The following is a 237,353-nucleotide window of genomic DNA, read 5'->3' on the forward strand; positions in this document are numbered from 1 at the left end:
CCATCTATCTATCTATGAGGAATGTGAATGATAAAGCACAAGGTAGTCTTCAATCACGTCCACTTACATCGCTTAGTTCCCTTTTCTGCCTTTCACTCCACTTCCTCTCTCCTTGCTTGCACCTTGCTCCCTTCAGCTTGCCTCTTTTTTTTCTGTCGCCCCCCTCTCCCTCTATGCTCCACCCTGTAATCACGTTGGTTCATGGCTCTCATTTTGAGTGGTATATATAGCAGTAATTGTCGGGGTTCAGAACTAAAACTGGGCAGAGCTTGTCCCTCTTTCACAGCACTGTTTTGCAGTAAATGTTACAAGGGAGCGGATGGCAAACACATGCACACTGCCACACACAATTCACATGTAGATTATACAGTACAGCAAATCTATCTTAATTTGTATTCTTAATGGTCCTGATATGGGAATTCAAATTGTCTCATAATGTGTTTTTCCTCACCACAATAGTGCAATTCTGCAAATTAAGTAATTATTCAGCAAACATTAACACTACGAGGTGATTAGTTAGGGCCACTTATTCATATGTCAAGTGGTGTGCCGAATAACCTCAAATACATACATACTGTATACATGCCCAAACATAGACACAATATGAAAACAGGTCAATCACTAATGGCCCAAAGCGAACTCTAATGAGCTCTTTGCCTGCGCCTGAGACTGTGCAACATACTAATGCATACATGATGAGCAGAGCGCTAACCTATTTGGGTGTAGTCGCTATTGAGGGTTTGAGTGAACATATTCCTGCTAAATAATCCGATTAAACTTGGTCATAATCAAGTTTCATTTAAACCTGATCATAATCAAAAAGAGATGACTCCAAACTGTGTGTGTCTATGTGTGTGAGTTCGGGGGTGGGAAGGTGGGTTCTCATAGCTTGTATAGACAGGTCTGTCATTCACAGAGCACACACAGTCTCCATTGTGGCCTCTTCTGTGGTGCTCATTGGGCAGGGTGGGGCAGCATGGGACCTCCTGAATAAAAACACATGCTGCAAACAGGAAGTGGGTTTATAAGGTTAAAATGAGAACAGTGGCTACGTGTTTATGAAGGCATTTTGCTTAATTCACCTTTTCTGAAATTGCTTTTTCTCTCCTGAGCCCTGATTAGATCTTACACTTTGTTTGGGCAATATTTTTTCTGTAGATCCTTTCACATTTACAGAGCAAAATCCCAAAGATTTCACAAATTACTGAGTCACAATGTCGTACTTGCTAAAAAATGAATTTTGTGATAAGCAGGAACTGAATAAGTGATTGTGATGTGATTTTAAATTTAAATGAAATAAATACAATTGAAACAATTGATGTAATATTGGACCATGAATGCAGACTGTGTGTACTTGTTGTACACGTACACTTGCTGCACTCATATAAATACACAAGTACAGAATGCTCAAATGGCTTGAGACGCTGGATGTGTGTGAGTACACTCCATGAACCCAGGTGTTCGCCCTTTCATGTACGCCTTTCCTGTTTGCTCAGCAGCTGTTTCATTTCAGTATTGACTTGTGTTTCCATCTGAGTAACCACCTCACAGATCCACTGTTTTCTTTTTGGGTGGAGATGTCAGCTGTGATCAAATCAAACTTACGTCAGGAGATTTCCTCTCCAGGCAGTGCTTATTACTACACCCACTTTGACAAGATTTGATATGCTTGAACTTTGTAGTAAAATTCGGGAATATTTGTGTTGTTGTTATGTTACTGAGATAGGAAATTTGTTTCCATGAGTCAGCATTAGTAAATCATTAGGTCACAGAAAATCTTACTGGCAAGGGCACAATGGTAGATAAATTGAACAAGGCGCCAGTAATCCAACCACGACATGACTAAATGCCTTGGGTGAAGAGTCCCTGGTTGAATTGTTGAAGTTGATATGATCTTAAAAATGTAATGGAGCAGGTGAAAGGAAAAGGCCTTTTCCCACTGCCTCAGTATACGTACATGTGTCTTTTGATGCAGAAATCATACACTCCAGATTTATTTGATCAAAACATTTTCTGCAGTGTCATCAAGAATAAAGAAGGAGGAAAACAGGAAGCAGGCCAGATTTACGAGGTGATCTTTTATTGATTCACAGTACTGATGAATGATGGATTCTGATGTACCCTCAATATCTTCAAGGCAACAAAGATGTTGACGTTCATAACTTAAGTGTTTACCAACAAGAGCACATGGATACATCTTATTTCTGTATTTCTGTCTTAATCTGTCATTGTGTACACATCACAGCTGAACACAACCACTATCACATCACATGAAAATGTCTTTTTAGTCTTTAGAGGAGATGAATGTTCCGAGAGCTCAGCTCAGCTCTTAAATTAATATGATTGTAAATAAAGCACCATGTAGCTCTCTCTCAGCTTAAGAACTGGTCATGTTAAAAAAAAAAAACTACAGTATTCTTCTCTATAACGTGGGTAAAGAGTAATATGAGGTGTAAGTGGTAACTATGAACCAATATATATTAAGATATGGAATGGCATACACATTTAAATAACCATAAATAGACCAGAACGCTAATATTTCAATTGTAACTGTACAAAAGCACAAAACAATAGAAAGCATTTTGTCAAATACTCTACTGTTTGGAGAGTATAACTGTATAGAATAGTATGGTACAGTGTAGTATATCTTTTATTTATTTCCCAAATAAATTCCAAAACTTTCCCGCAACGTTTCTTTTGTGTAATAAATAAAACCATTTTTACAACTACTACAGTGTTTCCTCTATATATTGTTGACATATTTTTAATTTTTGATTTGGGGTTTAGAGGTGAAATTAGAGGTTAGATTAGATCAGGATGTAGGCAGTCAAGTAGGCAGTCAGAAAGCAGTCAAGATTTATTGTGCCCCATGATGATCCGAGTGCTGCTGGAATGTTCAGTATCTATGCCAAATTGATCAACATACTGTACATTTTTGCCATCATTCAGCAAAAGGCTACAAAATGAGTAGCAAAACCAACAAGAAAAATTATTTCAACTGCTCCAACTGCATTTACACAGCATGCAGCCTTCTGGGCGGTGCTCCCTGTTGGCCGAGCGGCCACTGATGGTATTGCATGAAAGGGGAAACACTGTGCCACTGTAAACTAGTTTTAGTATATAGTGTGTATTTAAAGTGTCACACAAACCTGTAAGATCAACATACACTCAGCATGCTCTGGGTCTTTAAATTAATTTCAACCTCATATTTTCCAACAGATAACCAAGAGTTATTGAAACAACACACATTTCTTCCCTTTTCTGGCATTGTCACAATGACTTGAACTCACGCTAATCTAGAAATCAGGTGATGAATGGACATGTAAACACATAAATTGTTACATTACTCACGGTCCGAATTTCTGCATTATTTATTATATATAAGATATATCTTCTGATTCCACAAATTTGGTGATGATTTCAAAACATCAATCTTTGCCTTTTTTTTTATCATATGTAATGTTACTTACTAAGGGAGCTTAGTTTTTAAAGCAACCATTTTTTTGTTCATCAAGTTCACCTTTCTCAAAAATGTATTATTATATGACATATATAACATCTTGGTTTGGTCGAGTGTCTTAAAACGCACCACAGAGCACAGCAGGGCTGTTTAAGGTGACAGTGTAGCTAGTATGAATCTAACAGGTCAGGGTTTTACAAGAAAGCCTGCTGTGGAAGCCTGTATTCAGCAGTTTATTTTTCCTCTCAGACAAACATGTTGGAGCTAAAAATGCCGGCCTGTGGTCTCAGTGGTGGTCAGATCGTAAAAACAATGTAAATCTGCATTAGGTTTTCCTCATTTTCCATCCTCTCTTCTCCTGTCCTTCCCCCTTTCTCTTTTGTCTCTCTTTTTACAGCAATTTCCCTCGGGATAAATAATCTTAATTAATAATAATATTCTTTTATCTTATCTTTACATTGCCCTCGATGTCTCTGTATTTTTGTATACAAGCTATCTCAAAAACTCTAAGGTCATTGCTTGTTCCCTTCCATATGTAATAGCTCCACAGTGTTTCTTTATAAAGGACATGCTATAGCTCTGACCTTGAGCGTAACCTTAACTCTAACCCAAACAGACCTAATTAAAAGTATTTTTATATGCTCTAATCAAAGGCTATTACCACAATACTATGGTGTCGTCATGTCAGTTCTCATGTTCATCAGAAATACTGGAGGGCAGAAACTGAACAGACCAAATCCAAATCAAACCAAATAAATTATTATTCAACTGCATTTTGGGGATGTTTTACAGTTGCTCATAGTTTCATCCTGTAATCCTTGGTTAAATAACTTTAGGAAAAGTACTGTATACAATATGGCAAAACATATTTAGACCCTTGACAGTATTTCTATGGCAGACGAGCTCTCAACCTAGTCCTATGAAGACCCGTATCCAGCAGGTTTTCTATCCTGTCATTAAATGAATTGCTTGCACCTGGCATCCCAACTACCTGGGAGCACACCTGAGATCTGCAAGGAGCCTTAGTAGGACTGGGTTGGAGAGTCCTGGTAGTCTATAGTTGCTATGTCATTCTTTTCTTATTGTACTTGTTGCAACTCTGGATCTGTAGTGGTAAATTATCTGTGTACAGTCATGCCGACTACTTGTGTGGTTGTGGAACTACTCTAAAAGAAAGGAGGCTGCAGGTTGTATTTTTTTCATATGTTGTGCTTTCACAGTGAATGAGTATGAGTCCAATCCCACATTAACTTCACTTTGTCATACTGAGAAGCCCTACTAATCCAATTGTTGAAAGTCACAATATTCAAATACTCCTTCTTCCTTCGACATTTTGGAGACTTCAACTAGCATAATACAAGGCAAGTTAAGCTGGTGCTTGCCTACCAGTGACCGGAGTAAGTGATTACTGTAACTGTGGTGTCACAGGGAAAAGTTCTGTACTTAATTTTAGCTAAAATTTCTTTACTAAGCATGCTGTGAATATGTGTGAATCCAAAGAATAAATACAGCTACAGTATAATAAATATAATACATTGCATATTAAAACTAAACACAAACATTGAATTTCACTTTGTCAAAGTGACTTTTGGGATAACATATAACATGTTTGAGAATCAATTTAGTGGGGCAATTTAGAATACTGATGTTTGAAAGATAAAGTGCTTTGTTCCATGAAACCGTAAGGGACTATGTCTTGCTAACTACTCTAGATGAGATGCATTGTGTAGCCCAAGAACATCATTGTAAAAAAGGCAATAATAAGAGTAGTATGTTTAAATGCATCCCATTTGCGCATAAGGCAAAAATGTGTGCTAGTCAAATACATGGAAAGAATTTAAAGGATTCTGTTTTCTCTGTGCAGAGGTGGCATAGTCTGATCATAATTCATCTATTTTCAATGCTAGGAGTAAGTTTACATTTATTTATGTTAACTTGATGTAATTATCGTGTTGACAGGATCAAAGAGGATGTAAACATATCCACTGTAATACCTATTAATTGTAAAAACTATAAATATAATTGCAAATATATATGCACAAAATTGTTCACATGACATGTAGTGAGGTTAATATATCAAAATACAGTATTCTGAAGGAGCACCAATATAGAAATAATGTAACAGTCAACAGAGCTATTGAGTAACAAATCTGCATTGACAAATTCCAACATAAGCATGTGTATACATTTTGAGTAGCTAACTTAAGTTACTAGTAGTCCATATTCACACAAATCAGGTTGAACTAATATCCAATATCTTTTTACTGATATGGTACCTGCCCCACTCTTGTTGTTTGTGGCGTTGCTGTTCAGGATGATAATAGAGTACCTGCACTGGTTTCTTCTGTGTTGTGATGCATTGACGATGAAGTTGTTATCCGCATCTGCCGAAGGTAGTGCCGTTTTGCATGTTCTCTGGTATTGTCTTATGGTCCAAAGGGCCTCAGTCCACCCTGTGTTGTCTCTGGGTCCAACTGCAGGGCCTTCATACTCAACAAGGATAGGCTAAACAAAGTTGTTGGTGATTTGCCTCTGGTGTTCAAACAGATCTTCAGTCTCTGCACTGTATGCATCTCCTTTAAGGAACAAAAAAGACAAAAGTGAGAGACTCGAGGGGAGAGGTGAAGGGGACAACATTTTACTTGCTTACTTATAGCAAGGTAATGTAATATGCTTTTACAGGTTTATGACAGCTTATTTTGCCTTGGTTAATGTCAATGTGCCATGACAGACATAACTGGATCAGAGAGACATTATTAACTAAATGACTTTCTGGGTTATCATAAAGATTCATAAAATCTTATTCATGTTAATGCCAATTTCAAGGACACGGTAATATACAAGCCCTATGCGCATGGCTTTTGTTTATTCCTTACCTGCATGGCATCCATACATGTAAGCTCTATGGCCATCATATTTGCACCGACATCTCATGACATTGTTCATAAAGTCAGACTCAGCCATGTCCATTGAGGGGTTGACCTCCACCTGCAAAGTGGCACAGATTAGGGGTGGGACTCGGTTGCAGATACAGTACTTAAATGCTCAAATAATGGTCTGGTTATGTCTTTACCGCACAATTCAGTTCGGTCTAAAATGCACAAGCAGATGTGTCATGGTGCGTTAAGTTGGGCTTATACACCTATATAAATATACACTGTTGCCCATAAGGTTGTAATAGTTTTTTATTCCAAGATTTCAGTAAACTCAGGGGTAGTGTCACATTTTGGTTCCTGTCTTTAAGAGAAAACTCCACTCTAACCCACCTGCCAAGTTCCATCCAAATCCGATTAAAATGGTTTGAGATATTGCTGCGACAGGCAAACAAATGGCATGGAATACAATACATCCACCTGCTACAACGCGTTATTTGTGTAAATGGACGACACTAGTTTTTACTCTGGCATTAACTTTGGCATTGAGTGTAATATGCCTTGTTCAGGACTCAAAACCCATAGTTTTTCACTTGTGACTTGACCTCATTTATTTGGGACTTGACTTGGGACTTAAATGCTAATTGAAACTTGTGACTTGTTAAACTTGTTAGACTTGGTACCAGGTCTGGTATGTAAGGATTAAATTATCTGAATTAGATGTCTGCTGCATAAGCATGATTACCTGTCTGGGGTCATTCCTATTCAGAGTGCAGCCATACATATACTAATAGTCTGTTATTTGCAGAGCAGCTCCATAACTGCCTATACTACAATTCTCTTAATCTGCTGTGGTGATAATACTGAGAGGTCATTAACTCTAATAGCTGCTCTGTAAACTGCTACACCCACTTAAAGTACAGGTTACAAACCCTTACAAGGGGGGAAAAAGGAACACTTTACTTAAAAAGGAGAAAACAAAAACTTTGAATGCACAAAATCTGTCTCTTAATTTTGCATGAGTGCACTGAGCCTTTTTCAGAGGGCTGGTGCAGAGGCAGAATGTGCTGCTCAGTGGGAAAGTGACTATAAAAATAAAAACGAGGCAGGAGGGATTCCTTGGTTGCAAATTAGCTGTTCATAATAGGAGGGGGGCTAGGTGGTGTTTGACTAGAGGTAATTGTTGTGTCTCATTAGCTCTGGGTGGTTCAAGGGTAGGCTGATTGGGTATTTGTTTGAAGCCCAGGATCAGAAAAGTAGGGCATCACTCATCACTTTACTAGATAAATGAAACAACATAGCAAAGAGAAAGAAAGAGATTTAAAAGCTTTTAGTGTTTTTCAATTATTTAGCCTTGGCAAATACTTGACAAGGTTTGTAGGAGCAGGGACAGATGGGAAATAAACAATGCAGTAGTAATAAAGGATCAGGATTAAGAACCATTATTCTGTGACAGCCTCCACAAATTACAGTTATTTATTTAGGGTGTCCTGGTGGCCTAGTTGACACCAGTTTGGTTCTATCCATTCTCTGACCTGTGCTACATGTCAGTTTCTACTATTCTATTTAATAATGTGAAAATATCCTTAATGTAATGTCCTACTTTGTGATGTTAAGTGCTAAAATCTATTTTAAAAAACATGACAACTTAAAGTCTTCTGGGGTTGTAATTACTGTACCGTTAAAGAAAGCAGCCTCTTAATACAGACATTTTGTATAATTGCATTAAACAAAAAACCTGAAATCTGAAGTCTCTCTCTACTGGCCTCTCTAATGTCCCCATCATTCTTTCCTTCTCTTCGTCTAAACGTATAACTTATGCAAAGTGCCGCTTTATAATTATTCTCTTTTCAACCTGCTTTAAAATACATCCAGTCTGAATATGGGTTTATATGTGTGTAAATGGTCTTGCTGTGCCTTATACAGCTAACTTTAATATACTACCTCAAAATAATAAAAAAGTATAATTACCAAGAAAGAGTTGGCGTGCAACGAATAGGGTAACAGCAATAATTATCAGTTACACTGTGACCTGTCTCCCACAGCTGAGAGTTAATTGGCAGCATGCTGTGATCTGAGAGCTGCTGTGTACTACAGTAGGATTAGTAGTCTGAAGTGGAGCTAGAGGATAATGGGAGAGGGAACCCTTGATGTTTTCACTGTGCCCACAATGACTTGACTGAATGACTTGGGTTGAAATAATTGCAGACAGTGCAGGGTGAGGTGGGAAATGAGGGAGGTCAAGATGTGACTGAAAGAAGAAGGCTTGAACTCATTACACCCCTTCAGCTTTTCACAATTTTTTCATAGGGAGTGTGAGAAAAAGAACCACTTCTGACCTGGAAGATGTAGTCTCCTGGCTGTACATCTGTCACGTCAACCCACTGGCAGTCGATATCGTGGCGGTAGGTATCCCAGCATCCCACAGAGATACCCTGGTCACCCATGTTATAGCAAGAGAACCGCTTCTGGAGGCCTAGAAGCACGCGCACACAGGCATGCACACACGCAGACACACACACACACACACAAATTATTCACCTTGTTACAGCTTACTTTGTCACATTTGAAAGCCTTAAATTGCACTACACTGCATTCAACTTTCATAACAGTTCGTTCATCCATGATATTGAAGGTAAATGGAGAGTAAACAAACAGCAACTGCAGCAATTTTATATGTTACCCGACACAGTGAAAGCATGGGAAGCATTTTCAGATGCTTATGGATGGTTATTAACTTTACCCTCAGGGCAATATGTGTCCTCCAAACAGAAACTGGCCTTGTGTCCCTCTGCCACCCTTGTGCCATTCAGAGTCAGCAGGTCATAATGTGTAAACACCTCAATGCTGTGGTAGTGCCTAAGAGAATAGAAGGAAAGTCCAAGGTTAGTGTGTTCTCTCCAAGTGTCGGTGTGTGTCATTTATACTTATTGAACACTGGCTTTCCTATGGCTTGTAACCTGATGACCTAACTTTTAGAGCAGGAGCATGGGTGTTACTGGAACACCTCTCACAGAGGCTTGTTTTAGTGCAGGTTGGTGGAGCTGTTTACCAGTTCAGAGTGAATGGAGGACTTTGACACACACACACACACACACACACATACACACACACACACACGTTACACCCAGTCTGTAGTCACTGCATAGATTCAGCTGTCATTTTCATGCCGCTACATGTGGTGTGGGGCTGCAAATTAATCTGAGTGTTGACAACTTTTCAGGCCACCTGTAACTAAACTCAAGCAACTCAGACAGTCTCAAAGAACTCTCATCATCATGCATGACAGTAGCATGTCTGAGAAGAGCTGAGGGATATGTATTAACTATTTGATAGCATTGACTAGCTGTTTGATTGCTTTGGTCCAAATCAGGGACTCAGTTGTTCCAATGTTAGTCATTTGTCAGAAATGTCTGGGGTAAGAGTGACAAAAAAAATCTGAAAAAAACTTAACTATGTAACAGAAATGTCACAATCTTAATTAAGTCTATATTTCACACTATTAGCTAAGTAAGGTACGTTTTTACAGCTTCTAATTTGTCTTTTTAACTACAAACAACCCCCTCTGTTTGTAGATCAGTCAACAGATTGATAGATCCCTCTGTAGTAGAACCAGACCAAGAGCACCCTGTTAAACCCTTTCTCAGTGTGGTTGTTTTGGTGCTGTGTTCAAGTAGCGTCTCAAACAGCGAAAATTAAGCATAGTCTAGACATTTAGGAGTGAAAACATGGCAAGGCTCCCATGCTCCTGAGGCTCCCTGACAGACAAAGGTCCTGTTCACTGGTGGCGAGAACACATTTTAATATTTTTTCTTAACTGGTACTAACTGTAAGTCAATTAAATTGATATCAATAATAAATAACTTGAATTACTCAAGACTGAAGTAAGTGTGTCATAAATTATTTCTCATCAGCGGCCTAACCTGTGACACTGATGCCATGTCCAGCTCTCCCTTGTGGCCTTGGGTCTGAAATCAGACCTGCCCAGGTTCATGATGCGGGAAGAGAAGCGCAGCAGGCGGCGGTGGCCATAAGGCCAGTTCATTCTGGCAGCAGAAGAGGACAAGCAGTTCTCTTCATTAGCACAGGTGAGGAGGTGGAGGGGTCGGTCCTCCAGATAAGCTGTCTCCTGAACCAACTGGGCATCCAGAACAAGGTCAGGCGCCGCTGAAGCAGATCAGACATGAGAGGATATGTTAAGATTCAAGCATAAACACAGGAGCAGGAAGAGAGTGAAAGTGATACTACACACATTCGGATTATGGTTTTGAGTTTCATGTCACTATTGATTTCAATGATGTATAATGTTTTCCTGGTACAGCAATAGTACTGAAACTAATCAATATTTAACAATATTAGGAATATTTTCCACCATGAAAATGTCACATGTTGATTGAGAAAAGGCCACCATTCAAGATGTGGAGGATCAGTTTAAGATGGGCTTACTGTCTGAACAGCTGACCCCAGCAGCCTTTGTTCCACCTCCTCTAGGACAATTTATGTGGTTGTTACGTTGACACTGTTGAATTGAAAGCTCTGTGCCAACGCAGTGAGTTCCACTGAGAATCACATCAGCTGAATTTGGGTCACCAGGCCAGTACCAGGTCTCCTGTCAAAGGGTAAATGGACAGTTAATTTTTAATCGGTAGGTAGAGTCATAATGAAGCATCTCACCATTCGTGTTCTGCTTGTTTACGAAATAATATTTATTGGATAAATGGTAATGCTGGAATTTAGGTTAGAATGGCATGCTAACCCAAATTAGCATCCCCTATGGTGTTGGCCATGTGGATTATTACCTGATGGGCACTAGCAGCGAAGCCCAGACCCAGCTGTCTGCATACTACCATGGCCTCATTGATACCCCAGTTCTGACTGCAGACAGAACCCCAGCGTTTACGGCCCGCAACTTCCATCAAGACCTCCACACGACCCTCTCCTGGGACTCTGCCACCAGCTAACCGCACCTGCAAATCCATGTGATTAAATCAATTAAATGCTGATGAATGAAACAGGGACAGTATGTCTCTCGTTGTGTTTACATACCATGTTCTCTGTGCCAGTCTTTGGGACATTGCAGCGTACTGAGGCATCTTGGTTGTGTTTAAACGTCCATGGTGGGACCTCTTGGAAATAGCAGCCCAGGACTGAGCGCTCTGTCCCCATACATTGGACATTATTCATATGGATAGGTCCTGTACCTGGAGAGGGAGATATAGCGGGTTTAACAGATAAAATGACTTAATTTGGATTTGAGTATTTTGATGTGGAAAGACCTGATACTTTCCCCAAATAACTTGAAACTACAATTAAAGAGTGCAGTACAGTGAGTCAGCTTTTTTTGAGTATCTGAGTTTCACATTCCCTCAATTACATTTAATCAAGTGGAAACACCGGTTGATGCGAGAAAATTATTATTATTAGCGCATTATTGGGGAGATTATTTTAGATCAAATTATGACCTGTTTAGGACTCCAGGTTCAGAACTTGTGACTTGCCTGTCTTGACTTGGGGCTTGATCAGAGCGTTAAATGCCATGACTTGGTCTCATCTCTGTCATCAACAGTATTTCATGTGTTCTACAAGTGATCTTCTCAGATGAGGATCTTGTGTTTTAAAAGCATGAGGTAAGTTCCTTATCTGTCAGGTCAAGAGACTCCCACCAGTCCACCAGCCTGGCAGCACTGCTGCAATTACTATACTTTAGAGACCTGTCACACCTCATGACCACCTTTCTTTTGCTCTCAGCAAAACAAGAACATTGTGGGTAGTCTATCAGCGTGGGCAAGCAAAATGGAACAGTTATTTATTCTCAGTAGAAAACAAGGCCAAATCTATGTCCACAAAATAAAAACACAAACATGAGTTCTTTACTTGACATTTGACAAGGTAAACGTGGGAGGCAGTGGCTCAGTGGGTAGAGCTTCCGCTTGGGAACCGGAGGGTTGCCGGTTCGAGCCCCTTTTCGAGCCCCTGCCGAGGCGCCCCTGGGCAAGGCACCGAATTGCTCCCCCCTCTGCGTAATGTAATGTAAGTCGCTTTGGATAAAAGCGTCTGCCAAATGTTCGTAATGTAAAAACGCTAAACAACATAGTAGCTGGTAGAAAAAAGCAGATGTTGCTGTAATGATTATAATACATGAAAACAGAGGGCAAAATATGGCTCCAATGTTTTCTCAACACAACAGTCACAAATTGTAAACATGAAAATTAGATGCCATTGAAATAAACTGTCATAAAAGCCAACCCACAAAAACCGAGGGGAAGAGGGAGAAATCCAGAAGAAGAAAGGTAATATGGTTGAAATGGTAGGGAGTGGATTGCAGACTAACTCTGACTGTTTCTGTGTTGGTTTTTTCGTAGATTGTAGGCCTTGTCTGGTCACGGTGCGTGGGCTCATTCTCACCCATACAAAAAAAGGCCCAACAAAACCACTTCAGTCTCTATCTATACGGTAAAGGCCACAAGCTAGATCTTAACTCCCAATGTTTAAGTTATCAGGACAAACATGGGGACCACAGCAGGGATCCACAAAATAAACACTGACATTCTCTATTTAAAGCTTTAGTTTTGGGAAATCCAAGGCGGTCCTAGAGTATTTTCCAAGAAACCGGCTCCAAGAAAAGCTTTGTATAACATCTTTATATGTGTACAGAATATGGACCTCATGGGTTGAAGCAGAAAGCCACACTGTAGAATTATAGCAGTGTAGGTCATGAAATGTAACAGAAACATTGGCCTAGTAATTTACCTGTGAATGGAAATGGAATGGAATTTGGAATATTTGAAGTAGCTTTCACTTTTCTCTGCACTTCTTCATATACAGCATCTCATGTGCACATTTTTTATTATTATTATTTATTAGTTTTTGTTGGCATTGTTATTTATTTGTATTGCTTCCTATGTTTGTGTGATTGTTTTAAAGATTTCATTGTATTAGATGTAGCACCTTTATGTTCATTGTTCTGCTTGTGCAATGACAATAAAGTGACGTAAAGTAAGTAATTCTATTTGTATTCCATTATGTACCTCAGTGATGCTCATGGTAACTGAAATGATGACAGGAGGTGCCAGATTAGGTGAGTCTGGACAGAGCTCAGACTATGTTAAGAGTATAGCTTTCAACATACAATGTCAAAGGCTGACAAATATAGCCTGTAAATGTGCTATCTTAAATGTAGTATTTACAAGAAACTGTGTGGGGTTGATTACCTTATAATTAGAATAAGTAGATGGCATGCCACAGATCATTTGGACAGATTGGAAAATTGACCTTTGGGGATGGAAACAGGGCAATGCTGGTCACATACTCGTTGAGAATATCAAAAAATAGTTGGTTAGTGGTCACAAGGGAAACCCAGTTCATTTCCTCTCTAGAATTATCCTCTGTTTCAGGCATTAATGTTGTGTTTATGGGGTTTTTCTTTCCATGTAGGACTCTATAATCTGATCTGTGAGCGACATTTGTCTTCTAATCTATTTGTTAGCCAGCCCTATGTGCTAAAATCAAAAATGTTTGAAATTTTATTTCCCATCTGGTAACATTTAATTATACAAGAGCATTGGTTCTCAAATAAAAGCCTTAGGGTATTTAAAGACCTGCAGTTCATCTGTGGGACTAAACTGTTACAATGCTGCATTTATGGCTTGGTTCGGTTTGGTTTCATGCAGGGGAAAAAAATCCATGTGAACCAAATAATACTAATTAAGGTCATGTAAGAACACTGGGGGCAGGAGCAAGAAAATAAAAGTGCTGCTGGAAAACAACAGAATTCTCATTTGTTCCATGTCATCGTCATAATTTCACCCAACACATGAAACTACACTTTGTATGCAAAAGCTGCATTTCTTGGAAATTAAATGAAATGTGTGGAAAAAAAATGTTGTGTCATGAATGAGAAAAGCTTAAATTGAGCACATACAGCCCCACCTTAACATTCAACATGTTCATCTGAAAACATTAAAAAATAAAATTGATATGTTACTACCCTTTCATTGCATCCAGCTGATTTCCTCTGGATTTTCAAAGGTGGAATTTACTTCATGTTAACCACACACAACTCTCTCCTCTGAATCATCATCAGATCGCCCTGACTGAGACCAAATCCTCAAAGTCGACTCAGGTTTGCCCTTTTCAGACCTGTAATTAGGAACCATACCATCGTGGGAAAACAGACCTTAGTCGGTTTAAAATTGAAACATACCACACTGGTGTCAAAATGACCTTAGATGTTCGTGGACTAAATTTCTATTGTGTAAGCGCCAAAAATCTTGTACACACCAAGCACTTCTATATTTATAGAGGGGACTTCACAGTTACAGTATTATAGCGGTAGCTTGCAATGTCGGATTCAGAGGGTAAAGTTGGGTTGTTCTGTGCTCCATAGATTTAAAAAAAAAAAAGAAAAGGAGCGGCTGTGGTGTTTTTACCCTTTTGGTGAGGACTTAATCAAAGATAAAGCACATTAAAATAATACTAGACAAGTTAGTGTGCATTCACATTCTTGCCATTATCTTTCATGTCAAAATCCAATTTGCACTACAGCATTATGCTTCTTTTTAAAGAATGGTATGGAGTATGGAGAGGATAGTGATGAGTCGTGTGCAAGTGGTTTGTACTTTTGTTCCAAGACCCAATACATTGGTATGGACGTTGTAAGTGTTGTTTCCTGGTCAGGATTCAATTGAAAATTAGGTCCAGATGCAGACCGGTTTTTTTCTTCTCTAGTATAGTAGTTGTATTAGGTGATTTACGTTTGTGCTGACATGTACTTCACATATGTAGGTAAGTACGTACATCTGTAAAAGACAAAATAATCAGCCCAGGAGAATGGAGAGAGAGAAAATACAGCAAGCCTGCATTTCCAGGGCGAGACAGCAGTAATGTGAGGTACAAGTGGAGGGTAACCTGCCACTTGTCCAAACTACTACACACACACACTCACACACACACACACACACACACACACATTTAAAGTTGTTGACTGAAAGTAGACGACAAAGACTAAAGTAGGGTGGAAGTTATAGTGTCCTAATGTCTGCTTATAGTAGACCAGATTTTAGTTCTGCTAGACACATGAAAAACAGAATGACATCATCTGCACAAAACTCAATTTCAAAGGTTAAAAGTTATAGAGACTAATCCAAGACAAATAAAAATAACCTCTGTGAATGGTTAGAACAGCAAACTGTCATCCTGTATATTTTCTTGATCAGTATGATTAGAGACTTCACCCTGAGGGGTGGGGAAGCTATTCTCACAGCTCCGAAGGGTGGGGACACCACTGCTGCAGCTGGAGGCTGACTGAGTCTATGAGCTGCCATAGGTGAAAATATATAAACCGAGAAAAAAAAAACGCTTAGGGGCTGAATGAAAGGCTGAGTTAAAATTTTGCAGATCTTGTCACTGATTTGAATTACCCAATGCCAAAGTAAACCACAGCAAGTTGTATTACTGTGTGTTTGTGTGTGCATGGTATTTGAGCAGCTGGTGGACTTAGAAAACGACTTCAGCTGGAGACTACTAAGGCTTGTTATTAGGGCAAAGTTAAGGCTACCGTAGAGTACAGTTTGTTTCCGCTTTAAACATTGCAACACAGGTGAAAATACTCTTTTACAACAAGAGCCAAAGTCTTACATCTCTGAAATCTTATCCGAAATCTCACCTTGTCCCATAAAGGCACCATTCAGGGCATCCTTGGCACTACCAAAACCCAGCTCCCTACAAACAACGCTGGCTGCAGTCCTGTCCCACAGGTGGTCCACAATGGTCCCCCATTTCCCATCTCGAAGCACTTCCACTCGGCCTTCCCCCAGTCTGGGTCCCGCCTTCAGACGCACAGGCTGGCAGCAAATTGAAACATAGCTTTGGTATATGAACATACTGTCCATAGATGTGCTAATGTGGGCGTATTTGTGTTACTCTTACCACAACTGGATAGGGTGCCTGAGGTCTTCCTGAAGAGATGCGAGCAAATTGGGGTCCAGGGACACACTTAACCACTGCATGTCTTCCATTCTTACAGGGTGAAGGGCTACGGGGGATTGAGAGCTGAGCATGGCAGTCTGATAGGCTGTCCTCAGTACCAAGGCACCGCACTTTTTCAACCCAGAAACCTTTTTTCTTTGCCATAATGCTCAGTCTGTAAAGAAAGAGGAGATAGCATGATAACGTATTCTTTGACATTCGGTTCATTAAGGACCTGACATTATTATACCTGCATTAAAACAGGCATGATTAGGGAATAGTCTCTTTATTACCTTGTTGATGGGTCTGCAACTTTGGTGTCCCATATCTTTCTGTATAAAAGGAAGGACAGGACCAACAGGGACAGAACAGAAATTCTGCATGTAAGTTTTGTCAGATCTGTATATTTGTTATTACATTTACTACAAATCACCCTGAAAGCTGAAGTGTGTAACCACATGGAAGAGGTGAGACCAAGTCATAGTCATGGCGCTCCAGTTATGTAGTAATACATTTATCGGTGTTGTCTTTTTTTGATCGAGTCTCAAGTCGCCAAATTTGTGACACAGGTAAGACCAATTGTCTAGAAATTAAACTCAAAGTTGAAGAGTTCTTGACTCAATCTTATCAGTATTGATGTGACTTGATTTGGTCTTACCTGTTTTGGCTTTTGACTTGACTTGTGATTAGTTTATGTACAGACTAAGAGGTTAGTGTACCAGTACTATACGCACACAAGACAGCAATATTTAATGTCACCCACATAAGCTCAAGTAGAACACTGATATCTGGACAATTTTCTTGAAATTATAGCCCTTTTCATTTGCTAACTAAAGTTAGCTGGCCTTTTAAATTCACAAAGAGCCTTTGAATATAGTGCATTTATAACTAAAAATGTTTGAACCTGTCATTAACTCCCAAGGCCACTCCAAAGGCAGTCTAAAACATCTTGACGTTCAACATCAGCAGAGCATGTACATTTTTAGGAAAACAGGGTTTGACCAAACAAAAATGCCAAAACCAACTACAGATTTGTACACAGTTGGCTGTAAAGTATTAAGCGCAACACAGAGAAAATCCTTTCGTTGTTTTGGCAAATGAGTCACAATGTTCTAAGACCATCATAAAGTGCGCACTAACATCAATTCATTAGTTGGACCAAGTCATTATTTTCCACATTCAATGTCATCGCATGCAAATCCCGACCCACCTCATAGACTTTCAAGTCACGGGTTCTATATGAAATTTAATGTGAGGGTAATACTATGTGTGGCTGAGTTACAAAAATGCATTGTTTGGGTTTCTAACATCACAGAACGTATTTCCTTTAAAAAAGTGTGCAGGCTAGGACAGTCAAAAATATGAAAATGGGTTTCAGAGAATAATAGAATATCCCAAATAAGAATATGAAAGAAATTTTAAATGAGCATGAGCAGAGTTAATACATTTTACTATCATTACTTCAACCAACAACAAAGTACCAAACCAACAAACCAAGTGCAGTGACAATTCATGTCATGTCTGAGCAGCATGCACAATTAACAATGGCAACTACATTGCACTACACTAACAACTACATTGTTTATCTCTTGTCTCTCCAGTTTGTATTTTCTGCTTCTGTTAACTTTGTGATTTATTTAAATACTTAAATTTATGTCTTCTTTGTCTAATGTATTTTGAATGTTTTTCTTCTAGTTTGGACTTCAACGTGGACTTGGGCTATACAAATACAATTGACTTGACTTGAATCACACAAACACACACAAGCAACAACCCAGACAGACACCTTCACAATGTGTAATGTAACCTGAAGCACATTTCAGTTAAAATATAATTAAACATAAAAACCTTGTTAAGTCCTCAAATTACTTTGGTGACAAAAGGAGGACAACAATCTGCTGACACAGTGACCTGCAGCTGTAATTGGACATATTTCACATGGGCAAAAATCAGGCTAATCTGAGTGCTTTTCTTAGTGTCTCTTGCTCACACACACACACACACACACAGACAGACAGACACACACACACACACACACACACACACAGAGCTATAATTGGGATTGGCATTTTTTTCACTCTCAGCAGAAACCCCTGGGAGCCTCAGTCCTGCCCGACCTATAATTACAGCATCTTCAGAGTCTCATGCATAGACACTGGCAGCCAGGAGACATAGCAGAGTCCGGGTTTTCTAAGAATGGACTGGAGACACTTGGAGTAAGGTGGAGAAACAGAGGGGCGTGTCACTGGTTAAATTTGGCCCAGGCCATAGAGTAAAACCCTAGGATTTTCTGGCACACATTATAGGTGGGGATGTTACGTGAAAATTGAACATTTGTGGTTTCTCAAAACCAAAGGGAGGACCTTTTTTTCGCAAATATAATTGCAGCAGTAGTTACTGTCAAATCAGAGAGCACTCCTCTTATAATTATCCATAAATCTAGACTGAAAAATTATGAAGTAGATTCTCTCATTCTCTCACTTTCATAATCTTTGCTTTAGTATAAGATGTATATAAACATCCCTTTGACAGATACAGCATATTTATCCTGACTTTGTAAAACAGGAGTATAATACTTGACTTAATCATTGAAGACTGCAGTCATTTTGAAACTGATTTGTGAATTCAAAGATAATACAATACGTAATTGTGTTGTCATTTCTTCATTTCTGATCATAGCAAACCTATTAAAGTCAACATCCCTCCCCATGCTCCAAACAGTATGTTGAGTCCATCTTTACGATAACGCATATTGAGCAGAAATGTATGGAATATGAAAATACCCTCAGAAAATGACAGAACTCCAATATAGACAGTAAAAAACGCCTGTAAAATAAATCAGTTACACACACACACACACACACACACACACACACACACACACACACACACACACACACACACACACACACACAAACACACACACACACACACCAGCAGAAAGGTGGTGTGAAAGGAGGTCTGCACAAGTCAAGTCAAATAAAATAAATAAATTGATGAATGTAGAGGTTGTGCAAGTTTGACAGGGTTCGTTTCAGCTTGGACACAAGGGTTTGGGTGCATTAAGACCACTACTAGAAATATGATTGTGGACTGGAATGTGAAAATGAGCAGATGCATAGCTGACTTGAGTCTGCAGAAGCCCTGCCAACAAGATGAGCCGCATCACAAAGATCCAAATTGCACTTTACAATAGCTGTGTCTGTCTCAAAGAACTAAATTGATAGGACTGTAAAATAACAATCAGCAGTGACATTCCACATCTTCAAAGGAATCTATGGTGGGGTGTTTATTAGACAGCTCAGGATTGAAGATAGCATCAAGAGAGCGAGAGAAAGAAGCAATGAGATGATCACAGGTAACTCGCCCAAACGGACTAATGGATAGGACAATGGAGGAAGATGTAGAGATTGTTGTGTGGCAGGGTTGAGGTGTGGAAGTTGCTGAGAGAATAAGATAAGGCTGACAAAAGGCTTTTACTAAAAGTTGAACAAAATGGGAAAAAGAAGATAAACAACATAACTGTCAGGCACTTTGCAATATAACAACTTGTGTTCAGATAGAATGTTTTCAGTTAGACAAGTAGGAAAGGCTCTTACTTACTTATATGCTTTGACATTGTACTGTGTAGCCTCAGGAAAACCAAGCATTCCGCATACAACTCTACTGCTGTTAACACTCCAGCCCAAGTCGCACACCTGCCGCCATCTTCCAGCGTGCTTTACTTCCACCACACCCTCTGTGATCAGGTCCTTCCTCTTGGTAGCTGTTAGGAAAGGCCGAAGACGTACCTCCTCGATTCGCACCTTGCTGTGACCCTTAAAGGAAATTTACATCTTTACTGTACATGCAACCTTTATTTGATTTGATTTCATGAAAATACATATATGTATTGACTATAAAACCTTTTGTTTTTATAGTTGTTCAATTTCATGTATCAATGCTGCAAATGGCCCTTTCAGAGAGATAAACTGTTTTGTTTAAATGTTTTTAAAATCATTTGTGACCCTTGCATTTCTGTCTTCTTCTGTCTTTTCCAAGAAAAATCACTAATATGAGAGATGAGTCTCGACATTTTTTTTTAAATTAGAGTAGCAGAAATAGTTATCATGTTAAACATTGTATGACCGCTCATATCTATTTTATAAACTAAAATAGATATTTAACTCCTTCGCAGGATCTAACTCCTTCACGAAGAACCACTGGCTTAAACTATTATGATACATCAAGTTAAGTGCATTTCAGAAAGATACTTAAGAAAGCACAGCATAGAGTTGTACCGGGAAGTAGTAGGGTCTCTGTAAGTGAGGGATCTCGTGTGGATGTCCGTTTCCGTAGTAGCTCTGGGCTGGATGCCTGCGGATGCTCTGCCACTGGGATGCAGGGCTGACATTGGGCCTGATGGCAGTGGATGGGTCCCTCCTGGCTATCTGATCCAACCTGCGCTCTGGGGTGCACACCACCCCTAAATCTTCTGAGTGTTTACAATCATTTACCCCCCAGCCATTGTGCTTGCAGTCTTTCACAGACTTTTCCAAGCCATCACAGCGTACATTGTCCATCCAAATTGGGCCTGGGAAATGGGAAGAACATGTTTTATTTTAGGGAAGGGAGAAAAAATCAAATCTCTAAAGACCACCTATTCTCAAACTTTTATACAAATGAAAAATCTATTAATTATGTAAAAAAAAAGTTATTGCACATTTTGCAAGTTAAAGCTGAGCAGTCATGTAAAATAAAATTTCATTGTATGTTACATTTTATTTTACATCACAGGCGAGTTTGGGTTGTGTGACTGCGGGGTTGAGTTGGGTTTCGGGGTGGGATGTCCTCTCCATGTTTTTTTTTGTTTCTCTCATCTCTCCTTCTCTTTTCCACAGCCTATAATGCGATTTGTACTAGCCTACATTGCTGTTTGACATCATCCTGTAAAAACTGTATTTACCCTATGAGATCATTGCAACTTCAATCTACTTGTATTCTACCTCAGTGTCTAGGTATAAAGTTTAACAACAACAATAGTAATAATAATACAACCTTCCATCTTTCTCTCTATCCCTCCCTCTCCTCTTCCCCCTCTTTCTGTATAAAAACCCTCCGAACCCTCAATTGCTCCCCCCTCTGCGAAGGGTGGTAATGTAATGTAAGTCGCTTTGGATAAAAGCGTCTGCCAAATGATCGTAATGTAATGTAATGCAAGGCATCTACAGTACCTGAACACCTAACATTTACTTTTACTTGCAGGCTGATTAGGAGTTACACTTCAACAGTGTCTTTAAAAACAGATATGTAGCATTTTAAGAGGAGAGCAGGATGCAGTAGATCTGGCTCCTGCAATCCACTTAACTTTCTCTTTAATTTGGATTTAAAAGCAACAATAAAGCATGTCCATAAACCACAGCAAGTGTTGCACCGCTCTGGCAAGCGAATGCTGTCATTATTCTAAAACAAATGCCCCTTTCAGCCCATACATTTGCTCTGTCAGCCTGCCAGGCGACCTTAATGAGATGTCGACTCCAATCCCATAACTAGTTATCTTTGTCACTTCATGATGTTTTGTTATTTTGGATGACTTAATAGGTGGCCTTTTGTGAAGCCATGGTCTTCACAAAGTAGTGTTTAGACCAAATATGGCCATCCCAATGGGTCCAAGACTGGAGATGACCCTTAACTCATCACTTATTCACATCCAAGGAGTTTGGCTTTGGCAAAGCATTAAATGGTCTCATCAAACTCTCCTAACTTGTAACTGACTATATTTAGCTGCATTTAGTACAGTGACGTGTACTCACCCTCTCCTTCTCCATACTTTGCACTGTGTGCCCACGTAATGCCACCCTGGAATCCCAGCTCCCGGCACACCACGTTGGCGAGTTTGATGTCCACTTCATCATCACACACAGTCCCCCAGGTGTTGTTGTGCAGCACCTCTACACGACCTTCGTTAGGCTCTCGTGCAAAGACTCCCGCCAGACGCACCTTTGCGGCTGGGGCACGCGGTGTTCTGCGCTGAGCAGTTGCTTGCCGCCTTGGCTCAGCGAGGCTGGTACAGGAGAGGGAGAGCAGAAGGAGGAGGCAGCTCAGGCAGAGGGAGCCGGTCATGGTGGCTGAGGTGTGTCTGAGGATAAAGGTAGCAACACAACTCTGACTGCAATGATTGAATATATCATACTACTGCTGTAAAACACTGTATTTATTACGTACTGCTAATCACCATGAGCTAAAAAAAAAGAGAGAACTCATAGCTCTTCACCATTGGGGGTCTGACAAAACATGTATGTGACAAGAAGTGAAGGAGTGACCTGATTTCCAATACAAAATACTACTAACACTCCACCATTGGGGAGCCTGACCAGATGTGGGGGAACGCTACCTGGTGCCGGATGGTCTGTGGCTTCTTTCTTAGATCACTGCTTACCACATAGGTGCTACTTGTATGCTATTGTTGTTGTGTAACATGTATGCCATCAGGACACCAGGTGAAACATCTCAGATATACTCAGGAGAGGAAGGAGTCAGGTCACATCCAGCAGGAGACCAGGGCCAGGGCAAGATGGACAATAACTTCACAACACGGATAGTATTTTTATGACATCATGCCCACCTTCTATTTAAGTTAAACCAACAAACAATTCTTGGCGTTACTCCATTAAAGGATCTCCCCCGTACATGGTGTGCTTTGTACGCAGTTACGTGTTAAACTCTATGGAGAATCCGTTAAAGGAGGTCCCACGTCGCAGTAGTCCCACGTAGTTTCTAGAGGACTAACATGAATTAATGCGAACCTAATCATTGCCATAGTCAGACTGAGCAGGACTAACATGGGGGAAAGAATTAGAATGAATAGAATATTTGTGGGTCTAGCTTATTAAACACATTTTTTCAGAATCAACCGATGAGAGACCAAATTATCACTAGCAATAAATACTTATATTTTATTGAGTCAGATAAACGAGAACATTAAATACACATAATAATAATTTCACAGTGCAGATTGGAGATTTAACCACGCCTTCCACGCTCCATTTAGTCACCGTCGATTTGGGCTAAGGGCGGGACCTTCGGGTTTTACACAACCAAATGTTAACCATTAGTCAACCAAAAACATGGATGGAAGAATGGAAGATGAAAGAGGACATGTACGATCATTGTTTTTTCATTTCTTATAACAGAGTACTTTTCTTGAGATCGCTCTAGAAAATGATGTTGCTATGGAAAACAATTTCCAAAAAGTATTGCATTTGCATGTTCTCTCTGGCTCCTGTGATTGAGAATGAAAAACATTTTCAACATGTTTAACTTGATATTCAATTTGTGTGCTTCTGATTTACAGACCTGAGCCCAACTGCTAATAAGTGGGATTTTAATGAAAAAAACAAAACAGATGTTCCGATTGAAGCAATTCATTGATTTTTCAGGTGTCATGTAAACACCATAAAACAAAGCCTGTTCATGTATACTGCTAAATTACATTTTGCCTTAACTACAGTGAAGGTAAAAATTGGAGTTTGATGTGCGTGCGTTAATGTATTGAATGAAGAAAATGTCAGAAACAGAGAGAAAATAATGGAGGAAAAAGGGAAAAGGTTGACGTGACAGTGGAAGTCCTAGTTTCCAAATCTATATAGGGCCTCCATAGTGCAAGGGCAGGAACAACAACAAATATCAGGGAGCCAGCGTTGGCAGCTTAGTGGGTAAATGCAATGTAATTTGTGCTCATGTCAAACATAGACTTGTGATAGAGAAGAGCATATACAGTACGCATAAGCTGAACACATGAATGCAAATTTACATCCCCTTAGGGTTTTTTAGGTATTTCATCTCCAGACAGAAAGAACACGTTCAAACTGATGCTTAAGACAGAGCAACACACCAGACATTAAATACTAAAAGGACAGATAAACACTAAAAAACTGGAGGTCAGGATGTCTCTGTGTCAGCAACGTATAGCCCAACAAAAGTAGGTGAGCTCCTGTGTAATGCAGGGTTGTATGGAGTCTATACATTTCCCCTAAATATTTGAAGTTTGCTATAACTGCAAACGACTATTCAAGTTAAACAACCTGTGCTTCATCTTTTTTTACTGCTTACTTACTACTATTTGTTTATCTGTTACACTCTGAATGAGTATTAGTACTAGAAAAAACAATTCTATAGTTAAGTATTAAAGTTGGAGAAATGAAATAAATGTCAAAGCAGATGCTGAAAGTTCACTCACCTGGCTGGAAGGCAGCTGTCGAGCAGTGAAGAGAGTGACTGAGTGAAGGAGTGCGCCTGCTAAATGTTTTCCTCAGCCAACTCTCCCTTCCTTCCTCCCTCCCTCCCTCCTTCTCACTGCTGTCCCTGTTCCTTTAGGTCTGTTTCTTCACATGGTGGCACTGAATTCATTCAAATGCAAAACGTACAGCTGACTTTAGACAATTAGATTGTGTTGTATTGGTCAGAAAACTTTCAGTACTTTTCTAATAAAAGCTTAGGCATTTAACTTTTTCCTTCTTCTGTAACATTTGTTTAATTATAATTAAAATTATATTACAACTCAATCCTGAAAAGTCAAGTCACAACTTCTAAATCACCATGCAATATGCCAGATTTAGTGCCACAGTAAAGGTTTGTGCAGTTGATTTGTACAAATTGTTTGTACAAATTGTCTTTTTATGTATTGTATATATAACTCTCCATTTAAACTAAGACATACAACAGTAAAATGTGATGGGTGTGTAATTGTATAATTGTATAATGTGTAATCTTCGGTTTGGGAAAGGTATGAAATCTTTCAATGTCAAAAGAGTTTTTTTACTGTTGCCAATGTTAAATTGGAATTTATGAAAAATCAAGATTGGAATGGAGATCGTACATTATACGTCACATGAGTAAATCCAATGTTTGATCCTCTTACATATCCTTTCTGATAGGCTACTCATGCTTTACATAACCTTACATATCAACAAATCCTCACACAACAGTATGTAAAATCTAACCAAAAGGAAGTATTTGTTTCCAGAATAGTTTCAACTGGTCAAATACCAAGTGTCCAAATGAAGCTCTGAAAACCACAGGGTAGAAATTTACTTGTTGAGATGGCCACAAACCACCACTCTAAAATAGGGCTGGCATACCACCCTTGCTGAGGCATAGGTCACAGTACTACAAACTAAAGTTGTGTGATGTAAAGGCACCACTGTAGATGGCGTTTAAATTGAAGATTTGAAGTTTTGTTTAAAGGTCAATTCTGTGCTCTGCTATGCAGATTTTCTTCGGATTATATTAATGTTTGTTTATTTTGGAGTAATCCTGGGTAGATTTAGGACAGAATTAGCCATATGGAAATGTTTGGCCTCTGGGTGTTTTGTTGATAAACTGTATTTTAAGTAGAGGTTTTCCTTTTTTTAAACCTCAGCATGCACCATTTTTAGGCAGCAAGGTTTATTCATAGACATGAAAAATTACAATCAGGAAAATTACATTACCGTCATTTAGCAGAGGCTTTTATCCAAAGCGACTTACAATAAGTGCTTTCAACAAAGGTAGTTCTATCATATCTTGCAGTGTTGTGTATTAAAAGTACTGAACTTGATTAGGCAGGTGTTGCAGCATATGTGCCAAGACATAAGTACTCAGTGGCTGTGTGTGCTAGTGAGAGGGTGTTATGGGGCCCTTTGAGGGCTCACAGGCTGAATCTCTGAACGAAGCAGTTCTCTGCGGCAGAGGGCTCACTCTCTCCACCTCCTCTTTAATTACACCAACTGAGCCGGCTCTGCCCATACCCACAATCTGTGGAGGCATGGAATAAATACATGCTCTCCAACAATAAACAAATGCCTTTTCAAATGACAGCACCTCCTCCGCCTTCTCACTGAGCTTTCATAAAGCTTTGGTGCAGTTCTTACTTTCATGCTAGCGATCAGGGGTGTGGATATGTAAAATATAGTATATACTGAATAAAGATGCCACATATGACACGTCCACAAACAGCCAATTCAGTGCAAATGAGACTGAAGACACCTTGTGACAAAATTCGGATAATCTAACACAGATGGCACATGCCTGCCTGCCTGCTTGTCTTTCTGCTACAATTCACTGGGCATTCGGTGCACAATCTGACATGCATCTAATTCTCAGACTAGGACTGAGCACAGTGTGACATGCAGCGAACATACAGAAAAAGATCACTTATATTACAGTTTGCAGGCGACATTAGCCATGTTAATGATTAATTGATTTGCGATGCGATGCAGTCAAGAATTGAACTAATTTAAGAAAATATAATTCCAAGAATGTAGGTTGTGTATTATTTTGTCCTAAATTTAAAATGTGGATGGCCAAAATTGTGCACATTAGACTGTGTGTCCATCAGTTGTGTGTGTGTGATGTTGCATTGTGTGATAAGAGTGGCTTTTCTAGTTATTCCATAAGATAGACCAGGTTTGTCATACGCTTTTGTCAGCTGTTTAATGTCTGATATTACTGGCTTTTTTTCTCATATGACATTCAGAAAAACTGCATTCTGAATCCTTTGCAGAGGTTAGAATGAACATGCCATTAGAATCGCCAATAAGGCAAGTTGTGAGATGGAGAAAACCTGTGCCAGGAGCTGTGCTGCATACACAGATACGGTAGGTAGGGTCTGATCTTCCTGATGTTGTACTAGGCAAATCCATATCACTAATTGGCTGAAGCAATGTGCTCTTTGAAGGTTAGTTGGTTATCTATCGACACGCAAGTTCTGGGCAGTCTTTGTGGGAGGACTTGTTGTTGTGGAGTTGGAGTACTTTGCTTTACTTACTGCCATGGCCTGTTTACATTACCTTATTGTTTCATCCTGTGAGATTTTCCTCACCTGTTGTAATCAACCCTGTGTGTAGTCCCTGCTTTCCCTCCCTAGAAGTTTTTAAATCTTCTCTCCCCATCCTTCCTTAATCTGCTAATCTTACATCCCATGACTGTACTGATAACCTCTCTGGCCCATGGGACCCACACCCTTGAGTGGACCCCTCCCTTCCACCTCCTTCCCAACATTCTTCTCATCCCCAACTAACCTCCAACCATCTGCTTTGCCAAGCTGCCCCCTCTGCAAAATTATCAGCTTACCTGCATACCTGGACCGCTACCCCAACTATCTGCATGAACTGCTGCCCCAGGAGAGAGACACTCAATAATAGGACTGCACTGTATTGTGCTTTTATCATTCTCTTTATCTCTTTCTGTCTCTCGCCCTCGTCTTTGTCTTGCATGTTATTTCCTAATGCATGACTGTTTGTGTGTACTGCCTTGCATGCCTTTTTTCTCCCACTGGAAGTTCCTATTGCACACCCAGCCATTCGTGGAGAAGGAATCTCTCTTGGAATTGCCTCTCCTGAGGTTTCTTCCTTTTTTCCCCCTTATTCATTAAGGTTTTCTCGAGAGATTTTCCTCATCTTGCTTTGGGCGGGGTTGGAAATTTTCCGGATGTTGTGGGTCTGTAAAGCCCTATGATATTGGGCTATACAATAAAATTTACTTGACTTTGCCTCTCCAGGTTCACAAAGCGAACATGGAGTTCCCCGTTACCACAGGGATCAGCAGGTATGATGTCATCAAACTGATGAAAGGCATCTGCAGACAATTGAAATCCACATTCTTGTCCATCAAACCTACGGCAGTAAGAATTAAAAAATGTTTTACTCCAGGCTTAGGTTGCCTGAGCTAACCTCCCCATGTCACATCTCTGGGGAACTGCTGACATCCAAACTTCTCTGCAGTTGCCGATTCTTCCTGTAATCCTGATAATCTGCTCTCACAGTTGTTTGCAGTTGTTCCTCATCGTGGTAATGCCTCCCACAAGTGCAGATTGTATACCAAAAATACAATAAATGTCATGCATGATGTTTAACCCCCAAACTTTGACATGCAGATCACATAGGCAATCAACAAATGGGCAGGCAGCAGAATCTCACAAACATACCTAAACGGAAGACTATCCACAAAAGCAATTGTTTATGCCCAAAGGGGGCTAATGTCTCTTCAGCCATCTGTGCTAGAACAGGAATGGACCAAAATCCCCAAGGAGCTGAAGAGGAGATCAGGAGGTGTTGTGTTTCACAGAGACAAGGCTTCCCGATGTCATTCCGGACTCCATCCTTACTGGTTTCCAGACTGTCCGGATTCACCGAGAGTGACAAGAGAAAATGTTGGGGACTTGCTATTCTTATTAACAACAAATTGTGTATTCCTGGACATGTCACCATGAAGGAAGGTATGTGTAGCCTGGACATTGAACTGCTTGCCGTGAGTCTACGGCCGGATTATCTGCCGCGAGAGTTCTCCCATGCGATACTACAGAGACTGTACCCTGCTTTCCCAACAATAAACCATGGGTGATCAGAGACATCAAGGTCCTCTTCAATGAGGGGAAGAGGGACTGGGAGGAAATGAAGCGCATCTAGAGGGTGCTGAAAGAGAAGATCCAGCAGGGCAAAGACAGCTAAAGGAGGAGGCTGGAGCAAAAACTCCAGCAGAACAACCTGAGGGTGGTGTGGTTTGGCACGAGGAGCATCACTCGCGTCAAGCAAACCGGTAGCCAGACAATGGGAGGGGACCTGGACCTGGCCATCAAGTTGAACCTGTTCTTTAAAAGATTTGACGAAAGGTCTCCTGTCCACACCTCCCCCAGGTCTTCAACCATTGCCCCCCCTCAACCCTCCAGCCCTGCTGACTCCCCTCTCCCATCATTCCTCACCCCCACGTCAGCGCTCTACAACAACTCTGCCCCCACCACACACTGCACACTGACCTTCACAGCAGAGCAGGTGAAGAAAGAGCTGTGCAGACTCCGTCCAGGCAAGACTGCAGGTCCACTTGGGCCTCAGCGTGGAGAAGGACCTTGTGCTGTGAAAGACATCCTGCCTGGTTCCGGTCCCGGAGAAGGCACGCCCCAGCACTCCCAATGACTACAGGCCAGTGGCACTGACGTCCCACCTGAAGAGAGGCTGGTACTGTCACTCCTTCGGCTCCTAGTCAAATCTTCATTGGAGCCTCTTCAGTTTGCCTAACAGCCGAAACTGGGAGTAGAGGAGGCCATCATCTTCCTGCTTCATCATGCCTATGCCTGAAGTGGACTAACTTCCCCGATCGGCCAGTTTGTCAGACTGCAGGGCAGTCACAGGACACAGTGGTGAGCAACACAGGGTACGTCCTATGGCCATTCCTGTTCACCCTGTACACCTCAGACTTCCAGACAGTCCTGCCACCTGCAGAAATTGTCAGATGACAGACAGATGACAATTGTATGCTGTATCAGCAAGGGGAAGGACGAGGGGGCCCAATGGGCCTCAAGGGTAATTTGCACTATTTGTACTAGAGTACAGTGGTCTCCAACAGGAGCTACCAGTAGCTCGCCACCCGTTTCTGAGTAGCTTGTGAGAGGTTCAAAGAACACTTACATTTGACAACATGTCACTTGGTTAAGCTGTTTAAATTTCTATCCAATCAAATTCAGATATCTTGCCCCCTTTTGTCACAAAACGATCATAAGCCTATCAGTCAGTCCAACAAAAAGCAACAAATATACTATTTTCATGAGGAATTTAAAAAATGTACGACTGTGAATGACAAGTGTGCGCGTGTCTCATTTACAGCGCGAATCAGTCTGTGGAGCGCCACTTCACTCAAGTCCATAGCAACTTTCCACGGGACTTTCCGGCTGCTAGCCGTGCGTGATCACAATCAAAGAGCCGGCCCTTTTAGGTGAACGATTGAAGCCGGCAGGGTCCACAAAAAACCTTCGCAGACATGAGAACTGTGCATCCAACAGTTCATTTGGAAGAAAAAAGAAGCTCCACCCAGGCTCTCAATCCAGTGTCCAGGAAAACACTGAAAAAAATTCCAAAACTGTACGACAGAGAACGTGCTTCACTGCGAGAACATCCCAAAACTATTTTAATTCCTCATGAAAATAGTACCACACTATCTGTCATCTCACTAACATCAGAACAGACTGAATGCATGTGAAGTACAGATGAAATGGGAAAAACAGGGAATGTGAAGGGAAATTGTGACAGTGATTATGTGGACAGAAAAATGTGAAATGTGATAGGTAGTGCAGAGTGACTGCTGACTTCAAAAACATCACATATTGTCCTTGCAAGGAAAATATACTTTGGAAACTGGAGATTTAAGTATCATTCGAACATATGCACAAAAAGTGTGTAAGATAGAGCAGTATATTAAACACACCACTCTAGCACATCTCTGCCAGTGTTAATGGACATTAATTGCTCTCCAAAATATTTGTCACCATTGCCGCTCTTCCCATCAATTCTATGTTGTTCCACATCTCCCTCTCACACTGGTTTGGTTCTGGTGGTTACAGATGCCCTACTGCTTCCTTCATGCTGTTCAGACAACTGACTCCTATAGTAATACCATATGTACCACAGCCATGCCTGTTTTGAAGTCCTTTCTCGTTTTTTCAGAGGCTTCACAGTGATCAGGAAAAATTTAAACCAAGACCCTCAAGTCTTTTCCTGGACATCAGAAGATGAATGTGTATGAATTGAGACATTTTGGAATGCTTGATCTTGTCTGTACAACACTGCCACCCTGTGGGAGGCAGGAGAACCATACACCATGGGTATGGACATTGCATATGAATGAAGTAATGAGGTGAGTAATTCAAATAAATTTATTAAATACAAAAGACTATGACAATGCCATAACAATAATACAAAATATTTGGAAGATTAAGAAAAATATTGCAGTGCTCACAAGTGATGAATACAACAAAGGAAAGAACACTCTTGAACTGCTAAAAGGGAAAATAAAAACGAATATGAATGCCAAGATACCTTTAAACTAAATTAAATCTTTTGTGAAATCTTGAAACCAGGTAAAAATTACAAGATGGAATGGTACATCACACTATATTAGCAAGTCTTGAGAGAAAAACCAAATGCACTATGCAACCCCAATTAACAGCACCAAACACTGTAAGAATGAACAAGTTTGTGGAATCATATGTACAATCCCTTTTACAGGTTTTGGCCACAAGACCGAAAACAATACAACTGAAGAGGAAGTGCGTCAGTCTTTTCACTAAATACTTACAACAGCAAATAGTTCTTAAACTGCTTGAGTAAGCATCTAAGGCCAGATATAATCAGGGGAGGAGCTTTTAGACCAGTGTATTTCAACACCCCCCCCCAACACAAGTTTTGGTGGTGTGACAAAATGGTGTGAAAAATGTGCCTTGGCTCAAAAAAGGTTGAAAAACACAAAACACTGTTGTAGATGATAAACTTTCTTAACTGACCATAAAGCTTTTACTTTCTGGCCTTTTAGAAAGTGGATGAGATTCTGAGGTACATTGTCAAAAAAACTAAATCAGCTATAAATAGGAAAATAAATACTCTTGCTATGCATAGTACAATTGACTGTAGTGTGGACATTAACCTGGTGTCTAAGCCTTTATTCTTGTTTAGTGAGAGACATTCTATGTGATATTAGGCTTTACAAATACAAATGACTTGACTTGACTCAGTAAAATCTTAGCGGTCTTTCACCTCCTTGCCTGCTTAATAATGTGTCTGTGATTTCAATGCCGACCACTGCTCCTCAGTTTGGTATCGCATGTAATCTGTTGAGACTGGTATCGCATGTAGGCCACATTGACCACAAGATCAATGTGAACAGCCTAACAAAAATCATGATATAAGCAATAAAACATATTGAAGCACCAAGGCTTGCCCTCTGAACATAAGCCTTTGACTCTGAGTGAGTGAAAAATAATTCAACATTATCATCATCCACGAGTCAAAGAGGCATGATTTAACACCGTAATGGGCCGCAAACTGAGATCCAAACACAATACAGACAGCATCCAGATAACAACAAAGCATATTGAAGCAAGGCCAGACATCAGATGTCATTATCCAGATTATCCAGATAAAGGATAATGAGATTGTAATTTAATAAAGAAAAAGGGGCCACGGACATTGGAGTTTAATGCACTGTGATCAAAATTATGGGATTAAGGAATGCTGATGAAAAATCATTAGATGAAGCTTCTTTGGTTCACTGGAATACTGAAATGGAGGCCATAGGGTCAACACTGGTTTAAAACATTTTTGATTTGTGCAACACACATAACCAGAAGTATTTGAGCAAGACTGAGCATATGGGCAAGACTGAGCACAAATTTTAAGAGGTCGAAAGTATTGACAGTATAGTGTATCAGTGACAGACTCGAGTCTACTTGCAGTCATGTCGGTCAGCTCACAGGGCATAGATGACAGGGACAGCAGAATAACAAGAGAGCATCTCACACAGGTGAAAGGGGTGAGTTTGTATAAAATAACACACTTATTTTAAAAACTGCTGCTCACGTTCCAATAAAAACCAAAGCGCACTGAAGCTACAATAACTTATAAGTGATTATTCTTTCAACACGCTGCACAAATTTGCTTACACTTTCCTTACGAACATGAGACAGGAAATTGAGCGCTACAAACCACAGAAAAATGTTTCACCTTGCTGAGTGGGGAATATGATTCCATCATCTCTAATTTTGTTCCAACTCTGCATTTATGGTTACAAGAGACAGTTTTCCAACTCAACCTGTTTTTTTTACAATCAAAAGCATCAAATAAGCACTGTAATCATTGCCACAGCACATCAGGTACAGACTGCAACAGGCAGTTTTAGCTTTCATTTTAGCTTCAATTCAACGGTAGCCACTCCGTAAACAAAGTGAAATATAAACAAGAGCAAGGGTCCAAACAAAATGCATAGTGTGCAGCCTACTCAACAATGTATGATGATTTTACTGTAAACCGGTACGTAAAGGGGGGAGGTGAGGTGTCTAAAACATATGACATGCTGGCACGGCTTTGGTCTGGGGACAATCTGAAGCAAGACTGGAGAAACACACACCCAGTCTAAAGCTACGTTCACATTCCAAGATGAAGTGTCCCGAATATGTTGTGTTTCTGAGCCATGTGGACAAATGAACGTTTTTTACAGATCTGATTCATATCTGGTATGTGGCCACCAGACGGTGAAATCAGAATCAGAATTTTTTTAAACATCTTTTTTCTCTTTGCAGATACTTCATCCATTCTCATCATCCAATCATACATCATCTCAAGTGTCAGCATTGGGACAGCTATAACAGTGACAGGGTTTGAGAGACCGAGAGATTGTATATCTATTTGATGTAAAAATAAAATTGACAAGCCTCCGTTCACACAAAGTTGGGAAAATATTGCATAGTACCAATTTTCAATAAATTGCGTGAGAAATGTCTGCGCAGGGTTCCATTTTCCTTATTTGACCATTGCCCAAATTTAATCTGTAGATTACAAGGTAATCTACATGAATTCATGAACAAATTACATAGTTTGCAATGCAAGAGCATGTAGATTATGTTTTTTTTTAGTAAGTGCATATGCTTGACCCCTGTAGACCTGTGTTCACAACGATGTCAGATATAGGTAATAAATACGTGAATGTGAACTGTCAAGACAAAAAGATTGTATCAGAAAAATGGAAGATCAAGGCATGGAATGTAAGGTTATCTTAAGTGACCTGTATTTGGCACCCATGTGAACACAGTTTTGCCCTATTTAGATGGGAAATTTGCAATCTCCTCATCTCTGTGACACCCCTCACTGTTGTCGCTGTCCAACATGCAAGCTTTTAGGATACTGAACGATGAAGACAGTGATATTTGCCTGATCAGGGAAGTAAGATAGAAAAATCAAAACAGGCTATGACAAACTATGTAGAATGAATTAAATTTGATATTGATAAAAACACAACTGTGAAGGAATTCATAGGCACATGAGCCAGAAAAACACCTGTTTCAAATGCAAAAACAGGAGGGATAGGTTACAGTGTGCCGTGATGAGCAGAGGATTAAAGTTCTGATTCCAACCAAAAGACTTCACCTAGTTATTTAACAGTTGAGTAGTCATATCAAAGGCAAATCAGACCCGTACTCCTATACTATACAAACCATATTACTGCTTTAAGGGAAATAAAAAACAAGCAAATTACATCATTTGTCCTGATTGAAATATATGTCGTGTACAGGTTTCACAGACACCTGCTCTGACCAGATGGCCAATCAATTTTATCAATTTTCAGAGCAGACAGATGGTGTTCACCAAAAAAGGGTACCTGTTGAAGATTTCGAAAACTTTAATTTAACTATAAAATGAGGATATAATAGAGCAAATTGCCAAAAGGGGAAGTGTTGGTGACAAAAACAGCACATGAAATAGTTTAAAAATACAATACATATCACAAAAATGAGTCAAACGTTGCATCTTTTCAATATTCTACAACATTAAAGTTGTGCTCGTGCTCAATATCATGTGGTATTGTTTTTTGGTTGTAAGGAAAGTTTTCATACTCCCAGTTAATAATAGCAAGTTTGTATAAACCTGCGTCAGAGCCTCTGTGCTGGCTCTGGTCCTAAGTGTCCCTTGTCCATTTTGCCAGAAGAAGTATCTTTAGCTCAGAGAACCTGGTGCCAGTAGTCCCGGTTCTCCGAATTCCTGTGCGGTGCTAAGACAGAGCCTAAACCCAGATCAAGGCTGCCAGGGCTTCCTGTCTTTGCATTTCTGATCAGGAATGTGTTTGTAGCGACACTTGTCCCCAAAATGGCAGCCAGTGGTTCTCCAGAAATAACATTCGTCGCCATTCACTGGGCCACGTCGTCTAGGTCTACAGAAAGGGACATAAAAAACATGGTAACACAGTAAAACACCCCATTGTCTGAGGTGTTCCAAAAATGTTCCTATTGTGAGATTTCTGTGCTTCTTACCCAGCAGCTGCTCCTGCCTGCTGCATGACAGGGACACAGATTTTAAGTGGAATGGGAAGAACTCTCTGAGTGCGCCGGTCAGGGTAACGTACCACTAAACGTGTGTTCTCAATACAATAACCCTGTGAAGAGACGTAAACATGAAACTGCTCCTCTATAAAGCATGGGAGAGAGTTTGAACAGAAAGTACTTACATTTAGTTTCTCCATTGCACGAGCAGCCATGTTTGCATCCTTGAAGTTGACAAAGGCACAAAATCTCTCATGCAGCACACGGATACTCTCTATCTCACCACACCTACAACTCAAAGGCAACACCATTTAAATGATGTCTGTGGCTAACATAGTTTAATTGAGATGTGTACTCAAATGTTAAAAGGTCTATATTGTGCAGATTGTATGAATGTGGTGTTTAATGTCACTCATCTGTGGTCATACATTTTAAAAAGGTCCCATAGGTGCTTCTCTGTCAGTTCAGTTGTCACATTTCCAACCCACAGAGATGGGCATGGGCTTCTAAAAAAGAGAGTATGAGTTTAGATAAGAGTATGATGTATTTAGATGGAGTGTCATTAATTTAGATAGTGATAGTGATTTATTTGATACACTGTGATTGAAGGTTAGAAAGAAAGCTAGAGATAAAGCTAGATTGAAAGTGATCTTGATAGAGTGACCTAGATAGATAGATACAGTTATACAGACATAGAAATAATACAGAAAGATTGTATAAACCAGTGCTCCCAAAGAGGGGGGCACACCCCCTAGGGGCGCAGGGCTATTTCAGGGAGGGTGAAGGCAAATAAATGAGGGGATACTTATTCGAATCGCAGCAGCAGAATGAGCGTACGAAAATATTCTTATCTACAAAAGGGGGGCCCTGCAGAAAAAGTTTGGAAACCACTGAAACAAAGTTACCTACCCTGGTTGCACACCTGGTGGATCTTGGCTTGCAGCTGCAGACAGAAAAACATGTCAATTTGGCCTCTTTTACACAGCTGATGATGGGACTTGCATGTACATGCCACACCAACAGGTCCTCATTTACAGCAAGTCAGCAATTCCCATTTAAACAACTTCATGAATGACAGTGGATGGAAGAGGCGGGGTGACGTTTACAACTTGTGGTCGGGTTTGTGCCATGAATTTGTTCAAATACTACTTGGTAAGGACCGATAATCCAGAATTTAAAATTCACTTTACAATGTACATATGACCACTGGCAAGAAAATAATTAATGCTGAAAGTATAGATCAACCCACTCAGTTACTGGCATTTGTTTAGAGAAGAAGGATACAATGAATCTTAAATCTTACTCATAAGTAACATTTATGTGCTGTTCTGAACTATGAGGATTTATAGGCCAATTTCAGCATTTGTAGTAGTAATTGTGTCATGCTTGTTCACTTTCTGTTCTTACCCTTGGAAAAATCAGAACAAGATGCCAGAGCGGCCTGTACAGTTGAGAACCTGTCCAGCAGTAGGACACTTTGTAATTCTTCAAAACCAAGCTCCTGAGGAAAGGCGGAGACACAAAAAACAAACAAGGCATGGAAATTAATCAAAGGCCACTGATCTATCAAGATAATTAATGAATTTTAATTGATCAACTTTATTGTTTTTTGTAAATATTTGATGTTAATGTAATGTCTGGCACACATTATTTAAAATAAAAGTTTGTATATATGAAAGCTTTGGAAATAGAGGAATGTTCAAAAAACATTCCACAGGTAATTATGGAAAAAATGTGAAGCTGAGTCCCTTTTTGTTTATTACTTTAAAAGTGTATTTACCATTAACTGCAGGACTTTGCAGTTTAAGAGATCGTTGACAGCCTCCTCACAGTCTTTATCCAGTTTCAACACCTGCTCCATGGCCTTCTCAGCCTCACTGTACCGCTGCACACAGTGAGATGTTTGTTTTCGGGGGGTTTTTCAAATAAAATGTTTAATGAAAAAATTGACCTTTCCATACCTTCATCCCCATGAGAGCACTGCCTTTACGAAAGTGTCCTTTGGGCCAATCAGGGGCCAGTTGGATGGAACGCTCAGCATCTACCAGGGCCTGAGGGTACTGCTCCAAGCAACTGTAGCAGTAAGATCGATTCCCAAAGAACCTACACCAGTTCACCGAGGAATGCATTGACACACTTACACACTCTGCATACACGTCCTGTGTAATACACACATCATGACCACATCTGATGTACCTGTAATCCTTTGGATCATATTTGATGGCTTCTGTAAACATGCTGACTGCTTGGGCGTATTGGCCCTCTTGCACCAGCTTTATCCCTCTTTCTGGAAGACAAACACTGCTGGTAAATACATATATATATATACACACGTATATACACGTGTATTCACTGCAAGAACATTCCAACACTTTTTTAATTCCTCGTGAAAACAGTACCACGCTCTCTGTCATCTCACTAATATCAGAACAGACTGGATGCATGTGAAGCACAGATGAGATGGGAACTACAGGGAACTCCCTGAATTACAGGGAATGTGAAGATATATTGTGACAGTGATATGTGGAAAGACAGAAAATTAGAAATATGAAAGGTTAAGTATTAGTTAAATAGTAAAATAAGTAATAACATCTTTTTGTTTTTTATGAGATTAATATGATGTGAATTTATTGGTGTGAGCTTGACACTGAAAATGTATACTGAAAAAAACAAGCTCATGTTGCTGAATTGAAGTGCATTTTGATACAAAATGTGAGTGTTGAGTGTTGGATATCAACAGTTTGTAAACGTTAACACAAAAGACGCTTATTCAGCTGGTTTGGGTGGAGATCAGCCATGTGGATATATGTTACGAATAATATAAAACATGAATAGCTCTTGGACACTTTTATTTTGTCAAAGTAGCTCTCCGAGGCAAAAAGGTTAGAGACCCCTGGTTTAGAGTGTGTATTGAATGCCAAATTAGTAAACAATTAATCCTGGGTTCCCGTACGAGAACAAAGAATAGAAAATTAAAAATCTTATCATAAACATAGAATTGACGCTTTATCTGAATCAGGATTAACCAATTGGAATCTAAATAAGAAAATAACGTTTAAAAAAAACATAAAGTAGTTAATTATGTGCTCTTTCACACATCTGTGTGTATATCTTACCTGTCAGTGAAGCACTTTTCTTTGTCACAGTGTCAGATCCATTTGTCTGTAAGAAAATAGTTTTTATCAGCTCATATTCATAGCAAGTGAAACTTGATCAACCAGCTTGATTAACCAGCAGTTTTTCCTCCCTCCTACATGTTCCTGCATTTCAGTTCACAATCTCTCTTCCTACCACCACAAAAAGCTAATTTTGCTGATTATGATGCACCACATGATCATGAGGGAATCTTCTCTGATCCACTCAGGTATAAAATACTGTATATTGGCACACAGACCTGAGAAGATTTCATAGGACCTGATAAGACCTCACAAAGGGTGAAGGAAGAAGGTTTTTTTGATGTGCACATACATATGTACATCGTTCTTATTCATTGTATTGTCTATTTTTACAGGGACGGCAGGTAATTCTAAGTTATTGGACCAGGGATGGCTTATAGACAAAAGAAAACCACAAAATTAATAAAATACTCCATAAAAACAGTATTATCAATAAAGCCCAGTGTAAAATAATTAGCAAGACTGAAAAATTAACACAAAGCAATCATTGACGGCCACACATTGAGTGAGTTGAGTAAAGGTCCTCCTAGGGACATACATTAGAAATTAGCACAAGCTATAAATGCTATGATGCATTGCATCAGATAGTTGTTGTGCAATTCTCTTTATTTAACACATCTGTCCAAATCAGTGATATAAATTGAAATTAATCATCGTCAGACAGAAATTGTTCTGACAAATTTCCACAATTATTATTATAAATATAATAATATATTATTATTATTATTATTATTATTATTATTACAAATTATTCCACAATCCTATTAAAAATGCAATTAAGCAATACTAACTCTTCTGCACCTGTTACACAGGCCTAATGGTCTGAAGTACAGCATTCCACTTATCAGACTTTGAACCTGACACAGCAAGGTGCACTTCTCCCACAACAGTCTACAGTGAGCTCCTGCTCTACCTACTAATCTCATAACATCCATCAGTATCCATTCACCTCTCTTCTGGCCTCATTCTCCTTGTTTTCTTTGGACTTGTGGCTCAATCCTTTGGGTTTAATATGACTAGCAGCATTGGCAAAGAAGGCACTGCTTACGTCCCACTCTGGCTCCTCCTGGGGGATACAGAAACAGATGTTGGTGGCTTTCACCGATATGCCTTCAGGTTTGCAGACTGTGATTTCAAAGGAATGCTTTACCAGATCATTCAGATTCACCTCAAAGCTTCTAGGGAATTCTTCTGTGAAATTCTTTGCTTAACTATTATGCCCCCTACAGTGACAAATACGATGGTGTGAGTTTATTTCATGTCAGACAATGCTGGATGGGTATCATTTTTCTTCCATCATCTGCCAGACTATACAATACCAAGTTTAAGTTTAGACTTAAACTTTAAGGTTTTGATTCTTAATTTAGTTATGTTCAAATCCCAGGACTTAAAGGTGGGATACTATCTTTCAGTCTGGATGATTAATCATCAATTATTTTGGTAATTTTTAACGTTCTGTTCATTTCAACCAAAAACATATTTGTTTGGAGCCTCAGATCTGTGATTTCAGTTAGCCTGACTAATTTATGTAGCTGTAAAAGTTTTGTAACTGTCTCATTCATGAAAAAATATCTCAAAGCCTATTGACATCCAGTACTCATGGTTAGTTTTCCAACTCCAACCCACAAATAGACAGTATACATGCTCTATTTCCAATCCTATAATTCAAGCAATTAAAATGCTAATTCGAAAGGTGCTGCTGAAATGTCTTCCTTTGACATTTGTAGAAAATGTTTACCACTGAACTCTACTTTTGATTGACAATATTTTGACATTTAACACCATATGTTTAAAAAATGCACCACATTAGCCCTACTTAGATGGACAAACTTGAAAACGCATCTATTTTAAAATTCATTGAGGTCTTCCACCCACAGTAAATCTTAAAGTACTAATCTTTCAACATTAGTTGAACTAACTGAAATTTAAAAAATACAGAGCAGATAAATCTCACGACATGGGCTTAAATATGAATACACTGAGGTCACACAGCCCGGTGATTCATACTTTGATGGTCAGACTCCATCTAAACTCAAAGAGCTCATAGTACCATATTACCCCCCTAGAACACTGCACACCCAAATGCAGGCTTACTTGTGGTTCCTACTATCTCCAAAAGTAGAACGGGAGGAAGAGCCTTCAGTTATCAGGCTTCCCTCTTGTGGAACCACCTCCCAGATTCGGTCTGGGCGCCAACACCCTCTCTACGTTTAAGAATAGACTTAAAACTTTCCTTTTTGATAAAGCTTACAGTTGGGGCCAGCCAGGCTTGCCTTGGACCAGCCCCTAGTAATGCTGCTTTAGGCCTAGACTGCTGGGGGACTTCCCATGATGCACTGAGCTCCTCCTCCCCTCTGTCTCTCTGTCTGTCTGCTGACACTCTCTCGCTGCAAGAAGGCAGGCTTACTTGTGGTTCCTAGTATCTCCAAACGTAGAACGGGAGGCAGAGTCTCTCTCTCTTTCTCTCAATGGTGATGGCGGATGAGTGTGTTGGGCTAAGGTGCTCTTTACCCTCTATTTTATTTAATCACTTGTTGGTGATTCAAAATTGTGTTGGTATTGCAACAAGCGCAATGGTTTTACCAGCCACACAAAGAGCATAATTTTTGACCAGGAGTGGATATACCATTGTCTGTCTGTACCTATCATGTCAGCTTTCAAACTGTGAAAACGCTAATGTGGACAAAGACGTTTTCTCAGTACTCAGTCAGTACATAAGTAACTCAGTGCCACCTGCCTCCAACCCCTCCACCCCCACAGGCAGACTGCAAGGCCAGGAGAAACATTCTATGGGTAACACAGCACACAATCTAGGTCCAGTTCTGGACTGACAACCAAAGATTTCATCATGATTCTCTCACTTCTATATGTAACAGCCTAAGTTGAAACAGTCCTCCATACTTTTCAAGTATAAACAGATCATTCAACTACCTCCTCAGTGGATCTGGTGTGGTTCCTCTCATGTGAGTGGATTCCTGAAGGAGCCACGACTGCAGTGGAGGTGCATTTGAGTGGTGCAATTGATTTTGCTTCCTTTATCTCCTCTTTTTTCTCATCTTCACCGACTTCTGCTTCTGACTCGCTCTCATCCAATTCAGATTCTCCACCACCATCCTCATCTTCATCACCCTGTAAAAAGCCATATACCGTACCATACAGTGAAAGATGAAGATGCGGTTACTATTACAGTATGCTCCCAAAAAGCAATATATCCTTTACCTGTTCAGCACTTTCACCCCGCTGAACTTGCTCCTGCTTCTTACGTGTCCTACGACGCTGCAACGTAATTCATAAAATAAAACAAAAGACTTAACCTTGAGGTAAATGCCGATGTTGCCTGATTAACTGTGCAGTTTGTCAAAGTGATGTCAGTGATGTCCAACACATCTGTACACAAACATGATAGTATTTGAATGAGTTTGCAGCTTCATGCATTTTTAGTAAGACATTTTTCCTCAATTCAATTGCACAAGATGAATCTTTATGAATCACTGTCCTTATTAGTCCTAATTTCTACTGCTCATCCTACGAATTTCAGCCAATTTTCAATAAATGTGGTTGTCATGTGTTGGCATATTGGACTTATTATGTACAATGTACATTTTGAGACGAACTCAGGATTGGTTCTTGTATATTGGCCCAACAATCATGGCATCAAGAACAACACTACCAGACCTCAGGTGTCGGCCAAATGTACATCAGACTAAAAAGCAGGTAGCATTTTGTTGTATTGTTTTTATTTTTAATTTAGGTAATTGAGTTTCAGTGGTGATATGGTTTATATGGATATAGTAAATTATGCACTGGACATGGCCAACTCTACCTGAGGAACTTTCATTTGACAACCCTGTCCAAGGCTGTCAAGATGCCTTTTGTGTTTGGCATTTGAGGTTTGAAAGTGTTTTTCCTGATGCATTTTGGGCTGAAAAATAATAGATTTTTGTCTGATGTCTCACAAGGTAGGATGTCCTAAAATGTACACGCTCCAGTGTAAATTAGCCACCTTCCTCACTCACCTTCCTCTTGGCCTTGCGTCGCTCTGCCCTCCGCCTGACCCTCTCCTCCCCACTCAGATCATCCTCTCCATTTAATGCACCCTAAACAAATACAAAACACACACAACACACACAACACACACAACACACACACACACACACACACACACACACACACACACACACACACACACACACACACACACACACACACACACACACAAGCTGTACGTTGTACATGACACTCTTACAGAATGGACTATGCCCAGTCAGTCTGACATTTATTTACCTGTGACAGAGTGGCTTCATCACTTAGGTCAGGGGGTACAGCTGCACAGTCCGTCTGTTCTTCCTGCTGCTGAATGGCAGGGGCTGTTGGGGAAATACACAAAACATATTAGCCCTCTAGGATCTGATGATTATCTTCAACTGTCCATGAGAAGTTTTTTGGTCCACCCGAAAGAAGTTCATACTGCCTTGTGTGCCCCTGTCAGACATACAATTCATCTGAATAAAGACTTTAAAGAATGCATAAAACATGCCAGGTCCATTGGAAAGCCACATTCTGGTTTGGAACAAACTATTGGTTTTAACTGTGTTTGATGTATAGAATTTTAAATTTACAATTGTGGTTAAGGCATCTCCACAACCTTAACCATGTATACTGAAAAGACCATGGGTTTTTACAATGGTTCGGTCAAAACTGATACCCAGACCAATCGAAGGACGTACACTATTGATTCTGCAAAACATATAGTAGTCTAGCAGCCTGATGACGTACTGGTATAGAACATTGTTGCAGTTACAAAGTTACATTGAAATCAGTGATGATCTGTGATGCAGTATTACCAGCAAGAAAAAATACATATACATACATATATCCATAAGAAAAATCCATCGAAGTTCAAATATTTGCACCATGATCAGTTGTTTGCAATGTTAAAAAAGGGACAATAACATTGCACAGCAATACAGCTGAGGAAACATTAGGGGAATGAGATGCTTGTCGCCTCAACCAATCAGACAAATGCCCACATGAAACCAGCAAGTTTGGGGCGCTTCATTTATTTTAGTTTTATGTAATCCTTTTCAAAAAGGCTGAAGCACCACTGCTGGAAAGCATTTCCCTTTCACACTTTAAGTGTTGCTGATGCATGACAAATTATACCTGGTGCAATATTCACTCAGTAGTTATAGGCTTTTCTCTCCACAATGCGAGCTGTGAGCTGCAGCACCCAGCACTGAGGAGCCTGTGTGTAATCCTGTTGCTTATCAGGTAGCTTGGATTTTTACTTATTGCACACAGCAGATGTACAGATATTACCTAGCTGTAGTGTGATTGCTGTGACCTCTTAACATAACAACATTTCCCTGTAACAAGAGGTTAGTGACAATAAAATTTGAAATATTAAAAATGTGCATATCATATTAAAACATATCTGGACATTGATTGTGGAATTTGTAAGAGGGTGAAGCTGACAATCAAAGGAAGTATTGATTGTATCAATAAGTCACACTTCTACATTTACAAATTAAATTCAAATCAGTGACCTTTGATAACACATAAACCAAATCTTAAGACAATGGGCCATATTCATTAAATTCGACAGTAAATGTGTTGCACCACACTAAATATCTGCTGCATTTATATCTGCTCACTGCCCACAAGTCACAGTCGTTCTGATTAGCTCACCAGAATCCCATTACTGTTATTCTATCTGTGGCCACTAGTTGTGTTATTGGTTACTTGTTATTAAGAGTTTACTCAGCTAAGAAAACAATCTTGTTTTTACAGTGGCAGTATGCTTTTAATGAATCACTCAAGGGTCATGCAAGTGAGTGAAATGACACATGGTTGCAATCACAACATCAGAAGGCCAGGTGATCCACATACAGTGTTGACTGACTCAAGAGTTGAGAGATACTGATGATGATGAAGGTGCAATACTCTGCATGTATTGTGAAGTTTACACTTTTTTTTACACACACAATCATTTATAAATACCATTGTCTTGTGAACACATAACTATATACTGCTTTTGGTACTCACAGTAATAAAAAGATTGAAATTAGACAATATACTCAAGCATTCAATAAAACAAATGGTAAGGTTCAAGACACCCTGCCAGATGCAGGAAAGCAATCCCATAACACAACTGAGCCTCCATCTTTCACTGTAGAGATGGAGTTATTTTCATTTGAAGTTTAATTTTTTTCTCCTGTGAACATGGAGCTGATGTGACAATAAGCTCTCATGATGTTTCAAAATAAGTCCGATTGACATTCACCCTGCAGCACTGTGGTTTTCAACATGCATTTTAGCAAACTCCAGTTGGACTTTTTTATGTTTCTCTTTCAAAGTGGAGTTATCTTTGGATCTTCTCCCACCATTCCAATCTGGGGTCAACTTTCCTCTTACGACCATGTCCGGGTAGCTTACTAAGGTCCTGTTAACCTTAAATGTCCCAATAATATTAACCATGGTCACAGAATCATCAAGCTGGAGGTGGTCTTTGCCTTGACTGTCCCTGGCAATTATTTTCTTCCCTATCTTCTCTGACAACTTTTTATTATTATAGTATTTTCTTTATCTAGTCCATGTTCATTGTGATGCACACAATGATACCAAACAGCACAGGGAGTCTGCTTGAAATATCACTACAATCTAATATTCATTATTTCTTCTAAGGGGTATCAATAATTTTGTCCATTTTCATTTGTTTTATTATTTAACAAAATGTTACTTAGTCATAGTTAGTTCAATTTAAATATGGAATAACAAATGCTGGAGTCTGATAAGCCTAGTTTACGTTCTATTTAAAGAAGTTTTTGTTTTTGTAATTGAAATGGAACCAAACCTTTTTGACACATCTTTAGGTGCCAGAAATGTAATTGATGTGTACACTCATGCACTGGTAACTGTATGAGACTGTGTTCAACGGTTGGAGATTCAGAACTTCTTTTCAGATTTTTAGTACATTTAAGATGCGTAACCAATATGTCAATTAGTGTGTGGAATAGAGTTGACTAGAATGAGGAACTCTAATAGCTGCTTGCACTGTCTTTGTCCTGTTGGAAAAGTCAATGCAACTTTATGTATATAGCGCCAGATTTCAACAGAGGTTATCGCAATGCACTTTAAACATTGGGCTTGAAAATAAATAGGAAGGAGAGGCAATCAAATCAGCAGTTTTTTGTCACATGCTCAAATTTACTTTTCAAGATTCCATCCATATAAATATAGTGCATAAAAACTCTCTTTTGTCTTTTCCATTTCTTAGATTTGCCCATGGCTGTAATGCTTCCAAATATCATATGACTGATTGCATTGTAAGTGGTCAGAGTTCAACCATGTGGTATTTGGGCCAATTATTAAGAGCAAGAAAAAACAAGGTAAGTATTCTATATGCATTGTCACCAAGAATAACTTTTGTCTTTTCTTGAAATGTTTTTGGCCATTGCTTCAAATATGACTACGTTTTCATTAACAGATGAAGGGCAAGTAGGTAGAGCTTGAATTTTGGAGAGGATAGGGGTAAATGATCCTGATCTCTGAAAAAAGCCACATGGAAAAATAATCATTGTTTCTGAAAGTTCTAAAAGCCAACAAAAGTGTGCAGGTAGAATATGTCAAGATGGCTCTGGTAAGTGGCGGCTCATGACCATTCTGTCCCCCTTACTGGCATGGAGTCACATTATGATGTAATAATGTTCTCCGGTTCTTCTGGAGTATTATTGCACAGGGGATGCGATGAAGTGCAGCATTGCAGAGAATCTCACTTTTTGGACTGGCACCCATGTTGACAGGTTTTAGCATTCATACATATACATACATCCTGTTTATACTGCATGCTGGAGCGACAACGCAGAAATATTATTGATCAGAGTACTCCGTTAAAACATTCTTGATGTGGCCTACATAGACATTTTGAAGGACATATACTATCTGTGTAGCTGCTGTATGCTACAAAACACAGTCCAAGCAACTTGACAAGCAACACGATGCACAAGAGTACACACAGGCTTCTCGTGCTCAGTGATTGAATTCACAACTCGCACTATGGTAAGTAACGCCAACAGCCACTGGGTAAACAATATTGCATGATAATTAAAACAGTATGTGCAGTATGTCCACGCCTAAAGCAGAAGTCTTGTTTACCGTTTGTCCCCACCCACCAAGCATTATAGATTAGGACGCGGGACGTGTTTCTGTGGTAGACAATCGAAAATAGATTTTGTAACTGTCCATGTTTAAGGAATTTCTGATATGCTGCCAAATTAACGTTACACCATACGTTGTTATTCGGCCGTTTTATATTTTCTGTTGACTTTAACAGTCACATATAAGTGAGCTAAATGCCGAACTGTGTTCCTACTCAGGACACACAGAGACCCAGGGCCTAAGAGAGACGAGAGAAAGGAAGAGGGCGAGAGATTGTTTTGTGTACATTCGACTCAAATGTGAATACACAACTGCTCTTACAGTTTTATCCCAATTAGTCAAATCTGGCTCCTTGTTAAATCGTTATTATAATGGAATGCTCTCCTAACAAATGAATAAATAAATAATTAAAACTACATGATCCAGGATCTATAAAATATAATATATATATAAATATTTATATATATATTTATATATATAATATATAAAGTCAACAAAAGACTCTCTGTTGGTCTGTGTCAGAGTTTGGAGGAGATAACCTAAAGTAGTGAAGAGCTGAAAGTGAGCTCTTTTCACAAATACAAGTGTATCACCATGGACTGAAACTTAAACCAAAAACACAGCAAAGCATCTCTCCTCAAATGAACTATCTGTACTATATCTATTGTTAAATATAGGAAAGGACATACAATACCATAACGTTGGTGCCTGTTGTACAAAACTGAGCCACAATACTACAAAACAATGGCAATTGTAAAATGTTGATAGGATGTCGCTGAAAATGTTTTGTATTCGCCACTATATGTAGTAACAATAATTAGCTGTGATCCAAAATGCATTACAATCTTTGCAATGTAAGCATTTTTTGACATTTGACGTTTTATTGTGCTCTGTCATAAGTGTATGTTTCAGTCACAATCAGTTTCAATTCAAGAATTGTTTTTCTCAAGAATCGAGATTTGTAACTTCACAGATTTCTTTACAATGTTTTCCCATACACAAGTTCATACTGCTCAAACATGATAACACTAAATAGTTACGCCTTGTCACTTTATGTTCAAGGGGTGATTATAATTTCCGAAAACATCACTTTCTCTGCTAAATGCTAACTAAAAAGTCTGGTGTTTTGATTATCTGTAGAACTATTTAGTCATCAAGCATGGGCTCTCCAAGGAGCACCTTTTAAGAAGCAGTTATCTAAATTAATCATTGGTCTTAACTTGTGTGTTGTCCTTTCTATCATATGACAACATGTTAAACTGAACTTAACTTCCCGAATTATTCTCCTTCGATCTTGGACAAAAGACATCTACAAAATCAAGTTGTTTTTTAATGCTCGAATCATGAATTGTTACATCGAGCAGCATTTGTGATGGTCTCGTAAACATTCTTTGGGACTGTGGGTACAGTGTGTTGGTGGTGCAAAGCAGGGTGTAACTCCCAAGGAGGAACTTTCATTGTTTGACCTAAAATACTATTTGAATTTTACCACTGACACAAACGCGAAACACCGTCGTAAACAATGTATTATTCTCCGGGTGTTCATGCTTAAACACAACCTGAATGTAACATAGCTTTCATTATCACTTGCGGAATCGATGGAAGTTTGAGTTTGTAAAGTTTAGTAAAGGGGTCGTTTCTCACCGCTGCCGAGTCCCAGCAGCCAGCATATGTCTCTGGTGAATTTCATGAGCGCAACCATCCAGCATTGTCGTCTAAACTTCACGGAATCTTTAAAAAAGTGTTTGGACTGAACACGTTTATAACATCGGGCCGATCAATATCGAATCTGCGGGAATCTTTGGTGGTAAGTTCACTTCCTGAGCGTCAAACGGCCGACGCTGGTTCCACCCTGATCTCCGTCTTAAAGGCACAGAACATTCACTTCTCCTAATCATCATGGCCACGGTCCTGCAAGTTCTGCCAGACTAAAGGCTGGTTTAATAAATGCTAATTGTTTTGGTTTTGTTACGGGTACTCTTCGTTTTTTACCGTCTCTGTTTGTCTCCCTTCAGTTTTCCTACATGTGTATTATCTGAGCATTACCTAATACTTATTAATGATTATCAGTACCTACTATACTAATTGCTATCATTATTTTCCTGTTTTTGACTGTACTGAAGGTGTGAAATTGCTTATTTTTATTGAATGTGCTGTTCCTCCAAAATCACAATGATAGTACTATTTGTTATGTATACTTCTTTACAGATTGATTAATCGCTGAATTCCTACTGCGTTAAAGCCGCATCAGTTGCATCAGTGTTTCTTTGTCTGGCTTGTGAAATGGGAAGTGAAAACATAAAGCTACATTGAGGAATCTAGATATTGTAATTAATCCTCAGCAGTAACTTGTTGATTTTCCCTATCTCTAATGTAAACCCATCAGTGTGTTTAATAGCTGTGTGATTGCATCATATTTATGCAATAGTCTGTGTGTTGAGAACATGAAGTTCTAAAGATTTATCTTCTAAATAATCCATATGAAATTATATTTAAAGGCCTGTTCAAACTGCACAACAGTTAGAAAAATATAAAATAAAACAATCAAATTACAGCAGTACTGTTCACACCAAGGCCATAGAGTACACACTGCTCTGAATTGAACAACGCACAGCCACTATGACAGTGCTCACACTCAGAACTCCTTGGTATCCAAATGCACATGCATTTTCCATTTTACACATACGTAAACCTTACATGTATGCAAGCTTGCCAATGACATTACACACTTTAACAGATGTTCTTGATTAATAAATTCTTCATGTGTGAGACCATGTCTACTAAATAAGTCATTTATAAAAAATGTATATAGACTATATACAGTATATATCAATTATGTCACATTGAAGATGCAACACATTTATTTTTTTCATACACTATTACCATATACAATGGAAAGATGGAAAATAAATCATTTTTTAGATGGCCATTGAAAGATTTTTTACAGAGTTTGAAAGAGTTAGTAGAGTATTCCACAATATCAGTGCAGATAGAAATAACTGCTTCCCCAATTGTTTTATGAGGCACGACAAGACTAGGTAACGATGTGCCACTACATTTAGTTAAAAAAGTAGTTTTAGTCGGGTGATTCCCAAGAATTAGTCTGTACCTTCTAATGTGCAGTCAAAATGTTTGTTGCAATGTGTCTTTTAACAAAAATATTGCAATAAATGATAAGGTGGCACTCACAAAGTGACATCATCCAAGAAAGCTACGATAGTGATGTCATCCAAACTCGCCAGCAATGATGTCACCTAACAAAACTAGTAATGATTCCATCTGACAACAATTATGTCATCTAAAAAAAAAACCAGTAATGATATACTCTAACAACAATGTGCAAATTGCTTTTACAATTACGAACAACTGAACAATGTTTCTGGCACGTTTGGAGGCAATTAAGAGTAGTGTATTGTATTGACGTATGTACACTCACACGCTCTTAGGGTGCCTTTCATTTCATTTCCATTTTCATTTTATTTGTTATTAGCATTACCAAATTCTAGTAGTGAACTGTACTTATTTTGCGCTTTTATCCAAAACGCTATAAAACAATCTTGCATTCATCACATCCCTTCAGACATTGATGGCGAGGGCATACCATTCAACAAGCCAACCTGCACATCAGGAGCAGTTAGGGTTCATTGTCTTGCTCACCAACAGGGATGAGCCCAGAATCGAACCAGGAACCTTGCAACACTCTCAACGACCCTTCTTACTATCCTGTAGCCATGCCGTGCCAATAGGGGTAGAATGGAACATTCGAGCGCTCACATTTGTTAATGACATCATGAGTTGTTAATGACATCATGAATGGAACTATGAATGAGATCGCCATTTGGCAATTGGCTTCAAACTTGCTAGCAACATTGTTGAGAGTTCCAGAATTGAACATGAGCCACAATGCTAACAAATCTCCAAAACTCCCCCTAATTTGGAAGCTACTTCATGTATAACATAAGGTTAGGGATCATATCCAGTAAAGGGCAGGGGTGAACTATCAGCGGGAAGATGTTATGGGAAGGTCTGCAAGAAAAATTGCATAACTTTAATATTGTTACGATATTTCAATATGAATATTTACTGTATTGAAGCAACTTATAATGAGTTTATATTTTTTTAGCTTATTTCATAGAAAGATTGTGTTGAAAATGTGTGAATCAAAATTAATACTGCAGGTTTAGCGTCAAGTGTACAGTAAAACAAAATGACACATTGTACTACTTTAGCCTTGTGTTATCACTTTGTCCTTACCACATTATCATGCTTGTGTGTAGTATTCTGTATATATCAAGTTTCAAGTTTCAAGTTTATTGTCATTTGCACAGAAAAACACAGGGTAATATTGTACATTGAAATGACAATATATTGTCTCATATCAAGGTTATCTAACAAAAATCCAACATCGTTGGACTCATATTCGTGGTTAATATGAAAATTAAAGTCTCAAATTAAAGTCATTTAAAATAATTCTATAATAACTCATGATAATGGATGAGGCTACTGAGAGTTCTGCCAGAAATGATGATAATTCCCCAGGTAGCTGTATTTAGTTAAAAATCAGTATTTGGCCTTACCCATTTTTAAATCAGGATGCAACATATCTGCATCTGTGTCAATTAATTTGTATTTATTAATAGAATCTGTAAAAAGGTTCAGTACATTATGAATCCAACATGAATCATGTGGCAGGAGTGTTTCAAGAGACACAGTATTCTCAAAACATTATTGATTCAATTGATACTGATTGATATTTATAAATATCATATATATAGGTAAAAACAAGTATATAGTGCTTATGTCCAAAGCACTCTACAATGACACATTCTTACACTGATGGCAGAGGCATACCATGAAAGGAGCCAGCCTGCACATCAGGAGCACTTAAGGGTTCAGTGTCTTGCTCACTTCGACAGGCTCTGTAGGAGGAGCCCAGAATCGAACTGGGAACCTTCCTACACATCCTACACGGCCACTCTACCATCCTGAGCCAATATATCGGGATTGCGACAGCAATACACTAATAGCAGGTATTTTTTTTCAATTAACGAAGTAAAAATGACTATTTGAGAAGGTTCAAGACTATTTTCATCCCATGCCATGTGCATAATTCAGGGCTTTCTACATGTACTTGCCAATTAAATCCGAAAACCTTTCCATAACCTTTCCAAACCATTCAATGATGGTGTTTAATGTCTCACTGATGTTTCAGATCGTCAATAACAGTGAGGGAAGCATTCCAGCCTGCTGACCCCATCACGCCACCACCTAAGAAATCACACAAAAATACACAAATAAATAGCCTAGAGTCAGTCTGTGTATAGAATACAGGAAAACAGCGCTAGCTTTTCTTCTATGTAGTAGTCAAAATAACGGGTCATCTAATTGTAGATAAGATTGATAATGGTTTTCTCCTTACACGACACATCATAATACATATGAATACACTCACAATTCAATACTTATCAGAGGCTATTTTAAAATCATTAAAACAAACCTGGATGGCAGCCACTGCCACATAGATATAGCCCTTTAATTGGTGAGCGATAGTCTGAGAGTGAGGACAAAGGTCGTGCAAGGTAGAGCTGGTCCAGTGACATTGATCCATGAAAGATATTCTGTTAAGAGAGAGGAACTTGTGTAATGTCCAAAAATCATGGTCCAGTCCCTTTACACACCTGATTAATGTAGATTCTAACTCACAGATTGACTTGGAACTGTAGTTTATAAAATCTCTGAGTCAACTCCTTATGGCACAGGTTATTTTCTTAGGCTGAAAGCAGTGGAATATACAGAATAAAAGGAAATCAGTGATGCTTCCTAATCAACGTACCCCTCCGGTGAGCCCAAAGATCCTCTCCAGGTCAGGCGGAGTCAGAATGTCCCTGCCTAATACAGACTGTTTGAACCCAGGGGCGTATTTCTCCACCCAGTCAAACACTGAGAAAAACGAACACACTGTTTATCACTCTGACAGCTTAATCAATACAATGAACAACATCCACAATTGCATTATTGGAAGAGTATTAGGCAAATTTTAAGTCCAGCTTGCTCCACTTTGTGTGCTAATCAATAAATGAAACAGTAACGCACACAGTATTCCACATTGTGGGCTATGTGCAGGCCTGCATCACTTCTGTATCAGATATTTTCCACATAATAGAAATCACATGTTAATGCCAGCTATAAATGCTTTTAGAATGCAGTTATCCAATGTGGGACATTTACACATTGGCAGATTGGATCCATCAAAACTGTGAAGATCTACAGAACCGTAGGGGACTTTGAAGTACGTTTTTTTTTTTTTTATGAGTTTAAAATATGAATTATCCCTTAAACACGACAAATGCAAACTAGTTGGTTAACGGGACATCCATATACACATACATATACTGTGTCAGTGGGATTTGCCCAGTGACACAGTGCCAAGGGATAGGATAGATAGAGGCCAATTAGGGTCCTTAACCCTGAGAGGAAGTCACTCCCTGCTGGAGGTTTGAGGCCTTTAGAAAAGTAGCAAATGACCCGTACCCGCAAATCGCATTTTAAAGCCCCCATGATCAGGGTGGGAGACCAGTAAACAGAGCTTGATGTGGGCTCTACTCTGGAAGACGCTGCTAAATACAACTATACATACAGCAAAAAATATTGACACGAAAAGCCCAACAACTAACGCTAACTTTGTTGTGACAGATCTGAGGCGCCTTTATCGATTGCAAAGCTGTGGTACAAATTTAACAGTGACAGCCCATGCAAAAAAGATATTAGCTAATGGATGAAGACTCTCAAGGGGCATGGACTAAGGATGGGTTTTAATCAGATAATGGCCTGCTTACTGGGATCTGATCACAATGCAAGGTTTAGATAAAACTCCTGTAATCTGATGTCATTATCCAGACAACATATCAAGATACTACAAATGCATTTTAAAGCGAAATGTAAAAGGGGCCTTTGTGTCGTGTTTCTAACCTGTGTCAGCAAAGGCCTCACGGTCCTGCTCTGTCCACTCCCTGTCTCCTATATGGTATGGGGTGAATTGAGTGAAAAGTAACACCACATGGCAGCCAGGGGGGGCCAGCGTAGGATCCAACACAGAGGGGATTGTCATCTCCAGCATGGGTCTTCAGGAAAGAGGAGCATTATGTGAGGATTGTAAATGAGAAATTGAATGTAGTTTTATCTGTATTCAACTGAAGGAAACTCACTGAGAACTATGTCAAACAGCCTATAGCCTGATCAATCTTTTCATGTATTTTAATGCATCTGTACATACAGAACACATATGTGATGTTTTCTACAATGCAGAAAGGGAGTTTAAGGTTTAGCTTTAGCTGTAGTCGCATAAACATTTTGGGGGCTACACCAAACCAACCAGATCCAAACAATTTGGAGGTAAGGAGATTTTCAAATAGTCTCACAGTTTCTGATTACCTTGAGCAGAACTATCTTTGGCTACATTTAAACCTAGACATGAGTATGTGAGTACAAAGATTAAAATACTGTAATCTCATTTATTCTGTGACATTACTGGCTGATTTCATAACCTTTGTCTCCAGAAATCATCCAACAAGTGACGTTACAATTCTGCTGAAATCTTTCTTGGGGTTACATTTGAGAACTTAACTGTTTATTCATACCTAATGAAAGATGCCATGATATTACGTACCACTTAAAGTGGTATAAGGAAGATTGAAAAACCATTACAGGAATGTTTACAGACATTCCTGTTGTTTTTTCCTCTTTTGGTTACAACTGAGTATTACTCGTTTACTCAGAATCATCCTAGTGGATTTGAGCTACATATCATGTAGATCAAGATATTTACTTGGAAATATACCATGTTTTAATATTACATATTAATTGTTGTCCCTTAACTTTCTCTCTCTCACACACACACACAATCCTTTGCTGTCTTTGCAAAATGGTCAGAAATTTAGATCAGCTGGACATTTATCTACCAACAAAACTTTTCATACTTGGCAGAAAAAAATGCTTCCCTGCTTATATTATTATATCATTACAGTGATTGTACACATTGTAGTGTATACATCCAGTTTGTACCTTGTCGAGGGACATCCATTCATGGCCTCTTTGTAAGCAGTCTCCAGTACGTCAACACTCTCACAGTTGAGGTGAATTGAGCACTGGTGGTGGGGTCCAGGTTTCCCGTCTGGAGTGGGAGCTGCTAGGAAGTTTGGTAGCTTATCCACTGCCACTGTCGAAAACAAAATTACTACAGTTAACCTAATATAGACTGTATTTTTTGTAATTTGTATATTTACCTTGTTCAGTTACTCTACAGCAAATTTTGCAAAGTATATCATGCCAAACAAGTAAACAAAGAGCATTATTGCTCAAACTTTTCTGTAATTGGCCAGTGGGCAGCTATACGATATGAAGGCACACGGGGATGTTAATGTAACTTCTCAGCAAAGTGGGCTTTCCAACAGCCAAAACCCTGAAATTTGTGTTTTCTGAGTATGCAATAACTGTCAATATGGATGTAGGCCAAAAAGCTTGATACACTACATATTGTATATTCTGATCTTCTACTTTCAAAGTGTGTTATTACTGGTTTGTTTTTGTCCTTCAACTGGTAAAGCCCAAATGTGATGAATTTTTTGCTAAGATAGGACACAGATCTTTGGGAGCAGTGCGAACCAACCAGGTCAGTTTATTTTTCAGCTTAATGATTTTTAATAGTCAGAATGAAACTACCACCTAATGCAAATTATGCCTGAAATTAGTAAAACAGAATACAAGAACTTTTTTTTTACCATTGATTTTGGTGACAGGTGAGGTGTAATCTATTTGATCTATGGCTTTCCTGAACGCTGGAGATAGTGCACCCTACAAGGGAAAACAAGATATTAGACATTCTGGTGCTGTGTTGTGGTTTTATTATACATTTTATTTATTTTGTTGTATTACCTTTGGAGTGAGGTTCTTGAAGGTAACATAAGGGGTTGCATTTGATAGAACAACTTTACTGTGGATCTCTGCGCCATTCTTTAGTACAACTCCTTTGGCAGCACCGTCTGAGCCGACCAGGATTTGTGCTACTTCCTAGGAAGAACCCAGACGATACAGTGAATGCAGAACAGATACAGAAGAAAATGTTACAGGTATCCATTAAAATTGCATATAACCAAAAGGGCTGAATTTTCAATTTGAGGAGGCTTAACAAATGCCATGGCAACATCCAGATCCAACTTTACCCAAACTAATAATTAGGTATGTTATTAATCCCCCTCTCTTTAAAGAACTTGTCATTGTCTCACAAAACACTTCTTTCTGTTTTTTGTCCCAGCCAGTTTGGAATCTAGGTTTATATACTGTATAATAATGCTATAAATTCAGTAGAGTAATATAAACCTTAAACACATGACTACACAATGAATAATTCACACAAATCTTCCAATCAGTATCGTAAATCATTAAACATGTAATATGTAATGTACAAAAGAACTGACATTATCTATAATGGCATATATGTAATTCAACACAACCATATTACCTTTTCAGTGAAAATGTCTACACCGTAGGAACGTGCAGCACTAGCAATAGCCTGAGACACACCTCCCATGCCTCCCTCCACGTAACCCCATGCTCCCTTCTCCTTCTCCAACTCTCCCATCACATGATGCAAAAGAACATACCTATCAGGCAAAACCAAATCATGCAGATTATTTATCAGTTTGATAGTTCATCTTGTTTATAGTTTTTCAATTTATCGGTCTTGCTTTTCTTTTTATTGGTCTTTTATTCTGTAGGCCTTGCTGAATTATCAATAATATGGCAAATTGCTGTTTTTGCTGGTTTAGTGCTACATTTATTCTTTGCCTCTCTGGTGACCATGTTGCTGTAACATGACAATTTCCCACACGGCATCAAGTAAGTCTGTCCTTCCTATCCCTATATATACCTGTGCCTATTGTAGAGGTTATAGGTTGATTGTATGCAATCACATCTGTGCGAGTCACTGAAGTCTTTCTCACCCACTACCAGGATTATTGGGACTGGTCATGGCACCAATCACAGCATCAGTTGCCAGTGTTGCTCTCAGTGGCTCTGACTCAAACCACTGATTGAGGATCTACAGACAAACAAATCAGTCATGATGCAGGTAATGGATGATGGCAAAGAATGTATTAGCTACAACAAACCTTCATTACTGGCGCAGTTATGATCTCATAAAAGTCTGGAAGGTTTCTACCCAGTTTGAGACCTTTCAACACACATATCATCACCATGACTCAAGTACTGCAGGACTCTCAATTATGCACAAATAATTAGTTCTTCAATATCCAAAATATAAAAAATTCATTTCAAAAGTATTTCACCACTAACGTACCACATTTGACGATTGGCATCAGTGTTTTGGCTGCATTTAGTCTTTTCCTCAGTGATCCAGAAGTGATACCTGGGATATCTACAGGAGGGGCATCCAGTAGAGGGTGGATAGCCTCTGCTAGCTTATCCAGATGTGTAACAAAGTCTGGAAAAGCCTGGGTTCATAGTGAAGAATGACTGAAAGTGAGGATGAGGTTAGCACTGGGGGAGTATATGATAAATGGCTCCAAGTAACTTTACACTATTGGAAAAATTTGATCTCATAACTTGAACCATAGTGCTCAAAGTACCTTGGCATCCTTCTGTGAAAACTTGCCAATCTCCTTCTGGTTCATAGCCATATCTGAGCCCAGGATGAGAGACCTTGGTGGGAAACCGCTCACTCCCTCCTCCAATATGGGGGTGAAGGCATGAGGGTCTCTCATATACACCTTCAGCCCATGTTTCTGAAGACACATAGAAGATAAATGAAGACCTAACCAAAATTCACAGATCAAAAGATTAGACCAGGAGTCTCCAACATGACGCTCGCAAGCTACCAGTAGCTCGCCACCCGTTTCTGAGTGGCTCGCTAAAGGTTCAAAGAATACATAAATGTGACATCACAGCGTCACTTGGTGAACCTGTTTAAATTTCCATCCAATTAAATTCACAAACCTGCGCCCTTCAGTCACAAAATGATTATATGCCAAACAGACGTCAGTCCAACAAATGACACTGCTATTTAGTATGTTTACGTCGGTGACACTGTAACATGAGGCGATGTTAGCAGGCTAGCAAGTGCGCGCCAGAAAGGAATATCGGTATCACATTTTTGGGAGTTTCTGTCTTGTGGTGAAAACTTGTCATCAGAAGGCCTTTGCTAATATAGTGAATGTGGCGATCCACTAGTGACTAGTGGCCCTGATTGGAGAGGATTTGTCACGTTGGCTAATGCTCTGCCAAGGCCGTTAATATTTCAGTTTTAATTTTATTATTATTATAACTAAGCCTAGATCGGTTTTTGCAGATATATTTGGTATTGTTATCAGCATATAGTTATCACAGACTATAGGTTACTGAAAATGAAGAAGCACTTGGTGAATTAAAGCTATTACTTCATGAAATTTGATTAATTCATCTGTATTCTTAGAACTTTGCTGTGTTTTTTCTTACCTTGAGCTCCAGGTCTTTGTATATGTGTGGTCTCAATAAACTCAACAAATAGGAACACCTGGAGAAATGGAAACCTGCATAGGACAATGTTATTCATTCTTATGGGGATAAAAAGTAATGTTTCTTTTTTTATGTATGAAAGAATGTAATCAAAAATGACTATGTAAGGAAACCCTGCAAGAGAGCACCCTACCAGGGAAGATCTCCTCTGAAACCGCTGCTCCTCCCAGCACATGCCTGCGCTCTAGCACTGCCGTCTTCACTCCTCCCTTCTGAAGATAGGCAGCCTATACACAAATGTGTGTGTGCGCCCAGACAAACACACACATTAACAAAAGAATTAACCGAAAATATTAATACCACAATGTAAGAAGCCAATGATATTGTTAACAATAAAACCACCAAACGTGAAAAGTATTATTGATGAAAAACCTGACCTCATGCATTGAACTTTTGATCAAATCCATCTAAAATTTGACTTTGCAACTCGACTACTGGCTACAACCATTAATGTGGATCTGAAATCATCTCAGGTATACAAGGAGCTAAGAGACTGTGGGCTTTCAATCCCGTACACCAGCTGAATAAGCTCCTGTTCCCTGATTGAGGACCCATTTAAAATGTGATCTCTGTATCAGGTATGTTATTTGGACAACTGATGTCAGGACTTGTATTTTTATCTTCCATTCCAAAATATCGGGATTCTGCCGACATTGTGATGCGACCTGTCCTCCTTCTTGCCAGTTTTATGTCACCTTGAAGTGTTTTTCTTTTTCGTTGGCACTGGAACACTCCCCTGTGACGCAATCTGTTTGGTAACACCATCATAAACTGAACTATTTTTTAACCTTTTCTTATCTTGTTGGTGCTGTCGAGTATATTAAAATTTAAACCCAGCAGTCATCCTTGCTCCGATAACTATCATATTTAAAATGAGTTGCATCTTTCTTTCATGGGCAGTGACTCAGTACTTTTCCATGCACTTGAGGCAGTAATAAATTGATATTTCAAACATTATTGATACTGTGCGATATTACAATTTAAATGAGTATTTAGCGATTTTGCGTTTGCAACAGAGTGGGAAAAAAAATGTCATGGCATTAAAACGTCTTGCTTGCTGTATGCCTGGCATCCTTCTATCTTACCCTATTCATTTCTGCCATGTACACATCATTTTCTTGCCTTGCTGGCAATACGTACAAATAATCACATGTGACTATTGGTCACATGTAAAACAATAGTGACTGTCCCCATTCCTCGACATTATTTTACTTTATCAACGGAGTCAAGGTGGGGTGACCTTTTCAACTTGTGGCTGGATTTTACTTCACAAATGTGTCCCAGCTATATCCCTTAATTTTGCTCCTGGACAGTTATGACACGTGATCTGATCACAATGCAAGTCAGACCACATCCATGTGTGATCAAGCAGTTTGGATTGTATTTAGATTCCCATGTGCTCTGCTACCATTTACACCTTGTATGACACAGACAACTTGCTGACTTGTTGACCGTCTTTTCTGGCTTGAGAACAGTTTGAGAACCATGTATTGAAATGTAGTTCCATAGTTTACCAATTTTCCAGAATGGAAAACTGAAGTATTAGTAAATAAATAAACTTCACACACACACACACACACACACACACACACACACACACACACACACACACACACTAAACTCACCGCCACAAGTCCATTGTGTCCTGCAATGAAATATAAAGTATATATGAGTTGGTCATGAAGATCTCAGTAATTACTGTAAATGGTAGAGATGATTTAGAAGGAACATTTTACATCTTGCTATTCAGGATTCACTAGTTTTATGAAAACACACTTATTGAGCTAGTAAATAAAACATCACCACTGCTTTCCAGGGATCTAGATAGACCACTGTCTCATTCAAATCTGCTTACAAGCCTCTTGGTGTGTCAGAACCATGCAATGAGAAAACATTTCAGACTATCAGTCATCCACAGGTCATACGGGACACATATCTTGCACGCAGTAGCGTTGTGCAAGCAGTTCTGACTTATCTTTATGAGTAGTTTGAATGAGTGCAAAGTTAAGCATTACTGTGCAGTTACGCCACACAAATACTTTCGTAGTCATTTAAATAATATTTTAAATAAATCCCACAGGTCCTTGTAAGGACGCACTTCCACGTCTTAACCGGGACGGAAAAGTGCGTCGTTACTGCTAAAATGTACTTTTTCAAACAACGTATGCTGCAAAGAAGCATTGCCGATTAATTCAATTTAACTAAATGCATATAGCGCCAAATCACAGCAGAGTTTATCTCAAAGCGCAAGATACAGAGTATCTAAGAGACCCAATATTCTCCCATGAGCAGCACTTGGGAGTGCAGCAACGAAAACCTCAAGCAGAACCGAGCTGGTGGTGGGCGGCCTTCACCGTTTGGATTCCTTGGCACAAATTACATTTCTGCGATCTTGTATTTGCTGCAGTTTTCCACAACTGGCCTCGTCCCCTCACCTCCTCCGATGACCAATGCGTCGTACCGGGATTTCAGACCAGAGTGACTAGATCTGGTCACCTTGCCCACAGCCGCCACAGCTTTGAATCCTCTGTTGTTCCAAACCGCAGCCATTGCATTAGAATCAGTGAGGAGTTCTCGATCGGCCCCGCCCCCTCTCCCATTCCAAAGTTTTAAAAAGAGTTGAAACATTTCCCCTTTGTTTGTACTTGAACATTGCATGTGTCTCTATTAACAAAGTAATAACTCACTGCAGTACCTAAGTACATTTTAGTATTTACAGTTATTGTTCTTTTACTTCATAATATTTTCAAAATAACAAAATAACTTACTTTTCTACTAGTAAGAACTATGATGGAGTTAAATAATAATTTTAACAACTTAATTATATTTAACAAGAGACAAATCACATCACAACTGCTTTATTTTCAAAATTGCATTGTGAAGCATTTACAAAATGTCATTTCTGAATGGTTGAAAGTGTGCAAAAGTAATTCTTCCTCGTTTCAGGAAGAAAATCTAAAAGACCAATCAACTTAAGAAATGAAGACCAAAAGCAACAGTTAGAACTGTGAAGGATGTTTCTTATAATTACAGACAATATGAAACTCTGTCAGTATGTAATGATGCTCAGTGCGCCTCATTCAATTAAATAATTCCCCACGGTTGAACAAGGTTATGACATCACCTGTTGACAAATTACTAGATTCTACAATGATCAAATTCCATATTAGACACAATATTAAGAACATTATACTGTATTTAAACCATACAGAAAATTTGCTTGTATAAGGTCTTACGAAGACAATATGCCGGTGATTCCACTGATTAGTTAACATAGAACTAAAGTGTAGAAACCCTTTAGAACCCTTTAACCAATGTTCACTCATCCATAAACACAGTCAAACCGCCCAGGGAGTCTTCATAGAGGAGCTTGGGGACTACTTACAGTTGGTGGAACACATTTGCCCAAAGCAACAGAGCGAAACAGTCAAAGTTCACAGCTTCAGAGCGTCGGGCACAGACCGTGGAGACCCGTGAAATGAGCACATGCAGATTTGCAAATCACAGGTCCATCTTTTCTGGGATGTTAAGCGTTGTGCTGGAGGAAGTGTTGGAGTTGGGCGTCTCCAGAATAAAGGACGCCGGTGTCTCTCTGTACACGGACTCTAGCAGCTCCTCCGCCGGAACGGAGGCTGGACCGCGGCCCGGGATTGAGCCTTGGGACGGATTTGGCTGCTGTTCTGCGGCCAAGACGGTTTGGGAGGCATGTGGATTCCCTTGCTGGACCTGGACCGGGATCTCCTGTTCCGCATGCTTGCGGCCTCTCCTCTTGCCTAGGACCTTGACATAGTTGGCTGGAACGAGGCCTGTGGTCTGGCCGTCCACGCTGGCCAGCAGCCAACCACGCACCCTGGGCTGTTGCTCTGGAGACGAGGAAGAGGGAAAAGACGCAATCTTAGCCGACGGAAATCTAAGAACTTTGAGGCAAGTCAAGGCACTAAAAGATTAACACTGCTTCTTTTTGTAAGAAAACCACTAAATTAAAAACTTCTAACGCCTTCTTTTTGGCTTGTATCTTTGTTTTTGGTTCTGTCACCTTTGACGGCGAGGTTCAGCATGTCTCCTGCACGCAGAGAAATCTCCTCCTCAGATGCAGCTGTGAAGTCGTACTCGGCTCTGGCCACTACATGGTCATCCTCCCCGCTGGCCCAGTTAGTGGCTACACAAAGGACATATAAACTTGTTAAAGCAGATTGTGACAGATGAATAAAGGATACACAACAGAGACGCACCGTTGCCAGTCAAAGATTGCGGTTCTACAGGCACAGAGTCTCAAGTGTAAAGTCTCACCCTGTTCTTCAGAATCAGGACCGGAGCTCAGCAGTTTCCAGATGAGGTAGGGTCCCCCCAAGACAACGGCGAAGAAGAGGATGATTGGCCAGGATTTAACAGTGTGATCCTCCATCCCTGCCGCATTCCCTCCGGGCGCACGACTAACCAGGGCATCACTGGTGCTGTCTGCCCACAAGTCCTCAACTTCAGCATCTGACCTACGCCCAAGAAGCCTCTGCAACCGCCGGTAGAGGTATCGCAAAGTGCGGACGAGCGCAAAAGCCGACAAAACCCGCGTGAGATGCGCCCGCAGCCGCGTCAGGTGGTTGGCCACGTCCAGCACCGCGCGGAAACTGTTGTACACGGCCGAGAAGGTGGCTTCCATCATGGTGCTGACCGAGGCAAAGGCGTGGACGATGCTTTCAATGGACTGGAAGGCGCCGCGGCTGCTCTCCTCTGCCTGCTGCACGAACCGGCTGGGGGTGACGTCGTCCGTGTTGGAGAATCGACTGTACCCTCCCAGGCCTCCGTGGCTCCCGTAGCCCCCGTAGCTGTACGGACTGTACCCGCCACTGTACCCGCCATAAACACTGCTCCCATAGGGGCTGTAGGAGGGGGTGAAGCTGCTGTACGGTGGACGGAAGGACTGCTGGACGGCGCGGGGGGGCAGTGGGGGCACCATCCTTGTGAGGACCGGAGGGCCTGCAGAGGTGGAGGGGCCTGCAGGTGGTGCAAAGTCTGTAGATCTGGTGAGGTCAAGATGAAGGACACAAGTCATCAGTCAAACGTGTTCTCAAAGGCTTACACATCTGTCTACTCATAACAAACACTCTTACTGACATTTCTTGATGATAGATCGACAAAATGCATATCTAATTACATATTTATAGGGACTGACTGAGGTTACTTCGGTCAATGTTCTATGTTGTATTTTTGTCAACAACCAAGCGACAAAACTGTAAACTTCCCATCTGAGTCACCAGAGGAGGGCGCATGACAGGCCCCCGTGTGTGTGTATGTGTGTTTGGCTGTTTATACAAACGTTAGATAAGTAAATCGTCTTTAAACCATCGTTAAAAAAACAAACCGACAACGCAACAGATGCCAAACAGGCGACAAGTTTTGCTGTCTCGTCCGTCTTGTGCGTTAAACCCTCAGTATTCGACGTTAGCATCGCCGAGCTAGCAGCGCGAGCAAACTAGCTTTCAGACAGTAAATACAAAACAAGTCATACTGCTGCAGTTTTACCAGCTCCGTTAAAAGCTCTCTTACCTGTAGTTTACAGGCGCACTCATGGCACCTGGGATTCGTCTTTCCCACGGCTTAGGTGGAGGCTGTGAAGCCATAGTGGGGAACTTATTCCACCTTTGCGGCTGCGGAACCCGAACCCTGTTGTCACCACTGCTAGCCCTCCTGATGCCTTCAGGGACGTACTGGTTACAATCCGGTTAATAGCCATATAGCAAAAATCACCAAATACGGCAAATAGCAATTTACCTGAGTTGAAAGCACAAGTAGATTCATGTAATTTTATTGGAAATTTGAGTATAATAAACAAAATAGACATCCAGTGTTCTGTGCGTTTCCTGTGCCGTCATTTAACATGTAATAGGAAGAATTCCCACAGTTCCTGAAGGTAGCAACACTGTTCGCCCCTGCGGCCAAGTTAGCCGTCATCTTAAACTCCGCGGTCAAATTAGCCTAAAAGCACCAAAGTTAAAGTCTAACTTTAACACACAATACAATACAATATTTCCCAATATTTACTGACAATGACTGGTATGTTTGTGTAGGACAACTCTGACTAACATTAAATCACACACTTTTGTAGTACAAGTTTTATAGAAAGTCTCATCGTTGGACCTTGAAATGGCCTAAAGGAAATCAAGCCATTTCTTGGTTTGAAAATAAAATGAAATAATAAAAAAATAACAAAATGTGTTACCAGCTTTGTGGAGAAACGGACATAGTCATTTTTGTATCCTCACACTAACTTTGACGTTTATTTTGAAAAACGGATCCTTACGCTAACTTTGCATAATTCCGTTTCAATCCATTTACCATAAAGGCTAAAGTACGCGTGCACTGTAAATGTAAGCGCGGCTGATTTTACCACGGAGTTTCAAATGACGGCTAGCTTGACCGCAGTCGTTCGACGTACAATCGGACAAAAGTAAACTCTACAAGAACACGGGCTGATATTAATCGGTGCTGCCAGCCTTTGGCGGACATTAATGTTCTCTATTAAATCACTATATGGTCAAAGAGACATTTCCACGGCTCAGGTGACGTCATTAAACTTGTATTGTACAATAAAGTGTATTGTACTTGTATATCTATTCGATTAGTGAGGCCTGAAGTCAGTTTAGTGTGTGTCCAGCAGAGGGCGCAATAACCCAGAAAAGAAGGCCGATTTGATTGAACACAACTGATAATAGGGATTTGATTATACAATGCAACTTTGGTTCTAATTACCAATCTAGTTGTTTAGTTTAGCTTAACTAAACTCCTTTCAATGTTAATTCCACCGTGATTTGTTCAAAGAAACACAGACACTACACAAATTTTGGATGTGACTGAACATACTAACTGCAGGGGAAAACATACGGAAAATATATATTATATTTGATCATTCCTCCCTCTCACATTCTATAATCTATCTTAAACAATTCAGCCATTTTAGATAACCACACTGTTCTTCAAGCAGCATGAATAACAATGCGGATGAGTTTGCTACAGTGTAATCAAGGAATCTAATCTAATCTACACTTTGCTCAGTTAAGCGTAGATTGTCAGTGGGCGGCTTCTGACGCTGGTTGAGCTTGATGTCAGCTCCACCTAACAAGGGCACAGAGTGTAAAAGGGGGATGCTGTGGTTTAGGAGGGAGTCCTGTGATGTCAAGTGTCGATGTGTGTGGGGGGAACATGCTCAGCGCTGTCGTATGTAGGTAATGTCTATGTGATGTCACAGTGTAGGTGTGCGAGGGAGAGTTTGCATTTGTGACACGATGGTCTGAGCATCCCAAGCAAAATGTGGGAATCAAACATGTCAGTGTGTGTGTGTGTGTGTTTGTGTGTGTGTGGGGGGGGGGTGGGTGGGTGAGAAGACATCTGAGCTAATCAGCGTTGTGGTATTTGAGGTCTAAGCTGAGCACCTGTGACCTTTTTGTGCTGTGATGTCAATGAGAGGGGAGAGATATTAAAAGTGCTAATCTACAAAATTGAGTTTTAAACCATACAATTGTATTCTTGTCCAAGATTCAGGCACAGCACAAATGCATTTTGTTGTATTCTCATGTACAATGACAATAAAAGCTATTCTATTCTATTCTAATAAGTGCAGACTTGCTGTCTAAGATATCAAAATGTGGAGCAAAACAAAACACGTGAATCCACCGTACCTGTAGTCCAACCTCACCATGTGTAAGTCAAAGGGTATCAAACATGTTAGGGGTTTCCTATTAGAGTCAACACACAGTCATCACACAGAGACTCAAACAGCATTGTAGGGGCAGCCACAAACTAACCCTGTGTATTCCTGTCTTAAAACAGCTGCAACTACTAATGACAACAGAAGACAGTTAGTTATAGTTCTCTCTCTATGTCATTGAATTCCCCTTTACACTTCACACTTGTGCTGAATCTGCCAAATCTGTTTCTGTCTGTGAGAACAAATCCAACCTGCTGGCCCAACCAGACCTCAGACAACATTCCTTCACTCACGAAATGAAATTCCAGTGTTCCTAACTGGTGCTACGGCGGATTTTTGCTGGGCAGCACGTTGGATTGGCCTTAAAGTGATGTGGTACTTTCTCTAAACGTCAGTTCCTCTTGTTCTGTTGTGTGTGTGTGTGTGTGTGTGTGTGTGTGTGTGTGTGTGTGTGTGTGTGTGTGTGTGTGTGTGTGTGTGTGTGTGTGTGTGTGTGTGTGTGTGTGTTATGTATGTCAATATGCATGAAGAAGGGGAACGTAAAGGCCACATTTATCTGTGAGAAAATATAGGAGGAACACACTGAATCAATGTGTGTGTGTGCATGTGTACAACGTCTATAACGGCATGTTGCATGTCACGGTGTGTTGCTATGGTTCTGCGTAGCTGCTCACCAAAAGGGGAACTAGGGTGAACAGATTTCATCATAGTAGGAACAAAATAGACAGCACTTTTCTTTTGCCAACAACTAATGGAGTCAAAATGCAATATTATAAAGTTCTATTATAAGATTCAGTGATAAACGCTGTTGGGTTACATGATTCAATCACCTATAGAATTGTATAACAACAATACTGAGGTCAAATGAAGTGGGGTACCTGAAAGCACCATACACAGTATATACATGCTGTTCTGGTCAAACCTTGGAGCTTGACGGGAGTTTCCCTACGCTGCAGCATGAGTTGGGTCTTGCATGTGGAACCTTTCTAACTACACACAAGTTGACAATACCTATAATTAAAATGTGCTGCAGGAAGTTTGCAAATTGTAGGATCAAGGAAATTGCACTCGGAGAGAAAGGTGAGTAATAACTGTTCTCTTGATGCACACTTATGTTATATCTCTGTGGAAAAGACACACACACTCGACCTAAACCACATCTGGTCATTATTCCACTCTTTGTGATTCACAAGTAAACAGATTTTTAAGTGTGTTGTTGGTGGAGTAATGTGAGTTATTTACTTCTATTTCTTTGTGTTTGTTCGGCTCAGAGTCTGCAGCGATGTAAAGCAAAGCGCTCAGTCTATGTTCCATCTCTCACCTATATGGTTGTGAACTTTGGGAAGTAACTGAAACCATGTGATCATGGATACAAGAAAGGGGGTTTTGCTGCAGAGGACATCAGGATATCAGGCATCAAGAGGGAGTTTGGAGTAGAAGTGTTGCATTAAAAGGAGTCAGCATCTCATCAGGATGCCTCTTGGAATCCTCACTCAGGAGGTGTTCCAGGCTCGTCCTCGGGATTCCCTCAGGAGGAGCTAGAGAACGTGGCCATGGAGAGGAACATCTGGGCTGCTTTGGTTAGGCTCCATCGCCTGCACAGGGATAAGCGGTGGAGAATGGATGGATAGATGGACAGAAGGATGCACTTCATCTTCAAAATCTCCAGAAGTCAGAGGTGTATAGATGAGAAATCACCTAAACCACCTTCATGTTCTTGTTTATTGTCATAAGCTGCAAGATCAAATCCCAGATATCCTAATTTGTCTTTAATTCGTTTGAATTTCAACTGACTATACACGTCTTATCTGATCAAATACATTATCGGCAGCATCAGGAACACAACAAAAAGGTGTTCTATGAATACACACTGGAACGTTTTTCGTTAGTATTTCATGTTGCTGTTGGGCGTTCCTGCGTGTTGTGCTGTCATAGCTACAGCCGTATCAGAATCAGAATCAGAATCAGAATCAGAATCACTTTATTTGCCAATTAAGTTTGCACTTAAGAGGAATTTGCTGTGCATGTAACATATAGAAAAAGACAACAGAAGACAACATATAAAACAACATAAAACAACATGTACAAACAGCAGCTTGGTGAATACTTAAAAACACACTAAATTAAATTACACAAGTTCACTAAATGAGTGCTGATGAATAAGGTGCAGGGGATTATTGAAATAAATTAACTTAAGACTACTGTTAAATAAAGTGAAAGTGCAGGGGTTTATTGTGGAGTCAGTGGAAGACCCGGGCTTTGTTGATAAGGCCCACTGCCGAGGGGAATATATGGAGATCACGTTCATTCAGGTGGATGTGCAGCCGCGGTGTCAGCAGTGTTTGCAGCACGGCTGCAAGGTTCAAAGGGAGGGGAGGGAGCGAAAGAGGGAGGGGGGGGAGGAGAGGAACCGAGGGAAGGGGAGGAGACAGAGCAGCAGAGGAGGAGGAGCGTTACTGGAAATAGGTGGTTAAACAGGTCTGTCTTGCCTTTTCCAGGACATGGTTAGGAAATACTGAGAGACGCGTCGCTGCATCTAGGACACAGAAGAACCAACATGGCCAGTATGAAACACGCTTCACAAGAGGTGTGTGCGCCTCGACAAAACACTCTCTCTCTGTCAACGTGAGGAAATGAGGCCTTCACAAGAACTGAAACATCTGATGTAATCTTCTCTCTCTTTCTCACAGGACTCATGTTATGTGACTCACTACTATTATCTTATTAGTAGTAGTAGTATTGTTCATCTTTTGTTGTAGGCATGTGTTTTTTGCTGTATTATTTGTATTGTACTTCACACCTGCAGTTCTTATTGCACAGCAGGCTGTTTGCAGAGAGGGAATCTCTCTTTGAATCTTCCCTCCCATGGTTTCCCCCTTATGCATTAATGTTTCTTGAAGTACTTCCTAGATCGTCTGCTGTGGTTGACCTGTAATTGCAATTGATTTTGATGCGTAAGGGCCACACACAGAGTCCAGGGCCACATCAACTACTCACATTTAGAATGATGGATGCTGGGTCCAATGATACGCACACAATCCATCCAGTGAGCACGAAGCAAGCTGAAGGTGTTCTAACTCTAAGATCAATCAACTCACATGCAGAAATTGGAAACACCAAACGGTCTCTTTTTCCAAATTCATCTACTGTCTTCACAAACCCCCTTGGACTGATCTGCAGCCTGAGTTTCCTTTTAATCTCCTGTCCCAATAACAGGAAATGGACTCATTCAAAGAGATTGATTTAAACGTCAAGACAAATTGACTCAGATGAAAACACTTTCGTCAAAAGTCGGTCTGCATATGAGTCGGGGCCTAATGAACCAAAACCAAAAGCACCCAGCAGGTTGTTGTTGGTATCCTGTACAATGCCTGAGGTTACATCAGGGGTGCCTGTGGTTCCTTACTAGACAGGAAGGAAGCGGCACACAGCATCAACTCAGTCTCCCAAATACAAGAGAAAGCAAACATGTATTGCGTCCGAGTTCCTAGGTAGTGACGCGACGGGACAGACACGTAAAAGTACCTCAGAGATGTCAATAAGCGTTTATCAAGAAATAAGATTCTAATCAAATGCGTTGATGAAGTTGTGCAGTAGCATCAGAGAGCGTGAGTCTGTTTCATCGTCATCATCGTCATTACATCATCATACATTACAGTATGTTCACAATCAGAATTTTTGCAACCCTTCGCTTTGCTGAAGTGCCATTGAGCAAGGCAGCGGATACATTCCAGCTCCAGGCGTGTTGCCGGGTAGCTGACCCCTGAAGAGTTCAAGTGGTTATTTCATAATTTATTGCCAAAGGGTGAAACCTCGAGTGTCCCAACAGGAGGGGGAATTGCAAAGCATGCTGGGTAATAAGGTATGTGCCAAACATCGACAGTAATTCATTTCAATTGAGAAATGAGGCCAACAAGACAACTATTCACTGAAATCATGCTTGAAGTGAAAGGGGTAAAAAACACAACAGCGTGCTTTCATACTAAATAAATAGAATAACTAAAGTCAAGAACCCTTCAGTGTTATGTTTTGCACATACGTACATTTGAATTCTTGTGGTTGAAAGTAAAAGTTGAAGCTCGTCCGCCATTTTAGGAGATTTTTAAAGTATCTGATCCAAACACGTCCAGTTACTCAACTGATATTGCGCAAGAGGTGACAGTAATAATGGTCATCACTTCTCCTTTATTGAGCAATTGCAACTTTTAGATTCGTCCATTTTGTGCTTACAAACATGCTAAGCCGAAACCAGGACTAAAAATACTTTCCGCCTGTTATGCGTGTGTGTGTGTGTGTGTGTGTGTGTGTGTGTGTGTGTGTGTGTGTGTGTGTGTGTCTGACCTGTACTTTTGCTACCTAGTCACTGCAGCAAATACTGTAAACAAAGAAATAAACAGGAAAGAAAAGGAAATCAGCTAAATCATTCAGTTGTGATGTTCTAAACAGGTAAATGTATGATAATCTTAAATTAAAATTAACCCCGTAAACCTGCAATATCTTTGTAAATAAGCTAACAGGCGGCCCCAGTGTTATTCCACTATTTCCAAATGTTTATGTTTGAGTCACCCAAGAGTGAAATGGTGGCCAATGTTTCATTTTTACGTGAGAAAGGTAAGAAGTCATGAAAGGACAGACATGACTGCTGCAGCTCAAACTGAAAGTGCAAAGTCATGGGACCGCATCCCTTCATCAGGTTGAGTGTAGTGAAGAGACATGTTTGACTCAGGAAGAGATGCTTCGGTGTCAGCAGATCACACACTTAATTATCTCCAGCAGACAGACTATTTCATACCTTACAACCACAAAACATCCCCCCGATCTCTTCATACACTGTTTACAATCTGAAAATCAAACTTTATCTGCATCTGTCCGTCTCAAACATGCTCTGGTTTGAATCATCGGACTCCAGAGCATCAAACTGGATCCATTAAGCTGCTAATAACTCATTGAAACATAGCAAATTCAGCTTTCTAATTAAGTAGAGATTTAGATTACATTTGGGGCAGTTTAAACAGTTTATAGTTGCTGTTCTATGTCATTACTTCTACAAACAAACGTGACCATGAGCACAAATTCAACTGCAACAAAGGAATAAAGAAAGACTAATTTTTTTATTAAGAAGTGATTCTGTACAAAAAAAACACTGTACAAAATATTTTCAAAAAGTACTCATCAAAACAATTACTTTCATTTTGGCTATGAGTGGCCTTTGAACCCTCTGCAAGAGCCGGCGTTTGTCCATCACCGACTATGAGTCAAAAGTCCTTGAGCAAGGCGTCCGCTGAACAGTACATTTGCACATGTACTGTAGTGTCAACTTGCATCAATAAAAAAAGGAGAAAGTCTATCAAAAGAAGAGCTATGTGATATAAACAGTCTGAGAACGCTGGATAATACATGTGATCACTGCTATGACATAGTCATTACAAAGGAAATACACCACTGAATGTGCTTCCTCACACTCCCTCAATGGAATTTTCAGTACCTTGCCATTCCAAGTGTTCCGGCATCTTACCGCTCTCACCCTTGACGATGGCAGACATGTATGTACAGAGTGCACTTAACAGCAAATGCTTTGATACAAAATCCATAAAAAACAAGAGACGCACCTAAGCGTCAACCTTTTTTACAAAGAAATAAAAAGCAAACCCGCAACAATAAGTACTGCTTTGTCCTGATGACTGTGAAGGCACCGGGGGACTCACAATTTCCAAACCACCAAACCCTGTTTAGCTCCTTGCTTACCAACGTCAACAACACCCCCCCAAAAAGCATGGATTATTATTTTATAAAGACAGTGAATCCAACTTCACCTGAGAAAAACAATTAATAAAGAAAACATTACATTCATTTCTTTGCAGATATATCTTTGGTTCAGAGGCCAACGTGTTCAGTGCACACACACACACACACACATAATCGCATCCTGGGCCAAACCAATCACTTCAATATGGGGAACGTTTAAGATGATTATGGGAGCAACCAAGTCCCCCGATTCATGATGGCTGAACCTTTAATACAACGTTGTAGATATGAAATCAGTTGTGGTTCTACAACTATGGCTTACCTCATGTTTTGATTGATAATTTAAAAGGAAATTATCAAAAGCTGCCAATTTGCTAACTGGATGCAAAGACAGCGGAAAGGAAACCTGTCAATCATCTTTGATATGGCCGAATGGGAACGACAGCGTGGAGATCAGGTTGTAAAGATGTTGTCCACATAACCGCTGATCTGCCATCTGACCCAAGCAGTGCCTCACGTTTGAACAAGAGCCCGCTCTGTCTCTGCAGTTCCATCTCTAATACTGAAAGAAATTGACCTCCTCACTCCTTGAAGTCAGCGTGTCGACCTGACTTGAGCCAGTCGGCCAATGTGGCATAGTGGTCCTGTTGATTGTTACTGTTAGATAAGTGATTCTGCAGATCTGAGAGTAGCTGCGTGTCTCGAGCTTCTTGCCTCATTGGATTCATATGTATGCCGTTGCTCATGCTGCGAGGGACCAGGTTGGTATACGTGTTCCCTTGACTCTCCGTCGCCGATTGCATGAGGGCATCGTGGCTCTCGTGCACCGCCGTGATCTGGGGCTCCTGCCTCCGCTGGAAACCTGAAGTCTGAGCCCCTCCGACCATGATGCGCTCAATCCCATCGAGGAGAGAGAAAGAGTTCTGTCCCAGCGTTCCTCCTCCTCCTCCGTCCCCTGTTGCAGCGTCGTTAAAGCAGCCCTGCTGGCCTACGTTGTGTTGTGAACTGAATCCGCGCCATACCCCGTGAGTCTGGGCGTGCAAATTGGGGACTGGTTGCTCTCTTTGGTGTTGCAGATGGAAGAGCGCCTGGGAGTCCGGCTGCATGTGGCTCTGGTTCATTATGGAACCCTGGACGGCTGTATCCAAACACTGCAAGTCCCCTATGGAGAGCTGAGGGAGGCTGCTGCCCTCGCAACCGCTCTGCTCCACTCCGTAAACAGATCCAGGGTTCTGCTGCTGTTGCCTGTTGTTGTTGGAACGTGAGAGCATGGCACCAGAGGGGTTTATGGTGAGCGCGTCCATGGAGGGCGATGGGTTGGGGTTTATCCAAGAACGCTCGGCTGACACATTTGAAGCTTGTGAGATCATCATTAAGGGCGGAGGGCTGGGTTGGTAAGGTTGGTTGTATGCGACGGATTGTTGCTGCTGCGCCGGAGCCGCAGCCTGCGGCCTCAAGAAAATGCTGGGATCTGGACAAACAGAGATTTAGAGTTAGATAGGTTGAGGGTTCTGACACATTCTTAACTGATCAATAAACTTTATTGACATTACAAACTGACTTTATAAAGCAGTTACCTTTTCTCACGAGTTGGGCCATCGTGGGACTGTGTGACGTGTGCGCGTTTTGCCGGATCATTGTCAGCCCAGGAAACGGAACAGCTAAAGACGGACAAAGGTCAAAATTGTTACAATACATAGTCAGACACACACGCACCCTCACACACACACACAATTGTATGGAATGAATTGCATAGAATGAGTACCTGATAATCCTGACATCTTTATTATATTCTCCCTTTTGCGCTTCTTCTCATTGCAGCCGTAGGGATCTACAGGAAACACAAACAAATGCTCATGTAAGTCTGACAAAGCAGCCGCCGTTCCCACTTTCACGATGTGCAGCTGAAACACCGCACGCCCGTTTTCTCACTGGCTGCTCACCTTTGTCGTAAGGCAGGTATCGGAAATCCATGGCTTCGCTGACTTCCTGGTCGGACGGTCGGCGCAGCTGCATGTGCACGATGACGGATTCGGCGACGGAGGTGTTGTAGTAGGGCGGAGTTCTGAAAACGATGGCCACTTGGCGATGAACGTCGGCCTGGGAGAAGGAGCCCTTGGCCTCCCAGCCGTCGGTGGAGAAGAACCGCACTTCTATGTCATCTGAAGGACGGAGGGAATGGATGAATGAAGGATGGAGTCAATGATAGTTGAAGGGAGAGAAATTGCAAAAGGCACACACACACACACACACACATACGCACACACACGCACACACACATCTCTGTACCTTTCTGTACTTTGTCACACAGCAGAAAGACCTCTTCCCCTCCCTTAACGCTGCCATTATTCCTGTTGACCCGACAGATCCTCAGCTCAGCCGTGTTGGGGGCTCCTGATGGCGCGTAAACACACGTTATGAACACGCAGACACATCACACAGTACACACACAAAGCTAAGACTTCACACAGCCATTGTCTTAATTTAGATCAATTCCGTAAATTGCAATTTCAGCAGTGTAACCGGATAAACAGAACAGCAGCCTGAGTTCAAAGAAGAACACATTTGGTGTACAGGTTGAGTCACATGTCACATGCTTGCTTTGAGAAGAGGAAGTGCTCCAGGGTAACAGTGTTGTTTGAGGGTTGGTGTGTATTAAGAGCTTCCTCTTTCTCAGTGTGCATGAGGAACATTGAAGTAGTTCACAAAGCATGACGGCTCAATCAGTGTTGAGATAAGACTGGCTGGGCAGAAACACAAACACACACTGACACACACACACACACACACACACACACACACACACACACACACACACAAACACACTACACAAGTGTTACAACACACACTCCAGCTGCTGTTACAGGTGCATTACTATCAGTTTTAGTAGTAACTGTGACAGTAAAGCTGTTATAAGGCTGTGACTGGGCACTTTTATGATTGTTTAATAATAGAGAAAATGCCGCTCATGCCCTACGATTAGACCTGAACTTAGAGAGCAATCTGAGTTCTTATCTGTTACTTCTAACGGCCCAACGTGACCCAGCGGTGTGAACTCACGGTTGTCATAAATGGGGTTGGTGACGATGGGTTCCAGCGGCAGGTTGTACTGTCCGTCCTCGTCCTGCAGGAAGACCTGGATGCACAGACGGACCACGTTGAGGTCGTACTCCTCCGTCTGCAGCAGCTGCTCCTTCGGCACTGAGGGCACAAACACAAGCATGGACGCGTCAACACACACAGGTGCACAGGTGTGAGGACCACAGCTGGATGACACAAACCCACACACAACTGTGAGAAAAGAGAGTGTAAACAAAAAACACAGCTGAGCCCCTGACCTGCATTTACTGATGGTAATGCGGGCTAGCAGGCAGGCAGGCAGGCAGGCAGGCAGACAGACAGACAGACAGACAGACAGACAGACAGACAGACAGACAGACAGACAGACAGACAGACAGACGGACAGATGGACAGATGGACAGATGGACAGACAGACAGATTCAGCATGTATACGGCATAGATGTTCTTCAAACCTATATTTTCATCTTGTCACACACGTGCACACACACACAAACACGTCACAAATACCACCTACAGAGGAGACGCACACACACACACAACCCGCACCGAGACCGTTTACTGAGACGCCCACGCCTGCACACACACACATACACGCGCACAAACCAGGCTTTCACATCTGCCTACTTTCTCTTCTTCCACCTCTCAATTTTTATCACTCACACTCAGGTCGAGGCCATCCCTCCTACAGATGTAGCTGGGTCACCACGGTGACGCTCAGTGATGTCACGACGAAGTGGAAAAGAAGAGTGTGTGTATGTTTGAACAACGCTCTGAAGGAGAACTGAGACTCCGTGTATGAGCATGCATGCTGACGTATGAAGTGTGTGTGTGTGTGAGAGGTGTGTGTGTGTGAGAGGTGAGGTGGGAGCGACCCCCCGCAGAGCCTCAGCAGCTTCACTTAGGCATTTATATTTACAGCTGAGACGACCAAATATGGTTAAAGTCAAATAGCTTATTGTGTAAAAATAAAACAGAAATACAATGTGATTATAAATTAGAAGCAACATCAGTCTTACTCTCATGATCCCTATGGGACTTTACAATGAAGGCACTGTGGAGGAAAACCTTAAGAAACAAGCAACTAATTGAGTAAAAGTTGATTAAAATTAATGCGATAACGTAACGACTACAAACTGCTTTAAAGATTTTATGTGATTTAAAAGATGAATCCAAGAAGAATAGCATCGTCGGAGTGAGCAGTATGGAAGGAAATCTATCATTCATCATAACGATCTTATGAAACAACAAACTGTGTGTTTTTGTGTCACCCAGCACTTTCATGAATTCAATTTTGTTGAAAATGTAGTTTAGTCAAAGTTGAACTTGTTATTTGTTTCTTCAGGCTTGAATCTATTTTTTTCATGGAAAGTATGAAGTACTGGAGCACCGATGTGACGATGTGAGAGTTGAACCTGTGAACGGCTGAGGGTCGAGTGAAGACGCAACATTAATGAGAGTGTGTGTTCAATTGTGGTGTATGCATGTGCAAGAGACAGATGCTGGACAAGTGTAAGAAAGTAGGTAGTGGTTTGAGTGTGAGTGTGAGTGTGTGTGTGTGTGTGTGTGTGTGTGTGTGTGTGTGTGTGTGTGAGAGGGAGTGAGAGAGAGAGAGAGAGAGAGAGAGAGGAGAGATGGAAACCCATTCAGCTCAGAGCTAGTTGCATGTTGCAGTTGGAGGATTTGGTCATTGGCTGTGGTGTTGATGGGGGTGATGTGAGTGCGTGTATGTGTGTGTGTGTGGGAGTGAGTTGGGGGCATGGTGTGAGAGTGAGAAACTGGGGGCCGCAGGTGCCAAGCCTAACCACGAACAGAGTCTCCACTGAGTGACTCACAATGTCAACCATAGGCTTGTATAGACTGAGGTTGAGGGTACGAGTCCAGAGGAGGACACAGAAGGCCGGATGTGACATACTGTATATGAAACACGCAAATGATTATAAATCCACAATTAGTGTGAAAGGAAAAATGAAAACTCAGCAAGTGTGTGTGTGTGTGATGGAATCTGTTCAACACACTCAGAAGGTAACCATAGTCTGAACTCAGTGTTATTGCAATCCAAATACTAATCAAAACAAACAACAACAAATTCAACTTCAGCTGCTAAAAACTAAATTTGTTCCTTTGTTACTCATCTAATCCTTTACAATAGAAGAACAACAGAGGAAATCAAAAAGGCATCTGCTTATGATCGGCTCCTGATGATGAAACTGTCACTGAGAGACTTCAGACCTCTGTGATTCTGTGCGTTGCGTCACACACTTACATGCACTTTCAGGGCATATGCGTGTTTTCGATTTCTATAAAAGTGTACGCCGACGGAAGAGGGGCTAATCTACAATCTGACTCACCGAGCTGACATGCAAATTGTGCTTCTATGTCTGTGCACCCGTGCGAGACACAACACGCATGTTGGTTTGTAGCAAGAAAGGCCTCAGTACGTCTTTACACTGTTTATATTTCATACTCGTACACACTCACTGCACCAACAAACCGCAAACAGTCAGTCAAACGTCTTGAATTAAGCGACAGGGACAGTGGGGGTGTGTGTGTGTGTGTGTGTGTGTGTGTGTGTGTGTGTGTGTGTTTAGAGCTGGGTGGGGGTGGGAGTTATCTGTACTGATACAGGAAATAGCAGAGTTTCACAGCAGAAGTGAGCTACACACAGGGGAAGGTTTGAGCCAGACAAGTCCACCTGCCAATCACATCTACACCTGAGGCGGCACTGCATACAGCAACACACACACACACACACAGACAGAGGCTTTGGCGCTTCACCTAATATTTAATTTCCATGGAAGGAGACTTTTCCTCTTTATCTCCATCACATCATTTAGTGTTTTGATGTTGTGTGTCTGCAGCTACTCATTACTTTCTTAATGACCTCCTTTCCCTCCTTTTCATTGTTTCCTTCCTTTGCGTCTTAGACTGATCTGAAAAGCGACATGAAGGCCGACACGAGTTCTCTACAAATCTGTCTACTCCCAGTACTTTCACTTTGAATTCTGAAGTGTACATTGTTGCTTATACTAGTAAATGTTTTTGAAGTACACATCTACACTCAGCTGTGTTAGATCCATTGTCAGACTGTTGACATTCTGATTCTGAATTAGTCACTTGTGATATTGATCAACTAGGAATGATGTAATGCTGTGGCTTCACTGTGTAAGTACTCTTTGGTCCAATCTGAACTGCCCATGCTGTCACTGAAGTTGTAAGTTATGTGGAAGATCATAGGACAGTGCTTGAATGTTCACGTTGGAAGCTTGTGTTATAGTAAAGTAATCTAAGCTTAAGTAAACTAAAAATTACTCATCAAACCATAAGAGAAAATTACAAATACATGAAGTAGTAGTAGATTTTACTTGGTACAACTCGTTCCAGCTATTTGGTTGTTTTTTCACACACACACACACACACACACACACACACACACACACACACAAACACACACACACCCCCCCCCCCCCCCCCCGCTGTTTGTTCAAACTGGACATGTGTCGTCACAGAGCTCAGCACCAAATGAAAGAGATTTGTATAACAAACATCACACACACTGCATATCTCTGCTTGTCTCGTAAAAATTCTACACCGTCCAGCTTTCTCTGCGTGATTCTACGAAGCCGTCAAGCGCCGCACTGTACTTTTATCATCATCTCTGAGAGCTGGGGGAACCCCCTTGGCCCACCCTCCCCCTTTTAATGAATCCTGCATTCCCAGCTCTCACGTGGCATCCTGCACTGTGCTGAATTGAGCAACTGTGACAAAGAATGGGGAAGTAGCTCAACGCCTGTTTGTACACGAGAACCGCTGTCTGTGTACAGTCTGCACTGAAGGACCACAGAATGGAAGCTGGCTGAGGAAATGGCTTCACTGCAGGCGGCACGTTGGCATGGTGGCACATTTCTGCCTGTATGTTATGAAAATCTTGCTGTAAGAAGCATTGTTTTTAAACTTTTAGGTTCATAATTTCACCCCCTGCTTGATTCAGAACACCAAAAGTTAGGACTGCTGCTATCATTTTTCAACCACACAAAATGTGATCTGTGTAAATGCGGTGATACAAACACACAGACAGTACGGGAACTTAGACCAGCAGGACTCACCTCTGAAAGGGTTAAAACCTCTGGTCATAATCTGGACGATGGCATCTTTCACTTCCTTCCTCCTCACACACTGGATTCCCAAATTCTGGAAACTGTAAGATTAAAACAACAGGGTCATGAGAAGCTGCTGGAATGGTTTTAAAGTAAACTGAGTTTGCTGAGAAAGATACAGACATGACGCAACAATTGCTATAGGATCACTTCATCATTGAACTGACAATGTTTGTTTCAGATCATAAGAGGAATTCCGGGTCTTTTCTCAATTAGAGCTGTCATTTGTAAATATGGATTGTAGCTCATGAGGTATTTGCAAATTATACACATAAAAAGATACTGACTCATTCATACATATGCTTGATTACACACAAGCAGACATACACAACATTTTTTTCTCTCTCTCTCTCTCTCTCTGTGTAACACACGGCAAATATGAGTGATGTCATTTGGGGAATTCCCAAATGGCCCTCCTCATCGCAGAGATGGTTTGAGAAACATGCCTTGTGTGTATGTGATCTGCTGTATGAGTCGTGTATGTGTGTGTGTGTGTGTGTGTGTACACGCACGTCTGTGTACAATCTGAGAAATCACCTATTCAGATTTGATCCTTTTCGAAACGACAAACACAAAATACTATTCACAGACGGCTTATTTTCAAATTGCGGCGCGCGAGAGAGAGCGAGTGAGTTTACTTCATTGAGTGACAGTATGAATAAGAATGTGACTATGCTGATAACTGTAATGAGGTGTACAGCTATGACGCAGACGACACAGCTGGTGAACTCACGCGATCACCCTGCGGCCTGGACCAAACTCAGCCTCGTAGTATCCGTCTTTGCAGTCTTTCCCCACCAGGTCGTGTGGATGTGGCCGGTAAGGCTTGTTCTTCGTCACCAAATGCACACGCACCAAGCCCTTACCGAAGTAATTCAGGATCTGTGCAGAGAGTTAACGGGTTATGAGAAGTTATATTCAACATGTGTGCTTACAGATACTTTGAAATGTGAAGGTAGGGAAGTCCTGCAGGTGCGGTGCAGCTATTCACCTGCAGACTGGGGTAAGTCCTGTTGTTTTCAGAGCTCCTCTCGCCCGGGATGCTGCCAGCTGAGCGACCCTCGCACTTGTACCTGAAGCGCATTCCCCTCTGCCTGGGCTGCTCAAAGATCTGGATGTCTGGCTGTCCGCCTGGGATAGAGAAAGGAGAGAGAGAGAGAGAGAGAGAAAAAACTGTCAGGCAATGGAGAAGAGAAAAGGAAGGATAGGCAAGGGAAAGTGGACGCAGGGGATATATTTCTCGTTTGGAGGCACAGATGGAGGGTTAAAGTTTTAAATCCAGGTCAGGCACTACATTACTACTACATTTTCGCATTTGTAACTCCCAAAACTAAGGCAGAGTATGTATTACTGATAACTCCAGGCATTGGAACATAGCACAACCCGACCGTGCCAAAGTTATGATCCTTGACTAAAGGGTAGTTGCAAATAAAGCAAACCTGCCCCACATGATGTTTGTGTGAGAGGAACTAAAACTGATCCGGGAAGTGCTTCGTATAAAATAAGAAAAAAACTAAAAAAAAATCCTCAGCGTTCAAACGATGATTTATTAACCCAGAAATGACAGCTGAGTGACAAGTGGTCCCGACTAAAACAATGTGAATCAGGTTTAGACGTTATGTAGGCCAGTATAGGAAACAAGTCATGTTACATTTTTGACATGATAAAGAAACTAATCTGAGCCGCGTCCCGCCTTCCTCATTTTGCACTGCCTGACTTTGGTATGTAAAAGCTGCTCAAGAGTAGAAAGTCACTTCAACCACAAACAAACGCACCATCCTATCCGCTATAAATACTGTACGATTATCGCAAGAACCTCTTTCTGTCACAAACAAAAGTCTGAGAAAAGCAATGTCTCTTGAATACCAATTAAACGAAATGAGGAACTGAAAGATACGAGGCAGGTTGCTATTTCTGACACTATGAAAGATATCCAAAACAATTGTACTTACTCATGTCTCGATTGTCCTCGAAATGGGAGGTTATGATTCCTGTGGAAGGACACATCCATGTTGAATGGTAGTGATGATTGACCAAAGTAATCATTGCATTACATCATTCCTTTCTTTATTAAATGAAACCGATTTAAATGATGCCAGCAATCACTGCAGCAAGATTTGAAGTTTTGGATAAGGTCATCAATGAGTTAACTGCTAGTTGTTGTATTCGAACTTTACACCAAACATGGTAAACAATCAGATTTCACACTAGAGAGTAAGTGAATATTCAGAGGAACATAATTACTGTCATTTTCAACTCCAAACTCTTATTCCACAATTAAAAGCTGCTGCTACTCACCTTCCATGATGCCCCCACGCTGACACACACACACATACACACAATCACACACAGTGTTATTGTTTGCCGGAGCGTCCTGAGCTGAATGAGTGACAGTGGACAGGAACATTAATATTTGTTGTCTCAGAGAGAGTGTGTGCATGTACTGGGGGGGAATTCCCCTAAGTCTCCGCCCCTTCATCTGAACCGACCAATGAGATGCAGGAGCGCAGGCAGACTCAAGCAGAGAGTATGAAGAGCATCGAGAGGATTCACTTCCCTCACTGGGCCTTTTAGTATGTTTGATATGATAGTGGGATTTGAAGCGAAAAATCTGCAATGTCGACATGGAATTTCATTTTTTTAATGAAATATTTGAAGTCATGAAAGTAATCTAATGTATTATCATGAGAAAAAAAAAAAAGAGCCAGGTAATGATTTTGTCTAGACACCCTTAAACTCTAAAATATTCAAGGAAATTTTAAATCCATAATTTTGATCAAATTAGACATGGAAATAGCCGCAAACGCATAAATAAGCTTATTAGGATACATTTAAATGCAATTCAGCCCATAATGTGTAATTCCTAATCATTATATACATTAGGGCCAGGTTGGTTTGGACAGCTTTTTTTCCCCTTAATAAATCAAGTTATCATTTAAAAACAGCTTTTTGTATTTTCCATCTATTATCTTTGTCTGATATTACAATTTGTTTGATAATCTTTCAAGTTGTCAACATTTAAGTGTGACAAAAAAGCAAAAACACAAGAAATCTGTAAGGGGGCAATACTTTTTCACAGCACTGTAAGTTATATATTATAGGGACAAATGTGTTACTCGTGGTCTGTAATATTGACAGAAGCATAAAATGTTTGTACCGTGTCACACAGACATGCAAAGTAAGAAATGTAAATAAACCCCTGAATTATGTGCTGTACATTAACCATTTGAGAAATATTAGCACAAGGACGATTGAGTGCAACCATTACAGATCTATTATTCCTTTTCACTGCTGTAAAAATGAAAACAAATGCAGACAACAGAGTGTGGTTTTAGGGTTTACTGGGTGTACAGAGTCATTTAAAGGAAGTGATAAACACATACAAAAATACCCTTTCAATACATTTTAGAAACAAACATCTAAATGACCTGTTGTGTTAAATGTTTCTGAACAGGGAAACATGAGATGTCTGAAACAGAGTGGTGCAGATATAATTCCAAAAAGACCTACCTGCTATGAATGCTATTAAAAAAAAAGATCAAATGGTACAAATATGCAAATATAAATAAAGTGATAAGAAAACCCCCAATAATGACGAATATGCCGCTTGAAAAACTGTTTTCTGTACATTTAATCGGGGATATAGATTCTGGAAAAAGAGCATTCCTGTGCCCCAACTCTCCACCCATTACAATAAAGCGGGGCAACTCATCCGCATGACACAGACACACATCCTCTGTGCGGAAATTCACCAGAATGATGCCCCGACTTTAAAAGCAACAGGCGGAGAGTTAAGGACCAAGGCAGAACAAACAGTTGTCATCTCCTGACCCCCAACCACAGCCCCAGGAGATGCTTTTTAAGAACCTCCACAGGAGGCGCAGAGGGTTAGCACCCAACACTAAGGGAATTCTCTCTTCCATTCTCCGCAAGCACAACCATCGATGCGTGCGCGCCAACACAGTCAACCACATACGCATGCATACACATACAAACCAGCGCGGTTCGTCCAAAGCTTTTGACCATTTTCAACCGCAAACCCTTTCACGGACACAGAGGCACTCACAACCAGGACCTGGTCTCATCAGTGTTAGGACAACCTGGACTAACATATCAAGCTGGAACCCTCACAGTGGACTTTGCAGGTTAGGGTTGGGGACATGCCAGGCAATGTGTATCATAACTGCTTGTAACTAATTTTTCCCAAAAGCCTCTCCTTTGCCCCGTCTGAGGCTCTCTAGATCTTTGTACCAATCACACTGCGTCTAAACACAATGGAAAGTATTTGCAACTCTGGCAGCTGCTGCGAAGGCTGTCGGGGCAAAACCTGTAGTAGCTTGGTTTTATGTTCTGTCTGCAAAAGGGTTTAGAAGCTCTAAAAACTTGCGCGTTGATCCCCAGACACTGGAGCGACACAGACTCCTTACGTTCCACATTCATCTAAGAGTTACACAGTGACGACAAAAACAAGGTTCACGCAAGTCAATGAAAGGACAGATATTCCTGCTCTTACCAGCACCTGAGAAGACGGGTACCTACCACCTTCTCCGTTGAATGAAGATCTAGATAACACGGCAGCCTTTACAAGTACGATACTGGCCTGGAATCCTCTTTGGGTTGTTCTGGATGTCCAAAGAGTCACGGTTGTTAAGTCCATCATATCCAAGCAATCCCCCACTATATCCAACCTGCCACTGTATCCAAACCTATACAGTGTTTACAAAATATATTCAGAGTTGGAGTTTTTTTTTTTTTTTTTGGACAAGCAGTAGAAAACAAAAAAAATACAATTTTTTAAACTTTTTCTTTTTTGATAAAACTACAATAGAATGGTCAAAAGACTTAAACAGTTATCTTTTGCTTTTTCTGAGACAAAAAAAGAGTTATGTACATCGACATTTACTGTACAGGTTTCTGTTCGGGAGGAGAAACAAATTGTCAAGCTCCAGGAGTGTGTGTGTAGTAAGCGTTGATAAATGCTTAAGGCCGTTTTAAAAGGTGTTAAACGGAAATAGAAGAAAACGAAATCTACGGCAGCTCACTTTCCATCTGCATTACGTACATTTTGAAGCACTTTGGGAGAATACAACATAAAAACTGCCATTTTAGTCCTTGTGTCAGATATCTCCATGTCTGAACTGTGTTGTGTTGTGTTAGGTGCCCCCTGGCTTTGGTGAGGGTCGACAGATGCCGCCGCCGACAACAACTGCTGACCAAATCACCGATCCATCCGCTGGCAAAACTACAACTGCTGAAGATTTGAGGTGAGGTGTCCATCTTGCTGCATCACAATTCAGACAGACCGGACACGTTCCTTTCCCCGGTGTGAAGTCGTCGTCCTGCTGTCCGAGCTTCATCTCTGCATGTGTATGAACCCAGCCTGATGCAGCTTCAGGATATGTGGATTCTGGCCTTCTCTGTCTCTTTCAGCCGCTTGGCCTGCTCCTCCAATGTGGGAGAGTGGGGTCTTTTGGAGGCGGCGCCGTTCAAGGGATCGCTGCCCCGGCTCACTAATGTAGGGATGGAACTTCCGACCGGGAGCGCCACGTGTTTGGATGCGATGTGTTCTGGAAAGAAGATAAATAGGGACAGTGATGACCCTGTTTACCGGGGGGGAAGGGGAGAAAGGGATACGCCACTCACTTGAGCCAATGACGGGAATGGACATGCCCTTTGTCTCTGTGGCAGGAGAGGTGTCAGTGGTGGGTGAGCCCTCAAACACCGGGGGCTTGGGAGGTGTGATGCTGAAGGGGCGACAGAACATAAAGAGTATGAGTGAGATTGTTACTGTAATGATCTAATACTCTAATAATAATTGTCCCAAAGGTGCTGTAAAGTGGCGGAGGCTCACCTGTGGCGATTGAGCGCCAGTTTGATGGAATTTTTCACCACGCGACAACTGTTGCTGGTTGGGAGAGGTGAGGAGGCGTCTGGCAGCTCCATACTGGGAAGTCTCTGTAGGAGGAATTACGGATCATGTTAGGCCACACACACTTTATCTGCGGTTTTGTCTACAACATGTTTGAACAAACACAAAAAAGACACAGCACATAAAATATCTATGCATCTACGAGTGAGTCACCTGTGTTCTTGAGGTATCAATGGTTGGAATGGGCTTTGCCTTTGATCCAGAAAGAGCAGTCTGATGGTGAAGATGGAGAGAGAATGTTACAAAAGGTTTTGTCTAATTTAACAAGAGGGGAAAGAGAAGCTGACGTAGTGACACCTACAACATTGGAGTCGGAGCTCGGTGGAAGGGGCTCTTTGAATGCTGAGTCATCGTTGGACACGACCTGTAGCAAAGACAGGAGTAGAGCATATGTCACAAAGTCTACATCTAAAAAAATAAAAATGTCAAGAACACTTTACTCTAATCACTCTCCCCACCTCAGCTTCTTTGGGCCCCTTGGTCTGGTCCTCTTCTGTAGGCGAGGGTGACCTTTTGTCGGGTGCTCCGTTCACGGAGTCCTCCAGGCCGTTGGACTCTTCTTTAGGGCTGCTGGTGGCGTTGGGCTGCATGCTTCCACTCACCACACTGGGGACGGTGCTGCTGCAGGGCGGGGACGGGGCTTTCGCTGGTCCTGCTGAAAGTGTGAGGGGAAACTAATTAACGACACACTCCATACACACACATTTACCCCACCAACAAACCTCAGTGTGTAAAATTATCACTTTCATCTTACCCAAATCAGTATTCAAAATGTAGTCATATACACAAATACATGCAGGGAAGAAAAACAAAATCAAGCAGTGATCTTTTATTTTGATAGGGTTTGCTAAATACACAAAAAAGCTACCATCTATTTGACTTTAACACATATCTACTTAATAGTTGCTATGACCCGTTGACTCACTTGAGCCGAGGACGGAGATGGACATACCCTGGTCTGTGGCCGCGCTGCAGGCTGGGGAAGTATCCAGAAAGAGTTGCTTGGGAGGGCTGACACTGCAAATATACAAAAGACAAAATTTAGTTTCATCGCAAATTCCTGCGTTACATTAATCTGATGTATTTAAATGTAAAACGTCCTATTAAAAAACAACATTAATAAGTCTTGAGTAAAAACTAGGAAGATAAGAATGACAACATTTTAAGATACAAGGCAGAATAATGAAACAGAAATGATGTCATGATTGTTGGATGTATAAAACAAGTAAAACAGAAAGAAACATACCCGTCATCTGTGTCTGAAGCGGGCTTGGAGGGTTTAACGGATGGGGAGCAGAAGGGGGTTCCCGAGTCCGTGTCTCTGGAGCTATCAAGATGACTACTGTCCATGGAGATCCGCTTAGAGCTCCCACCATTTGAGCTCCGGTTCAACTCTGCTATGCTCTGAAGGAAGGAGGCGAGACGTGGAAAAGGGAAATGAGAAAATGGCGCAAGTAACGTATTGAGTCAATATGTAAGAAATTCTTCAAAACAGTTTGAAGTATAAACAGAGACTTCTTACCCTCTTCTTTTTATGTACAAGTTCAGGAGGAAGGTACTGGTGCAACTGTTTCTTCTTCACATGTGTCGCTTCGATCTTCATCCCATCCTTCAGCATGTTGATGTTGTTGGCTTGTCTGTACACTGCAAGAAACCCCAGTGCATCAGGCCAAAGTCATTCTCAGGTTTACTGTCACGAATGAATGTGACTGACCCTTTAACATTCAGACACACCTTTCTCATTATGCTGTTGCTCTTGGTTAAGTAGTATTTACAAATAACCCCTGGCTTTTCAAACTACTCTGGGTACCAGACACCTAAAGACTTTTTTCACTTAACAGTGTAAAAACAATGCATTTTCAAAAATTGTCATGAAGAGGTTTCTAAACAAAAAAACACAAGAAAACCCAAAGGATACCTACCGGTGTCTGTGAAGGACTGGATGTCGTATGTGAGATCAATGTTCACGCTCTCCGCGTTCTCCATTTTCTTAAAGATGATCCCGATGAACCACATGCACACAAAGTCATTCCTGTTATGGAAACAAAAGAAACTTTGATTTGTTTATGTCTAACTCATGGTTATGTGCTCATTCCAGTGGTCTACAGTCCTTGCATTTGTCAAATTGCCACCAGCCTTCTGCCAGGTCATTGCCGTGCAAGTGCGTACCTTTACTCTCAACGCTGCGATGCAATGATTCCATGTACAATCAATAATAATTAAACCAGGACCTTTGTAAATAACGGTTACATGAATCATTGATTTACACGAGCATTAATCTATACACAGACAACTTGATCCAGGTATTTGGGATCGAAAAGCAGAGCCAAATGATTGTCATCAAAGGGGATTGACGGGCGTCTTCACCGACCAGACGTTTTCTTTTAGCATCTTCAACATGCATGCACACAATTAAACTCACTCGTTGTGGGTTTCTTTGGATCCAGGGAAGGACTGGGGGTTCACGTGAGCCAGGGTGATGTACTCATTCCTTTCCAAGTTACCCACCAAAACGCGAATCTTTGACTCCACAAGACCGATCCTGAGAGAAACACAGATTCATTCAGAGGGAGTCAGTCCTGCTGGATGCTGTGAATGTACTTCTATTAGTATTTCTATATAGTGAATGTAGTGTGTTATGCACTCACCATTCTAAATGATTTTCTTCTGTGGATGCACTGGCAGTCAAAACGATGTAATGCCTGCAGTGGGTGAGGGGGCTGTGAGCTCAGATTTACATAAATATGCAAAACTAAGGAAGTGAAATTCATAAATCTGTATTGAAATCATTTTAAGGTTATCACATCATAAGTTTAATAGCTTTAGTGGTTAGGGCTGGACAGCTATTTTAGGGTTTCGTGGCTGAAAACACATTTTTTTCAAGAAAAAGATAGCAATACTTACTTGTACTTCTGAAAAAAGTTGGGCGGCTCAAAAAGTTTGGACCATTCTGCTTTTCCCTGAAGAATCTCATCTGTGACACTGAGACCTGTAACCACAGCACACACAGAGGGACAGAGACATTAGGACAGGCAACCAAACCTGTGACATTCTACAACCTCTGTGTTTTTGTTATTATTATCTAAAGAGATATTTATTATAATGACACTCTTGGATGCCTCTTTTCATGAACTATGTGAAATCTTATCTGACTTCTATGCCATCTCTGTAAAGCAGCCTTTAATACCGTATTTGAACTCCTCGTTCATGATGGTGCGTGTTGAGGTGGAGACATTGTACGTGGAGTTCTGCTGGGGATAGGCGGGTGTAATGATGGGCATCAGGTGGTACCGGTCCGATGGGTTTACCTGAGAAGTCACAGAGAGTGAGACCGGCTGTCACGTGTGTGTGTGCGCCCTGCACCCACTAAATTGACTGAGACACCACAACCACACGTGAACAAACTCAAAACACCAGCAAACTCCTTCATCGCCCCCCTCGACTCAAAGCAGAGCTGGCTACACAGTGTGTTCCACGCACAAAATACACATATAAACATAAACAAAGAAGGGCGTGTAACACAATTTGGTAATAATCAATAGACTTGTTACGTACTCGAGGATCCCACACTGGTAAATTGAGATTACTGTCCTCAGGCTGTTTCAATAGCACAGGATTTGGCCATTCCCTGCAAAAAGGAAATACCAAATGTAAGACAGCCAACTTTCATGTCACACTTCAATGCAAGAATGTGAAATACTGCCTCCAAGTGGAGGGGGAAAAAAGGGTAAAGAACTGTAGACAGTTAGGTCAGTTTCACATGATAAGCGGTAGGCGCTGTGCCGAGCGCGACTTTACATTGTTGTGCATTGGGAGCCACCTTGAGCGACGTGTGCTGCTCTGATTACTAGCTATGTGAGGTGTGGCCAGACTGCATCACTGCTAAATGTGGCTCGCTGGCTGCCAGTGGCTAGAGTCTGCGCCGGGGCAGTGCCTGATGCCGTTGCTACGCCACCTCTCTGTTCAAAGTGCTGACGGAGGCGCAGGGTGTTGAGAGTGCAGGCAGAGGGGAGGGACACCTGTCATGTGAAAGTAGCCTTGTACTGAAGTGGGAGTGCGAGTGCTACAGTAGATACTCACCATTTGGAAAAAACCAAGAAGAACTTGTGGACCAGTGTGGCAGCTACAGCGTTTGGATAGAGCTGACAGGTCCTGGCAACCAGCATGGCCCACGACACGCCACCCAAAAACCCCAACATGTTGGAGTAGATCCCACGTCCTGCAGACAGAGCACACAACAATGAAGCAGTGCCTCTTAAATGATGCCGCTATGAAACAGAGGTGCGTGTGTCTGGTACTCCAAGAACTCAATGAATCTACTTACGTTTTGCCCACAGTTTGATGGCTCTTAGCGTTAGCCTGAAGTTTTCTTTGTTTGGCACCAGGTACAAAATTTCATCAGTCACACGGCAACCTGTGTGCACACAAACAAACATCCTCATATGAATCATGCAACCAAGCTGTCGCTCTCCATCATGCATGACGGCTAAGTTACGGGTGGTTAATGTTTGACAAGGGAGCAAATCACATTTGTTGAAACTAAGAAATGCCCCAACTGCTGCTTTTACGAGAAGGATTATTAAAAATGAATCTGGAACAGCAACAGCCCTTGTCAATTTGCGTTTCTTTTCATCAGTGTGTTTAATGTACCATTAAGGCTGCGAATACACCGGATGTCCAAGTTTCTGAGGATGGAGTCTCCCCTCAGGTCCAGGTTGTCTGGAATAGACTGCAAGGCCAGTCTGGCAAACAGCAGGTCAATCTGGTTTAGGACAGAAAGCAGGAATTATTACAAATGTACTGCACATCAGAATCAATCCATCCTCTATGTAAGCGTCCATAGAAACTTAGGAAGTTACTTACCTCTATCCCATCAAATTTGAACTTTATCACTGGTACAAAAGCATCCTCAACAGCCTTCAAAGCAGAAGTAGACACAACAGTTAAAAACACATCTGGAGCCAGGCCAAGTCACACTAGTGTTGTTATTCTGCTTCATAAATTGCAGCGCTGAAAAACTGAAATGAATACAGCGTTCACCCTGCAATGTGTTCCAAAGATGTACATTTACTTGTGTCACTGTAGATGTAATGATGAAGTATGCCACATACTACACTGTACCACTTTCCCAGAATTCCATTGCACGGCCCTGGTTGTAGGGTAAGAACGGGGGTTCTATACTGAGCTAAGTTATGACTCTGAGTACATGGGAATTGCTGGATGATTAATATAAAAGGCTCAAGAACTTCTCTTTTTTACATTTTGGCATTTAGGTCACAGAATCTTGTGAGACAAAGATAGTACTCTCAGGCCCACACAGGTTAAAGGCGCGGCGGCAAGCTTGAAGTGACGGAGGTGATCGTAGTTTCTCCCAATGACACTCAACAAAGCACACAGATCAAACACAGCCATCATGTCACTCTCACCCTATTTGAATGATAAGTGGCCCAGCCCTCAAGCACTCTCTGCGCTCACAGTTATTTACGTGTAAATGTTCTCTACTTGTAGAAACCTAATGGTTTGTGTACATTCGGATCGTCAACCTAAACCTTGCTGGATGGTGATTAAACTCTTGCATATGCATGAACGTTTCAGGTATACATTGAAAAGAGTTGTAGTTTAAGTACAGGAATCAGATACCGATCCCTTTCTCAAAGCACTTCAGTTTGATTTGTACCCAATGCTTGAACAAAACAAATGTGTGAATGGCTTGAATACTTACCCTCAGGTCTTTGATCTCCTCGTGTAGTTTCAATTTCTCAAAGAAAGACTGAAAAAAGTCGCTTCTCTCCACATGACGTGGAGCCACACATAAGGCATCAATATCAGCTCCTGTAAGACATTTAATCTCTTTGATTAGTGCAGTTTCTCGGCAGATAATACGGCTGATGCCTTCAGCAACGAGCCAATAAGTACACTGGACAACATATCTCTACTCGAGGTTAAAAGCAGCTGCCTGATAAACCACACTCCCACAGTTGAATAACTCTAACCCTGAATTCCAAAGATAATATAAAACAGCTGAAAGACTAAGTACACTGTATATGCTGCAAGAACAGCCCATTTCTCATGAATACTTAAGACAGATACAGAAACTCAAGAATATGATTCCCTATTCCTGACCAACCGTGAAATGCCTTGGACTTTTCAGCTAAAACGAAAGATGAAATGTGACAAAGTCCGAATTTAAGATCTGAAACTGTACACACAGCTGCTATTACTACTAAGGCAGGAAGCAATGAAATTAACTCACAAGCAATGAATTAAACTTGGTAGAATAAAAGAGTATACATCTTTGACTTGGTTCAAGTACAACTTCACTTATGGTTCAAATTAATTGATGAATTCAAAAATGCAGCTGAGGTAAAATCTAATTGAGACACTGCTGTAATAAGGATTAGTCCTTTAGCTGTACGTATCAAATATTATCTTTTATTTCCAAAGAAACAGAAATACAGAACAAGAGCAGAGGATACAAAATACTAAAGAGATGCACAACATTGACACTGGGGGATTTGTCTGGGAAGTTATCATTTTAATCAGATGAAAATGTAACCTTTCTTAAAAGTTTCAGTTCAGTTTCGATATCAAACAGCAACTCTTTACCTTTTGTGTGCACTCCCAGACGGTATGAGCCAAATGTAAAAATCTTGCCTCCTACTGCGCATATTGCTGATGGTGGAAGATTCTGCAGAGCAAAGGAGCACAAACAGACGGAGTTTGAGCAATAGCTTAAAGGATTGTTTCGGCTCGTCGCAGTTGATTGAAGATTGTGACAAACTAAGAAGGGGCATTACATGACATTGCTGGATGTTAATCACAGTGCTTACCTTTAATTCACTCATCTCTGAAATCCACTCTTTGACAAAGTTATTCAACTTTCCCAGAACTGCAAGTCTGAAAGGACACACAAGTTCTTGCGATTAGTGCAACGTTTCAAACAAATTCACACTTTAAGTTTGTGTAGGTGTTGATTCAGCGTCCCCAATGTTCTGACGTCCCCACTTCTGTTTACAGAAGGCTATTTTTGATTAGATTGTTACATTATACCGATATGCTTGTTATGTGATCCATGTAGTGAACAAAACAGAAATACATTACAATGACAGGAAATGTACACTAATAACAGAGCAGAATCTGTAGTGAAGTCTCAATTCTACTGCACTCTTGATTGTTGTTTATATAATATCTAATATCTCACGTCACTTTAATATGGAATTCTAAAATGTCTCGGAATTTGGAAAAACCCTGTACAAATAAAATGTATTATTATCAATAATAATGACAATAATCAACATATCGCTTACAATGTCAACAAAAGCTTAAAATGCTTCCCTTCATGGGTTTCACCAGTAACTTATTCCTCACCTGTGATTCAGTTCATCTTCATCCTCAAACACCCCGAATGGCTTCATGGCGTCGCACAGCTTCTTGGTGTACTGGTGGTCTATCTCTCTCGGGGGCGCCAGGCTGATGGCCGAGGTGATGCCGTAATGTTTTTGAGGCTGCTGCCCGCCTGGCATGATGCTGTTATGGAGCCACAGGGAGGGAGAAGTGTGTGTGAGCTACTATCACAACTGAACACCACGAGTCTTTGTTGTGTCGATTTAAAGGGCTTTACTGGGAACGGGTTCAGTGTCTAATAGTTTGGAGAAAATGTACGAACCAGAGTCAAACTTTGTTTTCCCCCCACTCCCGATGTAAACACCGACACGCTATCAATACACGTTACTTACGCACAAGAGCAGTGTTTGTGTGTAATTCTAACTCAGTCCAAGTTGCGCCATTAAGTCGCCAAATGAGAAGAAAAGTGTTATAAAGTGTTCCCATGTACGTTTCAGTCTGTACTGGCGACTAAATGACCGTTAGCCAAAAAGCTACAAACAGAGTTGACGCGTTGACGAGCACTGGCTAATTTGGTAAGCTAGCACACGTTAGCTTGTTTGCTACGGAAGGATGTGTTCGTAACTTGGGTAGCCTCGCTTTCCAGCCACATTCGCTACAAATTTAAGACATTTTGATACACACGGAATTAACCCCAGAGGATAGCTGAAGGCAGAAATGGCGGTAACGAAACAAGAAACAAACAAATACCGGAGCTAGCCAACAAGCGGCGGCTGCGGGCCTTGTTTGGTTGTTGTGACAGTTGGCTAACATTAGCATGTAGCCTATTCTTTAAGAAGCCCTCTAACGCGCCACAAAGCTTTTCGCGGAAGGGAAATCTACGACATGCAGCACTCACCTTGCCATTTCTTTCATGTTACTGCGGGCAGCGTGCACCGTTTCCCGCTGTAAACCCGTACAAAAGTAGGAGAGTACGCGAGTGGAAACGAAAACAGCCTCGACCTGAATCCAACAATGGTCACTTTCCACAGCACTTCAAACCGTCCTAGTGACCCGGAATCACTTCTTACAACATAACCTCCGCAAAGTAGGAGCACTACTCATATCTCAATGTTTTACAAAATGGAAAATATCTCCGAAAACAAGCTATTAAACACACTTGATAGCTGTCAATACTCTTCGTCTCCCCGAACCATCTGACGGCGTGATTCGGTCGGACAACGGTATCAGACTCGACAAGGAGGTCCTCATGTATCCCGGCATGCTGTTCGCACAAAAATATTGTAGTGTTTGCGCACTGCCACCTAACGGTGAAAAGGGAGAATAACTCCCCCTCCTACGGAATTACAGTATTTTCAAGTATGTTGCAGCTTTTAATATCATTTGGCACATTACCCTGTTCCTTTTCACCACTTCTAAGCTGGGGGTGTTTCACAGTAGTTTGAGCTGCAGTCAGAGAGTTGTCTGCAGGAAAATTTTGCTTATGAGAATCATCAGACTCTGATCCGGAGGTCTGTCTTTCATTTAACTTCTTTATTAGAGAACACACAAAACAAATGCGAATGACCCAATAGTAACACCACAACAGAACTTACATTTGCTCACCTGCAGACACACTTTATAGCAGCAGAGCGCTGTGATCCATCTACATGTGTTTATATGACAAACTTTCACTTAGTTTCTGTGATTGTTTATTAGGGGTCCAGTTCAGGACTGCTTTTGATTTTGCATGGATTTGTATTATCATTATCATTATTATAACAATTATTTATCTTCCAGATGAAACGGTTCAATTCCAAGTGGACAGCACACAGAGTTACAGAGGATGGATCACAGGATGAATCACAGGAGATGTTAGTGGGTAGAGAACCCAGACACAACCAGGGAGGGCAGGGTTTGATTGCCGGCCGGCCAGAAACAGTACGTCTTTACTTGTGTCTCAAATTAAATCATTAAAAATTATTTGATACATACAAAAACGCAGCTGATGTAAAATGTAATTGAGACACTGAGGTAATAAGAATTTGTCCTTTAGATGTACTAATCAAACATTAACTTTTATTTTCAAAGAAACAGAAATACAGAATAAGAGAAGAGGATACAAAATACTAAACAGATGCATAACATTGACACTGTTAAGATGACAACACAGAGGAGTTACATTTTCACACCATCTGATTAAAATTATAGCTTCCCAAATAACACAGTTTCCTGTAATGTAACAATCCATCTCAGACTAAATATTTCGAACAGCAACATTATTAAATCATTCTGACATACAACAACTCCTTACCTTTTGTCTGCACTCCTAGACCGTGTGAGCCGAGTGTTAGTCTGTTGCCTCCTGCTCCACATATTGCTGACTGTGGAAGATTCTGTAGAGCAAAGAAGCATCTATATAGGCTGTCAGTGTGAGCAACAAATAGTTTCAGCTCGTCAAATTTGATGGATGATGATTGTGACAAAGTACATGATGCATGACAATGCTGTATGTTAATCACAGTGCCTACCTTTAATTCACTTATCTCTGAAATCCAGTTATACAACTTTCCTAGAACTGCAAGTCTGAAAGGAGGATTGTTATCACAGCTATTATTATTGTTATTTGGGGTCCAGTGCTGTGCACCTTTTGATACTGCTTTTCAGATACTACATTAAATGGATCTTGTGTGTGACTCAGACAAACTATGAGATTAACCATTAGAAACACACCCCAAGACAATTATTTGCACACTTGCTTTATGATCAATGACCCATTCATTCAGCCTCAATCTCCTACTATGAAATCAATACTCGTATCAGTTTTACACCCAGTTTTAACTCTGCTGGTCCAGGTTTGCTTCCTGGGTCTTCTTCTCAGTTCACAACCACTGTAACATGGAACAGCTTAATGTTTAGCCAAGGATCCACACATGCACACACACACACATACTTATACAAACAGGCAAGCCGGAGGATTACTGGATTACGGGGATCCATATGCTGCACAGGTATGGAGACGCGTAAACTACATATGAGGAAAACACAAGGTATTAATGAATGAATGAACGGCTGTTTTTTGTACTGCTATGTTAAATTAATGTTAAGGGGCAGACACTGTTATTTCACATGTGTAATTTCTTATCATAGCCATATCCTAATCTCAGTATTAGTGAGTGAAGCAATGGAGCTTGATTAGATGCTTATGTCATCTCTCACTCTCTGGGTTCATGCTATTCCCCTTTGCTGTATTTTTGTGTTTATTGCTGTATTATTGTCTTTTTTACCTGTGGTTACTATTGCACACCTAGTCGTATAAGGAGAGGGAATCTCTCTTTGATTTGCCTCTGCCATTGTTTCTTCCTTTTCCTGATACATTACGGTTTAGGGGAGTTTTCCTTGTCTTCCTATAGGGCTCTGGGCTGGTCAGAAATCGTCTGTTAATGTGGGCCTGTAAGGCCCTTTGAGACTCTACAAATAGATTTGACATGATTTGTTATTAACATATTTAACATTAGAGCACATAGTTTATGTTGTCTGTGCTGTGGAGGAGAGTCAAACACGAGGAAAAAAGCATATTCCTGTGCATAAAATGAACTCCTGAATTAGGTGATTAACATTGTATCCTCCTCTTCTTCTGCTATATATATATATATATATATATATATATATATATATATATATAAATGTTGGCTTTGTCTTGGTTTGGTTTGACTGAGAGCAGCGGTCTGTGAAACCCACAAGCTGACCCGCTGGTTCTGGTTCCAAATGTTTTATTTGAGTTGCTCGTGTTGAAGTGATGATGATAATGATAATGATGAAGACAAAGAAAGTATCCTTTTAAACTGTGAAATACTTTTATACAGGTATTAGCAATCTGAGGCCAGGTCCTGTCCGGTCCTGTTTGGGTTCTCGTGATGCTATTATTTTTTTGATCATGAAAGTTAAAGAATAGAATAAAAGTTCAAATATTATTAAGTTCAACAGTAAAAAATGAAAGTTTGGTTTATTCATGAATAAACCAAACTTTATATATACATAGGTCGCTATATACAGTATATATATAGGCTGCTCCAACCTATTTGAGATATTATATTTCTATTATTTTTCAGATTTTGGAAAACTTTGAGATGAAGGTGCATTATGTTTTTATTGGGACAGGGACGGGTGATGATGATGAAGCCCTAGCAGAGCCACATGGGGCCAGTTCCTGTGATCATCTCCCTGCCTTGGTCCGTCTCTATGTGTATGCACTGCATGGTCTTCTCTGTGAGGTGGCCTTCACTGCTCTGTGTGACTGGTTCAGCACCCAGGACAGGAGGCTGGTGGGACACAGCAGCCTGTGGGCGCTGCCCATGTACGCTACTGCAATCTATGTCATGGAGAGCCTCAGAGCCAAGCTGCTTGCCCTCCATCACTCACTGCCTGTGCGGCTGATCACTTACACCTTGTTCATCTATCTATGGGAGTTCAGCTGGGGTGTGGGCCTGAGGCTAATGGGGGCATGTCCATGGGACTACTCTGCATATAGGTACAATCTGGGGGGACTAGTTACTCTGGAGTATGCACTGCCATGGGGGGTGGCGTCCCTCATTGTTGAAAAACATGTGATCAGGAGCACTCTGAGGATAAGACTGGACAAGTGACTCAGTGTAATGTGTCATGCTGTGCTTCCAAAACAGCAACAATGAACGACAGATTGTTTCAGCAGCAACACAAATGTATTATCTTTAAGTCAAATCACTGCAAATAAACAACAACTTGAGCAATGTCACTGGTGCTGTGGTGCAATGCTATAGACAAGAAACACAAATTGTTGTCTGTGTAGGTCCCGGCCCTCTGTGATCCCTGACCTCTACACAGTTGAATGTCTCACCTCCCAGAACTGGTAATATATAATAAATTGAGCCCCACACTCAGCTACCTGCAGTTAACCTCTTCAGGAAACAACTCTGGGAAAGATCTTGGGTGCTTATAAAGATATCAGTATCCACTGTACTGTTCATTACACAATTGTGAAAACAAAATTCTGTGTTATCTTTAAGTAGATTTATAATATGCTTGTGAGCAGGAGAGACAAAGAGACACTTAGCAATTCAGAGTCTCTCTCTCTCAGAGTAGAGAGACAGTAGCCTCTCACAGCAGTAATTTACCCTAAATCAATAGATGGCAATATGTGTATCAAAATGAGGAACACTCCTAAACACAGCTGCTGTTGGAATGTGTGCTTATCTTTTCTTTCTCACAATCATTTTGTTCTGTGCAAGAAGAGTGACCTAAGCTGAACATGATTAACCCTTTAAATGATCAAAATACGCATTTTCTTTTATAGCTCTTAAAATTATGTTTATTAAGGTCTCTGATGATGATGATGATGATAACTCATTCAGCCACATTGACACTGTGATCCTGTCTGTTGAGCATGAAGGTGCTGTACTCTCGTATTCCCTGCCTCCCTCAGTCCAGCCTCCTTGAAGATGATTGAATTTAATCATCTACTCATAGTTTACCAGGCAGTTGGTTTAGACAGCTTTGACTGAAGTGCTAAATTAAAACAATACAATACTTAATCCCTTAGGATACAAAAATCAAAGCAGAAGAGGAAACAGGGTTTATTTTTGTGCATGAAAGAGATGGTGATCATGATCATATCCCTGCGGAATATATTATATATATTTTAGGCTTGATTAAAAACTTATTGATTGATGTTGATGATTGATTAATGTGAAATATGACTTGAACATAGAACTATTAACCTTTTCGGTAAAATCAAAAATACAAGTGAAGTCACAATACTTTCATGTATGCATCAGTACTGACCTGGTTCAAAAATCACTTCCATGAACCCACATAATGAACTTCTAAGTTAGTTGAGTAACTCAAATTAGTTGTGTAATGATGGTTTTGGCACACAGATGAATGTTGTGTGTGTGTATAGAAAGATAAGGGCCGTGATCAAGGTCTCTTGCGCTCAGGATTTTGAACCATGAGCAGGGCAACAGTCACCTGATCTCTCTGCCACCCATACCTACAGCAGAAGAACACACACAAGAAATGTGTTGAGTTTTGTTGACAATATTATATACTTAGAGAAAATCCATCAGAAGCATTAGCATCTCACATCATTACTGTCTGCAACCCTTTTGCCCTAAGGTGTTAAAACTACAATAGAATACTGCAAAAGTCTGGTGGTTTGGTTTATATATCATGCTAAATTATGTTGACTTGACTCACTCGCTTTGCTCAGGAATGAGAATACTGTCTCCCGGTGAAAGAGTGAACTTCTGCGCATTCAGAGTTACTTTGGAGGAGCCTTCCTGCATATGAGAGTGAGAGAGAGACAATATGAAGCTCTGGGTGGCCACATTTAAGGCAAATACAACTAGATACATCAGTTAACAACAACTTAGTATGAGCCTCAAAAGAGCACTTCACATTTCTACATGATAGGAAAATTGTTTTTTCTTTATTGCAAACGAAATATATTTTCATAAGACATTGTAGAGGACTTTTAATAGGAAAAAGAGGAGAAAGAATGTCAGATGTAGCATTTGATATATTCAATAGCACTGAAGGACATTTTGGAGTTTGAGGCCATAGAAACAGGAAACATACCATTTGCCATATCCATACATCAGATTGCCGCCTGGATGTCTCTGTCTGCCCAGGCCCATACAGTATCACCTGCCAAGGTGACAATAAGCACCACAACAACAACATTTCCCTCTGCGTTCTTATGCATTGTCAGGTTTCATTATGCATTATCTACTTCTGAAATGCTCTGACTGTACCTCTGTCTCAAACTGAGCTCCGAACATGTCGATGGGCTTGCCACCGGCCAGGGCTGCCCTCTGCTTGTTTATCCAGTCCTTAAAGACAAAGGGGGACATCACGTTCATGGTGTTCAGCTGGAATGGAGGATCTCTGAAGACCTCATCTGGTCAGCCACAGACACACAAGACCAACATGTGCATTAAAAACAACATCATATCTATAACTAACAAAGTAACTGAAGAGATGAATCTGTTAATGACTCACTTGGATCAGGTTTTCCTGTTTCACATTGCTTTGATGCCATGAACCTGTATGAGCCACGTTTGAAGACAACCAGAAAGCTTTAAAAGACTTCAACAAATTTGCATGTTAACGTCAAAAGGCAAAGTGTCTTACTCTTTGATTATCGGCACCAATTGGGTTCCCAGGTTGCTACAGTAGAACCATTTCTCAAAGAGGATATCAGTGGTATTGTCCACATAATACCTGAAAGCACAACAAACTTTAAAATGTCACATGCCTTAAATATGTCAACTGAATCTTTATATGGATTAAATCTCTATCACAGAAACAAATCCACAACGCAGAATATGATTTATATGACACGAGTGTACCATGGATATTTTATGGGTTGTGTTTGTGTTGCAGACTTTCATGCACAGCAGGGGAGATGGATCTTGATAAAGGGGAAATGCCATTTTTTTCTGTCTATAGTGCAATTTTCTATAAGTTTCACTATATTATTTTTTCACTTTTCATGTTGTTTATCAGACTCAGCAAGGTTGTGTATTATTAGGGTTACAACCTCAAGCAGTCGGTTTCAGACTTCAGCCTTTGCCTCTCTATCACCAATCCCACAGTGTTGGCCTGTCTCTGAGGAGAGTGGGGGACACGAGCAGGCAGCAGGAACATCTAAACACAGAAAGGAAGAACAGCATTACACAGATATGCAACATTGAAAGCTGTACCAAAAACAATCAAGCAGTATTTTCTGATACAAATGCAAATGAGAGTTAATATAAAAATACACAAGAGCTCACCTCTCCCTCTTTGATATGCACATCTTTGTATTTGCCATTTTCAATCACCTTCAGGCACATGTCTCCCCTCAGCTGGTAGAACAGCTTTTTAAGAAAGACAAAATGTCAAATAACATCACCCGGGAATCGCCATCAAAATACTGCATATTCCTAAAATAATACAACTAAGCACAACTTTCCTCCACTGAGAAACAGTTTATTGAATGTTGCACATTCCACATGGTTACATTTCAACACTGTGAGACAATGAGTAAATGTGTCTTACCTCCTCCCCCTCCTCTATATGATAGTCCTTTCTGGTGTTAGGACCTCCGACAAACATAACATTCAACTGGCGAAAGTGCCTGGAATCAAAGTAAAAAGGGATAGCATTTCTTTAGTACTCAAAGTCCATTAGTCAGAAATTTCACACCACTTGTATCTGAAGAGAATTGAAACACTACAGTACTTAATCCTACTAACATAATGAAACACAACAACGTTTAATAAACTGAAACCACTCACATAAGCTTGTTGCATACTGGTGGCAGAAATGCATGCTCATTGTCTGTAATCCATTTGTCCACATTCACAAGAAGAGGCCAGTCACTCATGGTGCTAATCAGAGCTAAAGCTAATCAACGTTCTTGTTGGTTGTGTTGTGTCGGATAAAGCAGTCTACTCTGACTTTGTGTGAATAAACCCACTGAGGTTGAAGGATCAAAGTGCAGCAGTGGGTGTTGGTTGAGTGGGAGGAGTTCTCTTTTGTATATAGGTACAAGGTTGTCATAAAAGGCAAATTGTTTTCTATTAACCTCGACTCGTGTCCGTAATACAACAATAACTATAACAATGACTATGAACAGTAACATTGATGATGAGAATGATCATAATGATGACAACAACCATGATTATATTATTTATTGTCATTATAACAGTTGAGATGTATGGCAATGATAACTCATCCTGTTAACAAGGCTTGGCAACAGGTTATATTGGGTGAATGTGCGTGTGTATATGTAAGTTCATATGTCTTTATCATTATCACGTAGACACATAATGTTAATCATTGATCAATGAGTTATTGATGAATTAGTAACTGACGTATTGATGTTAATGAAGCAGTGAATACAGGCTCTGCCAAGGCACTGTTGGCAATGTTCAACTGACAGTGTTTATTTTGGTAAGTTAAATTTAATCTGCATACTGTGGACTTTGCAATGATAAACCCTTCCTTTGGTATCACTCCGTTTCATATGTTGTGACAACAACTTTCGTAGCATTTAATGAATCAAAGAATGTGTTGTTTTTCGTAGATACAAATCAGGAACACTCCTCAACACAGCTGCTGTTGGAATGTGTGCGTATATTTTTGTCTCACAATCATTTTGTTCTGTGCCCTTTAAATGTTGGATCAAAACACATCTTTTCTTTTACAACTCTTAAAATGATGTTTAGTATGGTCTCTGATGATGATGATGATGACGACAATGATGATGATGATAACTCATTCAGCCACCTTGAAGATGATTGAATTTGGTCATCTAATCATAGGATACCAGGCAGTTAGTTTGGATGGTTGTGCTACATGAAAATAATGCGATACAAAATTCCTTGGGCTATAAAAATTCAAAGCAGAAGAGGAAACAGAGGGTTTCTTTTTGTCCAGGAAAAAAGACAATGATCATATCATATCCTTGCAGATTATATGATGGCTTAATTAAAAAATGTTTTATTGATCTTAATATTAAATGACCTGAACATAGAAGTACATTGGTAAAATCTAAATCACAAGTGTAGAAGTCGCAAAACCCTGAGTTATCCGTCAATACTGACATGGTTCAAAGTTTATAAACCCATAGAATGAACTTCTGTTAGTTGAGTAGGTCACATGAGTTGTGTAGTAATACTTGTGGCACACGGATGAATATTGTGTGTGTGTGTGTGCATAGAAAGATAAGGGCCGTGATCAAGGTCTCTTCCTCTCATGGTTTTGAACCATTAGCAGGGCAACAGTCACCTGATCTCTCTGCCACCCATACCTACAGCAGAAGAACACACACAAGAAATGTGTTGAGTTTTGTAGACAAACAACCATATATATATTACATATTTAGAGGAAATCCATCAGAAACACAAGCATCTCACATCATTATGATGTGAGGTGCTAAAACTACAATAGCATACTGCAAAAGTTGGTTAGTTTGGTTTATATACTGTATGTTCAATTATGTTGACTTGACTCACTCGCTTTGCTCAGGAATGAGAATACTGTCTCCTGGAGAAAGAGTGAACTCCTGCGCATTCAGAGTTACTTTGGAGGAGCCTTCCTGCATATGAGAGTGAGAGAGAGACAATATGAAGCTCACAAAGACACAATGAGCAACAACTTAGTATGAGGCTCAAAAGAGCACTTCACATTCCCACATCATCAGAAATTCGGTTCCTTTTTTATTGCAAACTAAATTCATGTGTATTTTTAATAAGACATTGTAGAGGACTTTTTATAGGAGCAAGAACATCAGGTGTAGCATTTGATATATTTAATGGTGCTGAGGACATTTTGGAGTTTGAGGCCATGGAAACAGGAAACATACCATTTGCCATATCCATGCATCAGTTTGCCGTCTGGATGTCTCTGTCTGCCCAGGCCCGTACAGCATCACCTGCCAAGGCGACAACAAGCACCACGATTGCAGTTTTGGTATTATGATGTTCAAAATAAATAACACAACATTTCCCTCTGCGTTCTTATTTATTGTCAGGTTTCATAATTAAACATCTCTCTCAAATGCTCTGACTGTACCTCTGTCTCAAACTGAGCTCCGAACATGTCGATGGGCCCGCCACTGGCCAGGGCTGGCCTCTGCTTGTTTATCCAGTCCTTCAAGGCAAAGGGGGACATCACGTTCATGGTGTTCAGCTGGAATGGAGGATCTCTGAAGACTTCGACTGGTCAGCCAGAGACACACAAGACCATGCATTTATCTAATGCTCTACACAAGAGCAATTAAAAACATCACATTTATAACAAACAAAATGACTGAAAGTATGAACTTGTAAACTCACGTGGATCAGGAGTTCCTGTTTCACATTGCTTTGATCCCATGAAACTGTATGAGCCACGTTTGAAGACAACCAGAGAGCTTTAAAGACTTCAACAAATTTACACTTTTAGAACAACAAAGTCAAAAGGGAAGGTGTCTTACTCTTTGATTATCGGCACCAATTGGGTTCCCAGGTTGCTACAGTAGAACCATTTCTCAAAGAGGACATTAGTTGTATTGCCCACGTAATACCTGAAAACACAACACACTTTGTTGGAATTGAATTTGTGTTGCAGACTTTCATGGCACAGCAATAGGCCTCAGGATGTGTGCATTCAAATTGCCATTAATGCACTGTTTTGGTTGTGCAAACGATCTTCAGCAGTCCTTGTGGCTGGCCTCAGACAATCCTGCAGGTGAGGAAGTTGGATGTGGCGGTCCTGGGCCTGTGTGGTTACACGTGGTCTACGGTTGTGTGTTAGGCATTTTATGGAGGAGACTTGAACACTCATTACTCTGGCAACAGCTCTACAAGCCATTCTTGCTGTCAGCATGCCAATTGCGCAATGTCTTTACTCTTGAGGCATCTGTGGCATGGTATCAAACAACAACAAACTCAACATTTCCGGGTGAACACCTGTGCAAGAGATGAAATGGAGGAGGAGAAATGCCAGCTAACAGTGATATAAACCTATTTCTGTCTTTGAATCTTTAGACTATACTGTCATTTTATTATGTTTCCCTATATTATTTCACGTTCAATCACTTATATTATCACTTTTCATGTCGTATATCAGACTCAGCAAGGTTGTGTATTATTAGGGTTACAACCTCAAGCAGTCCGTTTCAGAAAGCAGCCTCTTCCTCTCTATCACCAATCCCACAGTGTTGGCCTGTCTCTGAGGAGAGTGGGGGACACGAGCAGGCAGCAGGAACATCTAAATACAGAAAGGGAAGTACAGATATGCAACATTGAAAGCTGTACCAAAAATGATCAAACAGTATTTTCTGATACAAATGCAAAATGAGAGGAAAAATAAAAAATACACAAGAGCTCACCTCTCCCTCTTTGATATGAACATCTTTGTGTGTGCCATTTTCAATCACCTTCAGGCACATGTCCCCCCTCAGCATGTAGAAGAGCTTTTTAAGATACACATAAGTTCACAGGATCAGAAAGGCGTCACCTGGGAAACAGCATCACAATACTTTTGCTCAGCACAATTTTCTTCCGCTGAGCTTATTGAGTGTTGCACATTCCACATGGCTACATTTCAACACTGAGAGAACGAGGAAATGTCTCTTACCTCCTCCCCCTCCTCAAGATGATAGTCCTTTCTGGTGTTAGGACCTCCAACGAACATAACATTCAACTGCCGAAAGTGCCTGAAATGGGCAAAGTGATGTCATTCATTTAGTTCCTCAAAGTCAGAACCTTCACACCACTTGTGATTTGTTATGGAAGAGAATTGAAACATTGCAGTATTTAGTCCTACTAACATAATGAAACACAACAGTCCACTGCATTGCCACCTATACGAACCAACTTGGCTTTATAATAAACTGAAATGACTCACATAAGCTTGTTGCATACTGGTGGCAGAAATGCATGCTCGTTGTCTGTAATCCATTTGTCCACATTCACAAAAAGAGGCCAGTCACTCATGCTGCCAATCAGACCAAAACCATGAACAGTTACAATGATGATGATAGAGATCGCCCTCATGATCACACTCTCTTTCCCACCGGCTCTGCGTTGTGTTGTTGATGGTTATGGTAGGACGTCGGCTCTCTGGCATCGGGTTCTAACAGTCCTACGGTAGCATCAGAGGGTCAAAACAACAAAAGTACAGACCAAATATAATCCAAAGTAAACACTGCCTCCTCGTGGCTGCATAGTAAACCTCCCATACAAGGACAACAGCCATGATCATAAACATGGCAATGATGACTCATCCTGGCGACATGGCTTGACAACAGGTTATATTAGGTGGATGTGCGTGCGTGCGTGGTGTGTGTGAGCAATTTGTCGACCTCTTAGGGATGGTGTGTGTGCGTGTGTTTGTCAGTAAACACTAGGCCAGTTTGCCCCTTACCTCTTGGCTGCTCCGTTACCAGGTTTCCACGTAAGCAGATACCCATGTACAGCCGGAAGGTCAGCGATCCATAAAGGTGCATTTTCAATTCGTGTACCAAAAGAGAGTGAGAGTTCATATCTCATTATTATAAACACGTAGTCACATCATGCTAATCATTGAATGTGGACTTTTTTTAAACGACAAATCCCGTCCTTTAGCATCATTCCGTGTTTCTTTTGTTGTTGTTTCGGATTATTTGTCGAATCAAAGAATATGTGATAATTCTTCGAAGTTTGAGCAATAAAATCGGCGCTAATATGACGATATGTTCTTAAAGCCTTCTGCGGCTCAGAGGCAGTGAGCTCCAGTGGCGCAATCGGTTAGCGCGCGGTACTTATATGACAGTACATTGTAGAGCAATGCCGAGGTTGTGAGTTCGAGCCTCACCTGGAGCAGTCTTTTGTTCTTGGTGTGAGGTCAATTTTCTCACAGTGTCAATCTACATCACACAACTTCGTGCGTTTAGTCTCCGTGACATTGTTACGCCATGATCGCGTAAATAAAATAGCAAAATAATCGTTTGGGAATATCAATACAGCGTTCAAGCTTTGAATTTACCGTTGTGAAGTGCTTCAATTAGGTGTTTGTCATTTGATTATGATAATGAAAAAAGATAAACTACAGAGATAAAAACACTATTGTTACAAAAAGACAAAGAAGGGAATACAAAAAAACTACATCAAAATCTACATTTTTGGGTTTTGGCATAAAAACATGAAAGGAAAGTTTATACTAACAAAGACATTATCCACTATGTGTGTTGTGTTATAGCCAAAAACTTGCATTTCACCATGAATTCTCATTTGATACAGCAAACGATCAAATTCACAGTGCATCCTTTTTAATTCATACATGGAAACAATATCGTTTCAACCAGTAGGTGGCAATATCACTGTATTTTTGTCAATTATAGCCTGCAGTACACATTTATGGGAATAGTACATTTTTCTCAACATTATCCCACACAGGCAGAATAACATTTGAAAAACAGAAAATCAAGTCACGGAAATCTTCAATCTCCCACCAGAGATGCTTTTTCATGTTTTCATTTCTGTCTTATGATTGTTGTTTATTGACACATACCAGTACAGACACTTCATAATTAGATTAGATATTTGACATTATAATAGTTTTTCAGCATTTTTCTGAGATAAACATCCTCAATAAAGTCCTCCCTAATATTTTATGGCATCGTTGGCTGATTTTGTAATAATCTCTATGCTTCCCTGCCAGTAGGAGCTGCTGTTGTCCATGATTTGAGCTAGCTTTGCTTTCCTTCTCATGCAGATGACCGTTTGAATTTGACTGGCTGTCTGGTATTTGAATGAAAACAGTTGTGTGCTCCTCTTTGCCTCTGCACTCAATGGACTCTCCCTGTCTCTCTCAGTCTTTCTGTCTCTCCCTGCTTATTGTGTGTGATTGTTTGTCTCTCACCACGTTTTACACATCGTTTTACTCATCTTTACACGTGCGCCTTAGGCATTCAGCTGAGATTATTATCCAGAGGGCTGTTATAGAGATCAGACATCTCATCACACATAGATATTCTGAATGGATTTTCAACACACAAAAATTGAGTGCAATTCAGTTTTTGCACATTTACACATGCAAGCTAAACCAGGATAAGTTGAGTTTTTCCCCCCTATTATCCATAAAAACACGCTGGAAGGAAGCTTAGGAGATATGATTTGTATATTGAATAGATGGACGGACAGCCAAACATTTACGCAACCTTTAGCCCAGGTGATATCTCCAGCCAACACCCCCACTGGAACAGGGCTGATGTAGAAAACACAGTGTACACAGGGATTTAAACTTGCTCCACTTAGGATCCCCAGAGAAGCACTTGAAGCCAGATGCAATGTGCATGAGGTCATCATATTGCAAAAAAAAGTATGTGTGTGTGTGTGTGTGTGATGGGGGCCAGGACAAAGTAGGCGGATTATCCGCTCATGGACGGCGCTCAATTATAGTTTACTCAAATGAGGAAAAAGACTCAAGATGTTCCCTTGTTGCATCCGTGCACTGGCAACACACACACTACGACACACACACGTGCACTCCCACTATTCCATCATTTCCCTTATCATCATCTGACCACATTTGTTTATGCAATTAGATGGGACAAAATGTTATGAAAAGAAAAGCAAGGAAAAACAAAAGTTGAAGCAGTGTTGGAATTTGAAGTGTCACATGTACTAACTACTTTCTTTGTCTCTATACATTCGGATGTCTGTGTTGGGGTCGCTACAGATAAAATTGCACTGTCCAGACGATATACAGACATAGCAGTGGTGAAATGCAGTAATAAAATCTCGATTTTCCCTCCAGCGAACAGGTGAAACCTAACAAGAGTCCCTCAAAGTGTTCAAACATGATCAATACCACTATGAGATGAAGTGTAAGAAGATAGTACAAGACGTCCTGGCAGCAGTAGACTGCAGCATACATATGACTGCATATTTGACTCGTTTTGTTTTGATTATGTCAGAACAACCTGTGCACCATTATTAGATCAGGGATTAGGATTGGTTATACAGTAAGGTTCATATCAACCAACACATTCCATTTAGTACACAGTTTGTCTGACTGAGCTTTATGGCGCCTGCTGTATCATAACTTTGGTTGATTCTGATTAGAATTCACAGCTTGACCCATGTCATTTTTAAGTATAGGAGTGATCAGAGAAAGAGTGAATTATTGAAATAGTAGACGGGCCGTGTGTGAAGATGAGAGAGCTCAACTGATTGTGTGTAATGGAGGGAGACCTCAGAATGAGAGCGAGCTTGAAGGCCCTGCAGCAGCTAGTCCATCCAGGGCTGTGGCAGGGCCTGTTCCCATACATCTGCCCTGATCTGGCCTGCAGCGTTACTGTAATCACCTCCTCTCATTACATAGTCATCATCACGCACACATACACACACACACACACACACACACACACACACGCACACACACCTGCAAAAGACTTCAAATCAACATAGCCTTTTCAGATTCAAATCTATCAGATGTTTCAACTTGCTTTGATTTGCTAAATAATAAATACAGTGGTCATAAATGCAAACCATCATAAAACCTCTAAAAAGCTCTTTGTCTCAAACAGGTTGTGGATAGGACATAAATATATACTGTACATGCAGTGTAATATTTAAGAAATGAAGCACAAAGAGAGCCAACTGACAACAATTGTTCTGCTGGCTGCAACAAGTGAGAGGTGGACTCACAGGTTCTAGCAACAGTTCAGTGTTTCAGTGTTTTGAAAGATGTCCTGCAGCGATATACTAAGACATTTAGATCTAAGCAACCCCCCCACACCCCTACCCCACCCTCTACTAACCACACGGCTATGTGTCACAAGCTATAATTTCCATCTGTCTTACGTTAGCACCGAGTGTTCACTCACTATCTCACTGTCTGACAGCCCAGCTGTTATGTATTGTGGCCCCTGGGCTTTGCTCATTACGTGTGAAGGTATAATTATTATCATTATGTTTTTCTTCCAATGCACTCCTAAGCGTGGAACAGCTCCAGTGATGAAGCGCCTGTCAACCTGCCAGAAGGAAGTGATGTCATTTTCGCTTGGCCGCAGTCCAGCAGACTCTGAGGTCAAGGGTGTGTATTGTCAGAAGTGGAGGTGTGTGTGTGTGTGTGTGTGTGTGTGTGTGTGTGTGTGTGTGTGTGTGTGTGTGTGTGTGTGTGTGTGTGTGTGTGTGTGTGTGTGTGTGTTTTTCACGTGTTCAATATAACCAGAGACCTGGGAGGGCTAATGAGTTTTGAGGAAGACGTGAGATAATGTTTGTTCCTGAGAAGCCAATTATGTGACTCTTTTCATGGGAAATGAAGTGAGTGGACCTTTGGGGGTCATGTGGTGAAGAATTCCCAGATGACCCCCCCAATCACATCACTTCCCAAATTCCAATTATGCATCAGCTGCTTCGTTCACATCTCCAGAAAGTTTTTCCTTTGCTTGGTTCACACAATTACTACAGCCAGAGTATAAATTATGAATGCTACATAATATATAATGAGTGAATGGGGGCACATTTCTCCTTTATTAGTCAGAAACCTGCCAGGTAAACTGGGTTGGGTGGGGTGAGGGGTCAGGGTTGAGATTTCCAGTAACTGGGTTGGGAGTTCCAGTAACTGAAATGAGGGTTTTCTTGGAACATCACACCTGCATGGAGTTGCTTTAGTTGATCTAAGATATTTCATTTTATGCTGCACAGTAGAAACTTAAAGAGTAGAGAGAGAAAGAGAGAGAGAGAGAGAGCGAGAGAGAGAGCAGTCATTCCTTATCCTATCTCACGTTTGCGGAGGTGAGCAAAGCGTTTCAACTTGACAGATTTGTATGCGCCTTGACTGTTTTATGGCGAAGCAAAATACTAAGGACAAGTACTTGTAAAAATGGAGTCGCTGTAAAAAAGCGCAGTCCTCGGTTTTCTTCGTCAAGGTGCTAAAAATAGCGGCGGCTGCTCATTGCTGTAATTTGTGCTGTGCATCCTCGCTCAAGAGAAATGAAGAGTGAGCACTGCAGCAGGTGGCAGCTGGAAACTTCCAGAGTTTTCCAAGCTTAATGTGTGCTGAACACTGTGTTACGGTTGATGAGCCAGATGCACTTAAAGAGGTAAACTGTTCGAGAAGTGTGTGTGTGTGTGTATGTTTGTGTGTGTGTGTGTGTCTTGAGGACATGAGTGTGTAAGACCAGTTGGCCGTCTTCCCCGTTGCACCTCCTTAACCTAATTAAAAGTCCTTCCAACAACCTTTCTCCTCTGCCAACTCCACTCTCTCTCTCCCACACACACACACATGCACACACACATACACACACATGCTCAGAGAGATTGTTCCTGGAAGTTACAAAGGATTAAAAAAGGATTTGCATTGCTCTTAGGTCAGATATTCAGCCTACTGTATAAATCCCTCTATTGTTTGTGCGCAGGTGTAAATGCATCCATTCATGTTCTCCTTCCCACATCCAGGAAAGTTCTTAACGAGCTAACAACACTTCCCATAGCCTGTGGGAAAACTGAACGAGAATACCATGTAACTGGTGCAACTTCCCGTAACATTCGGGCAACGGCTCTCACATCCTCCGTTATCACTCCATTTATCATAGAAAGATGGAGAAAGAGAAAAAAAAGAAGAAAGAACAGAAATCATCATACAAGCAAGTTCTATTACTGGTATCCAAGCCTGAGCTCCTTACCACTGGCTTGGGATTTTGGCCTGGACTGATCCGGTCAGCAACCGCATCATTTAGAATGTGGCTGTCGGTCCAGATAAATGTCACAAATAATGGATGCAGCCCTGGGCTTTCTTGATTTATGCGTGTAGGAAGAGGAAAAATATGAGATCTGATGAAGAGCCAAGAAAGAGAGAGAGAGAGAGCAAGAGAGAGAGAGAGAGAGAGAGAGAGGGGAGGGGGGTGTTCTGTTCACAAAGTCGTCCTGCCAGTCCACATGCAAATAAACACATGTTCATTCTTTCAAATGCGCTCAGTCTCCAAGTTTGACCGTTATAGCTTCAAACTTGTGTCAGCACACCGGACACTGAATTACGCTCACACACAAACACACACACACTGATACGCTACCCTCTGGTCACAATAAGCTGTTTTGTTGCTATGACAAACACCATAACCATCATTTTGGTTTGAGCCATGTTTGTTTCATCAATCTTACAAACACTAAATGTGGACCCGATGATTTATAATGCTGTCATTGTGACCGGAGTGTTTTCTGCGTAGCAATCAGGGTGTGAGTCAGATGTAGATGGTCAAACAGAGCGATGACCTTTGATAGAGGAAGCAGAGTGTGTGATCCTGTGCCAGTGTGTTTGTACACACTACTCGCACTGGCAGAAGAAAGACACTGTGCTTGCACCTGGATTGTGTGAGGAGACAGGAATGTGTGTTACTCTTCAGTTACAGTTACAGTTGTAACATGAGTGCCATCCTCAACTTTATCCAGGAACATCGAAGTGAAACAGAGGACATTAAGATGCTAAATGTTGGAGATTGAGAACGGGTGTATCTCCACATGTGCATATAAATGAATTCTTTCACTGTGATGTGTGTGTTTACGAAAAGAAAGGCGCATCTTTATCTCTGCATTCTTGCATTTAGTCGAATCCATGTGTGTATGAATGCAAGAATATAGTCAATAGCTTGTAATGCTGCCCTCTTTCTCTCCCTCTCATGTATATTGCACATGCCTGTATTTGCGTGTCATGTAGGCAGACTTGGCACAACCATGTGTGTGTGTGTGTGTGCGGGTGTGTGCATTAGGTCTGGGTGTTTTGAGGATCTGTCGGCGCCCAGGCCTATCGCTCCCCCGTGGGCACATGAAGGGCGGTATGGGGGCTGGGAGCTGCTGACATGACCGCCCAGTTCAGAGAGATGGAGCTGGAGATGGAGGCAGAGGGAGAACAGACTGGCCTTTATATTCACCTTGGCTGAGCCTGGGAAAACTGGAGAACCCTCCAATCCAATCCTGTGGTCACGGGCAGGGAGGCAAGTGGACTTACAGGTGCTGCACAGCGCTGCTCAGACCCACTGATACGCCAGGAATTGAGGAAAAAAAAAAGCACAGATTTCATGTGTTTCAGTGAGAGCCGAGTGCAGATGGAGGCCATGGACCAAGAAGAGTGTGTGAAAATATCACAAGTCAGTCTCCATCTGTACACAACTAACAGCTGTAGTCTTGAAAATCCATCTTCACTGATTCCAGTTCATAGTTTGCATGGCCGTCAACACACCAGCAAGCACTAGTGAGAAAAGCATATGTGTGTGTGTGTGTGTGTGCCATTAGATTGCAGAGATTTTTGCTTCATTTAAAAGAGCACTTTCATAACACGCTGAATTATTCAGTAGACAGTATTCCCTGTTGGTACTTGTTCACTGATGTTCCACTCAATGTAAGTGTTTGATTTAAACTTTGCCGGTAATTGTTAACGTACTTAACCAGCGCATGAGACTTTTTGTTTATGATCTGTAACTGATTTGATGTATAAGTACAGGCACAGGCTTTGTCTTGGACGCTGGGACATGTTTTTGAATTTCTTCGGCCATATGCATTACAAACTAAGACGGTGGAAAATATAAAATAATAAATGTGGCAACACTAGAAAGTTTTCATAAGTATATTTCCAGCTCGTTCAGCTCTGTTCCGTTCTCTTTATGGGACATGGCTCAGGCTTAAACGTTTTAAAGTGAACAGCAAATGCTTTTATATTTTGCCTTTTGCTTATGGAGCACGCAGATGGAAATGTTACATCTATGAAAAACAGATGACATGGAGAACAGAGGGACGCATTGTATGGAGTTATCAAACAAACAGCCACTTGTGTATTTGAGACAGTAAAGTTGTCCGTCCCATAAGCTGGCATACGCTGTATAGTTACGTATTGTATATTCCTGGTGAGTGCAGTAATGGTTTAATTACTTTACAGTGTTGTGGAATACCGTATAGTATTGCAATGTCCTGACTGACGCTCTAACCCCCATATGTCCCACTCACTCTCCTCTCTATGCCATCTCTCCTCTCCTCTCCTCACTTACTTTCCATTGGCTCCCATACTAGTATTATTCCATTGGCTCTTGAAGGCAACGCCATTCGTTTTCTTGTGCCATAAACAGGCTAGCTATCGCTCCCAAACACCCCAGGTAACACGAAATCCACACACACACTCACACCTGGACAGAGATGCTCTCATACCTGTACGTTCATACACCCCTACCTACATGCAAATGACTCCCCAGGATCTTTATGTTCCCTTTTTTTTCGGACCTGTAACGTTTTATTTATGACACCTTCTAAAGGGCTGGCTATGCTAACACTTGTTGCTGGAGTGGGCTCAAGTGTATATTGGCGAGGCCGGGCAGGTGTCACTCAGCAGCTCCTTGCTGTTTTATTAATAGTGTTTTATGTTTCGCCACAGATGTGTATGAATGTGGCCATTCAGCTCACGGTGCGAGGAAGGCTTGGAGAGCAAAGCGAAGGAAGCCGAGGCTATGAGTGTTTTTTTTCTGCGGTGGCTAAAGTAGCTTTCTATGCTGCGCCAGTGTCTGATGTGAACGATCCGGGGGGTGTCAGTTGTTTGTGTGTGTGTGTGTGTGTGTGTGTGTGTGTGTAGGAAGGGGAGAGGCTGACATCACTCCTTCCACTGCTGAGGGGGTTGTTATTACTGTACTGCCATTCTCAACCAGAAGGGCTGGAGAGCTAAGGTAAAAACATTTCTATGGAACTTCACATCACAGGGGCTCTGTCATTACCCTGACTGTACACACACACACACACACACACACACACACACACACACACACACACCCACACACACCCCCCCACACACACACACACACACACACGATCATTTCCAGTGTAATGACAGAGCGTCGGGCTGACACTGCTGCTGTCTGTGAAACCACCAATTGTGACTCAATATCAGCTGTAAATATGACCATCTTAATAAACCAAAGCTAGGCTGGTGAGTGTGTGTGCACGTGTGCGTACATGGACCCTTGCGTGGCTGCGTGCAGATGTTGGCAGCTCTGTGAGGCCTCAGCAGTAATTTTCCCTGAAGTTTAAATGTGAAATCTGGAATGAGTTTGAGCATCCATACTTGTACAGTAAACATTGAACATGAAATATTAGAAATATGACTCGTAAAACTATAAAGTTACGATATTCATCAATATTTTTTTCACTCTTTTCTGCACTCAGTGACTGTAGGTGTTGGCTGAACACAATGGAATAAAAACATTTCCTGTTCCTTTCTATTTCAGATAGAAATAAAAACATGGGCCTGACCTCCCTGCTCTTTATCTGTCTGTCTGTCTGTCGTGTGTGCATGCGCGTGTATGTGTGTGTGTACATATGTGTGCGTGCGTGTGTGTGTTCTCTATGGTAAGGGTGGAGATTAGGTTTGGTATTAATGGATGTCCCTTGCTACATGTCCCTCTCTCCTCCCTCACATTCCACTATCCAAATCACACACACACACACACACACACACACGCGGCCCTGCATGACCCCTCTCCACCCTGCCTTGCACACACACACACACATTCCCCTTTGGCAATGCTTCACTCCCTCTTTGCTCCTCATTCCCTCATCCCCCCCTCCAGCCTTTGGACATCAGAGTCGGCCTCCCCCAATCCCCCTTTAGCAGACACCCAGACCTGTTGAAACAACACACAGCCAGGTCTATTGTCCCACAGCTTGATCAGGAGTGTGTGTGTTGTTTTGGCCCGGCTGGTACGTTAGGACGAGGTTTGGACAGCGTTGGATCCCCTCTAATCCCAGAAAAGCAGAGGTAGAACTGGACTCAGGATCTTCTTTGCACCCTTCCCTTCCTCACCTGCAGGCATACACACGCACACACACGCACACGCACACACAGACGTCCTGACAAGTACTGCATCTTTACTTGTGAGGACTTTCCATTTTCACTTTCCCTTTTCATTAGCCAACACCCGGCACAAACATTTTCCCTCACCGATCTCACCGTTAACATGGCTCTCATTCTATAATCAGAGCTAAAGCCTGAATCTTAAAGTCCAACAAATGACTCCAGCGTTTGGAAAGTTGTGGCTTATAATCCTCAGGGGGAACATTTGTGAGAAGAGCTTGGTTAGTGGACGCAGTGATGGAGACATTTGGTGTAACATGATGTAAACACAGGAAAATTCTCCCTGGAGAAAGTGTGTGGAATAGAAAGCACATTCATTTGAGTCTTACTGTACACACAACATAGAGTCAGTCAGTATGCTTTTCCTGCTCAAGCCACCATCTTCACACTCTCAATGTTGTGTGTTCCCCCTTTGTAGCCTCCCTGTTTCCATACATAATGTAAAAATATACATGATATGCATTTGGACGACTGTAAATTCAAAACAAGCTTTGATTGGCTCCCCGCCCCCCCTGCGTCTTCTTAACCTTCACCTCCTGAACACTCCTCTGTGACTGTTTCAGAGGAAAGAGTTAAGCCTTGGGGGTGTAAGTGTAATGCACACTGCCCCTGCGAATTGACTTTAAACGGGGGAAAGAAAGTCAGAACACGGCAAACGGTTTTGATTTATGAGAGCAGAACCACATTTGATATTCATTTCCGCAGCTGTGGCCAGCTAAAAAAACAGCCCGCAAATAGACCCATACTGACAATGGTGCAGTGTAACCCTCCGGTGTGTGTGCGTGTGTGTGTGTGAGACAGTGTGTGTCTCGGTGCCTGCGTGCGTCACTCCTATTTTAGGAATGTTTTGGGGCTCTTTCAGTCAAATTTGCCGCAGATGTTTCTGATTCGCCAAACACATATAATAAGTAATTATTGAAAACACCTTTCAGTTGCCCAGGGTTGTGCGGCGCTTCATCTGGTGTAATCGAAGCTGTGGTTTCTCAGAGAGGCACGGGATCCAAGGAGTTTATTGGAAAGCCAGCGAAAAAAGGCCCCGCTAGCGAGAGTTTCCTGAGTGAAGAAGAGAGAGTTTGGTTTGGTGAGAAGACAAAAGAGAGAGAGAGGAGGGAGAGAGAGAGGAAGGAGGTCTGGAGATGGAAGCGTAAAGATGGAAGGGTCGGCAGCAGTGATAGCCAGCTCGGTGGAAACGGATGAGGAGAATTTTGTGGCAGGAGATAGAAAGAGACTGTCATAGCTAGAATGATTAAGCAGAACTGAGACTCCCAGACTATAACTGAGTACATAAACTGAAATGAATTGTCCCATTTTTTTTTACTGACACAAGTTTCCAAAACTCTCCGAACAGCAGCGATCAATCATCTATTCATATTAACTCACCGCCTCGTAAGGCAAAGCAACTATTAGAGGATTAACCTTTCTCACATACGAGCAAATCTTACAGTAATCCTATAATTGTGTGGAAATGTTTCATGGAATTCAGGTATCCTCGCTTTATTCCACTTTCCGTTCTGTCTGCAACGGCTTTGGGGAAGTGTGTGACCATGAGCTTACAGTACGGTGTCTACAAATCAGTGTCTGCGATACGGTGTGTGTGTGTCGGGGTCTTGTTATGCATGTGGGTGTTTGTGTTCTGTGTGTGTGTGCATGTCATTTGGAGAGGGGGATTGAACACAGCGAGAGAGAGAGAGAGAGAGAGAGAGAGAGAGAGAGAGAGAGAGAGATTGGAGACGGGATGGGGGATGACAGGCTGGATCTGATTACGGGGTGGAATGGCTGGGAGGCTTTGCGGTGCGTCGCTTTCTCAATAGTACATTCCTGTGTGGAAACAAAGCGCAAGCTGCAAGCTGAGACAGGATCCCAGTTACAGGCCCGGTCTCTGCCAGAGGGATTGAGCAAAAAAGGACGTCGTCAGAACAAGCAGCGGGTCAGGGCTCACATTTAGTACGCTCTCGCTAGATAGATATAGGACCGAAGGTGACTCATTCACACATCCCCAACTGTCCTCTCTGACAGTGGAACATAGCTTAATGTCCCTCCAGTGTCATATGAGCGCAGCAGATATTTTCTGCCGCTCTGAGGTCTAAGGTTGGAATGGTGGTTTATTGTTTCTGGACTCAAGGTGGATGTGGAATTGAATTCACATGCCCTCTGAAGCTGTCAACACTAAGTGGGGTGACCTTTAAAAAAGGAAGGCAACTTTTCAGAGGCCCAGTGGTTACGTGTGTGCCAAGGATTTGTGTGTGCGTGAGTGTGTGTGTATACCGATGTGCCAGCAGGAAACGGCTAACAACTGAAGAAATCAGCGCTTTTAAAAGTCAACAGCTGTGTGGCAGCGCACCACCTTACTCTCACCAAACACTAAGTACTGGAAATTTGCAAATTTCGGAGACATACCAAGCCCTGCGAGACAAAACACTAGACTCTCACACACAAACACACGCTCACGTTTCAGTGGATCAGACTTTTGCCTTTACCTGTCCCACTGGGAAGAAGCCAAATGTCTATCTTTTCATTTTGCTGTCTCTTTCTTGGAATAACTGTCTGACTGACTGTTTATGCTTGTCAGTTAACTGCAGACTGTTTCTCTTCCTGGCTCTCCTCTGCACTCCTTTCACACACACACACAAACATGCTGGCACACTGGCGCTCCCTCCGCATCAACCTCAGGCTGAGGTTTTGACACGAGTCACTGAACAACACAGAGTTTCCCATGCTGAAAGCTGATAAGGAGGCCTTCCTCCCACACCACCACCTCCTGTCTCCTCCCAAGCGGTGCCAGGCAGTGCATGAGTTTGTGCGAGTGAGTGTATGTGGGCAGCTGGGAAGGTGAGGGAGAGGATGAGGAGGGCGATGCAGGCCTTTGACTGGGCCTTTGTTCTTCCTCCTACGACTGCCGCCGCCACTACCGACGATAAACACCTTCAACTGCTCACAAAAGAAAGCCCCCCCCCCCCACCGCCTTCAGCTTGATTTACTATGCAAAGGAAATAACATTAACATGTCTGCGCCCCCCCCCCCCCCGCATCGCTCTTTGTTCGCAGGTTTGTTTACTATTCTCTGTATGGAAAATCCTTAAGGAATGTGGAGGAAGTGGGTGTTTCCTCCAGGAGCTGACTTTTAATGGATTTGGGTGGAGGGGAACAAGAGCACGGGCGGGTGTTCCATACCCACAGTGATTCAGGTGCTCTAGCAGGCAGACAGGCATGCAGGCAGACAAAAAGACAGATAGGCAGGCAGGCAGGCAGGCAGGCAGGCAGACAGGCAGGGCATGTGTGTGGGGTTGGCCTCAGGTTACTAGAGGCCTATGTTATATCAATCCTCAGGACGCACTAATTAAAGGGGTTAGACCAATATGTCAAGGCTGGATACGTATCTGTAAACGTGACCGGACAGACAAGAACATCAGAGGTTCATCATCCTTTGATTTATGCCAATTTTATCACGCTACTATCAATGTTTATATACTGATTATCCGTTGATTGAACCCGCTGTTGGTGTTGTGTTGCACTTTCTGTGATGACCTTTGACCCCCTGCTGCCAGTAAAACACACCTCTGTGATTACACGCAAACACCTGTGAGTCCGTCTCAACGACATTTGACCTCTAGGCCTTTTATAGCCGCAAATAATTGTTAACCAGTGTGTGAAACAGCTCAGATGCGTCTGAGTGATGACATGATGATGATAGTACTAATGCTAATACTATCAGTACGTGTCAAGATGGAACAAAAACAAACTATAGTACGTGTTTGCAAAAAGAGGAGGGCCACAACCTTTGCATTGTAAGCAATACTTTTGTGAATGATGCCTTCACACCCACTCGCCGACACACACACACATACGCACACGCAAACACACCCGCGGCTTGTGAAAAGGAGCTGAATCATCTGCGCTAATGAGGGCCTTAGATTTCCATTCCGCTCCGATTCTCACTGTGTCTACGTCTGCCTTGACCACTAAAGGGACTCAGCTGCCCACAGAAATGCCTACATGGGGATGCCTGCCTGCCTGCCTGCCTCTTAATTCCATGTGTGTGTTTGACCAGAACGAAAAAGTACATTGTGTACCTATTTTTTGCGCGAACGTGTTTTTCTGCATAGCTTCCCGATTGGCAGATGCAGCCATCTCGTCCGAGGCGCCACCATTTCAAAAAAGCCCGGCCTGATTAATAGCTGGGCGTTTGCCAAATAGGACATAGCATTCAAGGGGGTGAAGGCTAGAAAGTAGATGATTAAAAATCTGTGATGTCATGATGCACTTATATGCAACCCGGTGTTTCAACCAGAATGAAACTGAATGAATGATTTGTTTGTATCTCGCTACCTGTTGTTGTTGTTGTTGTTGTTGTTGTTGTTGCCTAGGCTGTTTCATCCTTGGGGTTTCTACAGTCAAGTCACTGCAATTTACACTCATTTTGGCAGTTTGTACTCATGGACTGTTTTGCCTGTGGAAGGGCAGAGAAACTGGATGTGTGTATGAATATGAGGAGCAAAGAAGAAGGGATTTGTCTACCTAATTGTACGTGTGTATTGTGTGATGATGTGATCTTGTGTGTGTGTGTGTGTGTGTGTGTGTGTGTATGAATGAGGTTGAGGAATCCCGCCCCCCCATCTAGCAATCTGTCCATCTCTCAACGCTCTTGTAGCTGCAGATGAGTCCCACCGCTCTCAAACAGGTGATCACAGGACTCGTTTTGGGTTTTATGAAAACATGCCTGTCACGCTGGTATGTGGCCGTTCACCTACTGACACACACAACACACTGCTCCCATACAGCATTGTTACCTCTTTGCCTATTAGAAGCCTGACCTTAGTATTGCTGTGGTGAGTATTTAGCATTTAACTTCCGCAACAATACTCTCAAGTCACCAGCTATGATTGACATTTTTCTCTTGACTCTTTAAAGCTCGAGTGTTTGTGATAAACATCAGTCAAATCCAGCCCTTTTACACACGACTCAGACTGCTCAAGTTAAACAAGCCTAGTATGTAAACATAAATCCAGTCCGTCTGTATACTAGACAGTCGTACATAACCACAACAACGTTTATACAGCCTTTGGGGAGTTTGCTCTAGGAGGCACCCGGCTTGAGCAAGAGGCCTGATTTGGATGGGAGTTGTCATCTTTAATGAATATCAATCTCTCCGTGCAGAGATGATTCACTGCGCGAATATATACAATCGGTGGTTGCCTCGCTGTTTGTGGTAGATCCTGGCGATAACTTGTAATGGTGGGGTTATGTGTATTGCGAATCAATAGGATTACTGTAATTGGCTGCCTCCATCGCGGGGGCAGAACGGTCTGGATGTCATGGCTGAACAGAGCATGACCTAACGGATGATGAAGTTAAACACATAGCGCAGACTAGAGTGTATGGTTGCAAATTGAATTTAGGAGAAGAGGAAAACAAAACAACCTATAATCACTTCTGAAAAACAAGCAGGAGTACGAGCGTGTGTGTACGCCGCTGTACTTTAAGCACACTGGCTCCTTGAAAAAAAGGTGATCCACGGTTGGGGGTGGTGTACACGCACACCTCCCACAAGATTAACCCCTCAACACACACACACACATGCAATCACACAACCTCGACCCAGTATCTAACCACAGTGTTTACCATTATCAGATGGGCCTGTAATCTGATCTCTAAGGGAGGAGAAGAGGAGGATAGGATGAGGAGAAGGAGTGGAGAAGTATGTAATTGTATGTGTGTGTGTGTGTGTGTGCGCATGCATAAGCTTGTAAAATGATTTGAAAAAGCTATTCTGCTGAAGGACATCACATGTAGCCAACCTTGTCTAATTTTCAACTTGCATTGCTGTTCCAAATTGGCTACCAATGAATTAGTAACTTTGTGAGTTGGTATAGAGAAGTTACCAAATAGTGATAAAGCAACCAGACAGCTAAGGTATAATTATGTGTCTCTGAGTGCAAAGGTCTCAGATGATGCTGCCCCCTTAACCAGTATCTCCTCACGCCGTCTCCCACAATGCAGCAGTGGTGCCAGGGGAAGTGAGTGTAGTTTGGGTTCACACTACAGTGCATTGTGTTTCCACTGTGTCACGTCCACAATGGCATGAAAGACGTCTTGCTGGGGAGAAGGGCAAGGGAGGAAACCAAAGCAGCTGGAGCACATGGAGCCCAGCCGCTTTGTCAAGATCTTACGTTTGTCACACGGTATCATAACAATAACAACAAGAATGCCGCTTATTGCCACAATGCTTTTCCTCGATCCCGAGTGTGCCGCCGCCTTATCGCATTCGCGGGAGAGATGTTGTTTTTTCCACTTCTCATCATCCTTGTTTTCAGCCTACGTCATGGTGATTTACTGTGAGAGGTTCCTGCTATTTGGACAAATAATGATGTGATAGCATCGCTGAGAGGCGGGCAGGGGGCTGGGATCCAACACCGCAGAATGAGGTGGCATCGCCTCGGGTGTCAGCATAGTCATAAATAGAAAATACAATATGGACGATTGACTACTGTAAAATGGTGATTCAAAATAATTCATAAAACAGTTGAGAGATGAAAGGTTAATTGTTGCCTTTATTCTTCAGGATTATTTGATGACTCAGTTGTTGACATATTGTCAAAGTTCTGTCATTTACATCTCAATCGTTGACCTTTGTGTAAGCTGCCTGTACAACAAACAAGTCACAACAAACTCAGACCTGGTTTACCTCCAATCTCTGTTTTATGAGGTCAAAGAAGACTGATTGTTGTTGTTGAGGTTTGATTGATTTGGGTAACACACGGCGTAGCATGTTATTATGGGTACGTGAGTCACCATCATTGCGCCAGCCGCAGGCCCCTGCATGTCCCAGAACATCGGTTGGTAACCAGTAAAGTCAGTTATGAGGAGTGCATGTCATTTGGCAGTTATGCACTAAATGCTCGTAACTCCTACGCCACAGGCGCAAAACAACATATACAGTTCAATATTGCAAAAGTGCTTACTTTGCTGATATCTGCCTCAGGACGAATTACAGGTTCAATTTGATTTCTATTTGCATATTAATCAGGTCAGTTACTAACCTGCCTCGGTTGTTCTTATCCTAGCTTTACAACCAACAACCAAAGCCAACTTAACCATTAATATAATGTTATGAAATAGCTGGATAAGCTTTAAAACTGTAATCAGCAGTGACGCTGTGACTCAATTTAGCTGCTTTTGGTTATTTTCAGATTATGTCACCAGAAATATGGAATAATGGAAAAATGGAAACTTGTACCTTACATTTGCATTTGTTTGAAAACTTTCAATGGTGCCTTACAAATCTCACAATGTTATTAAATCATATAATGCTTACTTCTATGTGAATGATGTTTTTGAGTTTAGGACATTGGCGCCTAATCCTCCACCTGTGAGTTCTATAGAAGGTAAAGCCACACACACACACACACACACTCATACACATGCAAGCACATCCTGAGTGGCTGCAGGGTACAGATGTTCAACTTCAGAATGAGGGACTAGTTTTGAAAGGTCAGAGGAATCAGGTTCTTTGTAGCGTCAACTTTTTGTGCGTGTGTGTGCGTGCGCGTGCATGTGTGTGTGCGTGTGTGTGAAACCCCTCAGTTATAAAGTGAGAGCTGATTGATGGCCAAGCGAGGTGAGCTCCACAACAACACCAAGTGAGCCTTGAGGCAACACACAGACACGCAGACATACACACATACACACTCCCGTGAATTTATAGCCCGGCTCTTGGAGGCATGAGTTACTTGCTGTCTCCACTAAGATGTAGCCACTCACCCAGAAAATAATGACCCTTGGAGTAGCAGTCAATCACCGCTGTCCAGAGAACATTCAGTCCCCTGGAAAGCTGACAATTTATGAGAGGAATCATCTTCCGGGTTTCCCATAGGACTTACTCACACAATAAGGCTCTGGACTGCATATTCCTTAAAGACGTAGTTGTCAAATTGAACAAAGTAAAAAGGAATTTGGTTGAGGTTGCACGGATAAAGCTGGCAAACTCACAGTCATTTATTAAATTACATGAAGGGCTTTAAACCTGTAATTATAAAGTGACTTTGAGCTGTTTTCCCTTGGCATGCATCTCTTTATGAAAATGATTCCGCCTTTTCTCATGTACTTTCACCTCGTGGTGCTTTCTCGCTCGGAACCAATCTGAAACAGACCGAACCCTCCCCGAACTGACATGCGTGATTAATTTTCACAACCCAAAAGGGACCTGTGGAGCTGATTGAAAAATGTTGGCAACCTGATTAGACACAACTGGAGAAACCTCACGTTAGCAAAGAATGCTTCCATTTTCCTCTGCTCAATGTCTCAACTAAAAAAAACAAATTTTCTCTTGCAGTGATTAAAAAAGGCAGCAGATGAGCAGAGCTGATAGATATTCTAGATCCACTCAGAAAGCCTACTGTATGTCATATTGACACAAAGACCCCAAGACCTGTGTTATGGTACCCTTGTACCATGACAAACTTAGTAATTTGCTCCTGACTCAACCTGGGCCGGGTTTCCTTTCTAAGGAATTGATTGGACTCGTTGAGAGTGGATCCTGCTAAATGAGCTAGTTGACCTGGGGTAGTTAAAATGCATTAAAGTGCCTTGCTCAAGCCTGGCTGTTGTCAGGAATGAACCTGTGACCTCCACCTACAAGCTGGCATCCCTCAACACCGGGACAACCACTTAATCTAAAAGTTGCTAGATCAAATCCTCAGATATATTATTTTGTTTGATTGCGGTTTCAGCCACCACGTGTGAGTGTGTGTGAGGTGATTGATCCTCCGCCTGAGGCTACTGCTGTAAATAAGAGTGAGCTCTAACAAAAACTGCTGGGTTCAATTCTACACTATACTAATCTGTGTAATGTATACTGCAATACTACTTATTATTCCTGGGTACCTGCTTAAGACGTCTATGACAACATCAGGCACTTATCAAAACAACAGGAAACTTCAAATCACACAATCCATAGGTGTAATTATCATAAGATCTTGGCTTACTTCGTCTGTCATGAGGCGACTTGAGAGCCAGTGGTGTTTGCCTTTGCCAGAATAATCCTGCTTTGAGACTGAAGATCAACCAGCCTAATTAAACCAGTGCAAATCCGGTCCTGTATTAAAAAACCCACAATGGGAACAGGTCTAGTCTTGTGTGTCATCACCTACAGCAGAGCTCAGTGCCTGCAGTATATTCTGTTGTTCTGCAGTGAGATTCCCTTTATGCTTTAACCTGCAATGAAGCTATATGGGGGAATTAAAAACAAAAATGGCATGAAATATGACATTCTATTCAAAAAAATCTAAAAATCTAAAAGAAACATGCTTTATATTTGAAATGTTTGACCATTTGTGCGTGACCGACTGAAATACAAACAAATAATTCAGCACTTTTACTGCTATTTCCTCATCACACCATGGGAAAATGGACTTTTTTAAAGTAATAATTGCTAAACGTTGCGTTAACAGCGTGCATGCTTCCCATCAGCAAGTACATTGTGCATGTGTGTGTTGTTTGTGTGGCTGTGCATGTGGAGACGCACTTTGCCAATTGATGACAGCATCAGTCGGCATTAGCCAAACCCAGCAGGAGATAGAATCAGTCAACGCGAGCCGAGCCCAGAGCGAGAAAGCCGGTTCACTAACCGCTGCTCCGACTCCAAACGTCTCCTTTTAGAAGGATCAGGGCAGCGATCTGGAGACATTTCAGCGGCGCACCCTCTGCTGCTCCATATGCTGCGCTGATTCACAGAGCAGACATGTTGTAATCGGTCCATGTCGCCTCATGACTGACACAAAGGTGTTATATTAATAAGATATATAACAAGATGTCATTTCTTTATGTGTCTGTGTGTGGCTGTGAATTGTAAAGCTTGTAGCAGCTTGTTTAACGACGGGACTCTTGTGCTTGTGTGTCAGTCAGTGCGTATGTGTGTGTGTGTGTATGTGTTAGCAATAGGCTGACGGTGTGGCTGAAGGCCCGGCCATGAGAAGCAGCACGATGACATCAGTGGACAAACTGTACTCATAACAATGTTGGTTTCCACGTAAACGGATGGCCACTTCACCCCGTCTCCACTGTGTCGGCCCTTCACCTCCAATCAGCACGCAGCATCGTGGAATTACATCATCGCACTGGCCTTAACCTCCTCGCTGAGTACAACCTATCGATTTCATATTCTCTCTCTCCCTCTCTCTCTCTCTTCACCATTGTCCTCTTGTATCTCTGCCCATTCTCCTCTCTTTCCATCCCTCCCTGTCTGTTTCTCTCTTTCTCCTTCCTCTTCCCATTCCCCTGTTGTTGGTGATGGCTCATTTTCCTTGGCGAATGCAAAAGGCACAATGCTGGTGTGGTTGGTCCCAATGACATTGCACTTTTCCCCCCTCTCCCTCTCTCTCTCTCTCCCTCTTTCTTTCCTCCATCCCTCTCCCCTTCCCCTCTCCTGGACGGTCTATTCTTGGTCGATGATCCTGTGTCCTCAGCAGTTTAGGCGTAGCTCTAGCAAGGCGTTAAAGATAATTGTTATTCCATTTCCTCATCCCTACATCATTGCATCTGCATGTGTGACTGATTGAGTGTTTGTGTGAGAGCGTGTGTATGTGTGTGCATCTGTCTTTTAGGGCTTGCGATCACGCAGGTTGTCACGTTGTATATTTGTGCGAGTAGCTTTGCGTGCATTTAGATCACTTTGTATATCCCTGTGAGAGTGTGTGTGTGTGTACGTATCACCCAGGGATCTGGCCTAGCATGGCTGCTGTCTTCCTCAGTAAGGGGGGGTATTATGTAATTATACGTACTTCTATGGATGCTGCGTAGGTCTGCGTATGTCTGACTCTGTGCGTGTCTGTGTGTGTGGGTGTGTGTGTGTGTTGGGGTTAGCTGTCCATCTCCAGGGCATCTGCTCTCCATTATGTTTTAATGGATGTCAGATAAGAACATGACTAATGGATCCGGAATACCTGGGAGACGCCTCGGCCGCCCCACTGGGGGAGCCAGAGATTCACAGATGAGACGATAGCTGTTCCATTTTTCCTTTCCCTTCCCTTCCCCTCCCTTCTCTCTCTTTCCACTAGGGGCCAGAAAAGAACTGAGCCAAAGAGCATTTGATGATAATTTATATGATTTGTGTTGGCCCTGCTTCAGTGCCAGATGGGTGGGATATGCCACATAGAACAATACACTGAGTGCCAGAACTATTAGACAATCATCTGAAAGCATTTGAAAGTCGGTTATTTGTATTTTTCCTGCGGTTGGCAACTTGACATGACACTATTTGAATTGTTTTAATGGCGTCAACCCCCACCCAACCTGCTGGTACTCCAACAGGTTCAAATAAATGTTCCAGATTCTTTGACCCGAGTCTGCTTCTCACTGTTACTCTTTCTGTCTGTTCCCATTTATATAATCACCCCTCTCTCCTCCCTTGACCGTTTTCCCCTTCCTCCGTTTTCAGCCACATTTCATGGCCGGCTAATAACTTAAGACACTTTTTTGCAAGGGAGGGCTCGCTTGGAAAAACATGTTAAAGAAAAGATAAATAAATTCAAACATAAATAAAATGATACCATCTCTCCTTACCACTCCCCCTCTTTCCTGGTGTCTTTCCCCTTCTGTTCTTTCCCTGCCTCACTTGGATCACCTCCCCTCTCATTTTTCCAGATGCTCTTTTCACACTCTATTCATTCTGCTTGGACAGCAGGAAGTTAGGCCTGGGACACTGGGACATATACGTATGTGTCCCCCTTGAAGCAAATGTACCAGTTGGAAAATCATTGGAACACTGGGATATCTGGGTTCTTCCATGCTATTCCTGCCAAACTGACCACTGAGCCAATAAAATGAGTTATAGAGTAGTTGATCTCCATTTTGCTGGATTTAGCGTCGCTCCTGCACTTAATGTTTTTCTTTTTCTAATGTCCAAGTATGACCCACTTTATCTCTTTAAGTGGCTGCGCTGCCGCTCGATTTAGCAAACTGTAAGATATCTTTATCAGTTGCGCGTGGTTTTATATTGCAACCGTAACGACGTGTCAGAAATCAAACTCCTTCACGCACACACTTACTATTTCTCCTCCCTCGCTCTTTACCTCCACCTCCTCTCTGTCTGTTTCTCATTGTCATCCTCTGCAGGGGCGCCAGCATGTGTCAGAAACTCCCCGTGGTCTTTCCAAATAAAGATAGTAATGCATATGACTTAAACCGGTAACTGTCTTCCGTTGATACAAATCGGGTGCGCTGGTTTCTCTCCCGTCCCACATTAACAAGCCCTCCTTGAGACTGTAATTTAAACATATGACTTCAACCGGGAGTGTTTCCTCCAGACCTGCTCAGGTGGCATCAGTAGGAGACAGTGCTCCAAGGCGTCTTTGTGTGTTAGCACCAAAATCAGTGTGAATGCACCTGTCACTGTGTGAGGTCATGCAAACAAACACTGAGCCCTTAAAACGGGTTTATTTACAGAAAGCCTCCTTTGTCACTGTGTGAGTGTGTTAAAAGTGATTGCGCCACCTGAAACAGAAACACACACACATAGACACACCAACAATGGCTGACCTGAAGATGTATTGGTCCCTTCTGGTAACACTGCATCTTTCGTTTACATTTATTGTCGTCTCCACAATCTAAGTGAAGTTAATATATAAATCCTTTGACTAGCTTAAAGAATAACAATTGAAGTTAGTTTGACTTATCTGCAGCAAACTTACTACTAATATTAATGAGCTATAATGGTTCATTTAAAGCCTGGAAGAACTTTGGGACATTATTATATATTATGACGTGTTATTATTATTGTGGTGGTATTTAAAAAAGTTTATATCTTAACTTGGGGACAGAATAACAAAACCTCTGATGGAAGTGCAAACAAGTACTAATTTTATTGCACATTGTGACCCAAATGACGAGCGCTGGCTGGCTCGGGGTCTGCTCACAATTCAATCAGCCTGTCTCTCATTATTGAGTGGTGGGCGTTCTCCTTTTGTCTATGGTGGTTGGAAATGCAGTTTCTTGATGAGGCAAAGCATGAGGTAAACTTTTTGGAGTGTTTGCAAAGGGGTTATAGGGGAGTTATGGAGGATTACGCTGGATTTCCAAAGGATTGGTTTGGTTAATAAATGCAGGCTTGTTTGGTCCTGCTTTGGAACGACAGCAAGGGAATTCTGGTTTGGAATTGAAAGCCGCATATCCACGCATGTATGCACGAACAAACGCATGCACATTACTCACTTTGCACGCAGGCTTGTAGTTATCGTCGTGAGATGCACTGTGCAACAATGGTTCATCTGCGACCTGATTATAAATCTACAAACAGATAACTAGAAACTGCGTCGGTGTGCTCACATTCACATACACATACACATACACACACACACACACAACCGCACAAGCATACACATCTGTTAAGTATCACAGCCCCCCCATCCAGCAGGGAACTATCGCAGGGCTCTTGAAAAATAGACAGCAATCACCATCTGAGAGAATGAAAAGCAGCAGAGCGTGTAAAGAGAAGGGGAACTACGGGACTAGAAAAATACCGCAGCTTTAGATCCTACTTTGTCAAACTATTGGTTGTCACCAAGAACGAATCCCAGGTTTAGTTTTGTTGGTTCCTCATGTGAAAGGAGCAGCAGCATGTGTCAATGAGCAACTCTCACTTAAGGCCAGAGTATTTTGACATTTCTAAATTTATTGGTTATTTTTCCTTCAAACTCTCACAGATTGAGGAATTTGGCTTTTAAGTGAAACCGCACAGCTAATTGTCAGAAAAAGGTTTTATATGTTTAGTTTGGTAGAATAACCAAGTCTACAAGTCTAGAGATCGACACGAACTATCCCGAGAAGTCGATCTTCACAGATTGAATACTGAAAACATGATACACACACACACACCAAGAGAATGATGAGTTTGCCCGCTGTGTGTGTATATATTACTCATTTTTGTGTGTCAATGCGTGCACTTGTGTGTGTGTGTGTGTTCTTGCATGCATGTGTGTTTAGATTTTGCGGTCTGCTGAGTACACATAACTCAAAAAACACACTCGCTCTTGGCACAAAAGGCTTCAGAGTGGCTGTGATTGGCTGCAGCAGGGCACACTGATCCATCTTAAATCCCTGTGGAGAGAGAGGAGGAGAGAGAAAAAAGGAGAGATGGATGGGAAGGAAAACAAGATGGAAAGACACAGAATGTAGCGGGAGATTCTTCCAGATTTCCTGCTTATTATTCTCTCCTCTTTTAACCCATTGAACTTTTGGAACACAGGAAAATGCAGAGACATCTCTCTCTCTCTCTCGCTCTCCCTCGCTGTCTTTCTCTCTCTCTGCCTTGCTGCTGACGACTCTCAGCTGTTATGAGTACAACCCTCACCGCCAACTCTCAAACTAAACATACTGCTGAGATATTTCAGCCATATCACCATTTACAGGGGCGTCAAGGCTTGCGGTGTCAAAGCTGTCGTCTAGGGATTGGATCGGTTCCTGGTTCGATTGCGATCCCCTTAAAGAGAGCCTGCCGAAGTATTGTTGAGCAAGACACTTGGCATGGTATGCCCCCTGCCTTCACTCTATGAATGGGTGATGAATGCACTATAAAAGTACAGTCCATTTACTTTTCCTGCAAGAAATGAGGTTCTTTAAACTAAAGACACAAACGAACTGTTAAGGTATGAACCCGGACAACTACTTTCAGTTTGCATGCACGTGAGAATCAGAGAAAGCTTTGTATTTTAGGAAACCAGATTCAGTTATAGTCCAGATTCAGTTTTGGCCATGAATTCAGATTGACTTGACTTGTGTCTGCAATAACATAACAATATCTTTTTAAACTTCATTCAGATTTGCCTCTTACTTCGAAGACTGTAAAAGTAACTCATGTGGCCCCATATTCAACCTTGCTCTTTCCCTAAAAGTCAGACTAAAGTTGAATGTGTCCATGTGGTTTTTGGTATCAGGATATGGAGGTTTTAGATTTCAAGGGAATGTCTGTGATTACCATATCCTGATTAAGAATTATATCTGAGAGTAGTTTTTAGTGTCTCTGAAAGAGGCCTAAGCCTGCCCGAGCCAAAAAAGCGGACCCGCATAATTAGGGTCAGATCTTATCATCACCTCCCCCCCTACCCTCTCCTCCTTCACAATCACTCCAGCTTTCTTTTATCTGCCCCAAAAGAATGCTTGTTTATCTTTCACCCTCTCCAGATAGGACCAGAACAAAGGTGCTTTTTGTCTGTATGTTTGTGTGTAAGGGAGCATGCATGCATGAGTGAAGTCAAATATTGAACTATGCAACGTTATATCTCTAATCATCACTGGAAGCATTATGTGTGTGAGTACTATAGTATGTATGCCCATGTGCAGACCCAGGCACACACACACACACACACACACGTTTGTTTCCGTTGACCTATTTGGACAGGTTTGAATTTCGGTATCGTCGCATCTATGTACGAGTGTATAGGTGGAGGACAGCTGTGGCATACTCAACTTAACGCACAATGTTGTGGACTATGGATACACTGCTCAAACATTCATACTGTACATATTTGAAAATGAACATCCACACACACACGCAGAATATATGCTATGGGAAGAGGTCCACATTTTTGTCCGAGTGGAACTGTGTGTGCAGGGCACGGGCCAATCAAATCACCTTCAACCTCCAGGACTGGCAAAGCCAATCATACGTGTTTTCAGTTCCTCCACCCTTCCTGTGTGTGTGTGTGAGTGTGTGTGTGTGTGTGTGTGAGAGAGAGAGAGAGAGAGATCTGGTCATTAGGGAGTCTCTGCGGCTCCCATGTGGAAGGGAGGTGGGCTGGTTGTTTGGATGGAGGGAGTGCTGATGGAGGAGAGGCTGAAGGAGGGAAAGGATGGAGGGGGGTTAGAAGAAAAATAGGAAACAGCTGGCTGGTCCATAGTGCTGGATTCTTGTCAAATGGGGAGGGAGGAGTGATGGCGTCACCTAACTCTCCACTTTTGCTCCTGCATGAACTGAATGCTTTGCAGCTCAGCAGCACAGTATATAGATATATTTTTACATCATACACATCTTTAATCCTTCTCTCAGCGTGCTTTACATGCTGCAACTCATTTCAGTCAATTCATTCTTGCTCTCCAGGCTCCTCTCCCATTCATTCCCCCCCCGTCTGTACTTTCTGTCTGGATTTCCTAACCGTTGGCCGCCGTGATGGCTCGGCGTCCGCACAGGGATTGTTACACTTTACACTCATCTTATCTTATGAGCAAAAGAATGTCCCTGTTGGGCTGTTGTTACTTCTCCTGCGGCGTTTCCAAGGCCTCCGCCCAGCCATGAAACCCCTCTCCTTCCAAATCTCTGGCTTGGCCCACTGGGAGCCCCCACACCACTGGACCCCTGGCAAGCTACAGTCCAGAATCTCTGCCTTTTTTTTGGGATCTATGTTTTAACGCTCTCACTCAACTCGTGCCAGACTGATGTGTGTTTATGGGCCTGTGTTGATATTTTTGGGACGCTGACATGTTGCGCTGATGTTAACAAGTTTTCATTAATCGGTATCTAACGGGATTGCTTAAGACTTTTACTTTAACACCAATGCTGTCAACCCAAAACTAAAATTAATGACGTTTGAATTGACTGGGATGACCGCACCCACCATGATTGATCACGGAGGAAATTGCAGCAATGTTTTTCCATTTACTTCAACAGAAGAAGTTGCTTGGCCACTGTTGGTAATCGGGAATGAACCTCCTGTTATCAGAGATGCATGACATCACTGGTTAAAGTGGGATATTCAGTAAAACTCTGCTGTTTGTCCAAACACACCATTATTTTGCTCCACTCAGTCCAATTCCCTCGTTGCACATCTGAACACACTGCAACTATTTTTATTTTGCAACTATAAGCTTTTGTCATTAGGGTATTTCACTTGATTAATCTTAAATGGAAGCCTGAACGGTACAAACATTCATCATTGCAGATGAAAAAACCCCGAAACATTATTCATGACATAACCGTGTAGCTGCGAATGAGAAATACACGTTTTCACACTCAGTTAATCATCCCGTGACTCCACATGGAGATCGAGAAGCGGCCAGTTCAGTAGATGAGCAGGCGACTGGGGGATGGAGACAATGAATGGTTCTGTTGCGTGGTTCTTGGATCAGCAGCAGGACGAAAGAATTGTGGAGTGACCCCTCAACTCTCACAAATCATACAGCAGTGTAAGTTTGGACCATTAGCGTTCGGTGTGCGGCCATAAATCAGTGTTCAGACTGTAAGTCTCCCAGTCCCCGCTCTGTGTTTGTAGAGTTCGACCCTCTCCTCAAGACAACCCCCACTCCTTCCCCCAAACCCAAACTCCTCCAGCTCCCCGCTCCCACAGCTGCCCCGCACTCAACCCTGTAATTTCGGAGAAAGATTCAGCGGCTGTTATTTTTATTGAATTCCAAATAATGTCGCTGAGATTACAGTTGAGTGCAGGCAACTTTGAGCCATTTGCGGAGGCAGTGGGGTGCTGAGGCGGGTGCCAGGCTGGGAGGTTGGGAGGTCATTGGCGGTGTTTTTTGGGTTTTTTTACACAGCACAGGGGAAAACACAGGGCAACAATCATCACATTTATAGATGGATTTGCTGCTTTCTAGCAGGCGTTGCCAGGTTTAAACACAGCCAGTGGGCTACTGGCCACTAATAAAGGGATTTCATCTACAGGAAGTTGTAAAAGAGTGTGTGTGCGTGTATGGAGTTAGATAGATGAATGTAAAAATGCGTAAATGTGTTTATTTCATTTGCTAATGAGACTCTTTGTATGCGTTTATGTGTGTGTATCTGTGAATTTTACACCCGATCGCTCATTGTAACATCACTAAAGCAGCATGACAGCACTCATGACTCAAGCTGCATCCATTCAGGGCTCCGTGTTCTCTTTCAAGAATTTCACTGAATCATGTCGGCTAATTTGTTCCCAAACTGTTGTGTTTCTGTTGCTGTTGCTAAGCAGTGTGTCTATGATTAGGGATCATGAATGGAGGCTGATTCGGCTGTTCAACAGACTGACAGTGACGTTAAACATGAGACCGTTATTCATGCTTTTGCACTCGGTCGTGGCAGACTTATGATCTATCGAGTGTGCGAGTGTGTCTATGTGTGATTCCAATGTTCTATGTTGAAGTATACAAGAACGAGGAATCCTTAACTTAAAAGTCGCCACTTAAAATCTTAACTGGGTTGTTTTTATAAGTGCGAACATGTTTATAAGAGCATTATCATCATTATTGTCTGCGTTGTATTATAGCTCTCTCTTGGGCGACCCCCCTTGCAAATGTATGCACTCGTGTTTTCAGAAGATTTATTTTGGATAGAGAACAACTTTTGATTTGAAAACGTTGCAAGCTCAAGTCTTAATGCAGTGCAGATGAAAATGTCTCTGCTTCCCATTGAAAAAAAAAAGAAAAGGATCTGTTGAATTTCCTGGAAAACAAACATTAGATTACTGATTAGCATAAAACTAAATCTTGCCAAACATAAATATGCATAAATAGCATTCCAATTACATTTATATCTGATGAGAAGATTAGAAATATTTCCCAGAGTCTGATCAGTATAGTTTCATTCTAGTTTTACACAGTGTGCTGCTGAATCGGAGCCTTTAACGACTCTCTACTCTCTTGGTTTCCACTATGCTTTCACACATTCATGCCACGTTCTTACACAGACATACCACATGTGCAAGATCCCACACAGCGATTCACACAGACGAAGCGATGTGGCCAGTTGTCCCCAGGGAGCTGCTTTAGTTACAGTTTTTGCACAAATCCCCAACAATGACACTGCAGACACTTGACTCCAGCACAAAATGGCCTCTGCCGCCTGGCCTCCACTTGCCAGACATAACACTGTCCCCGATCTGGTAGCAGTTTTGGACTTTTCTCACACTTCAGATGGTGCAACTGCGTGTTGGGTTATGTGTGTGTGTTTCAGCTGAAGCCTTTGGTTCCCAGGCCCACCAGGCCACCCCTGTACACCACAGCTGTCTTTGGTGTTACCTCCTCGATGATCCTTGGACTAATCCTCCTGTAATGATACTATAATCACTGGAGAAACACCACCACTGTTACCCAAGCACCCACCCATCCCCATCAGCACCACCGCTGTGACCGCGTGCCGGCCCCCCGAGACCAGGAACACGACAACGCAGACTCTTTTTCGCCTGCCTTACATAACACAATAAACATGAATCGCATCAACAACTGAACTTTCACTCGCTCTCCCTTTAGTCGTACATGAACTTTCTGCAAATATCTAAATGTTGCAACAACTAACAAGCAAATTGGAAATGTTTCCATCAAGGTTCAAGCTCCGGCCTCCAGACAAGTCAATAAACATATTCACCAGAGAAAAACGAAGCTATATTACAAGACTGAACATAGCAGACACTCAGTGTAGCGATAAGAATCAAAGGCATAGAACTGTACCTAATCTTTGCTACGGGTTCTTGAGTTTGGAGCTGAATAGATGGATATTTGATCTATTAAGTGAGTTCAGTGATCATATTGCACAAGTTATAATCACACAAAAGGACACGGGAATGAAAAACAGTACAAAGTGCACAGACAAACAGGAGGCCCAGATAGGGCTGCACCTAACTATGATAAAAAATGTTTACAACTATCTAAAATAATCTACAGATTATTTTTTCGATTCGTCGATTAATCTACAGATTATTTTCTACTAAAATCTACATATAGTTTATTCAATTCAGGCAAAGTGATTGAGTGCAATCTGCATTCAACAACAAAAATGCATGAGGCAATGTGATATTCAAGTCACTTTCAGAATAAATAACTGTGCAAACTCAAAAAAAACTGCAAATTCTCTCTCATACAACATACTGAACATACAGTTGTTCAGCATTCAGCTCACTCATACATGACCGTTAAAAGTCAACAGAAAATACGTTAAATGACATAACAGCGGTGCAGAAATGGCTTTAGGCATGGACAGTTACAAACGCTTAATGGGCGGGGACACAAAGTAAACATGACTTACGTTGCCGTCTTGCTGCCGCCTTGACAACGCGCTCCGCGATGCTTTCGCTTGAGGTGTTCGTGCAGAGCAGTTGTACTGCCGTGAAAAGTAATTTCTATTTCGCAGAGCTATATGTTAATCGGTGTTTGTGTAAGATTCTCCCTCACTTTGACGGACGTGCGCGACTGTTACCTGACGCAGCAGTTTTACGTCATCGTGCGGCGTCGACGCACGTTTTTGCGAAACGCCGCATTTACTCGTCACCCCAGCGCTTGGCCCAGAAAATCGTAGTCTTGCTTAGTACATAATTAATACAAAACTACTTTCGCAATATCAAAAAAGTAAATTTGTCTCTTTTTGGAAAATGTGACTGTGCTTGAGATATTTTGTCTTTCAGTACTTCCTTCTTTGGATGGCACATTTACATCATAAATGAATTGCGTTCATGAGCAATATTTATGTAACTTAACGAATGGATCCTCTTCTGATTACAGCATTAGTATAATGTGGTTATAATGAGGTTTTGGCTTTATTAGTGTTTAATATGCAGTGTTTGATGGACCTGTGCTGGCCAGGAGATAAGTAAAGTTGGATGACCTTTCACCCCACATGGCTTGGAGTGAGCGAGTGAGTGGATAGGAGCCGGACTGCGACCCATGGCAGCGTCGCAATGGGCCAAAGAGCAGCGCTGTGATTTACTCGGGCCACTGCTGCCAAAAATAAGCAGAATGGAGTTAAACTTGTCCTTGGCAAAGCAAGACGTCTGATTCTTGATTGTGCCTCAGCCAAGAACATCTCTCCCCTGCCTCCAGTGTACACAAACACAGACACACAGACACACACTAGTCTCGTCGTTCTGAATCGTTGTGTGTGTGTGTGTACGTGTGCGTGCTTTAAGTGCACAGTCAGACCCAACATGTGTGGCTCATCAAGCCAGAACATGGAAACTGTGAGTGGCTGCAGATGTTGAGAAGGGGAGAAGATGAGGGTTTTAAAAACATGTTTCCTCACACCCCTCTAAGACGCCTCAGCAGACCCTCATCGTATCCCACAATCACCGGGGCTTAGAGGAGGATCTCAGGCCACATAGTTCTCGCTGTCCAACATCTCCCATCTGCACACAATGTACCCTGAGATTAGCGGCGCTCACACACAGTAGATCAGCACTACAATTGTCTACACACCTGAGGCTTTGAGTGGTGCTTACGTAAAACCAAGAGCAACACATGTCATCAAGATGCGACCGGGATTAAGGATTTGGAGAACATCGCACTTCCACATTTGCTCTTCATGGTGCGTGAAGCAGCAGCGCCTGCATCTTTAGCTTCTAACGTAAGTGTATTAGGAGTTAAACGCACAGGATGTGATGTCAGGAGATATTAAATTTGAGGGCTTGACTTAGTGATAATGGAATCACAGATGCCACGTCTATCTAACATTCATCACCTTCTTCATGGGGCATAAATTCAAGACCACAACCGCAGTAATGGAGAAACATTTTGACTGAATGACATCCAAACACCCCTCAGACTCATGAGATTGGCTGTGGTCCACTATGGTTTGGTTCATATTATATAAAGTCAAAGTAAAAGTAAAACTGACCCGTGTGAAAGTAAAACACAACAACAAAGTTTTGAAGAATTCCTCCTGTTTGAGTGGGAGAACAGTACCGTCCATTGATAATGCAATTAACAGCCGCTCAGGCTGTCAGCTATCATGAATAATCATCCAATGTCACAGCAGCCACTGAGGAATCCACCCGGAATATCACTGTGGTAATCGCGTTGGCATCCGGATAGAGCGATGGAGGAACCGCTGGGCCGCACAGAGGGGTATTCACCAGCCGAGACATGTGGGAGAAAAAGCTTGACCTTGGGAACTCCACATTAAGCCTGTGGTGTTAGCGATCTCTCACCATCACTGACGTACGAGGAGGGATTCTCACACTCCCCCCCCACACACACACCTGTCTGTGTGTGTTAAGAGGGCGGTCAAGCCGGTCTGGGATTTTGTTAGGCGACACTGCTTTTGGGGTCACGAGGTCACCCGGTGTGGAAATGCACGTACAGCGTTTTATCGACTGAACAGTTGTTGTGTCTGCAGTGTGAGAAATTTCTCCCACCTTTCAAAAAATCTTGTGGAATAAATCATCAGAATCGTTCCTTTTCTCTTTTTTTTCTCGCTCGGCTGCAACTCCAAGTTTATTTTGGATGTACTAACTGCAAAGGTTCGGAGGCCAAATATCTGCAAAAATATTCTGCTATACAGCGAGTCATGGGAAGACTCTGAAAAGTCTCTGGTTTCGTGTGATTTCCTGACAGTGTGTTTGCCATAAGAAGCTTGTTTATGGTGATATTTCAATTCAGGTGCAGATACCAAATTACCAGACCAGGAACACTGATAGAAAATAAATAAATCATGTGAAACCAGACGATGTTTTATTACCTCGCTCTACGAAAACAATCCCTAACTTTACTTGTACTGCGAGTCTGTCAGAGCCAAATTCCTGGATATGCTTTTGTGAGATTCAAGAGTCCAATTCGACTCCTGCATCCAACTGTTTACTTTAGATAGATTTCAGAGTTGATAGAGCTCAACGTTCTTTGCTCACAGACCTTTTCACCTTTAATCTCCTTTCAAAGTTTCAGAGGTTTTTTTTTGCCGGAATTCGATTGTAACGGAATTACCACAGAATAAGAATAAAACTGGGCCTCGGCTCCTTTTTGATAAGAATGAACTGATGTACTTGTTTCTCTATTCTGTTTGATTTTTTAACAAACACAGCCAACCTCTACTTGCCAGAAAAGTTTAAGACTTCGACTTTCTTATTTGTGTAAGAACGTGAACAATCACACAGTGTTCCCAGTAACATGAGGATGATGATTACGATATTGAAAATTCTCAAACAGCTTCTTTTCACCACCTTGCTCTGGTCACTTTGACTGACTAACGTAATGATGCTTTAATTACTTACTGGCAAACGTTTCGATCCACTGGGACAAATATACGCTGCACTCTCCTCACTATTCTTTCACACGTTCTTCCTCCCAATTCCCATTTTCCTTTCCAGCCTTCCCCCCCTTCCATTGAGGCCTCAGAAAAACCCTTATGCAACCCAATCAGGAACCTATTTAGGGAAATCAAGTTAAATAAACGGAGATGTGAACCGAATCCAACTAGGGACTCTTATATAAGAATGAGGTTGCTTCATAGATGAATGGTTGTTGGAATGGACATCGATTCCCAAGGCCTGTGTTTATTTTCATTACCATCGGAACAGCATTGCCAACGAGCTACGTGCTGAATGAAGACAGAAAGCAAATGAGAAAGAAAGTTATTCCAACTCGTTTTATCTTAAAGAGTCACTCCCTGCACTCTGCGGTTTAAACATGCAACACCGTGATTGATTTTTTTCAATAAACACCACTCAATGAATCAACACTTTCCCATGTGGATTAGCTGCGGGCTATGGAAAGCTTGTGGGTACATGTGCAGGTTTTGCCTGTGTCAGTTTATCTGTGTGTAAATGTGTTACTGGATCACATTCTTTCGTCTGCTGCCGGATCGCCCCGGCACGTCCAGATCGCACCTGCAAACCTGCAGCCTCCCCTCTTCCATCTCGCCGTGTTGACTTTGGATGCGGCATCGCGTTCACGTCGTATTCATCAGCGCTGTGTTCTGACATGAGACAATGCAGATATTCAAAGAGAAATAAAACTTTACTGTTTGGTTATGACGACTGCAGGGCTTTAAGTCTGCATGGTTCGGGGCAGAGGTATGAGTTTGTACACGAGGTTCTGACTCACGACTCTGTCAACGCACATGACGATAAAAGGTTTATGCAGGAAGAATTTCAAGAGCAAACAACCCCGTGTAGAGAGAAATAATGTTTAGTTTTGACGATCAGGCATGGAAATAACCTGCTTGCCGAAGTGATGTAATGACATGATTCAACAAAGGGGGAAAATTAATAAAGGAAAAAAGGAAGTGGAAAATGTGTGAGGAATAGGAGTCATAAGTTTGACGAAGCCAAACACAGCCTGCAAATCACGGAGGAGGTGGAAATATATCAAACCGTGCAAAACTGAGAAATTCTAAACACGTCGAGAAATGTTAAATCTAAAGAAATTAGACGAGGCAGGAGCACGAGGAAGACAAATGAGGGACATGCACTGCTCTGTTTGTGCATGTTTGTCAGATTTAGAAAACAATATCATTTCCTCCTCGCTTAAGCACTTGGCTCATTCCGCTCATGTACTAAACTAAACACTGACATTGGCCGGGGAGATGAGCGGCTGGAATACATTTGGAAAGGAGATTATCTTTTCCCAAACTCAGACTAAACTCTCTGTCTGACTCATCGATAAATGACAAGGGAACAGTAAAGACTTCGACGAAAGGGAAGATGACAGCAAGTAGGGTAGCGACTATGAAGCTATTGAAGTTTATGCGCTATTCTGTAACCCTGCTCCACACAAATGAGATCGCAGTGACCGTCATAATGTCGACCACATTCCTACAGGCGTGTCTGAATATGGGTCACATATGTTGCTCCTTAATCTTGACTGTTTCTGCATAAATATCAGGATGTATTGATGTAATGTTCTGACGATATTCCGAGGAGGCTTTGTTTATCTGTTATGTAAGCAACGCCGCAGAAAGTTCTTTCTATAGATCAGACAAACCCCATCTGCAGCCTGCTCATCCATCACCCTTTCCTCTCGCTCTCTAACTGTGGCCCGCTTCGCCTCCTGCAGCTGAGCTCAGCACTGATAGCTCCGCTCCGGTCTCTGCCCTTATGTTGCGGATAAGGATGTGTCAGTAGGAACAGGCCGGGTCAGGTCAGGTCTCCGCTCTGGGATCCCTGGGTTCCTGGTTGCTTTCTGGTTCCACTCTGCCTCCCTCTATCGAGCCCGGCACATGTGTTTCCTGTTGTTTTTCAGTCCTAGCAGCTCTGCGCCGGCCCGCTGCACCAGAGCAGAGGCCTTTTCCTGAGGCTTTGTTTGGCCTGGCCTCTGGGAACGGCTTAAATTTAGGTGTGTATGACAGAAGATCCAAATTTACAACATGTGACAGCAACTCAGCACGGAGTAGAACGGGCCTCTGAACATTACTGAATAAATTATAGTTGCCGCTTTCTACGGAAAATCTGGTAACATTTGATCTCTATCTATGGATGTTGGACCATTATTGAGCAAGTTGGCTGATATTAGGAGTGACTCTATGTATGTAGGCATATGGATGAATAGAGGGAGTGTGTGATTGGAGGCTGTAGCGTAGCTGATCTTCACCAGACAGAGGGACAGGACAGCAGCTCTGGAATATTAACTAGCGGAAAGTGCACTTCTATTTTTACCTAATTATCCCCAGTCAAGTGCGAAACCGTGTTCTGACTTGTTTTCTTCTGCCTCTGATTTTTCCGTGCTACATCTTCGTTTTATTAGTCAGGCAATAGGAGGGAGGGGGATGTATGTGTGTGTGTGTGTAGAAAGCAGGAGTCTTTATTAGAAGCAGCCTCTGTGCCGTTTCAGAGCCCAGCACTCATCTGCTCTCTCTCAGGCTCTCGCTCCTCTGCTGGGACCCATTCTGACGAGAGATGTTTTGTTCGAGGCCTTTCTTAATTGAAACGATACAGAACCCGAGCTACACCCACCCCAGCACCACGCAGCCCCTCTCGCATTTCTCCGATCTCAGGAGGCCTCTCGGTGTTGCCCCCCGAATGTTTTCCATCAAGTAACCGGCACGCTAATTTACAGTGCGGTGAGAAAAAAGTGGCACGTCAGCAATTCGCTTTTCTCCACCCCCAAACCCCCTTCACCCCCCTTACACTCATGACCGCCACCGCCAACCCTCCTTCCCTCCTCCCCCCCCCCTGCCCCGTCTCTCTCCTCCTCTTTCCTGACACAGCAGTACTGTGCCAGTGTGTGACATCACAGCGTTCATCTCCAGAAAACGTCAAAACATTCCCAGCAGCGCCTGGAGGAGGGATGGGAGAATGGCTTCCATATGGGGCACATTTACGTCCTTTTTTCTTTTTTGTTACCCCTTCTTATCCCTGTTTTTTCACAGGGATGGTGGTTGATGGGCATTATGGGAGCTTGCAGTAAAAGGAGAGCGAGCTGAAGTGAGAAAGAATTGGCAGCTATCTCTCACAGCAAATCTAAAATGAAACCTTCATCTTTTTCTGGCACGGTGTGTGTTCGTCCTCAGCCAAGCCTGCTCTTCCAAATCTATCATTTTATCATCTTTCTAGACGGGACAGACGGCTCGTCAGGTCTCTCTCTCCCACTCTCTGTCTGTCTGTCTCTCTCTCTTTCTTTCTCTCTTTCTCTGTGATTGAGGAAATGGTAACTGGATCTCCGTGCTGGGCTGCTCTGCTTCCAGCCACCACAGGTTTGGTTTGGCTGTTATCCAGCCAGCTGCCTGACACTCCATAGCATGGGAACATCCTGCCTCCCTGACTGCAGCACCAGCTCCCTCTAAAGCCCTGTATGCATTACACAGGACACACACACACACACACATGCACACACACATGCACACACACACACACACACACTGACAATTCATTTATTTATTTGTGTCCACATCAATGAAAGAAATACATAAACAGTAAAGGAAAGATGCAATTTGAAGAACTGACTTTTCCATATGGGTTTGGTTTGAGATCAAACACGTACATATACACAGACTTTATAGAAAGACAAACACACGTGCGCGCACACACACAGACACACACTGAAGTGGCAGGTTGTTACATATGAGAAGTATTGCAGCAGAATGTGTGGTTGACTGTACTCCAGCGGAGCAGAGAGAATAGAGGCCTGCACAAAGAGATTAATGAATGTCTGCCCTTTGTTCTTCTTTCAGCCCAGGGGGTTTATGGCCCTACAGTTCCCCTTAAATCTCTCACAAACACACATACACATGCACGCACACATGTGCACACACTAACCCTTTATATCTCAAACACAAGCCCAGGGCTCTTTCTTTTTCCTCAGACCTTGATTTATAGGCCCTCAGTCAGAGTGAAAGGCAGCCCACAGATGGAAAAGTGTGTTTTGTGTGTGTGTGTGTATCTGTGTATGTTTGCACACATGTGTTTGTGGGTGTACTTTTTTGTACATTTGTGTGCAGTGTGTCCAAGGAGCTCTGGAGAGCGAAGCCCTCTTCAAAGTGCCCCCAAGATGCCAATGGAAGTGGAGCCTTTGTTTGGCTGCCTTGTTATTTTTCCCATTAATCATAGTTAATGTCCATCTAATCCCCGCTGCGCTGGCCTGATTACTGGCTGGGGGGTCATCATCATCTGAAAAAAAGAAAATGATGAAAAAGAGAGAGAAAAAGAAGAAGGGGCACTTGCCGCTCCTCAACTCCCAACTCTGAAGCCATTGTTCCCCTAATTGATCGCCACTGATTGGGTTTAAAGATTTCAAGTGTCAGATGCTGCCGCTCTGATCAAAGGGAAAGACCCTCAATTTATCTGCAGGATTGTCAACGGATTAACGCATTCTTGGCCCGCTGTTGGCAAACAATATAAAGAAAGAGAAACTAAAGAAATCTCAGAGTGGAGGGAGGAAGGGAGGAGCGCTGGCGAGGGCCGAGGGGGCGGCGGTGGCGGAAGGGAGGGGGGAGTGGGGGGGGGACCAGCAGGTGACCCAAGGGAGTCGGAGGAAAGGACCGCTCCAGCAATCAAGTGGGCTTAGCTGTATTTTCCTCCGTCAATGAGTTCCTTGTCCCGGAGAGAATGTGTGTATGGGGGTGGAGGGGTGCGGGTGGAAATACGGTCTTAAACATCAAATACTCTTCCACCGAATTTCTACATGGAAATTGTGTCCCCATACATGATGATTTTGATGATTTTTCCCAGGATGTGTAGCTGAGCTTGAGCCAGGTTGTGTGTGTGTGTGTGTGTGTGTGTGTGTGTGTGTGTGTGTGTGTGTGTGTGTGTGTGCCAAAGCGGCAGAGACGCTCGGGCTCTTTTAATTCAGTGTTTATTCAGATAGAAAAATAATGGAAAAGGCTGGAGTCAGTGCACCTGCTTGGCTGCTGCTGCCGAATGTCTGTATATGCCTGGCTTTTGTGTTGTTTTGCGTGTTCTCAGTAGTTTACATGGGTGCAAAGCTATGAATGCATTCCGACAGTCACATTGAACTATAAGGAGGAGAATACAAAGAGACAGAAGGAGGGAGAGATTGTGAATGAAAGGTGGGAGTTAACAGAGCAGAAATAAGGGTTTGGGTTTGTCTTTCCTTCCTCTTTGTAACATATTTAGTCATCATTGAGGGTTGGGAAGGATTAAAAAGAGGTTAATGGGTTTGATTTCTCAAGGCTGACTCACCCCAGAGTCTGTCAGGAGTCTGTCTTGAAACTTGCTCTCTGAAATGTCTGGCAAAAAACAAACTGCAAGTCATACTCATTATCAGGAACACGTCAGATCCATTTTAAATCACCAAGTACGTTAAATAAACTTTCTGGATTGTTGACACGCACAACACACATGTTGGCACGCAACAATGAAGCCACACAGATCCCCAGTGTAGCGAGAAAAGCTGTATCACGAATATATGATGCAAAACATACACTACAAATAACACGTTTGACATTTACATTGAAATGTCAGAGTTCCAGCTGGGTTAGGATATATAACCAACGTCATTCAGCTCGTCAGGGGAAGCAGTTCTCCCTCGCTGCCTGATGGGGCCGCCAACAGGGATCGTGTCAGGAGGTAATTATGGTTATGACAAGTTTGGCAGAAAGTTAACATGTGGCTCATGAACCCCAAATATGGAGTTCATGCCTTCCCCCGGTCAAATATTACATTTACCCCACTAGTGGTGAAGAGTGATCCAAATAGCAGCATTGTTTCTGTTCTTCATGCAGTCTAAGGTTGTGTTTTCTAATGTGGAATGGATTTCAATTTTCTCATTCATACTGAGCAGTGACTTTGTTTTAGTTTGACTGATTCACATCCAAATAGTGCAAAAATCTGCAACAAAGGAATTCAAATGATGGATCAACTGTGCATGTGTTGATCCATCATTTGACATGTGACACATGTGCATTCCCATCTGCACACGTGTTAACAGTTCGAACATTTTCTCACGAACCACATTTATCTTGTCATCAACAGGAGCCGTGTATGAGGAGCAGAGGTCAGACGAGGTCACAGTGGCTGTAGAGGAGCAGATCCTTAATGCAGTCACTGTGATAGCCAGCCCCACAAACTGTCTGTCAGAGGTTCAGGCAGTGTCGTGCTGGATGACCGGCAGGAGACAGCATCCTGACAGCTGTGAAGCTTCCGTCAGCAAAACTGAGAAAAACTGTGTCAGCAAACTCTATATCCAGTGAGTGCAAGGAGCTGTTACAGGGAGAACCAGAATCACATCTTTACATCAGTCTGTTGCTACTGGTGTGACTTTAAATGCTGAATTCAAATGATAAATCATCTTCTTATTGTATTTGACCCATGACTGTAGATAGTGGAGGAATTGGAGATGAAAACATATGAAAAATGTACTCAAGGGTCTCTCTCTCTCTCTCTCTCTCTCTCTCTCTCTCTCTCTCTCTCTCTCTCTCTCTCTCTCTCTCTCTCTCTCTCTCTCTCTCTCTCTCTCTCTCTCTCTCTCTCTCTCTCTCTCTCTCTCTCTCTCTCTCTCTCTCTCTCTCTCTCTCTCTCTCTCTCCACCTATTAAAGGCTCCAGTGGTGATACCACAGGTGCAAATGCTTAGCAGGTCAGCACCCTGGGGAGAGGAAAGAAGATGCAGGCAAGAAGGAAAAAGGCAAAAGGATGAGGCAGAGCTACCAGAGGGTGCACATGTAACACACACACACACACACACACACACACACACAGTGGAAATACCCTCATCATGACTATTTCCCGTTATGATAATAACTGTTGTTTCCAACATTTCCATAGCAATGTTACTGTAACAAACATCAACGCCAGACTGTGTTACTGCCAAAGTAAAAGGAAGATAAAACTTTTAAATGTAACGCAGTTTTCCTATCAAACTGTTGCATTGCGGTGATTCTTTTACCATGTCTTCGACATGGCTGCTGGCTGCGGTGACACTTAAATTAATCCTCAAACACAGGATTTTGACCTTTTAGCTTTGGTGGATCTAGAGCCAATGATGAGGTGTTGAAGGCACTCAGGGAGAAGCTGGTTGTTCCTGTAGACGTTTATGTATAAAACCAACATTAAAATAACTTTACAGCCACATCTGGTCTGCCGTTAGGTTCCCCCAGGGAGGATCTGCTAGATGTGTTCTTGTATTTGAACAGTGCGTTGGAGCTTGGGGAGCAATGCAATGTCCTGATCGATGTATATTCCTGTAATATGTTAGACTAGACATTTTCTAACCCTTTTGTCTAGAAATAAACCAATGACTGCTGCACACAGTATACATGTGTGTTGTATGTGTATGTGGTTCAAGGTCAGAGGTCAGGTTCTTTAGCACGGATCATTGACATTTTCTGCAAGATTAAGAGCATAATCGTAGTCACGGGGGAACCTGTTATACTACGTCTAGACTGCAGGCTACAGGTTGCTCATTGTTGCAGCTGTCGGACAGACTTTAATAGCTCAGGTGACCCATTACTTTAAACTGCACTTCAGCCGCTCTTATTGGACACAGGGTCATTCAGATGTATTGCTTTGTTTACAGTTTTCTTTTTTTTTACATTTCACACCTGGGGTCTGAGTGTAGATGAGGCACTCCTTATATGGAAACACACACACTGTGGCTGCTGAAACACAAATGTGACCAGTCAGCAATATTTTTCTGGCTTGTTAAATATACTGTAAGATTGAGAAAATCAGACGTTTCTTGTTTTTGTTGTTAGCCTATATTTACTATAAATAAACAGGTTTATTTATGTTACTTATTAAACCTTTGTGCAATTGAATCAGTGTATTTAATCTTTATTATTATTATTTAAGCGTTTTTAGTTTCTGGGAATGTATATTGTTGATGAAGTTACACCCTACAATTGTCTTATCCCCTAATTGGTGTTCAGAACCCTGTCCAACAAACTCTTCAGGCCATGTGGTTTGGGTCTTGATCCATATCAGTGGTGTTAATGAATCCAATACACCTTTAATCACATCCTCACACTTCCACATGTGGATTTATAACCCTTGTTTATATAAAAACCCTCATAAGCTCGAACCATGGCAACCCCAAGACAAAAAAAATACTTTGGCTGGCTGATGTTAATCACGGTCAACTTGTTTCTTCATTTGTTGAGCAGGAAAACTTGGCTGCAGATGAACGTTAGTGCAACATCTCAAACTGGAGCCAAAAGTATTCGCCAACTATACGTCCTGCTTGTTAACAACATTTGAGCTACAAGCGGCAGACAGCAGCTCAATTTGGTCATTGAAACGTCAATGTCGTGCGCTATTGCTGACATAGGCAAGGGTGAGAATAAACAGACGTGGAGCGCGATACACATTCATACATGAAAGCGCACACATACTGTACAATCAGAGGGGCGAACGCACACACATTGAGACATTCCACCAGCATGAAAGTGCTTTCATGTTTACAGCAGAACAAACAGACCAGAGCTTCACCTCCTGTGTTTATCTGTAATATGCTTGTTTCCATGACTGCCCTCCCCCCTAGCAGTAAAAAACAAAACATTTGCTCTAATGGATCAGGGTTTGATGATCAGCGAGCATAAGAAAGCAATTGAGACATTTACATTGGCAATTTGTAATGGTTATTTACTTTACTAGGCAACTCGTCAATCAGGAGAGGGAGAAATGATGTGATGGATAGGATCAAATGTAGCCTAGTCAAATAAATAGTTTATTCAACATTAAAAGTCGAGGTCAAGAAATGCATTCTTTCTATTCTTGATCTTGTAGATTAGAATATTGTAGAATAGATGAAGCTCAAAATAATTATATCATTATATTGTCCTATAGTGGAGGAGTCACACACCACCTGCTGGTTGGATTGCCAGTTGTTTGCAATTCCCAAGTTGTAAATTGTTTTTTTATTAATTTCCGAAAGTGTCCGAATGCAGCATATCTGCAAGTCCCACGTCTGAATCATTGATAGCTGCAGACGCTCCTCTTTTAAGGGAAACTCCACCCTGTTGGCGTAACCCCTCTATCTGCTGCTCATTGGCATTGCAGTCGACTGCATGTGACGCAGGTCAATGAGCAAGCAAAAAAGCAAGTGTTCTCAGTTGCCTTCTTTGAAAGAATCTAAGTTACAACAGCCCTACATTCCTTTGAACCTCAGTGTCTTGTTGTATTGTCATAATCCAAATCTAAGTAATGTAATAAGTCCATTCTGGCAGCAGGGTTTGGGAAAGTACAGTCCTTTGCTCTGTATCGGTTTGTGACCAGTGGATGTGGTTGGTGGGCAGAGTTTGTACGTCTTTCTGTGTGTATGTGTGTGATTGTACATGGCTTGTGTGTCGGGTAGAGGGGCTAGCCAACTCTCGCCTCGCTCCATTTGCCATTGAACCCCAGCTGAAATAAAGAACACATGGGAGCTATTTTGAAGCTCCCTCATTGTTGGGTAGAATCTAAATTTCCCTCATGATTTCTTACTGTCTCCTCTGAGCCCTCCACCCATTCCTCATCCTTCTCTTTGTGCTTGGAACTATTTGCCCGGAACAGGCAACACCAATAGACCTCAAAATTTCCATTTGGAAAAGCAAAAAAAAAAAAAGAGGCTAAATAAACAGAAGATGAGGAAAAAGAGAAGAAAGAAATGAAACAACAACATTTGCGTGCGGGGCATTGATGGGAGGGCAAATGCTGTGCCAACTGTGTTATGGTTGGCAAACCTTGAAGTGCCTGATCTACGGTTGAGGAAAAAAACACGAAACTGGAGCGACAGGCTGCCATGCTGTGCGGTTGCCAGCCGCTGTATGTTTGAACCATGGGAGAAATTTCATGTGGTTGTAATTTTCATATTAAAGTAATGGGGCTCTATCAGTGTCTGAAATGTACAGATGGAGGGGGCTGCGCTGACTGCTGTGTGTGTGTGGAGCGTGTGTGAGTGTTTGCTGAGAGAGATTTTGTAATTCACCTCGTAATAGCACCTAATAATGGCACTTCAGAAATGCCATTCTAAATGGTATGCTGGGCAGAGTTTGAAGAGAAAAATAGGCCTTGAGTCTCATTCTTTGTTTTAATACTATGGAAAAGTCTTTAGAACATGTCATCATGGAGAATATTACTGTAATTTTAAAATACTCCTGCTCATGTACCTCTTCTTGTGCCTGTCTGAATCTAATAGAATTCAAGGTACTGCAACAAATTTATTATAGTAACCCTAAACTGGCTAAACTGTACTCACTTAGACAAAACATGCCAGACGCTGCCATACTGCCGAAGCAAACCGAGCCCACATGTTTTGGTTTTGCCCAAAAGTCAGACAGTGTTTGATATTTTAGAATGAAAATGAAGCATTTGATCTGAACCCTGGCACTGACATGGCCATATGTGGGGTCACAGGGGATGATACTCCTCTCTACTAATGTAGTAATGTAAATGAATACTCAACAAGTGGTAATGAAAATGCATATGCAACCCTGTTAACCTGAAGAAGAAGGAGAAGAAAAATAAGTTTTGAGTGGAAATCATCCAAAACTACCAAAGGTATGGCTCAGTGATTTGATGGTGTTTTTGGAAATTGGAAATGAAATCTGGAATTGAAATTTGCATGACTCCTGCAGAATAATGAGACTCTGTATGTGCTCCTTATATTAACAAAGCAGGGTGAGACTTCACAGCTTTCCCATAATAAATCATCACATATTCAAGTTAGGGGACAAAAGCCAATGTGACCTTTGACCTTTTACTTGTTTTCCCACAGCTAAATGGATTTGACTGGCACTGTTTTGTAAATTACATCTCTGCAGGACTTCAACGTGCCTGATCGATTATTTCCTAATGTTTTCTCGACAGTTCTCTCTCTGTATTTATGTTGTTTAGTGTATGTGTCTTGGACCTGTAACTTATTGTAACTTTGAAAAAAATAATATTATTTATAAATCTATAAGATTTTGAATCTGACAACCACGTTTTGCAAAGTTGCATCAGAATGCAAATTGTACTTCATATTGATGCTTAAGAGGGACACAATAAAACACCAGGAGGCATCTAATTTCCATTTACGAGCTGTAAATCGACAACGTTCTTACAACTCATTTCCACAAAGGAGTCAACAGTTGACCTCGTTTTATGGTGATTCTATAGTAAATGATAGAATCAGTATGAATGGATTTTTATGATAATATATACAATCCTTACTTTTAACTTGTTTCTAATCGGAGGTCTAATTCAAGAATACTGGCCTTCTGCAACTTTACTAAATTCTTGATGAGGATTTGTGGACAGTTTAATATATTTGGAAGAAAAATGCATTGTTTGATTTAACATCCCAGGCACGATCTTAAAACAAAGAAAGCTGTGCATATGTTTGATGCTTGGCTGTTGGAGATCTGGTATTCACTTTTGACCTGTGCCAATAAAAATTAGGCCCGATACAACTATCAGCGTGGAAAAACAAAGATCCGCCGATATACGTGTGTGGAAAAGTGGGGGAAAGGAGCAGGGAGGAAGAGTAGGCATGAGAACTAAACAAAGAAATCGAGTTTGTGAGTTTATGTTTCCGTGCTATACATCAGATTCCCTCTCATTTCCCCAAACCAAGATATGTGCAGGATTTTTACACGTCCTTCATAAAGAAATGTGGTTTTGGTTACCCGCACCCAGATGGTGTTTCTCGCTCTTGGCTAACAATATGAAGAGGGTCCCAGGCCTGAGACAGACAGCAGGATTAGTGGTAATAGAGCTCACCAGAGAGATGGACAGATGAGGAGAAAAATAGGAGGTAGAGGGATGTTCAAATAAGTTTTACGAACTTGGGGGAAAAAACAGATGTCATTTCATTAATGGCAATGCGTTGCTAATTTGAGGTTTTAATAGGCTTCAGGGCGACTTTGGGACCATGTCAAACACAATTCCTCGAAAAGAAAAAAAAACTAAACTAACCAGAATCCCCAAATGTTGTAGTTACGAGGTTTACACAATAGACGAGTAAGAAGAAGGAGGGACAGATGGTGGGGTAGAATGAGGGAGGGGAGGAGGTTTGTGCCTGCTGGATTGGAGCCAAGAAGAGAACTTGGCTGAAATTGTAGGATATCTGTGGTTGGAGGAAGGACGAAAGGTCCAGAGGTTTTTCAAACAGAGAGACGAGCACTGCTGACCTATATTCAGACTTTGAGTTTCCAAACTGTGGTCTGAAATGTAAAAGTTGACTTTTTGCCTGTGACATCCAAGATGTTCTCTGTCCTTTAAGCTGGGTCTTACGCAATCGGCACTAATCCTGTTTGGTCTCGCTTGTCTGAAGCAAATCTTTGTTTGTTTGGTTCTGAGGTAGTTTGGTTTGACTTTTTGCTTGACTGGAAGCCTCTCTCTCATTGTCTGTGGTTGGTTTGTGAGTTTTTGAAAAAAGGACCCATGTGGCTGAATGTCATTTGATCAGTTTGATCAACATAGATCATAATCTGATATGAATATGTGTGTGGGTTTTGTCATGACTGATGGTTGTCTTCTCTTATATTACAGATTGATTGTAGTTTTCAAACATTGTCTGGGTTGTTCAGTCCATTTATAATATATATAATATGTAGATATTAAATCTAAGCCTGACACACACACACAGACATATTGGACATGGGGTCTCATGCCTGAGTATTTATATCCATGCTTATATCTATGACCTCACAGCCTTACATAACCACATAACACGTGTGCATAGAATTACACATATAACATGTGCCTAAACTGAGAGCACTTGAATGCCCTGCATGCCTAAATGTGTTTGTTTAAATCATTTGTGATGTGGGTGATGACAACAATACAAGTCTGACAGTGATGCACATATTATGCATCACCCACTCAGGATTGTTAGTGAAAAATACAAAACTGTCATTAGTCTGATTAAGGTGAAATCCCTGTTGTTTCTCATGAAAAGAATTCAGCAAACAGTGGATTTACTTCAATTATGTTGCAGAAGAACAAGAATAAGGCTTTGTCATTGGATTAGTTCAGAATAACTTCTGATTGACTCAGTGTTTGGCCCTGGGTGACATTCCCCTCCTGTGGCCTTTATCTGTAGACGTCTCCACTGTGTAACCCGACACAGGGAAAATCATCATTCCTCAGCTATTAGCACCAAATCTTTGGCTGGGTCTGAATGTGAGGAGATGTTGTGTTGTCAGCTGGAGGGCTCTGGTTTCTCCCCATTTGAGTGGAGAAAAGGGTCAGTGACGCCTGTCAACGACCCCCAACGGCCCTGGTTTCCTGTCCAAGGACCACTCAAAGGCCTCCATTTTACATGTCATTGAAGAACCAAAATGGCCTCTGATCTAGATTTCCACCCTGCAGTCTTCATCACGATAGTTGGCTCAGCTGAAACTCAAGAGTTTTCATAATGAATACCCACTGGAAGAAAGCAGTTCAAGATCAGCTAAGATATACATAGACTGATATAGGTAATTGCTCATGAAAGGCAATAAGGTTCTTTGTCCAATCTCAGAGATTGGAAAACTTTTCAGGGGTCTAATTTTTCCATGCAGATGTCAGAGGCAGAGAACTGTAACTTAAGAAGGAATGGAGTGCCGGGTCAGAGAGGTAAAGGACACAGAGGAACGTTTGAAAAGAAATGTTGCAGAGTTTATTGGGTAGCTAAGAGACCACATTAAAATGAGCAGAAGGTAGAGAAAAGCATGTGGTCATTGATTGTGACATGTCTGACACCGTTATATACGGAATCAGTTGTGTTGATGTTTGACATGACAGTGCTAGGTGCTGAAAATGTTAGTGTGATTTCTATCTGAACTAAAATGAATTCCTCCTGTCTGTCTCCACGGGAATAAAAAGGAATTTGAATTTGATGTAGTCGTCACATTGCTGGACAGCCTGTTTAGAAATGAAGCGTTGGACCTGTGGTGCAGTAAAAACTTTCCACTGTGATGTCTCAGTGTTCTCCCCCTGCTCCTTTAGTGGATTTGTTTCTCGACCAGTCTCGACTCAGCTGGTCAATATTTACCTTTACCTTTTGACCTGTGTGTTTACACACCTTTTTACTCAATTACCTCCATCACTGAAGTCTAACTCTGAGGCTGTTAAACCTCGGATTAAATAATCCTGTCACACATTCAGACACAGCTTGGAGTGAGAGAGCTGTGTGTTTCAAATGACATACCTTAATAAGATATACAGTATAATGATGCATAGCCTAATATTTATATGGTTGTGTACATAAACACATACGCATTTATTCCTACTGCAACAACGTCTAAAAATGAACAGACTGGAGTTGAATCTGAGCCAATCACATTATATAGTTTTCCAATGCACGCTATGGATGTTACCTCTGTATGTCACTGTTACAGTGGTGGAACATGGCTCAAGTAGCTGTCTTAGTTAGACTGGTGCTTGCATATACACACATTACTCTGTGGGTTACACAAGAATCTCATTTATAGTCATGATGTCCACTGGTGATTAAGTTTTTATTAACTGCATTCGACCTGACCAGTACAAACAACAGGCCGCCAAAGTAAACTGGTTGTGAAGAGGCTACAGACCAACATTGTTTTTTTGAACCCAACTACACATAAAAGTCAAATGTATATTGGACCCCCATTCATAGCAATAGCAATTCAAATGGCAATATCGTTCTTAAATTCCCTCCCTAGATTCAGTTCATCTGTAGCATAGCTGGTAAAATTAGAAGTGAAGCCACATCCACTGTAATTGAATATCTGGAGCTGCTGGGTGGCTGTACAAACAAACTGAGCGGGCCCATTAGAGCCTGGCTCTTCTGTGGCTCACAATGCGCACACACACACACACACACACACACAAACACACCTGATTGTGCACACAAACACACTCATGGAGTTGGCTTGAGGGGGAGAATGAAATTCTACACCTTTACTGATAATCCACATCCATATAACTGAGAGGTAATAAACCTCACACACACGCACACACATTTGCGAATGTTGCTAAAGCGTTTATTACAGTGATATGCGTCAGTTGTTGGACTCGCAACTTTGATCTCAGAGTTTAATAAAGCACAACTTTACTCTGCAGGCCATTTAAACACAGGCTTATCATCTGTGTGTGTTATTCACTCAGTGTTCCACGTCTCCGGCCAAGTCTGTCTGTTTCTCTGGTCCGATAGCTCTGATTTCGGCAGTGACTCATTCAGCTGGGTTATATAACTGACTGATGAATACCGCCCCTCGCTTTCAGTTCCCAACCACCCTCTCCTTTTCTTTCCCTTTCCAAATCCGGTCTCCTGTGCCTGCTGCTCTCTGCCCCACCACATCCATTTCTCCTCATCATCCAGCGTATTGTTATTCTTTGTAATTCTGTCTCATTTAAATTAAACCCCACTTTAAGGGTCATTTAATCACACATTATTGCTTTAAAGGAAACTCTAGTCTAATTGAGTCATAAAAAATGTTCAGACAAACAAAAAGAATGATAGGATACAAATAATGATGCAATGAAACTGAATACAAAACTCAAAGCACCAAGACAAAATAACAAAATGTGATGCTCAGGGGAGGGTCATTAGATAAACATGACAAAAAACAATTCTTTACACTAAACAGTTCCAGATGCTTTCAAACAAAGAAAACCAAAAGGATTTGGGGGGTTTAAGAGAAGGCCAGCAAGCTGTCATATGAAGGGGACAAAAATAATTACAAGTTCTTTTTCTTTGCATGGTTTTCATAATAACCAGCAGTGGCTTTAGTCAGAGACTAACTGTTGGAAATGATATGTTGATATTTCGATTCTGCAATTCAAAACACGCACCCACTGACAGAAACTTGGCCTTTGGTGTTTTATAAAATTTATAGAAATGTGGGAAACCTGAATAAAGCAACAGTTGATTTTCAGGGTAAGACACGTGGCCTGACTGTTGCTATCTGTGAAATATGATTTACACTTATACCTGCAAGCTTTATGATAGAAGATTCTGCTGTTGATCATTATTGCATTAGACAAGTTGCTGTCTGCACATGGAAACATCAGGATTTATCGGCAAAGACAATGTTTTAAATGACATGTATTGGTTTGCATTTGCACATACATTTGTAAATCACATGGACATACTAAAGAATATCTGTTTTGATTTTTGAGATGATGCTAAATGTTTGGTCGGACCCTTTACTTCTCACTAAGAAAGCTTGAGGAGATGTAGACTGTGATTTTCCCCTCTGACCTGGAAGCTGCATGGTAATGGCTTTGGACATGGCTGTGGGAAAGTGGTGTCATTGATAAAAGTGAGGAAGATGAGTCAGAGCGGTTTGACAGTGTGTTGGCGTATCTTGTTTGAACAGCGGTTTCCTTGCTCGTAGAGCTGGCAGGTTAACTGCGACTGCCCTCAGCAATCAGCAGAGGAAGAGGAGAGGAGGAGGTTATGTCACGCAAAACGATTCTCTTTGGTGTCTTTCTGTTACACACTGTATCGCTGTCTTCTTTGCTTTACATTTATTGGACTTTGTAGTCAAGTCAACTTTATTTCTATGGCCCAATATCACATACAATGTCTCAACCAGTTATGTCTTTCCTGTGTTGCTCTCTCTGCCTTTTTTCTCATTCACTAACTGAGCTATAACTACTCTGTCATGTACTGTATTGCCCCAAAACAAAACAAGAAAATGCACCAAAGTGTTTCAATGTCCTCACCCTTTTCTTTTCTGTTCCTTTTCGTTTGCTTCCTTCCTTTTATTAGGCCTTGTGGGCCCACACGTCATGGAAAGAAGATCCATCATGGTACTTCACCTGCTGTTCCCAGCATTCCCTGCTTAGCTGCTGTAATCCCAGGGGCCTTGGACAATACAAACACACACATACATAGTGGATTACACTCACTGTGTGTCTGTGTGTGTGTGGGATAAACGGGATGAAACAGAAGATGACTATTCTCAGTGCAGTGTAATCCATTTGCAAGCACACTGTGTGAGAGTGTGTGTGTGGGTGTGTGTAGGACACATGAAGGGCCTCTCACCAGGTAGGCCTATTCATCACTGATGATGGTCTATGTGCAATTCATAGACTCCTCTCCACACACACACACACACACACAGGACGGGGCCCACCCAAACCTTGCGTCTTCTCTTTTGCTTTTGATAGGATTTTTTTTCAAACCCCAGTGGTTTCACAGATCATCTGTATTCAGCAGAGATCGAATGCCTTAAATAGTGGAAAGTTTAAACGCTTTTACACGCATGCATGGCCCTCAGCCCACCCAGGGATGAAAACAAGCAGATTAATGAAACATGCAAATATCCATTAGATCCATCTAGCGCTGTCCCCTACAGTGTTTCATTCACATGCATGAGGCCCATTAATATGAACGGCAGAAGGCTTGGCTGTGGCGTATGCACCATTTGAATGGCAATCATTCAGAAAGAGCCATTGTTTTCCTATTGCAATGGGCGATGAGCGGCTGGAATGGATGGCTGAAGGAACCTTGAAGCGGTTTTAAACATGTTAATGAACTTGAGGGGTTTAGTACTGGACCCCGACCATAAAGTCCCCCTGAGCGTGAAACGGGAGGATGGGTTTCCTGCTGGTGGAGTATGACTGAGTTGCCTGTCTGTGTCCCTGTGATAGACTGCAGACCAATCCAGGATGTAAGCAGCCTCTCACCCAATGATTGCTGGGATAGGCTTCAGACCCCCTGCCACCAAGTAGAGGATAAGCGTGTATAGAGAATGGATGGATGCAGTGTCCAGTGCGTCTCCCTGACCTGGCTCAATAACAACAGTTGAAATGGCTTGCAGATGTTGCCGTGCCCAGCTAATAAATTCTTTGTGAAGTCAGCAGACATGGGGGGTGGGGTTTTAGAGGGGGAGTTTTAGAGCAGGCTGGACCTTAGGGGGCCATTGGTGTGTGTTTTTTTGGGTGTGTGTACTATGTGCGCATATGCGTGTGAGCAGGGATTGGATACATGTGTGTGTTTGAGTGTTACTGTGCTTGCATGCATGATCTTATACGTTAGCCATTTGGGGTTTTATATACAGGTGTGCATGTGTATGAGGATTTGTGTGTTTGTCCACTCCAGGACTCAGTAAAACATCAGGCTCAGCATGTAAACGTCTTTAGCTGACGCTCACATCGATTTATGGAAGTCTATCAAGTGGAGCTGCAGAGACAGAGTTACAAAAACAGCACGCTCGGCCTGCTGCCTAAGGTTACAGCCCAGACTGCATCTGACCAGCAAAAGCAAGTTTGCTGTGTTTCACTTAGTGGTGGACAAAGTACCAAGACCAATAAAGTAGAATGGACTCAATGGAAAAATACCCTGTTTTAGATACAACTTTCATTGAGCAAAAACAAGACTATATAGCAACAGCCATATTATTAAGACTATATTAAATCTCTAGTATATTTAATCTTAATCTGTTTTGATCTGTAGCGATCGTTATTTCAATACTGGACCCAATAATGCGGAACACAGACACTAGAATAGGAATCAGGTGAAATTCAGGTACTTAATGACATAAACACAAACCAGGATGACGCAGGAACAACAAAAAAGTCCACTCACCAAAACAAAACAGCTCAGCCAGCCAGGCCTAACTAAAAGTACCATAAAAACAGATGCCGAACAAACTGGAGTCAAACTCAATCGGCGGCTAACTCAATCGAAGTGGATCTCTCTAGCAAGGCATGGCTGCATCACCTGGAGTCTATATACCACCGCTGATTAGCACTCAATGAGCGTCAGGTGTGTGCATCCAGAAAGCGGGAACAGGGACCAGGTAGCCACACCCAGCCAGGAACAACAACACAAGCATGGAAACACAAACAAACACACAGATTCTGACATAATGTGTGCATTAATAACTACAAATAAAATATCTTGCTTCACTCCGAGTTCACCTTAGTCTTAAAATCAAGAATTTTACCAATGAATGAGTCAAAAATCTGCTTTTCTTGGTGATTCTGTACACAAATACTTCAATCAAATCAAACAAAATCAGAGATACGGTTCTTATAAATGTCGACCACTGCAGAAGCCCCGGGAAGACTGAAAGAGGCTGAATGAATTCGAACAAGGAACAACTTTCATGAATTAAAGTTTAAAAAAACAACAACCCCTAAAGAAACTGCTGTACTACTGTTGCCGTTTGTTTTTCCAAGGATATCCCTTGATCCTGCATGACTTACATATCTTTTTTCCAAATCATCAGTTCTCCCCCCTAATGAATGATATTTGATTATATGTTGTATAATCTAATGATATGTACACTACTGCAAGATATCTGGGCCACTTTCCCACCAGGGATTTAAACTGTCAGCACTCAGATTACTGCATTGGTTCATTTTTAACACACACACACACACACACCATACAAATCATACATTGTGTAGTCTATGTACGTTTATATTGTATACACACAATGTTGAATAAAATCAATCAAGACACCAACACACTGGATTTACTCAGCAACCAAACTAAAACACATACACACACACTTGCGTACATGCAGCGTATACTCACACACTCCTAAACAGAGATGTAATCAGCAGGTCTGGCTTTCACGCTTTACCTTGCCACTCATACCCAAACACACACACACACACACGCAGACAAGCACATACACACAGGTAGAGACGCTATCTGTTTCTTTTTCTTGCACTCTGTCCTTTTCTGACAACTTGTGTAAAGATTCTGTGTGTGTGTGTGTGTGTGCGTGTGTGTGTGTGTGTGTGTGTGTGTGTGTGTGTGTGTGTGTGTGTGTGTGTGTGTGTGTGTGTGTGTGTGCAGAGAGAGAGAGAGAGAGAGAGAGAGAGAGAGAGAGAGAGAGAGAGAGAGAGAGAGAGAGAGAGAGAGAGAGAGAGAGAGAGAGAGAGAAAAGCCCTGGTGACATTAAACACGGTTGAAGGAGAGTGAGCAGAATAAACAACATTCACAGCAGAGAGCCTGCCCTTCAAACAAACCATACTCGGCGCATAGGCCCAGTATCAACAGTGTTCATCAAAGACCCGGGGCTGTAGAGAGAGAGAGAGAGAGAGAGAGAGAGAGAGAGAGAGAGAGAGAGAGAGAGAGAGAGAGAGAGAGAGAGGGTTAGGGTTAGGGTTAGAGTGAGCGGAGGGGTGGTAGCTGTGTGAGTACGAGAGGAATTGGGGTTACGGATGAAATGAAACGTGGAGAGTGTGCCGTGAGAATGACAAAAACAGCCACATCTGATAGGAGCCAACTCCGATACGAATCTTAAAAAGCGCACAGCTCTTTAAGACGTGTGTGTAGGACAAAGAGAGGCACGTCAGTCAGCTGTAAAGGAATGCTGCTGGGGTTTCAGCTGACTCTGGACCTGTGGCCCGCTGAGGTCTCATTGTATACCACAGCCTGCTGATTCAAATGAGATACCCTGTGCAGCTTCCTGTGCAGATATAAGGAAAGCTGGAGGGTTCAGGTCAGGTAACTTCAGACGGTACCAGCCTGGAGGTTTGTGACCTGACGACACTAATAGATCAAAAAGACTCAACTTTGCTGAACTGAGGTCATGCAAAGGATCAGACATTGTATTCAGGTTCTGTTGATGTTCATTGTTTAGTATCCACCTCCGGTCGTATTTGATCGTAGCACATGACATGATGGTTGTGTCACTGGACAGCAGGCAGAGCTCCACTTTTGTTTTGATTCATTCATTACGAGTAAACAGAAGATTCTCCTCATCTTCCTTCCGATTCTCATTCAGAGGAGGGAAGCAACATCATCTTCTCTGTCTTTTTTTTTTTTTTACGTTTATCGTTACAAAGACACACACACACACACACACACACTCACACACAACCCTTCCCTTCACAATGTTGACACAGTCCTCCCTCTCCCCGGAACTTGTCAGGGTCTCAAACACGGACTGAGATATTAGATTACTGCAAGTCTAGATGAACGTTTAAACATACTGTAACTCCAACATAGTTATCACAAGCATCACAGTATAGACTGCTGAGCTGGAACTAGGCTGAGAGACATTAGAAAGGTGTTTGGTGACATGAGGGGACAGGTGATCATTACAAGGATGCATGTATGTGTGTATGTGTGTATGTGTGTATGTATGTATGTATGTATGTATGTATGTATGTATGTATGTATGTTTGTATGTATGTATGTATGTATGTATGTATTTACATGTCTGCTTTTACATCCTGTCGTTATGCAGCTTTTGTCCTCTAAGCCAGTTTGTCTGGTTGGATTTACAGGTTTTTTTTTGTGCAGTTGCCACCACACTCGCGCCTTATCGGGATTCCTTTAGGCTTTACAGTGAATATAATCAGCGTGTGTAACAAGTATGTCTGGGTGGATGTGGTTGTGTATCTATGCGCATATGTATGAGCTAGATAGTGTGTGTATTGTAGGTCTACGTGTGTGTGTTTAGCGTGCTGTGTGCTGGCTCTGATGTTATCTCCCAATCACAAAGGCTCAGCAAGCAGGCGTGTCAGGCCCGCAGAGAGACCGGAAATTGTGGTGGAATTCAGAGTTTATTACACAGGCTTTAGTTCAAAGGTAGCGCCAAGAAAAAGAACGAGACAAATCTGTACATTTATGAGAGTGGAATCCATCTCGAAGGGTACATCACTCTGGCTCGGAGAAGTACTCCAAAACCACCCGGCAACAGCCGCAATATGAACTCCTAAATCACAAATCCGAGCGCAGCTTGGCTCCGTTTCAATGGTCAAACCTGTTGAGCACATGAAACGCCGACGCACATGTAGATAAAGGCGTTTTGGAGCCATTGGTATAATCAGAAAGATTTAAATTTAAAAATCTTTTTATGAATGAATTTATAAGGACATAATCTTAATTGTTGCCATGACTAGACAAATTTAGATTTCAGTCATTTTGGTGTATTTATGATGTTTGAGATGGGAAAAAAGGTTAATTTCCTTCATCGCAGTGTAATTGCAGGATTAAAGTGTATGTAAACATGTTGAGTGATCTATGGGAAACATGAGATTAAGATTTAGACAAAATAAATGACTGATTTGTCACTAAACTGATATCTGATGTCGCAGCTGTTATCTACGTTTCAGAGGCTTGAGTGTGTTTCCTTAACTGCAGAGAACTACTCGAAAGTGTATTCATTTGCAGGAAGGCTTTTTGTTTCTTTACCGTAAATGTTTGGGATATTATTATGTAAACTAATAAGCCCATTTCTAGGACTATCTAGGACTAGACCGTGTATCTGGCCACATCATAAATAAGACAAATATTATGAAACTAAGACCTGGTGACTTTTTGTTTTTCAAGTGTAATGAAGATGTTCTTGTCATACCTTGTGATGCCATTATAAGTCTTGCTTATATTGTATTAGTTTACAGCCGCTGTTTACAGTGCTGTACGCATCGGGTTTCAAAATTACAGAAACATCAACCTTGAACCAACACGCAGAAGCTGTAGCACACACACACGCAGACACGCAGTATCTTTTAGGAACTTGATGCAAAACAAAGATAGCAATAGACACGAGAGTCAGGTTGCCCAGGAAATGTGAGGCCTGGCGCGGAGTCAAACACACACACACACACACACACACACACACACACACACACACACACACACACACACACACCCACAAACATGTGCACATATTTTCTTAACTGTTGAGGTGTTTGTCATCTAACAAGGATGCGCTGCCAGTACTATTTCTTCTCTGCACCTTCACCTTCTTACCCATAACCCAACCCTCACTTCCTCCACTCATCTTTCTCATCGCCCCTCCTTTTCCTCCTCCTCCTCCTCTCTCATTCTCATCCCCTCATATCTCCCTATTAATCTCAGGAACCAGAGCGTAAATCATAATCCCAGACTTTGCAGACACAGGACTTCTTTGTTTCAGGTAGAACAAATTTCGCCACAGATAGAGAGAACGATCTTACGTCACATTAGTGGTCAATTAAGCTTTAAAAATATTTTAAATGTGCCGTACTCAGACAAGCTTTCTGCACTTCAAATGAAAGTCATCAGAGGGTTTTACCTTGGAGTAATCTGTTAGGATTTAAGTGTTTTAGTGGGGTGGACGCACATTAATGACTTGTGCATGTGTGTGTGAACATGCATTGCTAATCCGTGGCCCAAACCTGTATGTTGACGAACGACACGCTATGAAGAAAGTTAGTCAGACATGCTGCCAATGAGAACATTTGGCTGAGCTCCAACCTAAATATAGGAAACGCACGGTTAATTTATGGCAGGTTAAGTACAGCCAAAGCAATGGATAAAGTGTAGGGCTTTCATCCTCCCACTTTGTGTGTGTGTGTGTGTGTGTGTGCACGGAATAAGTCCTTTCAGATGGCAGAATACTTTGCATGTGGAGACAGGTTAAACCTTTAACTGTTGCATGTCAGTCAAACAAAAGACACGCAGAACTGCACACTTTGACTGAGTTTATTTTAACGTCTCGCTTATTTGTGTCCAAAAACAATAGCAACGCTCCCCAACTCAACACTGTAATGTGTTTATCTTGATGTTAATTCAATAATCGTTTAATATAAAGTTCACGTCACGACTGCTCACTAGCTTCTTTAGAAAAGCCCACATCAGATGTATTCAATGTAACCAGATAAATGACTCTATCTCTATATGTGAGTATATTATAACATTATTTACATAATATATCATTACCATTCAGGCTAAGCAACACATTTTAGTATTTAAGTATTTTTTTAGAAAGGCAACAGTGCAGTCTGAACCAAACGACAGAGCGATAAGGAAATGAGAAATAACATTGTCATCTCTCTCTCTCTCTCTCTCTCTCTCTCTCTCTCTCTCTCTCTCTCTCTCTCTCTCGTCTCTCTCTCCCTCTCTCTCTCTCCCTGTCTAAACTTGTCTTGGGCTGTATCCTGTGTACCAGGAAATTGCCCCATTCTCCTGTACAGACCACAAGTTTGTTTGTATCTGTGTCCTTACTGACACAGCTAACCACACACACACACAAACACACACACATACAGTACATACACGCACACACACACACGCACACACAGAATGACAACGCTGCATGCAATGACAAGCAAATACCCACATACAGTATATCCTCACACCATAACACACATTTGTGGCAGGTATTGGCAGATATGGTGACAAATGTGTGTGTGTGTGTGTCTGTGTGTGCTTGCGTGTATTTTAGGGTCTGGGCGCTTTCTTGTATTGTTCTCCTGTGTACTAAAGCTTTGGGAGGTCCGATGACGAACCACAAGGTCCTGCGACATGTTTCCTGTTTACACTGTTCTACACAATAACTACCCAGCTGACACACTGTGTGCGTGATTACCGTATAGTGTATGTGTGGGTACAGTGTGTGTGTGTGTGTGCGTGTGTGTGTGTGTGTGTGTGTGTGTGTGAATTCTTGCCTTGCCTGTTTGTGTATGTCTGAAAGTCTGAGCTGAAAGGCCTCATGTCCATAACGCCAACACAGACGGAAAGTATTCTCTGATAACAGACAATGATGGGCCATATGGCAGCAAAGCTATTTCTCCTGGAAGTGCCTCACATGTGTAACTATCATAAAAGCTGGTGGAATAACATTTTATTATTATGTGAATCAGCAGAAAAATAAACCATTTTGATATTATTCCCTGACAGTGTTATTGTTAGGGTTAGGCTCTAGGTTCAGCCAATAAATATGCCGACAGTGTTGGCACGGCAAATGTTGTGTTTTATGATCTGATTTTGACCAGGATGTTTGGAAAAGTGAGTTGATTTAACCTGATTTGCTCAACTTTGTAATCCAAAAATAAGCACTAATAAATGCCAGATTCTTGTTTGTGAAAGAAATCGATACTGCAGCTTGACTTGGACTGGAAATGTAAAGATGAGCTGTTTGAAATCATAAAACAGCAGAGGAAGTATTTACACAGATCTGAACCGGCTCACATAAACAGATGTAAAATTGTTACCGGCACTTTTATATGTTTAATTTTGCGTCATCTTGGATGGAAAAACCCTGAATCGTTAGCAGACACACGTGATCATGGCAGTGTGTGTGTGAATGTGTGTGTGTCGTCTTGTGCATACATGAATGAGTCTCAGGAGGGGCCTGTCAAAAGTCTCCATATCTGGCATAACTGACAGACATTGCCACATTTGCCTGCACATGCCTGTGTGTGTGTGTGTGTGTGTGTGTGTGTGTGTGTGTGTGTGTGTGTGTGTGTGTGTGTTTCCTCATCATTTAAGGTCATGTGGCCCTGGCTGAACACATAACTAATAGGACAAGCATTTTTTTTTTTACAGATAGATCTCCTATTATTGATAATATATGTAGATGCACCAATTCACCACCCCTGTCCCATTGAAGAAATGTGCAGCATGTGTGTGTGTGTGTGTTAGTGGATGGAGGAGAGAGGGAAGGTGGTACTGTAGCTGAGATGGGATTCTCATACCAAAATTGCACTTTTTTTTATATTCAGACTTTAGATTTACCCTAATGACTTAAGCACTTCTCCGCTCCTCTCCTCTCCTCTCCTCTCCTCTCCTCTCCTCTCCTCTCCTCTCATGTCACCCTCTCTCAGCTCTAATTGGGCCCGACTCCACTTTGATTTCATAAAACAAGGACTTCTTTTGAGGCGGGCCATCAGCAGTCCATCTGGAAGAACTTTAAACGTCATTCCAACAATCTGCCAAAATGTCTTTATGCCATCAAAATGAAGCAAAAAAAAAGAAGCAGTGGTTTCACGCAAGCTGTGCAAGATGCTGAGTGAGTTTTGGCGTGTTGATGGAGTCTGTGAGTGTTACTGTAGGTATATTGGCCCTGTCTGGAACCAAATTAGGGAGGAAATCGTGACGGGCGTCTGGCTTTCACTGATTTCCTGCATTCCTTAAATTTCTTATCATTTACCTCAACTTTTTATTATTCTTTGCAATGTTTGCTCTGAAATGTTTACATTGAGCGTCCGATTAGATGAAGGAGAGATAAACTCGCTGTTGAATTATAATGAGTTGGCCTTATGAATTAGGAATTTCATAGCGTTGGGAGTGAACCGCACAGACAGGCGGGATGTTGAAATCAAGATGTTTTGAGCATAACACGATAGACTTTCCCTCCGTGTTTGTTTTATCATAGCCAGACCAATTAATCTCATTCTTACACACACACACACACACACACACACACACACACACACACACACACACACACGTCCATCTCTTTCAAAACACACTATACTCTCTACCTGTGGTGTTGTCAGTGAGTTCCCTCTCTTATCACGTTTTATTTGTGGTAAGAATAACATGTGTATGTCATGGACCTGAGTTAGGTTCCTCTTTAAGAGATGCACCAGTGACCTGTGTGACAAGTCTGTCAGACACACAAGTGTTTAACCCGGCTCAAGTGTACACTTATAAGCCACGGTCGGTCCAAACCAAACAGTGGCGCTGGTTTTGATTTCAGACCTGCTACAGCCTTTAGCGGCTGAGTCAACATGAAGTCAACAGCGGAGCATTACAGTTTGTTGAATACTCAGCCAACCTTTAAAGAGAAGAAGGTGGAGCTTTTTCACATTGCACCTCTTGTGTGCACAGGTTGTGCCGAGACTCGCACAAACCACAGTGATATCAACTGTTTGTCTTGGAGTCAGAATCGCACTCAAGACTTGTTTGCGCCACTTCTTTACAAATTAAAAAACAGCACTAGCAGAATAAATGCTCAAATGCTTTACTGAAGAAAAAGGTAGTAGAACTTGTCATGAGCTATTTAAAAAATGTGGTAAAGGAAATGTAAATAATGTAAATAGCAACAGTAAAATGCGCTCAAATATCGTAAATGACATCATAAAGGTGTAACATTGGACAGCCTTTCACCCTAAACTGAAGGCCCCTGGTTGTCTGCAAAACGTTGTCGATCCAGGTTTGGGCATTTAAATGCTTTCAGGACAGCTTAATTTACAGGCTCCTCTACTCTACTGAAAATTCTCTGACTTCATAGTCTTTCCAAATATCTCTGAGACAATGTCAAAACAAATAGTACAAGGGTGAGAAACAAGGGTTTTGACTGACATAATAGTTACAAGCTTATTTCACCTTTCCCTTGCTACAAGCTCACCTGTACTTATTCTTCTAACTCTTTATAAACCCATCACAGAAACACAATAAAGCTCACAATTTTTCTTTTAACCTTTGACACAAGATTCCATGAAAGAAAAAATCATTATATATGATTCCCTGTGGGACATGGGTGTCCCACATCAATATTAATTTCAAATAATCAATAATTTCCGCACACACACAAGTTTCGTACCCTACCTGCCTGGAGTTTCTTTAAATTAAAAAAAAATACACTACTTTTTTCCTACACAAACTTCCATAAAGAGTTATAAGCATAAATAACAAGCCAAAAATACAGATGAGCTTTAACATTACTGCTTCAAGGGTTAAAGACTTAATCTGCAGGGTAAGGTGCAATATTTATATGTGACGTATTAGTAGAAGCAGAAGGTGGCACAAAATTCAGACACTCAAGGGAAAGAAACATAAATCAGCCCTTTCCACTAGAATATCATGCAGCAACAAACAGGTGCAGCCTCTGCTCATATTTTAGTGTCTTGACTTGAGGTTCATATGAGTTAAAGTAACTCATATGGTAGTTTGGAGCAGCTGCTGAGATCTGAAGTTCATCGACTGTTATAAACTGTAAACACCTCGATGAATCGTCCTGTATTGCTCAAACTTTGGTTCTAATGTTGCAAGTCACAACCTGAGATGTTATTTTTCACCTTGAGGCTCTAAGTGCATTGTCAGTCCTGCCTTCCTCCCCCTCGGCGGTTCAAGTTCCCACCCCAGCAGTTGTCACTCATTTTGATGAGCTGTCTACCTTGAAACAGCAGCTCGCCTGTGGCGGAGGTTTGAAGTAGCAGACTGTGAACCGGACCGACTGGGGTGAAAACAAGTTGCATACACCTGTATTTGAAAAATTGCTGTCGTCTACTGCAGGCTGAGATTTGTTTTTGTCATTTGGAGGAAAAAGTGCATGGAAGTAAAGTCAGTCTAAACTCAAAACAGACAAACTACTGAAGTGGCGCCAAAGTTCGTTGGAAATAGCTGTTGATGCACGATCTGATCATCCTGATCCATGGTTTCGATACAGATACAGACTAACACCAGCTGTCAGTCAACATCATCTGACATTTCTCTTTTCAGACAAATCACACAAACACTTTTTTCTTAAATGTGCACACATAGAGCACAAAGTAACACTCTTAGTTACACATTGAGCTCATACTCTGTTTATAGCTGTGCGCAGTATGCCACATATTCCTCTGTCATCGCAGCTTTTCCACACACCCTCACTAATAACTTATAGAAGCTGTTACTGACATACGCCAGCAAAAGCAGCACTGGAAATACATTTCTTTTTTGCTGTCAGATCTGAGCTGGATAATGCCAGTTCATACAGTTTAATAAGTGGTGTTTATGGCACACCAAGGCCATGGTGAAGTCTTTTGCCTCTAATATAATTTCTAACAAAGAGGCTTTCTTGTCAGGCAAAGCGGACATTTGTGTAGACACACGCACACACTGGCATAAATACACACACACAGAGAGGACGCGGATGCATTAATAAATATATACCAACTTAAATGATTAGAAAGAAGGGAATTTTTATATTGATCGAAATGAACTAATCGTCCCCCTTGTCAGCTGGATGTGGAGGTGGTCTGGTGTGGGTTGGGGGTGGGGGTGGGGTGAGTGGGCATTTGCATGAATCAGCATGTGTTTTTGAGTCTGCACACATGTTTGCTCACCCGTTTACTATGTTTGCCTTTATGTGTGTTTTCATACATCCACGGGTGTATGTGTTTGCATGTCTGCATGGCATTCTGAACAGGTATTTACAGTCACGCTCAGGCGTGGTTGGTCACGCTGACAAATTAATTCATGCTCACATTTACACATATAAGTAATTAAAGATTTCCAGTCCAGCTAACCTGCATGTATGTGGGCTGTTAGGAGGAAACCACAGCAGCTGTGCAGTGTTGAAGAACATCAAACTGGACATAGGAAGGTGCTGTGACTGAAACTTCACAATCTGAAATCAGCAATGCTGTCTGTGCAGATTTCCTCCCAGTGACTCGCTCTTTAAAAAGAAACTGAACTTGAGCCCATTCTGCACATCAGGACGGAGCCATCTTGGAAGGTGCTGACCTACTTAGGCGCCGAGTGTCAAACCGGACTGCTGAGAGCCAGCAGGTTTCACACTTAACCATGAGATTTCACTGACTGACACGCCAGCAGGCAGAGGAGGTTCTCTGCATCCAAATCACCTGAAGGAGCGATTGGTTGGAATGGAAACCTTGTCACATGACGTGACATCTCTTTTTCAAGCTAATTAATTTTTTATATCATCTTGCCTACAGCTCCTCGTGTGTTATGTGTGATTTTTGGCACTTGTGGAATGATCCGCTTCATGCTAGATGATTTGTGCCCGGTTGGATCACTGCCAACGTTCCGGTTTTAATGATATTTACCGTCTTAAATCATGGATCGTTACTTGACTCGGCTCTTTATGAAGCGATTTCAAGGCTGCAAATGAGACACCTTTTCAAGGAACAACAAACGAACACACACAGTGGTCTCACATAGATGTGAAAGTACACATACACATATTCCTACAGACAGACGGGTAAGACGGACAGATAGATGGCGAGACAGACGGGCAGGCAGACACTAAACGGACAGAAAGCAGACAGGAAGGTCAGGTTCATGAGGAATAGAAACCTATTCTCTATTTTCCCCACAAACAAACCAGTACAGAATGTTCTTGGCCCATTGCCAGCGGCTGAATGAAGAGACCATCTCTCTCTCTCTCTCTCTCTCTCTCTCTCTCTCTCTCTCTCTCGCTCTCTATCTCTCACTCCCCTCCTCCCACAGAGGGAGAGAGAGATGAATGGTTGACAGAGGAATGGAGGAAATATCCAGCAGCCAGATTCCTCAGTTCTTGTAATGTCATTCACACTAGCGTGCTGTGTGTGTATGTGTGTGTGTGTGTGTGTGTGTGTGTGTGTGTGTGTGTGTGTGTGTGTGTGTGTGTCTGTGCGTGCGCGCGTGTATGTGTGTGCGGGCGCCTGTGACTTCAAAATGTCTATTGTTTAATGTGCTATGGATTCAAGATATGGAGGGGCGTGTGCATGTGTGTGTGTTTGTGCAGGCGTACTACGTACTACGCACACACACTTACTCACATACACACACACATACACACTCTGTGATTGCCCCTGCCAACTCTTATACAAGTCACTAAAGTTTTATCAAAGGAGGCTCACCCCAACACACACACGCCCACACACAAATACACACAAACACACATAGGGACGCAGATGAGCTCTATAGATGTAGATTTAACTCATTCATCACTATCATTGAGCTGTGGCACTGCTCAACAATGGGTGGATCCTATGTATACAGTGCAGTGTGTGTGTGTGTGTGTGTGTGTGTGTGTAAAACAGAGTGAAAATGTGTGTGTGACCTCTCTCCTTTTGCTCAAAAGTAATTGATCCAGAGGGCCTGTGTCGTGACTTTAGAGGGGGCAGTGCGAGGTTAAGTTGTACATGAGAGAAACCTCTCTCACCTCAGGCTACTCTCTCTCTCTCTCTCTCTCTCTCTCTCTCTCTCTCTCTCTCTCTCTCTCTCGCTCTCTCTCTCTCGCTTTCAATCTAGTGCTGTTTATTTGTCAAAGTCTTTCACTAATCAGGCTGATGTTTTGTCTTCTGATTGGCTGCACTAATGAGGTCCTTGAGGTCAACAATACAGATCCTTATCCCAGTGTGTGTATGTGTGTGCATGTGTGTGTGCATGTCCTCTTGTTCATTAGTGTGTTGCAAGTAGATCTATGTGAGAACATATGGATTCATAGCCTACTCGCAATTTACTACATGCTTGCCCTCGATGAAGCTGCACACGGTGGTTGTGCAAGTTCAAAAACATGTTAGCCTACACACACACACACACACACACACACACTGATTGATGACCCAGTTAATGTGGTTGTGTGAAATAGAGTAGACCCAGGCAGGTCATTGCCTTCTGACATCCATCCATCAACACCTCTTACTGGGGGACTATTCTAGCTGCTAAGTTAAACATACACTGTACTGTTAATGCATATATATGTGTGTGTGTCACTGTGTGTTCGAGAGAGTGTGTGTTTTCCTGAGCTATGCATTGAAACCTGTCCCGCTCAGGGAGATGAATGAGTTTTGGAAAGTGCCACATGGCCGTGTCTGAATGTTGTGAGGATATGTTCCAGGTCACGACATGTGGACCAGAAACCTACTTTGCATACAAACACACACTTGCTGCTCATAATCATCTCGCTTTACCTCATCTGTGCTGTTGGGGTTTATAATTACAAGCTTATTGTTAGTGTAGCTTTGTGTACTGTTTAACAAAGTCTGTCAAAACCAAGAGGGAGACTGTCAGATCCTTTTTAAAGGAGCATCTGCCCTCTGACCTCTCTGTGGAAACACACGTCACAGCTTGGATTGAGGCTTTCACAAAATATTGGTTAAACTGGCTTGTAGTTCAATCTTAATTATCTTAATTAGGAAGCAGACTTCCCTCTTTTGAATGATAAAGTTAATGACCATGACTCATTAAACATTTTCAGACATCAGTGATTAGATTTTTGAAAAGTTGTCTGAATGACCATGTTAGGGCGTGTTGTCTAAAGAATTACATGTTACTCCACACGTAGGACACCAGGGAATAATCAGAAGTCCCCACCATGCTCTCTCCATCTTTCACCATCTCATCACAGACCCACACACACATATGTTCTGGCTCCCCCCAACAGTTCTTGTTCCACTAATTTCGCTGAGTGAGCACATAAAGTGTGGGAAAATTCCCTGAGCCAAGGACAAGAGGACTTTGAGAGTCATTATCACCTCCACATCTGCTGGATTCACTCATGATGAGATTCCCTTGGTTTTCATACCTGTTAGATAACTCCTTGAGACACTGAAGGAGAGACTCACAGCACCACTAGGGGGCAGTCTGATACTATGCATGATAGACCAGCAACTAGTGGTTGTGAGTACTGAGTGGAGGCAGCGATGAGAGTCAGACTGTGGTTGAACACACACAGGCCGTATGAACACACAAATGCATACACATACAGGATTTTAGTGAACTATAAGTTGGTTGAATGCCACAATCTGTCTTTTAAACGCTCTCCAGAAAACAACAGCAACATTGCCATAAACAGACGTTCATTTATGATCATCACTTTGTGTAATTGCTCAATTTTTCAATCACCTTTAAACACACGGTCATTTGCTCTGTTATGGCTCTGATTAGTGCTCATTAATCCATTAGAAAGTGCAGGGCAGCTGAAGGGCTTCAGAGGGCCGCTCAGGCCCCTCACCCACTCAGATAAAAGGCAGAGAATGGATGGCTTGATTCCATCTTTGGCCTCCTCTGCTCTGGTCTGTTCTGTTCACTATTCTCCTGTCTTCTTCTCTTCACGGTTACATAAACACCATCTGAGATAGCCAGCCACATCCTCCACATTACATTCCATTATATGTGCACATAATGGCTGTGGTGTGTCCATACTGTGGGGCGGAGGGCTCCCGCTAGGTTGGTGGGAGCCAGCAGCAGTGCTGCTAAAGTGTCTGTTTAGCAGGGAAGCCAGCTTTCCTTGATGTGGCTTCAGAGGAATGGGAGCCTCGGCCACAGAAAGAGGCTGCTTCACCAAGCTGTAATACGAGTCAGAAAACAACACCAGGCACCTCCAGCCATACTTACTGACTGTGCGTCTTCTCTCTCACACACACACACACTATGTGTCCACACAGGTCTGCACATACAGCAGGTATAGCAACATAATCTTAACCGTGCCAGTGTGTGTGTATGTGCATTTAGGCTGGATATTAGTGTATGTGGTGGAGTTGGTATGTGTATGTGTGTGCTTAAGATAAGATTAACTTTATTGATCCCCCACAGGAAATGGGTGTGCAAACAAGTATGTGGATACAGTATGTACAGTGTATGTCTTTTAAGTTTACTGTGCAGAATGAGAATAACCTTTGTTACAGATGGATCTAGTGTGTCATGTAAATGTTTATATTCTGCCATAAATGAAATTATAGACTAGAAAAACATTCCCTTTCACTCAGTACATTCAGAAAGATGATAGTGGTTAAAATGCGGGAGGAGGAAATGCATAGAAGGATGCAGGAAATCCCAGCAAGCATGGAACGTTCCAATAACATTCTGTGCAACACCTGAACAGCAGGGAAATGTGATTGTTTTATAAACATTGTACATACTGTACATTCATTATTTCAATAAATGCTCCTGCGGCGTATGGCGTTAACAAGACACAACATTGTGACTGTAACATTGTGAAAATGTTTTGTGGACGTTCCCCAAGACTTGACTGTTTTTACAGATCAATCATGCAGTGTTATACATAAACAGAGACAGAATGGATGTTGTGACAAGGTGCTGAGAATGATTTAAGGGTGAGCTCATGTTAGCTCCTAGAGCGCCCGTCCAAAAACTGTGTCAACCTGTTTGACGTTTACAATGTTTTCAGAATGCTCAGTAATACTGCTCGCATCACATTCTTGGAGCCTTTTCAACATCTTTAGAGAAGCGTGACTCGAAGCCGAAGATTGAAAGATTTCTCGTATAGTAGCCATTCTTGTGAAAATAAAGCAGTTAAGGTTGAATGCAGCTGCAATGTTCCTCAACACAGACGCACAGGGGGCTCTGGGATAATTTAATAACACCCTGGGTTTTTCCTGCAGTATGGGACGGTGGGTGATAACACGATCCCCATGAGCACAATTGGTGGTTGCTAACAAGAAAAAAGTAACTCGGGCTGGTTAATCATTACAGCTTATTCAGAATGGGACATTGTTCTGATCAAGAAGCCAGCAACAACTCCACACATAGAAGTTTTGGCGCCGTGTGGCCACAGTCTGAACTGCAATGAAGAAGAGAAAAAGAAATGTCAAGATAACTAGGAAGCATATAGAAAAATAGAAGGCATTCCCCCAGTTATGACTCACTATCACTCGACTGGGGTTGTTATAGCGCCACCATCAGGTTGATTGATGTTGCAGTGAGTGCAGCCATCTGCCAAATTTGCTGATGTATCACTTTTAGAGAAGTGACCGGGTGCTCTTTGGAAGATACTGGAATAAAACTCAAACTTCAGGAATCCTTGCTGTCTAAAATAACTGACCCACCTCTCCACTCTGTAGTGACTTGATAGTGAATCTAATACAGTAATACTGATGTAAATCCTCACTCTGTCTTCTCTCTAATCTCCATGGGGGGATTGGAGCAGAACACCTCCTCACTCCTGCATCTCCTTCTCTAACTTGTCTTGAAACTGTAGCTCCTGTCGTCCACAGAGGTGAAATGAACCACCGACGTGTGCATAAAATCTAATTTAATTGAGCCCACCGTGGTTTGAAAGATCGAAAACAGAACCGAGCCCTTAATAAAGCGCTCTGGTTTCCGTATTGTAATTGGGGGATTTTGGGGAGTATTCAACCCCGCTTCACTCACAGTCTATTCATTCACTTTTCACTTTGGAAAGTCCCATCATTCACTTGCTGCTGAATCCCATTCTGTGAAAAACTGTGAATAGAAATAAAAATCAATCTCTCTTTCTATTCTACGATCTTTCTCCAGACCTCCTCAGTTGTGTATTTGTGTGACCAGGTGGGTCAACAACTGGCAGGGCAACCTTGTCAAGCTGCAGCCCATTCACTTCCCCCACAATTTTGTGCCAAACACAGACACAATTGTTGCAGTAGTGGCTGAGTATATGTCTGGCCTTGTGTGTGTGTGTGTATCAAACACATGCATGTGCGTGGATCACACATGTTTCCACGCATGCAGAGGGAAGCTTTCAGCAAGTGGTGTGAAGGAAACCAGCTCTGGTGTGACGGCGACTCAGAGATTGACTTCCCCCTCCCCCTTCTCCTTCCTCTCCTCTTCTTCCTCCCCTCCTCATTCTCCCACTGTTCTTCTCTTTCACTCTCTTCTTCATGTCATCCATACAGCGCCGGGACTGGAGAGACAGCTGCGGAAGACATTATGCTACAGCGTGTGAGTGATCGTGTGAGAGAAAAAGATGAAAGAAAATGAAAGGCAAGGCAGGGAGGATGGAGAGAGGGAAGCCAAGAGAGAGGGAGAGAGAGAGGGAGAGGGAGGGATCTAGAGCCGTTGTACTCTACTCTCCAAAACCTGCATCCGGTTTGAAAACAAATAAAGATTATCAAGAAATGCGTATTTCCATAGACATCTAGATAATATCCACATTAGTTGAGTGTGGACTGATGAATCCCTGCTTTCTTCTATGTTCCTATGAAGTTCCTCTTCTTATATCCCTGCTCCTTTTGGTGTTCGAACTACATTTGCACTCTCAGAAACAGTTATTCTAAAGCCAGCGCTGTAATGTGGACATTTGGCCAAACTTGACTTCCCGTTGTGTTGGACGGATTCCCTCAGCTGCACGCGGCGGTGCGGTGATGGGCGATGGCTCAAGTTCAACCCCGATGTTAGTCTGTGTTATTCTACCACAAACTGAGCGGCCATTTCACCCACAATTTCAAAAATTGCCTATTCATCTAGAAAATTACCGTTCCATGAAAATGGAAAAATAAACATTCATGTTTTCTTTGTCTTTAGTAATCAGATTGCACACGCACGCACACACGCACACACACACACGCGCACACACACACACACACACACACACACACACACACACACACACACACACACACACACACACACACACACACACACACACACACAGAGCTTTGTTTTCTCACAGCAGTCTCCTTCAATAATCCATATTATTGTGGGCATGGTAACTGGACATTCAATTTTGGTTTATGGGAAATATTGTTAGATTCTGCTGTTGTGTGTGTCTATGTGTGTGTGCGCGAATGGGCATGCTTCTCTTTTCCACTTGTACAGCGTGTACTGTACATTATGTCCGTCTGATTACATTGTCAAACTCAACATTAATTTCCTCATCTGCAGGTAAGTGTGTATGGCTTTGTGTGTATGTGTGTGTCCTGTTGTGTGTGTTTCGTTGGCATGTGTCCACAGTATGCGTCTGTGTGTTCATGTCAACGGGTTTGCAGTTAACGGTGGCATTGTGCGAGTGTGTTTGCAGAGTATTAATCATTGTGTGAGTCAGTGTGCAGTTTGTGGCAGGACTCTGGATGTGGCTCCTTCATTAAAATGTTAACCAGGCCACTCGGACAATGAACGCTCTGTTCATCCCACTGTCCTCAACTGTGTCGCTCTCTCTCTCTCCGTCTCTCGCCCTCTCTCTTTCTGAATCCCCCTCTATCTCTCTCTTTATCTTTTGAAGCATCCATTGGTCTCATCTGTCGCCGCAACAGCAAGCCCCTAAACACAGACGTGTTTTCTTTTAGTGACCATCTCTCCTGTTTCTCTCTTCTTTCCTCTGCTCTCCCTTGTGTCGGTCTTTCTTCCTCTGGGTTGTGGTCGGTGTGTCAGGCCTCTTTAGTTTCAACCTGAACATATTTCAACTCTGCATGAACCGAGCGGCCATAAATCTGATTACGCTCAGGCACGCTAACTTTACCGAATTACCTTCAAGTTAGTGTGCATGTATGCGTGTTATACATGTGTGTACATGCGTGTCGCTCCACACATGTACACTCACTAAGCTGGCAGGTACACAAATGGGAACGTGGATGTGAATACAGGGATCAGAATTATATATATATGGACAAAACGTACATCAGAAAATCAGAAATGAACACTGCATTTCAGTTTCATTGATTATTTTGGAATTGATCCACTAGAATTGATATCACTCTTGATGTCTATGATGCTCTTTGGGACCTGAACTCACTGTGAAGTAAACTGACAGATTATAGAATTCCATGCTGCTTTTATATCTTCTTTATTGTAGCAAGAATCCCCAAATACTTCAGATTCAACAATGTACCACCAACCAAGAAGATTCTGTTGTTGTATGGCGTGTAGCGTTACATGTGTTCTGCTCTGTATTAGTAAACCCGTGGGAGCTGGCCAGTTTCCCCCAGCCTGGGATCTGGTTCACCTGTCCCAGAGGATCAGACTGGGAGCTGGGGTAGTGGGGGGGTAATATGGGGGTAACTTGATGGGGATATGGTGCCCCTGTAGAGCACTCTACATGTAGGGGCGTAACGAGGATCAAACGTGCCCCTGACACCCGCAGGTCCCATGGGCCGTGTAGCCCAGTGCCCCCGCCGCTAGCGCCACATCCACCGCCCCCTCACTCACAAGCATCAAAGTATCGATCACAACAGAGAAACAGGTGGGGATTTTTGGAAAGTGTGTGTGTGTGTGTGTGTGTGTGTGTGTGTGTGTGTGTCTGTGTCTGTGTCTGTGACTATCTGTGTATGTGTGTTATGATCCACCCATCCCTCAGCACTGCAGCTGGACAGCTATCTCCTCCTGCCACTATTAAACTGAGGAGACACTTCCTCTTTCCACCATTTCCTCTCAGCGAAAAGCCCCTTTCTTCACCATTTAACCTTTGTCGCTCACTCACACAATAGATAGTAAAGATACATAAACATATGCAAAGATGGCACAGCACAACCAGTAGCGACAGTCTTTACATGAGAGATTGCCCTTAGTTAGGAAATGATGTGACGTCATTCTGCGTGCTTCCAGGAAGTGCATTGATGGAGTTGATGGAAAGTGATCCGAGTCATTTAGAGGGTAAAAACGAATAGTAGGAATTAGGAAAACTGTATCTAAGATCTGCCTACAAATTGCCCATGTCCATCCCTCTCAACATGGCTGTTTTTCCTCTCTCTCTCTCTCTCTCTCTTTCACACACACACACACACACACACAAACACAAACACAAACTCCTTAGGCACCTACATTTCCACTTTGCAAATTACAGCCTAAATTACATCCCCCACCAATCATGGAATGCATCTTTCACCGGCCCACCAATCACGGGTCTCGGTGGTGCTTGTCGCCATGTAGGGCGGTCGAGGCAGGCTTAAGGTGGTCATTTTCTGCTGAAGCCTGTACTTACAGTCCATGGGAACAGGAGGTCGGCCATTTTGCCGCCCTGTAGACCCTCGCAGGACGAGAGGGGATTGCGGGGCTTTAAGGTGCAAATACTGAATGGAGTTTGTAGCATAAGCATCACACCACAAGTCACCATCTCTTCTAATTATAAAGATTTGCTTTGTTGACTGCGCACCAGGAAGCCATTTATCATCCACAATGATGACATTGTAGAGTAGCATATAGCTCAGAATGTCAAAGTGCCAGATGCCAGATTTCTCAAAATAGTTTTGCAGTTTGCAGACGGCAATGTGAATGATTTCACCCTCTCAGTATGAGGGAGCTTTACATGCAGTGAGGCTGTGGAGCAGATTGCACCATTTCAATGACAAATACGTTTGTTTACATTGTACATTTACATTTTATTCTTATTCAAACATACAGTGAGTGAACGGGTAGTGTAGTACGTGATCACATTGTGCGGCTGCTGTGGGAATCAAACACTAGTGACCTTTTATACTGTTAAAGACATGCAGACATGACTTGGAAGCAACCACATTGGGGAGAGAGAGAGAAAGAGAGGGAAAGAGAGAGAGGAGCACTTTGCACGAGGCACACAGGGTCCTAGAATTTGATTCAGCACTTGCCAAGTTGGCAGACACCCTGATGATGTTCTTCCATCTTGTGGTTTGGATGTTTAAATCAGAACAAACTGTTTAGATTTACTTGACCTAAATCGTCAGTTCAACCGGTTCAAAACGTTTTTGTGGAGTAATTTCACGATCTCACTAGATTTTGGCACCCAAATACTCTTGTGTAACGCTAAAATGATGGTTGCTGGTTGCAGTGTGTTGCGCAGTATGTTACCATTTTGTATTGACCTCCTCTGACCCAGTGTGCGTGATGCATCACTCAGGAATGAGTGTGTGAGTGTGTTTGGATCATCTCCATGGAGTGTTATGAGACATCGTTCATCATGTCTTACCTCACAAGCTCACAACTCACCCTCAGGAAATTAGAGGGCGTCCAGAGTCTTCTGTGTCATTTCAAAGGAATCAACTTTGTGTTTTGAGGGGGATTATGAACGTGTGGTGTATTTCTGTGCATATGGATGCATTGTGTGTGCTCTAGCAGCTTGGTATCTGCCATCTCTCACTGTGTGTGTGTGTGTGTGTGTGTGTGTGTGTGTGTGTGTGTTCACGACCGTCTGCATAATCACAGTGTTTAAGGCTCTGTGATCACAGGCCTGGCAGAGTGATCCCGGCCAAAGTACTGACAGACAGACACAAACACGTATACACCAAAATACACACACACACACACACACACACACACACACACACACACACAACACACTCCTACACTCGCACATGCATGGAGATGTACATCTGTTCATTTAAGAATCTATTCTATTGTTTCCTCTCTTTCTTCTAAAACACATTCTAGCTCTTTCCCGTTGTTTTAACCCTCCGTCTCACACTTGCACGTCATCCTTCGTAGTCAACAATGCAGATGCATAGCCGCACACACTCTTTCACCTCCCACAGTCATTGTCGGTGGGATTCCCGTCACAACCAAAGGGAAAGGGGAAAGGTGGGTGGGGTGGGGTTTGGGGGGTTTTTCGTGTGTGTTTGCGAAGAGTCGTCGTTACTGAAATGAGTATCCCTTAAATAAGGCTAATTAGAGAGGTGTTTGACTTTGTGTGTCACTGCTGTTGAAATGCAGCCCCAACGCGAGAGCCAATGACAGGCTGGGATCCTCTTGTGTGTCTCCGAGAGGGACCTGTTATGATAGGGATGTGGTGCGCTGTGTGTACGGGCCTCGCTGTCATGTGGGTCACCGCTGGGGAAACACTGTGCGTGCGTAGGCGGATCCCTCTGCGTGTGTGGTGGAGCCATAGATAGACGCTAGAAAGAGGCTGTTTGTAGCTTTTATATCAGTGCTATCATGTGAGATCTTCAGTCTGATACGGCGTCTGGATGAGATCAGATTAGTTTCCTCTTATGCAAAAGCACGTGACACGTTGGCGCTTTCTTGTCGGCGATGTGTCTGCATTGTCAAATTAGGCGTAGGTGTGTGTAAACATGTGTGTGAGTGGCAGACATCACTTTAGAAAGAGATCCTGCTCTCTGGGTCGCCTCCGTGGTGTCGGCCATCACGGTGGCCTCCTCTGCTAAAGCTGTGCTCCCCCCATTTGCCAAGCCGAGCGGCGATGGAATGCTTAGCTTGTGTTTTGCAGGGCGCCGGGTGTGAGTGCAGGGTCAGGGGGTGAAGCGCTGGGAGTGTTTGTGTTAGGGGAGGGCCTGAATGGGGTCAAAGGGTAAACCGTAGGGTAAAGGGAGCGGGTTCTGCGAAGACACGGCGCTGTTTGATGTTGGAGGATGTGTGTGTTTAGGAGGTTGGTGGCAGTAGAGATGACGTGACTAAGAGGTGATGCAGGTGTTTGGGTTTGTGTGTGTGTATGCGTTTATGCGTGCCTGTGTGTGTGTGTGTGTTTCTGCACCGGTCAAGCTTGTGTGTGTTCACTTACAGTATGGTAAAATCACCCCTATGAACAGGAAATTTTAATGTATATACTAAATACACCATATAGGGGATGCCTATATGTGGCGTGTGTGCGTGTGTGTGTGTTTGTCCTTGCAAAGGTGCTGGGTTGCTGTCGGCAGGTCAGTGAGATAACTGCGGACCTCTTGTCAGATCCCACAGGGGGACTGACCTGTCACTCCAACCGCCCCCGCTTATCAGCACCACAGGCCTGGTGTGTTGAGTAGTCAGGCTTCTGGATAACATTATGCACACACACACACGCACACACGCACACGCGCCACATCAAACTCTTAACACACCACACACAGATCACACACATACATGTTCCACATATTATTTTCATACACTAAACCCTGCAGTGTTCCTTCTGCCCTCAGCCTCTGTGTACTGTAGCTGTAACCTGGAACAGTTTAAGCAGCCACTCCTCAGATATCACATCCAAATCTGAATATAGATCCGCTCCCGTTCCAATTCCTTTATTCGCCTCAGCTGTTGTGTGTGTGTGTGTGTGTGTGTGTGTTTTCCATCAGATCCTCGTCTCTCGACAGCGGTATGGCTGCTTCCTTTGGGCTGCATTCAAACAGCACCTTGGGAGAGGCAACGTGTTCTAACCGCATTACGGCCCCGTTGGCCTCTGAAGCAGTTGGACTGGAGCGCTGGAGAGGTAAGTGCCTTGCTCAGTGGCACCTCAGCATTGCCAGCAGAAGAGAGGAGCCTCTGACTACTGATTCCCGACTGAAAGCTTCCTTTAACACAAGCTTCACTCTAGCCATCATATCAGGCCGCCGCCAATCCTGCCGCTATGTGTTTTTGATCAGATTCCATCCTCTTCCTTGACGTCAGCGTGGCTGCTTCCCCGGCTGCCTGTTTATTTTTATACAGATCCCAGTGTGATGAAAGTTTATATGACTCTGATATGGAACAAATGACTGCTGAGGAGCTCCACAGGCTCCAGGAAGTAGAGGCTGAGCAGCATCCAGATACCTGCTGTCAAACTCCTTCACATAGGGATCCTTTACAAAGAGCAAGCAGACTTTTATTCTAAACTTCTATTTTGAATGAATATGCTAAATTCACTGACTTCCAAACAGAAACCCTGCATAGTCCTGCCAGTGACCTTCAACCTTGTGAGTCTTAATATGTGGTAATATAAGCACTTACCATGCAGCGCTTCAGTATATCTTACACAGAGTGCTGAGGGAAGCAGCTTTTACTTCATTCACTTTTCATAAGGTGCATATAATCAATTCTAATATGCAGGTATTGAAATACAGCAGCCTAAACCTTACTAAGCCGTGTGGGAAATGTGGGTCATCACTGCGGCAGAATAGACTGAATAATTTGGGTAGAACGTAAAAGGATACATGTAATTATTGTGATTATTTTAACATTTAAAGACCTTTTCTTGGCATTTTCATCCTGATTTCTATTCAATTATGGTCCTGTGTGTCTCTCCCCTACTCATACACACATCACCAAACAGGTTCCTCCATCCATCCATCCATTCTCTAGCTGATGTGATCAGATCTGCCTGCATCTGCGTTGGTGATACATAACAATAGTGACGTCATTTGTTTACATGTCTTCTCCTAAAGATTCGAGGTCCTGCAGCAACAGGATAAGCAGCTCTGTAATTGCAAATCACATTTAAAGCAGAGATCCCAGTGGCTTTCACATAAAGCTGAGGTTTATTTCTCATTAAACCAAATATTACGGCCCAGGGCAGGAACGGCAAGTGACGCAGCTGAATAGATAGCCAGCAATTTGATCTGGCCTGATGCTCCCAGATCCAGAGATGAAAGTACGTTGCCTCTTTCAGATGTTAAATTTTTTTGTTCAACCAAGCTGGCCAGCCGCGGTTAGGTAATGAACCCATTTGAAACGAGGCCAGCATTACCTGTGTTTGCGGAGCACTTAGAGCCATTGGCGGCCTGCGGACCATTTGCTTATCTTTGGGGTGAGTAATGTGTGTTTGTGTGTGTCTGTGGTCACGGCCTGGCCCTGGCTGAAGTCATCAATCACCACAAACCCGGGGCGAGTTGCCTCACCGTGGCCCAGAGGGGACGAGGGTCCTTGGATTAAGAGTAGAAGAGAAGGAAGGTAGGAAAGAGAGAGAGAGAGTGTGTGTGTGTGTTTCAGTTTGGTTGTTAGTGACACGTATGCAATCCTGTGCTTGTGTGTGAATGTCTTTTCAGTAGAGGAGAGTCACCCTTATTTGTTTAGTCAAAATTGCAGCTGGACCGTTCACTATGATCAAATCTGCTGTGGTTTGCATAAAGTAACTGCAACATTGTGCATTGAGTTTCTAAGTAAACAAATCAGACAGCAAAGGCTCCAAGTACACGCTAATCTGATGATCATTAGGCAAAGATCACCTTTAAAAACTGCAGGATGTTATCCAAAAACAGTGAGCCCCGGTTTTCATGATGCGTTTAGGTACGAAAATAATCGATAGGATTCTGCTATTCTGTGAGTCCACATGATGTGTTGAGTAATCATAAGGTGAGGAAATACGCATGGAGTTGGCAGTTTACAATCTTATAATCTAGATCTCTCAACTCAGTAAGGATCCTTTGATTTGTTCTGATTTCAAATCACATTAAAGTGTAAACCTGATGCTTGAAAAAGTTGAGCGATCACCAAAGTATGATCAAAGTGCCTGTAGATGTACTGAGCAGTGGAGATTTGTTAAAGCATTGGACAGCAGGCTTATAGTCAGATAGCAGCCTGGTCCAAGTCCCACCATTCAGTGAACATCCCTTCATGTTGTCTGTCCCCTCCTTGCACAACAGGCAGGAGGAGGCAGATGAAAGCAGCGTCCACAGCGAGCCTTGGCTCCAGCCCTCTTCCATCCATCACAATCAACGCCAGCAGCCGGCCCAATTAGGCCCCCGGAACACTCAGGGCCACAGCCTGATTGTTAACACTGTGAAAACACAGGACGAAAAAGCGGGGGTGTAGGGGGGGTAGATATGGGGGCGATGACGGGACGCTGAGAACTTAGTGGACCTGTGGGGAAAAGGGGGGGGAAGGGCAGATAGCTGGCGGCCCCATTTCCTCTCTAATGGCCTCCAAACGCAGGAGTATGAGGGAATGTTGCCCCGTTAAACAGGTGACCCGGGGCGAACCCAACTCTGAAATCACCATATGACTTGGACAACACCCACCCACCCCCACACACACAAGGAGAGGAAAAATAAATGCACAGTCATTCATGAGCATAATTATGCTGCCATTAAGGAAGAGTTAAGGGAATAGTCCTACATAAACACACATTTTCAGTGCACATTCAAGCACAGGGAAGTTTGATTATAGCATAATCAAAACATGTAGCACAAGCACTCACACACAAGCACACACGCATACAAACATGCTGTCATTTCCAAGCAATCCCCTGCTTCTCCAAGTCATCCAGCCACATAAATGCACCGCCACACTGCAGCGATTTGCCACAGCTCTCGTACTGAAAAGACATTAAAAAGCTGCGGTGCACTAGTCAGCAAGATCAACTTTCTATTCTCAGAGGGACTTACAGTAAACTGCACAGAGAAACACCTGGAGCTGCAGTGGAATTCCACATTCGCTCAAATAAACAGATCACATTATCGTTGTTACATTTCCTAACTATTACAGACAACGCCAAGACCTGTGGCCAACAGGTAGAACTTGTATATCTATAGGAAATTCAACTCAGGCGCTTAACTCTCCCATTCTCTCCCTTATGCAAACACATTTGCCTGAAAACACGTGTCGCTTCATTCTTTCTTTTTTCTAAACCAATCACTCTGTACACTCTTGTGGATTTGGTTGATTCTGATGAAATGGAGTGTATGAGTTGTGACACACTGCTCTCTGGTTAGCTCATTGACTGAGTCAAGGTCTGTTTTGAACAATTTTTCCCTGGCGTCCTTGCTGCATGTGCCAAACTCTAAGCAAAACCTGCTGTTCCTACCATTTCTGGTAATATAATCTCATTTCATTTGGGTTAATAAGTGAAACCAACTGTGTTTTGTGCCTTTTGTGTGTGTGGGTGGGAGCTAGTGTGCGGTGCAAACACTGTGCATATCAAAAACGGAATTCTACTTCAACATTTGTGCATCATATGTGCATATATAGTCTGGCAATGTGGGAGAAGCATTGACATACAGTCCACGTGTGCAGTATGTTGCTATAAGAGAACTCGAGAGTATAGATGTGCAGTTATGAAGCTATAAATGCTGACCAGCTGTCCTGTTTTTAACCAGGCTCCCCATTTCAGAAAAAAAAGGTACCTATTCTGTTTTCTCAAAGCCTGTGTTTGCAGAGCCGGAAATAGGGCGGCGGTGGTAGCGGGGCCGTTTTTGCCTCGCATGTAACTTAAATCCATATCTCTGCATTGGTCTCTTCCTCTGTCATCTCCCCCCCTTCTCACGGAGTTGAAAGTCTGTTTTTTTGGGGGGGAGGCAGCGGAGGATTGGAAATGGCAGGGGAGAGCTTGGGGGCCTGCTTGTTGAGAAGGAGAACGTGACGGATGAGAGAGCTTGTTTGGTGAAACAGAGAATGGATGTGTGGGTGTAGCGCTTCTATTACTATCCTCCACACAATACACCCTAACCATCCCCCGGCCCCGCACATATCTACAGACAGCCGTGTCTGACGGGCCTGACAACAACACTAAAGGTGTGGAATTGCAATTGTGCAGCAAGAGGGGGGGGGGGGGACCGATGCCTTCACGCTCTCTTTGCACGCGGTGGGGGCCAGCTGGGACTGTTGATGGCTTCCATGATTCCACACATGTGATCTAATGGATGATTCTCTTCTCTTTATGCACATGTGTGTGATCGAGTGCACCCTAGCCGACGTAAACAGTCAAACCAGATGTAGGGGCTTATTTGGCTGACTGCCATAGAGTTAAGGGAAAACCCCCTTCCACCCACTGAGAAGGGTTACGTACACACACAAAGGGTGTGTTGTGCAGTATAACCTATGCAGAATGCAAGGCTGACATGTCACGCTAAGGGGTTAAAGGGGGATAATGATTTGCCGTTAGACCACGATGATGGTGTACAAGCGAGAGTTCCCTGGGATATACTCCTGTCCGTGTGTGTGTGTGTGTGCCGTTCTTTGTGAATTCCTTTACATTCCTGAGGATCAGTGTTAGGAAGCTCAGTGTCCTGCCAGCTGTGGGAAGACTTAAAGTGTTTGCCACGCACTTTTAGTCTGCTTTTGGATGTACAAAGTGATGTGGCACCTGGAGCTGGTAGAGATTCAAATGCTTGCTCAAGGGGACCTCAGAAGAGCGGTTAGTTACCGGATAAGAAAGCCAAGTCCTCAGGCTATTAACTGGACATAAAATTCAGAACTTAATTAGGAACTGCTTTACCCCAAAAACTATGAAGGGTAGGAATTATGTGGTTCCTTAGGCGAGTTCCATTTTCTGCACTGTTTTGTGTTATGAATCCCTCGCCCCAATTCGTAAAGATCCCCATTAGTATGTATGTAGTCACTGGAACATCTTACTCCACCGTGGAGGCAAGAGAAGTTGACCTCTGATCACCCATCATTGTCTCTGAGGGGCAGACCAGCTCCACTGTTTTGGATATTCAATCTAAGACGGGTTCTAGTCTTGCATAAACTCCTTGAAGCTCCACTCCATCTTCACTTGGCTTGACCTGGCTACTGTACAAATGAAATTATTTCCAACCACTCTCAGGAAATAATCCAAGTCTCCTTCATACACCTGCAGAGCAACACGTCTCAAATAAATCATTATGGGTGGCATTCACATGAATTTAGAAAGAAAATTGCATAATTCAATAGGAAATCATGCATTAGTGGGGAAAATTTGATTTGGATCAATGAACGGTATTGATGTCAACATAAATGGCTGGGTGAACTGTTGTAACCCAGTTTGTAGGGGAAGGAATGGGGCAGGAGGGGGTAGAGGGGTGGGGGGAGAAGAGTCATCCCAGTGTACAGGCTCTTTGTCTGGGATGGACTACAGAGATGCAAAGCCTGGCCTGGTTCTGGAATCTGGAGGTCGGCCAGGGCTTGAAGCAGAGCCAAGAGTGCAAGAAGTGGCCGATCGGGCCCGTACCGACACAAAGGGGCCTTTCTCTGGGCCGCAGGCCTGCGGTGGCCTTGGACTTGCACTGGGGACGTCAGACTACAAAAGGAAGGCTGACACACACAGAAGGACAGTGAACACACACACACACACGCGGACACTGAAAGACATAGAGGGACATATTGCATTTGTCACGGGGAAACCCTCCTAACTTAAGTGTGTCCCCTGTTACAAAAGGATGAGGATGTTTTCTGTGTGCTGAAACTGTCATGACCCCTGGTGATGATGATGAAATCCACTGGAGATAAAGTAAATAGCGATCAACAAGAAGAAGATGTTTTCCCCGACTCCCTTAGACGGGTTTGTCCGACATATTAAGATTCATGTGACCGTCTAACTAACAGACACACACACACACACATCACTTTATTTGCCAGACCCAGAGACATTATTGTTATTCTGGTGAAAGTCTCTGCACATGTAGAGATGGAGCACATACATAACACATCCCAGTATGCACATATATGTTATGTAACACACAGATTCGTGTGGCTCCTGTGTCACGTGTCCTCCTGCAGCTTGTAAAAGGCTGGAGGTCTGGTCGGGGTTAAACAGCCCCAGCACCACTGACTGGCTAATGAAGCTTAATTGGCTTGATTAAAGCCTAATTGGGAAACTAGGGGCAAAGGGAGGGCGGTCCTGGTAAAGACGACCTTTCACCTTTGAGCTTTGCCCCTTTTTCCCCTCAGATCTGAGCAACCTGGGAAGAGGCACCCAGTGAGCCAGACGTCTGAGTGTGTGTGTGTGTGTGTGTGTGTGTGTGTGTGTGTGTGTGTGTGTGTGTGTGTGTAGGTGGAAGACTAGTGATTGTTGTAGTGTTAAAACAGCAGGGAGGCGAAGGCTGGTCAGTGTTAAGTGAACACAAAGTAGACACACACAGAGACACACAAACAGATACACATGCCCTCACATTCTGACACGTAACATTTACTTAGAACAGACCAAATACCAAATACCAAATTCCAAATACGTATCAAAGTCCCCTTGATCATACAGCTCATAAGTGAACATTTAAAGGGTTTAAGAGTTTCCATGTGTAAATCATACAACACAGCAAAGCGTCCAACCAACACATATGAAAACCACAAGCACCAAAGCTGGAGCTCAACTCGTGTTTTTCAGCAACAAGTGTTATTCCAAAGTCTGCTCACTTCAATACGGCCAAATGGGATTTTAGTTATTTTTTTTGCATTCTTCTTTGCTACATTTAATATTAAAATGACATCTCATCTTTAGGATTGTGTGTGTGTGTGTGTGTGTGTGTGTGTGTGTGTGTGTGTGTACATGTGCTGGGTGTTTTATGCAGGTTAGAGGCCTAGGAGAGATATCTGTGACATGGATGAGGTCAGATTCCATGGCCTGGAGGAGATCTGTGCAGGGACTTCACCTGGTTGTGTATTTACGTGTGTGTTGGTGTCTGCATTGATGTCTGAGTATGTGTGTGTTTTATAGCCTGTGAAATGAAGATATGTTGGGGGAGTAAGGTGATTCAAGGAGGGGGAATGGGGTCATGAGATAATGAACTCTGATCCACCCCACCCGCCAACATGCATACACAAACACACATACACATACACAGTCCCGTTTGGGCCTAAGATAACTGAGTCAAGGGCCTGGGGGTCAAAGATCAGGGCCCTGGCTCATACGGAACACATGGAAGGGATAAAGAGGCTCTGGTCTCCATAAAGCATGAGCAGGGACAGACTTATTTACGGCCACACGGAAAACATCACAACCCACCTCCCTCCTGTCCTCTCCGACGCACTTCCACAGCGACGAAATGAAGGATAAAGCCAGAGAAAGAGGAGAAGAGGGCGTCCATGTACACCGCTTAAACACGTTTTTTTTAATTTGTGAATGCATTTTACAATTCCAAAAGCAAAAGGAGCTTTACATTTATCAACCTCTCCCAAATCCATCCATGTAATGGATAAGTGAGATGAAGAAACATTTCCAATTGTCCAAGTCTCTAAGCTTTTATGAATAATCTTCCTCATAAATCCTCCATATTAACAATGTGAACCTAAGTGCTTGGTGGATTACTGTAGAGTTGAGAACGCTCTTGGTTCTGGTTCTAACTTGCTGTCCACCTGGCTTCGACTCAAATGCTGTCTGGAGGGGCTTCAAACTTTCCCTCAAAAATGAAAAGGAGGGAAATTATAAACAGGCAAACACAGACAGCCACAACCTCAATGGTTAAAAAAACAGTGGGCCATTGTGACGAGCAGCGGTTTTAATTTAGACCGCAGAAACTAATGCTGCGTTATTTGTTTTCAAAATCCTTAGTGAAGGCACATGGCACAGGCAGACTGTGATTGATGCACACTGAACATGTGTGCAGACTGACTCACACACTAAGTACACACTGATCATTCAAACACTGTGTCACTGTCTCAGCAGACATTAAATGCATGTTTGTCCATTTGCAGAAGGAAGTATAATGCATCTATGCTATCTCACTAAACCCTTGTTGCATAAGTTTTGAGTTCACAATCATTTTAAAATCACATTTTGTCCACATGCATCTATGTAGGCCAAGGCCATTTGAGCCAAACTAGATTTTCTGCCATAATAGAGTTTTTTCAAAATAGCTTTTTTGTATCTTCTCATACAATTTTAGGTCAATTGTCACAAACATTTTCCACAATTAATGTCTGGACAGAGCTGGACAAAAGTTTAATCTATGTTCTTTGATATTCTCTAAGTGCTTTGCTGTAATTGGCTGCCAGAGAAGAGTCGGCGTGGCTCAATCATCAAAAATGGTGTCACTAAACTCGGTGGACACATGGAACATATGTGGGACATAATCCCAGTATATTCACAATTCCAGAACAGTGGAAAGTGTGTGATGAAATGATAATGCAGAAGTGAGTAGGCGTCTTGCTCTATAAGAAAATAATATGGGGGGCAAACTCCATTATTATCTCCATTTTCTCTCCATTACCACATCCATCAAAGCATTACAGTCTAGAGTATCACAGAGTGCATGATCAGTCATATATCATGGCCACTTCCCAACTGAAAAAACAACACAAAGCTGAAGGAGAAAGTTGTTTTCAGACAGCAGAACAGAAGGAGTTTGTCACTCGATCATTAGGCAAAAAGGATTGAAAGCTGCAATAGAAACACACATAGGAGAGTTAAAGGAGAAAGAAAGATATACACCAGGAGAATAACGACCTGACAGTGGCCATCTGTCCTGTTTGGGCTTTGTACTGTAGCTTAGCCAAGGGTGGTAAACACTGGACAGACACGTCATGGTCATTACTATTCTGTCTATCCTCAGTCTGTCCCTTTTGTCTCTCTCTTTGTGTGTATGTGTATGTGCATCCACGGGTGTCGTGAAGTCGTTGGACTCATCACCTAAAGGTCTTGAGACAATAGCGGGGAGATAATGAAGACGGGAGCCTGTAAGAGGGGCCGATGGGGAACAATGCGCTTGTAATGGGTCCGGTCAGTGGAGTTTACTGGTCCTCGCTGGGAGACTTCCTTCCTGTCCCACTTTATCAACACACAGGAAAGAAAACAACACATCTCGCACCACCCCCTCCTCTTTCTCCCCTCAATGACTGCAGTGTTGTCTTTTCTTCTCCTCCCTGCTCTCCCCATCTTCCTCCGTCTCATCTTATCTCCAGCTGACTCTTCTTGTTTATCCTCCTTTCTTTTCTTTACTCCTGGCGAAGTGTCTCCTCCCGACCTCTATCTTGTCCCCCCGTCTCTCTCTCTCTTCGGGTCTCCAGGCATCGCTCCACTTCTTATCTTTCCTCCCCTGTTCTTCTATTTCCTCTTTCACCTCCTTTGCCTCTCATCTTTATTGTTTGTGCTGTGGTGTCATTTTTACCCTGTCCCCCTCCCCGTCCCTGCTTTCATAACAACACACAGGAAGAAGACGCTGTCCCTCCTCCCTCGCCTCCTTTTCCTTATCATTGTTTTTTCGTACTCGGAGGGGAAATGGGATGCTGCATGCTGTTCGGGCCCTTCCACCCTCCTTGTTCTTCCTCTCCATCCCTTGTTTATCTATGCTCACCCTCCCTCTCTCATTTCAAAGCACCCTGAGGTGGGGTTGGGGTTGGGGGGGTAACAGGAGGAAGGCCTCTCAAGGGTTACCATAATAACTTGGCTCTATGCGGGTTCTTTGCGGCCTGCAGGTTCGTGCTGCCAGTTTTACCTAAGGCTGGCAGTGTGTTTGTGTGTGTGTGTGTGTGTGTGTGTGTGTGTGTGTGTGTGTGTGTGTGTGTGTGTGTGTGTGTGTAATATACCATATGTGTGCATAGCCCTGACCTCTCTCCATACCTGCATTACAAAACATGCTCCAATACTTCAAAGGGGATTAAACTGTTGCCATAACTCCCTCTGGAGAGAGAGAGACAGAGAGAGAGAGAGAGAGAGCGAGAGAGAGAGACAGGAAGAGAGAAGGATCTATAACAAATAGGCTTAGAGGTGGAGATGCGCCAGCAGAGTGATGGCAGGGGAGTGTTTTTAAATATCTTCCTATCTCTCTGTGGGCTCCTTTCTCAGAGTTCTGTACTCATATAAAACTATGACTAAAAGCAAAAAGCATTCTGTTTTACTTCCTGCAAATTTCAGCACCAGTCGCACAAAATATGTCTACTTCATGAGATCATCCTCACAAATCACTGCTGTGTGTCAAGCAGAGTCATTCTGCACAGTGTATTAAAAGCGAAAACACCATTAAGCCATGTGCATGGGATCAATCAATCAACACCACATTGCTTTAGTATGAGGAAAAGCAGAAAGGGGTCATTTGAAAACAAAATGATGACAGTTTGGGGACAGTATGTTGCATTGGCTAGTGAAATATTACAGTTATTCATATTAATGATGGCTAAAAGTACCTTATGTAAGACCCAGACTGCTCCATGAAGAGATGTGAACATGCAATTAACACTAAAGCTGTGATTTTCAGTTTATTTAATATTCACAACTTAGTGGTCAGGATGTGTGTATACATCTTGATCGTGGGTGTCTGTGGGTGATAATAGATGGATGGATGCGAGTTAGTCACCCATACATTCACCCATGTGAAGTGAGACAAGTCAGTGGTTTAGGACAAAGACATGTTTGGAAGACAATGAGATTCTTTCAGTCAATACCCTGCGTCTCTTGCTTAGTGCCACTTGATTGATAGCAGAAAAAATGATTTGGTTAAAGTTTAAACTTACTTGCAGGGCTGCTGCTACTCTCCTCATGGGTGCTACACACACACACACACACAAAAACACAGTGTGCTAATCTCTTTAACATTGCCATGGAGACATTAGTGTGAAAGCTCAGTGGGGGTTTAGCGGTGCCCTGTCCTCAAACCACTGAGGACTGTGGGGGGAGAAGCCAGGCACTAGTCCTTGAAAGCACGGCTGTGTGTGTGTGTGTGTGTGTGTGTGTGTGTGTGTGTGTGTGTGTGTGTGTGTGTGTGTGTGTGTGTGTGTGTGTGTGTGTGTGTGTGTGTGTGTGTGTCTGCATGCCCTTTTGCATTTTCATAAAGTTAATCCCAGCTGTGCCAAACAAGTCTGGCTGTGCATAAATAATCACTTTAGTAGAAGTTCAAACAGCATCAGTATGCATGACCCTCCATCTCCCTGACACTAGCAACCAGGACAACAGGCCCCCGAGCCACCGCTTCCCTCTGGACCAACCCGTCTGCTGGCTGTTACCCTACTGGCGTCACTCCTAACAAGGAGGACAGGGGAGAGGGGACAATGAAAGGGTAGGTAGACATTTGGCAGCATGTTTGACCAAAATGAGAGAAAGTGATTGATGGCGTGACATGATTACGCAAAACTTTCATGAGCCAACAAAGACAGACAGATCTTACAGTAGGAGGCTTCACCGCGGCCCTTTCGCTATTAGCTCGCCGTTCGCTTCAGTGATCTAAGCCTGGCTCCCCATCCTGGTCCCTACGTGGGTTAAATTAGCTCCAATACTCAGAGCTTAGTTAGGCTTGAAGTAACAGCTGGTTAGTTGAGGGGCCTTACAGAACCAGAATGGCCTGTTGACAGTGTTGGGTTCAACCGTCCACAGGCCAAGGTGGAATATTTAAAACAAGATGTTTGCTCTGTAATACAGGGAAATGTTTTTGATGGGCCGATAGTCATTTGATTGATTATGTTCGTGCCTTTGTGAGACTCCGGTCCGGACCGGTTACAGATGCAAATGGAATATTCTCTGTCTCCTCTTCTCTTTGCTTTAACGAAATGGGCAAATATATCAAACATGATTTCTGCTCGCTGAGCGCACAATTGGAATGGACACAGTGATGATAATCTGCACTCATCTGGTATTGTAAGATTTTTGTAACACAGAAGAATGGAATTTTACTTGGACATAGAAGAAACTGAGTTATTCTCTATCCAGCTTTGTTTAATCCCGACGGGTGAAGATCGTGCAATTGCGTCTTTGGTGTTGCAATAGTTACATTTATGTTAATCAAGTTTTACACCATAGAGAAATATGTCATCTGCATTTGACCCAGATAAACTATCGGGGGCAGTGGGCATGGATGCAATAAAGGAATCTAAAGGAAAGCAAAACAGGAAGGGTGAGACGGATCCGCAGACAGATGGAGAGATGACAGAGGACGAGGGAGACGGATGACAACAAAGTGGGAAAGAGACAAGAATGAGGCAGTGAGTGGAAGAAGTGGGTGAACATGTGCTGCTGTCAGTCTCCCCTTTAATCCCCTTAGATTTTTTCTGCCTTCCTTTCCCACGTTCCCAGTGTTAATTGATAAAAACAGTGAGGGAACAGAACCCGTGACGAATCGTTCTGGCTGCGGCTGTGCGCTTGTGTGTATGTGTGTGTGTGTGTGTGTGTGTGTGTGTGTGTGTGTGTGTGTGTGTTCTGACTGTACATATCTGTGCTTGGCTGGGGTAAAATTTATGGTTATCTCATGGGAGACAAATGTGTGTGTGTGCACAGGAAAAGACACTTGTTTTGTAAAGGTTGATGTGAGGAAACATAATTTGTTTCCAAGGACAGATTTTAAGATTAAACATCTGTGGACTGGCATATATTTGCACATTCACACACACACACACACACACACACTATCCTATGTGATTGTGTGTGTGCGTGCGCGTGTGTGTGTGTTTTACAGGTCACTTGTGCGCCCATGTAAAGGTCCCTTCTTCCTTCCTGGCAGCTTCACCAGTCTGCTACCATTAGATGTGAGCACATTGTTGTCTGTTTCCTCCCAAAACACGACCTCATTTAACACATCGTGAGCCAAAACACATTTTGTTCCATGACTCTGAATATTTTGTCCACTACAGTTCCACTTGTGATTGAATTTACAGTATGAGCTGGCCAACTGCATGCAGGAGGCTGGACGGGTTTCTTCAGTAAGTACATTAGGACTTCAATCTTATTCAAATCAGGGCGATAAACTTTTTGGGATCACCTACAGTTCTGATTTATTACACTGTAGGTGGCGGCAAATTCATGCAGGTTGTAAATCAAAAAAAATATTCCAAAAACAACGGTGTCACTTGGCTGAGGGATTAATCTTATTCCGCTGCGGTGAATGTCTGCACAGTCTCCTGCTCTGTCACCAACATCAGCCAATCACACGTACCCTCTCGTACACACACCCCTCTCTCTCTCTCTCTCTCTCTCTCTACTCCTCTCTCACAGGAGCACATAAATTGCGCCTTAGTCATGCTCTCAAACACACACACACACACACACACACACACACACACATCCTACACCCACACATATTACGCCCACACACATGCCTGGTACTACAGTGACTCACTCATGGCCACGCAGCTGACTCACAATCAGGATATTAGTGAACAAGCCTGGATCAAGAAGTAAATCGGGGGGAGTTTTAAGATGTGAGTCGGTCCAATGCGACTTTAACTATTCCCAAATGTTTTTCGTCTGTATTTGCATCCAAAGTGGTCAGCATTCCGTCTTTCACTGGATAACAATAAAATCTCTCCAACCACTAAAAACAAAAGGGAAACCCTCAAGTAAGAAAAGGAATTCAAGGCTCTATTATGCTTATTTAAATTGTTCCATTCTGGCGTGTGGCCGAATAATTGATGTATTTTGTCTCCATGTTACAATATGTGGGGAGTGGTGGTATAATGAGACCGACGTAGAGCTGCAGCATTAACGTTAGTTCGGCGCAGATGTTTGGACCGACATCGGGCTTGGACCTAAACCAGCGCTGAGACACACACACATACATGAACGCTGGGGAACAGGCCGACAAACAGAAAAGACAACAGAATGAGAAACAAACAAGAAGAAAAACACGACGAACCAACCATAACGACACACAAGCACGATACGGTATTTCCATGAAAGCAAATTAGAACGAGGAGAAAACAAAGAAATAACACGTGTCAGCTTTAACATAAATAACATCTGGAAACAGGCCAATATGTCTCATGTTGGGTTGTTTTGCTCCATTGCTTTTAAATACTAAAAAATTGCTACTTTTCCAAATGTGGGCTGATCACCGGAGCGCATTTCAAGCTTTCCCCGTGTGGTTTTGTGGAAGTGGTTGAAGAGGCTTCAGCCAGTATTGGTCAGCTGAGCTTTCTCCGGCTATTGTCTCTTAAAATATTTTTGTCTGCAACAAATCTCTCAGCAGTAATGATCATGGCCAATGAGGGATATATTGTCATTGAGTGCAGTGAAATAACAGGGGAGTGCCTGCATGTAGTCTCCTACAATTTAGTTATAAAACGTAAACACGGTCCTTAGTTGTCAATTAGAAACAGCCATGGATTTAAGATGGATCTGGATACTGCTGACTGAATCACATCTGTAAACAAAACCGAAAGGAACACGGCACGAAATGTCACGAGGATGTTGCAGGGTTTCAACAATTGTAGTAATCATGACGGTTGTGTTTCCTGTGTACATAAAGTGCATGTGTGTGTGTGTGTGTGTGTGTGAGAGAGTGATGGAGGGACAGTATCTACATCAAACTTGACTTGGTGAAGTCTACACATCCTGCACAGTGTGACATTCACTTCACTTGTAAATATCGCTGTAATCTCTCAGTCTGTAAGAGCCTTGACTTTGGTCGACCGGTAACCAAAAGCATCTGCAGCGCTCAGTCGGAGGGGGGCGGGACGCTACTCTCTGACAAAATAACAGGAAGTTGTTGAATATGCAGCTTGAAGTTGTTGGTCATTGTGGTTATGAGTTCAGCGTGGATGAATTTGTGGATTATTATTTTTTCCGCTGTGTCTCTTCTACACAGTGGAGAACAGTTGGTCTAGAAAGAGACTGAGACTGAGACAGAAACGCCACTAACAGACCAGTTAGCGCTGCTCCTGCTCTGCTTTACAGCTAATTGGGACAATCATAATAAAAGGCCAGTAAATCCCCACCATTAGCCTGTTAAGGGCAGGAAACAGAGGCTGGCTTTTATCGCTGCTTCTCCCCACTGAAGCCCATACCTGCGGCCATGTGCCTACACACACACACACACACACGTAGACACAGACACAGACACAGACACACACACAAATGTATGTACAGTAATGTGCACCCTGATTTCCTCCCCTGGCTGTTGGGCTGGATTAGCTCAGCCTATTTTTAGCTTCCTGTGTGCTTTTTTCATTACAGCATAGTAAACACAACCTCTGCTTGTGACTGAGAGGAAAATAAAGAGTTCTACTTCTGGACAGGATGGAAAGCACCAGGGAGTTGTTGCTCCCAGTAATGAGTCTCTCCCTGGGGGTTGGACCAGGGACTCTGGGGGCCGTTTCTGCTGGGGCCTGGATGCCAACTCAGAGGAAAACACAGAGCCTCATGCAGACCAGTAGTAGGCTGTTATTGTGTCTTAGTCTTTCTTTTGGTTTTCTCCCCTCCGCTCCCTCCACTGTGTGCCCTGTCATTCCTATACTTTAGGGGGAATTCCCCTATTCTGTGGCTCCACTGGCTGGCTCAGAATGGGCCCAGCAGGGTTGGGAGCACTGTGTGCTCAGTAATGGCCTCGTGAAAGGATCTTTTGTAAGACTCCTGCTGTTTGACAGTGGGGCTATCCTCCCAGGACTCATCCTCAGCCCTGCCACACCCACTCAGCTTTTCATATGGTAAGGCCTCCTAATGTCTTTAACACTCACCCAATTGCTACGGCACTCCCATGCGTCCAATCCAGCAGCCAAGGGGCAACCACCCCGCCCCTTCCTCAGCAACCAACCATCACCGCTGCCGTGGCAACTGCTTCTGCCCCACTGAACCTGCCCCGGCAACTGCTTTTGACTCCCAATCAGTTCAGGTTCATTTCTGGCTCCCTAGCTGGAGGGGACGGGGAGGTGGGAGTTAAGAGTGAATAGAGATGGGCAGGGATGTGCAAGCAGGGGTGTGCATGTAAGCCAATACAGCCTCCACCCACATGTTGATGTGAACCAACTCACATCCACATATGTAATGTAGAAGCTGAGGAACAACTTTAAAGGCCAACAATGATATCTCACCATAGTAACTGCTGAGAGCTGATATTTAAACCTCTGATGCATAAATTCATACCCTCAAGTATGCAGCTACGCCCACGTGCACAGTGCAGAGAATGAGTTGCTGCTCTCGGTTGGGGGTAGCATACACACACTGGGACTTGGCTAAATTAAGGGTGGCCTTTCCACTTGGTGATTGGTGCTGGATTTGCATTTGAATTCAATTGTGAGTGCCTAGATTTATGCCTCTGTGAGTGCTGCCCAGTAGTGTTTTTTTCTGACTTTCTCTCATTCTCTTTCTTGGTGCTGTCCTTTGTGATGAGGGCCTTATTGGTCCCCCATTTTTCCTCACACACACACCCACCCGTGGACCCCGGCAGGGCCCAGACTTGATATGGATTTCATGCTTTCCAGCAAGGTGTTTTGTCATTACTTCCATTAAACTCTAGTCTTTGCACATGATAAGAACATCCATTTCGGGGTAATAATAAACTTAATCAATCTCTGGCAAAGAGCCAACAGTGTTCCCTCATTCATTAACGCTGACTATCAGCTTCATGAACCTCAGTTTTCGCACTGTTTAATGGGGATAATGAACAATTGTCCCCTTGTACATTTGAACACATGAAACCTTAACACTATCCATAAGTAAAGTTTAATTGTAATTAATTTGAAATCTAAGAAAATAGGGGCAATCATGACAGTACCAAATAATGTAAATGTACACTTTATGAGTTCATTGTTATCGTTCATCATTGTCGTTATGAGTGCCCTTGAAATACACTTGATATGGTCATTAAGTCATACGAGCTCTACCATGACGTTTCTTTGTTAGCTGAGTGAATAAATAATGTCAGTCACACATCAGCCTGTCACACATGACTCCCGGAATCATGGATGTAGTTACAATAGAATGATTCCTGCTCCATATAGATGAACTGACACGGTCACAAAGATGTGAATATCAATGAGAAACGAGAACGGCTGGGCAAAACAGTAGCCGTTGTGTTTGCCGGTATAAAGAGGGAAAGATGACGGCTCGTAACGATGGATACATCTACACGACAGAAAATCAAAACACGGCAGAAGTTATGGAATGGAACGGATCAAACCAAAAGTGGCGTGCATTCCTTCCCCCGGTGAAATGAGCCACTTCTCCTGGACACGAAAAAATTCCCCCCTTTTAGCCCGGCTTGACTGATTGACAGGGAACTCTTCGGCATGAATATTCATAACCGCAGTCCCACCAAGCTTTCTCACAGCTAGAAGAAAAGTAAACTTTGCCAGGGGAGAGAAGATCACTGCTGGCTGCTCACTTCATGTGGAAATGTGGGGCTTCTATTCAACGCCCTGCAGGCATTTCCAAAAAAGAATAAGAAAGGGGAGACTATTGGGTGGCTGGTGGGGTGTGAGGGGTGTGAGGGGTGGGGGGGATGTGCCTTGAGTGAAAGTTGACAAGATTTAAGGACTTGTCGGAGTTATTGTCTCGCCGTGCCTTTAACACCAAAATATACACCATTATGCATTTCTCCGTCACGTGAACTCACAATCGCGTGAATACCGAAGCAAAAGAATGAAAAACACAACCAGGATGGATTTCGTTCCGTTATTGCTTAAGCGCTCACGGAACGACACAAAACGTACAATTACTTGCTCAAGGGGGAATAGAAGAAAAAAAAAAGTGGAAAAAAAGAAACGGTCGGTATTGAGATTGATGCGTTTAGGCGACGAGTGACAGCTGAAACCCTGGGAATGGGTAACGGCGGTGGGTGGGAGGCTGAAGGGGATGGGGAAAGGGGGCGAGGAGGGGGAGGAGGGGAAGGGGGGGGATGATGAGGAGTTGACAGAGGCCTCTTAGCAGTAAAAGACCACTGTGTGTAATCGCTTTTAATTGGAATGTATGGAAGACAAGGCTCTCCGAGGGGATCAGTTGGCCTTAGACTTGGCTTAATTATATAGGATCATGTTGGACGGTCGGGTTCGGGGTCGAAAATACCGCTGAGCCGACATGTCGGAGTCAACCGTCTGTGATTTATACTGATGGAGAGGCAACGGCTGATAAGAGGAGAGGATGAAGTGATACGTGTAGCTAGAGACGGGAGGAAGAGAGGGGTGCTGAAATGTCATAATTCCTGTATTGGGAAGGGATTATGCTAATTGTATAGAGACTCAGAGTGTGACTGTGGGTGGAAGGAGTGAGATTATAGAGATCAAATAGCACTATATGGTAGGTTTGCACTCTCCTGAAGTATTTCAATGAGACGCTGTGGTATTCGGTAAATTTTGTAGTACTTCATGGTATTCTCCAATTTCCTGTAGTTTCCCTGCAATTCTTTATTATTCCAATGTTCTTTACTCTTGCACACATTATATCAGATTTCATCACTTATGGATCTACTGTAATATTCATGTATTATTCCTATAGGGACTGGGAGCTACAGTACACTTTACAATTCTTCTTTTACTTTATATGGATTGCATGCTGCTGCTTTCCTCCCTCAAACTTCATATAGAATAACTTTACATTTACAAATTCTCTTAATGTCTTATTTTCTCGCCTTGTTCTTTATTCTTCACATACTAAAGCTAATTCCAGGCTGATTTGTGTTTGAAAAACTCACACACACACACATGAGCTCACCAGCAAACAAGCTTCACTCGGGGGAACACAACATGACACACTGTCCTCCTTTGCTTATGTTAACACACTCACACTCGCTTACATAAGGTACTTAGTTGGAGTTTGTGCGTCTTTGACACACGATTGCCAAGATGCAGATTCGCCTTTTGTTATTCCGACACGATCACAAACACGCAGACAAACATGCAGAAAAACACAATCTGGCACACGGCAGGGAGCTGTCATTATGGGCTTTGTCAGTAATATGCTGACTGCTTGGTTGAATTAAAGGAATGTAGTGAAATAGGAGCTCTTCCTCCTCCGTCTCTATCACTCCATCTCTCTTCTTCCTGCTCTCCTTTGCTTTTGTTTTGCGGCTCTCCACATTTCGACGAGATCGTCCATTACCATCTTCCAATTCTCCTCACTGGAGACTCGTTGATTCCTTGGTTGAGAGTGAGCTCAGATCCTCTCACACTGTTGCGATGGTACTGGTGGTTTCCTATATATGCCTCAAGGTCGCTCCATGTTGTTTGGATGCCTGGTTCGTGCGGATACACCGTCAGGACTGCTGCTGGAGCTTTGGCTACTGTGGCCACGGTCCTGTTGTAGGGCAAGTTGTGGTGGTCAGCGGACTCTATGTTTGGGGAGGAAAGAGCAACGAGTGGGTGGGAGTATCGGGGGGTGAGGTGGCTTCTGGCGTCTGGCATCTCAATCCCCACCCCCACTCCCCCACCTTCACTTCTCCACCATATAATGATCCTCTGCGGCAGGGTGACCCGGTTCTGGCTCCTGAAGTCTCGGGACCGACGCCGGGCCACAGCGAGACGCAGCGACCACTTTCCCATGGCCCAGCGCTTTCAGGCCCATCATTACGATTTAATATCCTATAATATAACCCCCACCCCACACTCATCTCCAAAACAGCCTCCGCTATGGGGTGGGGGCTGTGCGCACCACAAATAAGCTAGGATACCCAATATCACCCCTCTTTTATTTGGATGTAACCATCGCATAGCTGCATAACAGCTCCCAGTCATTACAGACAGGCCACTAAGTAGAGGCTACTGTGAACTGGATAAATAAGCATCAGCGAGGCCTGCAAGAGCATCAGGAAATCAGAACTCATGTTGGTTTTATTCAATCTTGAGCAATATGGTGCTATGGGTGTTCTTTGCCTTGATAAATCAACATTATGACATGTTGGTTAGTTCAAGTAATTTCCTCTTTTGTGCCATTTGGAGTCTGTTGTTATGCTAGCAACCAAGATGCTTTATTTGTCTCATGTTGTCACCAGCCTGACAGATATTGTTTTGAGCTGAGAGCTTCCAGATGTATAGGAGACACAAAGCTGTGATGGTATAAGAAATACCTGTGTGTTCAAATATGCCACATCAGAAAGCCCTGATTCATTCTGATTCAGACTCTCACATATGTCTGGGCCCTTGCTATGTCTGTCCCCTGCTCTGTGTGCGTTTGTATGTGTGTATGTATTGGTGTGTGTAAGTGCGGTAGCATACAGAGACAGCTTTGGAGGCGTATTGGGTGTCGAGGGCTATGAAGCTCCACTGAAGAGTTTCATTCACAGAGCCGGGGTACTGATAAGGAGCAGAGCAGAGCCGCCATGAATCCACCTTCTGTTCTGTCTCTTTCCTCTCCCTCTCTGTCTGTCCCTAGCTCTGTTTCCCCCTCTCTCCACTCTCCACTCTCCTCCAACCCTTTATGCTCTCTGTGAGAAAGTTGTGGAAATGAGAATGGGGGGGAGGAAGGAGCCCTGTAGGCTCCCAAAGTTTAATTAGCAGGATTAGAATGAAGACATATAGAGGGAAAGGAAAGAAGAGTGAAAATCATGGCCATCTCAAGTTAAATTGCATTAAAAACCTATTTCTGTTTCCACATTTTCTTTTCTAGGTTTCTGGTTTATAAAGGTACCTTACAAAAAAAAGATACCAAACATTATTTCTTTTCTTGCAAGAGTGGACAAGCCATATGAGAGTGATAGGCAAAGAGGAGACATTGGAAGGAGCCATGTAGGAAAGTAGGACACGTCTTCCACCGCGCTGACCGCTGGGAAAAAGCTGCCTCCACCATTGTTCCATGGTTATTTGTCAGGCATGGCAAGGGGCAGCCTACTTGATGTGTATACGGCTGACCTGCCCCAGGGAGGGGTGCCTGAGGACTTAGAGGAGAAGGGGGACTCCCCAATGCTCTGACCTTTACAGGTCAACTCTCAACTCTGACCTCACACACCGGACGCACAGCAGATAGATGGGACTCCTGTAGAAACTTTGTGCGTTTACGAGCATCTCCCTTTGTTGTTAAAATTGATCCTTAGGTGACGTCATTCTGGTAAGTAACGTGATTCATGTTTGTACGAGCCTCAAATCACTCTGTGGTTCACGTGTAAAGGAGTTTTCTAATGGCAATAACTGTGTCATCAGTTTTATTTCTATGATTTCTAATGTGCTAGGAAGAATGTCAAAACCTCCATCGGGACTTTTACTACAATCGTTTAGTGATTAGACATCTGCTGCAATGCTTTTGTCATGAATACTTCACCGAAAATATTTTGTCATCTTAAGTATCTCTATGGCAACAGTGTGATCACCATCCCAGTATTTAAGTCATGGGAACAGTTTGATCCAACTCTCGGTTTGGCTTTAAAGAGGGCCAGGGTGACTGCGCTGTTTCTGCCATTTGAGACGCACGAGGACCAGTGTGTGTATGTGTGTGTGTGTGTGAACTTCTCCCTGTGTGTGTGTACATGCACTTTAGTATGTGCAAGTCCATTGTCCAACAAATCCGCTCTGCACCTGTATCTCAACCCCATCATTCTCAACTCCAACCCCTGAGTTTCCCCCCTCCACATAAACACACTCTTCACATAAATCACACACACATTCACACACACATTTAAACACGCTCAATACAACACCACATATATTCAGGGTTCCCCCTCACAGTGGACATTTGAGGACCTTGAATCCCCCACTCGCTATGGAGACGGGGTCAAGCTTGGCCATATAGGAGGTCACAGCTGCTAAAACACACAGCAAACAAAATTAGAGCTGTTTGTTTTTGAAGGAAGCCTATATTACCCACAGTCAAATAAACTTCATTCAATCCCCCTTCGACCCCCTGGACTTTCAATCAACCCACAGCCTTGGTCAGCACATTTCTGCCCCATGCTGAGGCAATCTAAGGCCTGGCCAGTGTCAGTTCTGCTTGGCCTCGCTCTTACCTTACATAAGCCCGCCACCCCCTCAACCCTCACGGCTTTAATCAGCCCACGCATGGCCAACTTCAGCTCTTGGTGACTGACAGGCGGCCTGGTGGAATGGCTGGTTGGTTGAGTTATAAAATGCCTGGCTGTCTGGTTGACCAGTCGACACAGTGACTGGTGGATGAACTGCCTGGTAATCTGGCTTGTCACCCAGCTAGTTAGTGGCTCTACTGGCTGATTTGTTGGCTGATTAATGAACCCTTTTTTCAACTGTTTCTCTTGCAGATTGACGGATTTGCCCAACATTTGACCAACTGAACACTTACCTTGGTTTTAAACTGATCGGCATTTATTCGGCTCAATATTGTAACCAGCTGCCTGACTGACTGTTTGACAGGCTGTGACCTCTTCACTGAGAGGCTCCAGTCTCATTTAGTCTCATTAGTACCAAGTCTCTGGCTCCCAGACAGGGACAGCGCTACAACTCCCTCTGGGAGGGAGATATCTGTGTGTGTGTGTGTGTGTGTGTGTGTGTGTGTGTGTGTGTGTGTGTGTGTGTGTGTGTGTGTGTGACAGAACTACTGGAGCCATACCACGGTGTGCCGTGTCTGTCATCGAAGCACAGATGTCCAGCGGATTACATCACACTGACCGCACCCTGATCTCCCTCACATCCCCTTTCCCCTACCATCCACCCCCCCCGGCCGCCATTCCACCCCCTCACATCCATCCTGTGACAACCCCTTCACATACACATTCTCTGCCACAGACAATGAGATCAGATTTATGACTCCCACCGTTGCTTTCCCATCGCCTCCCCTGGCCCTGATGACTTCATCTCCCATCACACCTCACCTCATCTCCATCAGGCCCATAATGCACTGGAATGTGTGTGTTGCTCGGCCTGACCGGGGCATAGACCTCAATTCTTAATAATTAAGCTGGCATGCAGGTTCATTTAAAAACATTATTACTACTACTTCAAAACAAAGCCATGGAGACCACAACAGACCCACACTAACACACGCACACGCACACACTTGGAGCTAATAAATGACTTACTGAAGATTTTTTTGTTATCCGCTTGTTAACCCACTTTGGGATCACAACAGGGGCAAGAATCATAGTGTCACCCTGTCACTATGTTGCTATCATCAGTGGGAATTCCGTTTGCAGTAAATCAGCCCTGAGAACACACTCTGTCCTTAAAAAGCTAAACTTACCATCACACATCTTCACCGGCTCAAGAATACACTGAGACTAGAGGAGAATGCAACGAACTGACATAACAATACATGATTTCCGAGCAACTAAATCCTTCACATTTACAAGAAAACGTATTTCATCAAAAGTTATTGAAAGATTTGTTTCTTCATCCTTTTCTGTCCATAATTTCCCAGCAGAGATTCTAATCTGTTAAACTCCCGTCCCAAATGTATTCCCCCAAATCACGAGTTTCTTATTTCTGTGACAGCGGAGGTCCCAGGAGATGTGAGAAGAAAGAGGAGTAGGACTTGGACTTGAGGGAGGAAGAGGCCAAGAGCTTCGCTGATGGGTCCCTTAGCTGAAAGGTCATCCGGTTACATCGCGCTCTGTTTGTTGTTATGTAGCGAGGTGATGTCATGATTAAAAGTGTCGAGTTGTTGAAATGAACCCCAAAGGAAAGCTTCAGATTTCCCCTCTGCTGCTGGAGGTCACAGTGGAGGAGACCTCACTTGAAAAAACAGTTTGATCTTCTTTTCTCATGCATACTATCATTTCTCTTGCTGTATGAGTAATACAACATAACCCAAACCCTCCTCCCTCCTCCCTCCTGAAGAAACGCATACACGTACGGAGGTGTGAGTGTTTCTGGGACGGATTATGGCTGAACAAATAAAGTAATCTAATCAGAGTAAAAGTAAGCAGGGAACAGTCCTACTGAAATTGCCGACTTCTTTCTGCTCTTCTTTTGTTGAGGCTATTTGCAGCTCAGAGCCAGACAACAACAGTCTTTATGCTGTAATCATTTCCATAGCTCTGCGGCTACCCTCTGCAGTCGTCTAAGAAGACCCCTGCAAGGCTTTTTCAATGACACATTAAGTCTAAAAGACAGAGTATGGAGGATGTAGAGTACAAACCCCTTTTTGTACTTTCCAGAGAAGACCACCAAAAGTCTCCCCTCTGACATTTGAAGTCAAGTCTTTGTAGATAAGTGTAATCGGCATTGGGAGGTCTTGAGTTGTATCCCAAAAACACTTATTCTTTGAGATTTCACATCAAAATTGAGGCTCACATGAGGAGTTAGTGGATCACAAAGAGCTTTAAAGCAAACAGATGGCATACAGAATGTTTGAGTCCTCTAAAACGTTTTGAAACTAAACTCCTTACTTCAAAACAACAAATACAAAACTGCCAATTCTCAATTAAAATTCCAGAGTTTCCTTTCCCATGACACATGACACATTCAAAACTGTGTTCTGCTTACAGTGGTTGAGTGATGGGTGTTAAATCTGCATGGAGTCCTTTTGAACTGTGGTGTCATTAGCCTGCAAGGTCTAAATGCTCTGCAATCCGGAGACTGGCGGAGAGTTGGTCTAGTGTGGCTCCCTCTCACTTCCCGTCTATTCCCCTCCAAGCTGACCTTGGGCCACTTGCTTTTGAGTGTCACCCTAATGGCCCGGCAATGCTCTCTGTCTTTCTCTCTTTCTCATCCTCACATTCTAACACAATACAGCAATGTCCGGCCGATGAATCGATGGCTCTGTTCGCCGCCGTGAATGGGATGGGAACGACAGAGGAAGAATAGAGGGGAAAGGAGAAAGAGAGTGGTTTATGTGCGGAGAGTTGTAGCGATGAAATAAATGGACGTAATGGACTTGTGCAGATGGAAGACAGAGGAGGTCAGGGAGAGTTGGCCAGAGAGAGGAAGACAATAACTCCACTGCCCCGCCCCAGGGGCTTCTGGGATAAGGTCAGAGGTTGCCATGCTTGGGCGAGATTCATATCCGAAGCCCCGTTGGCCCTTAAACTCTGAGCGCTGGTACCGGCCTTTATTGCTCCGCTCATTCTCTCTCATAACTTCCTGCATTCTCTCCATCCCTCTCTCTCTCTCACCAACCCCCTTCCTTCTTTCTGTAAAGGTCTCTCACTCTCTCAAAGACTTTGCAGTATCCCACGTATGTGTTTTACGCCTATGGGAGTATATGAAGGATGTGTGTGCATTGTATTTACTGTGTGTGTGTGTGAGAATATCTCCACTCCTCCAGCAGGTTTATATTGCCGGTGCACCCGCAGCCCCGCAGACAGAGGGCCCATGTCTACGCCATGCCAGTCAGGCGGAACAGGGAGCTAAACTGGAAGCTGGAGGGGGACCGGGGACCTCCTGGTTGTGAGGATAGCCTACATACACGGTGCACAGGGGGGCTTTTGAATTACAGCTTTGGTCTTGGCGAAGGTCTGTTTTGGGTTAAGTGCTGGTTTGCAGTGTGGTCAGAGAAGGATCATAAAACGTGAGGATAGTAACCCTAAATTTTCCTTTTCCAAAAATCATAAATTCTATAAATCGTGAATTTAAAGAAGATTTAAGTGAAAGTTCAATCACCCCCGAGAGGTAAAACCCATTGTGTGCAGTAAATATGATGAAGAAATAAGAGGGAGGAATCATAACACAACTATCCATTACAGCACAAGAATGTTGTGAGTGGAAGAAGAGGAGAATAAGAATGAAAACGTTGTATTTATAATAATTGGAAACAATTACTGCAGTATTGCTATTATGCTCTATGTTTTCCCTCCCATCAGGCTCTCTGTTATTGAGCTGCAATTCCAAGAAGCCACTTGTCAATCAAGAACTAGAAACCCAACGTTGGATCACACCAAAATGAGCGATAGACAACGAAACGGTCTCTTATTTGGATACAGTAAAATTACACTCCATTGCCATCCATAACAAATTCCTTTCAGCATAAAGACCATGTGAAAACAGTGTGTGAACAGGTCAGACAGGAGTTAAAGGCCGCTGTGAACCCTGTAGCTCCATGACCCAGACTTGGACCTCGGGATATTGGTGAGGTGTATCAGTGTTAGCTGTGTTTGGTTGTAACTGAGCCAGACTGACAGCTGCTGTCTGTCTGCTCTCTGTCATCAGCTCTGGTCATGCACCAACACCATGCACTTTACCCAGCACCAACCACCTGGCTGCATGCATACATATATATAGCCTGGATCACAGTAATGGAGAGGCGAGCGCTGGCATGTGTGTGTGTGTGTGTGTGTGTGTGTGGAAAGAGTACAAAAATATCCTACTCAATGGAAACTGTGTAATTGTCGGGATTTTACTTAAGTGTAGACGTAAAATTGCTGTAATAAAAAAAACAGCCTTAGTTTGAGTTGTGTTTGAGTTGCCTAGGTGAGGTAAGGAGGAGTCAGAAAGTTCAAATTGTTCCTCCATAGTATAAAATCTTTAGCTTGTGTCCTCTGTGCATAAGCCAAAAGCTGTTGAGATGACCCTGCATTCTTGATATACATGGGTTCAAACACACACACAACCACACACACACACATGTCTCTAATGACCAGATCGTGTCATATGCCCAATCTATATTTAAGCATGTCGCAGGGTGGTTCAAACATTTGGTGATATATGTCGGGTGCATCTGCTGAGGAGCGTGAGCCTCTACGTCCCTTTGATTCCAGTCGGACGAATTTGATCGCAGCCACTCTGGAAACAACTGCCAGCACATTCTGTACCACTGCTTTCACTGCAGCCAACAGTGATTGGTCACTCGCCGAAGAACGGTAAGTGCGCCAGAAGTCGAAGAAAAGCAAGGAAATTAAGATTTTTGTTCTTCCTTGAAATGGCAAAGAGCAAATGCCCGATAGAGAAACAGAAGCTTCACACTTCATTTTACTTAATCTATATAGTTCTGTTTTATTTCACAGAAAGAACCCCAGGAGTACTAGTGTAAGAAAGATGCAGGAGTGATGAGCACAGTGACTCCCAGCACATGCATTTACACACACACACACACACACACACACGCAAAGCACACAGATGCAGTGAGGTTTCATGCAGTTCTCCTACATATGGATAGACAAACAGTAATTGTGGTCTGTCCATTCTGCCATGTGTCTCTAGTGATTTAAGTATAGATGGAGGCCAAAATGTTTTTTTTCTGACCAAAGCATCCCAGAAACACATCTTCAGTGTAGCTGATGGACCATTTGATAGTGTGGTATTGATCAATTCTGCTGTAATTAAGTGAAACAAACCACAAGTATATCACATTTAAAATACCAGGCATGAACAAAGCATACTGGTAAGGTGATACAGTGTAATCTATCCGTGATTATCTGTGCACATGTATATCAACACTGGCTCTGCATTGTGGGGTCAGGGGCTTTGGAGTTGTGGGAGTATCCATTTCCACTCACAAACCACAAACCTGGTTTAATCCCCATGTCACCTTTCCCCTCAGAAACAACTCCGACCCTGTTCTCTGGTTAGGCCACAGGGCAGACCCCAGGGGTCAGGGGTCAAGGGTCAGGGCAGCTCCTTGGGCTGGACAATAGCCAAAGCGCCACCTGGAGTAAATCAGCGGCCGGCTCTGGCAATTGCCCGTGACAGCCACCATTACCGAAGCCAAATAAACAAGGGGGAGGCAAGGGATTGTGGGTAAAATATAGGGGACCTCCGTGTGCACGTGCAGACTGACACGTTAACATCTGAGGCTAATGGTGTGCAATCACAGAGATACACACACACACACACACACCCAAGACAGCAAACAATCAGTGAATCATCATTAAATCAGTGTTAAAGTGTTAAAACCTGAAACTAATTCATCCTCAGTTTGCACTCTGACTTAATGTTGAACCACATTGACAATCCTCACTCAGTTTCCAACCTTTTAAGTTAAATAAACTCTTATCAATCCAATCCGGCTTTATCCACAGCAAGTTTTATTTTATTTATTTATCATTTTTTTGTATTTTCCAAGGCCAGTTTCCCCATAATGATCTATTCTAGAGCGAGCACACACACACACACACACACACACACACACACACACACACACAAAGCTCCTTAAATGTTGACCGTCCAGAGGTCCACAACTCACTGTTGCCCCGGTGTCGCTCCCACCCCCATGTGTGTGATTAACTGCTGCAAGTGGAGAAGGTGAAGGGGTCTAGAGAGAACGAGCGTACGATGGGGTTTTCTAGGACTAAGGTGTGTGTGTGTGTGTGTGTCTGGACTCAGGGTGGGGGGTTTTGCTGAAGGGAGAGCTTTGTTTTTGGACTCGTATTTCACAGACCAGACTTCTTGTTTGTTGGTTCAAACCCACTCCATGTGTTCATTCGAGAGAGAGAGAGAGAGAGAGAGAGAGAGAGAGAGAGAGAGAGAGAGAGAGAGAGAGACTGAGCTGAGTTTGTCCCTTGTGTAGATGCAGTTTACTCATCTTTCTTAATTTTTCTAAGCCTTATTACTTTTAGATCTGGCGAGAATTCCCATAAAATCAAAATCAGTGAATCAAACACTGGGAATATGCAGATTTTCCGTTTTCCATTTGTCACACTTTACCAAAAATGAAAATTCCTCTGCATACAGTCACTTGTTTATAAGTTAGTTTAGAATAAGCAGAGTTATAAGAGGCAATGAGAGACAAAACCTACATATGATATTGTGGTATATGCAGGTTTATTACAGGGCTAAGGGGTAAGAGGTGAATGAGGGAAGAAAGAGACGTAGGGATTAAAATATGGGATGTAGAGCTGAGTTGGAGGAAAGAGAGATATCATATGTGCTTACTGGCTTTTGAATCATCTGTATAACTACATGCTGTCAATTTTGGAAGTCTTTCTTATTATTATAAAGGAGATATTGGTGGGAGGGAAAAAAAACAGAGGATGTTAAAGATTGTAGGGTTGGGAGCTGTTTGGGTAAAATAGTAATCATGTGGATAAAAACAGAAACTCAAGGCGCTCTAGAAATCTGTTCAGCAATTCTTCATTTTGTGCAGCTTTGACTGGGTGAAACTAACAGATACTGCTGGTAGTGAACTGTGAGAGGACGTGTTCGTAAACAATACATCATCTCAGTGAGATTTAGATGTACACTGTGCAGTAAAGCTCACCCACAACTCCGAGTCGGTTATGAAAATTCCACTAAACCGTCATGCCAGTGAAGTCACCATACTGGAAAATCACTTTATACGCAGAAAGAGGACGTATGTTCACATTTCACAAACAGGAAAGAAACATCCCGTGTGCTGTATGTTTATTTATCCATCTGAGATGTAAATGTGTCTTTGTATATTTTTTGCATCTATATCAAATCTTAATTTCTCTGTCTCGGTCTTTATTTGGACGTGTGTGTGAGTGTGTGTATGTGTGCTTATCCGTGGCCTCATTTGTCAAAGCCGCAGCTTTATTTGTCTCATTCAGCAGTGGATCCAGAGAACTATGAGCAAATTGAGGGGTAAGGGGGCGGTTGGTGGTGGTTGGAAGTTAGTGGCGGGGAATCCATCGAGGCTGTTTGGTCGATGATGGTCAGGAGGTTTTAGTAAGCCACCCCCTCCCCCCACCCAACCTAGGCCACCCTGTCATTAGAGTGACAGTCAGGTCCTGTTTAACCCCAATCAGCCGTGCTAATAACAGTTTTAATAACCCGGACCCATGCGATATTTCACTTCTGTTTGGACGGCGCTGTCACACTCAAAGCCTGGCTATGGAAAACAGTTTTGGAGAGAATGAGTGTGTGAACTTGCTTGCGCTGTGAATGTGTCCTTGTTTTTATACATGACAAAACGGACCATAGTGTAGATTCCTCACAGCTTTTCAGCTTGGATTCATTGGTTTATGTGTGTAAGTGCACGGTAAGGTGTGTGAGAGATGTCTGTAAATCTGTGTGTCTTTAGATTTGTGAGCATCAGAGACGTGTTTATCTTTTTACACGTTGGGGTGTTCAAGGTTTTCACAGATGTCATTAGCTTTCATCAGAATAAGGTCGCCTCATGATTTACCATTTGCTTTCGTCCAATACAAGCCTACAGAAAAGTGAGGAATTTCAAGGCAAAAGTGCTACAAAAGCTGAAAACATGATCTCTGCAGTGAATAAAACGGATGAATAAAAGCATGTAGCAGAATGTCAGATAACTGCCTGATACATCGGTGAATCATCAGGCTGCTCTGCTTCTTTTAAGAACTGATTAGTTTTGGTCGATACATTTTCTCCACAGCTGCGACGTATTCTGCCAAATTTCATGCTCGCATCCAAAGACAAAAATACACTTTGTGATACATGACAGACAATCTAATATCCATACAACCACAATTCATGCAACACTTTGGACTTCTTTGTAGGTGGATTTGTTACGGGCAACAGTTCAGGGATGCTGAAAACCACATTGAACTGCTTTGCTACGTTCCTGATTGTGCCAAACCTACATCAGTTTGAATTCGACAAATGTTTTATTGGTATTTATGAAATAGTTTCTCCCGTCAATGTTTTAGTGAATCAGGTCAGCGTAAAGTTTTGTAGAGACATTGAGGAACTGTACATGAAATCCATAGTTTCCTGTCAGCCTCTCGAATTGCATCATGATTTGAATGGAAAGTACTTGGATGGTAATTCAGCTAGACACACACACACACTACTATCTCCAGCCTCTTCTGCCCATGGCATTAAACCAACAAGCCCAGACAGACAGGGGCAAAAAAAAGGAAAAGAAAGAGTGTCTGTGAGCGAGATGAAACCCAAATCGTTGGCAGAGTTCACTATTAGCCAACGCAGTGAAAGATAAAGACTCAGGAGGGAAACTGGGCCTGGGAATCCAGCTCGAGTTGGCTTTTATTGGTCAGCCCACATCACAGAGGGGACCTTGAGTAGGTCTTAGCCCACCGAGGAGGCCTGGAGACGGAGGCCTGCAGAGAGAGTCGGACGGGATGGCGGCTGGGGAGCATCAAGGAAGAACCAGGGAGCTCTTTCATTCCCTGCCAGCCACGAGATTGCTTCCAACTGCACCCACAGACAAAAGACAACTCAGTCAGACAGACAGACCAACAGACAGATAAACACACAGACCACACTGTGCCCAGAGAAACCTGACAGAACATATCATTCTTTATGGATTTCTCATGGCATTACACTAGTGTGCTAAGATGTGCTTTTATTTTTTAGGACAATTAAACAGAATACACAATAACAACTTACAAATCAGAGTAAAGTCTGTCTTGCACATTAACATTAATACAGCATCAGCATTGATTTTTGCTCTGAATGCATTAGTATGTGATTGATTTTTGGACATATTGACAAGCTGCATTACAGTGAAGACCAACACCTATCACATAACTCAGACTGTCCTCTGAGCTGTGCTGGAGGACGGGGCGGATTAGAAGGTAAAAGAAGAGGAATAGAGCTTCACAGCCTAAGATTAACAGAGTGATGGAGGTTTGCTGCACTCTGGATGTGAAACGGCTATAACTTTATGAATAAAGATGAGATTTGCACAAAATCGGACAGGAAAGTGAAACACCTACAGGTAACTTTTTGTGCATCTGTATATTAATTCTTTATTTAGGTTTGTCTCCCTCGCTTTGTTTGCCTTCCTGTCTGTGTTTCTGCGTACGTATGCCCATCTGTGGCTTTGTACATGAATTTGTCGGATTCACCAGCACATCCAGGGAGCCATGAGCACATGGAAGGGCCGAGGTGGCGGTTGGTGGTTGATGGAAGTTAGTGGCGGGGAATCAATTGGGGCCGCTTTGGTCGATGATGGTCAGACGTTTGAGGAGCCGACCTCCCTCACCCAACCTTGAAAGTTATAGTTTGGATTTGCACAGAATTTGATATGAAAGCACTTCAAGGTAACTTCTTGTGGTAGGACATTTTTCAGTCTCAGTTAAGGTTTCGGCCCTTAAATCAAGACGTACTGAGCAATATTCACTGGAAATGTTCCATGTTAAATTACCACAGGTCTCAAGAAATATGCAGACAGTATGAATGTGTAGTAGTACTTTTCCTTGTATCTACATCTAGTGGAGGAGTGTAAGCTGGTAGCCACGGGTCATGACTCAGTGGCCTCTCTGCAGAGTCTTTTGAAGAGAGAACACGAGCAATTTATGAAGGCTCGCATAACAGAACCCAACACGCTGTTAAAAACCAGCCTGGACGCCTCTGCAAGGATTTTTTGGGGGGGAAGCAGCGTAAGAACACGAGCTGAATCAATTAGCCCTAGTGTGTGATTTATGGGTGAGGCGAGTGACTGAGCCTGACTTTACTCCATGAAAGAACACACACGCACACACACACACCTGTCAGAGGAATAGAACCCTGAAAGCCTGGGACTTCTAGATTAACCATGCCATCACACTTGAGCATTAATCAATGCCTGACACACACACACACAAACGGGAGCATGAACGTTATTAATGTATGATCACCGTTTCACTTCTCGTCTTTCACTGCCTAGGCTTGTATTTGCACTCCATGCGAATTACTGTTAAGGAAATTCATGACTAGCACGCATCGGCCTACGATTATATTTCACTCAACAGCGCCTCCTCTGGCAACATCTGGTAATTTAAAACATTCACACATTTCCGAAAAACCTCAAAAGCAGACATGCATCATATATTGGTTAACTGAAATGATCTCGACAACATAACTCGTCTATGGGGACAGTTTGTGCAACATTATGCAACATCCACATCAGCAGCCAAGTATCCTCCTTCAACACATTTAGCACCAGTGTTCTCCATTATTCTATTACTCGGCGGCAGACGTGGGTGCGTTTTTTTAGATCCACCCTCTGGTATGTGCAGTGAGTTTTTCTAGTCTCCATATGCTGCAGATTAGCCTATTTGTTCTCAGTGCTGCTGCCATAACACTCGCTCGTTAATCACACTCTTACAGTAGTCCACTCCTCAACCATCCCCTCCCTCCATCGGCTGCCAGCTATTCCCAGGGTGTGAACTCTCGCTCCTTTCTAAACCGCAGCGCGACCCGGCCGACAGACAGGAGGGGAAAGTGGGTCAACAGAAACCACGCTGGAACCACCTGAAGGCAACAGGAATGCAGAGCGTCATCCTCCATGTCTCTGGCTGTATGGGTGTCTGTAAGGACTCAAACAGACAAAGAGCAAGAAGATTTAGGACTATCATTCTGTCCCAAACTCATTTTGTCCGACTTGTGTCTTAAGGAAAAAGCAGAATCCCTGTTTCACCGACTTCATGATCTTAAAATCGTCAATTTCAGAGTTCAGACTCAAGCACATTCCTCTGTGACACATTATTATACAACCATACTTCACAATATCGCTGCACTTTCTCTGCAAACATCAACCATATTTGTCACCATATAAATAAGAGCTTTAATTGGACATCACATCCTGCCTGTCCTCACATGGCAGACTGACATAATATATCTGACATTGCTTCGAAACTCTTTGCTCCAAATAAATCACAGTGAAAAGCGTTCATAGAGCCTCCGCTTTTCAACGTGGGGCCCTGTGCTGCTCGTACATATTGGACCTTTTAAAGGCGACTCGGAGCTCTTTGAGTGTTTATGTCGCTGTCCGACAGGCTCTGGGTTAAATCCATCATGAGCGAGCAGAGCTTTCAGACTTTAAATCAGACCAGCATGCAACAGGGGGTTGAGTTTCTCTGCGCAGGAGGCCCTCCAGTCCGAGGCCTCGCTCCCTGCTTTTGTTTCCAGATTTCAACCGTGCCCACACTTAAATACACACACACACACATACACACACACACACCCTAAGCCCCTTTCCCAAAATATCTCTTGCAGGCTACGCTCTTCCCTCTCGGACCACCTCCACCCCACCCCTCACCCTTCGCCTTTTTGTCATCGCCTCCTTCCCTGCGCCCCCCCCCCCCACTCCGTCCTAGCCAATGGTGAATTAGCATTTTTCCAAAGCTTTACTTTTGTCTTAGTTAACCTGCCCCCCACCATCGCCACCACCGACCCCCACCCCTCTGTATCCACTGGTATGTGGCCCATCATTAATCTGCGGCGCAGCCTGAAATGACCCCCCAAAAACTAGCCCATGGAGGCCACTGCTGAGAAAGGGGGGCCCTTCACTTCTCATTAAGAGCCCCCCCTACACCCCCATCCCGACTCACCACCTCCCTTTTGCTTGCTCGCTCTGTCGCACTAATCACATGCGCTCATTAGCATGGTGCCCCCATTTGGGTCCTGCTGTGCATTATCGGATCAGGCAGAGGAAAGGACGCCTCTCTTTTTGTTGAGCTGGCTTTTAGAGATGCAAAATATGATACCCATTCATCTCCCCCCCCACACACACACACACACCACCCCTGCCCCACCGCCCAACCCTCGCTACCACTTCAATCCGTGCAATGAGGGTGCGTCCAAAAAAAGCACAGCTCCGCTCCACCACCGGCTCCGTTTGAAGGAACTTTGCCCCCTCCGGTCCAGTGACCTGTGCCAACTCTGTGCCAGCTGCCCGGCCAGTCTGCCCACCCGCCCGCCCGCCGCCCCCCGCCTCCCTCTCTGCTCTTCAGTCAGATGTGTGGATGAGACTTAAGGCCATCCAAGCCCGCGCACATTGCACAAGTCACAAGGCTCTCAGCTGAGCCAGTCTCAGCCCCGTCTGCCACCCAGACTGTGGTGGACTCATTACAAAGTCTAACTCATTACAAAGCCAGTGCAGCTTTACCTCACTGTGGCTTTCAAAGACGTAGTGAAGCTCAGGATTATAAGTGATGATGAGAAGTGGGAAAAACTTGCTAATAGTTGTAGTTCAAGTGGGTATACACACACACAAACACACACGCAGACGCGGGCACACACACTCATGGCGTGAAAGTAGCGACAATAATAAAATATGATGTAACCAAAATATTATGATATAATTAAATTCAATATCTTGGCAATGACGTCCTGGATCACATTTGAAATCTCCTTGATATTATGGAAAATCTAGCGTGACAACTTAGTCCTGCAAATTACTGCGAGCGCCGCAGTATCTGACATGACAATAGCAGACAGACAACACACACAGAGCCTGAGGCGAGCGGAGCCACACAGGCTTTTATGTTTAAATAAATAAAGATGGGAGTATTCTGCCTCATACTCCATGCCATGTTTTCACTCAGCACCGTAGGGCTCCGACTGTCACCATGAAAGTTTGCAGCATATTTCTGTTCTTTCTGGTTCTGATTCCAATTGATGCTCGCTCACAACTCAAGGTCCAACATAATGATCAGTTACCAAGTAAGTAAACTAAGACTTCTACAGTAATTTGCTTTGTCTCTTATTGTTATTTGAGAAAGATTGTTCGAGCACAAACGCCTCCGCCAGCACAAAGAGGCCCCCCCATGTGGAAACGGTGTATTCCAAAAAACAGTGTGTCGAAATGTTCATTGATATCTTAACGTTTTCTCTGTCCGTCTTTTCTCTTTTGAGAGTCAGAGACCCATTGTCCACCCCGACCCTGCCTCACCCCCTGATCTGACATGGCTGACCCAGGTTTCGACCCCCTCCACTCCACCCTACGACCCCTTCGCAGAGTCCCGAGGTTAGGGTCCTGCTTTACTCTGACTTGGGTGTTATGGGAAAACACAGTGAGCAGAGAGAGAGAGAGAGAGAGAGAGAGAGAGAGAGAGAGAGAGAGAGAGAGAGAGAGAGAGAGAGAGAGAGAGAGAGAGAGAGAGAGGTTGGGGGCTCACATCTCCAATCAGTGATGTAAAACAGAACCATTGTCACGGTGGCAGGGGGGAAAAAAAACCCTGATTAATGCAACGGGGTGTTTGTTTGAGAGATGAAAGGGGAGCAAAGTATGAGAGACAGAGAGAGAGAGGGAGGGAGAGAGAGAGAGAAAGAATCAGGGCATGAGAAGGTTCTCTCAACGCATTTGAGTCTGCTCAATGTCCAGCAGAGATCAGGGGAGAAATATTTCACAGCTGACAAGTGTGTGTGTGTGTGTGTGTGTGTGTGTGTGTGTGTGTGTGTGTGTGTGTGTGTGTGTGTGTGTGTGTGTGTGTGTGTGTGTGTGTGTGTGTCAAGAGGTGGGGGTGTGTATTCGAGACAGGAACTGATGAAGTGTTGCAGGATTCTGAATGTGTGTGTGTGTGTGTGTGTGTGTGTGAGTGTGCGTGCATGCGTGTGTGTTTGAGGGGGTTGGAAATATGTTATGTAACCTCCTCTCAAGAGAAAAAGAGAGGTGAAAGGAAGAAGAAAAAGGCAGAGGAATGTCGTGACTGAGGGAAAAGGAGAAGAGCAACTTTCTCTTTTTTCTCATTGTCTGAGTCCATCTGCAGCCCTCATTCATATATCAACACAATTTCCTTCTCTCATGGTCTGTTTCTTATATAAACACAAGGACACATACTATCCATACACATATACACACACAATGTATTTTTCCATTCCTGTCTCAATGTGCTCATCTATTACATAAACACACTTCCAGCCGCGCTCCTTGAACGCATCGCACCAACAGACAAACACATATCGACTCGGTAAACACAAAGTGACAGGTCTGCAAAAACAAAGTTGATGCCGCGATGCGATACACATTACGGCCTTGGGTTTTACACATCCTGCCCGAAATGAATTCTGCCTTTTCGTCACGGTTCTCACTCGGTCTGTGTGTGTGTGTGTGTGTGTGTGTGTGTGTGTGTGTGTGTGTGTGTGTGTGTGTGTGTGTGTGTGTGTGCGCTGTGGGGACGTTTGGCATCACTTACACCACAAGTTGTTGTCCGAATCAAACTGTAGTTTCACATTGAGTAACTGCTTCTGGGTGGGATATTTAACGTTATGTGTCACCCCTGAATGTCTACGGAGTAGTAATGAAACCAGATGTCTCATTTTGGTTTTCTTGCATAATCTCATCATTTGACTTTATACAAACTCCTGAACAGCGTCATGTAGAGACGCCTTAGGTTTCTATCTTACAGAGGTCATACTGGATGTTGAGGAGTGTCCTCATCTTTTCCTTTCTCAGCACGTCCAGCTTCGGACCAAACATTGGCAATTGCAGCAGCTCCCCTTTGCCAAGTCGAGCCAGGAGCAATAGATGATCAGCGGTATAAAACGTTGGCGCTGGAGACTCGCACACAAAAGCCATCAAGATCTAAAAGCCCCTTTGCCAAAAGGAAAGAGAGAGAGCGCGAGAGAGAGAGAGGAATTACGGTGTATGGCAATAAATGAGTTGAAAATATTTAATAGAGGTATTTATGCGCAGAGAAGTTTGGCAATGACCTGACTTCTTTCATGTGTCTAATTACTCAGTACAGAGAGAGAGAGTGAGAGTGAGAGAGAGAGAGAGAGAGGGAGAGGGAGAAACCTCATCTCCTTTATCCCCTTCAGCAGTGAAGTGTAAATTCTTAAAAAACAAGGCTACAATGGCTCTGTGCTCAGCCTTGCCTCGTTCTAAGAGCCAACAGAGAGGAGAGAGGGTTGAAGAGATGGAGAGCTCCTATGAGTTCTCCTTTGCCCCATCAATGTGTTTGTGCTGTAACTGGGGAGGGGAGGGGAGGGGAACCTGTGTGTGTGTGTGTGTTTGGAGGGGGGAGCTGGGAGGTTGGAGTTTTTCTGACTCAGAGCCGTGCTCCTCGGCCCATAATTAATGGTCCCTGATGGAGGTGGGGCTGGACAATAGGAGCCTTTCAGCAGGGCCGTGGGGCCCCTGGCCCGGACCCGTCCTGGCCCGTCCTGCAGGCACATTGTTGCCCTGCTGTAACTTCTGCCAGCTGGGCTGAGAGGGAAACTTCAACACAGCAGGGGACAGAGACACTGTGGCCCAGGATCCTGTGTAGTGTGTGTGTGTGTGTGAACGTGTAGTGTGTGTCATGTGTCTGCATGTACTAATGCCCATGCTCGCCAATTACACATACACACACTGGTACAGATGCTCAGAGTTCTTATTACATACACTCTCCACATGGAAATCCAATACATACACTATCAGCCGCTGCCTTGGTGAGTGTAACTTCACCCTGCAAGGTAACAAAATTTACTCTCCAAATTATACAAGTGGGATTTTCCAAGCCAGCAGTGGGGCCTCTTTGATTCAAAATGTCATTATGGTGGCGGTTTCTCCACTAGGGGTCAGTGTTCCTATGAGGAAAGAGAAAATCAGCTGTACCACACATCCTTCCCCCGAGTCAGACTGGCTCACTACTCTGTCACTGCAGCCCAACCAGCAGCCAAAGCTCGGCAGGAAGGCGTTCACTCTCGTCTTGTACGAAGCAGCCTGTCCAATGACGTCCTGTTATACAACTCACTATAACAACTATAGCATGATCTGGAAAACTGAAACTCGTCCGTCCTGCAGGGGAGCGTAATAAAGAAAACAAATAATGGTTTTCATCTGTCACTTTCCCCTTGTGTCAGTGTAAGTGTGGTATGTTGTGACTTGTGGACTGACATGTTTGCATGTGTGGAAAAGTACACGAGCTTATGTGCGAGTGTATATTTGCACACACATGCACGTTCAAGCCTGTGGGAGCATGTCTACGCATGCATTGTGTGTGTGGAAATTAACTGCATCCCCTATGGCCTCCCTATATTTAGACTCAACATTTTGACATCCATGCCATCTTCATTCCCCAACACACACACACACACAAACACACACCATACCAGACCATATATACTGTTTAATTTCGTACATTGTATTCTGTACATATCGTACATCGTTATATATTCTATATTGTTTTTATTATGCCACTCAGTTTGACCTATACTGTCATATACTACGTTATGTAAGGTCGTATCGGTGAGAAAAGCTATCCTGCATTCTGCCGTCAACAAAACTGTCTGATGCAGGGGGAAGGATTTACCTACGGGTGACATGGGGGACAGGGTGGGACCGTCGACGCCTTAATCTGCCCTGTAGAGGCCTTAATCCCATTACTTTTCGAGGGGGCTCCTGCTCACTGCCCACAGCCCAGCGACAAAGCTCACTGCTGATCTTTGAAGTGGGAGCTGACCTAAAAGAACCCCTGTCTGGTTTCCTGGAGCAGCCAGAGTAACAGACCGCTGCTTATCATCAGGACAGGAGCTCGGAATGAATGTAAACTGGGTCGTTTTTTTTTTTTTTACAAGAAATACACCAGCGAGTCATTTCTACAGCGGTGGTTTTTCCATTGGAACACTCCAAGCATATCACTGCCTGTGTGACCTTTACTGTTTTTCTAGGAACTCATTCTCAAAACATAACCTGGAAGCGGCCCGGTGCATTGTTGTGTTTCGTGTCCACCCTGCTGCCACGCTGTTGTTTGCATTTCCTGTTCCATGGTGCAACAGAGCAGAGCTGCTTCTCTGGATTCTGCGATACTCAGGCCTGTAACGTGTCAGTTCTATGCAGGGACCATATCTTATCAGTTACAGCGGCAAGAAGTTATTTCACAGCGAAAGGCAAATAGAACTAGAAAGGCACTCATTCAACCCGTACTTCTTTGCCCAAATTTGCTCATGGCTCTGTCCTCAGCTGCCCCCACGAGGGCAAGAGCTTCCATTTGAATGGGTATATGAGTAAAAAGCTGAAATTGTTAGAGGCCAAGTCAAGGCTAAGAGTGAAATTTGTCTTCAATATTGAGCTTCATTAATAATGTATTTCTTGTGGTACCCTGTCTGTCTGTGTGTAAGGCACTGGACATGTAGGCTCTGTTTACCTGGCTTGCACCGCTATGCCAGTCTGTATTTGACTGGAAGGCGCGTGTGTGTGTGTGTGTGGTTACATGCCTGGATTCTTATATATCCTTTATGCAAGTCTGTGCCAGCGTGCAGGCCCGTTTACGTGAGGATGTGTTAGCTGATCTGCCAAAGAGGAAGGCAGTCTGTCTTCTGGGTGGCAGGTCTCAGCCTGTCTGTGTATAGGTGTGTGTGTGTGTGTGTGTGTGTGTGTGCATGAGAGAGCGTAGACCGAATGCCTGGGTGGACAGCTAGAGGTTCAGCAGCAGGTCTCAGCCTGTGAGGAGTGGGGGGTGGGGGGAGTGAACAGAACAGCCTGACTTGTATTCTGTGCCATACAATGTTTGGATTACTGGACCTGGTGTATGTATCTGTGTAAATACAGTATGTGTATCTGTATGCATGTATGTCCTTGAGGTCAAACAGCAGTCAAACAATGATATACACCAGTTTATTAGGCACCGCTTCAATGTAAAGGAACCCATTTCAATGACCCTGCAGTCAAGTCCTGTGCTTGCAATGCTTATAGAGTTCAGAGGTTCAGCTTTAAGTCTGAAGGTTCATCACCATCACTCTATGGGACGAAGACATACAGTAGCTGTACACAGGTAAGATGATTCCAGTCGAGCCATCTCACTTAAATGTCCTCCATACTCGACTGTACAGACGCTGTTTTTTTAGGCCGTGATGTTCTGGATTTAATTAGGTTGAAATGTTTGTCTTACACCTCCAAACTGTGCAAAAAAAGCAAACCAGTAAGTTCATTGCACGTGCTAATCAGATTTGATATTGAACTTTGGCGGATGTGTCACACGTTACAATCTCGAAACCACAGTTTTAGTTTGACAAGCAAAGGTTTCATCACAGTTCTCTCACAACTTTCCCCGGCTCGTCTCAAACTCTGTTCTGCTCGAATCTTTTCCTAAAATAAAAGATGCTTTTTTTGGTGGGCGTGGCCTTAAAGTGCCAATTTATTCCTCCGAGCTTAAGTCTTTGTGCTTTGTATAATATGCAAATTCATTCAGGTAGATCCAGTTAGACGTTGCTTTTGAAGTCTCCCATGCCCTTGCTGTCAGTCTCTACCCTTGCTTGTCTTCCATGATGACAGCAGAAAGGATCCCCTTCCCCTGTTTGCTCCTCTTCTTCATTTTCATTCTCATGTACCTCCCTTCCTCTTCTACAGTATACGTTTTCCCTTTCGCATGCTGTACCCATCAACCTTCTTATTATCCTCCCCAAGTGTGTGTGTGTGTGTGTGTGTGTGTGTGTGTGTGTGTGTGTGTGTGTGTGTGTGTGTGTGTGTGTGTGTGTGTGTGTGTGTGTGTGTGTGTGTGTGTGTGTGTGTGTGTGTGTGTGTGTGTGTGTGTGTGTGTGTGTGTGTGGTATTTAAATCTTTGTCTGGTCTTGGGTTACAGGATGCCATCTGTGCCAAGCACTCAGATGGATGCTAACTTTGACATAATATGTACATGCACTGCTTGTATATACAACCGCAAATGCAAAGGCTGAGGCTTTCTTTTGTTCACGCCAAGCAAAGCAAAGTCAAGCAAAGGGAGACAGGGAGGATACAGCGTGTGTGTTTTAAGAAAGGATCCCTAAAATGTGGCAAACCCGCCTCTGCAACAGGCAGGCTCGTATGCTTTGTTTACATAGGCGTTTTAGGGTTTTTTTGTGGCCTTCGCTTCCCCTCTCAATTTTACATAATCAGCCAACTAGGTCAGAGTTTCTCCAGCAGCATGACCTTAAAATGGGTTTCCAGAAAATCCACACAGGTTTGCAAAAAAGGGAGAGTATTGTGTCATCCAGCAGGAATATATCGACTTCTGCTGCATGCACCCAGCCACCCTTTGCCGCCCACTGGTTGTTTGTGATGTTTGGGGATTTAAGATTGACAGAATTGTCTTGCACTGGACTGACAATCTAGAGAATCTAAGAATTTAGCTCATGATCTTGTGGGCAACTTAAGATATGGGGCATTGTGTGAAAATACTTGAGAATCTCTTGATCTGTTCTACTGACCTGGTAAATGTTGCTTGTGGATGCAAGCACCTTCCTGATGTCTAAGTCATTAAGTTTGCAAAAAAAATGGTTTTGAGCCCTGTTTTGCGCAATGTACAATTGTTTGCATGTGCGTCTGTCCGTGAACCCATTCTCAGAGTCGTACACTTTCATGTACAGCATGTTCGAGTCTCTCTCTGCCTCTGTGTGTTTGCCTGTGCAGCTCTAATTGTCTATCCTGTCTGCCCACATTAGCAACCTGTTTGTTCCAAAGGCCTGATGTTTGTCCCTGGGGGCCCCAGATAGGACGGGTCCAAAGATTTGGGGGGAGGGGTTAGGATACGGGAGGGTGGATGAGGGTCCAGCCATGGTTCCTGGCCCCTAATGGGATCAGAGAGGAGCGCTGGCGTAACGGAGGAAAAGGTCAAGCTGAGGTGCTGCCAACTCTAGTTAACCACGACCGGATTCAACTCCAGCGGGACAGGTGTTCTCTCACGCCATCGCTTCCACTCTCCTTTACCCCCACAAACCCCCACTCGCCCGCTCCTCCAACTCATTTTTCCCTCATTTTATTGTCCTTTTCTCCTCCTGCTGCTGCTGCTTCGCCCCCCCCCTTGCCCTCCACTCCCAGTCGCTCCTCCCGTCTCTTCCAGGATCCACGATGCCGTAATGACCGGTCTGTCTTGCGTGACATTCTTCACATTTGGCATCGTGGCTCATTTTACTTTCAAGTCATTCAAGAATGGACGCGCAAACTATAATTCACATAAGGGGATTTTGGCAAAATATCTATATTCAACCCAAAAGCATTTCGCAATGGCCAAAAAAAGTTTTGCAACAAGCAGCTTTGCACTGTTCAGCCTCCTAACTGCAACATGACAACCAAGACAAACACGAACGAGTCTTCAGCGAGACCAGAAGGTTGTCGACTGCTCCTGTTGAACCTCCTGCCTTTGTATGGGTGCATACATTTGTGTGGAAGAAATCACAGAGACGTGGTGCATTGTGGGTCCTTCCTATCAAAATTCCCATTTCCTCTCAATGCCAACACCCTCTGAAGATTAACTTTTACTGGCTCTGTTGCAGCACTCGAGACTGGCTTCCACCTTTAAACCACACAGAATGCAAATGTCATCTATAAAGTAACCAATTCAAAGTCTGCAAAAATGGAAACGCAGTGTGTGCACAAGGTGTATCACACTTTACATTGTTATGCTTCTGATACGAGGGATGAAAGGGAAGGCTGTCGAGCTCAAGGGCCTTCGGCTTTAGCATTTTGCGATAGACTGAATTCTACTCTGCAGTTTCCCATGTCACAGTGATGTGGGGCGGGTTGTGCAAGAAGATTCCTGACATGCATCACCCTCTTTGTGAGAGGTGAGTGCTGAGTGAGAATGCCTGTAGTGCTTCAGCGTTTGGTTGTTTTACCGTTGCAAACACTGTCAGACGTTTGGTGTTTGCATCAACAGGAGAAAGAAGCGAACGAGAGAGGCAGAGAAGAGTGTGTTTTCAAGTTGAAGAGGAAGCCACAGTGGTGAGATAAATAGCTCTTATCTGTGGCTGTGAGCATATTGCAGGGCTGGGTGAGAAACCACAGCGTACGTAAAAGAGCCGGCAGGTACACAGGCCGGGGTGTGCTGATGTGAGGGGGATGAGCGGGCGAGATTAGAATACCAGCTGTCACACAGACACAAACAAACATGCGAGCAATGACACATGCAACCCAGATAGCGCGCATGCAAAAATGATTGCAAAATATGTCGCAGCAAAGCCACAAACTGAGATAAGCGGCATGAGCGCGAACAAACCTTACGTGTTCGTCTAGCCCTGTGCATGTGTGTGACGTTTTTGTCGGGTTGGATGTTTTGCAACTTTGCATGTACGTGGTTCGTCAGCGCGTGTTTACAGCATATGCCAAAGCTCTTTGACGTAGCTTTACGTTAGAGAGATCAATGCTGACCCAAAATGAGGGTTTTATCGTGTGAAAGTATCCAGATTGTTTTTTGGCCATGCATATCAATAATCAGTCTGCCTGTGTGTGTGTGAATCCAACCTACGTCACCGCTCTATGCCCGAGCTTCCCGTGTCTCATCTCTCCAGGCCATGAATGAGTCATCACTCGCTCTGCTCAGGCTTCGGTACGATGTGTCCTCATTCACAACACTCGCTTACACAACCGTGCAACCGCAATGCACCTATGGCAAGGAGCGGCCCGGTAGCAGGGGCAGGCGACAGAGAAGCCGCTGTGTTTTCCCAGAGAGCAAAGGTCAAGACGGTTGTGCGTTTGAGGCGAGGAAACAGGTCGGGACTTCTCATTCATCTGTCTGGCTCTGTTTGCCCACCCTGACAGAGCACACTGGTTGATTGATGGTGCGCACCCACACATACACTGGGTGACTGACAGCGTACACCCGCACACCAACCATAAACGTTGTGTGTGATATGTGCCTGAAGAGAAGTACGTGCGTCGTGTTCACACAGGTTTACATGCAAGTCACTTTTCTGCCCCACATTTACAGCACAGGAAGTGTGTGTATTAGTCTTTTGTGCCAACAGTGCGGTTTTGTAGATGGTTTTGTAACAGCATGATATTTGCTCACACGGGTACATCTCACCTATGTGTGCGCCTGTGTGCCTGTGTGTGTGAGAGAGTTTTGTTTTTCACACAGTTCCTTCCATATCTGCTGTCGTGCGAAGAGCATAAAAGAACACGACACTGCACGTTTGTTTCCTCCGCTACGACCAGACAACCACCAGAAAACGATGAACACGTGTGTGTGATGTGGTTTCAAGGAGGCAGCGTTACTAAGGTTTCCAGTCATTCTTCTCTGCAAACACACTTCACAGATAGAGAAAGTAGGTGTTCTGATATAATCATAACCATCCTCATTGCTTTCTATTTCGTCACTCTTACTTGTAAATTCTCATTTGGGTCATTCTAATATTCCATAATAAAAAATGTAACTATATATTTTGTAAGAGTTGTGGTTTGATTCTTATTTTCTTGTTCTTTTGCCACTCTTCTCTTTGTTGCTGCTGTGCATGCAGCAGAGCGTGAACTACAGCAACAAAGAGAAGAACAGAAACCCAACAAGACGTTTGAGGTTTCCTCCAGCGACGCAAAGACGAAAACATCCAACATTCAAACAAACACTTGCGGCTCTTCAGTGACTGGAGAGCACGTGACTGACTGGCTTTCACTGTTTTGTTTTTTTCCAAATCAGATATTCAAGTTCACCATCTGCATTTCACATAAACGCCCTGTGCTGCTGTTTGTCGACAATCGAGAAAACCGCTGTTTTGAATATCTCCCACACATCCTAGACCGACTCCCTCACTTACAGTAATTCATTATTTGGAACCAAATGTTGACTCAAAGTCATTAATGGGAAATCAAGTGACTTTTATCTCAGTAATGAAGAATGTCTATGTTCTATGAGGTCAAATAATTGTTTCCAGAGGAGCTCAGCTAAAGTCTCTTATGGGAAACAAAACCCTCTTAAGTCGCTACTGGCAAAATTTTTCTTCATTCAACGAGGAACAAAGCTGCATTTTCTTTTGAAACTACTTTCTTTTAAACATTAAAATCATTTCCAAGCTCTGTTCTTCATCGGTTTCTTCTGAGGAAAGTCTATAATGTATCTGATTTTACTTCTTCCAGTGTTGGCTGATCCATTACACAGTAAATCAAGAGCCCAACTTTGGATAAACACAACTTTTGTGTTCTCTTTTTGGAGATTTTCCTCCCAATGTTAAGTTCATTTCATGTCATGTCATTTCTTCCCCACATTGACCTACTACACACACATTACACTCTCCCCTTCATCTATGCATGGAGGCGCAGCCCTCCCCTGCTCCTATATACTCCGCCACAGGTGCAGCCAATTAGTCCAATCAGTTCAGCTCATCACACAGCTGACGCACATTGTTCTTGATTAGGAAGCGCCTCTCCTGAAATGATCTGCTGAATAAAGAAATAGGTTTTTTAAAAGCCAAGCTTTCCACAAATTACATGAAAGTACTCTCTTTAAAGAGCCTTTGAGCGTGCGAGGTAGATCATGATCTGATTCAGCCAAATGCAAATTTCAAGAGATCATTTGAGGATAATTAAATGTTTCAGTTATGTGTGTGTGTGGGGGGGGGGGGGGGGGGGATCAACATCGACGTCTAATGCAGTTTGGTCAAAGAAAAATAACAATAAATAATAAACAATATACAATTAAATAATTAAAAGCTCTTCCATTTTTGTATTCAGTGATTTTCTTGCATTCACTCAGGGAATTACGATCAAAATCAACATCATGATTAAACGTTGTGTTCTAAGATGTCCATATCCAATGATAGTCCCGGTCTATAAAAGGGGAGGGTGTCTATGTTCCCAGGGTCCTAAGTTCCTCGCTACAATATTCTGCTAACACACATTAAGCAAACTTTTCAAAAGGTTTTGTATTATCATGGCCTCAGTTTCACATATTCCCTTAAAATGCCCAACATACAAACACCCATTCAGATTTTCCAATATAAGTTAATAACATCTGAAATTATTTTGTGCATTATAATTTATTTGTGCTTATTTTGGTTCAAATTGCTCTGGATTTGCATGCTAACACACATATTAGTCAAATGCTACATTCCACTGGGGCAGAATGACAATCTGGAGAACAGGCAGGATGTAATTGTTATGATTTTTATATGGGGATGGTGATAGAAAACCCCTTATTCGCGTTCCCACAATAGCTCATGTCATATTAAGAGAACACAGAACCCTGGGAACAAAGGAACGACTCCCTTTTTAAGCTAGTTAACACTGGTTAGCCATTAGCAGACGAGCTATGACTGAGTGGGATACAACAGGTTTCTTTTGTCAGTCGTCAAATCTGTGTTTGCAGCCATTACAGCTTTAAGGTGACTGTCCGTCAAGTCTTACATTAACAATAAACAGCATTACATGAAAAAAGTTTAGAAAACGTAGCTTTAACATGAGTAACTTGGAGCCTAACGTGAGCCAATCCTTCATGTCTGCTAGGCATCTTATCTTGATTTCGGGACCTGATCATAATTTTGGCCGGCCGCTTGGTATACAGAAAGAAACGTAACAACAAACAAGTTCCTTTCACTTCACCTCCTCGTTCCTTCGTAAACATTTAGCAGTATGTGGGAATGTCCGACATTCCCTCAGTCGACCCCCTTCCATTGCTCCCTCTCTCATTACCCCCAGTATGTGGGCATATTAATGTTTACTCCAACACCAGCACCACCACCTCTTTCCCACTCATTCCCATTTCCACAATGGACACCCTGAGCGGATCGGGGGGAAGGGATGGGGGTTGGGGGCTTTTATGAACTTGGCAATCTCCCTTTTACAGTCTCCTCAGTGAATGGGGATAGGTAGAGAAAAGAGCGAGCGAGGGAGAGAGAGGAGAAAAGAAAAAGTGACACAACAAAAGGGCTGGGGGGGAATGGGGGGGGATGGGGGGGGGGGGGGGGGGGCAGGCTGCGTCTCCTCAATCTGCCTTTGATGTCCAGTGGAAGACTGAGATTTTGTCAAGGGCACTGGTGGGGAAGACTGTGTGTGTGTGTGTGTGTGTGTGTGCGTGTGTGTGTTGGATTGGGAGGGGGTCAGGCTGAGCAGAAGGAGGGAGCATGAAAAAGCAAACTTGATGGGCTTCGGAAGTACTGAGATAAAGAGACACAGCTGGAGTGATGGGAGCGGTGAGAACCCCTCTCCATTCCCTGAACCCCCACACACACACACACACACACACACACACACACACACACACACACACAGGTGCACAGATACACACACACGCACACACACACACACACACACACACACACACACACACACAGAGAACTCCCTGGTGTTGTTGTCAGTCACAGTGGGGTTGAAAAAAAGCCCCTCTGGTCAGGCTCCGCCCCTTATTCTCTCTTAACGGTCAGGTGCTTCTGTTCTTACCCACAGAAATCAATCAGCAGTCTGCTAGTTGTCTAACCGCCTGAATGGTGGTGGTGGTGGTGGGTGTGTGCGTGTGTGTGCGTGTGTGTGTGTGCGTCTGTGTGCGTCTGTGTGCGTGTGTGTGCGTGTGTGTGTTCACGGCTTCTCCCCCATTTACTTTAGATGAATTATTGTGAAGCCGATAACTCAGAGTAGGAAGTATTGTGTGATGTATTGAGTGTGGCTCTTTCTGACTCACAGTCGTTTAAACAGTTCTTCAACCTGGTATCTCACTGATTCAATGACAGGCATGTGACTCATCACATATAACCACGGGCCATTCTGGTTTGAATCGCTGACTCAATTTACTGATATGTGCTTAGTCCAGTTACCAACACCGGAGAGAGGAAACAAAATAAACGATGATAGATTACCAGAAAGAAAACCAGTGATGTTCTGGACAAATGTCAGATATGAAAGAAAGAATCACAACAGTTCTTGGTACCGCACCTTTGGCCTTCTGTGAACTACTTATCTCCTTGTAATCATGCTTCTCTTACGATAAAATTAAAAAGAAATAGGATGGAACCCACAGGTGACACAGAGACCCTGAGCTTCAGGGTTTGATCAGTGATTAATTGTGTGTTCGAGCAAACACAGCTTTCCCTGTTAAAGCCTCAGTATGCTTCAGTGTCTGCACCTCCAACCCTGTTTATATAAAATCACAACATCACACTTCAACCTTGTTCTTTCAAAGCAGAATGAGGCCTGTAGCAGATGGAAAGCTTGCAATACTTCTCTTGTTTCCGTTACTCCTGCTGGATGACTGGGTTGTCCGCAAAATAGGATCTGGGGGGAAATTGTGTAACACAGTACAGTAAGAAATGACAAGGAATACAGCATTTAATAATATCTTAAGACTCAGTAGTACATTGAAAGAATTGTTGGTGTTGGCACACGATCACTGCCAGGTGCCCACAGCCCAGGGCCAAACAGCACTGTCACCTTTTCACTGGCTTTATGAGGTGCAAGTGTGAATGCCCAATGGCACTAACACCCGCTTTTGGTGGGCAGCGGGCCTGGAAGAACAGAACCTCTTATAAAACACAGAAAGAGAGAGAGAAAGAGTGATAAAAATCAAAGGCTGACACCATAAAGTACAGCTCCAACAAGCACACAGAGGGACGGCAGAGAAAAGCAGAAATCACCAAAACAACTTACCCACCCTCCTACACACACACACACACACACACACACACACACACACACACACACACACACACACACACACACACACACGTATCAGCCTGCCAGCCCTCAACATTTACATTAGAAGAGGAAAGACACAGTGGGCCTGTGGAGGGATAGAGGGATGGGGAGGAGAGGTTGGACACGCTATTGGGAGGTTGTAAACACTGTAAGACAGTATCTCCATGGAAGCGCGCGCAGTGCACTGAGGCATCTAGACCCCCTCCCCCCACCTCTGCCCACCTTCCCCTCCATCAGCCATCACCCTCCCCTCCCCAGACCCCAGCCCCAAGCCTTTCCAATCCAAAGCCAAGCGCAATGACCGCCCAAGCCCCAAAATCGGCCCCCTCGCCCTGCTTGCCAGCCTGGCTGTCCAGCACAGCAGATGTGCACAGAGGAGTGGCCTTGGACGTCTAGATCCCCTGGGCTTTACAAAGGGCGAGGGAGGAGGATAAAGGATGAGAGCGGCCTTGAAAAACAGCTTGTGTATCAGAGGGCCAGTTTATATTCACTGTACATGTCTATTTGTGTGTCTTTGATGCGGGTCTCGCACGTACACGTACATAATGTGTCACCAGCGTCTGTATCCAAATCAGTGTGTGACAGCGTTTGAGCTGTGTGACACCTGTTGACTTACACCATTCAACACAAAACCGCCTACATGCGATCGTAGGAAATTAAGCAAGCTATGCACAGGCTTTCAGATGAAACCTGTGCTTAATAACAGGAAGGAGAATGCAGAGGAGGGGAGGTGAAGGGTAACAGGTGGGTGTAAATCAGGCAAATAAGATGTTTTCCTACCCTGACAGCTTTTAAGATGGCAGAATTTCACTCAGTAAAAGTGCACTCATCTAACTATAATGTCCCTTGTATTGATGCTTCTTCTCCCATTGTTGTTTCCTTTTTTGTTTATTTCACAGGGGGGAGCAAACGACACGGGATGGGGTTGCAGCTGAATGGACAGATCCCCTGTAAAACAGATTCCCATTGACTAACTTTGTATAAAGGCCTTTTATTGGGAGCTCTGTTCGTTAGCCCGCTCACCTCCCGTATTCCGCACTTCACTCCCAGAGAGAGCGGGAAGCAGTTGAAAGATACACATGAAGAGTGAGAGGGAGAGAAGTAAAGGGGTAGGCAGAGACAAAAAAACAAACCTTGGGGGCTTTTGTGGCACAAAAGACAGTGTTGGAAAGTGACGAAGGGAGATTGAATACTCGAAGAGAGAGGGAGAGAAGCGGAGAAAGGGAGCGAGGGAGAGGGGTTTGGAGAGCTGGTGAAGGCTGTGGCTGCCAGGCGCTGAGGAATTCATGGTCGATTTGTCCTTGTTTGCAGCCGGTGTGCAATAAAAAGGAGCTGAAGGGGAGAAGGGGCTGGACCGGGCTGGGGGGTGGGAGGGGAGCAGCAGATTGCAGATGCCTCTATTGGAGAGGGCTCCTTGTGAAAAAAGTAGGTCCCCCTCTCTGAGTCCAGAACCACCCTTTAGAGAAAAGAACCCTTCTCTACTGTAAAGGAGCGCTCGGTACATTGTGATGCTGGTCAATAGCTCTCGGCTGGGGCACTGGGAGAATACAAGGAGGCCCAGTGTTCAGCACCGCAGCTCCTTCTATAGAGGCCCGGCCTGTAATGGGGGCCCTGAGGGCTCTACAGGGAGTTTAGAGGGCCCAGTTTCAATGGGGACCAAGTCTTTTTAACTGGCGCATTGTGCGGATCCCTCTCTGTCCTGGAGATGGGAGAGAGGGAAATTCCTATGCAGATCAAACAGAATGTGTTCATTTCCAAATGAACGCAGGATGAACAGTTTGGAGATATGCAGTGTGAGATACTGAGGCGTATTGTAAATGCAGAGAGGCAGAGGGTGAGGTAGGTGTGTGGTTCTTGTGTCTGTACATGTACGTGTGTGTGTGTGTGTGTGTGTGTGTGTGTGTGTGTGTGTGCGACAAGTGTGTGCTTGACTGCATTCGTGTGTGTGTGTCAAGTGTTGTTATCACAGGTGGTGGTCTGCAGTGAGTCCATCTCAGGTGAGATTAGAGCCAATCATGGCCTGTTAAACCACCTGTCATTCAACACTGTGTTCAGGGCTACCACCAGCTGTTTTCCTACGTACGTGTGTGTGTGTGTGTGTGTGTGTGTGTGTGTGTGTGTGTGTGTGTGTGTGCTAATTCTAACTGAATTAAATCATTTCTTGACATGCACACCATGTTCTGGCTAAAGTTGATATTCGTCTAAGATCAAAGACAGAAATAAGATGTTTACAGGAGCCAAGTTCATAATTCATCCATTCACAAACCTTTTCACAAATGCTCTCACCAATGATCTCCGTCAGACTAATATCGCACCATTGCCGTGCATGTCATGCCACTGTATGATCACCTATTGCATCTGGACACACAGACACACACACTCGGACTGGCATCTCATTCATTCTAGACTTGGTTACCCGCAACTTAGAAGAGACAAACTTTACACAGTCACCATGGCCGCTGCAGAATGCTGCAGAAAATGTCGCTGATAAACAAAGTGCTGTCCAAAGGAGCGGCCTCAGGGTTTCCCCTAACCTCAACCAGCCGTCTGAACACACAGTGGGAGCTCGGGCCTTTTTATATCCGTGTTTGTCTACCTCCTCTATTGACCTGTATATCTGCCAAGCTCCTTTGTTTGTTAGAATCAGTGCTGTGTAAGAAGAAGGGTTCAAGTTATGGTAAACCAAGAAAACAACAATTTACTTGTGCTTCATATTAACTCCAACACACACACGTACAGACACACACATGTGCTTAATTCCCAGATGGAAAGGTCATCATCCATGAACCCTTGAACAGGAACCAGCTCTTCCTGCAGAATTCCCTGGTATCACCATCTGCCTGTCGATGTGTGTGTGTACAGTATCTGTGCATGCAGAGATACAGGGAGATGAGAGCGTGACACCTTTGACTGCCGGGTTCCTCCAATTGTTAGACAGGAAGCCCGCTCAAGCTCCAGATAAAGCAAAGCGAGGAGGAAAAGACCACAGAGAAAGAGAGAGAGAAAGAGAGAAAGGGAGAGAGCAGGGAGTGCACAGAGATGCTCACTCGCCCCTGGGAGAAAGTAGTGCAAAGGTGAGGGTCGTGTAGGAGTCCGTGAAAAACAAGAAGAATAATAACAGCATGGTGAGTCAGGCCTGTGGTTTTAGAGGCTTCTGCACTTCATTGCTTGTGTGTGTGTATGTGTGTGTGCTGAGGTGAGAGACATTGCAATATGACGCAGTCTCAGAACATCTGTTCGCAATCCGTGGGGTTCACACACAGGCAAGCCACAAACACACACATCTAGGTACCTAATTCATCACTGAGAGGGGTGGGAATGTTCACAATGTCTGTGTTCCTATGAGAGCTATTGTATGTCTGCGTGTTTGTGAGTGTGTATGTGCGTGTGTGTGTTTCTGAGCTTCCTGCAAAATTAATTAGTAAATCAATTTGACACATTGACATTGTGCTATAATTGGCTCTCAATGTTGGGGCAGACGAGGGCCATTCTTCAATCAGCTTCTCATGAATGAATCAGTCCACTGTCACCTTTGTTGGACATGTGCACTCACTTCTTATGTAAACAAATACTAATCAGACTGATGGTGGCGCTATAACAACAACAGTTAAATCTGTCAATAGCTTTTGAACGTGACATGGTAACATTAAAGGCTTTACCCATGGACAGCTTTAGGCTCTGACCTTGACCTTTCTAGGAACACATAAAATTGCTGGTTTGTAGACGGTGTGTAAAAGTAAAATCTGTCTGCTTGCGCTTCAGCGGCGTTACTGAAGCAGTTTACTGAAACTGCTTCCTCTCATTGTCTACTTTACACAGCCCACACAGCATAAACAGGCGCAGACTTTCCATGCATTCACCCTTCCAACCTCACGTAAACACACAGACGAGGCCCAAACACGCAAACGTTAGAACCGCATACATCAATACTGAATCCTAACAAACACACACACACACACACTCACACACACAGAGAGCAAGAGAGCAAGAGAGAGTCCTTGTCGATGTCTTTATTTTCAATACGTCATGAAGAAGTCCTTGTCCTCCAGTCTCTCATCGTCATGGCTACCTAACAATGGGCACATTTTGTCGCTGACCATTTAAAGAGACGGCATTCACACATGTAAATACAAAGTAGCCAACCGGGTGAGACTCTGTGATCAAACCCCTACCTAGTTTGCTCCCTGAGCCAAAACACAAACACACACACGTCTTGATTGATCGGGTGAATCAACGAGAATCTTGACGTGAGGAACGTGACGTGAGGTGAGATACACACTCAAATTAAAGGTGTCTGCTGTTCCTCTGAGTAAACTAATTTAGTTCGCAATTATGTGTATACATGACACACATGCAAAGGCAGGTTTATTGCTTTGATCGCAGTGCAATCATAGGTTTAACGTGCATGTAAACATACTGACTGTGTCCAAGCTCCATGGAAGGCATGAACAATAGACCAGAATGTCCAATACTTGCTTTATGCCACCAATTAATGAACAGTTAACTCATTATATACTGTACCTGTGTCCCAGTAAAACAATCTATCAACATGCACACAGACAGTAGCTGATCGGAGTCCAATACTATTTGACGACTTAAAATCACAAGGCACTTCACAAGGGACAAACTAAACAAGCCACTTATCTTCGATGAGTCATGGCTCAAACAAAGGAGGAAGGCTTACAATGGAAAGTCGATACACAGCCTTCGGAGGTTTCACAAAGGCTTCACTTCATTCACTTCTCCCACCGCTGGAAACCATTTATTATCTATTCAACGCCCTGTCCCTCAACCACGACAGGAGTGCAGTATACAGTATGTTCTGTACCTGTGGGCGTGTGGGCGTGTGTGCGAGGGTAAGTGTGTGTGTGTGTTTCGGTGGGTGGGAGGGTGTGTGTGTGTGTGTGTGTGTGTGTGTGTGTGTGTGTGTGTGTGTGTGTGTGTGTGTGTGTCTGACGGCTACCTGCATGGAAGCGTCTTGCTGCTGTATGTGGGTCGCGTCCGTCGGCCTCTAATCCTCAGCCATGCCGACCTGTTTGAACAGCCAGCAGGTTCTCACCAACACACTTACGTAACAGCTGAATGGAAGCCAAGCGCCGACAAACACAGACAGAGAGAGAGAGAGGGAGGGAGAGAGAGAGACAGGGGGGGGAGAGGGAGGTTTGCTCTTGTCATAGGTAATTTCTTTGAGCACTTCAATTAGAACAGGAATTTCTCAGCACCTCCAAGTTCTTGTTGGAGAAAGGAGACATGGAGGTTCACACAGCAGGTTAATCGGATGTCGCGTTCGGGGGTAAGGTACACACGTCGACATGGAGGTGAGCTCAGCTGACCACGTGATGTGTTCCCACGTCAGACTCGGTGTGAACAGGACCATACGTTTTGGAGGGGGGGGGGGGGGGGCGCACCCTGCTGACGCACTCTAACACATGCTGACTGAGTTTCAATCTCTTTCTTTCCCGTCCGAGTCAGTCAACTGAAACAGCTGAGGGATCATCGTCTTCATCGTCACTCACAACTTGAGTTGAATTGAGATCCAGTGTGGCATGGACGGCAGGGTATAAGTAACTACACACACTGATGTAGGACAAACCTGACTGTTTGATGTGATCAAAATGTACAAAGAAATATATTCTCCACTTAAATACTCTTCACCCAGGAGCCTGTAGTGAAGGGGTTCAATCCGCCACCACACACACACACACACATACGGGAATGGCGTCATTGTGTACAGAGGCCTGATGCGGTCATTAGTCGACAAACATTGTGACCTGTTGCATAAGAAAAACCGACGGCGGCTGAGGCTGAGTGATTGACTAAGACAGCCGTGCACACACACACACACACACACATACACACACAGGCACAGTTGTAACCACAAGAAGTTAATGATTACAGGAGTCACTTGATAGGCTCTGCTATTGCACCTGTCATATCACAGATAGGTGTGCTGCAGCCTGTTTCTCACAAATCATCATTACAAACTGGCTTCCAACAATGGCCACAAACAAAGCTTCTATTTGTTTGTGTGTGTGTGTGTGTGTGTGTGTGTGTGTGTGTGTGTGTGTGTGTGTGTGTGTGTGGTAGCAACTGTCTGGCAGACAGAGAGATACAGAGATTGGTTTTCATTTTTTTGTTTTATGTAACAAGCTCATGCCCTGAATGGACATTGGGTCAATAAACTTTAATGGATTCGTGAGGGAAAAATCATGACCATGCACCATGTGTCTCAAACCCTGATTGGTCATTGAATGCTGCCTGAAAACCTGCAGCTCCTCCGACTTCCATGGAGCCGGTTTGAGATCCAAGGTGCGCCCATCGTCTGGAAGAGGTGAAACGGTTTTCATTCACTCTATCGTCAATGAAAAGCACCTCAGAGTCAAACTCAACAGTTTTGTCTAAGGTTTGGTTTGCGCAACACCATGATCCATCATTGCCTTTGCCAGACGTATAACAAAGTATTCCTTTCATTCCTGTCGATCCCAGATAGGCACGTACCTGTAGCTGCTCGAATTTCATCCCCATGACAACAAAATCCGAGGTGTCTGTCTAACTAAGACTGGGAATTTTTTAAGATGCAACACAGAGGAGGCATTATTGTACGCAGCTTGGGCGTATATGTCACAATGATCCTGTATCGACTTGCGGTTGCTGTGTTTGAGTTGTGTTAATAACTTTAATGAAACACTCTGCACACGTCACAGGGTTTCTGTCACACAAGCACAACCATTAATGAAGGAACTGGCCACTCGTATGTTACATAGAAACTCGCCAATCACCATCCAAAAGTAGCGACGCGACTTTATTCGCCATCTTCGAAAACCACACTGAAGAAAAACAATCTGACACGAAGCGGCGAAGCCTGACAGAGTTTTGGCTTCGCAGCCTGAAGCCTTGGAAGGGTTAATTAAAGAGGCGGAACTCGGTTCAATACCTAGTACAAATGGGCACGGTGACTCCATTTGATTGACACGTGGCGATTTCTGTCATTCCAGGCATAGCAGAGACGTCAGAGAGCGTCTGGCTGTGAGCCCGCGGTGTTTTTCCAAGCTGTGAAAACAGAGACGCCAAACGAAGAGAGGGCGAGTCGAAGCGGGGGAGGGGATTAGAGGCGAGGGGGAGGGGAGGGCGTCAGGTGGAGATTGTAATTAGAGGTAATCATCAAGCAACCTGTAAGCATTGAAAATGACTGAGGCCGATTGTGTCAGAGGAGTCACATTAAAGTCACATCACAGTTCTGTCACGTCGTCTATCATGTGACAAATGTTCACATTCAGGTAAATCCACTCCACTGTCACAACCCAGGAGTGACTTGCAGCAAATAGTTCTTAAGTAAAGGGACACTGGACATATTTACTTAGACCATAAGTAGTTTTTTCCCAGCTGCTGCGTCAGAAATCCCCAAATAATCCAACATAGCATATTTGTTTCCATAGACGTGGAGCAGCTTTAGTAAGACTTTAACTTCCCACCACAGGAAAGGAACGGCACCTTTGTTTTCTTACCAAGTAACAGAGAACCATTCAACCTAAAATAGGTTCAAGCAAGAGAGAACAACACCGATCGGTCAGACGCAAGAACGTCTTCAGTCGGAAACCAAACACTGATCAGCTGCTTTGATAAATAACAAAATGAAACTCGACTCGAAAAAATGAAGCTCATTCGGATGTTGTAGTAAGTGATTTAACACAATGGTTTCTATTCTGGGACGCCACCCATCACACTCCCGTATTGTATCTATGAGTGTTGAGACAAAAGCGAGGCCCCTCAGGACTGACTGGTGCACCGCAGAGCTTAATCTACACAGTGTCAGAAGAAAACACGGGCAAGTGAACGAGTAAGTAAAGGCACCACATAGTTCTTACTCCAGATGATAAAGTTAAATAGTTTTTGTTGGGTGTTTGCAGATCTCGGGACCTCCAACACAGACACACACCGTGAACACCTGGACACCTAAAAGGCCCTTCGGCTTCCCGTGTTGACAAATTACAGTGTACGTTGCTCTTGGCGAGTGCGAGGAGTGTGTGAAACGTATGTGAAATGCAGGTCAGATGAGTCACGCCGGTCTCCTCTGCCAGGGCTGACGGGGTTTTTTTTCACAGTCAAATGGAAAAAATACACTTGAGTATGAATTAGAGGAGAAAAAAATGTTAAAAAAGCACACAGGGCTGAGTCACAGGCTTTTATGAGCGTCCTGACAGCGGGGCACAAAGCCACGGTGAGAGGCCCAAGGACGTGCAGGCGTGTACACGTTTGGACACACAATCTGTGTTTCTACCTGACAGATTTCACACGTCACAAGTCATGCGCCATTTCAATTATTTCCCTATGTTTTTGTCACAAACTCTCAAAGACACGTGATTGTTCTTCTCGAGTGTCTCTCTATTGCTCACTCTCTCTCTCTCTCTCTTGGACACACATACACACACATAGGCAGACACAAGCTGAAACGCTACGGCTATAAAAAGACATCAGTGTTAAACCTGTCCTTGAAAACTGAACAGTATGAACAGACAGCCACACACACACACACACGGACACACAGACACACTCACACACATGTCACAAGTCTATAATACATACTGTGGAGTGTATGTTTAGAAGTGACAGCTCCGCCAGTGTAGAATGTTCTATGTGTGGTTGGGATGTAAAGTGGCAGTATGTTTATGAAAATGACCACTCAGGCGTAAACCACACACACACACACACACACACACACACACACACACACACACTCACAGAGGATCCACTCTCGAAACACCAATTCAGTTCAATTCAAAAAGTGAAAACAACACAAAATCCTCTTATGTTGATAAAATTATTCATTTAAAATGTTCTATAAATTTGTTTCAGAGTCAGAGATCCAATGAAAGGAATGGACACACACCCCTATAAAGCTCCATTTGTGTGTTTTCCATCCCTGCTGAGTCGTATCTGACACACCATTAATACACTGTGGCCATCGTCAGTTCATCTATCAATGCACAACCTGCAGAAGCACACACACACACACACACACACACACACACACACACACACACACACACACACACACAAAGATCCAAAAAGGCAGCATGTGGCGTGAGTGTGTAAGTGTTAACCCACGTCTGGTTTCTCCACTGCGCTGTGAGGCCATTTGCTATTTCTAGAGAAGCGCTGCACTTTTACACAGCTTTCTCCTTTTGCTGTTGTTTGGGTAGCTGCTTTATGTCTGTTTCCCTCTGCTTCATGCACACACACACACACACATACACACACACACACACACACACACACACACACACACACACACACACACACACACACACACACACACACACACACACACACACACACACAGAGAAAACCTAATACTGACCTCCTTAGCTTTTTTTTGTTACTTTACATTTTCATCTTCCACTCTGACAATCTCACAAACACACAAACACACACAGGCCTTCACAGTGAGCGTCGCTCTGCTTTGTTGATGCAGTCTGCTCTCCTCCTCCTCCGCTGTGCGTCACCCCCTCTGTTTCCCTCGTTTACCTCCTCTCCATGCTGTTCTTCTCATCTTCTCACTGCTCCTCTTGTCGTCCTCTCAGTGCTTTCATGACCTTTGACCTGCTGTTAACCCCCAATGGCTTCCCTGTTTGCATTCCGGTCATGGCTGTCACTCCATGTCTGGATGTACGCGCATCATCAGACTTTTTTTTTTTATTGTGAAAGATGTGATCGCTATTTTGAAGGTATTGCGTAATCCCTGTGCCGGCCTGCATACAATGAATCAGAAGAGAATGAATTGCAATGGACTGACAGCTGAATTAGATAGATGATAACAGCTTGTATCAAGTTTATCTGAAGTGATGACAAATTGAAGATATCATCCTACTCATCATCACAGAAAGCGTCCAAAGCACAACAAAAAGTTAATAAAGTTAATAAAGTTAGTAAAGAAATTTCCTGCTTGTCTCACTGTTTTGTTTACAGAGAACGCAACCAAGTGAGAGTAAACACACGTACTCTCTTACACACTGTTGCTGAGTGAGGCCCTTAGTGCTGCCTCAGGTAGAAGTGGCCCACTAGACCGACTGTCTACGTGTGTGTCTGCATGTATATATGGTCACATGTGTTTGTGTCTGCAACCACTGTGAAGGTCATCGGGGAAAGAGATAGCAGAGATTA

The 237,353-nt window shown here is 42.9% G+C and overlaps 9 protein-coding genes, 1 long non-coding RNA gene and 1 other non-coding gene across 16 annotated transcripts; 3 read left to right on the forward strand and 8 right to left on the reverse strand.

Moving 5' to 3' along the window:
* Positions 1-2,073: 2,073 nt before the first annotated feature.
* Positions 2,074-24,565, reverse strand: loxl4 (lysyl oxidase-like 4). Its single transcript, XM_076160886.1, has 15 exons — positions 24,518-24,565; positions 22,092-22,417; positions 20,580-20,872; positions 19,903-20,117; positions 16,593-16,631; positions 16,261-16,474; positions 15,998-16,175; positions 11,380-11,534; positions 11,133-11,300; positions 10,780-10,942; positions 10,257-10,500; positions 9,077-9,192; positions 8,673-8,809; positions 6,337-6,448; positions 2,074-6,036 (listed from the first exon to the last, which is right to left on the reverse strand). Exons 2-15 carry the CDS (start codon positions 22,399-22,401, stop codon positions 5,966-5,968), a joined length of 2,415 nt encoding a protein of 804 aa, XP_076017001.1. The 5' UTR covers positions 22,402-22,417; positions 24,518-24,565; the 3' UTR covers positions 2,074-5,965.
* Positions 24,566-31,510: 6,945 nt separating this feature from the next.
* Positions 31,511-48,277, reverse strand: LOC143008945 (uncharacterized). The gene is made up of 16 exons (XM_076160922.1): positions 48,091-48,277; positions 42,574-42,656; positions 42,306-42,386; positions 41,509-41,565; positions 41,221-41,418; positions 39,239-39,355; positions 38,230-38,275; positions 37,310-37,400; positions 37,075-37,216; positions 36,894-36,998; positions 36,521-36,614; positions 36,023-36,056; positions 35,542-35,619; positions 35,299-35,401; positions 35,105-35,226; positions 31,511-35,004 (listed from the first exon to the last, which is right to left on the reverse strand). Exons 1-16 carry the CDS (start codon positions 48,146-48,148, stop codon positions 34,869-34,871), a joined length of 1,545 nt encoding a protein of 514 aa, XP_076017037.1. The 5' UTR covers positions 48,149-48,277; the 3' UTR covers positions 31,511-34,868.
* Positions 48,278-51,447: 3,170 nt separating this feature from the next.
* pyroxd2 (pyridine nucleotide-disulphide oxidoreductase domain 2) lies at positions 51,448-60,564 on the reverse strand. The gene is made up of 16 exons (XM_076160880.1): positions 60,450-60,564; positions 59,640-59,659; positions 58,148-58,241; positions 57,955-58,028; positions 57,090-57,245; positions 56,801-56,954; positions 56,613-56,674; positions 56,445-56,542; positions 55,964-56,105; positions 55,378-55,512; positions 55,224-55,296; positions 54,508-54,661; positions 53,416-53,567; positions 52,280-52,386; positions 51,944-52,064; positions 51,448-51,714 (listed from the first exon to the last, which is right to left on the reverse strand). The coding sequence occupies exons 1-16, from the start codon at positions 60,562-60,564 to the stop codon at positions 51,644-51,646; spliced, it is 1,728 nt and encodes a 575-aa protein (XP_076016995.1). The 3' UTR covers positions 51,448-51,643.
* A 292-nt stretch (positions 60,565-60,856) lies between these two features.
* On the reverse strand, positions 60,857-63,704 carry pex13 (peroxisomal biogenesis factor 13). Its single transcript, XM_076160970.1, has 4 exons — positions 63,559-63,704; positions 62,305-63,032; positions 62,051-62,173; positions 60,857-61,877 (listed from the first exon to the last, which is right to left on the reverse strand). The coding sequence occupies exons 1-4, from the start codon at positions 63,630-63,632 to the stop codon at positions 61,516-61,518; spliced, it is 1,287 nt and encodes a 428-aa protein (XP_076017085.1). The 5' UTR covers positions 63,633-63,704; the 3' UTR covers positions 60,857-61,515.
* Positions 63,705-70,808: 7,104 nt separating this feature from the next.
* Positions 70,809-81,111, reverse strand: rel (v-rel avian reticuloendotheliosis viral oncogene homolog). Its single transcript, XM_076160915.1, has 11 exons — positions 80,995-81,111; positions 80,649-80,687; positions 79,688-79,827; positions 79,430-79,578; positions 78,646-78,737; positions 74,522-74,662; positions 73,751-73,855; positions 73,405-73,623; positions 73,227-73,292; positions 73,039-73,122; positions 70,809-72,932 (listed from the first exon to the last, which is right to left on the reverse strand). Exons 1-11 carry the CDS (start codon positions 81,101-81,103, stop codon positions 72,043-72,045), a joined length of 2,034 nt encoding a protein of 677 aa, XP_076017030.1. The 5' UTR covers positions 81,104-81,111; the 3' UTR covers positions 70,809-72,042.
* Positions 81,112-82,020: 909 nt separating this feature from the next.
* Positions 82,021-93,223, reverse strand: papolg (poly(A) polymerase gamma). Of its 5 annotated transcripts, none has more exons than XM_076160944.1 (24): positions 92,868-93,220; positions 91,994-92,152; positions 91,456-91,522; positions 91,232-91,313; positions 90,348-90,457; positions 89,489-89,542; positions 89,276-89,387; positions 88,950-89,039; positions 88,706-88,844; positions 88,181-88,253; positions 87,813-87,933; positions 87,530-87,614; positions 87,274-87,327; positions 87,048-87,167; positions 86,548-86,657; positions 86,148-86,269; positions 85,872-86,029; positions 85,578-85,642; positions 85,084-85,277; positions 84,927-84,989; positions 84,779-84,838; positions 84,548-84,651; positions 84,340-84,440; positions 82,021-84,263 (listed from the first exon to the last, which is right to left on the reverse strand). In XM_076160944.1, exons 1-24 carry the CDS (start codon positions 92,882-92,884, stop codon positions 84,088-84,090), a joined length of 2,436 nt encoding a protein of 811 aa, XP_076017059.1. In that variant the 5' UTR covers positions 92,885-93,220; the 3' UTR covers positions 82,021-84,087. The 5 variants fall into 5 exon arrangements, with proteins under 5 accessions (XP_076017059.1, XP_076017058.1, XP_076017057.1 ...); XM_076160943.1 differs by having other exon boundaries at positions 85,084-85,280; XM_076160942.1 differs by having other exon boundaries at positions 85,551-85,642.
* Positions 93,224-94,809: 1,586 nt separating this feature from the next.
* LOC143008932 (transmembrane protein 229B-like) lies at positions 94,810-96,722 on the forward strand. Of its 2 annotated transcripts, none has more exons than XM_076160903.1 (2): positions 94,810-94,959; positions 96,110-96,722. In XM_076160903.1, exons 1-2 carry the CDS (start codon positions 94,860-94,862, stop codon positions 96,592-96,594), a joined length of 585 nt encoding a protein of 194 aa, XP_076017018.1. In that variant the 5' UTR covers positions 94,810-94,859; the 3' UTR covers positions 96,595-96,722. The 2 variants fall into 2 exon arrangements, with proteins under 2 accessions (XP_076017018.1, XP_076017016.1); XM_076160901.1 differs by having other exon boundaries at positions 94,817-94,998.
* Positions 96,723-97,547: 825 nt separating this feature from the next.
* Positions 97,548-100,453, reverse strand: LOC143008931 (3-hydroxyanthranilate 3,4-dioxygenase-like). The gene is made up of 10 exons (XM_076160900.1): positions 100,267-100,453; positions 100,028-100,106; positions 99,763-99,846; positions 99,528-99,634; positions 99,119-99,208; positions 98,987-99,030; positions 98,740-98,885; positions 98,564-98,632; positions 98,183-98,265; positions 97,548-97,976 (listed from the first exon to the last, which is right to left on the reverse strand). Exons 1-10 carry the CDS (start codon positions 100,353-100,355, stop codon positions 97,904-97,906), a joined length of 864 nt encoding a protein of 287 aa, XP_076017015.1. The 5' UTR covers positions 100,356-100,453; the 3' UTR covers positions 97,548-97,903.
* A 1,004-nt stretch (positions 100,454-101,457) lies between these two features.
* On the reverse strand, positions 101,458-104,616 carry LOC143008930 (3-hydroxyanthranilate 3,4-dioxygenase-like). Its single transcript, XM_076160899.1, has 10 exons — positions 104,366-104,616; positions 104,096-104,174; positions 103,848-103,931; positions 103,620-103,726; positions 102,951-103,040; positions 102,811-102,854; positions 102,548-102,693; positions 102,339-102,407; positions 101,989-102,071; positions 101,458-101,783 (listed from the first exon to the last, which is right to left on the reverse strand). Exons 1-10 carry the CDS (start codon positions 104,512-104,514, stop codon positions 101,711-101,713), a joined length of 924 nt encoding a protein of 307 aa, XP_076017014.1. The 5' UTR covers positions 104,515-104,616; the 3' UTR covers positions 101,458-101,710.
* Positions 104,617-104,797: 181 nt separating this feature from the next.
* LOC143008933 (uncharacterized) lies at positions 104,798-143,702 on the forward strand. The gene is made up of 3 exons (XR_012964637.1): positions 104,798-104,960; positions 108,442-108,538; positions 143,436-143,702. It is a non-coding gene; the product is annotated as an uncharacterized LOC143008933 (long non-coding RNA).
* Positions 105,228-105,321, forward strand: trnai-uau (transfer RNA isoleucine (anticodon UAU)). The gene is made up of 2 exons: positions 105,228-105,265; positions 105,286-105,321. It is a non-coding gene; the product is annotated as a tRNA-Ile (tRNA).
* Positions 143,703-237,353: the final 93,651 nt, after the last annotated feature.

Source organism: Genypterus blacodes, unplaced genomic scaffold, assembly GCF_046128005.1.
Source record: "Genypterus blacodes isolate CSIRO-AG114 ecotype Tasmania unplaced genomic scaffold, CSIRO-AGI_Gbla_v1 ptg000108l_1, whole genome shotgun sequence".
NCBI lineage: Eukaryota > Metazoa > Chordata > Actinopteri > Ophidiiformes > Ophidiidae > Genypterus > Genypterus blacodes.

Bases quoted from the DNA above. Each gene is read 5' to 3' on its own strand.
- loxl4 (XM_076160886.1), bottom strand. From the start codon at position 22,401: ATGACCGGCTCCCTCTGCCTGAGCTGCCTCCTCCTTCTGCTCTCCCTC. The intron at 20,873-22,091 runs GTGAGTACACGT...CCCATTTCCCAG, and splicing joins AAAGTATGGAGAAGGAGAGG to GCCCAATTTGGATGGACAAT. The intron at 11,535-15,997 runs GTGAGATTTCGG...CTCCCTCTCCAG, and splicing joins TGGTGCCTTTATGGGACAAG to GTACAGGACCTATCCATATG.
- LOC143008945 (XM_076160922.1), bottom strand. From the start codon at position 48,148: ATGGTTGCGCTCATGAAATTCACCAGAGACATATGCTGGCTGCTGGGA. The intron at 37,217-37,309 runs GTACATCAGATG...GAACTGGTGTAG, and splicing joins TATGATCCAAAGGATTACAG to GTTCTTTGGGAATCGATCTT. The intron at 35,005-35,104 runs GTAAGAAGCACA...CCCTTTCTGTAG, and splicing joins CAGGCAGGAGCAGCTGCTGG to ACCTAGACGACGTGGCCCAG.
- pyroxd2 (XM_076160880.1), bottom strand. From the start codon at position 60,564: ATGGCTGCGGTTTGGAACAACAGAGGATTCAAAGCTGTGGCGGCTGTG. The intron at 59,660-60,449 runs GTGAGGGGACGA...ATTTCATTGCAG, and splicing joins CGCATTGGTCATCGGAGGAG to GACACAATGGACTTGTGGCG. The intron at 57,246-57,954 runs GTAAGAAAAAAC...ATGTGTCTTCAG, and splicing joins ACAAAGACCTGGAGCTCAAG to AAACATGGGCTGAAGGTGTA.
- pex13 (XM_076160970.1), bottom strand. From the start codon at position 63,632: ATGGCTTCACAGCCTCCACCTAAGCCGTGGGAAAGACGAATCCCAGGT. The intron at 63,033-63,558 runs GTAAGAGAGCTT...TGACCTCACCAG, and splicing joins AGTGCGCCTGTAAACTACAG to ATCTACAGACTTTGCACCAC. The intron at 61,878-62,050 runs GTGACAGAACCA...CCTCGTCTCCAG, and splicing joins GCTGAACCTCGCCGTCAAAG to AGCAACAGCCCAGGGTGCGT.
- rel (XM_076160915.1), bottom strand. From the start codon at position 81,103: ATGTTCCTGTCCACTGTCACTCATTCAGCTCAGGACGCTCCGGCAAAC. The intron at 80,688-80,994 runs GTGAGTAGCAGC...GTCCTTCCACAG, and splicing joins GCGTGGGGGCATCATGGAAG to GAATCATAACCTCCCATTTC. The intron at 79,579-79,687 runs GTGAATAGCTGC...CTCTCTGCACAG, and splicing joins GGACTTACCCCAGTCTGCAG to ATCCTGAATTACTTCGGTAA.
- papolg (XM_076160941.1), bottom strand. The intron at 90,458-91,231 runs GTAAAGAGTTGC...AATGTCTTACAG, and splicing joins TCTGGGAGTGCACACAAAAG to GAGCTGATATTGATGCCTTA. The intron at 84,441-84,547 runs GTGAGCCTCCGC...TCGCCCCTTCAG, and splicing joins CTGGCGCTCAATCGCCACAG to CATCACACCTCCCAAGCCCC.
- LOC143008932 (XM_076160901.1), top strand. From the start codon at position 94,860: ATGTTTAGCCAAGGATCCACACATGCACACACACACACATACTTATAC. The intron at 94,999-96,109 runs GTATTAATGAAT...TTATTGGGACAG, and splicing joins ACATATGAGGAAAACACAAG to GGACGGGTGATGATGATGAA.
- LOC143008931 (XM_076160900.1), bottom strand. From the start codon at position 100,355: ATGAGTGACTGGCCTCTTCTTGTGAATGTGGACAAATGGATTACAGAC. The intron at 98,633-98,739 runs GTACAGTCAGAG...TCACCTTGGCAG, and splicing joins GAGCTCAGTTTGAGACAGAG to GTGATACTGTATGGGCCTGG. The intron at 98,266-98,563 runs GTATGTTTCCTG...TCTCATATGCAG, and splicing joins ATGTATGGATATGGCAAATG to GAAGGCTCCTCCAAAGTAAC.
- LOC143008930 (XM_076160899.1), bottom strand. From the start codon at position 104,514: ATGAGGGCGATCTCTATCATCATCATTGTAACTGTTCATGGTTTTGGT. The intron at 103,041-103,619 runs GTTGTAACCCTA...TTGTGTTTTCAG, and splicing joins TCTGAAACGGACTGCTTGAG to GTATTACGTGGGCAATACAA. The intron at 102,072-102,338 runs GTATGTTTCCTG...TCTCATATGCAG, and splicing joins ATGCATGGATATGGCAAATG to GAAGGCTCCTCCAAAGTAAC.